This window comes from Felis catus, chromosome A3 (assembly GCF_018350175.1).
Source record: "Felis catus isolate Fca126 chromosome A3, F.catus_Fca126_mat1.0, whole genome shotgun sequence".
Lineage (NCBI taxonomy): Eukaryota > Metazoa > Chordata > Mammalia > Carnivora > Felidae > Felis > Felis catus.
The window spans coordinates 12,736,727-13,023,102 of record NC_058370.1 but is presented as its reverse complement, the minus strand read 5'-3'; the positions used below and the strand labels follow the sequence as shown (position 1 = coordinate 13,023,102).

General features: G+C 54.0%; 1 protein-coding gene and 3 long non-coding RNA genes across 4 annotated transcripts in view; 3 read left to right on the top strand and 1 right to left on the bottom strand.

Annotated features, from left to right (window-relative positions):
• Positions 1-3,123, top strand: part of LOC123384288 — a 5,989-nt gene extending 2,866 nt beyond the window's left edge. The window contains exon 2 of the long non-coding RNA XR_006595119.1: positions 1-3,123. This exon is cut by the window's left edge and continues 2,352 nt beyond it. This is a non-coding gene — a long non-coding RNA (uncharacterized LOC123384288).
• Positions 3,124-52,987: 49,864 nt separating this feature from the next.
• Positions 52,988-54,887, top strand: LOC109498548. Its single transcript, XR_002740810.2, has 2 exons — positions 52,988-53,146; positions 53,409-54,887. It is a non-coding gene; the product is annotated as an uncharacterized LOC109498548 (long non-coding RNA).
• A 41,578-nt stretch (positions 54,888-96,465) lies between these two features.
• On the top strand, positions 96,466-98,227 carry LOC111559758. The gene is made up of 2 exons (XR_002740937.2): positions 96,466-96,923; positions 97,097-98,227. It is a non-coding gene; the product is annotated as an uncharacterized LOC111559758 (long non-coding RNA).
• PREX1 (phosphatidylinositol-3,4,5-trisphosphate dependent Rac exchange factor 1) lies at positions 97,252-281,712 on the bottom strand. Its single transcript, XM_023251134.2, is given in 41 exon segments — positions 97,252-98,955; positions 99,830-99,897; positions 100,121-100,223; positions 101,681-101,853; positions 103,150-103,216; positions 104,904-105,018; positions 105,117-105,260; positions 107,080-107,179; positions 109,618-109,838; positions 110,894-110,935; positions 112,604-112,732; positions 115,194-115,284; positions 115,404-115,486; positions 116,767-116,855; positions 118,149-118,281; positions 118,284-118,354; positions 120,776-121,052; positions 121,481-121,691; positions 122,348-122,506; positions 122,776-122,963; positions 125,650-125,743; positions 126,429-126,565; positions 129,288-129,373; positions 131,060-131,208; positions 133,161-133,253; positions 134,906-135,048; positions 139,829-139,901; positions 148,601-148,676; positions 150,244-150,293; positions 150,491-150,594; positions 150,722-150,822; positions 158,258-158,405; positions 160,456-160,605; positions 161,640-161,758; positions 168,619-168,752; positions 175,476-175,637; positions 184,542-184,643; positions 190,527-190,631; positions 197,407-197,529; positions 202,389-202,460; positions 281,349-281,712. Coding segments are annotated over 41 exon segments (4,941 nt in total). The 5' UTR covers positions 281,562-281,712; the 3' UTR covers positions 97,252-98,912.
• Positions 281,713-286,376: the final 4,664 nt, after the last annotated feature.

The following is a 286,376-nucleotide window of genomic DNA, read 5'->3' as shown; positions in this document are numbered from 1 at the left end:
GGGGTGACCAAGCGGGACCCAGTATTTGAGATCAACCCCGCGCCTACACACCTGCCGTGGCCGGGGCGGCCAGTGAATCCGAAAACAGACCCAACCCTGCCGTCCCAGCAGTCACTGGCCAGAGCGCGGTCTCTCCGGAACCCTCTCTCCTCGCACACGGCTCACCTGGGCTGAGCAGCCGGCAGGGCTGGGACCGCCCGACCCGCTCTCCTTTGCGTGGGAGCAGCTTAGGTAACAGCGCGCTTGGAGCTCACACGGGGCTGACGGCCCGGCCTCCGAGACACCCCGAGGCCTCCTTGGCTGCTTGGTAATCAGACCAGGAACCTGTGAGGAGGCGTGGCCCTCATTTCACTTAATTGAAAATCCTCCCCATCAAAGAGAACATCCGTGCTCCGTGGCCCTTTCTTCCCTCGCCAGTGACCATTAACCTTTAAAAAGATGCGTTATGAGCCATTTGCCAGCCTCGTTCTCCAGGCCAGGGTGTAATGAGGCCCATAAACGGGCCAGACTCGGGAGGGAGCGAACGTGAGAAGCGCCACAAATGAGAGACCCGCGCAGAGCGGGCCCCGGGCCGCCCAGCCACGCAGGTGCCCAAACTGGACACGTCAGCAGCCACGGGACTGTGGGACGGCCGAGGCCGGGTCGTGTTCAAGAAGCGAGTTCAACCGAGCCAGCAGTGGAATGAGTGCCCGACCCAGCCCCCGGCTCACTGCTGCCTCCTCGGCCCCTACCCCTCTCTCCCTCCTCTCTGGCTCCACCGCCCTCCTGGCTGTGCCTGGAAATGCCGGGTGCATGCCTACCCCAGGGCCTTTGCGCGGCCATTACCTCTGCTGGGAAAGCTCCTCCCCCAGAGAGTCTCATGGCCGCTCCCTCGCCTGTCACTTTCTCAGGGAAATCTCCCGGACCCCACTTGTAGAATAACATCCCCCACCACATCCCGCACACTCCCTGGCTCCCTCCCCTGCTTTATTCGTCACCAAAGCATTGGCCAGACCTGCCAGACCACTCCCCTTACCGACTTCCATTCATGGCAGCGTTCCTCTTTCTACATCAGGACGCTCAGCCCACAAGGGCAGGGAGCTCTGTGCGTCTGTTTTTCCACTGCTCTGTTCCCAGCACCCGGAACAGCGTCAGACACGTCGTCGACACTTCCTAAGTCTTTGTGGAATGCGCGAGTGAGTGAGTGAACGCACGCACCCGTGAATCGAATTCCACTGACGGACAAACCTTCGGGCCTTGGAAGAACGTGTTTGAAAACAAACAGGGTGGATTCTAGAAGCTGCGCCCCTGCATCTGCTGAAGGGAAGGGTCAAGAAACACCAATCATCCGGCGGAACCCTCGTGCCGAGCTGCCACCAATCTGGCTGCCACAGGGCCGCCCTCGCGAAGGCGCAGAGACAGGAGCCGGGAAAGAGGGACGTCCGAGAGTTTGCTGCTCCCCAGAAGCGACACAGAGTTTCCGGGGGCCCCTTGCTGGTCGTGCTCCCTCTGCCGGAGTCCTCTCCCCACAGGCCCTGCCCGGGCAGCTCCCCCCTCTCCTGGGTCTCCGTTCCAGGGCCCCCTCCTCCGGGAAGCCCGGACCTCAGGTGACAGCCCCCTGTCGTGCCCGCGGCTTACTCCCCTCAGGTCGCTCTCGGATAGTCTCTGTTTCCCTGCCTCTTCTCCGGCCCCCGGGGGGGACAGGAGCTCCTTGCCGGTCTCGGTCTCAGTCTCGTCCACCCCCGGCCCCTCCGCCAGGATCCGACACAGTAGGTGCTCAGTCAGCATCGATCAGGGGACAAACAGCTGTACGTCCGCGCTGGGGGCTTGTAAAGTCACACCGGACATTTCCGGTGCCGGAAGGGCCTACAAGTGCCACTTGCTGTCGTCTCGGGGGGCTGGGGTCGCCTGATGTGAAACAGTTATGAAAAGGGTGGCCCAATTAGTTTTTCCAAAGCCCCTCAGGCTTTTCTAGACTTCGACAAAAATGTCGTGCTTCTTTGTTTTGAATCTGTGTTCGTTGAATCACTCAGTAAGGATGGAATATAGCAATTATTTGCCTGTTCTTTTCTTTTCTCCCCTTAGCAGGCAACATGACTTTTTTTAAAGCTGGTTCAGCGTGTGAGCCCCCCTCCTCCCCCTCCGGAGGACCATGGCGGAGCATTCCAGGCATTAATGGCCACCCAGGAGTCTGGAGTCCAGGGACCTGTGACCCTAGTCCGCCGTCTGCTCCTGCTACGTGCCCAGGTCACAGCACAGCCAGTGGGGCCTCGGTGCTGCCTGCCACCCTCTGACGTGAGGAGTGTGAGGAGGTGACCCCGAGGTTCCCACCCGCTTTGACCTGTACTCATGCAGGTCCCAGACAGGGTCGGGGAAGGGGCATCACACCGGGGACAGGTCCCGGGATGGACACTGGCCCTGTGGCCCTGCTGCCTTCCGTGGGTGAGGCCCCATCAGTTCTCCCTGGAAGGTTTAGTTCACCCCGAGCCCCACCCATCTGCCCCGACAGCAAGCCTCCCATCGCTCCTCCTGCCCACACCCCAAGGCTGACCTGCCCCCACATCCTTGTGGTCACTTCCTCTGGTCCTCACCTCAGAACCCAACGTGGATTCTGCCTCCTGTAACCCCAGCACCCAGACGGTGCAACCACTACGTTTTACCCAGGACAGGCTTTCAGAGTCTGCAGTCCCAGGAGGGTCTTTCCTGGCACGTGGAGGGATGATGGAGCATCTCCAAGGAACCGCGGGACCTCGAAGCCCCGGGGAGCACGGAGAGCTGCAGGAGGGAGCCTCCGGTGGGAGCCACCATGGAGCCCTGCGGGGACCCGTGGACAGGCCGGGCAGGGGCGTCGGGAAGGCCTCGGCATGCAGGGCTATGGCTAATGCTCCCCCTCCTGAAACTGCCCCCCACCCCGGCAAGCCCCTACTCCCCCACTCACGCCCTGCGCCCCCCTGCTTTGAGCTGAGGGCTGGCCGGGCTGGCCTCACTGGTCTCTACCCGGAGCGGCCAGGACGGCGGGAGGGAAGGGACCCGTGCCCGTGCACAGAGACTGTGTGAGCAGGGTCAGGCGCTGAAGTCCCCTGGGGCTAACAACTGCTCCAGGAATAACGTCCCCGTTAGCATTCAATTAAACCCTTCTCAGATGTATTTGCGCCGAACAGAACAGCTGTCTTCAGGGGGGCCTGGATCCCCGTCGTTTGTGGGTGTCGATCGGGCCTCCACCGCATGATGGGAGTCAGGTCCGCTCTGCTCCCTCCCCGTCCGAGCCTCATTCGCTGTGACCAGATGTGCCCTCGGGCCTGGTGGGCCACCTCTGTTGGGGGCCTAACGCAGAGCTTGCTGGGGTTTGGGTGGCTTTAATCAGAATGGTCCAGGCACCGGGCTGTGTTGGGAGGAAAAGTCCTCCTTCCTTTTGAATGAGCCGCGAAACGGGCCCTGGGATGCGCCTCCGGGGTGAAGGGGTCGGCGGGGCCTGGCCCCGGGTCATCTGGCGAGGCGTCAGCAGACGGGGCACCAGCGGGACGCGGGGCTGGGGGACACCCTGCCACAGTGTGCAGTAGGTGAGCCAGTGTCCCCAGGCTCCCCGAAGCCGAGAGGCGGGAAGGGAAGAGTCTGGAGCCGGCGGGACGCGCGACACCCACACGCTAACGGGGCGGCCCCACCCGGGGGGCCCGAGAACCAAAGCCGAGTTTCCAGGCCTCCCAGCAGGGAACAGGTGCGGACCCTGGCGCAGAGCAGCTCCCGTCTACACCCTGGCCTCTGACCGATCTTCTCCAAGTGAGTGGGGAGTTCCTGGTCAGACGGGCTGCTGGGGCCCAGACGGCTCTGGGTCGGGCAGGGACTTGGTTTCTTCTGGGCTCGAAGCTGGGTTCCAGTCCTCCTGACGGGAAAGGTAGAATTCAGACCTAGCTGGTCCCAGCAGTGAATTCTCTGCAAGTTAAAAGAAGAAAACACATCAAATCAGATTCGCCCAAACCCTCTCCAACACTTGGGTCTCTGTGCCTGAGAGGACACAGTGACATGGGCACAGAATGCCCACCCGTGTGGCTTGCAGGTGGGACGTCAGTTCCCAACACAGGGTCCGGGACACAAAGCCAGGGGACTTTCCTGTCAGATGAGAGACATGCCCCTTCTTTTTTTTTTTTTTTAATTTTCTTTTTAATGTGTATTCATTTTTGTTTCAACATTTATTTATTTTTGGGACAGAGAGAGACAGAGCATGAACGGGGGAGGGGCAGAGAGAGAGGGAGACACAGAATCGGAAACAGGCTCCAGGCTCTGAGCCATCAGCCCAGAGCCTGACGCGGGGCTCGAACTCACGGACCGCGAGATCGTGACCTGGCTGAAGTCGGACGCTTAACCGACTGGCCACCCAGGCGCCCCAATGTGTATTCATTTTTGAAAGACAGAGAGAGACAGAGCACAAGCAGGGGCAGGGTGGAGAGAGAAGGAGACACAGAATCCCAAGCAGGCTCCAGACCCCGAGCCGTCAGCCCAGAGCCCGACGCGGGGCTCGAACTCACGAACCGCGAGATCATGACCTGAGCCGAAGTCGGACGCTCCACCGACTGAGCCGCCCAGGCGCCCCAGACATGCCCCTTCTTGACCCGCTCCTCTGTGTTTTCAGAGAAGCCCCATGAAGGACTGCAGCCCTTCCCGCCAGCTCAGGCAGGACCCACTCCACAGAGTCGATTCATGCTCGCTATTCATCAAGAATGGTTCCCAATTGGGGCGCCTGGGTGGCGCAGTGGGTTAAGCGTCCGACTTCAGCCAGGTCACGATCTCGCGGTCCGGGAGTTCGAGCCCCGCGTCGGGCTCTGGGCTGATGGCTCGGAGCCTGGAGCCTGTTTCCGATTCTGTGTCTCCCTCTCTCTCTGCCCCTCCCCCGCTCATGCTCTGTCTCTCTCTGTCCCCAAAATAAATAAACGTTGAAAAAAAAATTTTTTTTAAAATAATTAAAAAAAAAAAAAGAATGGTTCCCAATTATTGCGAAAAAGTAATTCATGTTTTAGAAATGTTTAAGTGAGTTTCCTAATACAAACACGGACGCTGCTTCATCATCCGGTGGCCCGTTATCCACCAACGATGTGGGCTCTACCCATGGCTTCACTCTTATTCCTCTGAAGAAGAAATGACGTAGAGTCAAAACCGCATGGGCCTTGGAGTCAGACTGCCGTGGGTTCGAACCCCAGCTCCGATTCTTCTTGTGTGATTTCCGGCGAGCTGTTTCACTCATCCGGACTTTAGTTTCCTCATCCATAAAATGGGTTGACATAACGGTAAAGGAAATAGTGCAGGCAGCACAGCTGGCCTTGTACCTGACACCCCAGGTCTCCTCTCCCCCTGTGCCCGGCTGTCGTCACCAGGCGGTCGCTAATTCGGGTGATGTTGCCAAGAGCCTCTGAGGGGCACGTGGAAAGCAAATCACCTTGGTCTATTGTTTCTCCTTGCTCATTCCTAACACTGGTGATTTAGACACAGCACACAGCATAAATGGAGGTATTTGTAAGAAGTGCTGAACACTTCGTGCCACAGGCTCCTGATCTTTGAAATGGATACACATCTTGGCTATCTCACGAGAAAGTGTGCGACCAGGTAGGGTTAGTGGCAGGTGACATTCACTGGGAACTTACCGTGTGCTGCGATTGGCACACGTTGGCTCGCTAAATCTCACAACCCATCTTGGAGGTCACTATTACTCTCAGGCCATTTTACAGATGGAGAAACAGAGGCAGAACTTAAGAGAGTTAGCCAAGATCACAGAGCTCTCGGTGGCAGAGCTGGGACCTGATCCCATGTTCTGGGTCCAGAGCCTGTGTATTTCACCCCTGGGCTGCAGAAAACTGCTCAATCGCCACATTTCTGCACAGGGGAACTAGCCCCCAAATTGGTCTTCATTCCAGCTGCCCTGAAATCACCCTTACAGGGGTCTCTAAGATGTTGCTCCCAGAAATGTTCAGGAAGAACGGTATGGCGGGCAAAGAACTGCCCTGTCGTGGGACGTTCAGAGGAGGGCCATTTGCAGGGTCTCTGGTCAGGAGACATCACTGCTCCTGCAGACCCCATCCCGCATGACCCTCAGGAGCACTGGGGGAGGGCTGGCTGGGCTCCAGGCACAGTAGAGGATGAGTGTGAGTCCTCCAGACCACAGGGAGCGCTAAAGACACATGTCCCACAAGGGACAAGAGATACTCCAGGGTGAGTGGCAGGGGCATGGCGGGTTTGCTGACCAGCATCTGGCACTCCTCCTCCTGTCTCCTGATTCTCCTCTGGAAAAGCCACCCTTCCCCAACCTTCGGTCTCTGGGGTCTGGTCAGGGAGACCAGTCTGGCCACAGCAGTTGGGTCACGAAGGAGCAGATGGGAATAACTGTTCCGATGAACCTCAAAAGGTTGTCCTGATATGAATGGAAAAGAAGGGCTCCCTTTCCACTGCGGTAGCTGAGCTGGAGAAGGTGGGCGTCTGGGCAAATATGGCAGCACCAGAGACAATTAGACCCGATCAAAGCAGAGACTCTGAGTCCTGATGACATTTTGTGAGCACCTGTCTCCAGCAACACCTGAAGTGAGATGCCCTCCAAACTCTTCCGTCGTGTGAGCCCTTATAGTCTTCTTTGTTTTTTGTTCGTTTGCTTCAGTTTTAGTTTTTCATGTTTATTTATTTTTCAGAGAGAGAAAGACAGAGCGTGAGCAGGGGAGGGGCAGAGAGAGGGGAAGACACGGGATCCGAAGCAGGCTCCAGGCTCCGAGCTGTCAGCACAGAGCCCGATTCGGGGCTCGAACTCACCAACTGCGAGATCATGACCTGACCCAAAGTCGGGCACTTAACCGACTGAGCCACCCTGGCATCCCTGATGTTTTGTTTGTTTGAGCCCACTTGAACTGAGATGCCTCATTTAGTACCCAGAGTCCTGACTAAAACAAAGAGCCAGAAAATGATGGATCGGTCTGGTTTGGAGAAGCCGGCTCACTCACAGCATCTCTGCACAGGTGCAAAGTCTTGGTTGTGGACCCAGAACACCTGTCTCAAGCTCCACGATTCACTGGGTGGTGGGAGTGGGGGGGGCGGAGGCAGGGGAGGGAATAAAATTATTTTTCAATTCTGACATTACTGGGAGGAGGCCGGGTTCACTGCATATGAAATCTCTTGCTCAAATCACATTATCATTTGATTGGCTTGTGAGAGAGACATCCTTCTGGAGGTTGGTCTGGATGTTGTTCTTCCTGCGAAAGTAAAACTAATTGCCTCTGATGAATATTATGAGTCAATTCCTATTGGCAAAGGAGAAAGACTTTCCCAGTGAGGCTATGAGCTCCTGTGTCCCCTGAGCACATCCTGAAAGAGCCCACTTATTTAAAAGGTATTGAATTTGTTTTCGAACTCAGGATAGTTCAAAGGATGGGTCCACCTAAGCGCTGGCACCAGAGGGTTAGCGTTTCCTCCGGCAGCAGGAGAGTGGGAGCCAAGGGACATCGTCTCCTACGCCACCAGGCGGGCCAAGGTCCAGACAAGGTCCGCAGCAGTGAATGACAGAGACCCGCCTGGGTGACGTGAGCCCAGCGGGCTTTGTCCACAGGATCTCAAGCCCCACAGACCGAGCGCTCGGGGCACCAGGCAGGAACCACAGGGGCCGTGGGGCCAAGAGATGGCATGTTACACGCGGAACCAGGGGACCCGGATCACGCCCTGGGAGAAGTGACCTCCCTCCACTCGACCTCCTTTCCTTCCCTGGCTCAAAACCAAGTCCCAGGAGACAGCATGTGGACAGGCCAGGCCTAGACCAGTGCCCAGCGCCCGGACAGCAGGGTGGGAGAGGGAGGCCTCGCCCCTCTGCTTTCCGGGTGGAAGGCGTCCCTGGGAATCGCCCTCAACCCTCCCACCTGGGGAGGGAGGCTCCCAGAAGAAAGCTGGGCAGCTCCAGAGAGGGGAAGTGGGTCCTAGGGAGCCACAAATGGCTCCTGTCCCCTACCCGTCACCTGGGATGCGACCATCATGAGCCTTGCATGCCGGACTCATGACTCTCAGCTTCCCTCCAGGGGCAGGCGGGGTCAGGGGACACGTGATGGCTCCTCGTGGAAAAGGCAGCTCTCTGGACTCAATTTCGGCAGAAGCCATGCTGGGCTGTACTCACGGGACTATTTAGTTTTACAACGAATGTTTACAACTCTTACAATAAAACTGATTTTCATTTAGGGAAAAAAAAAGCCACAGTTTCTGAAAGTGGCAAACCAGAAGCTGAGGCCGCTGGGCTCAAACTCCTCCGGTCGGTCGTCTGCCCGCTTTCTGTCCTCACCGCGGCCCCAGCGCTGTAGTCGGTTCCCGGGGGGGGGGGGGGGGGGGGGGGGGGGGGGGGGGGGGGGGCAGACGGCGGCTCCCTGGAAGCACCGCCTGCAGGCACCTGGCCGGGCTCTCCCTTAAACCGCCCGCAGCCCGATCGGATCAGGAACCAGCCACGCGGCCCCCGCCTGCCTAGACGCGGCCGACACGCACCCACGTCTGGCTGCCCGCACTTCTCTGAAACGGGGTCATCTGACCGGTTCCCTTTCACCGAAGTGGGCTCTTGCCTTGGGCCCGTCGAGACGTGTGCCCAGCAGCACGTTCCGGGGGCCTGTCACCCCTTCCCGGAAGGCCCCAAGGCCCCAGGCGCGGTCATGCGGGTGCCCTCCGCACGCCTGCGGGGGCGCGTTCCCACCAGGGCGCGAGTGGTGCCCCCACCCCCGAGGTGGGCATGGGCCTCCACCGGCCGCCCCGCCCTGGGCCCCAGGAAACCCTCGCCCGTCCTACAACGTCAGCTCAGGCCCCTCGGAGACCTCCCATCCGGGCCTCACCCCTGCCGTCCCCGAGATCTCCGTGCAGAGCGCAGAGCGGGCTGTGCTCCGGGCCGGGGGTTTCCGGGGACCCCCCTCCAGCCCGTCCCCGGGAGAGCGAATCTCAGCATCAGCTCCGTCCCCCTGCCCCCATCCTGGGGCCTGGAGAGGAGGCACGTCCCCCCTGGAGGACAGGGACGCTCTCCAGGCAGAGCCGCGGCCAACGGGCCGCGTATTTTGGGATCCGCACAGGCCTCTCTCAAGCCCACGGCCACACCTGACCTTCCTCCTAGTCGGTCAGCGGCAGACGACGCTGCCTTCGTCGCATCTCAGACACGCGACGAGGTGCATCACCGCTCCCGTGTCACTACGCGGGGAAACACTGACAGTTCAATTAGGAGGCGATGGCCGGGGCCCCATCGATGACACGACACCACGAGGTCAGAGGGACGTCAGCACGGAAAAGGGGGCATCTCCGGGCCCCGGAGAGTCGGTGTTCTTTCCGCTTTATAGATCCAGAAACCGATTCCGAGGGGTTCCCGTCTGTTCACACACACCCGGCGGGCCACAGGTCAAGCCTGGGCTGTGACCTCTGCCCGCTGGCGACCGTCCCCAGTCTGGGGTGGGCGGGAGGTGTGCTGCCCATCCCCCTCCCGGGAAGGCCTTGCTGCCCAGTGTGAGACGTGGGCCCCGCAGACAGCCTCCCAAAGAGCCCTGAAGGACGGGTCCACGTGTTTCGCGAGTGGTGGCGGTTTCAGGCTGGGGGTACTGTTGCCCTTTAAAACTGGCCTGGGATCGATGGAAGAACGGGGATGTGCTGAGGGACTGGAGAAAAGGCGGCAGCCCGGAGAGCCTCTCCCCAGGTGAGGGAACTGGCTGGGAGCGGAGGGGAGAGGCGGGGAGAGAGGAGGACAAAGACCATCCCTCCACCCTCCACCCCGGGAGGCAAGACGCGAGGAGGTGAGAGGCTGCAGCTGAGGGAAGACAGGAGGGTCGGCTCCGCATTTGCCACAAACCCTCGTGTCAAGAAGCACGTCATTCTTGCCCAGCCAAGGTGGTTTTGTGACCACACTGGTTTGCACAGTTGTTCATTCCGTAGACACTTATAGAGGCAAACTGGGGGCTACTCGCTCCTTCAAGTGCTCGAGATAGAGCGGGAAGACAAAGTGTCAAATTTCTTCCCTCGGAGCTTATTTTTTGGAGGAGGGAGATTAGAAACTAAAGAAAAAGAGTGAGAGGACCTCGTACCAGACGCAGGTTACACGCCCCATCCGATTTTTCCAGCCCCACCTGTCTCCCACCACGGAAACTGATTCCCTGCAGGGCCACGGGGTCCCATGTGCTCTGACCGCCTCCTACTCACCCCGTTGGCGAGGGAGGGGTCCCCCACCCCAAACAGGAACTTTTGGTAAGTTGAAGGTTTGCTGTTCCATCAGAGGCTGTGAGTCCCGCACAACTCCCTCGCGACCTCAAGGCGTCACTCTCCCCGGGACCCATCTCAGCATGTCCTGAGATGGACGTTGTCTTCTCGGAACCCCAGCAGAAGCGGGGTCTCGTCCGTCCCGCAGGGTCCTTTATCCTGCCCTGGGCAGCACCAAGGGATGTCAGAGGGGTGCGCGGTTACAAATGAGGGGACTGAAGCCCAGGAGGAAAGATGACCTGCCCAGCCCTCACGTGGTGGCAGAGCTGGGACCTGAACACTTGCCTCTGGTCAAGGAACATCAGAGGTGTTGTGACAGGTCCTCTGGATGCTGGCGTGAACGTTGAGGCTCATTCGCAAGAACGCAGGATGCGAAACCTTTGGCAGAGTCTGCAAGCCGCGCCTGCATGACTGGGATGCTTTTCCTGTTGGGATGTTGGTTTGGTTTTTTTGTTTTTTAATTAAGCTCCACACCCAACATGGGGCTTCAACTCACGACCCCGAGATCAAGAGTCTCCACACACCGAGCCGGCCAGGCGCCCTGACTGCCAGGCTTTGAATAAAAGTCTTTCCAACCCAAGTTATCTGGGACATCGACCCCGCTTTCCCTTCCCCAGCCTGTGCTGGTTCCCCCGAATACTTGAACCTGAATTCATAGTTTGCATCCGGGCCTCCGGTTTCTTACTTCCGCCTGCTGGGAGGAGGGCAAATGAGGGGACATTTAATAACCTGTTTCCACTCTCTGCTCGCATGATATTAATTCGAGTACACAGGATCTTTCGTGCTTCGCCAACACAAAGACGCAATTTCATACATGAATGAGTCAGTGTCGAATGGGAGGGGGAGGCGGGAGGGAGGCCGTGTTTTCTTGACTCCTCTCAAATGGTTTCTTATTTCATATCGATACAGATCAGGGACCGTGGATTATGCGGACAAGCTCATAAAGTGGCTGCTACTCACCAACAGGGCCAAGGTCTTGTTTCCTTGACGAGTTGTTGATGGTGATTGCAGAGGATGTCCGTGAACTAGAAATTGCCTCGGTTCCCCACCAGGGACCTTGAACTTGAGCCCTTCCTACTCCACACAGAGGTACAAATGACACTCATGGTGTGCTCATTGTCGAGGGACATGGAGAAGAGCAATTAGACTGAGTCGTAGGAGAGGGAAGGACACATCGCTAATTGGAGCGCATTACAGGCTTCGAGAAGCTGACGCGGTATAAACAGCAAAGCCCCACACGTGACAGGCAGAGATGAACGTATTTGGAGCCAGAGGTCATTAACACGGACAACTGACGGGCTCTGTGACCCAGAGGGGGAGGGAAACTCACTCTGCCATGCAACAGTATGTAAACATGGAATTTTATTATTTTTCACAAGCCATTATCTTCGCATGATGATTTCAGGGATCCTTCAAGGAGGATAATCGATCACCTGACAAAGAACTTGTAGCATTTCCTTCTCACAGTAGAAGAGGGAAACACCAACCATCCAGCTCTTTTGAGCAGAGAAGGAGCATTTTTCAGAGGAAACACTGCAAACTTTGTAACAACGGGAGCCCAGGGAAACACAAACGCGTCTCGCCTTCTTGACGAATAAGATTTAATTGGGAGCCTCCTCGTGCCGGGAAACAAAGGTTCGCCCGTGCGACGCAGGGAGAAGCCACAGGCCAAGCGTGAGTCTCGTTGAAATACAGCCACACGTTGGCCTCTTCATTATTCATAAACGACCCTGTGACGGAACTTCACCGCTCCCCCGATTTGCAGTTAATTCTCTGTCTTTGCTCCCGATGCTGCTTGTGCTTCGTAATGACGTCGTCCGTTCACCCCTCAGCGGGCGCAGATGGAACACAGAGGCCTGGGGTTACCCCCTCGAGGAATTTTCATAATGTTCACATGTCACGGGGGTACAACCCGCGAGCGCTGAGGTTGCTGGCCCAGAGATGTGCCCGTGTCTCCCGGGCCCCGCGCCAACCATAGCCGGGCGGGCTCCGAACTCCCAGCCCCGCGGTGCTCGCCACTCAAGGCCCCCGAGGCTGGTACTGCCGTTCGGAGCCCGACGCCCCTGTGACTCCGGACGCGCCCTGAGGCTTCTGCGCGAAGCCCTGCACCCGACTTGGCCCAGAACAAGGCCCCGCTGCTGACTGAGCCCAGGCCCCTGCCGCCCACGCCGGGCTTCCTTGCTCAGCATTTCCTGACCCTCTGCACTGGTTTCCTCTGAGACGTGACCAAGGCCCTAAAACAGAGGTCCACCGTCCAACCCAGGCTCTTAGCCGGGAAACAGGCTATGATGGGCAACGAGGAGGAAAACAAGGGGCCCAGACCAGCAAAGATCTCTTTACAAATGGGAACATCCAAAAAGGCCAGTGTGATCCCAGTCATACCCCAGCTTCAAACCTTCCAGCCGGCCCTCAGCCCTCAGGACGGAGCCCAAACTCCCACGGGACCCGCCCCTCACCAGACCCACCACCCACCGCTCACAGTGTCCCCCTGGTCCCGGCCACACTGGCCTCTCCTCTGGCCTTAGACACACCACGCTCCTGGCACCTGAGGGCCTTTGCACATGCTGTTCCCTCCTCCTGGAGGATCTACCCCACCCCACCCCCAACCCTTCACCTAGTTACCTGCAGCCCACCTGTCAGGTCTCAGAAGAAACAGCACCTCCTTGGGGGCTCTGCTATGTTTCTCATCAGCCCCCAGCTCATCCCAGGGCCCAGGTCTGGTCCCCAAAGCCCCTCTCATGATGCCATGTGTCTTTCTTTCCCAGCAAGGACCACATATAATAACATGAGGTCCTTATTATGTGAGGATGATCCAAATAGATAAAAAGGCGACTTTAGGCGAATCCAGTTAATTTGGGTACCCAAGTTCCACAGCAAATATTTGTGATGTATCTAATCAACATTTACCTGGGATTTACTCCCAGGCCAGATCTGTTCTCAGTACTCTACGTATATTAAAGCAGTCAATCCTCCACACCATAGATACTGTTATTATTATTCCCATTTTACAGATGGGGACGCTGAGGCACAGGAAATTTTCCTCACTGGCAAATGGCAGGGGAGTTCCTGTTCTCAACTACCTCTTCTGAGCAAAGGCTTTATCTAGAAAAATGAAACTAAACTTGATGGAAAAATAAATTTAATCTAATAGGTGACAACTCCCAGGTGATGGCGGGAAATGCACCCTAATTCTCAGAGTAACCCAAAAGAATCAAGCACTGCTTCCGTGATATTTCCGATAGAAGTGCAGGGCGTCCACTGCCCTTCCCTCCAGGTTTGACTTCCACGCTGATCAAAGGAGAGTCGGGGCCTCTGGAACCTCCCCAGGGCCTCGCTGTCCCTGGGGGTCGGTTCTCCCCCGGACAGCCCGCCCCCTCCCCTGCCCCAGGGCTTCTCCTCTCTGGTGTTAAGGGCCTGAATCTGCCAGATCCTCCTTGGCTGTGACCTCGTGGGTGAGGGTCGCCCGCGGCCATGTGGTGAGGTGTGCCAGCCCACCGGGGCCCCCTGGTGCCCCCACCCTGTCATCTGCCGTGAGACCCCGGGAGGGGGCCCGCCTGGTCACCCGCACCCATGCGTCGCAGAGGACGGCCAGCTCTCACAGCCTGCTGTGGAATGTTCAGGAATTTCACCACCTACCTGGTCGCTGGGGATCAGCCGGCAGGGGGATTCACCCCTCGGGAACCAGCAACTGCTACAAACCAGGGCGATTTTCCCCTGGAGCCCGGGGTTGACCAGCAGCCCCTGCGGTCACATCTCTGGCACAGCCCTGACCTTGGGGTGGAGACCCCATCATCAGAGTTGGGCTCGCCTTCCGCGTCCAGACCCCAGCTTTCCCCGGGGCAGGGGTCGTGAGCCCCAAAACTGCTCTGCTGAGACCCCTCCTCTCCCAGCACCTTCCTGCGGGAGGGACAGAAACAGGTCTGGGAAGGGCACCTGGCCCTCGACTCTGCAGTGACAATCATTTCACCTGCTTTCAATAAATCAAGAAATCTTCCGTTTTAATTCGTTCATCAAAGATATTTTTCCTTTCCGAGATGTTGATTTGGTTCCTTTTTTTAGTTTCTTTGTCCGCGTGGCAAGCAAAGAGCCAACTGCCTGAATGTGGAGCGTAGTTAGTGGAGATGCCTTAATTGGCTAATTTGCTTAATCTCTACGAGGGAGCGCAATCAGAAGGCATCTCAGCAAAAGTGTCCTTTCCTGCCCGGGCTGCGGGCCCGCAGGGGGGCGGGCAGGGGAGGGGGGCCCATGCCCCACCCGCTCACCCGGACTAGAATCCCCGAATTTTCACACGCCAGCCAGCCGCACAAGGCGGGAGCCTGCGTGCCAGCCGAGAGGCTGAGGACCACTTCAGATGGAGGAGGAAGCCCCTTAGTTTCTGCCAGTGGGAAGGCAGGGGGAGGGCTGTGGATCCCTGGGGAGCTCAGGCCAGGGTCAGAGCTGCACCGGCACCAGCCCCGCCCACCCCCTCAGGCCTCACCCCGCAGGCCACGCCCCCGGGACCCCCTTCCCTGCGGGGCTTCCTACCAAGGGGTACCAGGCACAGGGGGACGGAACCCGCTCCCCTAGACTCTCCCTCTGGGCCAGGGTGGAGCTGAGGTGAGAGGTCCAGATGGCCTTTCCCGGTTCAGCACCAAGGACACAGCCCCTCCCGCTCCCAAGCTCTCTCTGAAAAGCAGGTAAACCATGACCAGGATGTTCACAATCTATGTTCAGGTACATTTTGACCCTCTCTCCTTATGACTAATTGGTTTTGTCACATTCCTTCCCTTGCAACTTCATCCGAGATGACAGGTTCTTACTAGGGACAGGCTTTTGACCTCTCTCAGCCCTGATTTTCCCATCTTTTTCGGGTTGCTGTTCCAATTGGACAAATGATGGAGGAGGAGGTACGCAATGCAGAGCCCAGTTCAGATATTTGATTAACAAATTCCTTCAGTGGGTCACTGCCCTGCCTCCTTTCCTCACTAGCTCTTTCTCTTGAATAAGAGAGAGGAGTTCTTAAAATCTGTCTAGATTTTGCACTTTGGAGGTAAAAAAAAAATAATAGTAATAATAATCCCCGGCCGGTTCCTTATGTCACAGCTTGAGAAGCAGCCATAGGATATTTTCTCAGGGCAGGCTGAGAGTCTGGTGGCCCACAGTCCTGACCACAATTCCTGTCCCTTCTGAATTTGTTTTTCTTTGTTTCATTTTATTTTTCCCAACATTCTTTTTTAATGTCAAGCTTAACTGTAAGTTCAAAGTATCACAGGGACACAGCGAACATCCACTTACGCATCATTCAGATTCTCCAGCTGAAAACCCCAGGCCAGGCTGCCCATGGGTCATCTCTCTCTCCACGGGCACCGTTGTGTGTGTGTGCGTGTGTGTGTGTGTGTGTGTGTGTTCACGTGTGTGTAGTTTTTGTTCTCCAGCTAAGCCATTTGAGATGATGGTGTAAAGACGATGAGATTTCATTTCTAAACACTGCAGAATTGTACCACCCGAGGAAAAAGGCCTCTTCCTACGTAATATCAGTACCATTGTCCCATCCAAGATAGTTAATGTTGATGCAGCAGTATAATCTAACATACGGTCAGAATTTTGTGTTTTTCCTTCAGGATCATGCATTGCCTTTAGTTGCCATGATTCTTTCATTCTCCTTTTTTTTTATGTTTATTTATTTTTGAGAGACAGAGTGAAAGCAGGGGAGGGGCACAGAGAGAGAGACACACACAGAATCTGAAGCAGGCTCCAGGCTCTGAGCTGTCAGCACAGAGCTCGATGTGGGGCTCGAACTCATGACACGTGAGATCGTGACCTGAGCTGAAGTCAGATGCTTAACTGACTGAGCTATCCAGGGGCCCCTCTTTCCCCTTAATATAGAGCATTGTGCCATCACTTTGTATCTTAGGATATTGACCTCTTTTAAAGATTCCAGGCAGCTGTTTTATACTAGAAAGCCAGGAAGTACTCAAAGGTGATGGAAACAAGTCGAAAGGAATCAGAAGCTATGGGAAAAGAGCTTCTATTAGACAAAAGTAAAAATATTTGAATATAAAAAAGTGCACAGAGATATGAACACATTGAATCTTTTTTAAAAGAATCCATGAGTTCCTAGTGATACTAAAAGATTATTGGGGTCAAAGACAATTCTTTCTGAATAATGCCAGCTGATTGGTATACAGAATTTTGAAACTTGTTGAGGCCCATCAATGAACACCAAAACCATGGGGGGAAACCATTTTGGGGAACACAGGATCCCAGAGTCTCACCCCACCCAGTGCTACTTAGCAGTTACAAAGGGGAAAGGATCCTTAAAACAGAGAAATCTGGTGAATGCCACCTCAACCAAGGACCCTAACCAGATATCGTGTTGATGGATGAACACACGTTGTCGACTCCCTTCCTGCCCTGGGCGGGGAAGAACCCCCGTCCGCAGCAATCCTGGCCACAGTGGTCGGCTGAATCTATGAGGACACGGTCACACTCACCCAGATTGTGGGGCGTCCTGCAAACCAGCCGTGTCCCCTCTGACCTCACCCGGGGATCAGCACAGACACTCCTTCTTTGAGCTCTGCCTTGTGCTCAGCCCTGGTCTGGTCCCGGAAATGCACAGAAGGAACCTTGGCCTCCAAACATGGAGTCAAAGCTCCGGAGTCTGTGTCCGTGGGGTCTTGGGCATTTGGACCATCTCCGGATGTTTTCCAGATGATCGCCACTTCTCCATCGGAGGGATAATACATATATTTGTGGCTTCCTTCTCCTGAGCAAACCAGGCGCTCTGGTTCCAGAAAAAGACGGTCGATAGAGAGGCGCACTCGGGAGCAATCTGCGGGCTCCTGGTGGTCCCATCAAGCGAGACAGCCGGGTAATTGGGACGATGACCGCCACGGCTGCCGTCAGGATCCGTGGCGGCAAGGGCATCTCTCAGGAAGCATCACCCCAGCACCCGCCAGGAAAGGAGGCTTGCGCAGCCGGTCCGCCCGAGCCCCTCTGACACTGATGCCCGGCTTGACCCCAAGCAGCAGCAGCGGCTTCAGAGGTAGCAGGCATCGGGGTGACGTCTGCAGAGTGGTAGAATCAGAGCATTTGCTGCAGCACCCGGCTCTTCGAGGACTAAGCGTCAGCTCGGCAGCCCAGGAGAGGGTCTCGAAGGCTTCGTTCCTTCATTCCGCAGGCGTCCCGGGAGGGCCTGAGATGCGCCAGTGACAGCTGAGGCCCCCGGGGAAGCGGCCAAGGCCCGGCCCCAGGAGGAGCCTCGACGGAGGGAGACACACAGCAGGCAGTGACAGCCCAGGACAGTGAGCGCAGCCCCCGGCCGATGCCATCTGCCCCCTCGTTTCTTGACACTTGCCCCTCGGTGGCCTCTCTCTGCCCCTGAGGCCTCCGGCTGCAGGTCACAAGCTGACGTCCTGGAAAGCAGCCCTGGCCAAGGGCCGGACGGGAGCTGGTGGAGCACACGTCCCCCCGAGGCCTGTTCCCCACCGTCTCCCACGGGACCCCGGAGGGACTGAACCCCGCACCCGCCGTGGTCACCTGCTCACCGCCCAGCAGGGTTGGTGCCATGATCCTTCTCCTTCCCGTCTCCCTTCCCCGCAAGAGCTCCCTGGGTCTCCTCCAGACAAACCGCTACGCTCACACCCAGTCTCGGGGTCAGCTTCTGGAGGAATCCAGCATAAGGCCCTCGGTAAGGCACGGAGTCGTCACGTGGCGGTGAGTGGCCTGGAGATGTGTGGAGTAGGAGCGAGGGTGGTCGTGGAGGGAGGGGGCAGGTAGAAGGAGCCCACGGAGGAGGTGACGTTGGAGCAGGTGCCCCGGAGGTGAGGGAGCAGCGGTGGACACATGGGCAAAGATCGGGGGAGAACAGAGCAAAGGTGAAGACCCAACAGGGGAGCACCAGGCCTGTCCCGGGAAGAGCGAGTGTGGCAGGAGCAGGGGGAGAGCCCCAAGAAGCACGGAAGAGATGAGGGGGCTGGAGGGGCCAGGGAGCGCTGGGCCCTGTCCACCAGGTAAAGGGCTCTGCACAGAGCAAGGCGGGGAGATGGCATCTCCCATCCATTTAACAGGCTCACTCTGGGCACAGATCATAGTGCAGGCAGGTGCGGGGGCTGAATGGGGAGACCAGGGGGGACTCTGGTGTTATGACAGTCCTCCAAGAGATGACAGTCAGAGACCTCGAGGGGGCAAGCAGGTGGGCCATGTGGTGGGGTCCTGACACCTGTGTGCCCAGCGTAGAGGGTGTGCTGATAGAGATGACATGAATTGAAGGAGAGCAGTTAAGGGTGGGGGTCTCCAGAAGTGTAAACTTAATGTTCTGGGGAATCAACACTTGTGTAGGGAAGTGGGGGAAGAGACCAGGCAGGAGGAGAGGTCGATCTGTGATGCAAACCTGCGAAGTCTCAGCAAAACCAGTGGCTGGTTCTGGAACAAGTATGCCCAGACGTCCAGGCCTTTCTACTCCTGCCCTGCTCAGCCACCAGGAGTGGGCTCTCCTGGGAAGGTCATGGCCATGGGCAGGGGAGCTCCCGCAGCTCAGATGCACCCTGAAGGCACCGTCTTCTGCCTCATATGAAAATATTACAAGAAAATCTAGGATGCTGCATTTACAATCTAAAGAGGTTGGGGAGATTTTACAAACCAAGATGGATTTTATACCTGAAAGTATAAAAGAAAAAAAAAAGACATAATGAAAATGTAAAAATGTGTAATTTTTGTACATAAAATGATTATATAAACAAAGTCTTTATATAAATCTGTAAAAGCATTTGCATGTCAATTAACAGACAAGGAGTTCAATATACCAAGAACTCTAACAAACTGACAAGACAAAGAGGCAATGGCCATAAGTAGACAATTCATAGAAGCGTGTGTCCCAGCTCTGGAGCTGCTGGACACTCAGCCCATAGAAATAGAAGTACTTCTGTCTTGTAACATTTTGCACAAGAATGTCACCGTAGCATTGTTCTTCATGGCCCTAAACCAGAAACAAAAAATAAACTCCCCTGAGTAGAGGGGTAGCCAAGTGCTTTTACTGCATAGTCATTGTAAAGAATAACTTCAGGGGTGCTTGTGTGGCTCAGTCGGTTAAGCGTCTGACTTCAGCTCAGGTAGTGATCTCGCGGTTCGTGAGTTCGAGCCCTGCATCGGGCTCTGTGCTGACAGCTCAGAGCCTGGAGCCTGCTTTGGATTCTGTGTTTCCCTCTCTCTCTGCCCTTCCCCCATTCGCACTCTGTCTCTCTCTCAAAAATAAACAAAACATTTTTAAAAACTCAAAAAAAAAGTAACTTAAATTCAGAGCTATACCAGATACTTGAAGGTATTTCCACAAGGACCTGAGTGTTAAAATCAAAATGCAGAAAAATGTTCATTATAGGTTTATCAACTCTGTTGACCTTCTTTAAAGAACTTTTAGCTTTATTCATTTTATCTATTGACTTATGTTTTCTATTCCAGTGACTTCAGTTCCTTATCTTAACTCTACTTATCTTGGGTTACTCTGATCTTTTTTTCTAGCATCTTAAGGTGGAATCATAGGTCATTGATTTTCTTCTTCTCTAACACACACATTTTAAAGCTATAAATGTTCCTCCTCACACTGCTTTAGCTGCATCCCCCAAATTTTGATGTTTTTCATTATCACTCAACAAAACTTTTTAAAAACACATTTATTTGGAAACAAATACATTAGAATAAAACATAAAGCAAATAATCACTCAGTTGATAGACAAATGTGTCCAAAATTACATAAGGGAAACAGACGTTACTGAGGTTTGGGACACAACAGTGTTAAGATTAATTAGGAAAACCTTTTGGTTTCAAAACTTATTAAAGTCAAAAACCAAGTCATCTCCATCTGTCAAGGGTGAAACTGAAAGTCAGTCGAGAATCCCAGGTGACATGCAGGGATTTTGTTTGTTTCACTCTGAGTTGGCTGCCTTCTTGTCTGTTTGCAATAACTAGGGACCCCGCATTATCCACATACCCCTTCTGAATCTCTGTTGTGAAATGGGAATACGGAAGCCAAGATTTAGGATGATAGTACCCAGCATCCCTTGCAGCAATTGGTGGCCAGGTGAGTAAATGCTGCTGAGTGGAATGTGAGTACAGGTGAGGAGGGCCCGTGGTGGGCTGCACCCGTAAAGGGAGGGGTATGCATTCCTCAGCTCTGTTTCTTTCTTCTCACTGCTGAAATGCAGATGGGGGGCCCTCTGGACCAAGTGGACAGAGCCAGTGGCCCAGGCATAGTTATGATCCCATCCATACAATCTCTGGGCATAACCTCTGTCCTCCTCTTCACTGTCCCCCCTAACCACAGCAGAGTTCCCGGGGACCCCTTCATTCAGAACAAACCTGCTCACATTCTCCAATGTGTCAGAGGGAGCCTGGCCCCTGACACCAGCTCCTCTGTCCACGTGAGAGGGAAATAAACCTTTATCTTGGGTAAGCCACGGCCACGGTGGCCACAGCTAACTCCTAAACTAATTCAGAGCCCCCAGACCCTGGATAAAGACCTACAGACCTTCTGATTCAGGCTGTCAAGACACTCCCCACAAACACCAAACTTAGGGAAGGAAAAGGAAGTAGGTTGTAGAGGCTTTAAACATAACCCATGGCAGAAATAGAAGACGCTGATTTTGTGGGTGGAAAAACTGAATCCCTGCCAGATGAATGAATCAGTCACCAAAGTTAGAAGCAAATTTTGCTGCTAAATTGTGCAGGTTAACATAAGTCTACCCCAGATGGCGAGTGACAGACCGCAGCCCGTGTCCTGCCAGGAGATATGTTGTGACCAGCCCCAAAATGGGTCTACGCAGTTGGTTTTTAACATTAAAAATGAGGAGATTTTTATATCAAATCATCACATTGTACACTTTCAATATTTTACAATTTTTGTTGTCAATTACATTTCAATAAAGCTGAAAACAGAAGATTTGGCATAAACACCTAGATTTCCAGCTTCCTCTGGAAAATCAGACGCACAGAAAACTGGAGGTACTTTCCATCGAGCAAATCATGACCTGGGCAAGTCCCGGCTGCCCCCGGGGCGTGGACCATGAGGCTGAACTCAGCACAGTCCTCAACCCTCCCTGTTGTGCCTCAGCAATGAACCCAAGAGTCATCACTGTTTATCATCTCTCAGACTGCTAGGCTTTTAATTTTCCCATCATAAAAACAAATCTCTCTACCCATCTCTCTACTCAAAACAACAGAACTAAAAGATAGATCAAGAAAGCCATGTGTTTCTTTTTTTTTAACGTTTATTCATTTTTTGAGAGAGAGAGAGAGAGGCAGTGCAAGTTGGGGAGGGGCAGAGAGAGAGGGAGACACAGAATCCGAAGCAGGCTCCAGGCTCCAAGCTGTCAGCGCAGAGCCCGATGAGGGGCTCGAACTCATAGACCGTGAGATCATGACCTGAGCCGAAGTCGGACGCTTAACCGACTGAGCCACCCAGGCGCCCCAAGAAAGCCATGTGTTTCAAGAAAAGTGACAATGCTTATTTCTTCGAGGAAACAGATTCCCTGTGCCTTTACCATGTGGACAAAATACACCAGCACTGACAAAATCCGCTCACACCTACTGCCCTCACACGCACCTCCTCCCTGGCCCCTGGAAGCTTGGGAGCTACTATCCCACGCATGCAGGCTCTGGGCACCACCTCTGTCCTTTTCTTCACCACTCCCCTAACCAGACCAGAGTTCCTGGGGCCCCTTCATTGAGGGCGAACACCCTCACATTTTCTAGAGGACGTCATCCCTGAGGGAGCCAAGTCCCAATTTGGAGATGTTTGCTCTGACTCTTTGCTTTTTCCTCCTTAGACCCAGGATCCAATCCAAGCCATGTTTGCTTCCCCAACATGTTAACGCAAACAGCCTGCTTTGCAAACTAAAGAGGCACATGCTACCTTAATTACACGGTTGCTATTGAAACACCCGAGTGATAGACAAAACCCTCCATTTGGGAGGGAAATGAGTTGTACACAAACAAGAACACATTTCATCTTGAATTAAAATCTCCGACATTCCCTTGGCAGAGAACTCTTTGGCGGTTTCTCTTCCTCTCTTCGCAGTGTTACCCCTCCCCCCCACGGGAGATCTTCTGGGCAGTGGGCCGGGCTTTGAGGCCCCGAGGCTTCTCCTGTAATCCCCCTTCTGGCTCATTCTCTGGCCCTTGTTGGGGCTGCTTGCTCCAGGCCGCCTTGAGCCCCCACCGCCCTCCCCAGCCCTGTCCCTTCCTGGGCGGTCCCCTCCCCCAGCCCCGAAGGAGTAAAAGTTGTCAGGTCTGGGAGGAGCCGCCCCTCGCCCCCCCCCAGGCCAGGGCTCACCAAGGTGAGCGAGTGATTGGGCGTGATGAATAACAGTCCGCCCGAGACACAACTCGGGGAAAGTGCTCGCTTTAGCCGAAAACTCCCAGATTTATTGCCGAGTGCCACAAATAATGAAATCATCAATCTTCCACCGGCTTAAAGAGGGAATCTACCGCAGCAAGTTTAAACCGGGCAGTGGGGAAAAGCCCAGCCCCTGCAGCCAGAGATTCAGTTCTGGGACTTCCCTGCCCACACTTCTCCCATTGTCCTTCCTTCTCCCACACCCTGCGATGCCCAGTGGACGTCCCGGCCCTGAGGTCTGCCCTGAGCAGGAGGGGAATCACCAACAGTCTGACCTGCCACCCGAAGGGGCTCCATGGTCCCTGACCCCAAAACTCATTAACTCACTTAGGACTTACACCCTCAGTCCCCTGGGGAGGAGAGTCTGCCTTCAGCCCCTGCTTCCTCAGTCCGGTCACACTTACGTGTTACTGACATAAAGCAACTTAATTTTCATCACTTGGCTGGGAACACCTCCATAACACCCTCCCTGAAATCTGAGATAGGCGTGCATTTCAAGGCTGCCAGAATCTAGGATGCCCTTCCAGAACTTTCTATCATCCTGAAGACCCACCCGTCAGGACATGCGTGCGTCAGTCGGAGACTCAGCCTTAGTAGCAGAGGATGCCCCCCACCTTCCAACCATGACCCACAGAAGCCTAGGAAACGCAGGCTGTAGCTCTGGGGTTTCTGTAGGTCAGGGAAGCATGCAGGACAAAGGTGGGTATGGAAGCTGAGTGCCTGACCTCTGTGCTCAGCACACACTCCTCTGGGCAGAGCTTCTGTTGCTCTGGACACAGGGCCCAACTCACTCGGGTACCCCCCTGACCAGCAGCCACTACAGTCTGTGGGTATTGGGCACCAGCATCCTCAGCTGGGTACTTTTCAGTCTTAGGATCCGAGCAGGGGCCCTTGAGGTCGGCCACGTGGCCCGGGGAAAAGAGAGGTGGGCCTTCTCCCAAGTCTAAGGCCAGCAGCTCCCCTTCATTGGTTTCCCAAATTAGAGCTCCACCAGATTTCCTTTAAGAGTAAGAGTTTGGGTGGGGGGCACCTGGGGGGGCACCAGTTGAGCATCGGACTCTGGCTCAGGTCATGATTTCATGGTTTGTGAGTTCGAGCCCCGCGTCCGGCTTGCTGCCTTCATCACAGAGCCGGATTTGGACCCTCTGTCCCCCTCTCCTCTGCCCCACCCCTCCTCACATGCTCTCAAAAATAATAAAAGTTTTTTTTAAATTTTTTTTCAACGTTTATTTACTTTTGGGACAGAGAGAGACAGAGCATGAACGGGGGAGGGGCAGAGAGAGAGGGAGACACAGAATCGGAAACAGGCTCCAGGCTCCGAGCCGTCAGCCCAGAGCCCGATGCGGGGCTCGAACTCACGGACCGCGAGATCGTGACCTGGCTGAAGTCGGACGCTTAACCGACTGCGCCACCCAGGCGCCCCATAAACTTTTTTAAAAACAGTAAGAGTTGGGGGGGGCGGGGGCTAAACAGAAATTTGAAAATTATAATCTACACCACCCTCAGAATGGAAAAGCTGCTTACTTACATCGTGTGGTTTCTGAAACTCTGGTACGATCCGCACCAAAGTGATTTGGGGCCCTTCCAAGATGACCATTGTTTGCTTTAATAGTATAAGGCTATTAGATGTGTATTAGAAAAAGTGGAGTGTATGGGGCGCCTGGGTGGCGCAGTCGGTTAAGTGTCTGACTTCAGCCAGGTCACCATCTCGCGGTCCGTGAGTTCGAGCCCCGCGTCGGGCTCTGGGCTGACAGCTCAGAGCCTGGAGCCTGTTTCCGATTCTGTGTCTACCTCTCTCTCTGCCCTTCCCCCGTTCATGCTCTGTCTCTCTCTGTCCCCCAAAAAATAAATAAACGTTGAAAAAAAAAATTAAAAAAAAAAAAAGAAAGAAAAAGTGGAGTGTAGCAAATCCGTAAATTCACGGATACCTTTGCCCACAATGAACACAAGGGTTTTTTTTTTTTTCAAGTAAATTGATTTAAAAGGAAAATATTCATAGTATTACGAGGAGCGTATACAAATGATAGCACTCATGAAGGCAGCTCAGGGATGCCCAAAGTTAGGGCAAGTCTGTTGCACTAGAAAAATCCTAAGTCGACCTGGTGAATTTAAGGCTTTCCGTGCGGTACCCTAAGGACATGGGAAGCCACGGGCCTCCCTGCTTCCTTCCACACCTCACATAAAGCTTCAAATAACGGCTTTAGGTAAGGACGTAATGATCATCACCTTATTCCGCTTTGAAGAGGCAAGACACTAGAGGCGCCTGGGTGGCTCAGTCGCTTACGCGTCTGACTCTTGACTTCGGCTCAGGTCATGGTCTCACGGTGTGTGAGTTCCAGCCCCGGGTCGGGCTCTACGCTCACAGCTCAGAGCCTGCTTGGGATTCTCTCTCTCTCTCCCTCTCTCTGTCTGCCCCTCCTCTTCACTCTCTCTCAAAAAACCAAACACATTAAAAAATAAAAATAATGATAATTTAAAAAAAAAGGCAAGACAGTAAAACGAGTCAATAGGAGTAGACAACAGGAATGTCAGTGAGCAAGGAGGGGCAGGCAGAGCTGGGAGAGGGGGCAAGGGACACTAGTAGGTAGGAAGCTCTGAGCAGAGGACAGGTGGGTTACAGGCGGAGGATGAGGCTGTAAGTGTCGGGTGATGATAAGAAAACCCAAGGCTACCAACAGAATTAGGATCGCCCCACGCCAAGGACACCCGAGGCGTGTGACAGTCGTATAAGGAGCCGGAGGATGACAGACGAAGTTACCAAGGGCTTCCAAGAGACAGTGGGAGAAATGTCATAAGTGAGGCCCTGAGGCTGCAGAAAGTCTAAATTAATTCTTTGCTCAGCTGTTTATGGTAGGGAGGATGAGAAAGTGGTTGCCGGAAAGAAAAGGTGACCAGAAGACGTGGGGTTTTTAACAGAGGCAAAAATGTGGTGCGTGTGTGTGTGTGTGTGTGTGTGTGTGTGTGTTTGTAAATATATGTGGAGAGAGTGAGCCAGAGCAAGATAGATAAAGAAGTGGAGGAGGGGCGCCTGGGTGGCTCAGTCGGTTGAGCGTCCGACGTCGGCTCAGGTCATGATCACACAGTTCGTGGGTTCGAGCCCCACGTTGGGCTCTGTGCTGTCAGCTCAGGACCCTGTTTCGGATTCTGTGTCTCCCTCTCTCTCAGTCCCTCCCCCACTCGCCCCTGTCTGTGTGTCTCTCTCAAAAAAGAAATAAACATTAAAAAAAATTTGCTAAAGAAGAGGAGGAATGAGGGTACAAAGGAATTATGATGCAAGCAATTGAGGTGATTCATTTCCTGATGGTGCAGTGGGGGTTTCTCTGACCTGAGTAAGCTGGGGCAGTCACCTTCAGCCCCTTGGAGCTTGCCTGCTCAGGTTTTAATCCCCTGTCCTTTGTCCTGTGAGTCTGCACCCCCCCCCACCGCCACCACGCCCAAGGCCTGCCTCGGGTCCCCCACCCCCCTGCTCCATCACCGCTGCAGCCCCCACCCCCACCTCCCTTCTCTGACCTCAGAGCCTCCCACGCGGTGCAGGAGACCATTTCCCAAGGCAAACAGACATAGCGGTAAGTAACCTCACATCCTCCACTGATTCCTCTCCACTTCTCCGATTCCCTCGAAGACAACCTCGCGATTTGCTGCTAATCTGCCCTTAGCCCCTCTCTGGGCCCAGCTCGTCATCCTTTGCAACAAAGAAGGAACAGGCCTTGGGCTCACAGCAGAATGCAGCCCCTCTGTCCAGGCTCCTTGTGTTTATTTCTATGGTTACCATCCTTTTTCCAGCAAGAGGCGCTGACATAGTTTTCTTTCAAGCGAAAGTTTTTTGGTGAAAACAAAAATGTGCTTATTTAAAGAAAAATACTGAGTGAATGGGGTCAGCAAACTTTGCCCTGCAAGCTGACGCCTTGCTTTTGTAAATCAGTTTCGCTGGCACATGGATTCATTCATATATTGCCTCTGGCTGAGCGGTTTTGGCCACACGACAGCCAAATGGAGAGGCTGTAACGGAAAACGCGAGCCCGCCCCTGAAGTGAAGGGTCGCCCTGCAGGTGTGTGGGTGTGGGAGAGCAGAGATGATGGCCTTCCAGTGCTTTAAACTGGGCGACTGTGAGCAAAGGTGAGGAGCTTGGGCCCCGGGGTGAAACAGCACCCCACAAACCCCACCCCCCACCCCCTGGCCCAATCAAGTCCCTTCTCCTGCCCCATCCTCAGTTTTCTCCTCTGTAAAATGGGAAAACAGTCCCCACCTCATGGGGCCCTCGTGCAGAGAAGTGAGCTCATGCGGGAAAGGCCCAGGGGCAATGCTGGCGTAGAGCGGTCAGCCGGGGAGTGGCCATGATCATCCTGGCGAGTGTCGCCGGGACAAAACACCCGTCACCAGCGGGGATGAGAGAGAGAAGCTTCCGTAGTGCAGGAAATGATCTCGAAAAGCTGCTCGGGTGTGCCCGTGTGGTCCCAAGGCTGGAAGAAGGCCACACAGCAGGCGCTGGGGAGCTATACGCGGATGGTGGGCAGCAGTTTGGGGGGGAGGAGGGAGAAGGGGTTTCGGGGGCACTAGGCTGCACCTCCTGACGCTGGAGTTGGCAGACGTGGCCAGGGGACCGGGGCATCTACAAAATCACCCAGTCGCCTGCGTGTGTGCCCCCGCGGGGTCACCAGGAAAACGTGCCCATCCCAGCGGCCTGTGGCGTGGAATCTGGGGGAGGAGGGACAAGGAGGAGTCCGAGCCCTGCGCGCCTGCGGGACTCCTGCAGGAGCCGGAAGCGCGTGACAGGTGCGGAGAGGACTCCGCTGGCAGAGGCGGGGGTGGGGACGGAGGGGCCGTGCAGATGTCAGCCCCGAATCGCAGAGACCCCCGGGGACGGCCTCGGACTTACTTCCCACGGATGCGGGGCCCGAGCCGGCCGCCAGCCCCCAGCCCGGCCTCCTTGGAGATGCTCTGGGCCCCGCCAGCCCGTGCGCTCCGGGCAAACGTCCTGGGAAAACAGCAGGCGCCCCTCGAAGTGCGGCCCCGGGCCCAGGACAAACGGGAGAGTGTTTCTCTCCTTCCGTGAGTTTCCACAGCCAGGGGGCAGAGACAGCGCTGTCCATCCCCCACCTGCCCACTATGTTCCTCGAGCTTGACTGTCCCTGTCACCATCACTGGTGGCACACCGCCCCCCCCCCCCCATACTGCAGAAGCTAATCGATTATTGGGAACTCTGGATGGAGTCAAGGTTTATCTCATTAAAGAAGTCCTCCCTTCGGTTCTCACTTCTTCCTCAGTCAGCGCCTGAGGCAGCTCTTTCTGGAAACTTCCACTTGCCTGAGCCAATAAGCCCCTTTTTGCCTTGACCTGTGGGTTTTCTTTGTAATTTGGCAATTGAAAACATTTCTAATTCGTAGAAACCGGAGGAGGCAGGTGGGCACAGTTACCTATCAACTGTACAACTAAGGAAACGGAGGTCCTTCCACCACCTAACCCTGCATTCTCGTTCTCTCCCAGCCAATGGAAAGAGAGAGAGGCGGTGCTCACACCCCAGTGGCCACCTTAGGGTCAAAGGCAAACGTGGTCTTTCTTCCAGGCAGCCGGCTTCCCTGCTACTGTGAGGGAAATGGAGGGGGACCGTGGGGAGGGCCCCGCGGTCTGTGCCACAGCTCGCCAAGCCCGTCCCGTCCCCCGACGGGGCAGCCGTGAGTGGGGGACAGATGGCCTGCAAAGCCGACACTGGCGTGACAGGCCCTCTTTATCCCCTGGCCAGGTCATCCCGGTGGGACGACAGCGCTTACATCCGGGCGTTGGATCGAGCCTTCTGCAAACGGACCGGCCAGGAGGAGCGAGGCAGGGAGTCCTGACGGGGAACGTTACCCACAGGGGCCTTTGCCGCCTTCCTGGGACTCCCGGGAACCCCGGGGCCTTCCCGGGTGCAGCCGGCCCCTCCCCAGGCCAGACGCCGGAGACAGGTGCCGAGGTGAGGGCCCCCCCCCCCCGGGGCTGTCACCTGCATCGGGTTCGAAACTCCACCCTTCCAGCAAGAGGCTAATTACAGCTCCCGAGTGAACGCGTGGTCTCCGGGCCCAGCAGTCTGTCACCTGCTAAAAATAGGCTGCCTTGTGTTCTCGCCTCCACAGGTGCAGCTGAGTTTGGGGAAATATTGCCGTTTTCGGCACCGGTGCCAGGGGGAGGCAGCTGACGACCCACCTCTCAAGAAGCAGGACCGGACCCAGGATCGCCCCTGCCCCTGGCCCACCCTGCCCCTGTGTGCAAGGACCCCTCAGACCATCACATGCTAATCGGCCCCAAGGCCAGGAAGATCTCGGCCCACGACGTGAGCTTCCGAGGGGCTGACCCGGGCTGTGTGACCTCACAGATGGGGGGCAGGAGGCGCCCACCGCTGTAAGTTCCCCGGGACTAAGGAGGACCCAGCTCTCCCGCGAGCTCTGTGTCCAGGTGACGGGCATGCAGGGCAACCCAGGGCAGCAGGGTTCGCCGTGCCGTAGAGACGCGCCGTGCAGCCCGCAACGCCCAAACGACAGGATTCTGTTCGGCAAAGGGCACCCAACCGTAGGCCTCACGCGCTGTGAGCGTCTGATCGCCTGATCCCCGGAAGTTGCGTTTCCATCTTTCTCACGCACGGATCGAATCGCTGCCGAGCTCCTCGGGTCCCTGGCGTGCGTTTCTGGTGAGCAGGTCGGGGACAAGCCTCGGATGGCTGCTCCGGCCCGGCCGCGGGCGGGTCTGGCTGCACAGAACAGAGCAGAACGTCTGGCTCACGTTCAGCTGCAACCCGGCCTCCCGGGAAGGGCCACCTCTGCTACAATCTCTGGTCTTGTGGGCTCGTGTGAGCGAGGAGAAATGTCTCCACCCAGGAATCATGGCTCAAAGCCCCTCACCTTCCCACTGCGGGTGGATCCCCACGTGTCACGTGAAGCTGAGCGCGGTCCTTCTCGGGTCGCAAGGCCACAGATCTGTCCGTTCTCGCCTGGAGACGGACGCCCGGGCCCCACACCTGCCGATACGCCAGCCCTTTTCCCAGGCTCTTGGGAACTCGGGTGTTTGCTCGTCTTAGCCGGGGCGGTGGGTCCGAGTCTGAGCAGAGGGTGGGAGGTCACAGGGGGAAGGATGGCGTCTGGAAAGGGGACAAACGGTCTTCCTGTTGCACTTTTGGAGGCCGGACATCAGAACGCCAAGACATTTCATCTAACAAGGTCACAGAGTGAACCCGCTCGTGTGCAGTTCCCCATGCAGGTGGACGGGACATCCCAAGGGAGCTCCCGAGAGCACAGTCCCGGAGGCAGATCGTCTGTGCTCAGGTCGCAGCCCGCAGCTCACCCGCTGTGTGACCTCGGCAAGTTGTCTACCCTCTCCCTGCCTCCGTTTCCTCATCTGTAAACGAGGATAATGACAGTGCCTGGTGCATAGGACCGTCGGACAGAGTAAAGCCGAGAGTATCAGGAAGGCGCTCAGCAGCGTCCGCCCACAGGACGCGAGGGTTTGAATCGTCGTCGTCGTCAGGAGTGCGTTTGACGACACGCCGATGACCTTCGTCTCGGGCCTCGTCGGCTCCACGTGTGTTCCTGTTGGGATCAGTCTCCTGGGCCAGACGCCTCCCTGCAGAACCGCAGCCTGAGAAGGATGCTCTGTGGCCACCGCCTCATCGCCACCAACAGCCGGCCATGTCTCCGAGCCAGGCAGGCGCTAGCCGCGTCCCTCAGACAGGCCGCGCTCTGCGCTTTGCGGAGCACATGCCTCCTCGAGCAACCCTTCCTGGCCCGGCACCTCTCTGGTCAAGCCCTCTGGCGCCCCTCTCGGGGGGACGGGTGGGTCAGACCCTGCTCTTCTCAGGCCCCGGCTCCGCCCATGCTGCCCCTCACACCCGCCGCCCTGCCCAACACTGCCGTGTCCTCCGTCCCTCAGACGTGTCCCGCCCCAGGCGCCTCTGCCAGGAGTGACCGTCCCTGAATAGGCCTGGCCCCGGCTGCCTCCTCCTCATCAGACAAGGCAGATCAAGTGGCCCCTCCTCGAAAAGCCTCCCAGCCCCCCAGTCCAAAGTCACCAGCCACCCCCTCGCATGTGTCACGTCACTGTTCCTCTCCTAACTGGGTTCTTCATGGTCTGACATCGCCCTGCATTTTTTCATGTAGACATTGACTCTCTATCACTACGTCTCCAACGTAAGTTCCAGGGGGACAGGGACACGGGCAATGCGGGTCACCCCTGAGCAGGTGCTCAGTAATGTACACAGGGACAAATGGGGGACCACGGTGGCCCAGGTTGCGGAGGGGGGCAGCGTGCCCTCATTATAACGGACGATCATCATAGCAATATCACCTTGTGTTCACAATCTGTTTTACAGTCTGCAGGTACTGAAGCATCTGCAACCCTGAAAAAGAAAATGAAACACAAATCTAGACATTTAGCCAGAAAAGGAAGGGAAGAAGGAGAGATTTAAGAGTGAGCGAGGGATGTGTTTTCTAGCACTGAGAGCATATGTTTCTTCCAGGTCTCAAGATAAAAGAAGGGGTACTCAGAAAAGAAAAACCTTGAAAACATCAATGCCTTTTCCTCAGGATCAGCCCACAGCAGAGCGTCGGGGAATCCGTAGTAACGGAGGCTTCGGGATATTTTTGTTTTTAATTAAGAAGCAGAAGGAGAAAAGGCAGCCGGGCCCGAGCCCAGAGCTTTGGAACGTCCATCTGTGCCTGGCAGCTGGCGGAGTGGGCGCATCTCAGGGGCGAGGCCACCGTCCCTCCCCGCGGCCCCTTCTGCGCCCGGTTTGAGGACAATCAGCCTTTCGTGGCCTGTCCCTTGGGAGGGATTGGAAGGAAAGCTGCCATTGCAGGCTAAATCTCAAAGCGTTCCTGCAGAAATCTCTCCTCTACACCTGAAGCCCTGATTCCAGGGCGGCCTCTCGACCCGATTTGTCTGTGACCCCGATTGGCGACCCGCTGACGACAGTGGGCTGACTCAGGGCCCCGACCTCGTGTGGGGACTGGGGCCCTGAGAGCTCCTGTGCGTGACCTCGCTTACCCCTCTCCTGGACGCGGTTTCACGGCCCGATCAGGAGCCACATGTCCCAGAGGAGAAGGGTCGGGTGGGACAGGGGTCCACACTCCCTGGAGCCCGTGACCACAGGGCCACACAGCCGGTGTCCAGGCCGCACTGCTGGCCACTGGCCACCCACTGACTGTGCCCTCGCTGGTGGAGGAGGGGCGGCGGTGACAGCCCCAGCCGCCGACATCGCTCTTCCCTGAAAAAAGTCCCACTCCTCCAAGGCAGTGAAGCCGGGGCAGTGGGATTGAGCAAGACTTTTCTTTTTTTTTTAATTTTTTTTTAACATTTATTTATTTTTGAGACAGAGAGAGACAGAGCATGAACGGGGGAGGGGCAGAGAGAGAGAGGGAGACACAGAATCGGAAACAGGCTCCAGGCTCTGAGCCATCAGCCCAGAGCTGGACGTGGGGCTCAAACTCACGGACCGTGAGATCGTGACCTGAGCTGAAGTCGGACGCTTAACCGACTGAGCCACCCAGGTGCCCCGAGCAAGACTTTTCTGAGGGACTTGGAATGTGGCTGAACTCCCGAAGCTGGGGGCATTGGAACCGAGTCATTCTAAAGAGAGTGCCGGAAAGATCCGTGAGCCGACGACCGCCAACCCCACCTGGGAGGAGAGGGATGTTTGGAAGCAGAACCTGGGAGGGAATTCACAAGAGGGGATGCTCTTCAGCCCAGGGAAAGTGGGGCGGCTGTGAGAGACCCTGAGGAGGCCCGGTGCTACCAAGAAGGGACACACGGCTGGGGTTCCAGGGCTGCTGGGAAGCCTGAGGTGAGAGCAGCTTCCCCGGTGCTTGGCCTGGTGTCAGTTCTCAACTTCCTTGGGAGCTTCCTGGGGGAAATCTGGAACTGGTCCCCTTATGCTTTTAAAAGTTTATATGGTGGCCTTGACTGGGCCCAGTCACATATACCGTCCAGACGGTCTCAGCCCTACTTCTCCAAAGGCAGGGAGGGGTGAGGAGCCTCCGATAGCGAGTTCTTGAGCCAACTGGCGGCCACGTCCTCGTGATTACCTCCTCCAACATCTGGTCCCCTGCAAACTGGAAGGGGGCGGACCCACCCTGGATCCCTGGGGACGCTGTCCAGCTGCTGAATCAACTCACCCTGATGTCCACTTGATGGCTGGTCTTTGCCATAGGAGACAACAAATTCCCTCACTATGTGAGTCAGATTCCTTAGGGGTTCCGGTTACATGCACGCAAAAGCAAGCCGACTGACACGTCATGCCTTCCCAAAGCCTTCTCTGGCCCCCCTCAGAACCCAGCAACCCCACCCTTCTCTGAACCTCGGGACCTTTCTCACTGCACCAGCCCGCTGTACCCTGTGTGCTATTTATGTCCGTGTTCCTGTCCCCACCGCCAGTCATGTGCCTGAGAATGAGACCTGATCCATTTCTCCTCTCCTTGGCTCAGGGCCCTGCCCTTAGTAGGTGCTTTGTAGATTCCATTGCACAAATGAATGAATAATTAGAAGATAAACATCTCCTTTTTTGTTTTCACTTTAGAAGCTAGGGCAGATGAGATTTTTTGGTTTTGTTTTTAAAGAAACACATCATTGCCCCATAAACTGCTCTTTCGGCCTGTACGGCAACGTTTTGACATCAATAGCAGTGGATATTAAGATGCTTTATTGTAATAACCTTCGTGTCCATAAAAGCTCCTTCCTCTTCTTTCCAGGTGGTAAGATCTGAAGACTGGGGAATATTCCTTCCAGCAAATATGCCTTTTACAGATGTAGCACATTCCAACAAACCCATCTGGACAGGTGGCTGCCCAGATAAATATCTACAAAGGGCCCAGGGGACTCAGAGCCACCAATGAGATTTTCAATAATTCATCCCCTTGTTAACTGAGGGATGAGCATCCTTATCTCAGCAATAAACTTCAACCTGCAGGATCCAGGCTTTCCGAGAGAAGAGGACAGACAGACTCCCCTGGGTTCCCTTGGACGTGGGATTTCAGGAAGGGGTGGGATGGTCACGGAAAACCAGAGTGGACGTGCCAGGATACTAAGAGGCCACGGGAACCAAGGGTGGGAACAGCCCTCAGCAACAGGACCATCGTCTTCCTCATCCCGGTGAACGGCAACTCCACCTTTCTGGTGGTTCAGCCACGTCTGCCACAAACACCACGGTGCAAACATCCATCATCTCTCGTTGAATTACTCCAGGTACCTCCTCACTAGCCCCAGCTTCCATGCCTGGTGTCTGTAGAGTTTATCCTCCACACACGGCCAGAAGGTCCATTATCAAACCCTCCATCCCAAACCCTTCAGTCTCGTCCTATTCAGAATAAGATCCAAATGTCTGTTACATGGGGTGAACAACTTGTCCCGGTTTGCTGGGGGCTTTCCCAGGTTCGGCATAGAAATTCCTGTGTCCCAGAAGACCCCTCACCCAGGCAAACCAAGAGGGCTCGCCACCCTAGTGTCATGACTGGAAGCTCCTACTGAACTCTGACTACCTTTGCCCCTACTCATCCCACTGGCATGGGCACAGCAGTATTCTTCTTATATCTATATTTGTTCAGAATATGCCAAGCACACTCCCACCACAGGGCCTTTGCACATGCCATTTTCCCTTTCTCAGATATGCACATGCAAGCCTCCCTTAATTCATTCAGGCCCCTGCTCAACTGGCACATTTCACGGAGGACTTTTGGGTGCCCCAATCTAAAGTAGCCTCCCCAGAACTCTCTATCCTAATATACTGCTTGATTGCTTGATTTTTGAACATCTTTCATACCATATAACAGCTGTGTATGTATACGTATGTGTGCATGTGTGTGTGCATACATGCGTTGCCATTTACGTATCTGTGCACCCACACACACATGTGCATGTCTCTGTGACTGCACGTGGGGGGTGGGCCTTAACGTTCACTGCCCCCTCCCCCTCCACTGGAAGGTCAGCTCCATGAGAACCGGGCCTCGGTCTGCTCCACTCGCAGCGGTAGCCTCGGTGCCTGAAGCGGCGCCCGGCCCCCTGGAGTTGCTCCGTGAGGAGCCGGTGAATGAAGGAATTGAATGAGTGAACGACGCCCTGTCCTGAGCACCGCCTCAAAGGAGAACTCGGGGAGACGAACGGAAGCTGGCCTGGCCCGGGGCGCCTGAACCCAGGGGCTGGACGCCTCGTGCAGTGACCCTCAGGACGAGCCTCCAAGGGCCCGAGTTCTACCAGGGTCTGTGTCGCTCCGCACAAAGGGCCTCTGCGCGGTGATCTGACCACAGGGACCACCCAGAGCCAGAGCCAGGCTTGGCCCGAGTGCACGTCCCCGGAACGAGCCTGGGATCGCCAGGTGTGCCGTCCCCAGTGACCCAGTTCCTGGATGGTCACCACGGGCACCCCTTCGGGACGGGCCGGACGGTTGGGCAGGCAGAGCTTGACGAGGCCGAGCTCGCACCCCGGGCCACCCCCGCTCCAGGTGGGGAAACGCGGGCGACGGGGAGACGAGGACGGCCACGGGCACCTGGGGTGCTGGGGCAGAGCCGGCCAAGACCAGCTTCCTCCCAGGCCAGGGCGCCTCCCTGATGGAAGCTTCTGGGAGCCTTGGCCCTGATCCCTTCTCTCACCACTCCTCGTGAGTCAGTAGGGCAGGATTACCAGGGCCCAGCTTGGCAAATGAGGAAACTGAGGCACAGCCAAGGTAAGTGACTCACCGTCTTTCAAAGGGCTCATTACCATGGGCCGATGGCCAGGTGGTTACCGTGTGGGCCTGAGCCTGCAGGCTGGGCTGGGTCTTGGCTGGGCCGCTTCCGAGCTGAGAAATTGCTAACCCTTGCGTGCCTCCATTTTTCCATCTGTACATTGGGTAATATGCGTAATTGACCCATAGCCTTTTATCAGCATGATGAAACCAGGCATCACGGGGAGGAACCCGACTCGGGAACGCGATGGCTGGTCAACCCACCAGCCCTTCCACTCGCTGCCTCTAGGACCCTGGGTGAGTCACCAACCGTCTGTCTGCCAATGGAGCCCCTGCTGCCCTGGGGGGAGAAGACATTAAAAGTTTCTACTCTGAGCTCGCTTCCACGTTTCCAGACCCGAAGATAAACCCATTCCTCATAAATTCTTTCGTTGAGTCAATGATTCTGGGAACAGGACATATGAGAACAGAGACTGACCAAAGCACAAGAAACGTCCTTTCTGCGAAATCACAACAGCTGCCTGACCAGTGCCCACAGAGCTTGCAGCTGGCACTCTACCAATTTTCCTTCCATATTCGGAAAGGACTCCCTTGGGGATTTGCGGTAGGCATCCCATCGCAGTCTCAGAGCTTTCGAAAGTTCAACAGCAACCCCGCAAAAGCAGATTTGTATGAGCAAGAAAGAGAGGGACTAGATATTGGGTAAGCAACTGGTAGTTGCCGCTACCAACTCTTTGTCAGGCTCCCTTGTCATGTCTGTTTTACTTACTAGACTTGAACCCAGTGGTTCTCAGCCAGAGACAACTGTATCCCCCAGGCAGGTATCTAGCGGCATATTTGGTTATCACAGCTGGGGGGCGGCGGGGGGCGGGGAGTTACTACCAACATCTAGCAGGTAGAAGCCAGGGACGTTGATAGACATTCTACAATGCATAGAACAGCCCCAAACAAAAAGTTATCCAGCCCCAAATGTTAATAGGGCTGAGGATGAGAAACTCAGATCTGGTCTGATCTGGTGAATAGGGTCACCAGGTTTAGCACAGGACATACTTATATGTATGCTAAAAAATTGTCTATCTAAAATTGAAGTTTAACTAGGCGTCCTGTATTTTATCTGGCAACCCTGAAAGAAGATCATACTCTATATACTGATGCTTGCTGTGGTCTAGTGCCGAACAACTTACTAAACGTTTGTTGCATGAATGAATAAATGAGCATCTCCCCAAAGCTGTGCGGGGCTGCTACATGCTCTGATACTCCTTATCAAAACACCTTCCTTGGGTGCGTGTGGGCAGTCCCAAGACACAGGGCCACGGAGGTCACATCAGTCTCGGGGATACAGGTCTCCCAAAGCAGCCCATGTGGTTTCTCTCTCCACGTCTCCCCACCAGGGGACGCCTGGCTTCCTGCTCTGAAATGCCCTGCGGGACCCGCACGCTGCCGGGGGGATAACTCAGGAACAACCCTTGTTTGGGGGTCTTTGCTGCTGCGTGCACCCAGGCAGATGCAGACAGACTGCGGCCATCGGTCCCCAATAGTCTATTAATGGCCCATGGGGTGTGGTCCCCAATTCGAGGCAAAGAAACAAGCCCTCAATCCCCGTGTTGTCTCAGCAGACGACACCGAGAGCTCCCGTAGCCCAGCTCGTGATTCCTTATGAACCCGAGCGAATGCAGCTGCCAGCAGGCGTTCCCCTTTATCGACAGGGGAACCTTTTTGGTTGATGGTGGGGAATTAGATTCATGAGGACCAATTGCCCTGGATTTTCACAGTTCAGTTTTGCAGACTATGGAGGAGTGTCTCCCGGCGCCCAGGACAGTGTGTTTCCGATTCTGATTCAATGAACGCACATTGCGCCCCTTCCATGAGCCAGGCACCAGAGCTCTGCTCTGCTCTTAGGAAATCACCACCCACAAGGATCAGCTCACAAGTGAATTTTCAGGCAGGTGATGGTAAACGAGGTGTGCTGTCGGGAGAGACTAAATGGATTTGCACTCACGGTCACGTGGACCCTGCTCGTCCCCTTTGGAAAGTATCATCCAGCAGAGACCCACAGGCTCGCCTTCTCCACGTAGACGTGCCCTTGTGCCGCGAGGCTGCGTTACTCACTTGAACGCTCAACGACTCACGGGCTCATGCTGCCCGTGTGTCTGTTTCATCACGTAGTGAAATCCATGTGCTTAGTCCTCCTCGTCCACTTACCCAAGAGACAACTCCTGGCGGATGGTTAAGCGACTCGACAAAATGCAAGACAGTTGCCAGTAACTGGAGGCTGCCGGACTGACTCCCACTGAGGAGAAGCCCGATGGCATCTCACAGGTCTCCAGCCCCCAGGAGACTGCAATTACACCTGTTTGTATAATCCCTCCCCCCTCCCAAACTAGCTCTTTATTCCTGAACATACACTTTTAGGCATTGGGCGTTAGTATAAATTACACGATACAATTATTCGTAATTAAGGGAGAAAATGTGTGTGTACAGCGAAAGATGAGTCATTTTGCTGGAATAAATCACGTCGACGCCAGCGCACTGGCCCAGGGAGACGGCACGAAACACGATTAACTTTCTTCTGACTTAATGGGAGTTCATGTTGTTACTTTTCATAATCATAACATCTCAAGACTATAAACAGTGTTGCTCTAATGTAATTACCTTTCTACCAACAGGACAGCTTGGGTTTAACCGAAATCTTGGGCAGAACTAACCACGGCATGTACAATGCTGAATGACACTGGGATTTTGTGATAAAAGTCGTATACGACTGTCCCTGCTCCGGAGCTAAGTTTGATCACAAGGCCCCAAGAGAGCCAGTCTCCACAGCGCTTCTGGAAACAAGGTTTGGCTCAATTTCAAGAGCCACTAAAGCCACCTGTGTCCCTATTCTGTGCCCCTGTGCTTGGAGCATCCAAATGCATCCCCAGCCACATTTTCCCTACCTTTAACATTTCTCCTTTACACATCGATTTGATTGAGACACATTGCAAGCTTGACTTTTACCACGCTCATAAAATCCCATCTGGTCCAAGCTCCAACCCATACTTAGCAGAAAGTGCTCGGACGAAAATGGTCCAGATTGTATTTCAGCCTCTTAATGGAAAGATACACACAGCACCAGCAATTAGTTTTGTCACGGGGCATAAGTCAGGTATTCTCTGCAAAATGCCTCCAAGAAAAACACAGAGGGGGAAAAAAGAGACTTATATTCATCCAGAGAAAGGTTCCCTTGAGGTTAAACCGGCAAAGGGGCGGGGAGTCAGCAATGGCCTGAAAAGCCAATTATCCAGCCAAGATGTTCACGGTGAGAGATCCATCAGGATGATGAGGGACCCGAGAGCAGAAAGGCTGTCCCAGGCAGTGTGGTGGGAGACGGGCAGGAGCTGGGCTGTCGGGAGGCCAGAAGGTCCCAAGAATCACACTGAGGCCCCACCCAGGCTCCGGCTCAGCGACTGAGTGACTTTCCAGGCTGGGGGACATCTGAGCGCTTGAGACCCCCTCAAATCTTCCTTCCGGGCAGACACTGAGCTCCCAAATGGGGCCAAGAGGGGTCCTGCCTGGAAGGAAGCTGGAAAACTTAGGCTGAGGCCTCTGACCCCGAGGACCACGGAGTTCGCTGTGAATCATGGGAATGAGATGTGGCCAGAGGGCGCTTTGCAGACCCTTTGGCTCTGCGAGCCCCTGAACTGGAGAGTTAAGCCCTCACCTGAAACCTGATTCACAGCCTGTGCCTACAGTGAGTGCACACACATGTGCTTGCACACTCACGTGGCTGCACACTCATGTGCTCGCACACTCACACGCGTACAAAGCACTCACCTGCGCGCGTGCACACACACACACACACATGCACATACACGCAGGTATCCCAGAGGCACTCACAAACCAGATCTGTCCCCTCTCCCTAAGGAAGGATAAGGGGTAAAACACACAGACATCCCCATGGTGGTTTTTGAACAGTCAACAGCGGGGGCCAGGGGGGAATAACCAGGTAATCAAGGGACACTGGGACTCAGCCCAGCCCACAGACCCCTTCTACTGACTCTGCCTGCCCTGCCTCAGTTATTGTGTTTCCTTGATGCGGAGGAAGGGACGGAACAGAAAATTGTGGGCAAGGCTCAGTCTGGGGAAGGGAGAGTCATGAACTTGAGGCCTGAAGGAAGTCAGTGTGGTAACAGGATGGTTTTCAAAACTATTTGCCCCTATACACACGTGTATACACAGATTTGCCAGATCTAAGAGCAAAAAAGAACATTGTATTTCAGATAAACAAAGAATAATTTTTTAGTGTATTACCAAATATTACATGAGACCTGGTTACACCAAAAAATTATTTGTTGTTCATCCGAAATTCAAATGTAACTGGGATCCCTGCATTTTCTCTGACAACCCTAACCCCCCTCCGGCCCCTTTCCACATGCACACTCAGGCACTTTTCTCCTAACAAAATCTCATCTAGGACCCAACATAAAAGGCGTTAAAAGTCAGATCTGACCCCTGAACCCATGAGGGTTGGGGCACCTCCAGGACACTGGTGCAGTGGAAAGGGTTTGTGTCCCAAACCCAAGTACAGCTTTCTCTGGGTCCAAACTCCACCTGCCAGCCTATGACCTCGGACAAGACCCTTTACCTCTCTGAGCGTCAGTTTGCTCCTAAGATTCAGCTTACGCTTGAATCTGGGTGTTTGCACCTCTGTGCCTGCGGGGAGGCCGGCCCTGGCCCCCTCCACCTGCCCCTGCCTCTGTCCCGCAGGGCCGCCCTCCCTTCCTTCGGGGCAGAGCTGGGAGCCTGCTCTCCCGCGGGGTCTCTGGCGACAGAGAAGCAGGTAGGATGGGCTTTCCCCGGAGGACACGGGCGTCTCTCCCCAGAGCGGCCAGAGTTACTCTCATCTGGCAGTTAATAGTGAGGGGGATTTCTTCCTGCATCCCGGCCACCCATCACAGAACCCGCTGGACGGCTGTAATTCAATTAAAGCCATTCATGCGTTTATAAAGGGGGTGGGGAGGAGAGACTGGAGACCACTCACCTGGCAAGAGAGGTTCCTCCGGCTTTGCCTGTCCCACCTCATGGAGGACAGAACACTCCTCAAAACAGCCCGTCCGGGGGTGCAGATTAGTCTTCTAATAAGCGGCTCAAAGGGCTCGCTGGACATTTGCACACGAAGGATGTGCCTTCCTTGGGCCACGTTTATGTACCTTCCACAGACGAGGGGTGGGTGTAAGGTTTAGTCTTTGGGTATATTTGCTGCCTTGTTTGCTTTCCTTTTTTGAATTTGAGTTCTTTTGGGACATTAATAACATGTTAAGTTCCCAAGCTTACTGGCTGAGTGATGAGTTAACTAGGAAAAGCCTGGCTTAGAGGATGACAGTGTGCCTATGTGTGTGTGTGCGTGCATGTGTGTGTGGCCACATGAGCCTTTGCGTGTCTATCTGCCCAGGATGTGGCTCCCATTCGATGATCTTGAAGACCCAGTTCATATATTTGCAAAGGCAAATCTATACAGAGGGCATCCGCTGATATTTAAAAGGCATTCACCCTGATTTGGGGATGACTTTTCTCTCCATCGGTCTGGAACTGGTGAGTGTAAGTGTTCACACAGCAACACGGGGATTGTTTCCAGTCTGTTGGATGACGTTTTGGGGTGATGGGGGAGCCGATGGCCAAGAAGGAGCTGCACTGGGGTCATCACCTACCCTCAGATTAGCAGGGGGTCAGGGATTGGGTAAATCTGTAAAGTACTTTGGAAGCAAGGTTTCCGGGACCTTGAGGGGCTAGCCGTTGCTAGGGAAACACCATTTATCACCATTTAGTAAAACCTCAGTCATGAGACCCTTCAGATGCATGGTGGGGGGCGAGCAGAAGCTTGGAACATCATTGCCAGCATATATCCTGGAGCGGCTGAGATAAAGGAAGTCGATTGACAGGGTCCTCGAGGTTGGGACGATGTTAAGCTAAGGTTCTCTTTCGCCCCCAGCCAAGTGTCATCCTCGAGGCAGCTGAGCTCCTAGAGGGAAGTCACTCTGCCCGTCTCAAGGACTTGTCAATGGGCTGTAGACAGTCAGGGAATTTAATTTTTCATTTGCCTTAGTTTCCCACATCACCATGGCAAGCACTTAAACCCCTTTCTTCCCTCTGTGCTTAGGTAGCCGGGAGTGTCCGAGGAATATCACACAGATCCCACCTCGGGGGGGGGGAGGGTACGGCTAGCTTGCACTTTTGCCCTTCAGCCTGCCTCATGCTCCCCCATCATGTTGATTCCAGCCAGACGGGGAATCTCCCTAACCCATCCGATCCAAGGACAAACATCACCTCTTCTTAGACATCGTCCTTCAAAAGGAGGGCATTCTGTCCACCCAGAGACCATCCCACCCTAACCACTTCATGCTCACTTAGCATGACCTTGAAACATGAGTCCACATTGCCCAATGGCCCTGGGTTCTGACTCATACCTTGATCTTCTGAAAAACTTGACCCATGGCTTTGTGTACCTCGACCCTACTGGAGATTCAGCTAAACTCTGTCCCAGCCCCAGAGGCATTTTGCAAGCAGGCCTCTTGTGTGTGAGCTGATGGGTGGAGCCATCCCCTGGGGACCAAGAGCAGTACCCAAGATGTGTGTGGCCACGTGGAAGCCAGATGTGTTGGGGGGGAATGTTGTCAACGGCCTTCCTCAGCGGCTCACAGTCAGGGTCCGCAGGGTCACTTGACCCACCTTAGCGTCCACAGGAGGGGATTTTTTTGGCTAAAAGTTTGCAAAAGCTACTAGTATACAGAAGTTCAGGAGTGGCTCCCACTCTGGTGAAAATTGGATCACCCACAAAGCTGTTTGTGGCCTGCTCCAGACAGAGGTGGCCACTGCACAGAAGATACCCAACCTCTGAATGCAGTGTATCTATTTCAGAGAACAGGGAGCTCTGACGGACTGGGATTCTCAGTACCTTGGAGTCCTGACTGTTTGAATGTGAGTAGAGATTTATACAGCTGCAAAGAGTAAATAATTAATAACGGCTAAAGCCAGTGCCTCCCAAACTTTAATGTGCATACAAATCCCCTGGGTTCCTTGTTAAACAGCAGCTATGAAATCATTAGGTCTAGGACGATAGCTATAACAACCTCCCAGGTGAAGCCCATGCTTTGGGTCCAGGGACCACACTTTGAGTAACAAGCAATCACTTGGGACGCTTTAAAAACCCACCAGTGCCTGAGTACTATCCTCAGCAATTTCTGACTTAATTGCTGTGGAGTATGGCATTGGCATATTTTAAATCTCCCCAAGCGCTTCTCATGTTCAGCCAAGATTGAGAACCACAGGCTTAAGAAGAGAGACAGTTCATTACCTCACATAATAATAAATACAGCAAGGGACATTCCTGGGACTGGAATTACAGTGATGTAATTAAGGAGCCAGAATCTTTCCATCCTTCTGCTCAAACATCCCCATTAGACCATAATGCCTAATGGTCTCAAGGCAGCTGCATGGTTCCAGCCATTACATCCTCATCTGGGGTAGAAAGAAATGTCAGGACTCTATACTGTCTCTCTCTTAAGCAAGTATCAGAGTACTTCCTAGAACCTAGCTGCCAGCCCCATCCACATCCCCTTTAGATGTTGCCTTATGTCTTTTCGGCCCATTGTGGGTTATACATAGGGTTGCCAGATTTAGCAAATAAACATATAGGCTGTCTGGAATTTAAAACTAGGACATACGCTAAAAAAAATTATTCTCTGTTTGTTTCAAATTCAAATTTAACTGGCCCCAGTGATACACCCACACACAAACCAATCACAGACAAAGGGAAACGGGGCTCTCACACCTAGTTTAGCCTTCAGCCCCCACACTGACCCATCCCTGTATCCTTTTCTCAGCCTGAGTCCCTCTCTCTAATTGGTTAGATCTGGGTCACATGACTGTCTCTGAGCCAAATGCTGGGCTAGAGGAATGGAAAGCGCTGATTGGTTTAGCCTGGGTCACATGTTCCACTTTACCGACAACTTTTCTAAGGAGAGTAAGGGAGAAGCAGCGCCCCCAAAGCGCCATCACCCAAAGAAGGTTGTACTAGCCATGGCTTTTTTTTTTTTTATTCTGATGCTCTGCTATCTGGGACCTTGCTGACGCTGGAGGGACTGCCCCTCCCGGGCTAGCCAGTTCCTAGAGATGTGTTTCAAACACATACAGCCAATCCAGAGCGCACACCCCACCACCTCCTTTTTCAGGCTCTCACCCTCCTGGCCCCCATCCACCTGCCCTAACCACCCGGAGGCAAGGTGTACCAGACAACCAGGGACAGCCTCTCCACCCCAGAGCCCGGGGAGATCACTCAAACTAGCCAGTCCCCAGCCTGCTTGCCCCACTCTTTTCCCTCCTTTCGAGGTCACAATAAAGATTCTCACCACAGATCCCCCTCTGCCTCTGCCTCTGTCCCTCGAAGCACTCCCCCCTCCCACTCCCCCGGCTACGTGCAGCCCCCCTGTGGCTTCTGTCCTGTTGGTCTTGCTATACCTCACATTATCTCTTCATACACTACCCTTGAAAACAGAGGGAAAAGAATTTTTTTCTCATTTAATAAACATATTTGAACACGTACTGGAGTTCAAATATATTTATCAAAGGCACGATGTTAGGGTTGCACATTCAGCCATGCACAAAGCCCACACGGTGCTTTCGAGAGATCCTAATGCGGTAAGATAAATAAACATATAAAACGTGTCGTGTCAGATAGCGGTAAGTGCTGACAAGGAGGATGGGGGTGGGCAGGGGTGGGAGGAAGGCTACAATTTTGAATCGAGTGGCCACAGAGGGCCTTGCTGAGGAGGGAACTGAAGACGATGAAGGAGAGAGCTGGGCAGACAACTGGGGGAAGAGCAGTGCAGACCCAGGGAACAGCAAGTGCAAAGGCCCTGTGGCCAGCCAGGATTCTAACTGGCTCCTCCTGCTGCTGGGTCAAGAAAAGGACTTCAAGGGAGGAAGGTGACAGTGGTCGTCCAGGCAGGAACCTGCTATTGCCAGTGCCTACTTCCCTGCCCGGTACATATTTGGCCATCAACAAATACTTGTAAGATGAAGAGAGACATGGTGGCAGGGCTCGCTCACCTCCCTGGAAGGGTCCTTGCCTCTGTTGCAGGGTCTCTGGCCCCAGCACGTGGGGCATCTCCACACTCCCCTCCCACTGTAGCAATTTCCTTTCTTACACCTTCATAGAAGCTTCCATGTCAGACCAGCCCACTTGCTCTGTCTTTGACCACTTTTTCCCGCTGCCAAATCCTTCTTTGCTCCTCGTGTCAGGTTTGGGAATCCTCACGGCCCTCTGAGGGGTTCCTCCGCAAGGTGGCGTGCAGGGCCCGGCCTCATTGGTCACCGAGAGGCCATTTCTCTCTGCAGACCCACAGAAGAAGCCAGAAGCAAGAGTGATGTGTCTGAACACTCCAGACTCACTAGGTAGTTACAGAGACAGCTTCCTGGGCTGGAGGCTGTTGCCAAGACCCACGAGAAGAAGCATGGGGAAGAGAAGACCCCATGAGATGGGGGGTGGGGCCGAGGGGGTGTCTGCACCATAAACACAATATCAGGTTGCCTATATCCTGGAGGCGTTCTTGGCTCGGCCACTTTAAATCTTTTACTAGAGGGGCATCTGGGTGGCTCAGTCGACTAAGCGTCCAACTTCGGCTCAGGTCATGATCTCACGGTTCATGAGTTCGAGCCCCGCGTCGGGCTCTGGGCGGACAGCTCGGAGCCTGGAGCCTGCTTCCGATTCTGCCTCTCCTTCTCTCTCTCTGCCCCTCCCCCAAACTCTCTCTCTCTCTCTCTCTCTCAAAAATGAATAAACATTAAAAAAAAATTTTTTTTAATCTTTTGCTAGAAAGAAAAACCCGAAACTAGGTGAAAGGGAGCGGAAACCCTCCTGTCATCTTTCCCCCACATTTTATTTTGAAAAACTTTTAAACGCATTTTACAAGGAGCGCTCTACACCCCACCACCTAAATTCCACCACTAACGCTTTGCTGTAATTGCTTCCTACTTGAGCTAGATGTCCCACGGCCATGCCACAATTCCCTCAGCACCTGGAGAGGATACTGGCCCTCGGCCAGAAGACGGAGCTGGAAGATTCCCTCGGAAGCCGACTCCTCGAGGGCTCAGGGCTCCGTTTGACAGAACATTTCTCTCTTTCTCTCCAGCCACCGCTCACCCACTAGGAAACCCGGAGGAACCCAGCTGGCAGATCGCTAGTGTCCGCGAACGTTCTCAGAGGACCAGCTCGGGGGCCAGGGCGCCAGGGACGGGGGTCACAGTCTCCCTGGCTCCATCCAGCCTGGCCCGGGGCACCAGACGTGGGCTGCAGACCCCAGCCCTCCCTAACCTGGGCATCGGAGACCCCAGAGCTGGAGGGGCCTTTGAAGGCCCAGGCCCATTTTTGTATCTGTTTTTGGCACATGAGGATACAGAGGCAGAAGGCTCCCAGGGAGGTGAGCACTTCCGCGCACACCCCCGGCTGCGTCTACCCCGACGTACAGCGCTCCCCACGCCAGAAGAAGGCTCGGATTCACATCCGCGTGGGCTGGTAAGCAGACGTAGGCCCAGACGCGGGAACTGTGGTCGGATTCGCAAGGGTGAGACTCTCCCTCCTTTTTCTCACGTAAAGTTGTTCTCAGATCCCCCCAAAGCCTTCCGAAGAGATGTTAAGACCGAATCATTTCTTCCCGACGAATATCCTCTGAAGGTTTCTTTTGCCAGGCGGTATTCCAGGGCCTGGATCTGCAGCCGCGAATACGGCAGACACGATCCCTCCTCTCCGAGGGTGGAGGAGACAGAGAGTCGTGTTAGAAAAATGAACGCGTGCCATCATTTCGAAGACACAAAAGTGCTAAGTAGGAAATGAAGAGGGGGGGTTACGTCAGACGGTGATGGGCGGGGGTGGAGGGGCGGTGCAGGGGGGGAATCTGGGGAGACGGAACCAGGCCGCAGTGAGGACTTCAGACCTTATTCTAAACGAACAAAAATGGTCTAGAGGCTTAAAAAGGTGAGAGACATGACCCGACCTAGGCTCCCGCAGGATCTCGGGCGTCACAGGCGGGAGGGCAGAAGCAGAGACCCCACGTAAGAAGCAGCATCATTTCCAGGCAGGAGCTAATGAAGTCTGGGCCAGGCTGTGCAGGGCAGGTGGCAACAAGTTGTCAGACTCCGCCTTCTGTATTCGGGGGATTCGCCAAGAAGAGAGCAAGGGCTGCACCTGTCTTTTAACCTTGAACCACCAGGCTGGTGGACTGAGCACCAGCTCCTCTCTCGGGAGCAACGAGCACTCAGCGTAGGACCCACGGCTCAAATAGGCTGAATACGAGGCTCTGATTGTATCTTTGCTCCACTGACTCCTGATGAAAACCAACAGAATATCCCGATATAAGAAAGTGGGTGGCTCAGTCAGTTGAGCGTCTGGCTTCGGCTCAGGTCGTGATCTCGCCGTCCGTGGGTTCCAGCCCCGCGTCGGGCTCTGTGCTGACAGCTCGGAGCCTGGAGCCTGATTCTGTGTCTCCCTCTCTCTCTGCCCCTCCCCTACTCACGCTCTGTCTCTCTGTCTCTGAAAACTGAATAAACCTTAAAAAAGAAAGAAAGAAAGAAAGAAAGAAAGCAAGAAAGCAAGCAAGCGGGGTGGGAACATCAGGGAGGACAGAGGGAAGCCTTAAAATATACGTACGTGCTTCCCTCCATTATAAAGATGCAAAGACTGAGGCACAAAGAGGTTAAGAAACTTGTTCTCCGTGCTACTTGTTTCTGCCGGTAAGTAGGAAAGTCAGCATTTGAACCCAGACTCCGTGCTCTTAGCCACCGAACTATTTAACCGGTGTCCTGGCAGAGGATTCTGAGTTGTTCCAGTCTGAAATGTTATTTTTCCCTGCTATAGACACCCGTCTTTGCACCCTCGAGCGAGCATTTCTGAAGATGAATTCAGGGGGTAGATGCAGTGGGTTTGGGGTCCCTCGCGATCTGTGACACCTGCCAGCCCCACCCAACAGCCCTGCGCTCGTAGATCAGTGCCTCAAAGTCTTTCCTTCTGTGAAGGAGCGGGCAACCCTCCCCAGTGGCTGAACTGGCATTGGGAGGTGGCTGGGCACCTTGCAGGAGTGGAGGATGGGAAGGGAGGCTGAGTCTTCGGAACCTCTAAATCCAGCCAGGTCAGTGATGCTCATCCCCGGAACCCAACATATGATCCCACAGGCGCTGCAGCCGGCAGGCGGACGGGGCTCCTGAAAAGCGTACCGCCTCTTTTCTGCTCGTCTCTGTCGCGCTTCTGACATGTCTCTGGGCTGAAGATTTCTTGGCTAATCCCAGGCTTCCTTCCAGTCCCAGGGTGGAGAGTGCCCGTCCATCCTGATTAGAATCAGTGCCAGACACAACCGGAGGAGGGTCTCATCCTGCTCCCTATTTGCAAGGTTGAGGTCTAGGGATTTTATACCATGAACGTCTTTGCCTTTCCCTCCATGAAATGGGCGTGCCTCCTTAAATTGTCACTTGGAAATATCAAAAGCCCAGAGGAACCGGTCCTATGAACTTATGGGTCAATAAGTAGCCTCAATTGTCAGCAAATTGGCAAATAAATTAGGAAAATTCCTATGTATGGGTGATGCTCAGAGACCTTTAGGCTTCTGTCATCAGGAGACTAAGAAGCAGGAGAAAACGTGGGAGCTGAGACCTTGTTCGCGTGGTGTCCTTTGGTCAGGGAGACGTCGCAGCCACGGACCCTGGCCGGGTGTTACTGGCTTAATCGAATGCAGACAAGGCTTTGGTGAGTCTTTTTGGGTGCAGGACTCTGCCAGGCCTTGGGGACACCCAGGTGAGTATGGGCTTCACCTTTAGGAGTGAACTGTCCAGCCCAGGGTCCCCGAACATCAGCTATCCACCTATAGCCTCAGGACTTTGCGACATCTGAGGCCAAAGAGTGATTGCCAATGTATGGTGCTACACTACGCCCCCACTCCTGGAGCCCAGGGGGTGTCTGTACAGGCAGGGGTGTGTCTGTGACCAGGAGAAGCAAGAGTCCCTCAGGAGAGCAGGACACAGACTGCTCGGGGACTCCTGGCTCGGGTCACATCTTACTCTGCCTCGGGCAATTGTATGACCTGGGACAAGACATTCTCCATCTTGGGCCTCAGCTTCAGCATCCATGCAGTCAGGAGTGTGGACCAAGGAATCACAAAGGCCAGTCTGCCCCGCCACCATAGCGGGGGGCCCAGCATCCAAGAGATAATAGCCTGTGAAGTCGGTCACATTATAGAAAGCCCGTCCAGGTCAGAAAGGTGGTGCAGATGTATCCCGAGAATGCACCCGTCTCCCTAGCCCAGACAGGGAGGTCCGCCTGTGCAGGCATGTGAATCCTGGTCTCCGAGAACACACTGCAGAGTCCGAGCCCACAGTGACCAAAGGGCTGCTCTGCCTGCATCGGTCAGGTCACTTCCAGAGCGAGGGATCCGGGGGCATTCCTGGATTGGGGTCCGCTTTTCTCAGGACTGCCTCCACTCAGCCGAGGTGAACAATGACAGGGAGCCACTGTGTGCTCTGGGAGCAGGAGGCAGGACAGAGAGAGAAAACATAGCTTCCTAGCATGTGCATGCCCCAGGACTTTCTCAAGAGATCGCGACACCCAGCATCTCGAAGGTTCGGGTGTCTTGGAGCAGGTCACGAGGCGTTTGCGGGGATGCGTCACTCAGACTTGAGGAGCTTCCGCAGCTTGGAGGGAAGAGGCTTTCTGGCCTGGCTTGCTGTGCTCTGATGGCCTCTTCTGGAGAAACTGACATATCACCGCTTGAATCCTTCTCCCTTTGGCTCCCCATCAGTTAGAATTTTCTGTTACAAGGAACAGAAACCCAAAGCAAGTAAGATTGTGCAAAGAAAAAGGGTAGTTTGTCTCATTAAAATTGGAAGTTCAGCTGTGGCTAGCTTCAGGTGTGGCTGGATCCAGGAGCTCAGGCTGCATCTCCTGAATCTCTGTCTGTCTGATCTCGGTGTTCCTCTTCATGGCTTCACTCTCAGACCAACTGCCTGTGTGGTGGCACCTGTACGGCACGCCATCCCACAAGAATGATGGTTACGCATTCTCATTATGGCAGGAAAACCCCCACTGGGCCGGGCATTGTCTTCAAGCGAATCGGGAACATAAGAGCGGAAATCTGGCCTGCGAGCTGTCATGTTCAGTATTCACCCACAGGGAGGAGTGAGTCCTTTCCCAGGTGTCTCAACCAAAACATTCCAAACTATGCCATCTATAGAGTCCTTTTCAGAAGGCCCGGACATCTTGGTTATTATCCAGACCTGCTTGTTTTCAGGCATTTTTTCTTTCTTTCCCTCCCCTAGTGATCTTAATTATGTGAATAGTATATGTAATTTTTTTAGTTTTTTTTAACCTTAGTTATTTATTTTGAGAGAGAGAGAGAGAGCAGGAGAGGGGCAGAGGGAGAGAGAGAGAGAATCCCAAGCAGGGACTCTAACACTGCGGAGCCTGATGTGGAGCTCGAACACACGAACCGTGAGATCATGACCTGAGCCAAAATCAAGAGTCAGACGCTTAACCAACTAAGCCATCAGGTGCCCCTAAAATTGTAATTTGAAAAATTCGAAGGGAAAGCAAAAGTAGCCCTCACTCCCCACCCACTTCTCAAATGTGTCACCATGGGCCAGTATAATATTCAATGTGATGTGTGTAGTGCTCTAAGAACACACACACACACACACACACACACACACACACGGGGTGGGGGGTGGGGGTGGGGGGAGGAGAGAAGAAAAATAAAGAAGAGGGAGGCAGAGAGCAACAGGGTGCTCTCTCAGATGGCATGACCAGGAGGGCCTCTTGGAGGAGGTAACCACTACAGAAATGAAATAAGAAAATGAGCCAGATAAACACCTGAGGGAAGGGCAGTTCTGGCAGAGGGAAGGGCAGTCCCAGCAAGTGCAAAGGCCCTGAGGCAGGAGCTTTTTCTTTTCTTTTCCTTTCCTGTCTTGTCTTTTTTTTTTTTTTTTTTTTTTTTTTTTTTAGTGAGCTCTATGCCCAACATGGGGCTTGAACTCATGACAAGATCAAGAGTCACACGCTCCACCGACTGAGCCAGCCAGGTGCCCTGCAGGAGCTTTTTCACTGTGTTTGCAGAACAGCACAGAGAGCCGTGTGGCTAGAGCAAAGTGGGTGAGGCAGGGGAATGGTAGGGGCTGGTTGAAGGGACGATGGGGGTCAGACCACGTAAGGCCTTGTGGGCCATGGTGAAGACTTTGGCTTCGATTCCGAGCAGTGGAAGTCACTGGAGGAATTTTGAATAATGAAATATGACGATCTGATTTAATGTGTTGGAAAGACCACTCTTCCTGCTGAATGGAGAGCACAGGGTAGGGGCCAAGGTGGACAGGAAGACGAGTTAGGGGATTCACACGACAGTCCAGGTGAGATGGCAGCATTTAGACAGAGCTGGAAGTCGGGGGCCTGGGTTTACGGACTCCAACTTTATTCTTCTCACCGTCCCAACGTACCCCATTCTACCTTTCCAGAAAGTTCCTGCCATCCCATAATCTATTTCTTTGTGTACTTCAAAGACATCACCACACGACTTTTCTATCAGGCACGTGCTCCCGTGTCACCTAAATCGGGGTTCACAGGAGCTGGTCTGGAGGGGGCGCTGTGCATATCTGCTACCCAGGGGAAGCAAGTCTCTGGACTTAATCATCAAGCCTTAACCATCAAAATATCTAGCAAACGCCAAGTCCCATTAGGAGGCAGTTGTTTGGACCCAGTCCTTTCGAGTACTGAGTTAGTTCAGCGTTTCAAAAAGTAGGTGACCTGTGGTGACACTAGATAATTTCACATGCCATGTCTGTAAACGTGACATATTTTTAAGGCAGGTATTTATTATAATGTATTTTAGGAAAACCTAGAAAGCCTGGAGACGAGCTCCATGATTTCACAGCCATAACTGCACGAACGAAGCTTAATTTGAAAAAGTGAGTCCGTTTACAGAAGACGATTGATTAGGAGCGCAGGCGGGGCACGGAGGTGGCCCCAGCGACAGTCGTGAGGGGGTGTGTGAATGGGTGACGCTTGGGACATGCTGAGTATCTGGCAGGTGGGCGATTTGGGCCCGGGGGTTCAAGTCCTATCTGGGGGTGGGGGAGGGGGTGGGCCCTCCCCAGCCCATCGGAGTCACAGAGAAAGGTGTTGGGGTGACCTCACCGCCGGCCCCGCACGGAGGGAACATTCGGTCACGGAAAGAAATTGGGTCTGTTTTTTTTTTTCCCTACGTTACAGGCTAATGTTGGGGAAAACAAATTTTGGTTGGCAGACCCGGCTTCATCTAACCTGTTGAAAGCTGGCCTCTTTGGCCCCTTCGTGGCTTGTCTGTCGGGCTCTTGCCTCCCACCCAAGGTGTCTGCCTGCATCAGGGCTGGGCTGCAGAAGGAGTTTAGATCATATGTTTTTGTATAAAAGACGCTGATTTATAGAGCCTCTTCATTATGGTGGTTTTAATGAAGCAGGTTACTGTCCCCAAGGGGAGGCTTAACATAGAGTGCTGTTTATGCGTAGATGCCGCAGCCATTTTAAAGGATTGTTAAAATTGTACTTTAATAGCGAGTTGACATAAATCTTTGGCTGCCTTGTTTGGGCCGCGATGAGTGCATCTAACAAGGCCATGGGCACAGGAGCTCACGGGCAAAAGCACCCAACGGCTAATTGCCTCTGAACTTAGCAGGTTGGAAACATAAGCACTCAAGACCCCGGTCTTTTCGCCCGGCAAAAATAAGAAACGGTTCTGCAGGCTGCCTGCTTTTTTGCCAACACAGCACTTGGAGCCGCTGACTGCAGCAAGTGAATTATTCACCAGGTGGAAGCTTCCCCTGCATTCAGAGAGAAGGGTCTGGCAGGCCTGGGGGCAGCCAGCTTTTGCGCCTTTTTGCATCGAAGGCGGTCTCTGGAGACCCGGAGAGGACGCCTTCTCGTTGCGAGTGCCTCACCATGGCTTGTGAAGAGCGAGCGAAGGCTTGGTCCTGCCCGGAGTGGCCTGGATTCCTGGGTTCAACAAACAGTTCTTGAGCACCTACCTAGGGCGTGGGACACTGGGCTTGATGGAGTCACTAAGGGGCTTTTAGTGGTGAGAGAACGCGGACCGAATACCCACACCCCCCGGGCTGCAGGGTGGTCCCAGGAAGGGAGAAGGGAGAGTGGACACGGCGAGGTGGGGCTGGGGGTTGTGAGTGACGCCTCTTCCAAGGAGAAGGTACCACTCAGGTCACTTTTACTGAGCCCCGCCCCATGGGGGAGGCGTGGTTCTAAGCCACCCCCTTAACCCTCACAACCCAAGAGGTGCAGAGCATTACTAGTCCCATTTTATAGGCAAGGAGACGGAATCAGTCACATAGAGGTTGAGTTCATTTAATCCAGTGAGTAAATGGCACAGTTGAAATTTAAACCACAGTCCGTTGAACTTCATAGCTTCTGTTTTAATCACTCTGCCATCTTGCCTCTCTTCCAAGGAGCTGCAGTGGCTAAAAACCAGATACTGAGCCCTAAAATTCGATTCTCGGGACCCTGGCCCGGCTTTGCCAGTCCTGGATGACAGAAAGGAGACAGGAGCTGGTTGCTAAGCAACCTGCGCGTTGTCAATCCTGAGCGGAGCCGGCTCGGTGGAGGCCCTGGTTATCACGTGACGGAGAGCCGACCAATCAGAGCGCCCCATTCCCCTGACTGCGCTGATTGGCTCAAGATGTGACCCAAGTTGCTGCAGAGGCAGTGGGACCTGAGACTTTCCAGCGATGGTGGAAGAGTTGTCCTCCACCTGCCGAGTGGCTGAGCTAGGAGGATATTAGTCCGGAGCTGCTAGGGGTCCTGCTGTCCCCAGGGGAAGGTCTGCCTTAGAGCAAAGCCACTATAGAGGTAAAAAGAGTCGAGACTGCATTCAGGATTCACCTAAATTTTATGTGAGCCAAGACAGTCACTTTGTGCCGAAGCCAGTTTAAGTTGGTTTCGCCATCACTTGTAACCAAAAGTGTCACGACAGACACTGTAGGGCAAGGGTTAGTGCTCCCATTTGACAGATGATAAAACTGAGGCTCCGGGCCAAAGACAAGAAAAGGGAAGGATCTAATAGTTATCACTTACCACTTACAGTTAACTGTCCCGTTGCTTTTTTTTTAAGGTGATTAAGCTGGGTTGCAGGCCCTGATGTGCCACTACTCACAGTGAGACTGCAAATCACATTGTTCCAAGCCTCCGTGTACCCATCCAAGCAATGACTAAGGATCCCAAGGATGTTCCTTGTGGAATTAATAAAGCTCTGCTACAGAAAGTTTCCATAATCAATAGGTTCCGGAAAAGTTGCACCGGCTAGCGTTTTCTTTGGAACGTTAGCATGGCAAAGGTTTTGGAAATCCCAGCAGCCAAGACATATGGGTGTTCGACCCAGCATTTCCAGGTGTATACGTTTGATTCCGAATGCATCAAAGGTGTTAAAACATGAGCAGAAAGAGAGAAAGAAAAAGACACCCAACGAGTAAAATCCTGCTTTGACATGTCAACAACTGTCACGAGGACCAAAAATTTGACTCAACGTTGGAAAACAGCTCATTTGGATTCCCTCAAAGGCTGAATAAGTGGGAAGTCATCCAGGCTACAGCATGAAAGCTGTAGGTTAGACAAAGAGAAGAAATGTCCTACAAGGCAAGTCCTGGACATGGAATCAGCTCTTGACGGGGAGATGTCCACCTGCGATAATCCAAGGACTAGAGGAACTTCCCTTGAAACAGAAGGCAGAAAATAAATCTAGACATTTCCTGTTCGGACAGCATAACGCAGAGCACAAAGAGGTGACCTAAAGAAGCCCGTTAATAGTGACTTCCCATTTCTGTCCCTTCCAGTTCTCTGAGGTTTCTCTGTACCATTTCCAGAGTGACTAACCCCAGGCTGGATGGCCAGTGCTCCCAGGGGCAACCCTTTCCTTTGATCCTGGCTGTGCTCCACCGTGTATGAATTTGAACTTTCTACTGCTGGCTGACCTGTGTTTGTGTCTCCAGACAGACCTCATACCAGCAACGGCACAGCCTCTGTCCCTCCCAGCAAATGGCAGCTCTCAGGAGAGATGGAGGGGGGAGCGTCAATAAGGAGCCCACAGGTCAAGGGACGGTAAGGGCCCCGAGACTGACATCAGAGGGAAGCTGTCCCCAGGCCTGCAGACTTAAGTACGGCCCCACGGCCAGCTAGAGAGTCACCTGAGAAGAGCAATGGCTTCGGAAGAGAAACTCGGCCATTGCCAACCTCTGCGCTTTGCCAAATGGGGGTTGGGGGGACAGAATTTTTTAATTTTGACGAAGTCCAATTTATCTTTCCTTTACTGTCGGCAGTGCGTCGGGTTGGCCTGAGGAATATTTGCTTTTCCCAAGATCTTTCACCCCTGTTTTCTTCTAGATGTTTTAAAGTTTTAGACTTTACGTTCAAGTGCATGATTCATTTGAAGTTAATGTTTATGTGGCATCAGTCAGGGGTTGAAGTTCATTTTCCCCCATATAAATATTCATTGACTTCTAAGCCATTTGTCAAAAAGGCTTTCTTTTCTTCACTGAATTACTTGGGCACCTCTGTTGAACATCGGTTGAATATAGATGAGTGATGTGTTTTTGGAGTCTCTCTTCTGTTCCACTGAATTAGGTATTTTTCCTTAAGGCCCTACCACCCCAGCTGGACTTCTATAGCTTGTAGTAAGTCTTGACATCAGTTAGCGTGAGTCCTCCAACTATGTTGTTTAAAATTTTGTTGACTATTCCTGATGCTTTGTATTTTCATGTAGTTTTGTGTGTGTGTGTGTGTGTGTGTTCATTTATTTATTTTGAGAGAGACAGAGAGCGCATGAGTGGAGGAGGGACAGAAGGAGAGAGAGAAAATTTTAAACAGGCTCCATGCCCAACACAAAGTCCAACACGGGGCCCTATTTCACAACCGTGAGATCATGACCTGAGCCCAAATCAAGAGTCAGACGCTTGGGGCGCCTGGGTGGCGCAGTCGGTTAAGTGTCCGACTTCAGCCAGGTCACGATCTCGCGGTCAGTGAGTTCGAGCCCCGCGTCGGGCTCTGGGCTGATGGCTCGGAGCCCGGAGCCTGCTTCCGATTCTGTGTCTCCCTCTCTCTCTGCCCCTCCCCCGTTCATGCTCTGTCTCTCTCTGTCCCAAAAATAAATAAACGTTGAAAAAAAAATTAAAAAAAAAAACGGGGCGCCTGGGTGGCGCAGTCGGTTAGGCGTCCGACTTCAGCCAGGTCACAATCTCGCGGTCTGTGAGTTCGAGCCCTGCGTCGGGCTCTGGGCTGATGGCTCGGAGCCTGGAGCCTGTTTCCGTTTCTGTGTCTCCCTCTCTCTCTGCCCCTCCCCCGTTCATGCTCTGTCTCTCTCTGTCCCAAAAATAAATAAAAAACGTTGAAAAAAAATTAAAAAAAAAAAGAGTCAGACGCTTAACCAACTGAGCCGCTCAGATGCCCCTCATGTAAATCTTAAATGCCTGCTGGAATTCTGGTTGGGATTGCATTCAATCTCTAGATCAGTTTAGAGAGAACTACCGTCTTAACGATAATAGTGAGGGGGCTTTTTAAGGTTTTTTTCTATTCATGTAGGTAATCTCTACACCCAATGTGGGGCTCAAATTCACGACCCCAAGACCAAGATCAAGGGTCGCATGCCGTCCCAACTGAGCCAACCAGGTGCCCCAAAGGTTGAGTCTTTTATTCTAGGAACCTGGTGTATCTTTCCATTTATTTCAGAGTTTAATGTCTATCAGCAATGTTTTGTAGCTTTTAGAATACAAATCCTGAGAATGTTTTGTTAAATAAATCCCTAAGTATTTTGAAGTTTTTTTATGCTATTGTAAATGGCATTTTAAAATTTCATTTCCCAATTGTTCAGTGCTAGTATACAGAATTTAAATTGATGTTTTCTATTGATTTCGAGCCTGCAATTTTTCTAACTCTCTTATTACTTTCTGTCGGTTATTTTGTTGATTCTTTAGGACAAATGTCTCTTTTATCCAATCGTGGTCCCCTCCCCAGAAGTAACCATTGTTTTTTAAAAATTTTTTTCATGTTTTTTTTTTAATTTGTTTTTGAGGCAGAGAGAGACAGAGCATGAGCAAGGGAGGGGCAGAGAGAGAGGGAGACACAGAATCCGAAGCAGGCTCCAGGCTGAGCTGTCAGCACAGAGCCCGATGCGGGGCTCGAACTCACGGACCGCGAGATCGTGACCTGAGCCGAAGTCAGACGCTTGAGCGACTGAGCCACCCAGGTGCCCCAGAAGTAACCATTGTTAAGTGCATCTTTCTAGATCCTTTTTTTATATATTCTCCCCACGTGCATACGAGCCCATTAAAAAGGCATAATATTGGATCCTATTTCATGAAAATGTTATCAAATCGGGTTGTCATTATGCAACTTGCTTTCATTCTTCAACTTACTTTCACCCAACACCATCTCTTGAAGGTTTTTCTAAGACAGTAATAAAGACCCACATATTTTGTTAAGTCACTGGACAGTGTTTTCTAGTTAGGAGAAAATATGGTAGATAGATAGATAGATACAGGTATAGATACGGGTAGAGATAGAGAGAGATGATACAGATTCTGCCGTCTTCTGCTGAAGGACATTCAGGTCAATTCCAGTGTTTTACTATTAGGAGCAGTGACTCAAGGAGCATTCTCAGACATATCTCCTTGCCCGCACGGGTAAAATTGTCCCCAGGACAAACTGTAACTGGATCATGAGACACATACACCCGACAGCTTCAGAGATGACAGGCCCTCTCTGCCCAGGCTCTTGGGGACACGCAGACCTGCAGGGCACCGTGTTGAGTCCCTGAAGGAGGGGGCTCTGCTGGGGGAGAGGAGGGCTGTGATTGCGCTCGCACGCACCTTTGGGGACGACGTCTGACTCTGCACTGGCACCGTGATGGAGGGGGGTTGCAGCGTCCCCTGTAGAGCTCTAAGGGAAGCGGACATCCTCCCGGCAGCCTCCCTCCTCTTCCTCGAACACTCCCCCCTCCTCCCCCACCCCTCCCACCCCTCGGCTCTCCTCCCCCTGCCGTGTGGCCACAGGTCCTCAGTGTGGGGGGAGGAAGGAGCCTGACAGATGAGTGTGCATTCAGTGCTGCTCACTCGTGGTTTCCAAGCTGGGGGACGCAGAGCTGGGGGGGTGGGTGGTGTCAGCAGCCCCGGGGACATGCAAGGATGGACAGAAGGGCTTCCTGGGGTGGCTCCTACTTCACAGGTTGCTTTTCGGGGTGCACATATGAGGCTGCCCTGTCGGGACAAGGGCTGCGGTTCTGGAGCGAGGCCTCCACCCGGGAGCCAGGGCCTCCTGCAGACTTCACCGCTGCCGTGGATGGAAAACATTGGAGACACCACTCCCTCGGGAACTGCGGGTGAAGCCCGTGCTCAAAACCCTTCTCTGGCCATTTCAGCTCCGTGGCCTTGGCCGAGGCATCCCACCTCCCAGACTCGCTGTCCTGCTCTGGGACGAGGAGCCACAGGAGCATCCGTGAGTTCTGTCTCTGCACGTCCACCCCTGTCCACCTTAGATCTCCCACCGTGGACACAGCCTCCTTCACCCTGAGCCATGGTGGGGACTGAGCAGCACTGACCCCAACCCCCAACATCAGCGGTGACCTCGAGACCCAGGTGTGGTCAAGCCCACCTTCCATCCTCCTGGATGCTCTGATTGGCTATGGGATGGACATGTGACCCCACATGGGCCAATGAGAGCCTGTCCTGGGGCTTTGGGTGGATCTGGTGGGGAAAGATTCTGTGCAGGGGTGGGGGTTGGGGGTCGAGGGACGTGGCTGCGGGGCTGGTGGGGGGGGAGCCTGGGGCTGCTGGCCGTCATCTCGGTCACCCCCATGGAGACAACCTGCTAGAGAGTGAACCGAACCCACGGGAAAGCAGAGCCCCGGGAGGGAGAGGCTCTACGTCATGACTAAGTTGTTGGAGTCTCTGGATCCAGCTGGGTCGGCCGCCCAAAGCCCCTGACTTTCAGTTACATGAGCTACTACATTTCCCTTTTCACTTAAGTCTGTTCGAATTGAGTTTCTGTCGCTTGCGACCGGAAGAATCCCAATTCATGGAGCCCACGGTTTGCCCCCGGGACCTCCGAGTGGTGGAACCAGGCAGACCGCGGAAGGGGGGCTGCTCCAGGAAGGCTGTGTCCTCGCTATCCGGGGACCAGGCATGCTGAGGGGGGGTTCCAGGTGGGGCAGGGCTACGCTGCGTCCCCTCTTCCGCCCCCAGGATGGCCTCGGGGCTTGGCACCCGGCTCACGGTCCCTCTTTCTGTGGCTCGCACGGGTCCTGCCCAGTTGGCTCAGCCAGGCCCGGGCAGGTGGCCCTGGACAAGGAGAGTGAGCAGCTTCCTGAAGGACATAGAATCTGAGCAGGATGAGAGAAGAGAGATACACAGGACATGTACCACCCTTGAAAAATCGAGTACGTGCATTTATCCAGTGTCAGTCCCCACACCACCCTGGCCTGGATCACGAGCTCCCTGAGGGAGGGGGCGTGTATGGCCACTTCGCCACCAGCAAGGGGCATTGTCTGTCAGGATCTAAGTCGGATTAGGCCCCTCCTCTGCTCAAAGGTTACAGAGGCCCCACCTAACTCAGAGCAAAAGCTGAAGTCCTCCAGATGGCCCTTAAGGCCCTGGTCCCACCCAGCTGCCCCAGGCGACCTCTTACCTCAGGGCCTTTGCACCTCCTTTTCCTTCCCCCGGAAATGCTCTTTTCGAAGGCCGCCACCCGATCCCCCTCTTTCAATTTTTATTCCGACATCGTCCTGGCAGTGAGGCCGTCCCCGGCCACCCGATCTGACATGACGCACCTCGTCCTCCCGTCCTGCTTTGTTTCCTCCACAGCCCCATTGTCTTGATTGGCGCCTCACCACGGCGTTGATGTTTGTTTTGTCCCTTCCCCCAGACAAGGCCGTAAGTTCCACGATGGGAAGGGATCTCAGTCTGCCGTCTCCACCGCACAGCGCGCGGCAGAGTGGGCACTTCATAAAAATATGTTAAAGGAGTGGCTGAATCCTCCCTTCTGGGCACAGGGCCCCGATTGTCCTTTGGGAAACCTCTGTCCTCCACGTGAACCTCTGTTCATTTGCTGAGGGGAGTGAACCCCACACCCAACCCCATGTGGCACATGATCCAGACCAGGATCGGTATGTATGTGGGACCACTGAGGAGGTCCTGGGCAGGCCGTACCTGCACAGGGGGCTGAAATTGTGCCCCCAAGTCCTCATCCTGGCATGGGGCTGCCTCTCCAAGAGGAACGGGCACCTGTTGTAACGAACATCAGGGCACCCCAGGGAGCAGCCCTGGCCGTGAGCAAACCCCGTCACCTCGGTCCCAGCGTGTGGGTCAGAGATGGCCACATGAACAGCTTGGGCCGGTGAGCCAAGTGGTCCTGAAACATGCACAGGTACCACCATCCCTCCAGGGTTGCTGTGCAGGCGGGTGACATCTAGCCCCCCGTCCCCCCAACCCAAGAGGGTAGAGGAACAGAGCAGTGTTGAAATATTGAGGGGAAAAAAACTGGCTGAAGCCCCTGGATCCCGCCCTACCTGAGGCCTTCCTCGCCCTTGGGACTTTGCAGTTCTAGGAGCCCATCCGTACAGCCGCCCTCCGCTGAAGTCTGTTGGAGTTGGGTTTCCTGTCACCGACAGCTGCGGGACCTCCCATCGGACCTGGGAGGTCGCGTAGTAACCCCCTGCAAGGCAGCTGTATACAGCTAGATGAGACCCTGTCCCCGAAAAGCACTTTGTCGTTCGTAAACACGGTATGGCAACAAAGGGCTGGAGGAGGTCTGGCGGGCCCCTCACCATCCTTCCTCTCCCTCACTCCCCCCAGGAGTCCTCCCCAGGGCAGCCTCTGCCCCCTCTGCCCACGAGGTGGCAGCTCCTCACCGCCCCTCTCTTCCAACCAAGTAATTTTCTTCTTTCCCATTCTGTCATCCGGAAAGACAGCAAATGGAGGCACTTAATCTTCCTCCTCCGACCCAATTGATGTGAAAGCACGCAGTGCTGGTGAGTGGCAGCAACGGCGAGGCGTTTATATCAATTGGCAAAAATAAACACGGGCTTTGCGCAAGCTCCCAATGGAGAGCGCCCTTATTAGAGGCACGAAGCCCAGCAGGGCGGCCCGGGGATTAAGACCACCACCCCCCGCCCCCGGAACCTCTTGGAGGAAGCAGGGATGCGTGAGCACCGCTACAATTGCATCTCAGACCTTCTCTTTCCCACGAGGTCCCAAGGGAACCTTGGGCAAAGCCGGGCAAAGCCGGGCAAAGCCTCACTGTTCCCACATTTTAGCTCAGCCAACCTGGAAGACCAAGTCTACCTCCTGTGTCCTCCTTCCACTCACTCTTCTCTACCACCACTGCCTCCTCGGGCCCCATCACACACCATGGTTCCCCTAGATCCTTGCGACAGCCTCCCGCTGGACTCCCAGTTTCCACGTGGCCCCCTGCGACCCAGACCCACATTCACTCAACACACACTGCAGTCAAAGTGAGCTTTAGAAAGGTAAATCAGATCGTGTCTGACCCTGCTCCAGAAACTTCGATGGCTCCCCATTGCTCTTAGCATGAAATCTGAACTCCCTGTCATGGGCTCTGAGTCCCGCCTGGTCTGGTTACCTCTCAGACCCATCTCCCCCTCACTCTTCCCCTAGCTCGCTCCGCTACAGCCACACGGACGTCCTCCCTGCTCTTCCAGCTTGCCAAAATCATTCCTGCCCCAGGCCCTTTGCACTTGCCGTTTTCCACGTCTTTTCCTGTTGGTTCTCTTTTAACTTCCATGTCTCAGCTCCAAGGTGATTCTCCCCCCACCCCAGCCAGGCTGTCACTGCTGTTTACCCTCTTCATGTCCATTCATTCTACAAACCTCTGCTAAACACAGGCCCTGGGGATACAGCAATAAACAAGACAGATAAGTCTCCTGCCTAATGGAAGCTATATTCTAGTTAGGGACAGTGGAGGGGGTGGGTAGAAAAACAGCAAACGAGGTAAAGACAGAGAAAAGATCTCAAGTGATGATAAGTGCTATGAGAAAAACGGGGATGGAAAGGGAGTGAGGCTCTAACTGGAAACTGGTGGTCGGAGGGGGCTTCATGGAGAAAGCCACATTTGAGCAAAGACCTAAGGGAGGTGAGGGAGGAAGCCACGTGAGTGTCTGGAAGAAAGTCATCCAGACAGAAGGAACAGCAAGTGCAAAGGCCCTGGGGCAGGAATGTGGGTGGTGCATCTGAGGAGCACTTTTGAGGAGCAGCGAGGAGGCCAGTGTGCCTGGGGCAGAGTGAATAAGGGAACAGTAGGGGAAATGAGGGGGGAAGGGGGGAGGTCACATAGAACCACAGAGGCTGTGGCCAGGACTCCGGCTTTGGCTCTGAGTGAGGTGGGAGCGGAGACAGATTTAAATGACATCCCTCGGTGAGAGCGGTTACGAATCTACCAACATGGCCCAGGCGAGTGCTGGATCAGGAACCACGACTGTCCATGGAGTGGGGTCACCGAAGAGGGTTGGTATTCACTCATTCATTCACTCCGGGTTTCATCCATTCATTCATTCCAGACCGAGCGGAGGCTCTGAATCCAGAAGGTTCCATCTCTGGCTCCACCATTTCCTTGCTGGGAGAGGCAAGGACCTGAACCTCTCTGGGCCTCGGTTTTCTCACCTCCACAGTGGGGTCCAACAGTACGAAACAGCCAGGACACGTGGGCTGCTGGACGCGGGGCCCCGCACAGAGCAAGCCCTCCGCAAGTCCGAGCCTCCTTTCCACCTCCCTTCCTTCCTTCTCTCCTTTCTTCTCATTAGACTGGAAGCTCTCTGAAGCCCGTGACGTTTGTCTGTTATGTTCACCGTCCTATCCCCAGGGCCCAGGACTTTGCTTAACACAGAGTGACTGATCCGTAAATAGTTATCAAATGGGTGAATCTCCCGAGTCCTGAGCAGACGGAAACACCTTGTCAGGGTCAGAGCTGACTGAAGAGGAGACTGGGGTAAATGCCACATTCCAGAAACGCAGATCAAAGATGGGGCAGCAAGTGGGTCTACGGGGAACTGGGTCACCCAGCAGAAGGTGACAGGTGTCACCCGACCTTGTTCTAAATTCTAAGAGGGCAAACAAATGACCTTAGATAAATGTTTGATGTCTGTTCTAGGTCCTGTGCAAGTTGTATGTTGTCCATGGCCCAGAGAACCTTGTATTTTAAAGTGCTATATATACATGTGTTAGTACATTGAGGTCTGTTGTGTCATCCATATGTTTTATGGGGGTGCTGGGTGGCCCGGTCCGTTAAGCATCCAGCTTCGGCTCAGGTCATGAATTCATAATCTGTGAGTTCGAACCCCGTGTCGGGATCTGTGCTGACAGCTCAGAGCCTGTTTCAGATTCTGTGTCTCCCTCTCTCTCTGCCCCTCCCCCACTCATTCATTTTCTCTCTCTCTGTCTCTCAAAAATAAATAAACATTTAAAAAGAGAGAGAGAGAGAGAGAGATGTTTTATTAAGTCCCAGTGCATAGGTTCATTGTTTACCTGTTGGTGGGTGGAGCAGGGGGTCCCTGCCTGGGGATTCAGCAGAGCCTGGGGTGATGGGGGTGCTCCCTCGTGTAGCCAAGTAACAATGAAGGCTTCTGGCTGGATGAGCGCATACGACGCACGAGGCCCCGTGTCAGACCATCACGTCTGTGATTTCATTGACTCATCAGAAGCCCGTTTCAGGGGAATCGTATTATTATTTCCACTTTACAGATGATGGAACTGAAGGGCAGAGGAGTCCGGCATTTTCCCCGAGGTCACCCAGCTCTTAATTGGGGCTTAAACCCAGGTCCCACCCCGACTTATCCAAAGCTAGGGCAATCACCTCGTCCCGGTTTGCCCAGGACTGCCCCAGTTTGAAATCTGCAGGTCCCGTTCTGGAGACCCCTGGAGCCTCAGACAAACCAGGGCTGTTGGTCATCCTATCCAGAACCCGTGCTTTGGCCCGCCACAGTTATATGGCCTCTTTTAGGAAAGCGTAGAGGTGAGGGTTTTCCTGGAGGTGTCTACTCATGAATCTACTCAAGATTCCTGGAGGTGTCTACTCAAGAATCTCAGAAAGAGAAGGCAAAACGCTGGAGGAGTGGGAACTAGCCGTATTTCATTAAAATTTAGAATTTTTAAATTCTAAAATAACTATAGACTCATAGGAAGCTGCAAATAATATTAGAGCCCTATGTACCCTTCACCCATCCTTCCCCATGGTGACATTTCATACAGCCGTAATTCTGTATCAGGGCCAGGAAATTGACCTTGAGACAATACTGTTAACTAGACCCCAGACCTTATTCAGATTCAGCATTATTTACACGCACTCGCGCGTGTGTGTGCGTGTGTGTGTGTGTGAGGAGTGTGTGTGTCACATGCATGTACGTGCATCTAGTCCTATGCAATTTTATCCTATGTGTAGGTTCATATAACCCCCTCCCCCAGGCTTCAAGACAGAGGACCGTCCCAGCACCACAAAGGAACAGCCTTGTGCTGCCCCTGGATACTTACACCCACTCCGTTCCCAGACCCACACCCGTCCCCACCGCCTGGCAACCACTGATCTATTCTCGATCTTCATAGTTTTGTCATTTCAAGAAGGTGATATAAGAGAACCACACGGATTCCCTTTCGTTCAGCATAATGCCCACTGGGGTTGCTCGCACGTATCGATAATTCACTCCATTTTATTGCTGAGTCGTGATCCATGGTGTGGATGTACTTGAGTCTAACTATTCACTCGTGAAGGGCATCTGGGTTCTTTTTCTTTGAATTTCTAAGCTCCAGCAGAGGTAAGGGAGAATTTCTTTAAGCCGACTGAGAGGGCGCCAAGTGCCAAGATGGGAAATCAGGATTCGATCGTGCCCACACCATGCCAGGAGATCAGGGTCTATATGAAGGGAAGTTGGAACATGGGGAGCTGTATGTTAGAAAGTATATTCAGTTATAAATCACAGAAGCCCAAAGCAAGAGGGGTAAAGTTTTGACTCATGGAAATGAAGAGTCCAAGGATAGTACTGCTTCAGGCCAGGCTGGATCCAGGGGGAGTCTGATGACACCATCAGGTCTCTTCTCCTCTCCTCCTCACTTCTTCCTCCTGCTCCTTATTCTTCCTCCTCTCTCTTTCTCCCCTCCTCTTCCTCCTCCTTGCCCTCCTCCTCCCCACCCCTGGCTCTATTTTCCTATTGACTGTTCCCCGCAGGCCCGCTTTGAGTAGCACCACAGGAAGCTCCCGGCCTCCCTGATACCAGTCCAGCAATCTCAAGGAAGGGAAGTGCTTCTTTCCAGCAGGTTCCAGGAGCTCCTTAACCAGTCACTGAGGCTGGGGGAATGCGCTGCTCTCACTGGCCTCCCCTGGAGCCAGAGTAGGGTCAGCCTGAGAGTGGGGAGGAGAGAGCCTCCAAAGGAAACCTGGGTCACTATCACCAGAAGACAGAGGAGGGTTGGATTCGTGACGGGCACCTACACCAGGTGACCCCTGCAGGGGACTGCTCTGCCCGGAGTTCAGGGTGGGCTGCAGGTGGGAGGTCAGCAGTCGTCCCAGGTGAGTGGAGAGATGAACAAATCAGGGCCAACTTCTCAATTAGGTACAGCGGGAGCAGTGCCTAGGGCTCATGATGCTTTTAGGAGCTAAAAAAATTTTTAATTCCTTTGAAAATCATGAAGCAAAAAACGAATATAATCCATCCTGGGATAATCATCTTTGTACCAACACAGTCATAAACACAATCTTTGTTTGCTTATAAAGAAGGGGCCCAGGAAGATTGGCACAGTACGACTAGGTGCTTGCTTGGACAAGGTAGACAAAGGTGGGCAATTGGGAACGTTCCCGAATTTGGATCCTGGCATCTAAAAGAATGGTTTTGGTCATATTAAGGAAGTGAAGTGAGGAAGAATGAAGTCTATACAGGGCTAAGGTTACCGGTTCTGGGGCTGAGTCCTGGATCAACCTTGGGCAAGGCTCTTTACATCTCCAAGCCTCATGTTCCCCATCCATAAAATGGGCACAAGAATTGCCATCTTCTGTGAGTTCTCATGGGGATTAAATGAGACATAGTAGGTGCTTCGCAAAGGAGTCAGCATACAGAAGGTGCCGGATAAGTGGGATCAAAGTCTTAGTTTGGGGGAAACCTCAGAATAGAATTTGAGAGACACGTTGGGACCAGAACTGAGATGACACTTGAAACTGAGAGCCAAGAGGGGCTGCCCCAGAAGAGACGAGCAGGAGACATCATCCTGGGACGTGCTGACATTAGGGGCCAGGAGAAGGGAACAGTCAGCAGAGGTGGTGACGGGCCTTGGAAGCCAAGGGAGTAATGGGCATCAGGAAATTAGAGGTCATGACCAGGGTTGGATCCTGCAAAACAATCCAGAATGAGAGGTAGGGAGAGTATTTTGGAAAAAAGGATGTAATGGATATCTGTGGTTTTGTCCTTTATGTTAATTATTCATTCATTCAACCAATTCCCTGGGCTCATTGGCTGTGTGTTCTCAAGGTCACTCAGGCAGTTTCCGCTGCAGAATCATTCTGGAACACTGCTGGCTCCCACCTGTTCTGAGTCTATTTCTCACTTCTCTGATCGTCTGGGCATCCTTTTTCTGCGCCCAATAAATTCCCAGTTGTCTCAGTTAGCCAGAATCAGTCTCTCCTGCTGGAAACCAAACGGTTAGCTCACACACTCGGTCCACGTGTTTGAATGAGGACGACTCCCACGCCCTGCTCCACAGTGGGCTTGTGACCTAAGCCGGTCCTTCAGCCAGCACGAGTGGTCACACTTTAATCCAATGAGAGTCAGTCCGGGGTATTGCTGGAACTCTCACAAAGGAAAAAGTATGTTTCCACTGGGCTTGCTGAGCTAGAGGGCTAGTAGGCTAGAGTTCCATCTAGTGAGGGAAGAGCCCTCCAGGGAATGAAGTCAACATCAAAGAATCAGGGATGACAGATGGAAACAAATGCTTTACAGATATGTCCTGGATCCAGCCCCTCCTGAAACCCCTGGGCTTACCCTTTGCTGTGCCAGTAACTTCCCATTTGGGCTTAAGTCACTTTGAATCGGGATTACATCCTTTGTAATCAAAAAGCTTCTATTTGGTACAAAGACTACAACACTACAGTGAATGCCAATCTCCATTTTCCTTCATGGACAAAAGGAGTCACAGACCAATATTGTAGCCAAATGTGAGAACACAGCACACAGTAGGTCTTTCATCTGTGTTACTCACCTCCGATCGCCCAGGTGCACTCACACAAGAGCTCGCCAGAAAGAAGAAGGAGAACCCACGGGCAATTTTTTCAAATCAACATTCCAAGGAGTTTTACATCCCCCTGCTTGCTAAACTCACACCTTTCTATGTCAGCTTTTTATCACTGTCTTGAGCCACCCAAGTTATTCCAAAATAGACACCCTAAATTCTAAGAAGACAAGCAAAGCTAGTGTTAATGAAATGTTTAATGCTTGTTATAGCTCATATGTTAGTTTTACGTCCAATTTATGGTCCTGAAGAGGTACATTTATAACGTATGATGTGTATGTTTTTATTACATCGGAGGACCCACATATAATCAACATGGACTGTGGATTTATGGCCAAAGACTTGGAGTATAATTCCATTACTTTTAAATATTTACAGAGGTTTAAAGTTGTAGCTTTGCTTTTACGGAGTATTTTGACATAACACGGTCCTGTCTGTGACTTGTTAAGCAAAGCCCTGGGTGAGGAACAACCCCAAGAACCTTGGGCCTTTTGGGGGGGGCTGTGAGCAGTGTTCTGACCACGTGGGAGGAGACAGGACAACAAGTGGAAGTAAACCCCCAGGGAGCAGGCGGTGGGCGCTGATCGGGGCTCAGAGAAGAAGACCTGTCCCGGGAACCAGGTGCCACAGAGGAGCAGCGGGGAGGAGTCCGGACTGGCAGGGGACGTTATCCATGTGACAACTGCCATTGTGGAAATCCCCCTTCCCACCAAAAATACTGTGGTTGGTGTCCCCAAGCTCTCAGAAAGTCAGATTTTGTTCTGTCATTTCTTCCAGAAGTCTTCCCCAGACACTGTGGAGAGATGAGAAGGACAGAGCATAAATCCACAGAGGGTTGATGGTCCTCTGCCCAGAGGAGGGAGAGTCTAAATAAATTTCTTCTGGTTCGGTGATCATCAGTGGGGCCTGCAGGCGGGCCCTGACTACAGACAGAAATCAGTATGTGGCTCCTCTGTGATGTCGTCAGACAGAATGGATCTTCTTAACGGTTTCCAGTGAGGAACTAGAGTGTGTGTGTGTGTGTGTGTGTGTGTGTGTCTGTGTGTGAATTAGCAATCGCTTCAGCTACAAGTGACAGTAAATCCGTTTTAAAAGTGCCGTAGGCAAAACACAAGATTATTTCTCTCTCTGGTAAAGAAAGCCCAGCAGGAAGCAGCCAGGGCTGATGGGAACACTTCACTCTGATCAAGGATTCAGACTCATTCTAACTTAAATCATTTTGTCAATCACAACACATTTCATGAGGCTTTCAACTCGGGATCCAAGATGGCTGCTTGAGCTCCAGCCATCACACCCACATTTCTGTCAGTAGTGAGGAGGGAGGTACAGAAACATGTTTTCCTCTTCCTTTAAGACACTTTCTAGAAATCACACTCATTCCATTGACAATGACTTCATTACATGGCCAAATCTAAATGTAAGGGATGCTGAGAACTGTAGTCATTGTTTGGGGCAGCTATGTGACCACTAACTTCTCTCTTCCTTAAGAAGGAAGGAGAAAGCAATACCTAAGGAACAGTTCAACAATCTCTTCCATACTGTGCGTGAGTGTTTGCAGGTGAGGAGGCCCCAGGGCGTATGGTGTGGATGTGTGTGAATATGGCCTTCCCTGGGTTTGCACCAGTGCTCATCATCAGTTATGAAGCACCCATGCCATAAATACTGTTGAATAAATGAATGAATAAATGAATGAATGAATGAGTGAGTACAGCCACGTATGTCTACAGAGATGTGCATATGTATGTGAACAGATAGAGATATAAGCTTGAGTATGCTCATGTACACATGTGTATTTACTATTATTTATTCAGCTACTATTTATTGAGCACCTACTATGCCTGGGACTGTGCTCCACACTTGGTGAATCAGCAAGTCAACAGCGAAGTCCAGGTTGCTGCCTTCATGAAATTACAGTCCAATGGAAGACGTGGACAAACCCAAGTATACAAATAACCGATAAAATAATGTTATAAGAACATTAGCGTGATGAAGAAAATAAACAGTATGGTCTTTTAAGGGTCAGTGGGGAAAACATGTCCTGCTGGGAAAGCACCATCCCGTCACAGCTCACCTCTGTGTCCCGCCCCTGCCCTGAGTGTCCGTTAAAACTGGCCGTGGCACAGCGAGACTCAACCCATGGCGGGACGGCGGGCCCGGGTCCTCCCCGCAGGGCCACCGAGGCAGGAGCACCAGCTCAGGGCCCCGCCCTGCCCCACAGGAAGGAGACCCACTGCACGGGGAGGGCAGCAGACCCCTCTCCACTTGAATCCCGGGCTCAGACCCCAGCTCCGTGCTTTCCAGCTGTGGACCCGAGGGAGTCACCTCCCCTCTCTGGGACTCAGTTTCCCCATCTGTAAAATGAGGCTTTATCGTCAGTGCCAGAGCTCTTCCTGGCAAGCCAGAGGGTCTGCTGCCACTGGTTTGAGCAGAGAAAGAAGTGGGTTCAACAGCCCACCTGGGGGCAACCCAGCCTTCTGGAATCTTCTTCCCACTCTTGTCCTGAGGAAATGCCGGGGGGAGATATGGGCAGATCTGGGTTTTAGTACCAAACACACCTGAGTGCGTGATCACCCTCTGCCACTCACTGGCTGTGCCACCCAAGGCACAGTGTGTTGCTCTGCGAAATGGGGATGATGGATATATCACTCCCGCAGAGTTAAGAGAGTCAATGTGCGTAAAAAAGCTGAGGACGTGGCAGGGACTTAAAAACAGCGGTATGTCCTGATCCCTCCCTCCTTTCACGCATAACCACGAAATGCACCTCCTGGTCCACGTCAGGGCTCAGTAATAGGTCACTATTGCCATTATCACCATCACCACCATCATCACCATCATCACCATCATCGGTTGCAGAAATGCACGACTGACAAGCTGAACTGGGGAGGCCTGGGGCACTGACCAGACGCACGTTATGTGAAGGAGCCCAAGACCCCGTGGAGGTCAGGGTGGGCTTCCTGGAAGAGGCAGAACTAAAGTGACACCTGAAGTTCACGGGGGACTGGGTTAGATAAGGAATGATGGAGATCACATCTGCGCAGCTGCTGCTCAGTGATGTGCTCACGGGGGGCAGGTCGGTCCCAGGCGCTTGAGGTGCATCAGCTGATTGTTACCCCGCAGTTTACTGATGAGCTGAGTACCAGAGACGTTAGCAATTCACTCAAGGTCACACAGCAATGAAGTGGCAAAGCAGGGCTTGAAACCCAGGCGGCTGGGTTCTAGAATGCATCCTGTAGACCACTACCTCATGCTGTCTCCATAACTTTATTTTTTTAATGTTTGTTTATTTTTTTGAGAGAGAGAGAGAGAGTGAGCAGGGGAGGGAGGGGGAGAGAGAAAATCCCAAGCAGGCTCTGCACTGTCATTGCAGAGCCTGATGTGAGGCTTGAACTCACAAACCGTGAGATCATGATCTGAGCTGAAATCAAGAGTCGGCCCCTTAAGCAACTGAGCCACGCAGGCGCCCCTCCATAACTTTATAAGATGACAATCACAGTCATAAGATCGGCTCACATGTACTGAGGATTCACGTCCCGGGCACTTTACACGTATCTTCCCATTTTGTCCTTTAGCAATTGTGCCACAAGGTTCGAGGTTGGGACTACAGACATTCCTTTTTAAGGATGGGAAAACTGAGGCTCAGAGAATGGAGTGGCCTCCGTTTCACTATACAGTCCACAGTGTGGCTGAGTCAAAACTCAGACTCATGGGTGAGGCGGGGGGGGGGGGGGGTGTAAGTGAATGAAATAGGTCAAGTGTAGGACAACAGAGAGGAGTAGGGAGTGTGGCAAAGTGGGGACCACAAGCTACCTGAGGAGGGGCAGCCCCTACTCACTTCCCGTGATCTTTGCCAGTGTGAATATGTGTTCCCAGAGCTTCCGCTTACTCAAGACAAGTTGGATACGACATTTTTTTGAGTCTCCTAATTTCAAAATTTTGATCGCAACTTTAGTTTTTCAAAACACTGGGTGGCTCCTCTCTTGAACCAAGTCAAACATATCTGGGAGAGACAGTCCGTGGCCCAGCGGTTAATGACCTCTGCACTGTGCCCTACACCCTCAAGAAAGGCGCCCCAGCATAGCAGTGTGGGCAAGGGCAGGCAGAGAGAAATGAGTCTCCCTCCTGCCTGAAATGGGAGGGGACAGGAGGGTGACACTGATGGAAATCTGGGAGGGGGCGGGGACCAGAACTCACAGATGACCCATCCAGATTGTGGATTCCACATTCCCTGTTTGGAGGGATCGGGCACAAGAATTCTCAGCGTGGGTGGTTTTGCCCCCAGAAGTGCTTGAGAACTGTGGAGACATTTTTGATCCTCGAAGTAACTGGGGACCCCACTGACAAGCAGTGGAGGAGGCCGGGATGCCAGATATCACGCCCCCAGCTTGTAAAAGGGTCCTGCACAACCAAAGCCTTATCCAGGCCAGCCGGGCCTCCCACACCCTCCAGGCATTCATGGAGCCAGACTCTCACTCAGCGGGGATCTCAGTTTGGTCCTCTCAGAAGCAGACCCTGAGTGAAGGATTCGAGGGCCAGTGACTTGTTTGGGGCAGGGCCCCAGGAACACTAGAGTGGGGGGGGGGGAGGGAGGGAAGGGAGGGCAGGGGACACTGGATATGTCATTGAGCATGTTACCTCCGGGGGTGCCTGGAGTTCAGACCGCTGGGCCCTGGGAAAACAGTACGGGACCAGCGCCAGTCGTGTCCCCATGTGCCCATGGCATCCCTGCATGCCCTCAGTGTCCCCACGTGCCGGGAGTGTCCCCTCGAGCCCTGCGGCTCCTGGAGCATTGGCTCCCCGCCCACTCCTTCATGGATTGGAGCTGCCCCCCAGTGCCTGAGTTCCACATGCGCACCAGCTCCGGGGACAGAGAAAGCCTGAGGCTGACAGGTGCCAGGCCTGTGCCCTGGAAAGGAAGGGGCACAGGTACGATAGTATGACCTCAACTGCTTCTCGCTTTATCTTCTGCCTGTGATTTGAAGACTGGCTGGATTCTCTGGAAAGCATCTGTCATTGATGCTGAGGGAACACCATCCATCATGTAGGCTCTCGTGGTGTCAGGTCCCCCACGGAGGACGAGTGTCAGCCTGCACTTGTCACCATCATGGTCACTGTCCTCCCGCACTGATGGCCGAACATGACAGCTTCATTCCATGGCAGCCACGCTCAAAGGTCCACATGTGGGAAGCACTTCATCAGCTGGTGGAAACTTGACCTCAGCCAATTTGGGGCTGAGCCTTCCCCTTTCCGGAGGATTTGCCGATAGTCCAGGTGACAGGGGACCAACTCTCTGAGACATCCACCCTTCAGCTTAGATCCTGAGTGTTGGCTCGAGTGGTTGCCATGGAGATGCTCCTTGCGCCTGTCCCTCCTGGTCTATTATTAAGCTCTCGTCTTGGCGCCTGGAGCACAGAGAAATCGCCCCGCATCTCCGGCACTAGGATGGACGGTGCTCCCTGCCATCCTCCGAGACTTGACTGCGCAGGGCAGAGGTTGCAGGTGCAGATGCCTGAGGGGGCAGGCGAGTGGATGGGCGATGAGGGCGCTTAGGAGGGCATTTGCCCCGTGTATAGCGGTGGGTGCTCCCCAGCTCTGCCAGCTGTCGTGTAAGGGAGGCCAGGCCCCCGTGCAGCTTACGTTTCTGATTTTGAATGATGCCGCCAGGGTTTGGGATGTGAAATAAATTGTAATTTTTTTTTAATACGGGCATAAATACAATTTTAAAATGCAGCACGTAAAGGCAAGAATAAAAGGCATACGGATTGGGAGAAAAAAAAAAAAACTTCCCTTATTCGCACTCATCTGATTGCTCCTGTAGATAATCCCGAGGAATGCACACCAAATAAACCTTCTAGAAGTTACTAGTGAGGGTGGCAAGGTCAGCACAGGAAAATTAGTCATATTTTATATGACAGGAATGTGCAGTAGGAAAAACTATTTTAAATGCCTTTGAAAAAACTCTCCAGAAAATGGAATACTTTGGTATAAATCTAATAAAATTTGAAATTACCAAACGCTGATGAAAGAAATCAGAGAAAACTTAAATAAATCAAAGGACACACCAGGCTTGGGGCACCTGGGTGGCTCAGTCGGTTGAGCATCTGACTTCGGCTCAGGTCATGATCTCACAATTTGAGGGTTCGAGCCCCGCGTCGGGCTCTGTGCTGACAGCCCGGGGCCTGGAGCCCGCTTCCGATTCTGTGTGTGTGTCTCATGCTGCCTCTCTCTCTATGTCAAAAATAAATATTAATTTTTTTTAAAAAAGACATGCCAGGCTCATGGACTGCAAGACTTAACATAGTAAAGATGCCCACTCTCCTCAATTTTATTTAGAGACTTAACATAATATCAGTCAAAATACCAGAAAAAAAATTTTTAAGAAATAGATTAGCTCACTGTAAAGTGTAAACACAAAAGCAAAGGAACTTGAATAGCTAAAACAATTTTGAAAAAGAACAAGGTTTGAAGAATAGCTACCTCATTTTTTTAATGTTTATTTATTGTGAGAAAGAGAGAGAGTGCACAAGCAGGGGAGGGGCAGAGAGAGAGGGAGAGAGAGAATCCCAAGCAGGTCTGCACTGGCAGCACAGAGCCCCATGTGGGGCTCGAACTTACGAACCTGAGACCATGACCTGAGCTCAAATCAGGAGTTGGGTGCTTAACTGACTGAGCCACCCAGGCAGGTGCCCCAATCACTAAGAATAACTATGAAGCCACAGCAATCACGGCAGTGTGGCATTGATCAGGAATGGACACTTACATGAGTGAAAAATAACAGAGAGTCCAGAGCACGTGCACGCAGAGCCAACCCATTTTGCACAAAGAACAAAACAAGTCGGAGCAGAACAAAGACTACACCCAACAAGGGATGCCGGGACGGCTGGTCACGGCCACGAAAAAGCAAAATGCACTCTAAGCTACACCTCGCAGCTTGCATGAAAATTAACTCAAAATGGATCGAAACGTAAAACAGGACACTAAAAACTCCCTCACTTGCAGCCGAATGGTGTCTTGGAATAAGAAGCGCCGTTGAGGCAGAGACCAGAGCGGGACGGATTTGCTGCCCACCCAACTGGGGTGACAAAGGTTCAGCGCCCAGACTGGCTGATGCTTGCAGAACTGGGCGTCGCTGAGGGTGGGGACAGGGTCTGTTTCCTCGCTGGGGCCCCAGCACCCAGCACAGCCCCAGCCTGGGGTGAACATACGCCAGCCTGGGTGGCACTTGCGGGGGAGGGCTGCACCCCCCCCCCCGGGGCCCCCCCCCAGCAGCCTGGGGAGCCACAGCTGCCAGCTAATTCCTCAGCCGCAGTCATGTGTCCGCCCAGACCCCACTGCCCCCTGACCTTTGGGGGCTCAAGGGTCACCGGTGCCTGGCCACAGAGGGAGGGAGAGGGAGGGCAGAGTGAGAAAGAGAAGACGGGCACACAGAAGATGCTCGGAGGCCTAGAAAGGGCCCTCCCTCGGCCACTGCCAGGGCCCCGGCTGAGCATCCGGGGGTCACGTCCGGCCCTCAGGTGTGCGAGTGGGGTGGAGGGGGTTCAGGGACAGCACTCGGGAGGAAGTGGCCCCGCCCCGGGAACGCCCTCCGCTTCCGCGCCTGCTCTGGCCCCTGCCCTGTGGTCCTGCCCTCACTCGCCCGCCCGCAGATCCTGGGACCCTCCGGCTGGGACCGCCCGAGCCCCTGCCAGAGCCGCTAGCGGAGACCCGCGTCCCCCCCCCCCCCGGCGGCCAGGACAGGACGTCCAGGAAGCCAGGTCCCCCATGTCCCTGCCTGTCACAGCCCTGTCTTGAGAGCCCCGTTCCGGGAATCGGTCCCCTGCCAGGAAGCTCCAGCTGACAGAGTATTGATCAGCCTGCGGGTCGATGGGGGCCTTGACCTGCCCGGACTTCCTGCAAGCCCTTGGTGAACCTCAGCTCGATGAGCCTCTCGTCCCGAGGTCCAGTAGAGCATCCCGGGAGCTTCCACGGGGAGCAGGTGGGCCGGCAACGGGGCCCATGGGGGGGGAGGGGGGCCTGGGGAAGTCGAGACCCGGATTCTGCTCTGCCAGGATCTTGGTCTCAAAAGGTGGCGTTCCTACCACTTTCCTTTCCTTCTTTTCCTTCAAGTTGCTTTACTTCTCTTGAGAGGGAGGGAGGCAGAGAGCTGGGGCGAGGGGCAGAGGGAGAGAGAGAATCCTAACCAGGCTCGACCCTCGTCGCAGAGCCCAACGGATGCCTCAATCCCATGACACCAGGATCATGACCTGAGCCGAAATCAAGCCAGAAGCTCAGCCGGCCGAGCCACCAGGGGCTGCGGCTTACGCTCTGTGATGCACCAACGCCGGAGGCGGGACACAGATACGCCTTGTCCTGGATCTCATGCTGCTGAGCCTGCGGCCCACCGCGGGGTCGCCTCCCTCTGCCCACGCTTCCCTCCCGCTGCCCAGCGGACACCCACCTCTGCCTGGCCGAGCCGCGTGTCCAGCCCAGGGGACCCCAAGGGCCTCAGCCAGCGACGGGATCCACCCCTTGTCTGCCATTGGTGGGCAGTGACCACACTGACCAATGGGTGTAAGGGGCGTGGCCTGGGGAAACGACCCCACCCCCACCCCGCCCCTCCCACTCAGGTCCCTCCTGTCCTGGGACTCCCCCACCCTAACCTCCTCCCCGGCTCCCATCCCGCTCAGGGTAGAAGCGAACCCCTCACTTGGGCCCGGGGGCGCCGCAGGAATGACCTCGCCCCCCAGACTCCTCTCTGCCCGCCCCTGCAGCCCCCCCCGACTCTCCAGGGGGTGTTCGCCGGGCCTTTGTCCTGGCTCTGCCCTCTGCCAGGGCCCCCGGCCCCACCCCCACACCCCAGGCCTCTGCTCACAGGCCACCCTCCCCAGGGGTCCCCTCCAGCCGCCCTGCTGACATAGCACAGCTTCCCCGGACATACTCATTCTCCCTAAGATGTATCCCAGTCCAACACGGTGTTGTGTGTGTGACCACTTACTGGATCAGAGTCTGTCTCCTGCCCCTGAAATATAAACTCCAAGAGGACAGGATTTTAAGGCTTGTCTCCTCCCAACGCTGTACAAGGGCTTCTGACACTTAGCAAGCGGTCAGTTAGATAATTGTGGAATAAGTGAATGGAAGACAACAGAGAGGGGAGCAGGATGATGGCCGCCTGGCTAACACTCCAAGGAGCCTGTTATGTGCAGTCTCTGCCCCGAGGCTCTACGTCCATTCATTCATTTACTACCTCACCCAGACAAGTCTTTACTGAGCACCTACTGGGTGCCAGCAACTGTCACTGGTTCTAGGAGTACAGCAATGAGCAAAACATCAAAAATCCCTTTTTTCAAGGACTCTAAATTTTCACGGGGGAAGCCAGACAAAGAGCAAGAGGGAGAAGCAGAAACACACGACCTTCGCAACGGTGCTACGTGCCAGGAAGGGCTGGATCCTGGCTGGGTGGAGACTTCAGGCCAGGTGGCCAGGGACGGCCTCACTCACAAGCGACATAGGAGTCCAGACCTCCAGGAGCTTGTGGCCTCCTCCCAACAACTCAGTGAAAGACAGAGACCATGGTCATCCCTATTTTCCATGTGTGGACAGTGACGCTCAGAGGGGTTCAGTAACTTGCCTGGGGCCACACAGCTGCTGAACGGTAGAGCCAGCTCCGAGCTCCGGGGTGGGACGTAAACTGCTCCTCCCTGTCTCGCCCAGACCCCTGCAGGTGCTCTGGGTCTGGGGTTGTCCTGGGCTGAGCCTTCCCTTGTCCACCCAGCTCTGGGCTGCTGTGGCATCTACCAAGGAAGGAGCTCTCATGCTTCCTCGTGGGGCCGTCTCTCCCTCCAACCTCGTGATTTTCTAACAAGCAGGAGGAATGATGTCGTATAGCATGGCTAGAATTCATTTCAGTATTAATTCTGGAACCTCATTTTCAGTGGATAATTAAATTACTTCTTAATTACAAACAGAATATCCGTGCATTCCCTCTGAGTGAGCGCGGGCGGGTGTACAAGGGAGAAAAATGAAGACGGCTCGGCAGAAATGGCCAGGCGGGCGTTTCCCTTCCGTTCCCCATTCCCCACGCCCCAGAATCCAGATGGGCTGCCCCGCTGGGGCCAGGGAGAACCTTCCCTCCTTTCCTTTCTTACTTCTGGGTCCAGGTGACTCTCCCGCCCGTCACCAAGCAAACCCCCGCGGGCGCTCCGGCCGGTTTTGCCCCACGGGGACAGCACATTTGTCTCCCCAACAGCCTGCCTCCTCCCCAACCCCCAGAACTGCTCCAAAAGGGGGCACACCAAGTTTCCACTAAAACAAGAAAAAGGAATCACTCTGAGGTCAGCACCGGGAGTCGGGCTGCAGAGAGGCATCTGCAGTGAGAGGGCCGGTGTCCCCCCACAGAGCCCACGTCTGTACACAGACGACCACAGGCTTTCTCCTCTTGGAGGCGTGGGGCTGCGGGGACACCGCCAGAGGACTCTGGGCCTGGGTCCTTCTGTTCCCTGCCTGGAACAGCCTCCCTGCCTGGCTCATCCTGAGCCACCTCTGGTTCGAGTGTCCAGGTGTCCGGCCCAGGAGAGTCAGAGCCGGAGGGAGCCTCCCAGGGGGGCTACCCCCTGGCTGCCGAACAGGCGTGGCCTGGGGACCGGCCCCCACACTCTGGCCTCCCCGTGACTGAGGCAGGCTGGCCTGGCGGGAGACCTGGGAGCCAGACGGAGCCGGTTCAGACCCCGGCTCCACAGCCGGCAGCGAGAAGGGCTGGGCACGGGCTGCACCGAACGGCCCGGCCCTGGGCGGGGAAGGGGACATGTGAGCCCGACTGAGCCCAGCACCGCATCGGAGGGGATGGGCACAGATGGTGACGGAGCCCGAGACAGCCCTGCCCTTCAGAGCCCACCCTCCACGCGAGCACCTTCTGCGAGGCCTTCTTCTCCTTGACCCTCCGCCCCGGCCGGCCTCTCCACCCTCGTCTTGGGACGCCCGGCTCTCAACACGGCGCGCCTCCAGGAGCAGATGGCAGCTCCCGGGCCCCACGTCATGTCCCGCCTGCCTTTCGCATGAAAATGGGGGAGAGACAGCCAGACAGATGTCCACCAGGCTGGCCTGTCCGGGCAGCGTGGACTCCGGGCCACGTCCACGTCGGACAGACAGCCCCTGGACAAACAGCCTCCGGTCGGTGCCTCCCCGGTGCCTCGGTCCCCCCGGAGCCCCATCCATCCTCTGTCCATAAAAGCCACATCTGCTCTCTCCCTCTCCCACAAGGACGGGCTCACGGAGCCGGCCGGACCAGCGGCCCGGTGAGCGGGAGCAAGGCCTCCGTTCTAAAGTGACACCCGGCCCCCCAGCCCGTGGTGGAGAGCAGAGGCGGGTGTTGCCTCTGGAACAAGAAGAAACAGCCCGAAGGAAGCGACTCCCCCCCCTTCCCCGCGCAGGGCACAGGCCTCCGCCTCTGTGCCCTCACGAGACCCTGGGGCAGCAGAGAAGGGGGCAGTCACCCCGCTGTGCATTTGTTCATTCGACAAATGCTAGGGGGCTCCCGCTCAGCATGCAGAGACGACAAAAGTCTCCACCCCCAGGTATTTAGAGAATTAATTCAAATTAATCCTGGGAGCTCCTGGCATGGCCTGGCTCAGGGGGAGGGCCACTAATGTGTCCTCTCAAATGTGGTCTCTCCTAGAAGCCTTTGGTCATCGGATCTCCCTGCCCACCTCCTGTATCTTGTCACTCTCTTTTGTCTCCCGATCACTCTCTAACATTACCTTACTAATTTCTTGATTTGCTTAGTCTCCATTTTCCCACCAGAATGCCAGCCCCAGGAGAGCAGGGACCTTGCCCGTTGGGTCTAATGCTCGATTTCCAGAATCTAGAGAGCAGCGAGTCAGGCTACCAGATTATGTGTTGAATGAATGAATAGATCAGGTAGATGAAGGAAAGGATGGATGAACAGGCCTTGTATGACCTTGACCCTGCTCCTGGTCTGGACCCATCGCCCACCATCCTCCCCCTCCCTCGAGACTGCCCAGTGACCCTTGGTCATCCTGCTTCCCCAGATGTATGTCCCGTCTCACCCCTCACCTCCTGCAGGTGTGTGTATAAACGTCACTATCTCGGGCCCTCTCTGACCCCCTTGTCTAAAACTGCAAACCACCCCCGCCTCCTGGCATTTCTTACCCCACCCCCACCCCCACCCCCACTTTGGCTTTCCTTTCTCCATGACACTTAGCTTTGTCTCTTAGAGTAATAACTCCTCCGTTTCATTTATGGTCTCTCACTTCCCACCAGAACATCCGCTTCAAGAGGGCAGGGATTTTTGTCTGTTTTATTGGCTGATCTACCCTGTGCTCTTAGGACAGTGAGTTCCTGGCACATAGTATGGTCAGAAATACTTGCCGAATGAGTGAGTGAACTGGAGGTCAAAGGAGCTAGGGTCAGGGGGCTGGGGTAAGCAGAAAGGACTTCCCGGAAGAGGGGGCTTGACTTGGGACTTACGGGATTAGGAGAGGCATAACGTTGGTGGGAGAAAATTCCAGGTAGCATAAAAGATTCAAAACCAAATGCAGCTTCCCAGGGTCTGGAGCTGGAACATCACAGGTACCGTCTCACTTTTTGTTCCCCCCGCAAATGCTCAGATCTTACGCTGTCTGACAACGGTTCTTTGAAAATTTATTCCATGTTTTATTCATCCTTAAATTCTTTAAAGCTGCAAATCAAACAGTCACTGGGTGCTCTGCTAACCACAGGTTCCAGGCTCCTGTGTTGCAAATAATGCTGCTCTTTTGCATACCAAGCAGACTTCTCTCCGTCCCGGGAAAATGAATTTCTCCCGGTGATCATTGCTCTAATTGCATCCACAGGCAGAGCAAACATCTCTCCCCGATTTGCATTATGCAAAACCTTAATCTCCACCAGTTTCTAAAGCACGGTGAGTGATTCACCGCCTTCTGATAACCAGAAATACATTGCTTGACCTAGCAGTCCATATAAGTTAGATTTAAGGGGTGGGGGGGATAAAGGATACTATAAACTTTGGGGGGATAATCACCCCTGAGTGTAGATGCCCCATAAATTTCCTTCTTGGAAAAAAAGGGAAAAAAAAAAAAAGAAATGGGGCAACTGGCCACACACGTATTGCTGGGTTTATGTCCTTCATTCCATTATCAAAATGAAGAAAGCAGTGGACTTCTGTCTCAAGCAAACTCCTATGCCATCAGGCTCTCTGGCCCCTGGAAGGTGAGGCAGGAAAACGAGGTGCTCAGCGTGGTAGCGAGAGCACGGTATGAGAGATCTTTGAAGCCCAGCTGTTCACAGTCATTGCTGTGTGAGAGCAGTCAGGCTACTTAACCCCTCTGGGCTTTAGTCTTCTGCCCTGTCACTGAGAGTAATAAAACCCAACAAACCAGATGGCCGAGGACTAAGTACGGTTCTGGATGGAGTCTTTGTTGGGCCCGTTCCGTGTGCCAGGCCCTGGCCTGTGCTCTGGGGAAATAGTGGAGACCTGGAAGGAAAGGCCCCAGACCTCGGGCGTTTAGAGACAACAGACAGGTGCAGGAACCGGGGTAAGCTCAGACAAGGATAAGACTTGTGAAGCGAGTAAAACAGGGTCTGTGACAGGGACTAGGGAGAGAGTGGGAGAGTCACATCTGCCAGATAACACAGCAGACCTGACTGTGACAGTGAGTGTGGGTGAAAACAGCCCTCTCACAGCTGGCACGAGTGGGTAGAGCCAGCCGCCAGCCATGGGCATGCTGCGTTCTGTCGCTGGGCACGAGGACTGGATGCAGCCGCATACATTCATTAGCAGGTGTATTACTATTATTGCTACTTTTGATCATTACCTTTTGCAGGTGAGGAAACAGAGCCTTACCACAGAATCTACAATCGTCTATTTGATACGCACCCTGTCTTCCATCTAAATTCATTTGCCCGCAGTTGAAGAGGAAAGAAATGCCTCGCTCCCTTTACCAGTCCTTAAACTATTGTCTCTCGGCTGAAAACACCTGCCTCTCTTCTGCCTTGCGAACCTGGGGCAATCTTTGCAAACCACAGTTCAGCTTTGCTAGTGCCCCCTGTTGGGCTTTGCCAATAGGGGGCGCTAGAGGGAGACATCAAGACTGGAGGAGGAGAAAGGGCTTGCTATTCCCTTCAGCCCCTGTTTTGTTTCTTCTTCCTGTTTTACGGTTCCTATCAGTGTCACCTTAGTGCCTTCAGACAGAGCAGCATCAACCGGCCAGTGCAGGATGATTTTCAGCCCCACAGTTTTTCAGTCCTGCAAGGTCCCTCTCCCAAGCTTCTGTTTTAATAATTATAACCTGATTCCCCAGTCCCAGAGGGTAGCTGATTCCTGCAGCTGCCACCTCTGGGAACCTTAGTGCAGGAGTCTCGAATGGTTTCTTCAAGGGCCACGTAGAAGATACTTTAGGCTTGCAGGCTGTATACTCTCTGTTTCAGCTACTCAGCTCAGCCCTTGTAGTGTGAAAGCAGCCACAGTCAACGTGTGGACAAATGGGCCCGGCTGTTGTGCCAATAAAACTTTATTTACAAAGGCAGATAGCCTACCCGTGAGCAGCAATTTGTTCCTCCCTGCCTTAGTGTTCTCTCTTTGCATTTCAATTCCTCAATACCTAGTTAACAAGTACATATATGTGTGTGTATATATACATATATATACACACACATATATATATATATACACACACATATATACACATATATATATATACACACACACACATATATATATATACACACACATATACATATATACACACATATATGTATATGTATATGTATATGTGTACATATATATGTATATGTGTGTATATATGTATATGTGTGTGTGTGTATATATATATATATACACCACACACACACACTATTTTCATTGTTAAAATAAATGGCATGATTTCTGGCTCCTGACCAGACTCATACAGAAATTGGAACCAAGATTAGGATTCACATTTGACTTACTAAACGAAGCATTTGATGTACTTGCTACGTTTTGTCCACGGAGTCCAAACAGCAAAATGTCAACCCCATAATGGACCATTGTGATGCTTGGTACAACGACAAGACGTTCAAGAATCTCTGAAGACTATATGGTGGCAAAAGGCAGGAGCGTTGGCATAGACTTGAGGCAAGACTATGGAATGGGTGGTGTCGGCCCTGAGCCGTAAAAGCAAGCTGCTTCTTAACAGCCCTTGCAGATTGGTCTAGAGAAAATAAAGCATCTGCCAGGTCAGTAGCTGTGTTATGAGGTGTCAGGGGGTTGTTGACATGCTTAATCAAAGAGAATTTGTCTGGAACAGCAGCTACAATTGAAGTCACCACCTGATGAGGTTTATAGTAATCCATGGTCATTGTCCAAGCACCATCTGCCCCCATAGAGGCCAGACCGGCAAGTTAAATGGAGATGTGATGGGCTTCCCCGCCCCCACATCTTTCAAGTCTTCACGGGGGACACTGATCCCTGCAATTCACCAAAAATGCTATCCTTAGGGAAAAAGTTTACTCCCGGCTTTTACTTGGGTCTTACCTCTCTCGTGGATTTTACACCATGAGTCCATCCAGTTGCCAAGGAGCTTGGAATCTGCAGACCTACTGGGTCCCCTGTGATTTGAACTTGAGTCACAACTCCACTCATTACCTGATCTATGTTTTTAAAAAACTAGATAAGAGGCCATTGCTCTTCATTTCGGTGGTTTCTGGCCGTCAGGTCTTTTTCATCCCCCCATTACATAAGTCAAATAACATTTTGGTACGCTGCCCATCTATTTCATCTCTAAGGACACCACGATGAATAAACCATGCAAAAGATTACCTGGGACATTCCGATGACCACTTCTTTTCCTCTGGCAAATGTGGTAAGTACGCCCACCTTGCCTGAGGGGGATTAAATGCTGTCACTTATCCTCACCCTCACTGACGGCTGCCATCTGGTGTCTCCCTCTGGCATCTCCACCATTATACGTGGCCTACTGAGAACAGCCACATGGAGATTTTCAAGGATGCAGGTGCTTCCTCACTAACATATGCCTCCATGCCTTCGTGAACGGAGTGTCTGCCAGACCTTGAGGGCATGTAGGGGTTAGGAGGCATGGTTGTCCATATCATTCATGACAAAGTCACCCTAACACCCCATCTCCCTAATCCCTTGGATTTCTTCCCTTGTATTGTACAGGGAGCATTCTGTTGTCCCAACCCAGTCAAATAAGGGCCACCACTGAGATCAAGGATGCTGAGCGACCTCCAGCTTCTTGAGCTGACCACAAAATTCAGAATCTCCAAGAAGTGCCCCCATATTTATAAATGTACTTTGATTCAACGTTATATGCTGTTCTCTTTGGTCTAAAACTCTTACAAAATCTATCCCTACACACGGTCCCCAGGTTTCTGCCAACGGAAATCAGCAACATCCCCGAATCACTTTGGAGTACGTGCTATTTCCTCCCGGTCGGACTTTGTGCTTGTCCTTCTAGAACATGCTGACACCTGACCCTAGTTTAATAGCAACAGGAGTGATTAAGGTGGGGCTTGAGGCGAATAGGTAGCTCCTTGCAAGGAAACCTTGTAATAACCTTGTAGGGAGGCCTGGGAGGGATGCTGTTTCTACTTGGTTCTACTTACTTCCTGTTCCTTTTTTTCTATGTCTGTGTGATTTCTGGTGCCCACTATGAGGGCAGGCACTTAGTAGGTACACAACGGATATTTTTGGATGGATTCATAAAAACATTTCAAGGGTAAGGGCTAGGCATTTGACCTTCTGTTTCATTTTTTAATTTGTAATAAAGTGACTATCAAAATTTAGCTTTTTCCTCTAGTTAAACCTCACCTGATCAGAAACCCCAACTGTCCAGCTCCTCCGAAGTCCTCCCTGGTTAATCCAGGCCTCCCCTAAAGGGCAGGCTCAGATCTGATGCTTCCCAAACCCTCATATCTGGGAGCATGATTCTTGGTGTCTAATAGATGCTTCTGTGAACATTAGCTGGATGGCTGAATGAATGAAGGTAGGGGACTGCCTTCAGAGGCCTCTTCCAGAACCATCTGTCTCAGTTGGGCATTGATCACACCTCACCCACCCTCTGTATTCTTCAGATTGTGCTCAAAGAGATACACCAATCTTCCATTCCCACCAGCAAATTCTCTCCTGGATGGAAATTGATGCAGTTCTATGACCAGCACCTGGCAGGCCATGTGTAGTGGGTTTCTGGGTCTCAGGGCTAAATGCAAACTCAGCCCTGCCTCAGTGGCCCTCTTGGCACCCTCATTCCTCTCTGTGGAGCTCTTTCCTGGATACCCACCGGGACTCAGTGGCAGCGAAAGGGCAATTGCATGGGCAAGCAGACATCGTGCGTGCCAAGCCAACGGCCACTCCTGGCCTCCACTCAGTTCAATTCTGATGCGGCTCAGGCCCCAGGAAGCCACAAGTTTCAGAACTCAGGCTCTCTTCCCTCCCCAGGATGTGCATCATGATGGATTAGGGGCAGTGGTTCTCAATTCTGGCAGACCCAGTGACCTCTCCAAGGAAGAAATGTGCTTAATAACCTCTCTACCGCCCTGAAATGGAAGTCATGAATAATTAACCTATAATATCACACGTACTCAAAAAGCCATTAGAATGCTCTGAAGTGGATTATAAAAAAGAAATAAAAGGAAAATAATTTGTAATAAAATAAATCACATTTCACTATGTAAATGAGCAGGCACAGACACGTGAGGAGACATGATGAATAGTTAGATCCTTGTCAACATCAGGTGTTTGGGTGTAAGACAAGTAAGGTCGGGAGGGCAAAACAATGAAAGAGAAACTTGAATGTCAATAGTGTATCCAGGATACATTAAAATCTTGTAAAACTATTTTGTTTTGATATAAAGTGTGACATAGGTTCTATGATTAAGCTATGTTCTTCACATTATTAAAATGGCTTTTCACACATGTGGATGACATTTGTCTTATTTAGACTGCCCTGCACATTGTAGGACACTCAGTATTCCTGGCCCCACCCTGTAAAGGCCTGAAATGTTACGGATCATTGAGACAAACCAAACCCCCCCCCATTTCCAACATGGCCCCAGGGAGCAGACCTCTCTGGCGGCCAATCATGATCAGTACGTTTCCTCTGCCAGCAACTGGTCTAGGAATAAGTCTGGGATGCAATTTTGGCCGAAGTTAACACGAAAAAAAACATGCAGGGAGCTTCTGGGAAAGGCTTCCAGGGTTTTATAAAGAGGCAATAGAAAGAAACATATTTTTTTCTCTTTCTGCCTCGGGGCATTGTTGCCTGAGGATGTGTTACCTGAGCTGTGGAACCTTCCTGCAACAATCACGGAGAAAGCCAATGAGGGGAAGACAGCACAGCAGGAAGCTGGAAGGAACCAGGTCCTTGATAAGCCGCAGCCGCTGAGCCGCCCAAACCCAGAGTGGCCGGGGGTACCCTCCGGATTCCTTGGCTTATGAAGTAATAAGATGTCCTTATTATTTAGGTCCATGTTTGGGGAGTTTTCTGTTTTTTGAAGCCAAAAATATGCCATCTGTGACAGGTCGGGACATTTTTTTTCGTTACCAGAATCCCTTCTGCTTGGCGAGCAAAAACTTAGAAATTTCCGAAACATCAGAACTACATTCGCGTCATCCAAACCTGGCGCTCCTGTGAGGTGTGGGTTATGATCCCCCTTTACAGATAGGAACACTGAGGCTGAGGAGGAGGAGGAGTGTCTTGACCAGCGTCAGACACACAGCTGAGCTGGGAGAGGCCCTGGTCCTGAGCCGAGTCCCCCTGCAGAGCTCCCCCTGCCCCCGCCCCCGCCGCATCCCGGAGGCCTTCTCCATTCTCTGACCCCGTGGCTCTCCCGGGCCTCCAGGCCCCAAATAGCCACACCCCCTCATGCCATCATTTTACATTCTCATTATTGGGGTAACTTCCTCGGATTAAAAACCTGAGCTTCTCGACATTCCTTATTAAATATGTATATCTCATCTTGAAAGAACTAATACATATTCATTAACACAAATAAGTTCTTCATTAGTTCTCAGATGTGGCAGCCTTTGAAAGATACGGGACAGAGGACAGGTGGGGCTTGAACTGAGTCTGCTCATGGTACCAGGATGAGCTCCACCCGTTCATCTACACTCGTGCAAGCGGTGAACACCGGCCCGTGCATCCATGTGCCACACGCAGTGCGGGGCCTGGACTCACGGCCCTGGGCTCGCCACAGTCCCTGCCTTCATGGAGCTGGCTTCCTCGAGAGGAGACAATCATCACACGAGCGAGAGGATCGGAGGTCTGATGAACCCCACGAAGGAAACAGTAGGGCGTCACGGAACAGGAAGTGACTTCACAGGAGACAGGCGATCAGGGAGGCCTCCGGGCGGAGGAACTAAGACCAGCTGAAGGCACAGGCCCCCCTCCCACAGCAACGAGAGCCTCCGAGAAGGGCCCCTGGGGCCCCGGGGAGCCTGGCGTGAGGACCAGGACAGGTAGGGGGGGAGCCGGATAATAAGGATGAGACACAAGGCCAGAGCCGAACCCCCCATCTACACTTCTGAGGGCACTTGAGACGTGGGTGCACCGTCAGAGCTGGCCGGAGCACGGGGTACCCAGAGCCGGGCCGAACCATCTGTGCCCTGGAATTTTCTGGGCCGAGCCGGCATTCCCTCCAGAGTTCACTGTCCGGAGTGAGCAGGAATTCCACATGGTCCGCGTGGACCTTTAATACCACCGCGGTCAGGGGAGCCTGTGTTTGTTTAACCACCACCCTGAGAGCAGGGGCAGTGATGGGGAGATCGTGTGAGCTTGGGAGGCAGGAGAGTGTCTCACCCACGTACACATGCGTGCATCCACACATCACACACAGGCTCACACACCTTTGTGTGCACTTACACACACACAAATACGTACATAAACACACATACACATTACATACACACATATATACGTCCATATACACACATATACACACGCACGTACTCGCATCCACATACACACTCGTACACACATATACACACGTACACACACAGCACACACAACCCACGAGCGAGACTATCACGTAAGAAGTGCTGTCATCACAGGCCCTCGACTCTTTGGGACCTGAGGTGTAGACAGAGGCCCGGTTCCCACAGAGGCAAACAGATCCCCCTTGGGCGTCCCCAGGAGTTGGTCACACGGAAGGGACCGCCCCCGGAAGGAGATCCCAGGGAGAGTCAGCTACAGGCCCGACAGTCTCCCGGGGTTTGCCTGCTCCCGAGGGGCGGGGACAAGAGTGACCCGGCCTCCCGCCTCGTGCTCCTTCCGAAGCACGGGCTCCACGTCCACGCGGACTGGGTTCCCAGGGACACTCTGGAAGTCGAGGGAGGACCCACCCTGCGGGCACCCGCGGCGGCAAGTCCGGGTCTGGGGGGGGAGGTTGGGGGGGAGGGGGAGGCCTGGGGGCCACGTGACCCGTTCCTGCCAATGGGCTGTGCGCACAGTGACTGCCCGTCCCCCAGGGCCGGATCCCCGACCGCCTCTGCCAGGCCCCATGGCCGAGCTCCCTTCTTCGTGCCAGGCCCTGGTGACGCAGGGGCGGGGCTGCTCCGTCACCTGGGTCGCAAGGGAGGAGCCCCCCGAGCCCAGCTCCCGGCCGCCCCTCTGGGCACCTGCCCTTCGAGCCAGAAGCCCGCCTTGCCAGGAGGCTGCTCGCGGGGCAGCACGACCCAGCCTGTCCCCACTGCGCGTCCGGGTGTTCAGACCGATGCGCCCCCGGAGAGGACCGCCCCGTTCCCTGAGGCCGCCCAGGTGCCAGGCGCTGCGCTCCTCCGTGTCAAGAACGTGCCCTCTGTGATGAACGTGCGCGTGGTCACGGGTGTCCTCCATCAACGGGAGCGAACGGTAGTTACAGCTAGCCTTTCCTGAGCACTTCAAATGCAGTGGGCATTTGCTAAGCACCTAAGGTAACGTCTTTGAGCCTCACTTTACCCTGGGCAGGAAGCATTGCTGTTTATTCCCACTTGACAGATGAGCACGCCGAGGCTCAGAGCGGCCACGCACGTCCCTGGGCCCACACAGCCGGTAAATGGCGGAGCTGGCCTTTGAACCAAGGCCCAGCTGACTCCTGATTTGGGGTTCATGCTGCCGTCCCCCTGGGGCGCTGGTGGTGACCCCGAGGGCTGGAGCAGGATGAGCGGGCAGGTGGCCGGGCTGAGGTTCCCCAGGCAGAGGCTCTGGGTAGTTGGCGAAACCCTTGGCCCGCTTTGCATGCAGCCCTGTGGTGCTCAGGCCTTCCTCTCCACGCCTCTCTCTCTGATATGGACCCTCTTTGGAGTCCATATCAATGGACCCGCATTGATTCTGCCTAATTAGCTCCTCAAATGGAATCGCCAGTTATTTTGGGAGCAGCATCCTCACAAATGAACGTTTCCCTGGAGCATTCAGGTGGAAAATGCAGATAAACACGCCGCTTTGTAAAATGAATGGACGCGATTGGTCCCCGGAGCCCGGGCTATCGCAGGCCCTGGGCCTCACTTTCACAAAAGGCCTGAGTCTTAGCCTTCTGGAGTTCTCTCCAAACGGGGCCCCTCCAGAGCGGAAGAGAAACCCCGGTCTGTGCGCCCGAGCGGCCACGGCAGCGTCCCGAGCAGCCCTGCGGCCCAGCGCCCGGCAGAGGGTTCACCTGCGCCCGGGCGTCCGGCCCCAGCCCCGCCCTGTGAGGAACGCGCTGCCGGGAGCCCCTGCTACCGACGGGGACACTGAAGCACGGGCCCATCGATTGGAGGCCGGGAAGTCCGGCCACGGGTCTCGTGCACTTGGTCGCGAGGCCCCGTGCGTTGTCTCCACCACGCACCACGAGGAGGTGTCTGTCCTCAGGTGTGAGTGCACCTGGAATTGGCACGTTGCTTTTAAATCCACGCGACTCTTGGGTTCTGAGCAGCACGCTGGTCAAGTATCAGTCCACGTCAGCAGTTCAGCCAGCGCGTGTCTTGGTGACCCTGTTTTCTCCAGTTTTGGGTATCCCCCCCCCCCACCGCCCGAGGGGGAAGCCTCCGGGGCTCCCGTCTCTGGCTGACCCGCCCTCGGCACAGGCATCTCCCATTCCACAGGCAGCTGGCAGGACTGAAGGCTGGGAGTGAGGATCTGGGACCAGGCGTCATGTACTCAAATCCCGGCTCCGATGCCCCTACGTCACGTGACCCTGGGGGACCTCCAATGGGAGGGTGGTGAATACGGTGCCCCTCGTAGGGCTGTTGTAGGAGTCAGTGAAGTGACGTGTTCATGTGAACACTGGGCCCGGCACATAGTAGGTGTTCAGTTAACAGTATACATCGTATGGACTCTTCAGTCCCCGATGGGCACTGGGATCCCTCTCATCTGTCAGTTGGGACGAGGGAGGCTAGGTTTCCTTTCATGCCCACGAGGCAGGGTCACACAGGCTGGCCCTCCACCATCAAGTTGGACCCAGTCGCAACAGAGGAGGCTTGTGTGGGTGATGGTGCCAGATGTTCCCGGCCCCTTTCTGTAGCCGAGTCTCTGCAAACAGGACCCAAGTCTGGCTCGGCCGCTGACACAGACCTGGCAGACCCTCCTGGGCCCTCCCCCAGGCAAGAGTGCCCAGGACCCCCCAGCCAGCTCCCTGACGGCAGGTGCCGTGACGGGTTGAGGGAGCTCGGCCACCCTCACCCCCGCCCCTCCCCCTCCTGACGGGCTGCTCCCCGGCAGCCTGTAGCTCCACTGTCCTTGAATGTTAGCCACACGCCATGGAGACCGGTCCCACCTGCCAGGGCCATTCCCGTGTTCTTTTCCAAAGAGCTGTGTGAACTAAAGGCCCTGTGAGGCTGCCCTCCTCCAGCCTGGTAGACCGCAGTGTTCCTGTCCCTGGAACAGCTCACTCCCCCCTCCGCGGTCATGGTGTCTGAAAAGCCCCCATTTGTCACCTCCACAGCTCTAGGGGGCTCTGGTGAAGCACAGATAGGTAACTAGGGGAGTGTCTCCCCATTACCCATTGGCTCCTGTGGCACTGTGAGGCACGTGTCCCTCAGCAGGGAGCAGGGCCAGGGGATGGTTAGGTTTTGATTGGAGAGAGGGTGAATGGGCAGGAAGGATCTAGAAAGATCTGGAGGCTGGGCCCAGGGCAGCAGGGAGGGGCTGCATGGGGCAGGGGGGGGGGGATGCTGGGGCAGCCCTGCACCGGGAACCTGGGCCTGGAAAGTGCCGGAAGGGAAAGAGCAGGGAAAATAGAAGGACAACACGGCAGTGCCCGCCCCACATGCTGGGCCGAGGCTGGCAAAGGCCTGCCCAGGAGGGGGCTGACCTAGGGGACTGGACCTTCTGCTGAAGCCCCCAGAACTTCGGAAAGTCAAAAGAACTGAATGCCGAGTGCAGGGGAGGAGGGTGAGAGCAGGGAGACCAGCGAGAACACCAGAATATTCTAGGCAAAAGATGATGGTTTGGATCCAGCTGGCAGCAGTAGGTGTAGAGAGAAGTATCCAAGTGGCCAATATCCAAAGCAGGAAGGAACGAGACATGGGGAGAAAAGGAACGTTCCTCCTGAGCCCTCTCATTTCAGGGAGCAGAGATTTTCCCAGAATCCCCCCTGAGCAGGGCCCTTGCACCTCATTTCTCAGAAGTGGGTCAACACCTACCAATCACAGGATTGCCCCAAGGGGCAGGATCCCGTGACAGGCTCACGGCCTCAAGAAAACCACCTTCATAATTTGTGGGGCCCGGCGCAAAGTAAACATATAGAGCCCCTTGGTCAAAAATTATTAAGAATTTCAAAACTGTAACAGCAGAGCCTTTAGCCAATCATGGGACCCTTCTGGGCACTGTGTGACTACAATGGGTCCCACGCGTCCCCATGAAGGCAGCCCTGTCCTCGCGATTCACCCCCTTGGCTGAGCATGGGGCCACCCAGACAGGCTGCAGGAGGGAGGGCGCAGGTGGTGGGGAGAGACCCTGGTGTGGGCACCATCAGAGAGGCGGCTGTCTCCACAGACTAGACAGAAATATAATTATATGTCATGGTAATACTACACGTTTCACGAAACTCAATGGGAACAATGCCACATATTCTAGAAATAAAATGTTACAATACCACTTTCACTCTGGACAGCCCTCTCAGATTCTTTTCGAAAGTGCTCAAATGGGCAGGCCTGGTGGGGGCCTCGAGCTATAATTGCCGCTTTGCAGATGAGAAAACTCTCCTTCGCTCAAAACCCGCCAGTGGCTTCCTGATTCTAGACATGAAGTGCAAAGCCTTCCAGTCACCTATGTGCCCTGGGCCCTGCCCACTCTGATGTCACACCCTCCCTAGCACTTTCTACCTCTGGGCCTTTGCACCTGCTGTTTCTGCTGCCCGGAATCGGTTATGCCAAGGTCTCTCCTCCTTGGGTCTCCACTCAAGGGTCTGCCCCAGAGAGGCTTTCCCTGACCATTTATTAAACTAGCTCGTGCATCTGTCCCTGACCTCCTACCTGCTGGATTTATCTTATTGGCATTCACACCATATGACGTGTGACACACCTGTGTGTCTATTGGCTTTTTGTCCCCGTCTCTTCCAGCAGAAAATAAACTCCACAAGCACTTTGCTGATGTGACTCTGGGCCTAGAACAGGGCCTGGCACCTAGTAGGGCCTTCATAAATATTTGATAAAGGATGCCGGTGAGGGAATGGGTTACTGAGCAGACCCTGAATCCCATGGGTTTCTGCAAACGCCTTGTGTGCCAGAATATGCCAGGTGAGGACACATTCTGGATAGGGTGGCTTTGCATCATCAGCTGCGTCCTCCTGCCAAGTCGGACCCAGCACCCAGTGACGCAGATCCAGCCCGATGGAGGAACATTCTCGTGGGGAAGCCCCACCCTGCAGGGGACCTGAGGCCTGGGTGAAACCGAGGGACTCCAGGAAAGTGGGTCCGGACCAGAACTATCACACCCAAGGAAGGAACAGAGACATAATCGTGGACTTTCCAAACCCTGAAGATTAAATTAGCGTAAATACCTCATGAGGGGGCGGCCGTCTCTTGATCCAAATCCTCCCTGCCATGGCCATTCATTCACTGGTCCATCCAACCAGAGTCAGCGAGTCCTCATCGAGCGCCTAGGGTGCTACACTTCTTCCTCTGTGCTAGGAAGTGGGGATACAGTCGTGAGCAAGGCAGGCTCGGCCCCCACAGAACCTGCAGTCTGCTCGGAGTAGGCCAACAATATGTGAGCTAAGAAATGCAGACGTAGGGGCGCCTGGGTGGCGCAGTCGGTTAAGCGTCCGACTTCAGCCAGGTCACGATCTCGCGGTCTGTGAGTTCGAGCCCCGCGTCAGGCTCTGGGCCGATGGCTCGGAGCCTGGAGCCTGCTTCCGATTCTGTGTCTCCCTCTCTGTCTGCCCCTCCCCCGTTCATGCTCTGTCTCTCTCTGTCCCAAAAATAAATAAACGTTGAAAAAAAAAATTAAAAAAAAAAAAAAAGAAATGCAGACGTAAATTGGATAAAGACCGGATCTTTGGCAGAAAGAAAGGGCATGCTCTGCTAGAGTCAATAAGCGACGGTATCTTCGGTCAATCCGGAGGGCCTCTTGGAGGCCGTGGCATTCCAACTGAGGCCTGAGTAACGGGGAGGGGCCACCCGTGGGAGTGGCAGACGGCAAGATACTTTCAGTCGGGAAACCGCAGCGGGTGCAAAGTTCCGGAGGCGGGAACGAGGACCGAGATTAGAGCCGGAGGAGCAGAAAGGAGGCCTTGGTGGTTGAAGGGCAGCAAGCCAGAGAGGCAGGGTCCGGGAGAGACTGGAAGGGCCGGGGCGCCCTCAGCGCTCGCCGTTCTGCCCGCCCAGGAGGCCACAGAGGTGTTCACGCAAGTGGGGAGTTGGGGTCCGACGCGCTCGGTTCTGACTCCAAGTCTTTGTGACCTCAGGTCACTGAACGCTTTCAGACTGTTTTCTCGTCTGTCAAATGGGACTAATAACTCTGTCTTCTCCCAGGCACCATGAGAGTCGGTGAGGATTAGTGGTCAGAATCCTCAGCAGCAGGGATGTGCTGTCCCCCCTGCTGCACCCCTCATTCCCTGATTCTGTCCACTAAAGCCAACGGGTAGTGACTGGACATCTGCAGGAAATGTTAAGAATCTACCGCGACAGGACTCCGATCGCTAAACTCCGCGGCTAACAAGCACCGACAGCACATACTGACCGAGCGCTGTACTAACACGCCCAGTATGGCACCGGGCAGAGTAGGCGCTCAAGATGCGGCTGCTGGTGGTGTTTGTGGTGGTCCCAACCCCACAGCGGCACCTTCCTGCCAGACCTCCGGCGGGCTTCCTCTCCCTCCGCCCTGGCGACAGGCACGTCCTTCGGGACCCAGGAGGCCGCTCTGTCATGAAAAGGCCTTTCCCACCACATCCCGGTGAACGGGAGTCGCTAACACATGAGGTGAACAAGAATCCGGGCCCTTGCAGTGAAAGAGACGGAGAGTGAACGATCCTCTCCGCCAGGTGGTGGTAAGTGCTCGGGAGGAAAATAAAACAGGGTGAGGGGAGACGGGGTGACAGGAAAGAATGCGGGATGATGTGACGTTTGAGCAGACGCGAGGAAAATGAGGGAGCAAAGCATGAGGTCATCTGGGGGAAGAGTGCTCCAGGCCATGGGGACATGTGCAAAGACCCTGAGGGAGCACCCAAGGCAAGAAGGCCACAGAGCTCCCTTCTGCTTTCCCATGACAGCCCGCAGGCCTTTCCTTAGTCAGGGGACCTCTTCAACCCTTCCCCTCCCCCAGCCCCATGTCTGCCAGGTTCTGGGATCAGAGTCAGATTCTCCCATGGTGCACCTGGCCAGCGAGTCCATGAAATCCAGTGGCCACTGTGTTTCCACTTGCTAAATGTAACGCTGCAACCATGGCCCTGGAACTGATCAGGGATCAGTATTTCCGAGCTGTGTGACCATGGGTGAGTCACTTAAAACTAACTAACTGAGCCCATGTCCTCCTCTGTCAAGAGGAGCTTAGCAGTACCTACCTTGAAGGGCGGGTAAGAGGGTTACACCCGATGATGCCTTTATAAAAGCCAACTGGCCGAGAGTCCAAAAGACACTAAGCGCTCAGTCCTGGACGCTGCCGTTAATCCACAGAAGTCTGGGAAGGCCAGGCTGGTCAGAGGACAAATCCTTTTTTGAAGAAATGAGTTGTACACCCTCACCTCATAGGTGGGGGAACAGAGGCACAGAGAAGGACGGCTTGGGCTCTGTTGCCCTACAGCCCTCTCCTGACCCTCCAGGAGATGTTACTAAGTGCCCAGAGAAGTCCATTTGGGATAGACCTGACTCACCTCCCCACAAAGCCCCCAAACCCCAGAGCCCTTCAACGGCAGCCTCCAGGGGCTCTGGGAGGCTCAGCCAGGACAATCTGGCCCACAGCGCCACCTGGTGGTCAGCGCTTCCAGGCCGGGGTGGGGCGCCCGTTTAGTAATTGGCGGGTTCCTGGTCACAGCCCTCATGAGCACCTCATTTTACAGTTTGCAAGGGTCTTTCACATCCTCATACATCCAGTTGCAAGGGACGAAAGAAGGGAGAGAAGGAAACGCACAAAAGAAAAATAAAAAGGGAAGAATATAGAGCCTAGCTCACAGACGTATGTCGTGGGACAAAGAAAAAACAGAAAATCTAGGTAAGAAAGAAAATGGAGGCGAAAGAGACAAAAATAATCAAGAAGGAGAAATAAAGAAAAATGGAAAAAGAAAAAGATAAAATATCCACACCAAGTCAAGCCAAACCCAGGCCAGATGGCAGAGGACAGTGCCCATCAACCAGGCAGTCCCAGCCCGGGCCTCAAGGCTGCCTCTCTCCCAAATGTGGGCACCCAACAGCCAGCATTTGGGCTGGAAGCTGGTAGGCAGGACCTGCCAGACAAGAGCCCAGGTGAACCGGAACCTCCTGTCACTACACAGTCTCTGGCGCCACCTGCTGGAAGGATGGAGCACCACATTCATCCCCTGGAAGTCAAATTTGGCAACCCTGGACCCTGTTGGTTCTCCTGGCCAACAACACAGCCAGGTGGGTAAACCCCTCCATTTCTCAGAGAAGGAAACTGAGGTTCCAAGAGAGGCGGTGACCTCTCAGGAGATGGCACTCAGCAAGTACAGAACCCTTCCAGGTCCGGGGGGCAGGTGAGGGTATCCGACTTCAAAGGTCTCAGCCCAGATCCTCATGGCCCTCCACAATCCAGCCCAGCCCCAGAACCAAGCCAGGCGCAGAGCATGCGGTCATAGGCACGTGGTTCTCGGCTCGGACAGTCATGATCCTTCTTTTATTTTCGCCACGGTTCACCGATGCCCAGCACTGGGCTGGACACTGGGCACACAGCAGACAGGAGGGGATATGGCTCCTGTTCTCAAGGTGCTCCTACTGGCGGGAAAGGAGGATGGCAAACACCTAAGCAGTTACATTTAGGTAAAACCATAAAGTGGCCAACACACCCCATCCCGCCTTTGGCTTCCTGAGTGGCTGGCCCCTGGCACCATGCACATCAAGGAGCCATATCTGGGCTCCGCTGGACAGTTGGAAGAAACAGAGGCTCAGAGAGATTCTGGAAGTCCAGCTGGGAGGTTCAAGAGATTCATCAGCTGCAGGGTTTTGCCCGCCCCTTGATGTGCCATCGACCAGCCCAGCAACCCCAGTCACCGGGTCCTCCTTCAGCCGACATCACCGTGGTGACTCCAGAGCTGAGGACCCGGACAGTTAAGAGGCAGCAAGGCCTGCCCGGAGCCAAGGAGGTCAGGTAAAGGAATGTGCCGGGTCAGGTGGGGCTGCGAGGGACGAGAGAGCTGGCGTCTTGCCCGAAGGAGGTGGCCCTCCTCGGCCACAGCTGACACATGGCATGGCAGAAATGTGGGCCAGTGGGACCAGAACTTCTCAATTTTCAAAAGGAACAACAACAAAAAAAAAAAACCAGAATTTGGAAGTGAAATCTGCCACTTCTGGAGGGTCTTGTTCAAAATTATGAAAACATCATGTCTGGGAAAACAAAACCAAAACCCACACCTGTTTCCAAGTTTCAGCCCTCAGGCCCCAAGTCTGAGACCTCCTGTAAAACGCCCCCTTGCACCTATTCCTTCCCTTTTGTGCTGTGAAAAAAAAGGCCTTCCTGAGACCAAAGCAGGTCCTGGGCTTTTACACCCCCCCGCCCCCCCCCGCCCCCCCCCCCCCCCCCCCCCAGTTTGCAGACAAAGCTGGATGGGACTGGGTTAAGGCCACAGAGGCCCTACCTCTCAGCTCCAAACCAAAGCTGCCTCTGCCTATCACTACCTGACAATTCCCTTTCTCAGTCCTGGTACCCAGGGTGCAGAATAGGCAGAAATTGGCTGCTTCCTATACAAAGCGCCTGCCTGAAGGAAGCCATTAAATCCTCCTCGTTGACCCCAAATATAGATGGAGGCAACAGCTCTCCCCTCAAAGGGTTTTTCGCTGGATCTAAACACTGGCCTCAAATAATTCCAAATAATCAGTCCGTCGCTGTGCCTAAAATCCTATCGGGATTCATTCCCAACTATTACAGTATGGAGTCTTTTGAAACCTGTAATTGAAAGACACAGGGATCTCTCTCTGGGAAAGACCCAGTCTGGGCCTTGAGAGCATAAGCTCTGAAATGGGTTAACTTGGAAGGAGTAGACACTAAAAGAGAAGGCACGCCGGTCTGAAATGACAGAACTGGGTGTGGGCATCGTGGTTCAGGGGGTTCGCAAGGGCAGCTGGCTTCAGGGAGGGTACCCTAAGGGAGCCTTTCATAGATGTCAGTGTTTTCCAAAGTGTGGGAAAGGAGGAAAAGACAGTAAGGAGGGAAGAGGGAACCATAAGAAGGAGCAGAGGGGAAGGGAAGGAAAAAAGGAGGGAGGGAGGGAGGGAGGGAGGGAGGGAGGGAGGGAGGGAGGGAGGGAGGGAGAGGGAGAGGGAGGCAGGCATAGGACAAGCCTAGGGAAACAGGTCGGCAGATCAAACCCGGCCCAGGGGTTGAGATTTCTCTGGATGGGCAGACGGGAGCCAGGAAGCTTCATAAGGATGGGCAGGGCACGAGCAGGTGCCGTGAACCAGTCACAGCCCGAGACCCAGACAGGTCCACGTGTGCATGCGCAGAGTCTGTGCTGGCATCTATTCTGATTGGCCCGTTTGCGGCAGCCTGGATCCTGATTGGCCGAGAACCAGCCTCTGTGTTGCGTGGACCTCCGACCCCACCCCAGATCCCAGATCCCAGATCCGAGACCGCAATGGGCCTCGCAGGCTGCAGCAGAGGGCAGCTCGGTAGCACCCCTCGGACCTATCCGGACCCCTGGGCACATGGAAGAGCAGGAACCCTGACATGACACCCAAGAGAAGGCAAGGGATGCCTGGGAAAATTGCCACATTTTCCACCATCGCAGCGAAATGGAGCTTGGAATGGAAAATAAAGGTGAACGCAATATAAAAACCCCTATTGCCCCGGCACGGCTGAGGCACAGACCTACTGTGCACTCTTGGGTAGCCCTCGCCACTCTTCCCCTGCAAGAGAAAACATGTATTGTCCCCGTGTTAGAGGAGGAAACGGGTTCAGGGGGGTAACGTCACTGTTGCTTGGGGCTCAAGGACTCCTCTGGCTCAAGGACTCCGACAGGATCGATGGGAACCGTCCCCAGTATGGTCTTCAAAGCACGAGCTCATTCCGCCTGCGACGCTGGCCACCCCGCCCCGCCCCTCACCACCAGAGTCAGCCCCAAAGGAACCCTCCACAGATCAAGATCTTTGTATTATAAACTGACTTTTAATAATAATAAAAAAATCTATCATGACTTTAATGAGAAGATCTGTACATTTTAAAGTAAACCAGTGCACAACGCCCTTGCCCTCAGGGGCCCCTCTCCATTTCCCACCAGGGGGCTAAAGCGGGTCTTCATTTGTGTCCCTGCCACCTGGGTCCAGCCACAAGCCCACGTCTTGCCATCTCGGCCACAGTGGCAAGTGATGGAGGGTGGTCCCTGGAGGCCCAGGGGGCCAAGATGCTGGTGGGGCTTCAAGTCTCAGGGGCAGTGGGCAACCCAGACCTGATCTCACCCACCACACAAGGGTGGAGAATAGATACCCCTCCCTTCTACCTCGGCTGGGGAGGGGACAAACTGCTGAGGAGGTCCCAGTGTGGGTCCCTGTGCCCAGGAGGCGGGCAGGGTGACTTCCTGTCTCTCTGGCTGGCTGAGAAATCCCAAGTGCCCTGCTCTGAGCTAACATCAAAAAATAATAATAATAATAAGTTACAGAAGCCACCACCCAGCGTTTCCCAGGGGCCCTCCTACCTGCAGGACAGACACCTGTGCGGGACAGCATCTCAAGTGGGCGCTTCAACCCCCTCCCACCCCCAGCCCTGGTCCACCTGCCTCTCAAACCCTCACAGCCAGGCCGAAAGGGAGCAGGGTAATTCAAGCTAATATTGACCGGCTGCTGGAGAACTGAGGCGGGGGGGAAGGGATCCTAGCCAACACCTGTGAGTGATACCTTAAGACCCTAATATTAAAAAAGATGAAATACTGACATTTGTTGGATTTTCAATAATTTAGTTTTCTCTTTTAGTAGAAGTGGGAAAAGTCATCAACACTACCTTATGTTGGTCCCCTGTTAGACAATATACCTTTCTTTGAGATTTAAAATGTCAAATATATAATTACACAACCCAGAAAAAAAAAAAAATCTCGACGACACCAACAACATAAAAACCCCAAAACAAACCATAGAGAGTTCACGCCATATAAATAAAGTCGGAGCAAATCTCGCGCCCAGGACTGGTGGCTCGAGTTCCAATGGCGGTGATGTCAGAAGCTGGTGTGGCTCTGGAGTATCCTCTTGGTGACAGGTGGTGTGCCCCATCCCTCCGTCTTTCCTGGCAGAGGCCCGGCTTCTCCCAGTCCACCGAGCAGGTTAGTACAGGGTTAGGGGTGAACTGGCAGCTAAGGTGAGGAGGAGGAGGAGACACCGCGTGTCGCCTGGAATGTGGACTTAGAAGGAAACCAGGGGTTTCAAAAGTGCAGGTTGAACCATCCTGAGGGAGCTGGGTGCGCAGGCCTCCAGCTGCAGCACCCGTGACATCCCCCCTCCGTGTCCCGGGGACTTGTGGGCAGGAGCCCAGGTCCTGGCTGCACCCGTCAGTGAGCTCCGTGGGTCCCCGGCACCCCCTCGGGCTTCTGGCACAAGCGTGGAGAACGTGCCGGCCCAGGGCCGACCGGCCGGCTCATCGGAGAGCGGGGGCTCCGCTTGTCCACACAGGAGGTGAAGACGCAGGCTGACGGATCCGGGAGCAGGAAGGAGCGTCGCAGCCGGCTCTGCAGAAGGCCGGCGCGGCCCCCTGTGGCTTCCCAAAGCCCAGCTCCGGGGGGGGGGGGGGACGCAGCCGAGCACCTGGCACCTGTCTGCACGTTCAGAGGTCTCCGTCCACCGGAGGCTGGCAGAGGCGGTAAAGCCTGGCGGAGACGGGTGAGGAGCCCCATGAGCAATGGCCCGGCCGCCCATTCTTTTTGAGCACATAATCCGCGCCCAAGGAACACAGCTCGACGGGTATAAAAAGATGCGGGGTGAAAACCCCCCACGCTGCTGGTGCTTCCCCCCCCCCCCCGGGCTGTCTGGCCCCCTCCGGACCGGCAACGAGTTTGCAGACACAGATGCGTCTGCACGTGCGTGTTTGGGGTGAGGATACATGTGTGCGCGTCCGTGTACATGACGGGATACGTGTGTGCGCGTCCATGCACACGGCGGGAGCTGTGCGCTTTCCCACGCTGGTGGTGGCAAACTAGCCACAGCGCTCCGCCCTTGGGAGTTTTTTCACAGATGGGGGGACCCTCTGCAGCACCACACGGGGGGCCCCCGGGTTCCTTCGCGGCTGCACCGGCAAGGGCCTGGGCTTCACCCTCAAGTAAGAGGGAGCCACTCGTGGGTCAGATCTGCTGTGGGGAGAATGATGGCAGGGGGACCGGACCGGAGGCCGCTGTGGTGACACAGGCAGGACAGAGAGGCAAGGCAGCACGGTGGTCAGGAGCGCGGCCCCTAGGCCTCCACTGCCAGGGCGCAGGGTCCCAGCTCCGCCATTTTCTAGCTGTATGACCTCGGACAAGATACTTAACCTCTCTGTGCCTCAGTCCCCCCAGCTGCCGGCCGGAGACAATGCTCACAAGGTTGTTGTTTGGCGAAGAACTAAGAACGCTGCCTGCAGTGGTGTTTGTTGCCCCCCCAAAGTGCGTCCCCATAAACGAGCGGTGGGGCCCCGCGTGAACACCATGGGGGCTTCCTGGGGTGAGGCCAGGAGTTCCGGCCAAGGGCTTGGGGGGAGCAGCCACTCACCGCGGTGCACCCTGGGGCATCTGATCCTTGACTCGGAGGTTTTTGGCCAGAATCTCCACCCTGGGTCCCTGGGAAGAAAGGAGGAGGCTTGGGACCTGCCTCTACACAGAGTTCGGGGAGGAAGTGTGTGGGTGCAGGTGGGGTGGGGTAAGGGGAGTAACGGGAGGCCCCAGAAGCTGAGATCCGGGGCCCCCCCAGATGGGGAGAAGGTCCAGGTCTGGGGCCCTTCATGCCACCATGCCCTCAGCCCACGAGACCCCGGAGAGTCCCTGGAGGGTGGGGCCACCTCACCTGCTTCCGCATGATGTCCGTGGCCTGCATGATGCACTTGGGCAACAGCCCGTGGCTCCGTGCCAAGATGGCCGCCTGCTCCAGGGAGACGCTCAGGGTGCTCCTGCAGGGGAGGGGCGGGAGGGGCCGTCGCTGCCGGGCAGGCCTCATGCCCTGCTCTCTTGCCCTGAGAACTGCCCCACGTGCCCCCAGAAAACTGCTGGACTTGTTCCTTCCTCCTCAGGCGTCTTCTCCCTGAGAGGCCCCCCAACCCCCCTGTCCCCTCCCCCATCCACCCCAACACCTGCCCCTCTTTCCCCCCCACAGCCAGCACTCCCGCACACAGTAGGCGTTTTCCTGCTTTACTAAGGCGTCAGCACCAGGCGGCCGTTGCTCCCTTTCGCCTGTTTTGTTCTCTGACACTCCCAACGGCCAGCTCAGAAGAGGACCTTGGTAAATAAACACTTGTCGGAGGAAACAACTGAAGTGATTCCCTTAATCGCTTGGCCTCCCAACTTGTCGACAGGACATATCCTTTCATCCCTCACGTCTGTTCTGAACAAGTCTACAACGTGGGCACTGCAGCCAGACCCCCTGGACTCAGAGCTCAGCCACATATAATCACTCTGTGGCCTTCAGCAGGTAAGCTGCCTTCTCCAGACCGGTTTCCTCAACCGCGAGACAGGGGCAGACCAGTATCGAGGTACTATTGACCTTCGGACCGGGGGACGTGGGGGGCTGTCCTGCCTCTGACCACTAGATGCCAGCAGTGCCCTCCTCGCATCGGGACACGGTGCCAGGTGTCCCCTGGGGGGCAAAACCGCCCTCGACTGAGAACCCCTGGAAGAGGCCATATCACACCAGCTTGCTACAAAGAGGAAATGAGTTAATCCATTGACAACGGTGCTGCCCAGTACACAGCAAGCACTCGCGACGAGCATTTATTGAGCACCTGCTGTGTGCCAGGTGCTGCTCAGTGCCAGGCTAGGGCAGCGAAGCGAAACAAGTTCCTGCCCTCACAGAGCCGGCCGACACTGGGCGGGGGGGGGGGGGGGGGGGGGGGGGGTGACTGGGCGTAAACTGACACACAAGCCAAGCTCCCAGCATGTGGGATGGTGGTGGGGCTGCTGAGGGGAGGAGGAGGGGAGGGGAAGGGGGGTGGGGGGGAGAGGGTACGGTTTTAAACTGGGAGGTCAGGGAGTGTCTCAGAGAAGGTGACTCCCACCCCTGGGGACAAGGAGCAGGGACAACGGGCAGAAAGTGGGGGAGTGTCCACGAGGCATGGAGGCCAGCTCCGCCCCAGCGAAGACCAGCGCGTTAATGGCGAACGGATGGTCAGGCAGAACCACCCTGCACAGGTGCTCATTCACACCGAGCACAGAGAGCCAGAGCAGGGCACCTAGGACCACGCAGCCCTGCAGTCCCGCTGCCCAGACTGAGGCCGAGAGGGAGGGCCAAGGCTGTGGCTGGGCTCAACAGGCAGGGCCAGAACCAGGATTCAGCCCCCGGCCGCCTGCCTCCCCGCTCCCGGAAGCCCGGCCAGCACCCTGCCCCCCCAACTCCAGGGTCACAGCAGCTCACCTCTGCATGCCCGTGCCACACATGGCGATCTGGCAAGCGCCCAGGCGGTAGCAGAGCTCCGAGGAGATGGGGATGAGGCCGGCGCCCAGGCTGCCACTGGGACCAGGTTTAGGGTGGACGAAGGACTTCATGAGGCGGCAGAGCTCATCCAGGGCATTGATGGGGCGTATCAGCTGTGAGGCACACACACACACACACACACACACACACACACACACACACAGACCCCAGGGCATTGAGAGGAGGCCCCCACCAGCCTTGCTCCCCATCATCTCCCTCTCGCCCGGCTCTGTTATTGTAGCTGTCCTCCCGGCTCACCTCTCCGGGGGTTACAGCCCGGTTAACCTTCCATGACTCCTGCTCAAGGACCATCTGTGGCTCCCCACTGCCCCGCAAGCTGGTATTCTGTGTTTACACTACATTTCCAGCCTAGCCTTCCTACCTAATTCTTCCCACCTGCCCCAGTGTGCCCCTAACTAAGCCGGAAAGAAGTGCCCTCTGCTGTCCTCTCCCAACAGAGCCTTCCTGGGAAGGACCTTCACCTCCATCACCTGCGCAGGCACAAAATGGTGGTTTGCCCGTTCTCTCTGTGTCACCTTAATATTCTGCCAGCCAGACCACGAACTCCCAGAGGGCCGTGCCCCCCAACTTCTCCGGGAGCCCCCAGCCTCCAGTCCCGAGGCCAGTACCCCAAAAGTGCCGTCAAATTCGAGGTCTGCCTGCGCCTGGGACAAAAGGCCCGGAGCACACGCCCTCAGAAGGGCAACTGTGACACGTGGGAATGTGGGCCGCACACAGCCAGATCTCTCCATTTCTCAAGAAAAGCTAGAAGCCTCCATTTCACGGGAAAGCTTTTGATTTTGAAGTGCTGGCAATAGGGGCGCCTGGGTGGCTCAATCGGTTAAGCGTCCGACTTCAGCTCAGGTCATGATCTCACGGTTTGTGGGTTCAAGCCCCGTGTCAGGCTCTGCGCTGACAGCTCAGAGCCTGGAGTCTGCCTCAGATTCTGTGTCTCCCTCTCTCTCTGCCCCTCCCCTGCTTGTGCTCTGTCTCTCTCTCTCTGTCTCAAAAATAAATAAACATTAAAAAAAAATTTTAAATGCTGGCAACAAATTTCAATCCAACAAAAAGACCACCACACGGCCACATCTGGTGGGGGCGGCTGCTGCAGAGACACGCTTGGGTAAACAAGGGAGAGAAGACAGGCACAGGTGCACCCATGCCAGCAGGGGGAGAAACATCTAAGGAATTCCGAGGTGGGTGGGGAGGAAGCTGGAACTCCTAGAACGGGGAAGGAGTTCTCCCGGGAGGGATATCCCTGGAGGGGGGGACTACAGAGGCCTCAGGGGCTTTTCCGCCAGGATTCGTGCTGGGCCGGGACCCTGGGCCCCATCTGCTGCACCTCGACCCTGCCAGCAGCCCGCAGCCCGGCCCAAGCTCCGCAGCAGGGTGAGGGAAGGGGGGCACACCTGGTCTATCTTCACCGCCGTCGTGCTGGCATCCGTAGGCAGGTTAGACCGTTCCAGATAAAATGCCCTGAGAGAGAAAGATGGGGGTGGCGGTGAGGGCGGGGCCCCTACCCTACTGCGGCCGCTGCCCCTCTGTTCCCCCAAAGACTCACGCTGGGAGCGCCTTGCACGGCTCTCCCCGTCCGGCCACCTGCTCCTCCAGCAGCGGGGGGTGGGGACAACAGGGGCCTCCTGCGTACTCCCCCCCCCCAACAGGCACTCCTCCGATGCCACCTCTCCCTGCCTGCTGTCACAATCAGCACCCTGCCTCCCCACCGTCTATCCCCTTGTCCTACTGAGTCTCTCATCACTTGGCACGTTACAGCGCTCTTCGTTTACTGGTCTATTGCCCCTCTCCCCCTCTAGAAACAGGGCTCAGCCAAGTTTTTTCTGTGAAGGGTCAGAACAGTAAGTGTTTCAGGCTGTGTGGACCAGACTGTCTCCATCAAGATGCTGCTCAGATCTGCTGCTGTAGCCCAGAAGCAGCCACGGACGGTACAGACGCAAAGGAACGTGGCTGTGTGCTAATAAAACTTTATTGACAACGCAGGGCAACTGCTGCTCTAGAATCTGTGCTCCGTGAAGAACAGGCTTTGTTTGGCCACTGTGGTCTCCTGAGCAAGCATCCAGAACAGAGCCTGGCCCACAAAAGCTCTCGATTAACGCGTGCTGAATAAAGGAAGGGATGGATGTGGGAGTGCTCTTGGAGGCAATGTTTCAAATATTCAACAAATGGGGGCGCCTGGGTGGCTCAGTCGTTCGCGTGTCCAACTTCGGCTCAGGTCGTGATCTCACAGTTAAGTGGGTTTGAGCCCCGAGTCAGGCTCTGGGCTGACAGCTCGGAGCCTAGAGCCTGCTTCAGATTCTGTGTCTCCCTCTCTCTCTGTCCCTCCTGTGCTTGCATGTGCACTCTTTCTCTCTCTCTCAAAAATAAACATTAAAAAATATATATATATACATTCAACAAACAGCACAAGACGGACTGATGGCATTGACCAATCCAAAGAGACACCAGTTGTAATAATACAGCTGGATGTTTTCCCTGAACAAGCAAACGAAAGCGTCACTCTCCCATCTCCAGATGGTGAAGCTGGGCCCCGAGACAGTAAATCCCGATCTCCTGATCTTCAATCTACCTTCTCCACAGGGGAAGAAGGTGAGGCAGAATTAGGAAGGAGCCGGGCTGGAGGGGTGGTGGTGATAGCCGCCTCCCCGGGCCGGAAGCTTCCTTCTGGCAGATGTGGCCCCTGCTCTCCGCTTCTCTCTGGGGGTTTCTTTTGAGCAGGGCCAAGGCCTGGGGCTCACCTACTTCCTCCCAGGCTCAAGAAGGCCAGGACCCCTGTTCCAACTCCCACCCCACACAGAACGAAATACACAGCTCCTCTCAATTGGAAGAATCTGCTTTGAAGGGAAACAGACCCAGTTCAAAGCTCAGCTCAGCCACTGTCTACCGTGCGACCTTGAGCAAGCTGGGTATGCTCTCGGGGACTCAGTCTCCTCATCTGTGAAGTGGCTAGAATGGCCTCCTGTGACTTCTGGGAGAATCGGCACAGCCCGTGTACACAGAGGGCCTAGCAGACAGCAGGTGCTTAAGAAAGGGTGTTTTGTGCGCTCCCACACTGGGGACCTGCCCGGTGCCTTACGTGCTGATGCCTGCCCTGCCACGGCAGTGCCCAGACTCCTGTCCCCAGCACGCAGCCCAGGCAGATACCTACCTGAGCTTGCGGTAATACTGCTGCACCTTCTCCAGGGACTGGGCGTTGATCTCCTGCTGCAAATCTTCCACAGCCTGGCTGCCTGGAGGGGGTGGCCCCTCCACATTCTCCAGAGCTATGAAGGAAAAAGTCGAAGAGCAGGTGGCCGGGTCCCGGGGTGCTCAGAGGCCTCGGCTCCCCCCGCCGGGCCCCACCCGGCACCCCACGACTCACCCTTCGTGAACAGCACGGTGTGCAGCCTCAGGCTGCCTCCGCCCTCCAAGCGGGAGGGCAGCTTGGAGAAATGGTAGCTGTCGAGGAAGAAGACGACCTTCAGCGCCTGCCGGCTGCCCTCGATGTGGTGGAAGACGTTGGTGTCTGTGGGAGGGCACAGTGGGACAGGGCGGCTCACTCCCTGGGCCTGGGGGGAGGCCCGCTCTACCTTCGCCGGGCAGAGTGGCGTCCCCGCACGTCCCCGCTCTCACCACCTCCGCGGAGTAGCCTCGGAATCTCTTGGCTCCCACCTTCGGGGAGGCATCCTGGGACCTCCCTGCCTGCCCGCCCTAGAGCACTGGTCAGCCCTCCCTGCCCTCCCTCCAGCGCTGGCCTCGGACAGCCCCGCCCTCCCGCACACAGGAGAGGAGCCTCTGACTTCTTTCCGCCTCCTTCTGCAGGTGCTGGTTTCCACCGCTTCGTTCTTAGACCTGGCGCGGGTTCTGCCCCCCTGGGGAGCGGCCAGGGTCCCCGGAGCTTCACCGCACTCCTTGTACCCCTGACCTGGGAGCCCAGGGCCTCTACCTGGCAAGACCTACCCTCGAACAGGACCTGCATCTTATCTGCACCCATAAGGAAGAGTTTATGGCAGGAGTGGCAAAATTACGGCATTCACACCCCATCCTGCAAAATCACTAACCGGTCAACAGTTGCCCCTGAGCCCAACTCTGCCTGTGGACAGGCAGCCACTGCCAGTCAATTCCAGTTGGTACCTCAGAAGACACTTGCTGTCCATCTAGACTCCGGTCTGTGCATTTTGAACAGGATGACATCAGCCCCAAGGAGGTGGAAATTGATTCATGGATGGATGGATGGATGGATGGATGGATGTGTGGACAAATAGATGGATGGGTGGGTGGGTAGATGGACAGATGGATAGGTAGATGGCATGGATGGATGTGTGGATGGATGGATGTGTGGATGGATAAATGGGTGGATTGGGTAGATGGATATATGGATTGGATGAATGGGTGGATGGATGGGCTGGCTGGCTGGTTGGGTGGGTGAGTGGACAGAGAGATGGGAGGATGGGATGGATGGATGGATGGATGGATGGATGGATGGATGGATGGATATGGATGGATGGGTGGATGGATGGGTGGATGGATGGATGGGTGGGTGGATGGGTGGATGGATGGGTGGATGGACAGATGGATAAATTGAATTGATGGGTGGGTAAACAGATAAATGGGTGAATGGACTGGATGGATGGATTGGATGGATGGATGAATGGATGGATGGATGGATGGGTGGGTGGATGGACGCATGCATGGGCTGTCTGGATGGGTGGGTGGGTGGACAGGTAAATGGGTGAATGGGATGGATGGATGGATGGATGGATGGATGGATGGATGGATGGACGGATGGGTGGGTGGATGGATGGATGGATGGATGGATGGGTGGACGGATGGATGGGTGGATGGATGGGTGGATAAATTGAATTGATGGGTGGGTAAACAGATAAATGGGTGAATGGACTGGATGGATGGATTGGATGGATGGATTGGATGGATGGATGGATGGATGGATGGATGGGTGGATGGATGGATGGATGTGCAGGTGAAAGAGTAGGTGGGAAGGAGGGAGGGAGAAAGTCAGGGAAAAAATTATGGTATAAACCCTTAGGAAATCTTAAGAAGTCTTCACTCCAAAGAAGTATCTCTAGGGCAGAATTTTAATAAGAATTGGGTATTGGCTGTTATTCCAAGAACTGTTGGAGATGACTGGGTTTACACAAAACGAAACCCCTCTTTCCATACATGCCCCAAGGTTCGGCTTTGGGACTCATGTTGGGAGCAAGAGGTTTGAAAGTCCAGATCCGGTTTAGCCTTGGGCAGCTGTCCTGGTGGCAGGGTGGCCCCAGAGCAGTCACCTCCATCCCAGAACCCCAACTCTCACAGTAGGGATGTTATGAATCACTCACTGGCCACGTAGTTCTCATCCATCTGTTTAAAGGAAAAGGTGACATTGTCCAGCTCTGACAGGGTCACCCAGATGTCCTCCAGCATGGTCCGTTCCTCCTTCTGTATAAGGGAGACAGGGTGGAGGGGTCTCAGATGCCACCCCTATCCCGAGATTTCACTTCGAGATTCTGTGATTCAACTCTAGTCAACACACCAGACTGCGTACCTACCAGGCACAGGGTCCTGCGCTGGGCTGTCCAGGGCTGGACGTGAAATTGCGTTTGCTCTAGGCTTATCCTGTACCTCCCGTGGTCAGAACCCATCTATGTTCTAATGTGCACCGATCCATCTTAGCCATTTCAAGCCTAACACACCCAACAAAAGTCCCCATTTTCCTGCCCACCTTCCTCCAACAGGCCCACTTTGGCGAAGCACACTAGCATTGGCCCAGGGGACCAAGCCCCCAACCTTTAAGGATTTCTCAACCTCTCTCTCCCCTCACCCTATACAGATCACCAAGCCCCCACCAGCTCAGCCACCAGAACACTCTGCTGGCCCACCCACCGCCCCCCACCCCCCCCCAATGCCCCCAGTACAAGGACAACACCAACCTCTTTGCAGGTCTCCTTCTGCCACCCTCGCCCCCCAGCACAGGGCAGACATGGATAACCTGGAGAGGCGGGGAGAGCCTCTGAACCCTCTCTCTACTCCCCGAATAGTCCCAAGCCCTACAGATGTGGCCAGCCTGATCTCCCAAACCATACCCAGCCTGCTCAGAGCCTTGGCACATGCTGTTCCCTCTGCCCAGAACACTTCCTCAGACCACCCAGCCCACCGGCTGTCTCGGTACCCAGGTCTCGGCTCAAACATCCCCTCACTAGAGAAGCTGGCTCTGACCCCTGAACCCAAAGAAACCCAGTCGCTTCTACAACTTCTATAGAACTCTCCTCCTTTCCATCTCCCTTCAGTTAGCTTCAGACCCGCAGCACCCAGCCCAGAGCCTGGCACATCATGGTGACTGATGAATTAATGCACTGGGCCCCATGTCCTCATCTGAGAAGAGGAAAGTGAGGGCTGGCTGTCCCAGCTGCCTTTTGGTCCCGCCAGGGGTGCTTTCGGGAACCAAATGTGAGTGGATCTCAGGCCAGGCAGACATCTGCATGCAACACTGGCCAGCAGAGGGCGCGCCTCGGCCACACTTTCCAGCCCAGCCTGGGACAATGCCCAGGAGGCTCAGAGCTGCAGAGGCTGCGGGGGGAAGCTCAGCCGAGGGCACACGGCGTGGAGGAGCAAACAGCACAGAGCAAGTGCCACTGAGGGCCGCATTGCTGGGGGGTGTCAGCTCCGGACACCGGCACCCTCAAAGGCTGAGAACTTGACTCTGCCTCCTTGGGGCTGATTCCGAGCCCTGAGAGGGGACAGACAGGGGAGTCAGGGATAAAAGAGAAGATGCAAAGAAAGCAGGGTGCCCTAGGGGTTAACCGGGCTCAGAGTCAGACTCCCAGAGTTCAAACCTGACTCCCTGGACCTCGGCGTTCTCATCCTTGAGATGCGGATGGTAAAGGACCCACCTCAGGGCTACCGTAAGGATTAAAGGAGATGCTGTCTGCACCAGGGAATCTCACCTGACTGTTCCAAAAGCAGGCTCTCCGACCTCCCCGTTTCCATTCTTGCCCTTCCATAGTCTCATCCCCACCCAGCAGCATGGGCGGGCGATTCATTAAGCGTAGAAGTCAGACCCGGGTCCGTCCTCTGCTCAAAACCCTCCCGGGGCTCACAGCCACCCAGGAACAGCCAAAGCCCCTACCACAGCCTGGAAGACCCTGCACAGTGTGTCGCAGTTAATTCTCAGGACCCCCCCCTCCCCCACCCTCCCCCGGTTCCCTCTGCTCCAGCCATACTGGGCACCCTGTTCCTCAGACACTGCACGCAGGCTCTTGCCTCAGGGCCTTTGCACCTCCTGTTCTTCGCTGCCTGGAAGCTTCCTCCCCATATCCTCATGGCTCACTCCCCCACCTCCTTCGATTCTTAGTCAGATGTCACTTTCTCAGTGAGGGCTTCACTGGCCACCTTCCTGCCCCCTTCCGTGTTTTTCTCCTTAGCCTTTATCCTCACACACAGAGGTGGCGCTGCTGACATTTGGGGCCAGGTTAACTGTTGGGGAGGGGCATCCTAAGCACCGTAGAAGGTTTAGCAGCATCCCCAAGCCCGGACGCCAGAAGTATCCACGTCTTCCCTCCGTTCTGACAACTTAAAATACCTCCAGACATCACCACGTGTCTCCCAGGAGGTACACTTGCCCTGGTTAACTGAGGACCACTGGTCCGTATCGTTCATCTCACTTAGTTACGTCTGCCCCTCCCCCACCGGGATTTAAGATTCTCGACTACAAGGGCGCGGTCTTGTTCGCCGCTGGATGCCCAGCGCCTGCAACGGTGGCACACAGTAGGGGCCCAGTAAGTGCCGAACGCACGGCGAGGTGCGCGAGGGCCCGGGGCAGCAAGCGAGAGCTCTCCCGTACCGAGTTCCGGAAGGCGCCGCCTCGCCCCCTCACTCACCGCGGCAGCCGGCGACAGCAGGGACTGGCAGTGCAGCAGCACTCCGGTGGCCGCCACCTGCTCCAGCCACTTGCGGCTGGCATCCCGGCTGCTCTCCTCGTACTCGCCGTTGTTGTTGTAGCGGTAGCTGAGGGCCGCCAGCAGCTGCTCAGAGAAGGTGCACACGGCGGCCACCAGGGCCTGGCAGAAGACGGCGTCCCTGCGCAGCTGCAAATCCGTGTCTGCGGAGAGGGCAGGGCGGGGGCCCCGCTGGGCTGGGCGCTCCCGGGCCATCAGCAGGCTCCCGTCCCAAGGCCCGGGGGGCCCAGAACCGACCCCCCCCCCAGCGCCCCCCTCGGGGCCCCAGCCTGCCAGAAGTTAATTGATCCCGGCAAACAAACGCCAACGTCACAGAACCCAATTCTCTAAAGAGCAGGCCAACTGGCCAAAAAACTCAATTAGCTCAGTGATCCATCCACCTGTCTCTTCAAAAAAAAAACAAACAAACTTTTTTTTAAGGCTTTCCCAGAACCCTTACCCCGCGTGTCGGGGATTTCTCTGCCCTGAGAACCACAGTGACACCAAGCATTGCCACCAAGAGCCATGCTTCAAGAAAGGCAGTTGAGCATTTTCTGTGTTTCTGAGCAGAACGCCTTCTTCCTTCCCGCCGCCCCCCGCCCTGCCCCTGCTCTGGACACGGTTGGCAGAACTGGCCAGTTTCCATCAACCAGTTGTGCGGGATCCCAACCTTCTGGAAAAGACCCTTTGTGATCACTGGCTTCTGCCAACTGGGTTTCAGTGACCAATTTTGACCTAGACCCCACTGTAGCTGCCCTTTGGCTGAGACTTTCTGGAAAGAAGGGAGGGACAGAGAACACCTCCAACCAGCCCGCCCCACCCCCCCACCAGCCCCCTCCTCCTCCCCACTGTCTGCCGGGTAGGGACTCCCAGGCTGGGGCTGAGGGCGCTACGGACAAGGAGCCTCCCTGCTCATCACCCTCCATCCCGTGTCCTCATCCAGATCCAACCAGGCCCGGGATATGGCCAGAGACAGGACTCCCGGCTCCAGGGCCCTGAGGCTTGTCGCCTGGGCGCAAGAAAACGACGTGAGGTCTCCGTGGTTCTGAGAGGCGCTACGGGCCACGAAGTTACTTTTCCCCCGTGCAGGCCCTGACGACCACGGGAAAGGCAACACGGGCCGGCAGAAGAGGCTTCCCTGTACCGAGGTCAGGATCACCCCTGCCAGGACGGCCTCTCCCGGACACGCAGACGTCGCCCCTCCCTCCAAAGCCCTCACCTGTGCATTTCAGCAAGGCCAGGAGCAGCTGGTTTTTCCCATCTGGAAGGAGAGGGCAGAGCAAGGACGGGCTGAGAGGAGTCGGCAGAAGGGCGCTCCCCACAGCCCCGGTGCTCGGACCCTCTGCGGTAAAGCCCTGGGTGCTAAAGAAGCTTGTGTCGAATGGATTCCAGAAACCCCAGACACCCAGGGGACGGAACCCCAACTGGCAGCTGCACCTGTCTACACGTGCCCACCAGGAAGAGGCCGAAACCAGCCCCTCCAACTTGTGGGCCCAGCCCAGGAGCCTGGGACACGCACGTGGGCACACAACTCACATGTGTGCCTACACACAGGTGCCTCCTTGGCCACTTAGGCACATTTAGGGCCCTGCACGTGCCCGGACAAAGCTCAGGCCTTCCAGAGACGGAACTAACGTCATCCTCTCTTTCCTTCACAAAGAGGCTCTCAGGCCCAGAGGGGGCTTACAAAAAAAACCAGAAAGGCCTTCAGAGTTGGCCTCTTAAGATACCTTCTGTCCTGGGGCACCCGGGTGGCTCAGTCAGCGAAGCGTCCGACTCGGTTTCGGCTCAGGCCATGATCTCACAGTTTTGTGAGTTCAAGTCCCACATCTGCACTAGCAGCTCAGAGCCTGCTTGGGATTCTCTCTCTCTCCCTCTCGCTCTGCCCCTCCCCCACCCATGAGGTCTCTGTCTCTCTCAAAATAAATAAATAAAAACGTTAAAAAAAAAAAAGAAGAAGAGGAAAGATACTTTCTGTCCTGGAGAGGCCCAGGGCACCTGGCTGGTGTGGTGAGGACAGCAGCAGCCACAGACATTCATCCACTGGGGACTCACCGTGCACCACGTGCTGAACAAAGCACCTTACCTGTAGTGACACTTAATTCTCAAGACAACACATGAGGGAGGAGGCACCATGAGCCCATTTTACATATGAAGGCACTGAGGCACAGAGAAGTCTAAGAATGTGCCCAGATCACAGAGCCCCGAGTGGAGAGCTGGGATTCGGCCATCCCGCTCCAGTGTCCACGCTGTTAACCGACTACAGTTTGGAAAACAGGCCAGCTCGGGGCCAACGCCAACTTCCAACTCAGAGGCTGCTGTTCTTGGGGGCGGTGGCCCTGAGGCCTAGCACCTCCTGCTGTCCTGGGGTCCCTCCAATCCAGGAGGCCCAGGCTGAAAGGCTGCCGAGGGCCAGAGAGGTGAGGTCAGACGCGTGAAGCAGACACCAGGCCGCAGGGAGTGTGGTGAATGACCCCCTCCGCCCCTCATCTCTAGCCGCGCGTGACTGTGGGACGGCAGGGGGCCAGAATTCTAGACTTTTACGTGAGATCTCAGATTATGAACGCTGGCAGTGAATTCACATTTCTTAATGCTATAGCATCTAAACCTACCTGTGGGCCCCTAGCTTGTGACCTTAATAACAAATAGAAGGAAGCCACGCTTTTGGAGGCCGAGAAGAAAACCAGTTCAGCCTTCTCGGCCTCCTAACTGTGCAAGGAAGCCTGGGGCACCCAGGACCCGCAGCTCCCGGGTCAAGGGCGCACAAGGCCCAGTGCCAGGACACTCAGCCGAGAAAGGGGCACCCACTCTTCTCGTTCCCCTGGGCATGGACAGACATGGGACACGGAGACTGACTCACTCCTGACCTTTCTGCGTTCACCACGTTCAGAACTGAAGGCCACAAAACAGCTTTCCCCGCCCAACCAACCTTCCACATATCTCTGAATGTTGTCCACCAGGGTCTTGATGGAGTTGGGGAGGTTCCAGGGGTCCTCCTGGATGCTGATCTGGATCAAGCTCCGGCCGCGAATTGTACACTCTTCTTTCTGTTTGAACTCTGGGGCACGAAAGGGACAGAGGTAGCATTGAAGAATGATGGCACAAAGGCCTACGTCCCATCACCACATTCCAAAGCTCAGAATCCTAAGTCAAGGAGGCTGGCAGGACCCTTGGGAATCAACTGGTCCACGGAAGGCAGATCCATGGTGAGTGTGCTACGATTCCCAGGGCTGCACTCATGGCAGACATCACTAATCCATCTCAGCACTGCTTCCTGCTCATCTGGCCTGCAGCTCCTCACAGCTGTCACCGATCCAATGCAGACATTACAAATCAATCACTGCATCCTCTTTCCCAAGCCTGGACATAGAGAACAATTCTCAGGTACAGCCTCCTTGCAGCCACAGCCAGTCGAGCTGGCACACGAGTTACAACCCGGTCTACCCTTTTCCATATAGAGAGAGGGAAGCCCTCACAGACCGACTTGCCTGGAGTCCCACAGCTGGGTAACGACAGAGATGGGATTTGAACCCGGCCCCAGCAGGGCTATTCAAAGGCCAGGCCTCTGTCCCTGGGCCTCTTCCCTGCTATGAAGTCTCAGATTTCTTGAGATCTTAGTGGTTTCTCTCAATGTGACATTTCTGCTTTTGAGGCTCATCCCCTGGGAGAGGTGATCATGAGGCAGAAGGAGGGGCAGGGGAGCCAGGGCCCCGCCTCACCGCTTCCTACTCTTACTTAGGAGCGACCGTCTGCTTCTTTTCCTATGTCCTGCACTCAACCAGGAGCTCCCTCAGGTCGGGGGCACTGTCACATTCATCTCAGGGTCTCGAGCACCCAACGCAAGGCCTGGCACAAGCTGGTTCTTGGGAATTAGCTAGTGGACGCATGGATGGATGGACGGATGGTGAGCAGGGGAGCGGACATGTAGATGAGTGGCTGGCTGGCTAGACAAACGGACGGTGGGTGGGTGGGTATATGGACGAGTGGGTAAGTAGGTACAGAGATGGATGGGTAGGTGAGTAAACAGGAGGAGAGGCTGATGTGAGCACATAAATGTCGAGTCCTTTTCTCTCAATCGTTTCAAGAATAAACTGCCAATTTGGTGCTGCTAAATCCTCACCACTCCTTCAACTCACCGACCCCTCTCACGGAAGAACAAAGAGCTGTGGGCAGGCCTCAGTGACTAATGACAGTTTAATCACATTTTTGGTCGATGCTTCCATTGGGTTTAGCATTATGGTAATCACTACTTTATGGCATGTTATACTGGTTTTCCACACATAGAGTTTAGGTAAGTTCCTTAAAAATTAAATTTAAAAAAATTTTTTTTAATGTTTTTATTTATTTTTGAGACAGAGAGAGACAGAGCATGAGCAAGGGAGGGGCAGAGAGAGAGGGAGACACAGAATCCGAAGCAGGCTCCAGGCTCTGAGCTGTCAGCACAGAGCCCGATGCGGGGCTTGAACCCACAGAACGTGAGATCATGACCTGAGCCGAAGTCAGGCACTTAACCAACTGAGCCATCCAGGTGCCCCTCTATTTTTTTTTTAAAGCTATTTATTTATTTTGAGAGAGAGAGAGAGAGAGAGAGAGACAGAGACAGAGACAGAGACAGAATGCATGTGGGGGAGGGGCAGACAGAAAAGGAGACACAGAATCCGAAGCAGGATCCAGGCTCCGAGCTGTCAGCACAGAGCCCGACGCGGGGCTCGAACTCATGGACTGTGAGATCATGACCTGAGCCAAAGTCGGACACTTAACCGACTGACCCACCCAGGTGCCCCAAAAATTAAATTTTTAAAAGGGAAATACTTGGGGTGGCTGGGTGGCTCAGAAGGTTAAGCATCCGACTCATGATTCCGGCTCAGGTCATGGTCTCAGGGTTCGTGAGTTCGAACCCCACACCGGGCTCTGTGCCGACAGCACGGATCCTGCTTGCGATTCTCTCTCCCCGTCTGTCCCTCCCCTGCACACTCTCGGTCCCAAAAATAAACAAACATTTTTTAAAAAATAAATAAAAGGGAAATACTTTTCCAAAAAATGCATGTCAATAATAATAAAGACAGTGTGGTGCTTAAAAATGTGAACATGTACGTAGGATCTGTGAGCGCGGTCTAAGATGATGCAGGTGGGGACTGGGTGTGTGAAGCATGGCAAACTGCACCATCCTTCCCCTCATGTTACGAATGGGCAGGTGGAGGCCCAGAGAGGCTCAGGGACCAGCCCAGGGGTCCGCAAAGAGCCAGAAAGGAACCGTTTCAGGCTTTGCGAGGCATATGGTCTCTGTTACACACAGTCTCTGTCTTTATTTTTACAACTCTTCGCTAAAAACAAAACAAAAAGTCATTCGCAGCTCACAAAAACAAAGCCCAGGGGCTGAACCTGATGAAGGTTCACGGCCAGGGGGCAGGAGAGGGAGGAGGCGGGGACTCTGACCCAGGTGTCCCGCCCCCGCAGCACGTGGTCTCCCTGCTGGGTGTCAGACACCCTTCCCAGCCCAGGGGCTCCTCTCTGCTCACCTTGCAGGCTGTGGTCCATGGGGAAATGCTTGGTCTCTTCAAAAGCTCTGCTCATGACTGGCCCCTTGAGGAGTGTGTGGATGGAGTCCACCTGGGAGGCAGGAGGTTCCGGGTCAGTCTGGCCCCTGCCCCAGCTCCTGGCTTATCTGTCCTCACTAGGGGTGATGGGAGGAACCCAAGGTCAGGCCAGGGGTGGGACAAAGGTCCTACCTGGTTAAAGAGATGCTCCAGGCAACCGTGAAGCTTGTCCTGCTTGTCTGACGGGATCCGCATGTCACAGGGCAGCTCGTCGCCTGGAAGAAGGAAGAAGCCATGGCCGTCAACCATTCCCGCCCCATCCACACCTTTCCAACCGCTTTCCCAAGAAGGCGGTATAGCGGCAGAGCTCCAAAACCCAAGGCGGGTTCGGAGTCTGGTAGACTCAGATCCTGGCTGTGTGGCACTGGGCAACTCACTTGACCTCTCTGAGCCTCAGTTTCTTCATCCGCAAAACAGACAATAGCAACTCAAGTATTAGTATTACACAACAGCAACAAGCCACTGCTATTATTCTGTTCTGCAGAGAAGGAGACAGGGGGCCAGACAAAAGGAAGTGGATCCCAAGTCCCCGGATTCATCCCCCGGCTGCTTCAGTTAAACCAGCTGCCACATGTAAGCTCCCGCCTAAAACCTCCCCAGGGACACTTTCTGCGGCTAAACATCTTATGTGATGAAACATTTATCTCAAGTTCAGCAATATCGTCAAATTTACTTGAGCTTCCTTTTTTTCTTCTTCTGTTAAGCTGAAGTATAATTAAAATTAAACTTTTGTGCATAGACCAGCTCTGGAAGAGCACAGAAGACAGCAGGGACAGTGGGAGACTGGGAACCAGGGGCCGGGTGACAAGGGCGGGAGAGAGGCTTGTCATCACCCACCCTCTGGTGCCTTCTGAAATAGGAACCAGATGGGTGTGTGACCTGTTCACAAAATAAAAATCGTGAGGGCTAAGATGAACTAAAATAAAAATGACTTTCAGTCTTTCGGCAAAAGCTCTGAGTACAGTCTCATCTAACCTATAAACTATTATTTATGTCTGTGTGTCCATCCGGCCAACCATCCCCCTGTCCATGTGTGAAGAAATACGTGCTCAGTGATGATCTCCAAATACCATTGATGGTCACTTTTGGAGGGGGGGGGGTGCCTCTAACTTACTTCCATGCACTTTTTTGATGGACTTTTGTGGGTCATTTGAAAGGTTGGTTTGAGCATGTGTCATTTCTATGGAGACCATCAGGTCACCCTACTTGAGTGACCTCAGAGTGGCCATCATAATCTGTCACTGCATCATGAATGTTTCATGCGTTCTGTGTCCGTGACATTCATGGAGAACGTCTGCTCCAGGGGCGCTAGGGTCTTTGTCTTTCCATTCACCGTGGATGTCCCAGAACCCAATAGGTGCTCAATAAACAGTCGCTGGCTAAGGGAATGGAAGGAAATACACTACCACGCTACGCAAAATAATACGAAATCTAATAAAATAAAACAAAACAAAATCCCGGCGGAGAGATGGCTCCCCTGGAGCACTGCACTCACCAGACCCCATCTCGTCACTGCCCAGGTAGGAGCTGTTACTTCTCACGCTGGTGTAGGACAAGACGGAGTCCCGGTTGCTGTTACATTCACTGCAGAGGAGCAGAGAGGAAGGGCGGAGTCACCCTCCAGATCACACCTTCTGGTCCCAGCTCCCCGAACCCACTTGCCAGAGTGTCAACACCACCCTGGGCCCCTCGACCACCGGTGCCAGAGCCGGGGAAGACCGTTCTGGTGGGTTTTCCGTGTCTGACGGTGGGGAAACATGTGTAGGCCCCAGCACAAAAACACAGCAAGAGCAGGAGGGCGGGGAATCGTGTCCATCTGTATGCAACGTCTGTCACTCCTCCCGTGGGACAGCCTTGTCCCTGGACACGCCTGCAGGTGCCACACCTGGCCACGCAGCTCCACGTCCCCTCCCCAGCCTGGCTATAACCTCACGAGGGCGGAGAGAATCCCAGGAGCTCAGAAGATACCGGGAAATGAAAAACCACAGTCCTGAATTCTTTCCTTCACCTGTTTGACAACTAAAGGAAAAAATCAGAGGACCCAAAAACGTAAGAATGAAAATCCTGGACGATGGACATGAGGCTCCAGGGACACATAGTGCCCAGTTAGCCAGAAACACCAACCAGTGGGTCCCTGGAGACGGAAAGAATATGAACGAGGACGGAGGCCAAGGGTTTTCTGGGGAAATCCCACCAGTTCTGTGTCTTCTGAAGCACCTCTAAGATTCCACTTTCCTCGCAACGGCCAATCGTTACACAACCTTTCACTGGAGACCACAGTGCTTGTTCACGCGAGGTAAGAAATTCCATTTACCTGCTGTACGGCTTATGATAGGAAAGTAAGTTTGTAGTCTTACTTAACCCTCTAATTAGGACTTCGCTAAGTCCTTCGCTATTAACTTCACCAGTAGAAAAACCATTCGGATTCTCTCAGAGTTAGGAGGGGAAAAAAAAAAAAAAAAAAAAAAACAACTAGTATCTTCCTCCTTGGATCAAGCAAAAATAAACGGTGTTTATTGCAGAAACCATATGTCTCACATTGAGTTTTAAAACACACCGCAGACTTTGACGTTTTCTTTGCCCACATTCTGTCAACAAGCACAGAGCAGAACGGAGGCAGAACAGGTGGACGGAGACCCCGGGGGCCCAGGCCCTGAAACGCCAGCCTCGGGGAGGAGACCCAAAAGGGGTGTCAGGGATTCAGGGATGTGCTTGGAGGGGCTCAGATGACCCCCCCCCCCCGCCAGAACCAAACGGGTGAGAACTGTGCCCTCTCCCACCGCTTCCTGGCGAATGTCCCGCCGATTCCGACTTCCCACGGATCAGTGCACATCCCACCCCACGCGGTCCCCCCACGATGCCCACGGCTGTCCCCACCTGTAGGAGTCGCGGTAGCTCATGGTGTCATGGCCTGAGTCCTCCTGATCTTCCTCAGACACCTTGAAGCAAACCTTCTTGATGCCCCCGTGGTCGGCCCTGTCCATCTCGCTCTCCTCGCTGACCAGCGGGGGGATGAGGCCTCCTCAGCTACAGGGGGATCACAAGAGCCCCTGGAGGGGGGCTCTGTGATGGTGGACAGCAACCTGTTGGGGCAAAGGATGTAAGCTTAAGGGCGCAGGCCCACGGAGGCCCCAGGTAAGGCCCTGACCTCTGGTCTCACCTTTGACCCTAAGCACAGAGAGCCATCAACTGCTTCCCACCCCTTCCCTGAAAATCCCGCCAGTAACTCTGCAGAGACACATCCACTGCCCTGCCTGCAGGGGGCGTGAGATACAGCGGGTGGGGGGGTCAGGGGCGGGGGCGGGGGGCGGTCTTTATTTTTCATGGGGAAGCCAGAGAAGGCTCAAGAGCCCAGAACAGGCCTGGGAAACTGAGCATGAAAGGCCCAGAGAGCCAACCTCTTCGACTCAACTCTGCTGCTTTGGCGGGAAAGCGCCACAGGCGAGACGCAAACAAATGGGTACGGCTGCGTTCCAATAAAACTTTATTCAAAAAAACGAGCACTGGGGCGCCTGGTGGCTCAGTCGGTGAAGCGTCTAACATCGGCTCAGGTCGTGATCTCGTGGCTCGTGAGTCCGAGCACCACACTGGGCTCTGTGCTGACAGCTCGGAGCCTGGAGCCTGCCTCAAAATTCCCTCTCTCTCTGAAAACTAAATCAACATTTAAATGAATAAATAAACAAACAAATAAATAAATAAATAACAAGGAGTGGGCTGGGCTAGATTTGGCCCACAGGCCATAGTCTGTCAGTCTCTGGCACAGAATATAATGGTTAAGAGCATACGGTTTTAAATCAGGCTCCAGGACCATTTCCTAGCTCAGAGACCTAAGGCAATTATTTCACCTGTCTGAGACTCAATTTCCTCATCTGTAAAATGGAGTAATGTCAGTATTTATGTGCTAGGCTGCTGTAAAGATTAAGGGACTTAAAATATGTAACATGCTTAGAAAAGCATCTGGGACCTTGCAAGCGATCATTAAACCCTGGCTGATATAATCCTACTCCAAGTCAATTAAGGCCAGTATTATGAATAGCCCCATGTTACAGGTGAGGAAACCGAGGTTCAGAGAGGTTAAGTGACTAAGTCACACGGCTATTAAGTGACGGGGCCAGGATTCAAACCCGTGCCTCCTATCTCCAGACCCTACGTTCTTTCTCCTTTATCATGGACGATTTCCAACATACACAAAAGCCGGAGGAACAGTACGATAAACCCAGGTACCCGGCGGCTAGCTATGACAATGGCAACTCAGGGGCCACCTTTGTTTCCTCAGTCTTTCCCACGGCTTTTGCTTTCGCTGGAGTATTTAAAGTAAATCTAAGGTGTCACATAATTTCCCCCATAAATACTTCCATATGCGTCTCTAACACAGAAGGACTTTCTTTTAAAGCAACGTTCTCAACTACCCCCCACCCCTCGGAAACATGTAACAATTTGGCATACTTCCTGAAGGGGAAACATTTAGCAATGTCCAGAAACATTTCTATTTGTCACAAGTGAAGTGGGGGACAAGGGTGGGGGCACTACTGGCCTCCAATGAGTATAGAGCAGGGATGCCCCTAAATATTTTACAGCACACGGAACAGCCCCACGAAAAGAATAATCTGGCCCGAGACGTGAACGGTGTCAAGGCTGAGAAACTCTTTTTTAAACACAACCAGACTATCACCGAACCTAACAGAATTTGTAATTCCTTAACACCATCTAGTACCATCCACATTCAAATGTCCCCGATAGCGTCTCTTCACAGGTGGTGTGCTAAAAACAGAATCCCGACCGGGTCCAGACGCTGTCTGGCTGACGTGTGTCTCAAGTCTCTCCTCCTCTTCCTCCCTGTACCCGCTCCCCCCCCCCCCGCCCACCATTTATGTGTTAAAGACACTGGGTCACTTGTCTAGAATCACCCACCCTATGGATTTGGCCACCCGCATCTCCAAAAGACCACCCCACCATCCTCTATCCCCCACGTCCTGTCACTGAGTAGTGAGATCGAGATGTCGATGGGACGACAGTGCATTTCCGTGGGGTGTCCTGAGGCATTACGCCAGAAGAGGCGCATCCAGCTGTCTCTCTTTCGGCCATGCCAAAAGTATAAAGTTCCCCCAAAGCCTTTCTCCAAATAATGCCAGCCTCTACTAACGACTGCTGCCCACATCCATTATTTTATTAGAGCAGCGGCTCTCAATGGCAGGGCGGGGGCGGGGTGGGGGGGGACCAACGTGGCAACTGGCGGGGCAGAAGTCCAGGCCACACAGGGTGGGTAGGGAGGTTTGCCCCCCAAGGAGCATTTGGCAACGTCTGAGAACATGTTTGGTTGTCACAGCCGTGAAACAGGCGTGCTGTGGGCATCTTCGTGAACAGAGACCAGGGGCGTTGTCGAATAGCCTGTAATGTCCCCCACCGCCCCCCGCTACGGTTCTCTCGCCCACAACGTCGATGCTGCTGAGCCGGCGAACCCTGACTCCAGGCTCCCTGCCCTCTTCCCTCGGGGCCGGGCTCACCTGTTGATCTGGGTGACATACTGCTTCATTTCCTTCAGGGCTACGTCCAGTTTGGTAAAGAGCTGTAGGTACGCATCCTGGGTCTCCCGGTCCTCCTGCTTCAGTAAGAAGCTCAGGCCCCGGTCCTCCTGGCCCGGGGTTCCGTCGGCTGGCCCGAAGCCGCTGTCGTTGAGACCCTGGTGTTGGGGGTCCCCATCCACAGCAGGCAGGCACTTCCAGGATGGGGCAGCCATGGTGGTGATACAGTGTTGGGTGTAGGACATGGGGTTCAGGTGGCCTACAGTGGAGGGAGGGAGGGCTCACTTGGAAAGAGCCTCCAGGCACCCGTAAACCCCTCTGACAGAGATACACAAACCTATTTCAAGAATCCCAATGAGGGAGAAAAATTTCCTGCTAAATATTCCTTTAATCCATCAGCTCACTTGGAGAAGAAAGTTTCAGTTTGGTGCTAATATGCTTTTAAGTACCAGGATACTTTTCCTCACTGGAATTACAGATGTGATGGCTGGTACTCCAGCAGCTACTTTATAACATAAGGCATCCTTCAGGATGGAAACCACATGTACAGATGGTGGGGTAGAAGGAACTTGGGTCCCTGATGACTGTGGAGCCACCATCACAGTCCCAGACTGCTGGCCTCCAGATGGGTTTCTGTTTACGTGTCTATAGATATGAACACAACCCCTAACAGAGACGTGCGGTTACCTTGCTCTGGGTCAAGGCCGATGAGGGAGGGTTTACGACCAAAACGGATACTGAAGGACCTGCCAACTGAGGGAGTGGTCTTGGGGTAGGACACTTCCATGAGGTTGACGTGGCAATTGGTGGGGCAGAAGTCCAGGCCACACAGTGGATGGGGTTCCAGGGGAGCCTGCTTGAAGGGTGGGCTGACCCTGTTCTTCAGCTGGGCTGCAAACTGAGAAAGGTGGGGGGCACAGGGTCACGATTCAGGGGCCTGGGAATTCCGGCCCACCCCCAGCAGCCACTCAATCCTAGCCCGGCCCAGACATTCAGAAACTGGACAAAACGCCAAAAGCGGATTCCCTTACACTGCCTTTCACTGCATCCAGATGTCAAGGAAGGTGTGGAGAAATCTGAGGCCTTCGCATACCTACCCACATTCATTCCTTCATTTTAGCTGCCCTGAGCTACCCTTGAGGAACCACCTCCCCCCAGTCCACAGTCTGTGAGGGGCAGATAAGGCTTCCCGTCCCTGAAGTGGTTGGTACAGGGGTACACAAGGGACCCAAGCCAAGCCAGTAAGAGTTCCCATCGAATTCCTTTTCTACTGGGGTGGCTGAGGTGAGAGCTCCTGGGGACCATTTTGCCACCACGCGAGAAGGGCCTGCCCCCAGGGTGAAGCCAACACGGGAAAGTAAAGGCACGAGGAGAGAGGCCACACTCTTGTGACGGTGCGGTATCTGTCTGAGCGCCTGGAAACCTTGCCTGAAATTCACCTCCGGACTTTTCAGTGAGTAACAGAAACCAACAGATGCTCCTGTTTGCTTAGTCTGAGCTGGGCTGCATTTTGACATTCACAGCCCAGGCTGGGACCCTGCGGGGCGCAGGTACCTCCTGGTAGCAGGCGATCCTCTGGCCGATGCTCTCCAGCTTGGTGTCACAGATGTTGCGGAACTCGTAGTGGGACATGGTCTTAATGTTGCTCAGGGCCATGAGCCGCCCACAGTTCTGCACAAAGACACTGTCATCTGCAGCAAAGGCCTTGAGGATCTGCACAAACACGAACCACTGAGCACTCAGCGTGCACCGCGGAGGCTCTTAAGCAGTTGCCTTGTCAGAGCCCTGGGAGACGGAGTCTATTACTCGCCCATTTTGCAGATGAGTAAGCTAACTAAAGAGGGAAGAACCACTCTCCTAAGTCCCACAGCTACCAGGCAGGGGAGCAGAGAGGACAATGCGGGGGCCCCAGGCTAACTTGGAGGAAAGGGGAATCTGGCGCTCCGCCCCACCCCCCGGGGCGGGGCAGCGCCCAGCGAGACCTTGGCGGTGAGCCCGAAGCAGCCGCGGGGCTCCACGATCTTCTCCAGCACGTGGCACTTGATGCCTGCAGTGCTCACGTACTCGTACACCACGCCATGCTCCAGTTGTCCGTTGTCCACCGTCAGGCTGACCACAGGGCTGTCCTCATGCAGGCTCAGCTGGGGACCCAGGGACAGCAGGGGGAAGGCTGGAAGCCAAAGGGACCGGCAAACCTGAGGAGGGGGAACCACCCCCCGGCCAGCCCTCCCCCGACCCCGCACCACAAACGTTTGTCATCGTCGGACACACGGGACCATGAAGCCCGTGCTGCTGCTCTGCTCACTGTCGCCAGCCTGCTACCGTTCACCCCTTGTCCTAGGAACCCACCTTTGTGCCCCATTCCCAGTCCACGTGGCTCAGGAGAGGGAAGCCCTAACCACACCCTTCCTCCCACGCACAGACCTGGGCGATCAGCGATTCAACGTCCCCTACTCATAAGGGTTGGTTCGGGAATGAGCACGTGACCCAAGCTAGGGCAATGAAAGTCAAGTCTGGGACTTTGGTCACATCTACAAAGAGAAGGGAACATCCTCTTTTTTCAACCGGATTCCAAGCTGCCAGAACCATCGCACTCAGAAAACAGCATGTAAAAGAGAAACCAACACAGAGGGAGCGCAGCTGAGAACGGGACAAACACAGAGAGACTCTTCATGAGACTGTACGTAAAACTGGATCGAGCCGGACCTGAAGCTTCCTCGACCCTACTCCCTTCTCAGTTTGCTGAGCCAATGTTTTTAGGTAGACCAGTTTCAGTCCTGATTGACGTGGGCCCAGAGAGTCTAAGTGATTCTTCAGAGGCCACACAGTTAGGTAGTGACATATCTAGACAAGGAAGCAGGCTTTCCTTTCCACCCGCTCCAAAGAGTACCTCTCAACACGTGTGTCTTACCCCCTCACACTCATATTATGGCACTGCCTGTCAGTTTTTCTGTCCCCCGTCTGTTTCCCCTCGTGTCAGCACCACGAGGACAGAAACCCGGCCCACCTTGCTCACTCGTGTGTCCCCAGCTCCTAGAACCGGGTATGGCATGTAGCAGGCGCTTCTACTTGTTGAAAAGGAGAAATGGTCAGCTCCCCTCGGCATGCTTTTCCGTCATTATCAGAGATCCCCCCACACGCTGGGGAAGAAAGCCCACAGCCCTTTCCTCTCAGAGGGCATACACCGGGCTGGGAGCTGCCAGCTGGCCTCTCTTCCCTCCCCGTCAGCCTGTCCCCTCTAGGATCCCTCCGCCAGGCTGTGTGTGCTTCAGCAGTAGGGGGATGGCTCCCCGAACGACCCCATAAACCCTGGTTCTTTGCCGTCCCTGAACGTACCAGCAGGGAGCCCACAGCCGTCAGACACAGAGGCATCCAAACCCCCTACTCTTCCCACAGCCTCTGCCCCCAGCCCAGCAGAAGTACAGGGCAGAGTCCAAAGAAGCAACTGGAGAGAATGCGTTATTATTCAAACTAAATATTCGTAGGGTGCCTACTCTGTGCCAGGCACAGTTCTAGGCTCGGAGGATACGGCAAGACAGAAAATAAACAAAACCCCTGCCCTCGTGGATCTTCTGCTCTCTAGTAGCGAAAACACCAGACACCCCCTGAGGAGGTGACATGTGAGCCCAGTTGAGAGAGGTGAAGAGCATGAGGTAAGAAGTACTCTGGAGGAGAGCATTCTATAGCCAGGGAGAACCGCAAGTGCAAAGGCCCTGGGGCAGGAGTACATTTGGTATTTAAGAGCAAGAAGCTGGCGTGGATGGAGTAGAGAGGGCAAGAGGCAAAGTGCCGAGAGGCCCAGCTGGAAGGCCAGGCTGGAGCTGGAGGAAGAACTTGATCTTTGCCTGGAAGGAGCCACTGGAAGGTTCTGTTCTGTTTTTTGAGAAGAGCCCGCAGGAGGAGAAGTAAGGGAGGACAGGGAGAACGGCAAGCAGGCTACCGCGGGAGTCCTGGTGAGCAACCACGGTGGCTTATGCCGGGCAGCGATGGAGGCAGTCGGAAGCAGTCGATTCTCGATGCATGAAGAAGGTAGGGCAACAAATCAAGGCGGAGGGAGGGAGGAGAAAGAAAAGAGTCAGGGCGTACTCCAGAGTTTGGGGCCTTAGAATCTGGAAGGATGGGGTAGGACGCTTAGGGGAGAACCAGGCTTCAGGGAAGGGTGGGGATTCAAGGTGGCCCATGCTAAGGGCACAGTGCCTGATGGGCATCCCAGGGACAGCTGGCAGAAAGACAGGTCTGGAGTCCAGGGCTGAGGCTGGGCTAGAGAGGTAAAGATGGGAACCTGGGGCAGACAGAATACTGGCCCCTGAAAGATGCCCGTGTCCTAACCCCCGGAGCCCGGAGGTATGCTGTTACGTGGCAAGGGGGGGGGGCCACGGCTGCAGATGGAATTAAGTTTGCTAAACAACTGACTTTACCATAAGGCAAAATCCAGATGATCCCGCTGTGACCACAAGGCCCCTAAGTGAATATGGAGGCAGAAAAGTCAGAATTACAGAGAGGGCAGAGCGAGGGGGACTCAGACCAACATCGCCGGCTCTGAAGATAGAGGAAAGGACCATGTGCCAAGGCTGGCAGGCAGCTTCTAGAAACTGAAAGAGGCGAGTAAATGAATTCCCCCGCCCAGAGCCCCAGAAAGGAACACAGCTCTGCTGACACCTGACAGACGGCCCAGCGAGACTCACTTTGGACCTCTGGCCTCCAGTAACTGAAATGACAAACGCATGTTCTAAGCCACAGGTTTGTGGTACTTTGTGAAAGCTGCGATCAGAATGTGATACAGAGCCAACGGCACCAGAAGAGGACCGGTCGGTCCCCTCCGGGGTCTCTACCACACTGCCCGCCTGTCCCGTTACCTGAGTCGGGCTGGGGGTCCTCGCCGGGGGCCTCCTGGCTGTCTCGGGCCTCCTGGGCATCCTCGTGGGTGTGATAGACCCACTGGTACAGACCCTGCCGGAGAGCAGAGTAAGAGGGGGGCCACGACACCAGGAGCCCAAGGAGGAAGGGACGGGGCGAAGGGGCAAACCATTCCCCGACTCCAAAGCCCAGGCTTCTAGACTGCCGGTGACATCACCTGTGGAAAGTCCTCTAAGACTTTGCTCTGTAACCTTCCTGAGGGGAGCTCCACTCATGCTCGACCCTCACCCTCTAGAGTCTATGCTCCCTACAGAAGCCAGGGGAGGAGGGAGCCTTTGAAAATGTAGATCAGACCCGTGGGAGCAGAAACCTTGTCTCTCCTGCAGCCCCAGGGCCTACAAACATGCCAGGCACATAGCACTGACTGGATGAACCAGTGAATGAACACCCTCCCCAGGACCCCGGCCCCCAACCCAACTATAGCATCAACTTTTCCCATCAACTCTTGGCCCAACATGCCTATGCAGTGAGAAGAGAGGGTCTGATCACACCCATGGGTGGAAACCGAGACCCTGAGTTGTCAGGGCCCAGCCCCCCGGGTTCAGGGAGACAGAGCGGGCACAGAGCCCACACCCAGCCCTGCAAGGTAGGCAGCCCCCTCCCCCACCCAAAACGCTGTGGTGCCTTCAGGCCTCTCCCCACAGAAGGCAGGAGGCCCTCAGCCCCCGACCCCGCTGAGCAGGGCTTCCCTGATCCCCTTGGCTGCTGGATGCCTCACCAGAGCCTCTTCCCCGCGGCTCCGGAACGCCTGGAAATGCTCCAGGACCTCCAGCGCACTGTCGTTCAGCACGTTGTTGCCGTTGACCTTCAGGATGCACTGGCCGGCACAGAGCCCTGCGGCCGCAGCCTCGGAGCCTAAGTGGACAGGAGTGCTTGTGGCGGAGAGAGCCCGGGGCGGCGGCAGGCAAGGGCAAGTGACCCGAGGAACACCGTCCCCCACCCCACCCACCGCCCCAGCCCCCCAAACACATCCCCAGACATTCCAGCCCCATCCCTCCACCCTAGAGCCACTGTCCAACCCAGTCCAGGAGGCAGGACAGGGGCCGGCACTCCCGTTTCGCAGAAGAAACTGACGCTCAGAGAAGTAGCAGCTAGCCCAAGCTCACACAGCAAGGAAGGCTGGATTGGAACCCAGGTACGTTTCCCTCAGAGCTTCATCTCCTTCAAAATCCCTCTATGACCTGTGATACTATGACGGGATCAGCCCCATTGCGCAGACAGGAAACAAAAGGCTCAGAGAGGCAGAGTCACTTTCTCAAGGTCCCTTGGCTGGGAGAAGCCAGGATTCGAACCCAGGTTTACCAGACTTCACGGGCATGTTTTCTCGGCTATACCGTGACTCCCAAACTACAGCTCTCGGCCCCCAGGGTTTTGTGTGGTTAATAAGAAGAGTCTGGAAAGGCAAATGAACGCCAAGCTTCATCTGTGCACGAGAGAATATTAGGCCTGTTTGGTGTCATAGTGACGAGCACAGGCCTGGACCCAGGGGCTTGAGTTCAAAGCCTGGCTCTGCCACTGACCAACGGTGTGGCCTTGGGCACGTTCCTCAACCTCTCTGTGCCTTGGTTTCCTCAATTCGCAGGGCTCCTGAGAGATCCAGGGGATCAGCCCCGTGCCTTGCTCTTAGTAAGTGCTCAAGAAATATGAGCTGCTTTACTATTCTTGCTTGGTTCACCTATAAACACCTAGGCTTCCCTGCAGATGCTGGAAGGCATGGCTTGTCACCTCAGCACTGCTGACATTTGGGACTGGAAAACTCTCTGTTGTTGTGGGGCCGTCCGTGAGCTGCAGGAAGGTCGGCAGCATCCCTGGCCTCTACCCATGAGATGCCAGGAGCATCCCCACCCCTAGGGTGACAAGTAAAGATGTCTGCAGACACTGGCAGGTGTCTTCTAGAGAATGGAAGTGCCCCAGTCGAGAACCACCGCTTTAAGGAGAAAATAAAAACCCACTTTAAAATATTAACAAATTCTGGGGGACACTTGGGTGGCTCACTCAGTTGAGCGTCCGACTTCGGCTCAGGTCACGATCTCACAGTTCGTGAGTTCAAGCCCCGCATCGGGCTCTGTGCTGACAGCTCGGAGCCTGGAGCCTGCTTCGGATTCTGTGTCTCCCTCTCTCTCTGCCCCTCCCCAACTTGTGCTCTCTCTCAAAAATAAGTGTAAAGAAATTTTTTTTTAAATATTAACATATTCTTCGTAGCTTTCTGCCATGATGTGTATTTTCTTAATCAAAACATATTAAAAGTACAACTATGACCACAGAAGTGGACAATTAGTGTTTCAACTTTAAAATTTTTTTTTTTCAACGTTTATTTATTTTTGGGACAGAGAGAGACAGAGCATGAACGGGGGAGGGGCAGAGAGAGAGGGAGACACAGAATCAGAAACAGGCTCCAGGCTCTGAGCCATCAGCCCAGAGCCCGACACGGGGCTCGAACTCACGGACCGTGAGATCGTGACCTGGCTGAAGTCGGACGCCCAACCGACTGCGCCACCCAGGTGCCCCTAGCGTTTCAACTTTAAAAGTGGAGTCCTTAGAGGGGGGCGCCCGGGTGGCTCAGTTGGTTGAGCATCCGACTTCGGCTCAGGTCATGATCTCAGTTTGTGGGTTCGAGCCCTGAGTCAGGTTCTGTGCTGAGAGCTCAGAGCCTGGAGTCTGCTTTGGATTCTGTGTCTCCCTCGCTGCTCCTCCCCTACTCATGCTCTGTCTCTCTCTGTCTCTCAAAAAGTAAAAACGTTAAAAAAAGAATAAAAGTGGAGTCCTTAGGTGCAAAAAGGGTTAGGAGTCCAGAACCTGAGACCTATCTGGTTTCATCTCCAAGAGAGAGCAACCCCTTAAACCGCATGTAAGCAGAAGGCAATGTGAAAGCAGGGGTCTCTAACTGTCAGCCCACGGGCTGGATCTGGCCACAGGGGTCTCTAACTGGGTTGGATCTGGCTACGGGCATCTCTAATTGGGCTGGATTTGGCCACAGGGGTCTCTAACTGTTGGCCCACGGGCTGGATCTGGCCACAGAAGTGTGGCCAAACTTCACATTTCTGGCTTCCCTTAAAAACTCAAGTCTGGCAAGAATGGCCCCACATTCCTCCATGGCAATAATGAGCCTGAGCTGAGGAAAAACTGCCCCCTTTTAAAGTGAGCATGTCTCGGGGCACCTGGGTGGCTCAGTCGGTTAAGCATCCGACTTCGGCTCAGGTCATGATCTCACGGTCCGTGAGTTCGAGCCCCGCGTCGGGCTCTGTGCTGACAGCTCAGGACCCTGTTTCGGATTCTGTGTCTCCCTCTCTCCCTGACCTTCCTCCGCTCATGCTCTGTCTCTCTCTGTCTCAAAAGTAAATATAGTGAGCATGTCTTCACCTTGCCACAGTCCCCCCCCCACCCCACCGCCATTGCCTATGCCTTCCTCTCAGTTAGTTATCCACCTGTGCCCCCCTGAACCCCATGCCGCTGCTCCAGACAAAGAAAGTAAGTGCTGGTGAGGCACAGGCCTCGTGGTAATGGTTTGGGGGCCTCAACTCCTGCCACACACACAGACCAGGCCCCCAAAGCCCCCTTCTCTGTCTATGAGGCTCACCTCTGCCCACGGCGTAGACATACGGCGGGGCGGCTCCACGGATCTGGAAGCACAGAGCCTCTGGATGGTCGGGAACTTTGATGATCCTGCACCAGGCAGCAGCAGCCATAAGAAAATGCAGTATTACTCCCAACAGCCCAGGGGACCACGCTGGGAGACCTCTGCCTCCCAGACTTTTGAGAAATCCAGCCCAAAGTAGTAGCAATGCCAGGCTGTCAGCAACCGAAGATGAAGAAAAACCTCATTGAACCACAGCCCGTGTCTCCAGGGTCTCCGGTTCCTCAGAACCACCTGGCCCGCCCTTAGAGATCCAATCCACGCACAGAAATTCCAGAGCGCCCTCCTACACCTTCTCTGTCACTCTCTCAGTGAGAGGAGGCTTCTCGGTGGTCAGACCAGCACCACAGGCAGCGAATATTTTGTTCAACAGATGGGAGGGTGAGAAGGGACCCAGAAGATCTTGGTGCCGACTCTAGAAAAATGCCCACACGTGTCCCCTAGGGAACAGTTTGGAAGGCCAGGTCTTGGCCATTCCGCAGGTGGAACATCAGAGAAGAGCGAGTGGCACCTGCCCAGGGCTGCACGAGGGATGACATTAATCCAGCGGCTTCGAGGCAGCTGTCTGCTTCTCCGTCAAGGGCATGTCTCCAACAATGGGCCTCAGGATCCTCCTCCCATCCCCCACCCCACGCCACCTGCCGGAGAAAAACCATCTAGGGAGCCGGTTCTCAAACCCCAGGCATTCCCAGAACTTTAAGCAGGCACGTTCCCCTGGGTGATTTCTGCCACTTTCACACACCAAACTATCAATCATTTTCCCTAAATTGGCTTGCCTTGTCACTGAAATAATCTTATTTAAAACTTTCCATCACTCCCGTCAATAGGAAACTGGGAGCATTTGCCTTAAATAGAAGAGAGAGATGAAAACCAAGAGCACAATTTTTAAAACAGAAAATGCTGGCATCCTACCACGGCCACGCTGGGCCGGGCCGGGCCATCAGCCTCCTTGCCTCTGCCCTGCTTCCGCCTTTACCGCTGGCCATCTCGTCTCCACCTCCAGAACCTGTGTCCCGTCATGCCTTGCCTCTGCTCAGAGCCTTCCAGCGGCTCTTTGGTCCTTACCATGGGCACAAGGTCCTACAAGGCCTGGCTTCCACGGTCTGGCGGACCTCGTCACCCACCCCTCCCTCTCACTCACTCTGCTCCAGCCCATCAGCTTCTTCGCTGCTCCTCAAAGACACAAGCCACGGTTCCACCCCAGGACCTTGGCACTGGCTATCTCCTCCTTCCGGAACCCTCCTCCTCCAGAAGTTCTCTTGACTCCCTCCCTTACCTCCTCGGGTCTGCCCTCAGCTCACGGTGGCATCTCTCTGACCACCACCCTCCACACAGCCGTCGCCTTTCCCAGCTGTATAGACTGGCCCAAACTTACTACCACCTGGTTCAGGAGGTCTCTCGCTTTTCTTTTGTTTGGTCGTCTGACTCCTGCTCCACCCTCCAACTAGACTGACACCTACGAAGGGTATTAACGTGTCCATCTAGACATGGCTGGAGCCCCAGAGCCTGAAACGCCACTCGGTACACAGTGGGCGCTCGAGAACATCTGTTGGACGGATTAAAGCAGCAACGTCGTGAGACACGCCCGTGGAATGAGCCCCATCCTCGGGGAACCAGGACAGCTCACCCCCCTCCACCGCCACCCCTGGCAGGCAGTCGGTGCCCCAACCTCAGAGGGAGACTGGCCCCGCACACCCCGCCGCGAGGACACTCACTCTTTGGCCTTGGTGGCCACCAGGAGGCGCAGCGGGCGGCGGGAGCAGAAAGACTGGTTGAGGATGGACTCCACCTCAGCAAAGGGCCTCAGGAACACCAGGTCCTCGTTGATGGAGTAGATCTTCCGCCCCACCTGCAGGCCGGCCATCTAGGCGGGGGGAGACACCCACACCAGGTCACCCGCCTCCTCCCCGCCCAAGGAACCCCGACTGCGTGCGGGCAGCACAGAGCCAGGCCCGGGGACCCAGCGGGACCCGACTGAGCCCACCGGGGCAGCCCCACTCCCCGCTGTGGCAGGCAGGTCGGCGGCTGGTGAGACAAGGTCCCGGCCAACAAGCTCTGAAGGGAAGGCTGCCGCGGGCACCACAGGAAAGACATCTTTCCTTGAGGAGAAACCGTGGTGGCCGGTCCCCTGCTTCCCACCTGCCGTGTGGGGACACAGGGCATCGAACTGGGGCAGCCACCCACCCTGTGCCCTTGATGGCTCGGCCGGGAAACTCAGCGATGCTGACCCCGAACCAAGACCCCCAGTCACCTCCTCCTAACCGTTACGTCAGGGCTCCCGGGAGGCGAGCACGCGGCTCCCTGCAGCCAGAAGCGCTCCCCAGTGGTTCAAGGACACACGCGCAGCACCTAGATGACACGTGCCTCTCCCCACCCACCTCCACACGCCCCCGGAACGGCTCAGGGGACGGGGGCCGGATCCCTGGCCTGCCAGACTCTCTCCCCTCCCTCCTCTACATGTCGCGGACATGGCAGAGCCACCGACGTGCCCTGGGCAAGCCACTGATAGTTAGTTTGTCCATCAACACAGCTGACATGGAAAACTACCTGATTCAGAAACCTGCTCTTCTCGTGCACCTCTGCACAAGGCTATGATGGGAGTTGGGGGCGTGCATGCTAGGGATGGGAAGGAGGGAGGGAGAATGGGTAGGTGGGTGAGTGGATGGATGGATGGATGGATGGATGGGAAGGAGGGAGGGAGAATGGGTGGGTGGGTGGATGGATGGATGGATGGATAGACAGATGGATGGGAAGGAGGGAGAGAGAATGAGTGGGTGGATGGATGAATGGATGGATGGGAAGGAGGGAGGGAGAATGGGTGGGTGGGTAGATGGATGGATGGATGGATGGATGGATGGATGGATGGATGGATGAGAAGGAGGGAGGGAGAATGGGTGGGTGGGTGGATGGATGGATGGACAGATGGATGGGAAGGAGGGAGGGAGAATGGGTAGGTGGGTGAGTGGATGGATGGATGGATGAATGGATGGATGGATGGATGGATGGATGGATGGATGGGAAGGAGGGAGGGAGAATGGGTAGGTGGGTGAGTGGATGGATGGATGGATGGTTGGGAAGGAGGGAGGGAGAATGGGTGGGTGGATGGATGGGAAGGAGGGAGGGAGAATGGGCAGGTGGGTGAGTGGATGGATGGATGGATGGACAGATGGATGGGAAAGAGGGAGAGAGAATGAGTGGGTGGATGGATGGATAGATGGATGGGAAAGAGGGAGGGAGAATGGGTGGATGGATGGATGGATGGATGGATGGACGGATGAATGGATGAGAAGGAGGGAGGGAGAATGGGTGGGTGGGTGGATGGACGGATGGATGGATGGGAACGAGGGAGGGAGAATGGGTAGGTGGATGCATGGATGGACAGATGGATGGGAAGGAGGGAGGGAGAATGGGTGGGTGGGTGGGTGGATGGATGGATGGATGGACGGACAGATGGGTGGGAAAAAGGGAGGGAGAATGGGTAGGTGGATGGATGGATGGATGGATGGATGGGAAGGAGGGAGGGAGAATGGGTAGGTAGATGGATGGATGGACAGATGGATGGATGGGAAGGAGGGAGTGAGAACGGGTGGGTGGGTGGGTGGATGGATGGGAGGGAGGAAGGAAGATAGATGGGTAGATGTATGGGTGGGAAGGAGGGAGGGAGAATGGGTAGGTGGATGGATGGATGGAGCAGGGGGCTCTATCGTGGCTCCCCCAGAGACCGCAGGTAAGCCCGCCCTGGACTCAGTTTCCCCACATGGCAATGAGCAAGGAGGAAGCACCAACACAGCAGGTGGCCCCTCTGAGAAGCCTCACCTCAGCCAGCGAGCCCCTCTGGACCGACTTCACCACCACGGCCTTGTTCTTCTCCTCGATGTCAAAGCCGTAATCTTCCTCCTGGGGCAGGATCTGAGGGCCCAAGGCGGGAGAGACCCAGTGAGGCAGTGGGGGGAGGAGGGGGCTTGCAGCCAGCCCTGCCGTGGCCCCAAGACCAAGGCCCCAGGACCGTGATCCTGCCGGCTCCTTGTGCCCCAGATCTACATGGAGTAGGAGTGCACGGCAGGATAAAGCTATGAACAGCACCCAGTACACGGCAGGTGCCCAACATGTATCTGTCAAGTGAAGACACCATCTGGCTCCCACGTCAGGCTGCTGCTGATCACATATTTTTTTACTTTTCACTGCCCGGCGCCCCTGTCTCCTCCCAACCTGCAGACCGAGTCCCCTCGGTTATACACCGCCGTCTCCCCATCTGCTGGCAGACTGACGTGCTCGGTAAAAATCTGCTAGCTTAACGAATAAAACAGATCCAAAGGTGTCCAGCTACTGAGGACCTGGGGACAGGCCAGGAGTTTAGGGAGGAGCGGTCCCATTGCAGGACGGCAGGAGGTTTGGGAGGTTCGAGGATTCGGTGGTGGTGCGGATGCAGAGAATCGCATTTGTGTGTTCAACAAATAGGTGCTGAGCTGCTGCCTATGACATGACCAAGGTATGTTACCGGGCACTGGAAATAGTGTTGAATAAGACAGTTCCTGCCCTGCTGCAGCCGACTGTCTAGTGGGGAAGAAAGACTACAAACAAATAAGCAAAGAAATACAGAATGTGATGCAGACGGTGTGTGCAGTCTGAATGAAAATAAAGCACTTAAAGTGATAAACGTGGCATGGCGGGGGGGGGGGGGGGGGGCGGGGCGGAGGAGAGGCTATCTGAGCTGAGAGCTGAATGAAATGAGGGACAGAACTTTATGAAGAGTGGAAAAAGTGTTCCAGGCAGAGGGCACAGCATGTGCAAAGGCCCTGAATCAGGCCCACAGGACTAGAGCATAAGAAAGGAGATCAGAGGGAGGGGAGAACACAGGCGATGAAGCTGGAAAGGCAGAGAGAGTCTTATGAACTGTGATGAGAGACTGGATTTTATCCCAAGTGTGATGGGGAGCACTGGCAGGCTTTATGGTGGGAGAAACGGGAATCCCCATATTTATGGGGCCCCTATAAGTACCAAAGGAGAGAAGTTAAGACTTCTCTCTCGTATTAGGCAGACTTTAGCCCCATCTCTGGCTGTGGCAGGAGACCTAATCTGCTGAGCACCTCTCCTGATTGCCTCCTGTGGACCAAGCATGAAGACAGAGGCTGCTAGTTATCAACAGGCAAAGAAGCAGGATTTGGTGGGCGAGGCTGGTGAAAGATCTGAATAGGCTGATAAATGTCCTCCCTCAACTACCAGGATATTTACAGCAAATGCACATGGACAGGGCACCAGCCCAGAAGACCTAAGGCCTTGGATGAGCCATTTCAGGAGGCCAACCTCTCTGCACAATGCTAAGCTGGGACGTGGGGTGGGCAAGGGAAAAAGGAAAGGAAAAGAAAGGGAGCCAGCAAGCCCAAACTCTTTCTAAAGAAGGTCGTCTTGGCCAGAGAAGTGTCACCAGCCACCACCAAGAATCCCCACATTGGGTGCTCAGAGTTGAGCCCAACTTCTCTAGCCAGAATCAGAAGGTCACCCGGCTCCCAGTCTGCAGCCGGGTCTGGGAAGGCTGATGCACACTTGGGCTCTGCTCCTACCAGCAGGCGCTTGGCCAGAATGTTCTCCACCAGCTTGAAGTCATTGCGCAGCTGTTTGTTCTTGCTGCTGGTTCCCTCCATCTCTTCGTCTGCGTGGAAGCGGAAATACTGGGACTCGTCCTTGAACTCACTCTTCTCCAGCACTGCAAACCCACAGACACACAGCACATGGTCAGGCTCACAAGGGAAGGTTTCAGCAACACTTGCCAACTGGCCACCGCGGGCTGGAACCAACCCTTGGGCAAGTTTTCTTTGGCTAGCACAGTGTTTCATTCAATAGAAGCATGTGCCAACACTAACGTATTAGGATATTTCACATAATAGTCTCGCGTTCTGACTTCTCTTGAAAAATCTGAACTTGTCCCATCTGCCGTGAAGACAATATTACAAAGCCGTAGTAACAAAAATAGCGTGGAATTATAGCTGAACCAGATAAAGAACCAGAAATCAATCACATAATAGGATCATGTGTTCATGGAAACTTAGTATATGATAATGATGATCACGTGGAGTGAGTATTCCACAGATGATATAGGGGAAAAACTGACTCACAGGGAAAAATAAAAGCAGATCCCTACCTCACACCACATACAACAAAAAACTCCTGATGGATTAAAGACCTAAAAATAAGAACAGGAAAACTAAAGCTCACCAAACAAAATGTAAAATATCTTTGTCCTAGGGTAGAAAGAGTTCACACACAAGACCTCCCAAAAAAGCAATATAATAAAATTAAGAACTTCGGTTCAATAACAAGACCATAGGCAAATGACAGATTCAAAAGTAACATAATGTCTAAAACCAAAAAGGAATAAATATCTACAATATAAAAGAAACCACCAAATCAACCAGAGAAAGCTGTAAAACATAGATAAAAATGGGAAAAGAATATGAACAGGCAACTACCAGATGGGGAAACCCAAGCGGGCAGCAAGGAGATGAAAAGGAGTCCAGCCTCACTAACAATCAGAAACAGACCATGATGAGACATTTTAGACTGCAGATTAGCAAACCCTAAAGGCCAAATGTGGCCCACTATCTCTTTTTATAAATAAAGTTTTATTGGGACACAACCACATCCATTCATTTATGTATGTTATAGGGCTGCTTTTATGTCCCAGTGACAGAAGCTGAATAACTGCAAAAGGCTGTATGGCCTACAAAGCCTAAAATTTATACTATCCGGCCCATGCAGAAGAAGTTTCCTGATCTCTGCTCTAAAAGACAGAAAATGAATAAAAACAACTGGTAACAACCAGCATGGGATCTGATCCCTGTGGGTTACAGTTGAACTCAGTTACCAGGGCCAGGCACGCTTAGATTCATTTACTCCCGGGACAAGGAAGGATCTGCTGCACTCCTCTTACAGGTGGGGGCACTAAGGCCCAGAGAAGGTAACTAAACTGCCCAAGGTCACACAGCAGGTAGGCTCCCCCTTTTCACCACACTGCCCAGCCTGCCCTTTCAGAAAGGGGGAGATCCAGGCTCCGTTTGGTGAAAGCAATTGTCCGAAGTCAGCAGGCCCCAGGAAGAAGGAAAACCAGCTGCCTGCGCGTCGCGATGTCCCCGCCATCCCTGAAGGCAGAGGCTGTGTCCCGATTTGGTGGCTACGTGAAAAGCAGCAGAAGGCAATCCTTTCCTTCTCCCTCTTTCCCAGGACATCCAGCTGTTTGTGTCTTTCTCCGGCCACCCCTATTACCTCTTTGGAGAAAGCAGACGCACAAATTGCTGCTTTGCCCAGAGCCGGGGGTAGCCAGGCCCCGGGGGGCCGGCTGGCTTCACCTCCACTGTAAACACGAAGCGGAAAGACTCTGGGAGGTAGGAGGAAGAAGCGTGTTGTGTCTTGGGAGAAATGTTTGGGGAAACAGCTGGAATCTCAGAGTCCAGGAGCTCAGCCAGGTGAGGTCCCCCACTCGCAGATCCAGGTGTCGGTCAAGGCCTCTGGCCGGGTTCGAACCCCTGCTCGGCCCTACCCAACTTCATGTCCCCTTAGCCTCTGTGAACCTCTGCTTCCTCATCTATGGGCATCATAACACCACCAGCTTCCAGGGAGTGGGGAATTAGATGGTGAGCCTCAGTTTCCCTGTATGTGCCTAAGTGAAAGGCTGGACCATCAGCCTCTCAGGGCCCTCCCCGAGGACACCTCAGGGCCCAGGAGCTCAGGGCAGACGCCTCGGGAGGCGCCACATGGGCCGTACCTACACCCTCCGCTCTGCACCCTAACCTGCATTTTGCAGCAGCCACAGCCCTAGGATCTGGCCCTTTCCTATTTTAGCTCATTTCTGAGTTCGTGGCAGGGAACAGGGGAGCAGGGGCCACGCCCTGCAATTTCTCTCCCTGAGGGTGTTGGCATTGCCTGGGAGTCACCCCTCGCAGAATGTCCTCGGCCAGCGGCCTTCCCAGAATAGCAGCTGGGGTGGACCCCTAATTACTCTCACCCACAAATGAGAGGTTCTGCCCAGCTGATTGGTGGGAAGGACGGAGCTGTCAGAGGGCGCCGCGGGGAACAGAGCGGCTTCTGGGAATGAGGGACTTTGGTGAGAGGAGCCGATGGACGGGAATGACCCTGGCTGGGCCCGACCTGCCCAGCTCAGCCGGGGAAACAGGCAGCTGGGAGTGTGCCCTAACCCCTAACTGCACAGAGCCATGGGCATGTTGAGCTCAGAGGAGGAGGGGACGACAAGCCCTCCGGGGGAAAGTTGGGGAAACTGAGGCACAGAGAAGGCCAGAGGTTTATTGGGAGTCAGCTGAGTCAGGGCTGGAACCAGGCCTGCTGGCTACAAGACAGGGGAGGCACCTGACGACCTGCCGTCCCACCGGCACATTTCTCATCCTGCCGAAGGGACAGCAAATCCAGCTGCTAGACCAGGAGTGGAAAACTGTGGCCCACTGTCTGTTTTCCTAAATAAAGTTTACTGGCACACAGCCACGCCCACTTAGTTAAGTATCACCTGTAGCTGCTTTAATGCTACACTAGCTGTTAACAGAGGCCCCACGGCCTGCAAAGCCTGAAATATTTACTGTCTGGTCCTTTGCACAGAGAGTTCTCTGACCTCTGAGTTAGAGCATAAAGCAGAAGCTGGCAGGAGGAATGGACAGAAGACCCACCCGAGGCTCACCCCTCCAACTGCAGCGGGCCGCAAGCCACATCATCCCTCCCCTGGAGCATCAGAGTCGCTTGGGCACTGGCCTCTCTCCTTCCGCCGTCAACCCCGCGGGCGCTCTCCACCGCCCTGCAGAGGGATCAAGCACGTGCCTCCCCTGCTCAGAACCCTGCCAGGACTCCCACTGCACTGGAGTCAGAGCCAAAGTCCTCCTCACATGCCCGTGCTGTTCCAGAACACGGACTCCTGTCGTTGTTTGATTCACGCACCCGCACCCGCTCAGGCACACTAGGCTGTGAGCCTAGCAAGGTGCCTGCACCAGGAAAGCAACAGCTGGAAAACCCAGGGAAGAGGGAATATTAGTCCAACAGGGAGAGAACAGCCCCATGAAGAAGAGTGAATGAGCTAAGCACCCAGCGAGGAAGGAGAGGAGCCATCCAGGCGGGATGTCTGGGGAAGCCTGGGGAGGTGTGAACCCAGCAGAAGCACTAAGGTGGAGGCTGGGGGGTGAGGCAGGTCGGGCACCCCAGGCAAGGGAAACTTTGAGAGCCAAAGCCACAGGGAGAGTTCTAGAAGCGGGGGTTCTTTGGTGGGAGTTAAAAGTCTACCTGTCCTCCTGAGAGCGTGGGAGCCTCAGGGCTCCCCCGGGGCCAGCAGGAGGGAAGGTCACAGACCCCAATGGCTGAGCGTGTGGCCTGTAAACCCCGTGCGCCTCGGTTCCAATCCCGGCTCCGACTTGCTGTGTGACCTTGAGCAAGTTTCTTAACTGTCTGGGCTTCCATTTCCTCACTTATAAATAGGGGCGATACTAATACCAACATCAAAGGATCATTACAGGATTAGACTAATTAATACATGGGGAGTGCTCAGAAGGAGGCCAGGCACACGAAGTATTAACTTCTGTTTACCCTCCCTCCTTCTCCCCACCTTCCCACCTCAGGATCATCTCAGGACTGCCCGCCCCTCTCCCCGCTTTAGGTGCTTCTCCTGTGGAAAGAACAGTGACTTGCCTAAGGGGTCAGGCCAGGGAAAGGGGTGCAAATGTCCCGGCCCAGCTCCCTTCCCCTCACACTTACAACCTGCCTGTCCTCTGTCCCCACAGACCCCCGTCCTCTCCTCCCCGTAGAAGCCCGTGGGCCAGGCCTGCACAATCCGGCCCCACTGCCCACCCGGAGGCCACGTCCCTTCTAGGAGAGCATAGGGAGCCCACAGTTTTGACCTCAGATCCAATCCATTTTCCAGTCAAGCATTACCAGCCAGCCACCTTGGTCCCTATGGAAGCCCTGAGGTGATCTCTCAATCAGGGCAGAAGTGGGAGGGGGAAGGAGGGGGCTTCCTGAGACACCCCAAACCCCCGGCAGCCTCCAGGCCCACAGCCAGCATCCAGCCTGGGCTCACCGTGGGCAGGCTGGACAGTCTCCAGCCCACCATGTGCTCTCTCTGGACCTCAGCTCCCCACCCTTCCATAAAACACACCAGGGACCAGAGTCCCTACTAGGTTTTCTATCCCAGGACACACACCCCAGGGGACACCCAGGAGGCTCAGTCGGCTGAGCATCCAACTTTTGGTTTCAGCTCAGGTCACGATCTCAGGGTCGTGGGATCCAGCCCCACATCAGGCTCTGCACCAACAGCATGGAGCCTGCTCGAGATTCATTCTCTCTCTCTCTCTCTCTCTCTCTCTCTCTCTCTCTCTCTCCCTCTGCCCCTCTCCCCCCGCCCTCTCTCTCCCTCTAAAATTAAAAAGAAAAAAAAAAATCATTTAGCACGGCAGACCCCCGCCCCCAGGAGGCCGGGCTGAAGGGAAGGGACAGATTACCGTGGTGCATGAAGCCGTTGTTACACAGGCCCACACCGAGCGTCACCGCCTCCTCGCGCGTCTGGCAATCACCCTGGAGCGGAACGAGAAGGGAGGGCGTTAGGTGAACCTTCACTTGAGGGGCTGAGCGAGGCTGCTGAGAAGCCCACCACCACCCTCAGAACGCAGGCTATACAAGGGCAGGGACTCGTGTCTGTTTTCTGTAAGGGAGCGTCACCCAAACAAGTTCGTGACTATTGCTAATAGTGAAACAAGAAAATTCAGAGTAGCTGGGATAAATACATTGTGTCTTGTGCCACAAACCCCACAAGGGAGAGACGGAGATCTCGCGTGGCAGACCCTGTCGGCTGCCTAGCAGCAACCCTCTCCCCAACCCCACACTAGTACCGAAACCCTCACGACCGAAGCCGGCCACGCGGCCGTGAACGCCCTTGCTCCCCCGCAGCTAGACGTGGCCAGTGAGACAGAAGCAGAGGCTGTTGGTAGAAAGCTCTGGCAAAAACCCTCGGTCCCTGGCCTTCCATTTTCTTCTTCCTGCTTGGAACAAAGAGGGGACGGCTGGAGCTCCTGCAGTCCTCCTAGGCCACAATAGGACTCGGAGGACCAAAACACGCCAGGCACGGCAGGGCAGGAAGAAACACAGAGTGTGGTCCCCAAAGGTCTCGTGAGGCCACCCTGGCAGCTCCAGACCACCCAGCTCTGGGCTCCTCTCACAGCAAAGGAAAATAAACCGCTAGTTTGTATCAGCCTCTGTAGCCGGGATCTTCCACACTAGCCCCAAAGCCCCATACCTAACTGAACCAACTGCAGCCAGGGAGACACCAGCGGATTCTGGAAAATACCTCCCTCCCTGAAAAAAGGGAAAGCAGCACCATCCCTCCCGTGCCGCGGTTATCTGCTCGGGCCACCGTCCGGCTGGGTTGTCTGCTCTTGCAAATGAAAACGCTCCTGACTGGCACAGCCCAAGTCTGGCTCATCTCAGGGCTTTCCCAAGGAGGGGACGTCCAAGCCCAAATAAGCAGGAGCAGACCGTGGCCTCCTGGGCACCACCTCTGGGGCTGACTCTCCCGTGTGGAACATCGTCTTGCTGGGACGGCCCCACGAGGTCTTGCACCCCCTCCCCCCCCCACCACCACCACCCCCGCCGACCCAGGCCAGGTCGAGGACACAGCGTCCGTGCAAAGCTAGAGTGATGCTCCCACCGGCCCCAGGAACATGACCCGTAGGCGGAGGAGCCCAAGGAGAGGGAACAGCTGGCGTGGAGTCTTCCCAAGAGCTGTGCCCCGAAGACGGTGCCCGCTGCTCCTGCTCCCCAGAAGCCGGGCACTTCCGGGTGTCAGTTCTTTCTAAGGCCGGCTCCCAGGTCTCCCCCGGACTTTGTGGATGCTCCTTAACCTTCTAAGGGGCCCCTCTCCCCCCGCCCCGGCCCCGTCCTTGAGTTCGCCAGAATCCGTTTCTGGTTCTCGCAAAGCAAACAATCCCGGTTCGTCAGGCGAGTCGTGAGTTGGGTGGCCCGTGGGGACAAGGGAAGGGGCAAGCGGTTGGGTGACGGGCAGAGAAAACAGGCGGGATGAAGCTTGTAGCACAAAAGGCAGCCTGGCCAACAGGGAGGGGGTGCGTGAGGTCAGCGGCACCAGGGCAAAGAGATGTTGCGTTCCCTGCCGAATCCTAAGTGCTCAGGGAAGTAAGGCCTGGCATACAGGAGGCGCTCGATAAATGTTCAGTGATTGAAGAGAGGTGCTGTCGGCAGGAGCCAAATCACGCAGAGGCCTGTACCCAGGTCAGTGAGCTTCAACTACGTTCAGATGGCCACAGGACCCGACCACCTCTCACTTCAACGACTTCTAAAGTAAGAAGCTGTTTCGAGAGACGCTCGCCTCCACAGTCCCCTACACCCTCCGCCAGCAGCCGAGGGGCCGGCGAGGGAGTCTCCCAGCCCAAGGAGAAATGAGTGCCAGAGGCTGTGGCTCAGACTCAGAGCCCAGGGCCCGGGGGAGGCACTGGCCTCCATGTTTCAGTGCACGGGCTGCCCTGGACCGGCTGGAGGAAGAGAAATCTCTCCTGTGGGGACCGCAGGCCTGTGGCTGGGAGGGCTATGTGCACAGAGCCCGGCCAAGGGAGGTGGGCATCCCCGAGGGAGGCTGTATCCGGAGCAGCCGCCCCCCGGCTGTGAGGGGCCAGCAGGGGAGGCCCAGCCGGGACCCAGGTGGCAAGCAGGCCCAGATCTGCAGCCTGGGCGGCCCCGGCAGGCGTCTGGAGCCCACCTGGCTTTCTGAAGCGCTCACAATCTGGGCTCCCAGCCCATCCCTGCCCCCTTCCCACGGGGCCCTGGGGTGACGCACAGGGAGGTTCCTAAAGCTAGAACAACAGCAGGATTCTGACGCCAACCCCCCCCCCCACCCCGGACACCTGAAAAGAAAGCCCCTTACCCCACATGCCGCCAAGCTGTGGGAAAACCTCAAGTCGCCGCTTTCTCCCCTCCCAGAGGAAGGCGCGGGCACACACAGGCCTGGGCCGCTGCACCGCCATGCCGCCCTCGTCTCCCCCACCTGCCCACTAGCCCCCGTGCTGGGGCTCCAGCGACACTGGCCTCCCTTCTAGTCCTTCACAAACTACACGTGCCCCCACCCCAGGGCCTTTGCACTGGCTCCGTCCGCCCCCCGGCATGCCCTGCCCCGGCTTTTTAGGTCTCAGCGTCCGAGTCATCTCCTCAGAGTGGTCCTCCTGTTCCTCAGAGGACCCCCTAAAGTAGTTCCCCACCCTCCACCACCCATCCTCCCAACAAACATTCATCCTGTTACACGCTCATGGCCTTGTGCCACACCTGTGCTGCACCTATCACCGTGGGAAACAAACATCCCTTCAGGGCACTGCTCTTGGGGGAGAGTCAGCACCCACTGTCCCCTGTCCTTGGGCTTCTCCAAATAAGTGAACGTGGTTTAAGGTCTGTCTGTCACTAGAACGTCAGCTACACGTGACAGCAACAGTGCTCGTCAGGGTTGCCCATCTCCCCCACAGCACCTAGCACTTAGTGGGCCACAAGCAATCTCTATCAAAAGGAAGGGGAGGGGAGGGGAGGGGAGGGGAGGGGAGGGGAGGGGAGGGGAGGGGAGGGGAGGAGAGGAGAGGAGAGGAGAGGAGAGGAGAGGAGAGGAGAGGAGAGGAAAAGGAAAATGAAAAGGAAAGGAAAGACATGGAAACTGATCCCGAACTCCCCTCCACCTGCCTCAGTTTCTGTATCTCTAAAATGGGGGGAAACAATAGTGTCCGCACCCCACAGAGTTCTTATGAGAATTAAATGAGATGCTTCATGTGACACTCAGGGCCCAACACCTGGCATGCAGGGGGCAGGTGATAAACGGTAGCTATTCTTGCTCAGTGATCTCCCATCGGAGAGCCACCTGGGATGAAGGGGGCAGAGCAGGGCCGGGAGAAGGGACGCCGGGCGCAACTTACACAGGGCTTCGGAAGGCTCCTTGCCCGTGAACCGTGAGACCCCATGACAATGCCCGAGGATGCTTCTCACTGACCCACAGGGTGCCAGGCACTGCAGGGTCTCACTCCATCTTGACTGTCAACCCAGAGGCAATCATTCTTGTCATGAATCCCATTTAACAGATGAAGAGATTGAGGCACGGCCGGGCTTGTACTTGCCCTAGGTTACACCATGAGAAAGAAATCTTCTCAGAGCTGGACCCTCCCCCCGCCGTCACGTTACAGATAAGAAAACTGAGGCTCTAAGAGGACAAGTTAGTAGTTGCCCAGGGTTGTGGCCAGGGGCTCCTGTCACGTCCCCGTCTATGCTTTTTTGCCCCTCTGCCGGTACCTCAAGCCACCGGCCTGGCCCCTTTCCCCTCCCTGCTGAAAACCCTACACCATCAGCACTCACCATCTGCCTGATTGTGGGGGTGAGTGTGGCGGGCGCTCCATGGAACATTTCTGCCAAGCCACCCTCAGGTGCTGCCCTCCTGCACCTGGCTCCTGGCCCTTCTGCCCTAGCCCACTGACCCCCTTCCCTCCACCTGACGGCCGCAGCCCGGGGCATCCTCGAGCCCAGGCAGCAGAGACCGAAAACCATGCAGCAGAGAGGTGCAGAATACGAGATCTGGACCTGCTTTCCCAGGTTTACCTCCCTACGTGGCCCTGGCCGTGACCATGGGAAGCTTCACTTCGTCACTGGCATTTTTTAATTCTCAGATTTGCCCTCGGTTTTCCAAGGCCTCTGCCACCCCTGGGCGGTGCTCCCTGCACGGACTGCCCAGTATACACTATAATCAATACAGAAGCCTATTCCTACCATTATTTTCATTATTACCTATTATCTATTATCAAGGCATCATAACAGCCCCCCCCACACACACACACACAATTCTATAAGAGTGATACACTTCTGTGTGTCCTGAGGCAAGTTACATAGCTTAAGCCTCAGTTTCCTCATCAGTAAAATGGGAATAGTAACTGTTTTCTCAGGCTGTTCTGAGGATTAAATGAGATAATGCCCAGAGATGATCGGAAGGGACACAGGGCCCAGCTTGTCTACTGAAGGGCTAATAACCCCCTTACCTTCAGACTTCAAAGCACTGACTTGTCCCAGCAGTGGGTAGGGGGCCCCTCTCCCAGCCCCAAAGAATGAATTCTAAGGAATTCTAAGCCACTCTCACCAATCCCTGTCCTCCTCCCCAGGGAATGGTTTAGGGGTACACATAGGTCCCATCTGGCCAAAGAGACCTAAGAGGAAGACGACTGGGGAGAGCTGGGGACTGGGGGAAGTGTCCTCAAACAGAGTGAGAACCCTCTCCCCAACTGCTCCTGCTGCCTGCCTTTGGCCGCAGGTCTACACAGATGTGATGCCTGGAGCTATGGCAGCCATCGTAGGATTAGGGGGCAACTGGCAAGAAGACAGGAAAACAGAAAGACAGGAGGAGCCTGAGTGCAAATGGCATTTCGAGCTCTAGGACCATGAACCCGGACGCCTCATTCTGTGAGAGGAAAAGGTGTTTACTGTCTACATCAGAGTTCCTATTATATGCAGCCAAAAGCATTTCTGGCTGATCCAATGCGTTGCCATGAACATTTCGTTTCAAGGAGCAGAATGATCTAAAAGTTCGAAATGAAGATGTGTTCAAAGCAAAATTACCCTCCTGAGCTACACAATTACGGGTTTCCTCCTTGAATTTCCTGCAAAGGTACAAGGTAGGAATAACTCTTGAGATCAAGGCTCGCGGTAACTAGTCCTCAAGGTCACATCCTTATCACCAACCTCTCCCCCATGGCCACCCACACACATGCCCGCTGCCTTTCAGTCGGCCTCCTGCGTCAGCTCTGTGTCCCCAGACCAGGCCGAGCCACAAGGAGGTCTGCTGAAGTAGACAGACACGTTTACGGTCAACTGAGACCCTCATTCCTCCATCCTTCTCCTGCCTCCACGTCCAACAAGACGCTGTTGGGGGGGGGCGGCGCAAAGGTCCCCAGGACCAACTAGCAATGACTCAGGCTACTCCAGGGCACCTTGGGCCAGGACCTCTCTGACAGCACCGGCCGTGAGCACAACCTCCCCATGCCTGATGCCAAGCTGGTCCTTCTCCAGGCCAGAGTGCTCTGGGATGCCGTCCTGAGCCTCCCCCGCTCAGCCTAGGACCTGGGGGTCTGGGAGACTCCTGTCTCTCGCCTCCCACACCCCATCCACCCATCAGCAAACTCTCTTAGGTCTACTTCCAAAAACTCTAGAATCTGATGTCTCCCACCTTTCCCGCAGCCACCCAGCTCTCAGCCACCTTGTCCCCCGCCTGGAGTCCTGAAGCCACCTTCTCCCCAGGCTCCCTTCTGCCGGCCTCAACCCCCTCACGGCCCATGCTCCACAGACGGATCTTACCCCCGCCAAAGTCAGTGCTATCCCTTCTGTGCTCAGAGCCCGAAGTGGTGGGAACCCTCCCAGAGCCCTCCCCAGCACCCCCCGTGCCTTCCGTTCACGCCCCCCACTGCCCTCAGATACACCAAGCTCATCCCGCTTGGAGCCTCCGAGCTGCTGTCCCCCCAGAAGGCTCCACCCCCAGGCGTCCCCCTGGCTTGTTCCCCACCCCCCTCAGGTCTCTGTTCAAGTGTCCCTACTCAACACAGCCTTCTAGGTCCACCACGAAAACTGTACTGCCCCCACCCCTGTGAAGGGTAAATGCCCCCCACCACGGCCCCCACACACTCTACCCCCCAGCCCCCAGCTAACACAGACGTATTTCATTCTCATTTTATCGATCAAGTGTCTGCCCTAGCCCTCACCAGAATTTGAGACCCATGAGGCCAGCGACTTTTGTCTATCGCTGCTGTGTCCCCAGAACCCAAACCGGTGCCTGGTACCCAGTAGGTGCTCAAAAGAGAAAAGAGATGAACTAATGAGCACTCTCGTTGAACTTCTCCACACCCTCTCCTGACTTCTCATTTTAAATCCTGCAGTGCAGAGACCAGCTGAGCGCCTGGCATGCCAGTTCGGCCCCTTCATCCGCCTGCCCCCGCTGGGAAGTCCTGTGGGCACCCCAAAGGCGGCGCCTTCCCGCTCCAGAGAACGCTCCGTTTCCCCAGGCACGCAGGGGTTCCTCTGCCTGAGGAACCCTCATCACTGCACGTGGTGCTTCCGGCCACCGACGCGCCGGAGCCCCAGGACGCATCCCTGCTTCTCATCCCACCCCTCATCGGTGCGTCCTGCGCGCCCCATCTCCAAACACTTCTCAGACCCGCTGACCCATCACCATCTCGGTGACCCACCTCCCTCCCAACCCGGGCCTGGGCTCCGCCGCTCAGGGCAAAGTCCACATCATGCTTGGGAACCAACACTCAGTTGTGGGCCCCCCGTGGAGTTCGGGAAACAGGAGGGCCCAGAAACGGCCAAGGCGGTGAGAAGCGGCTGTTTCAGAGAACCCGAACCCAGGCGGGTCTGCAAGCAAAGGGCCTAAACCACAGAAGAAACCGCCCTGGTGGGGGCCCCATGGACCTGCCCGTCCCCCTCCCCTCCTCGCTGGCTGTTTCCTGATCTTATCGTTCCTGCGCCCCCAAACCCCTCCGCAATTTCCTCAGCCTTCCACACCGCATGTAATTTGGAGCCTCCTTGAATCCCCTGTGCAGGAGACGAGCAGTGATAGTTAAGAGTCACATTTACTGAGCAGTTAACTCTGGGCCAGGGGCCATTCTAAGCGCTTGACATGATTAACTCACTGAATCCTCAAAATTATCTGACGCGGAAGGTACTGTTTTTTGCCTCACTTTACAGGTGTGGAGAGTGAGGCACAGAGAGGCGAAGAGCCTCGTCCAAGATCACTCGGCGAGGCGGACGCCGTCTGGCTCTAACCGAAGCACGTGCTGGTTTCGCGGGGTCCCGAGGGAGGGGAGTGTGACACAAGGGTGAGGTGCTCTGCCCTCTCCAGATGTGCAAAACCGAATTCAGATCCAGGGCTGTTTCACCACCTCCCGGGTCTTAGAGTCCCACAGCACGGCGAACATATTAAAACGCACCCACCTCCTACATTAAATATGCCGTCCTGGCCTGAAAACATTTTTTCAAGGATTTTTCCTAAACTCGCTTTTGAGGTTATTTGGGGCCAAGAAACATTTACTTTACAGACTGGCTACGATCTCCAGGCAATCATCAGGGATTGTGTGACATGAGAAAATCCCGCCAGCACATTATTTCCAAATGCAATGAGGTTTTTCCGAATGCTAAATTTAACAATTAGGGAGGCTGACAGAGAGCTGCGCTCCGTACGCGTTTAAACATTTATCCGTTTTGATTTCACACTTGTCTCCTCGTCTTTGGAGCCAACGCGTTCTGTCTCCACAGATCCCAAGTGAACATTCCCGCGAGCTCCCTGAAAAGTTCGCAGGACCGAGGTCCGACACACGGGTCAGGCAGGCGCATCCCAGTGCCAGCTCTGCCGCGACCTTGAACCAAGTGCTTGGCCTCCCCGGGGCCTAGTTCCCCCGTCTGTACATGGGCTGGAAGACCCAAGGGGAAAGTGCACACAGCCCGGCCAGGGCCTGGCCCAGAGGGAGCGCCCCTGTCCCTGCAGGAGCCAGAAGAGACAGGAGGCGGGCAGAAGGAAGTGTCTGTGGCAGCTCGGTGGGGCCAACACCTCTGGGAAGTTGAGCGATGCTGCTGTGTGGATTCTCCAAGCCTCTGCCCAGCCCCCGCCCCCCTGGGAACTTGTGTCAAAGGAGCAACTCGGCAGGTTCCACATGGAGGCTCTGATTTGGCGCTTCAGCAGGAGACCAGTCTGCCCCAGCTCACCCGGGACGGTCCCGGACAGCAGAATGGAATATTGTTCGGCCCTTGCGAAGGAAGGGGATGCCGAGGCGGCGAGCCCGAGGGCGTTACGCACGGTGCGATACGTCAGCGGGGGGAGGTCGAAGGCTATGTGATGCCAACCACACGGGGCACGAGGTGCCACCTCCCAGAGAAAGCAGAAGTGTGCCTGCCGGGGGCTGCGGGGAGTGGGGCGCTGCTGTTTACCGGGGGACAGAGTTTCAGTTCTTCAGGATGAAAAGAGCTCAGGGGGGGGGGGGGGTGACGGTGCAGCGAGGTCAGTGGACGTCACGTCACGCGTCGTGCGCCGAAACACGGTTAAGATCGTAAGCGTCACGTGGATTTTTACCAAGAGTGAAAAATATTGGAAATTTGTTTAAAAAAAAAAAAAAAAGCCCCAAAACCTGAGAGGCCCGTATCCTGGTCAGCCTCCCAGTCCCGGGCAGAGCCAGAAGGCTGCTTGCACAGGCCGGGGGGCCTCTCACCTGAGCCAGCAGCCAGTCGACCAGCTTGCTCCCCGGCAGCACCGACTTGTACGTCTTCAGGTGGTAATCGCGGTCTCTGCGGGGGGAGGAAGGGCATGTGAGCAGAGGAGGGCGGCGGGCACAGAGGTGGGCATCAGGCTGCCCGGTTCTCTCCCAAAGCAAATGCTCTGACCTGTGTGGCATCTAAATTCCTGCCGAGTCCTGGAACCAAGGGCTGCGCTAACCTTGCAGTCAGACCGGTGATTTCTGACTTCAAAGCCGGCAGACCGGAGCTCATGTGGCCAGCCATGCTGAGGCTGGTAAGAGTCTGGCTGGGGAGTTTCTCTCGGACTTTTAGGAACCGGGGAGCCCAGCAGGCCACACGCACAGTAAGTGCTGGCCCCGCCACTTCCTCCTCTGGGGGCTGATGGACGGAGGGGGGGCTTGTGCTGGCCGAGGCTGGGCCAAGGAGGCAGGGGCAGGTCTACAGAGGCAAGCGGTTCCCAGGGCCTGACCCCGAAAGAGGCCAGCAAATGCTGGATCTTCTCTGCTCCCCTAAGAGTAGACAAGAGCCGTCAGGACAGGGGGCAGAGGAATCTGCAGCTGGGGAAGAGCTAGGTCACCCTCTCTGTCCCTTCATCCATAACCATAAGCCTCACAATAAAGAAAATAACCAATCGCTGGCACTTATACGGCCCTCACTACGTGCAGCCGCCATTCAAGTTTAATCCTTGTAGCAACTCAAGGGGTGTGAGCCGCTCTTATGCCCATTTCACAGAGGGCAAAATCAGAGGCCAAAGAGGTTAATTACCTTTCAATATTCACTTGACGCACATTTACAGAGTGTTACTTTGCCCCTGACCTGCACTCTCCAATATGCAGCCACTTGTCAACCGATGCATATTAAATCAAACTTAAAATTATATTCCTCCACCTAAAGGGTTTGAAAGCCACATGGGACTCACGGCCACAGTACTGGACAGCGCAGACCTAGAGCACGGCTATCTTTGTGGAAAGGGCTACAGGACAGCACCGCTCTAGGCGCTGGTCAAGGGTCTGGGGACACAGCGGCGAGCAAACTCCCTGCCCTTGGTGAATTTACAATCCAGTGGGGAAGAAAGCACACTGATAAAATAAATAACATAATACGTCAACTACTAACGAGTTTCAAGAAGAAAACCAACGTGAAGTCAGGAGGACAGTGCATGCCAGAGATACTTTAGAAAGGTGGGCAGGGAAGGCCCCTCCGATTTGGACACCTTTGAAGGAAGTGAGGGACTCAATATGCAAATAGGTAAGGGAAGAGCATTCCAGGCAGAGGGAACAGCAAGTGCAAAGGCTGAGGTGAATCTATTACCCCCATTCCACAGAGGAGAAAGTTGAGGCACTGAAAGGTTAAGGACCTCCACCCAAAGTCACACAACTGAAAACTAGCAGCTGAGATTCAAACTCACTCCAGAACTGACACCCTTCGCCACCACCCTGCAGCGTCTCCCACAGATTGACTCACTTAACCCTAAGGACGAATGTATAGGGTAGATGCAATTATTAGCCCCATTTGATGGAGAAGGAGACTGACGCTCAGAGAGGTTAAGTTATCAGCCCAAGGGCACGGAGCTGAGAAGAGGCAGACGTGCCACTGGGGTTTGGAGAGAGTAACTTACTTGATCACGGGGGCGTAGAGGCTGTGAAGGCGGCAGTAAAGTCTCACACCCTGAAAGAGAAAAGGGGGGGGGGGGTCTGGGATCAGGCCACATCCGGCAGGGGCCTCCAAACCCAGGCTACTCGGAGAGATGGCTCCCAGGACAGAGCAGGCAGGTGGGGGAGGGAGGAAAGCACAGGCCACTGGGGCCCACGCCTGCTCAGCAGTGACCGTGGGGTCGGGGTCATGGGGTGGGGCAGAGTCCCTACCTTGGACATGATGTCCTCCAGTTCACTCCGGGCCTTGTAGGTGCCGTCATCATAGCGGAAGCGGTACATCACCTGCTCGTTCTTGAACTGGTGCTTGTCAGAGACTGGAGGGACCCAAAGGGCCAGTGAGGTCGGACCCAGGGCCCACCCTCATCACCCAACGCCACCGCCTCCCTCACTCGGCAAGGCTCTGTGCCACGTCAGTTTCACTGAGCCCCTGCCCTCACTCACCATGGTGGATTATACCATTCTCCAACAGGGCCTGGCCCAAGTTGACTCCTTCTTCCGTCTTGCTGATTTCACCAATTTCCAGAAGCCAGGCCACAAACTCACTGCCGGGAATATAAGAAGCAGTTGAGAGAACTTCCCTAGTCTTGGGAACACGGGAACCAGCGCTGAACGGGCCTGGCCCCACCCACTCCCAGGAATGACAGCCAGAACGTCCCACAGGAAAGCAAAGCCCGGGAGCCTACAGCTCGGGGGTTGTGCTGAGGCCTTGCGCTTCTCGCAAGGACCAATGGCAGAGTGGTGGGTGTGACCAGACCCCAGGCCCTGACTCAGGTACACTGGGTGAGTGGGGGGAAGGATGGATGAGTGGATGGGCAGGAGGGAGGGAGGGAAGTGGGATGGGTGGGCGGGTGGATGGATGGATGGATGGACAGATGGATGGGAAAGAGGGAGAGAGAATGAGTGGGTGGATGGATGGATGGATGGATGGATGGATGGGAAAGAGGGAGGGAGAATGGGTGGGTGGATGGATGGATGGATGGGAAGGAGGGAGGGAGAATGGGTGGGTGGATGGATGGATGGGAAGGAGGGAGGGAGAATGGGCAGGTGGGCGAGTGGATGGATGGATGGATGGACAGATGGATGGGAAAGAGGGAGAGAGAATGAGTGGGTGGATGGATGGATGGATGGATGGATGGGAAAGAGGGAGGGAGAATGGGTGGGTGGATGGATGGATGGATGGGAAGGAGGGAGGGAGAATGGGTGGGTAGATGGACGGATGGACACAAAAGTGGGGAGGTAAATGATGGAAAGTGAGCAGATGAATGGATGATCTGACAGACCAATCAGCAGGTAGCTGGAAAGACCAGTGGGTAGGCAGGTAGTGGGGAGCATGAGGGAATGGACAGATCCTAAGTGGAGACAGAACCAGGCAGACGGGTGAGGGAATGGATGATGGATGTCAACACGGACAGATAAGCAGAAGGAATGAAGAAACAAAGAGGAAGAAATAAGAGCCCAGAAAGACGACTGTGGAGAGTCAAGAGAGCTCATGGCGATCAGATCATGTCATTCTCCTGGTCAAACCCTCCAGTGGGCTTCCCCACTGCTCTCAGAAAAAGATCCAAACTCTGCCTGCACGATGACAGGGCCCCACGTGAACCGCTCGTCCTCCTGGTCTCCTCTCCTATACCTTTCACTTATGTTTCAGCCACACCCACCATCTTCTGCTTCTTAGATCAGACTCCTGCCTACCTCGGGGCCTTTGCACTTACTGTTCCCTCTGCCTGGAAATGCCCTCCCCCAGCTCTTCGTGTTAAGTCCTTCCTTCTCACCACAAGCAGTTCCTCACACAATCCTCACGGCTCTCAGTTTTGCTTCGTCTTTAGCACTTATCCTTGTTTGGAGTCGTACTGTTACAGATTTACATACACGTGTTTCCGGCCGTCTCCCCCACCAGAAGGTAATCCCCACATTGTCAGGGATTTTTGTCGGTCTTATTCACAGCCCTACCCCCAGACCTAGAGGAGGGTCTATAGCACAGTAGAGCCCAATAATCATTTCCTGAACAAACGAAGGAATGAACCATCAAACAAGAAGGAACGTCCTGGGATCGGCAGGAAGGTCTCGGGGAGACAAAGAGCTCACAAGCCGGAGGAAATCAAGCAGATCCAACGTGACCGCCCGGTGGGGCAGAGGCTCAGCCGGACCCCAGGGCCTGGCTCTCGGGGGTGTGCTCAGGCTCAGTGCAGAGCTCAACCCACCAGAGTCCGCAGGAAAAGGGAGAGCCGGCCACGGGGCCGTTTCCACTGAGGCAATCTGTGTTCAGTGAGAGCAGGTGGCAGCTGGCCAGAGCGCAGCGATCTCCTGCTTATCGAAACCAGCTGTCCCGCCTCCAATTACAGGGCCAGAGGGGGCAGGACTATTTTTAGCCTCCCGGTGTTTGGCTGAGCGAAGCCTGCCTGTGTGTAGGCAGTGGTGAGCGCGGAGGCATTCCGAGAGCCCCGGGTGCAGGCCAAGGTGGGGGAGCACAGAAGAAATGGACCTATTCTGTGGGGCGGGAGCCCCAGGTGGGGAAGAGACTGTTCTGGGCTCTCCACCCCCAGTTCCGCTCTCAAGGCCCCAAAAATCAGCGACAGGGAGAAAGCTGCCAGCAGCTGAGGGAGGCGAGCAGATGTTGAGTGCCCACTCTCGGAAGCTGGGGACTCGGCACCCGGCTGCCTACCAGCTGTCCCATCGGGGGCCGCCTCTGGCACCGACCGGCAGCCCTGCGGCCAGACGGGGGACAGGAAGTGGCCCAGCGTCTTCTGCTAGGGCGGAGGAAGGCGGCCCAGAGAAGAACAACCGTGACCCACGTTTCCGCCCCACACGGAGTCTTAGCCCTTTTAGAGCATCAGGGAAGGTTCACAGCTTGCTGGGCCAATTTGGGCGAGCCACTGTTCCTCTGCGGGCCTCAGCAGGGTCTATCAGGGCCTCTAGGGCACGTGGGTCACTCGGGGCCCTTCTGGATTCAACAGGTCAACTGTCACATCATATGAAACGTCAAGCTGGGACCCAGTGTGCACGACCACATAAAACTCCTCTCTAGCACAGGAACCTCAAGCTCTTGGAAATGAACAGAAGGGGCCAGGGTGCGGCAACGCTAAACCAGCCGCCCCTCAGTGCAGCTGACCGTGGCCACATGGGAAGACTAGAGTATCTTACTTTTCCAAAAGAAGCCGGAGATGTGGCATTTCCTGTGAAATCTCCCAACTGTTAAATGTTGATTTATAATCCAAAATTTCCTGAAAGCACCATGTGGCCCATGTAAAACACACGCACGGACTGCGCTGGGTCAGTGGGGAGCCACCTGCCTCCAGTGAGGTGCAAGGAAAGGTGTTCTAGGCAGGGAGGGGATCAGCACAGAGAAAAGCCCCGAGTGGGAAGTAAGGTCAGGAAACCAGCGACCTGCCAGTTGCTGGAAGTTGGGTACAAAGAGTGGCAAGTTCCAGCCTTTCAGGAAGATGTTACTCGGGACACTGAGTTGGGGACACAGAAAGCAGGTCAGCCTAGACTGGCGGGGAGTCCGGGATCCAGGCAATGGGCACTAGCTGCGTTAGCGTGTACCCAGCTTCACCGCTCCTTCCTGGCCCCCAGAATCACCACCACGCGTCAAGCCCAACGCGAGGCGCAGGGATCCACAGTTGTGTCTCTGCCGTCTCCCTGGGACAGTCCCCTGGCTGAGGCTCCGAGCACCACTCACCGCCCAGTACAGCAATCCCCTCGTTCTCTCCGGTCTCCTCCGTGAGGGCAGGGACTGGCGGGGTGGGGGAGGGGGTTACATTCAGCCCTGTGACTCCACTGCCTGAAGGAGCTTCCTACAGCCATGTCTGTTACCCACAGCTACCCTGCACCTGTGCATCCAGGTTAGGCGAGACAATGAGGCCTCTTCCACCTCAGAGCTTCTATCCCAGCAGACATCAATGAATGAATGATACCTAACCTCCGACAAGAGGGAAACCAAAGGCATTCTTCTTCTTCTTGCAGGAAGCCTTCCCTGACTGCCTCTACCAGATACACCATTATTCTTGTCCCCGGAGCTCTTAGAGCTCTGACAGTGCCCTCATCCAGAGCCTGTGTGATGAGCTCATTCTTCATCCCACTCTTCTGCTTAGGCTCTTTGAAAATGGCTTCCCAGAGCACCTAGAACAAACCCTGAGCCCCCATCCCCCCTTACCTGCCTAATACGGCCCCTGCCAACCCCTGCGGCCTCATCTCCCGCTCCTCGGCCACCCACTGCCTCTAGCCACACTGGCCTGGCGGATCCTCAACTACCCAAGGCTCACTCCAGCCTTGGGGCTTCTGCACCTGCTGTTCCCTCTGCCAAGAATGCTGTTCCCTGAGATCGCCTCATGACTGGCTCTTGCTTGACATCTAGAGCTTGGTTAAAATGTCTACTCCCCTGAGAGGCTTTTCCTGACCACCCTGGCTGAAACAGTACCCCATTTCCTCACCTCCTTACATCAGCCTACTCATTTCTTACAGTACCCATCAACTAGGGGCACCTGTGTGCCTCAGTCGGTTGAGCGTCCAACTCTTGATTTCAGCTCAGGTCATGATCTCAGGGTTTGTGGGATCGAGCCCTGAGCTGGGCTCTGCACTGACAGCGTGCAGCCTGCTTGGGATTCTCTCTCTCTACCCCTCCCCGACTCACACATGTGCTCGCTCTCAATCACTGTCTCCAAATAAACTTTTAAATTAAAAAAATCCATCAACTCGCTGAGATCCCTTCTTTACTGGTGTTCGTCTACTTGTCTATTTTCTGATCTCCCCACTGGACAGTCATTTCCACGAAGGCAGGGGTCTGTCTGTCCTGTTCACTGTTGGCACATAGTAAGGGCTCAGTAAACACTGAACGAATGGCAGGAATGAATGAATGAACCGATTCAGTCGGCCCAACTGACCTGAGGCTCCTAGAGGGCAAATCATGTTCCTCCCATGATGCCTCCACACAAATATACAGGGTTTCTTCCTTGATTTTCATCATGAGTTTTGTCTCTTCCAGGGCAGAAACAGGCCACTCCAATACCCTTAGCAGCACAATTATGAGACGCCACATTGCATTTTCTCACTGCAGCCTCTGACGATGCTATGAGGCATATTTTATTATTTCTCATCAACGAATCATCGACTGAAGCTCAGAGAGGTTAAGAGACTTGCCCAAAGTCACAAAGCTAGAAGGTGGGGGAACCAGGGCTTAAGTCCAAGTCTGACTCAAAGCCCAACCCTCAGAGGTTATAAAGATAAATCGGACCCTTTTTGTATTCATGGATTCCCCATCTAAGTAGTACAGGTGGATGTGGAGAAAGTAGCTACAAGGAAAAATGAAACGTGCTGACCAGAGGTAAAAATGGATACGTGCAGCAGAACGTGGTGGGAGAGAGTCCTGGGTTCAAATCCCAGCCCCCAACTTGTGCAGGACCTCTTCCCTCTCTGTGCCTCAATTCTCTTACCCTTAAAATGGGGATAATGGTAGTGTCCTGCCTCATAGTGTTGTATGCGGGTTAAAAGGCACGGCCACGTGCCAGTGCCTGGAGCAGAGAAACGTTTGATAATTATGTCTCCGTGGCTATAGGTTCCTTCCACCCGAGGGGACCCAGGACGCTCCTGCAGGAGAAGACTTGGGTGCTGAGCCCTGGTGGGAAAGGGGGAAGGTCCCGAGACCTGGCGCTGGGCACAAAGCAAAGCTCTGCGGGGAGAAGAGTTTCATTAGAAAAGTCTTCTGCAGGAAGTCTGGTCCTTAAGGCCCCGGTGATTATAGAACAAGCCTCAATCCTGGCCCTGTTTCAAATGGGCGGTAAAAGAAATCTCCCCTAATCCTTCCTGAGGAGACAGAACAGTCCGCTGAAGCTCTAATCACAGGCAGGTTATCCCATCCGGCTGGACTAAGCTCCCCAAGGGGTTTGGCAGGAGGCGGAGAGGTCCTCTGACCCAGGGGGGGCCAGAAGCAGCCCCCTTCCCCCCCACCAGAGAGAAAAACCTCCTTTCTGCCCAGGGATTAAACACTAGCTGACAAAAGGGCGCCGGGACGTGCTTCTCGCATGGCTGGGGCCCACACGCTCCTCTCCACACACCCTCCCAACCCTGGGGTTGCTGCAACAGGGCAGCTCCAGTCCAGGACATCCCCCAGCTACCCCTCCGGAGCCCAACCACCCCCCAAATCTCCTGCCTGCCACCCCTTCAAACACAAGCCTCGGGCCATGACAGATGTGCTCCGCCCCAGCTCCACATTGGTCTCCAAAAGCCTGACCAGCATCGGTACTTGAACGTCTACTGGGCCTTTCAACCTTAACGCGTCCAAACCTGGCTGCCACTGCGCCCTGTCTCTGCATCTTTTCCACCGGCTTCTAGGGCGGCACCCTTGCCCCGAGGGCCTCCCACCTCTCTGCCCACTCCCTCTTCAGGTCCCCTGCCAGCTGGCGGCCCCACGGCCCCAGCCGTCTCTCCCTGCATGACCCCTCGCAGATTTCAGTCCCACGGCTTGAAAAACCATCGAAACGCCCACACCCGCTGCATTTACTTCTCCAACCCAGTCTTCTCTCCCCAAGTCAAGATCTATATCCAACTAACAAGTCAACATCTCCACCCGGGTGTCTAGGAATCTCAAGGTAACCTGTCCAAAAGGACCCTCTGAGCTCCACTCCCATCCACCCCCCCCCAAAACCTACTCCTCTGTCCACCTCCTTCCTCTTTTCAGCAAGCGGCAACTCCAGCCTTCCAAGGCCTCACAATCCTCAACTCTCTTCTTTCTCATCCGACCAGCAAACGCTGTCACCCTCAAAGTGACTCAGAATGCAACCACTTCCCCCGTCTTTACTGTGTGACTCCCTCAGTCCAAATCACCTTTCCCCTGGTCCACAGCAATATAATAATACAGTCGCTTTTATCCAAGGCCTCCTCAAAAGCCTTTGGGTGAGCTGTAAGTCAATAAATTCTAAAGAAAGTCCCTGCCTCAAAGGCTAACTTCCCTCCGCTGCTGGACCACAAGCTTTGTGAGTTCGGCACCCTCAGTGTTCTGTACCCTCTCCGGTGTCCCACGTGGAGGGCACAGCAGGGCTGGCACATGGCTGTTTTACAGGGACTGTATTTCTACTGCCCCTCTCCATCCCCAGCTGCCCCCACCAGGTGAATGAGATGTAACTCTGGCTTTAAGATACACCTGTGCCCTGACCCCTTTGATCCTGGGGTATAAATTGGGGGCAGGCGTTGTACAACGTTTCATTACTGGGAAAGAATGGAGGAAGAGACTGGAGGCTCTCAAATACTGGAAGCTTCCAGGAGCCTCCCCTTCCCCCTCATGTGTAACTCAGGAAGGGAGTCCTCATGAGACACAGGCCCTGCCCACACCCTGATCTCAGACTGCCAGCCCCCAGGACTGTGACAAGTAAGCTTCTGTTTCAGCCTGTTGGTCTGCGGTCCATGGAGACGCCAGCCTGTGCAGACTGATCCAAGGGCCCACGTGCGCTCCCTCCGGCAACTTTGAAATCAACTCCTGGTGTTAAATGCCTCTTCCCTTGAAAGATCTATGGTAGATTCTCCTCCCGAGTGTGAGGGCAGTGGTTTTCAATCCATGGCGGGCAAAGCATTGGTAGTTTGTGAAATCGATTGCAGGGGTCTTCCTTAGCATGAGAACAAATGAAAAAGTGAACAGCATACAAAGGACAGGACGGAATGGAATAGAAAAGAAACAGAACAGAAAAGGAAACAGAACCGGTATTTCAGAGTGCATCGGGCGCGGTAAGTTTTGTGAAACAGGCTTCAGTCACATATCACATGGATGTATGCTCCAGGTCACGACATAAAGTTCACGTTTTGCAGTGAGTTGTGGTAGGAATCATTCGAAAGACCTGATATGGGGACTCCACTATCCTCCTGGACCTCCGAGGTCTGTTACTCAAGGATTCGGGGGGGCTTTAGTGGCTCTGCCCAGCAGGGCTTCTGGGGAAGGGCTGCCTGGAATCAGCCCAGGGACCCCACGGAGGCCTGGGTGGGGCCACTCACTTGCCGAGGAAGCACTTGGGGACGGTGCTCAGCTTTCTCCGGCGGTCCTTGATCAGGTTCACCTTCTTGTTCATCATCATGTGGTAAAGCTTCTCCCCCTTCTCCGCAATCATGACGTAGGCGTCCCGCTCCATGCCCAGCTTCAGGCCTACAGAGGGGGCATGGTCAGCACTCGGGGGAGCACCAGCACTGGGGAGCAGAGGGGGCAGGCCTGTGGCTCCTGGAAGCCTGCCTCCCCCAGCTGTCCCCACTAGTGCCCCTGCCACTCACTGCATGTTAGTCCCTGTTCTAGGCATCTGCCACTGGCTCCCCGCACAACCTTGTAGGGGAGGGTGGTGAATCTCCCCCATTTTACAGATGGCAAAGCTGAGGCCCAGAGAGGTTAAGTCCCAGGGTAATAAGCAGTCAGGCTGATTCAACCCTTCAACCTGAGCATGCGTTTCCAAATTCAGGGGTTATCAGAAAGTTTACTGAGATCTTCCTTCCAGCCAGGAATAAAAATTTGCCCGTTTCTCTAGACAATACATACAGAACCCTGACCAGATCCCTGCCCCACATTTTCTACTTGGACCCTGTCCACTCCTGACAAATATTAAGAGAAAATGCTATAAGCACCTACTCCTCAAGAAACCTAGAGGGCAAAATTATCCTCATTTTACAAATGAAGAAACTGAGGCCCAGAGAAATTACCCTGTCTGTCCCAGGTTACCCAACTAGATAGTGGTGCAACCAGGATTTAGACCCAGGAAGTTTGTCTCCAGATCTGTGCTCAGGATCACAGAATACCCCACCCCTGAGGTCAAGGTTGAGACAACGCCCTGATTCTAATGACTGAGGCCCACCGAGGCCACACCCTACACATAATCTTAAATACCCAGCACTGACCACAGCTCTCCATTCTAACCACAGACACTGATCGGCCACACAGGCCAGGCCACACCCCTTAACCCCGCCCCCAGTCCTGAGCACACACCCATCTCTGATCAGTTTCAGAACTCACAAGCTTTCTCAACCAGAAGCCAGGTTCAACAGTTTATCTGGCTTAATGCCGTTTGAATAAATTTTGACGCAATATTTAAAATCAAGAAATGTCACCTGAAAACTTAAAATCTAGCTTCTCTAGGAAAAAACAAAACAAAACAACAGATCTAGCCATGCTGGGCCTAATTCCTGAGAGAGGATGGTGACTTATAAGAGGGTGGAAGCACAGAACAGAGAGACCCAGGCGGATTTGGCAAATCTAAGGCGACGTGGGAAAGAAACTTCATCTATTGAATTTGGGGAGTGGGCGGAGATCAGGGATGGCACCAAGAGTTTGAATCTGAGCCCCCAGGCGAATGGAGGAACCACGTACTGAGATGGGGAACCTACAGGTTTGGGGCAGAAGGCGGGGTGGAAATTAGGACTTGGCAAGTGTGAGATGTCTATGACACATCCAAGTGGAAGGTGACAGATATGGAGAAAACTATGCCTCAGTTTCCTCCTTTGCAAAGGTGGATAGGAGGGGGATGGGAAGTATGGTCAAATCCAAACCTCCTGTAGTGGCATTACAACCCGCTTTGATCCCCTCTTATCAGAAGAGATCACTGAGCAACGTGCCTCTAGACACACCCCTTTCCCAGCCCAGTGACCTCTGCACAACCATCCAGTGCCTGGTCCCAACCCCACCCAATTACCACACCCAGCCCTGTATCAAGTTTACGCAAGCTTCCTCCAGGGAGCCTGGGCCCAGAGAAATCTGTGACCACAATTAATGAGCAGCCCCCAAGGACCCCCATCCCAGATGTGGACTCTGAGTCTCCAGCACAAAGAACCCCAGTTGAAGATAACAGAACCATGGGGCAGGCCAGGGACAGAGGCATGTAGGGAGCATCTTGGGGCTACCAGCCCTCAAGGGTGAAGGGTGCTCACAATCCCAGAACAACCAACCGTATCGACAAGATGTTGGTCCCTTCCACTGGGCCTCAGTTTCACCATCTGTTGAATGGGCTCTAACAAACGACCTCAGGTGATCCAAGATACCACTGAGTTATAACACAGTCCTAGAGCTTCCTGGCCCCTCAGTGACCTGCTTCCAGAACACAGTCCTCACCCCACAGAAGCGACCAGCCTAGGGGAAGCCATACACACACCCCAGGATCCCAGGAAAGGCCCCCGAAACTACCACTCTTCGGGGGGACATGAGAGGGCCCACTCACTCTCACGCTGCTCCCTCTCGCGGATAATGGCATCCAGCCACTTCTGCTTCTCCTCCGCCGTCTTGGCCATGCAGACGAACCACTTGTTTTTGGCCGTGTTGTGGATCTTCCAGCCGTTGGTGACCGTGTAGCCATTGCTGTGGTAATCCGCTGGCAGGGGCAGAAGGCAAAGGTGGGTCAGCGCACACTCAGTCATACCACTCAGAACACTCCCCACCACACGTTTGCAAGGAAGGTCACGGGACCAGCGCATCTCCGCTCCGGAAAGACTGGGTGGCAGGGGCATCGACAGGATCAGGATCTAAGAGGTGAACTCACAACGCTTCAAATGCTCGCTGCCTCTCGTCTGCCAACAACGACTCCTCCCGCCCCTCAATTACAGTCTGTGTACAAATGCAAGAGCCCCAAAGCCTGGCAACGTGTCCCAGCCTCCCTGCCCATCTCACTGGGGCACTTGGGCTACTTAAAACCTAGTGCAAGCCCGACGGTGCCCTTGACTGGCTGGGATGAGAAGTGGCCAACCTCTTTGAAAACAGGCAGGTCCCCATTTTCCGGGGGGGTTGAAGCCGGCCACGCCCTAAATCTGAGGAGGGGTCCACAGGTTTTGTGACACCACAAAGGAGCCAGTGTCTCAAAACCAATTAAGAACTCCTGCCCTAGCCAAGTTCAAAGACACACACACAAAAAGAGGTTTACACAAGACTGCTCACAGCATCAATGTTCATAATAGCAAACGGCAGAAATGGCCCAAATAGCTATCACCAAAGGAATGAATGAGCTACGGACTATCCATGCAAGAGAATGTTACACAGCAGTGGAAACCAACAACGTACAGACAGCTACATGCAGAAACACAAAGCAAGAGCAAAAGAATATATAATTTTATGACCCTTTAAACAGATATATAAAACTGTATCTATATAACTACATGTATATCTTTGAAGCCATTCAATGTGCATATAATGACATAACCAAGTCAAGTTTTGAAACAAATTTTCATTAGGCAGTGTTTTACTTTTTAGCTTGAACAGTGACTACCCAAGTGTTCACTTGATGTGCTTGTGTTTTAGGCACTGTTCTTAGGTAGGTTACCTTTCAAATAAAAGGAAAAAACTGAAACAGAGATTGTGCCACAGAGCAGGTGGGGCTGGGGCTCAGGCGGGCCTTGGGGTTGGGGTCTCTACCTGTCCCGTCTTCCACATTCTCCACCTCCATGACTTCAGTGTTGATTCGACCCCGGAAGATGTAGAGGGAGCCATTGATGGACTTGGTCCTCTTGGTGGATTTCTTGCCCCCGGTGACCCTGAAAGACAACAGGAAGTCAATAACGCCCATGCCTCAGAGCAGAGATACAGAAGGGCGTCCAGAGATGGGAAGCACTGCACTGAGCCCAGGAGCACGGGTTTTCAGCTGGTGGCTGGGTGACCTGAACAAGTCACTTACTTCTCCACCCCCAGCCACAGTTTCCCCAGCTGGAAAACAGGCTAGCCCTGCCGGCTTCACATAGCTGGCTACTTTTCCGCTAATAGGAGACATTGATGAGAAACTAACCAGAAGCGGCAGAAACCCATTCCTCTTGGCCAGAAAGTGGGCAGGGGCTCTCAGAGAGTCTAGCAAAGGGAAACTTCCTGAAATCAGACGAGAGAGGAAGGGTGCCTGGAGTAGGCAGTCAACCCAATCACCCACATCCACCTACCCACCATTCATTCCCTCACTCAGCAAAATGTGCCACTCGGTCAGTCAACAAACATCTGAGTAGTGCTTCCTATGGAGACAATGCCAAGTTGGGGCCAAGGGGAGACACTCACCCATGCATTCAACAAGCACTCAGAGAACACCTGCTGGGTGCCAGGCACTCCTCCAGGTGCTGGGGCTGCAGGAGTGGATAAAACAAAGTCTCATCCTCCCATACAAGGAGGCCGGGGGCACAGAGACAGATGCCAAGCAGAGAAGTCGAACACGTGTTATGTCAGGAGTGCCAAACGTTTATTTTAACCAATAAAGTGGAGAATGAACTCTCAGGGCTGGAGGGCCAGTCTGTGGTACACACAGGCCCCTCTGCTCCACGAGGTGAGTGATGCTCCCAAATCTATTTGCCCAACGTGCACCTGTTACTGTATGGATTGCGTTAAGTGAGGACATATGCATGTGGAAAGAGACTTGTCTCTCCGAAAATTACGTTGACTGCTTTGGAAAGATCTGATAAAGGTAAGTTGTTTTTATGTTCAGAGTGAACTTCTGCTCAAAGAAGAGACCTTGGCTCTATATGAAAAGAATGTTTAATGAATGCAATGTGTATGTTTTTAATTCAAATAAAACACTTGAGGTTTGTAAAAAGAAGGAGGAGGAGGAGGAGAGAGCAAGAAGATGGTTAGGGAGGGTGGGGGGGCAGGATTTCAGCTGGGACAGAGGAGGGAGAGGTGGTCAGGGGAGGCCTCACTGAAGAGGCTTTGGAGCAAAGCCCTAGGGAAGGTGAGGGAGGAACCTAGGAGGGCATCTGGAGAAGGCATTCCAGGCATGTCGCAAGAAGCAGCGAGCTGGCTGGTGGCTGCAGCTGAGTGGGCGAGGGCGAGTGTGGGGAAAGGGGTCTGAGCGGCCACGCGGGCCAGGTCCTGCGGGGTCCTGTGGGCAGGCATGAAGATCGGCTCCTCCCGTCAGTGTGAGACGGGGGCCGGCCGTGGAGAGCCTGAGCAGAGGAATAACATGATCTAAGTTATAAAGGACACTCCCGCCTGGCAACCTGCGGAGAAGGGACTGCAGGTGGGGTCAGGAGGGCACGGAGAGCACATTGGTTTGTGGGCGTCCTCTCTGTATCTATACATACCTATACGTGCGTGCATACATACGTGTCTCTATAAACTTTTTATTAAATTATAAAGTCCAGGGGCGCCTGGGCAACTCAGTTGGTTAAGCGCCTGACTTCAGCTCAGGTCATGATCTCGTGGTTCACGAGTTCGAGCCCCGCGTCGGGCTCTGGGCTGACAGCTCAGAGCCTGGAGCCTGCTTCCGATTCTGTGTCTCCCTTGCTCTCTGCCCCTCCCCCGCGTGTGCTCTGTCTCTCTCTTAAAAATAAATAAATGTTGAAAAAAATTTAATTATAAAATCCCTACAGGAAAAAATGCCCAAAGAACTATGTGGCTCCTTTCACTTTTACAGAGTGAGCACACGTCTATTATCATTTTAAACACCCCCAGAGCCCCCCGAGGCGCCCTCTCCCGGACACTTCCCCCTGCAAGGGTAACCAGCATTCTGACCTATGACCCTGTGGTTTCGCTTGGCCTGTGTAGAAGTTGCCATACATGGAATCACAAAGGGTGATGGTGACAGGTATCTGGGTTGCTTCCAGGTTGGTGCTGCTGTGACTGTTGGTGCACGTGTCTTATGAAGAATGCGTGTGCACATCCCTGTGGGTTATCTACAGCCACAAGGAAGGCACACGAGCGGCTTCACGAGAGGATGCCAAGCTGTTTTCCAAAACAGCTGCACCAATTCTCCCTGCCTCAGTAGAGTGGGAACATTCCAGTGACTCCACATCCTCCGTATTTAACTTCCATTGTGGCCGTCCTGGTGGGCATGTAGTAGTGGCTCATTAAACCATTTCACTTGTACTTGCCCAATGAGTAATGAGGCTGAGCAAATTCAAGTTTATTGACCATGCGGTCCTGTGGGCCAGGGGCTTTTGTGACACAACTATCCCCTGAGTATTTTTCTGTTGGGTTCTCTTCTTCTTAATGATTTAGAGCAGGACTTGGCAAACTTTTTCGGAAAAGGGGCAGGTAGACAGTAAACATTTTCAGTTTTGTGAGCCACAAGGTCTATGTCAACTATTCGACTCTGCCCTTGCAGCACGAAAGCATCCACAGAGAATACCAAAACAAATGGGCATGGCCGTGTGCCAATAAAACTTTATTTGTAAAAATAGGCAGAGAGTCGAATTTGCTTTACAGGACTTCTCACTATATTTGGGGTGTGAGTCCCTTGTCGGTTTATATGGCAAAGATCCCTAGTCTACAGCTTATCTTTTTACTCTCTTCATGGTGTTTTTTGATGAGCAATTCTTAATTTTAACATAATCCGTTGAACCTACTTTTCCTGCAGAATTACACTTTTTGTCCTATTTAAGAAATCTTTGCTTACTGTCATATCACAAAGATAGTGTCTATTCCTTCTTCTGGAAACCTCATGGTTTTACCCTGCACATCTGAATCTGTGATCCATATGAAGTTGATTTTTTGTATATTGTGTGAGCTAAGAGTCAAGACCCAACCCTCCCCCCCACCCCCCAACGTTGGATATCAAACTGACCAAGCATCACTTATTGAACTGCACTGGCTTTTTTGGTGACATTCAAATGAGCACGTCCACGGGGTTTTTGCTCCTGGACTCACCATTCCGTTCCACCAAACTATTTACTTTTACACAATCCTACCCTGTCTTTTGTTTTTTTTATTATTTTTTTATTTTTGAGAGAGAAAGAGAGAGACAGAGGAGGGGGCAGAGGAGGGGCAGAGAGAGAGGGAGACACAGAATCCGAAGCAGGCTCCAGGCTCTGAGCTGTCAGCACAGAGCCCGACGCGGGGCTCGAACTCATGAACCGTGAGATCCAGAGCCGAAGTCAACACTTAACCGACTGAGCCACCCAGGCGCCCCCAATACTACACTGTCTTAATTACTGCGGCTATGGAGTAAGCCTGGCTATCAGTAGTACAAGTCCCCTGGCTTTGTCCATTTTCAAAGTTGTCATAGTTATTTTTGTGTTTCCATGTAAATTTTCAGTCATTTAGGGGCACCCAGGTGACTCAGTAGGTTAAGCGTCTGACTCTTGCTGATGACGTGGGTGTGGGGTGAGGCAGGCCAGCACCAAGATCAACTAAGATCCCAGCCTGGGCTCCTGGGCAACTGGTAGTGCCATTCACTCAGAATGAGGAAGACGCCAGGAGGAAAGGGTCTGGGGCAGGAGTTGTGATGAAAATGAACAGCTTGTTTTAGACACAGTTTAAACGTGAGCCGTGTCCCGGAGGGACACCTGGATGAAGACAGACTGGGATTTCTTCTCCTTTACATACATAACCCAGCCGTTACCTGCTTTCTCTCACTTCATCTACAAAAACAATCCCATCAGGTGGGGGCTACTTTTGGCCCCATTTCACAGAGGGGAAAACAGAGGCACAAAGAGCTGACATAACTTGCCCGGGGCCACGCGACTACTAAGTGGCAGGGCCTCTGTGTCCTTAAGCACTACATGCTGCTGCCATCTCTGAGACACTAGATAAGCTTTTGAGATGTTAGAGATTTAGCTCTCCTCCTCCCGGGGTCTCGGTTTCCCGTGCTGAAGAATGGGGAAGTGGGCTCTTCGAACACTCCTGCCGCTTCTGACACACCCAGGGAGCCTCTACTTTTGAATTAGGCCAGAAGCACTCTGAGTCGGAGACCTTCCCTGACCCGAGTCCCGGACGGGCGGTGCCCCGTGTGACCCAGGCGGAGAAAACACAGTCGGCAGACACCTGGCAGCAGGAGGCGCTTCCTGTGACCACGTCAGTGGGGCCGAGGGTTCCATCCACCCCTGCCCGATCCCTCGGGGACGACTTGGAGCCCGGCCCTCTGGCTCCCCATCCAGAGGCAGGAATGCTGGCCGCCTGCCACCTTCTCCCAGGAGACAGATGTGCCCTTTCCCCCCCAGCCAGCCTGGCTCGCTCCAGAACTGAGGCAGGGAACGGCCCTAAAAGAGCTCATCTCACGCCCGCCACAGGGCTGGCCCTAGAAGGCCCACTGGGGATCCAGCACCAGCAGAATCGGCTGCTATTGCTCTGACAGGTGTGGCCATGCCCACGGGGGGAAGGGCCTCACTCGGGCAGCCGAAGGCCGAGCAAACTCAGCCAAAGCCGGAGCGGGTCACATGGGCCTGAAGGGACACTGTGTTTTCTAAACCCCAGCGTTCTGGGAAAAGTGCCTGCTTCGGACAGCCTGGGGCAGCTGGCAGGGAGGGCGGAGGACTCTCGGGATGGCCCCGGTGAGGACAGGAGGGAAGCAAAGAGGAAGGAAATGGGGGCGTTAATGGGGGGCGGGGGGCAGACACAGACAGACCCGACAGAGCAGGCAGAATAAAAGATCAAATAAGAAAGACACGGGAGAGGGTGAAAGAGGGAGACCAAGGCCTTTAACCAGAAGGATCAACCCAGCACGGGGAGGAAGGGTGGGAGGGGAAGGGGCCTGCGGCGAAGAACCTTCACTGCCTGGTGCTGCACCTGTGAGTGGACAGGAACCCAACACACACGGAGGTAAGTGAACAGTAACCCCCGTTTTGCGCGCTTACTAAGCACACCTGCTCTTCACAGTGGCTCTTGGAGATACATACGATACGATAAGTCACCCTATTTTACACATGAGGGAACTGAGGCAGACAGAGGCAGAGTCACAGAGCTACAGAAATGTGAACAGGAATTCAAATGTAAGGAGCGTGGCTCTAAACCAAACACTACTGTAAGAAGGGGGTTTACCATCCCCATTGTACAGAAGAGAAAACTGAGGCTCAGAGAGGTCAGGCTGGAGGAGAAAGAGAAGCCCACACACATGCATGGAACGCCATCATTCATCCTATGGAAAGGTTCCTCACCACAATCTTAGGAGGCCAGCAGAAACAGACAAGGAAAGTGAGGCTCAGGGACAGTAAGTGACGTGCCTAGAGCCACAAAGAAAGGGAGAGGCAAGGCTGACAGTAGGGCCCAGGGTCTGGACCTCCCCTCAGCCTGAGCTTCTACTAAAGGAGAAAGAAGCCTCTGGAAAGTCACTGTTTCATCCCTAAAACAAAGTAACAGGTAGGAGGATTCAAAAGGGCTGGGTTGAGAGTCTTCAAAAAACCTGAAAGACAGCCTCTCAGTCCACCAATCTACCCAGCCAGCCAGCCAGCCAGCCACTCATGCCCCACACCCCTCTATCTCCCAACTCTTCCTCTCTCCAACCATCCACCCACCCATCCACCCACTCGGTCATCCAATTACCCAACCCTCCATCTCAAAATCCAACCACCCCAGCAACTCAACCAACCATCCAACCAACCATCCATCCATCCACCTACCTGACCATCTCCCATTTGATGACCATCCCTCCATCTACCCACCCGCTTAACTCGTACACGAAGGCCCCAACTCACCATTCATCTGAACACACCTCTGTCAACTCATCATGTCTTCATATCCACGTCTCCAACTACCCAGCTTTCTGTCCATCTCTCTCCATCCAGCCTTCCCCTTACACCTCCAACCACTCACCTCCTTCATTGCTCCTTCATCTACTCACGTATCCATCCACAAATCAATTCACACGTCCATCCACAGTCCTTCCCACCTTCCTTCAACCACCATCCACTCATCCTCCAAACCCCCCACCTGTGCACCTATCCCTCCTCCCATCGGCGCACACATGCCATCATTCACATTTGCGATCATACATTCATCTGTATGTGTCTATACCACTCACCCACCCATCCGTTCACTCCAGTGAAAGATACAAGGATGGCAAAGGTACTATCCTTTCCCTCAAAAAGCTTAACAGTGCAAGAGCCTTCTGCCCTTGAATCTCCCACCTCTGGGTCTCAGAATCACAGGGTGTTAGCGTCACAAAGAATCTCCAAATTTCTACCACCATCTAGACCAATATGGCAGCCATCTGTCCAATATGACAGCCACAAGCCACATGGGGCAACTGAGCACTTGAAACAAGGCTAGGACAAATCGAGACATGCTGTAAGTTTAAGATATGCAATAGATTTTGAACCTTAATGTACAAAAAAAAAAAAAAAAAAAAGGATGCAAAATACCTCTATAATTTCCAAAAACCGATTACGTGTTGGTTATATACATGAAAATGATAATATTTAGAGATATGTTGGGAAAAACAAAATACATTATTTAAACTCATTTTGCCCGTTCCTTTTTGCTTTTTTTAACGTGGCTACTAGAAAATTTTAATTAACACATGTGGCTCACCTTATATTTCTATCAGACAGCGCTCATCGAGAACAAGCCCCTCAGCTGAGAAAAGGGATGCCAGGAGAGGAAAGTGACAAGCTTAAGGTGTCACCTTGAGAAAGTGTCAGGGTCCCACCCAATCCCTGCCTCCAGGCCCACCTGGGCAGCCCCGCCCCCAACCTCCCCAGCAGCTCACCTGGATTTCCGCTTGCAATAGACGAGGAGGTTGTCAAAGAGGAAGAAGGCCCTCTCCTGGATGTTGCCCGCAGAGATTTTTAACAAGGTGCCTTGTAGGAGGAGCTGGGTGCAGATGTCCGTGAGGTTAGAGCCCTGGGAGGGTGACAAGGGGCACAGGGATTGAGCTGGCCAATCCAGGAGAACACCCTTCCTTCCCAGGGACAGAGCCTACCACGTCCGTCACACCCCAAACTCTAAGTGCACCATTGCAGGCAAATCTGTCAGCGGACAGAAAATCTGGTCCGATCGATGGCTTCTATCTGTCGAACACGCCAGAACAATACCAGGAAGAGCATCTCAAGATGCCCATTTCACAGAAGAGAGTCCTGGGCTCAGGGAGGGGAAATGACCCATCCGGCCCCAGTTGGCATCTGGTTTTATTTCGGTTCAGTTCTTGTTTGGGGTTTGGGCGGGGGGGAGGGGGGGCGGGTTGTTTGTTTGTGGTTTTATTTTTGCCTATCCCTTCCTCATTAGGTCTTGACTTGTTATTGTATCCCCCCCGCCCCCCCACTAGAATGCCACTTCTGTAAGGACAGAAAGCGTTACCAACATTACCAAGCATTTGCCACTGGTTCCCAAGCACCCGTAACACTCTCGGGCACACGGCAGGTGCTCAAGAAATGCCTGTAGAGCAGGTGATAAACACAGCGCGAACATCAGCTGCAGACATGACGACAGATGGAGACCGTTCCCAACCTCTAGCCGGCCATCTATGCTAAGTGACGGGGAGGCTAAGACGCTAACTGTGCGTGAGGTTCCAGGCGGTGGCGTCAGGAAAGGAACTGGGGGGATGACACAGGTTTGTCGGGCGCTCGGGGAGGCCCAAGGACCGTGGCACGGAGCGCTCAAAGTGCTGAACGAGAGGAAGCTGGAAACACACCTGGGAGGGCACAGGACGCCAGCTGTCCATGCTCCTCATCGAGCAAGCACAGGAATGCAGTTTAGCCGACACTGACTAACAGATTCCATTTCGGCCGCAGACTCCATTTCCCAGCATCCCTTGTTCCAGCTGCGGTCATGTGACTAAATCATGGCCAGTGTGCCCCACTTTTACACTACTCCCTTGAAAGGAGAGAGCTTCCTCTCCTCTTCTTCCCTTCGCTCTTGCCACGGCTGGCACACAGCCATGGCGGGGGGAGTATGCTGTAGCAGATGGCAGAGAAAGAAGCTGGAAGGAACCCGGGTCCACACGGAGCAGAGCCGCCCCGCCCCCTGCCTGCTCTGCTACAGAGGAAGAATCTTCTCCCTCACTCATGCCATCATCTCTCCTTTCAGCGGCCAGCCCTGTACTAGAACCAGTACGTTAAGGTAAGGACCAGGCCCCACTGATAGGCTGGCAACAGCAATGACACGGAGGCCTGAGGGCTACCACACAAGAGTGGGGTCCAGGGAGGTTCGTCTGACAAGACCTGCGGATTACAGTGACGGGAGACTGAGACGTGATGCCGTCTCCGCCCAGAGATGAACTGGACAAAGAAAGGGGGAGAATGGTTCACAAAGTCACCTTCCCCAAACACTCAACACCCAGAACCAAGGAGTTCGTACCCCGGTGAGATGCGCTTACTCAGTTATTTCCAAGACCCAGTAAGGGGAACTGGTTCCAGAAACTCAGACATCAGGCTTTCTGCTCACCGCCCGCCGCAGTCTCTCCTGCTCCGTGCCCGCAGCCCGGCTGGGCACAGCAAACTCACCAGCCTGAAGTGCAGAGACCCCTGTGGGCAGGGGTCTTTGCAGGTAGCCTCACTTTGGGGCCCCCTACTTTGCAGGTAGCCTCACTGTGGGGCCCCCTTGGGGTTCTGGAAAACCACCTTCCTGTGGTCAAGAGCTGGGCAGCCTAGGGCAGGAGCGAGCACCCGTTCACAGAAGTCACAGCACAGATGCCTACACTGCAGGCAGAAATCGGACTCCACACACAGCCACCCAGCGAGGTCGTGAGCCTGCCCCACCAGGCTCAGGGCCCCCGTGACAAAGAACCTTCTGGACCCCCAGTATCCTCGCAAACAGGGTGAGCGTGACTCCGGGGTGATGAGCCTCCATCAATGGCCTGCTGGGGGCACACAGCAGTTCAGCAGTTCCCAGAGACCACACGCCTCCCCTCACCTCACTCAGGCCCACCTACCAGCCCTTCCAGACTCCACAGGGGGATTTTATCTGCTTGTGTGTGACTCTGGGAACTGGCCCAACTGCAGGGCCCAGAAGCCCGACGTCACGCAGGCCTAGGCCTGACCTCTCTGTCAACATCCAGGGACCACGGGGAGTCACTGAACCCAGCCTGGGAAGCTGCCCCCCCACAGCCTTGACCAAAGACCACCTAGCAAATACACCTGAAATGCCAGGGACACTAGAGGGGGATGCCCCCTTCCACCCTAGCTTTGCCGAGAAGCCCAGCTGGCCCTCAGTCTCCCCAGGTCAGCTGGCCCTGACACTCTCCTTGAATCTGGGTCAGGGGTGGTGCTGAAAATCAGATACATAGGAAGGAGCCTACACACCAAGGTGTCCACCAGTCAGGGCTAGGGGTCTGCATAGTACAGACCCCACCGACAGAAGCACTGACACGTAGAGACGGGCAAAGCTCACCACGAGCCCACGACCATTCTGAGTGTTTTATACAAACCCAGTTAATCCTCAAGAAACTCTCGCGTTACAGAGGAGGAAAGGGACACATGGCTGGTCGGCGAGCGAGCTGGGATCTGAACCAGACACGCTGGCCTGACTCTCCCACCCACCAGCCTCTACTACCCAGGGCAGGCGTCTGCCTCTTAGAAGGTAACCTGATAACCTGAAGGGCTTTCTATGCAACCGTTGGTCTAGAACAGGAGTCTCCAAAGGGGACAGACCACAGCCCTGGAGCACAAGGCATCGCAGGAAGGGTGAGAAGAACACAAGAGAACCTCTGGTTATGGTCTTTTTGTTTTTTCTTTAATAATAATTCCATGTTTCCTCACTCCTGTTTCCTTCTGTCCCCTCGTGGGTGACACGTTTCCAGAGCCAGGAAGCTGAGCGTGCCCAGTTTCTTTCTTATTAAGAACATGCATTTCTTTTTATTACCGCGAGCTTTATACAAAAGTCCGTGGGGGCGTGCATCCAGAGTGTCCCCCTGCGGGAGGGTCAGCCCACACCGGGTATGAGCTGCAGCTAAAGTTGCAGGATGCTTTTTCATCTCAAAAAAAAAAAAAAAAAAAAAAAAGAAGAAGAAGAAGAAGGATGAAATCCAGCCACAGCTCCTCTGAACGTTTACGGAGCATGTGCTCTGAGCCAAGGAAAGAGCACTGTTCTGAGCACCGTGCACGTATCCACTCCCAAATCCTCAAGCGACCCGAGAGGGGGGGGACCACCACTATCCAGACTCTTCAGACGAGGAAACTGAGGACAAGGAACCCCCTCCCCGCAGTGAGCTGGCTCATTCACTCACTTCCGCATCACAACATATTCCCATTTCCTCGTCCTTAGTAAAACGGATTTATGGATTAACTTATCTGGTTTTAAGTAAACCAGTCTTGGACTTTTGAAAAGGACAAAGGATGGGGGGGGGCGGGGTGGAACTGCTTTGGGAGATCAAACTGATGATGCAAGCCCAAGCACACAGCAAGCAAGTAGCCAAGGAGAGATTCTCCCTCCTCCCAAAATGAGTCCCTTGCCAGCCAAATTCCAAGAGCTAAATGGCGGCCGTCTAACCAGATTGGCAAGAGGTCAGACAGAAAGATCAGTAATAATCAGGAAGATTATCAGAAGTAAAGATCTGTAACCACTGCCATTCACCGGCCCCTGAGGCTGTGACTACAGAGAGCAGGAAACCTTTGCAGGTAGCCTCACTGTTACACATGATTTTTTCTAGCTATGACATATTATTTTTATATCGCCTAAGGATCAAACTGCATTTAAAAAACCATCCTACCGGGCTGACTCCATCAGAAGAGCATGTGACTCTTCATCTCAGGGTCATGAGTTCAAGCCCCACATTGGGTATAGAGATTACTTAAATGTTAAAACAACAACTTTCTACTACCACACAGAAACCATGTTACTTTTTCTAAAGAGCATTCATATTCCCCATTTCACTCTAGCCTCAGGATGACACCAGGTGGTACCTTCAGAGACATTATTACTAAAATTAGGCAATCGGGGGCAAATAAGGTCGAGAGAGCACCACAAAGTCGCCTGAGGCAGGACAAAGTTACAGAGCTGGGCTTCCAAATCAAGTCCCCACGCCTCAGTTTCTTTATCTGTCCAATGGCAATAATCATACCACCTCCCCTTAGTATCGGAAACATGTAACAGGGGCTCAATAATTGCCACTAATTATTCACTCCAGCTCACTTTATTTCCTACTGTGCCAAGAAACAGCGAGCAAAATAAGGACCACTCTCAAATTGTAGATTTTTCAGGGTCTAAAAGGGCCCCAAAGACCCTTAGTTCTTATTTCCCGAGGCCCTGACCAGAAGCCGACATCTAGAAATCACTTCTGCTCCGGCTGCCAAAATGCTTGCTCAATACTCCTCTCCACAGGGACGCACGTGAGAAATGTCTTTTTCAGCTGGTTTTCAGGAAACTCTCTGCCTCCCAGAAGAACTGCTATCTTCCTTTTTTGAAAATAAATATTGAGTAACTTACGTCTCCTGCTCTCTTCACCTTGGCCGTCAGGAAGCTCAAAGCCCAAAGAGGCTTAAGCACATCCTCTCTATCAGCTCTGTAGCTTAGCATATTTGCTGACAGCGGCCATGTGACCTACTGGTCAAGGAGACGAAAGGAGAAGTCTCTTCGGGGCTTCTGGGAAAGGCTTCCCTCCACTGAGGAGAAGAGCTCCCTCTCACTGCCCCGGCCATGCCCCCGTCTCCTCCTGCTTTGAAACAGGAGCTCCTGGGGAGCTCTGGCATCACGGGGCTGAAACAAGGCCTAAGACAACACACCCTAACTGGCACACCTTTCTGGCAATTTGCATTGTAGAAAACAGAAACCGAGCTACATATTTTTGTTGACGTTTATTCATTTTGGGGGGGGGGGGGGAGGAGCAGAGAGAGGGAGACACAGAATCCAAAGCAGGCTCCAGGTTCTGAGCTGTCAGCACAGAGCCCAACACGGGGCTCGAACCCACGGACTGCAAGATCATGACCTGAGCCGAAGTTGGACACTCAACCGACTGAGCCACCCAGATGCCCTGAGTACTTATATTTTTTTTTTGTTTATTTATTATTTTTGAGAGGATGGGGGAGAGGCAGAGAAAGAGAGAGATGGAGACACAGAATCGGAAGCAGGCTCCAGGCTCCAAGCTGTCAGCACAGACCCCAACGCGGGGCTCGAACCCACGAACCGTGAGATCGTGACCTGAGCCGAAGTCGGACGCTCAACCGACTGGGCCACCCAGGCGCCCCTAGGCTACATACTTTAAGCAGAAAGAGATAAGGGGCTTACTCAATCTTCAGATGGTCTACAGGAAGCAGGAACCCAAACCGGGGCTCCCAGAAAGCCGGCCTCTGCCCCAGCTGGGAGACGGGAGGTCACACGCCATCTGCCCGAGCTGGTACCACAGAACACCACCCTGCGGTGTCCAGGCCTCAGGAGCTGCTGCTCAACTGTCGGCTGCAAAGCCATCCCCTGCCTGCTGCACGTGCACCACCACCAGCCAGCGGGTGTCCCGTGCCTCTTTGACACCCAGGAAGCTGCGACCCGGTCCCTCTGCTAAAATGCTAATGCAGACAGCCCAGCCCCACCACAGCTGGGCTTTGCGGCAAAGACAGCACAGGGGTGGCTTCTGTCCCACCCCAGCTTCTCAATCTCAAGCGGCTGGATCCGATTTTGGCCATTCACGTCGCAAACCTAACCTACAAGGGGGACTGGGAAACGCAGCCCTTCGTTCTCTGGCTTCGGCGGGAAAGGAAGGCCCAGCGGAAGGGGGATGGGCGGCCAGCGCTAATCCACGATACCCGCCTCCTCCCCGAACCCCCTCTCCACAGCCAGACTCTCACATTCGGGATTCCCGACCACGGGGAAAAGAAGCGGAAAAATCCCAAACGTAGCAAGTGCCAGGAAACCCACAGGGTGTGAGGCACACGATCCAGAGAACAATCTAGAAGCATTTCATCTTTGCTTTTGATCTTCCGTTCCAGCTGTATTTACTCTGATATTTTTTACGTATCCAGCTTTTTCCATGTCCTTCGACAGATTTGTAGGAAATCTCTAATAATCCAAGGGAGACACAGAGGCTTAAGTGAATAAATGAGGCACCATGAGAAGGTTTCAAGAACCCCATGCCCTCGTCGGCGTGACGGGAGTATTAGCAACACCCACCCTGTACGGAGGGCCTGTCACGTGCCAGGAACAGATGAGGAAACGGAAGTTCAGAGGACTTAAGCCATTTGCCTGAAGTCACCCAGCAGGGGAGGGTCAAAGCCAGAATTCTGTCCGGGAGCAGAGCCTTAAACACTACCCTGCACCTTGGCACCAAAAGCCCCGAGGCCTATGGACACCGGGCGGGCACGGCAACACGTGAAGGAGACAGACTGGGGAGCAACGGGGAGAGGGGGGGACTGAGGAAAACTGGAGCTTCTAGAGGCTGCTGTCGTGGAAGACGGGGGTCCGGTGCTGCCGGTGTTTCAAAAGAAACTTGAAACCGAGGCTCTTATGGGGGCTCAAGAGGAAAACAATTAAATTGTTTGCTTTTCTTTTCAACAAACACCGCGTGAGCCCAACAACATGCGCCCTCCAGGCTGAACGTGGTGTCCACCCGCCGTCTATGCCCGCAGCTGTGCGCACCCCCCCCCCCCCCGCCGCCGCCTCGGGCCCCGCTGGAGCCCAGGAGGCCACCTGCCCCAGACGCACCTCCCAGCCTTCGATGTGGGACTGCAGCTGCTCCAAGGCCTCCAGCTTTTCCATCTGCCGCTTGGTCTCGTTGATGTTAGAGCAGACGGTCTTCATGGCCTGCAGGGCGCTCTGGACCGCGGGGTGGTCGGGGTGCTTGCCGGGGGTCCTCTTGGCGAGCTCCTGGGGGAGAGGTGGGGACAGGGATGAGGCACACCAACCCAACCCGCAGGGGACCAAACACGGCGTCCATGTCACCTGGCCCTGAGCCAAATCCCCGCAATGCTCGGTACAAACCGGGGATCCTGGGGCCGGGGAACATCATTCATTCATTGACTTATTCATTCATTCATTCAATGTCCCCTGAGTGCCTTCTTCATTTGTCACCAAACAGAGGAAAATTCCTCACCTGGCAGGTATTACATTCTAGTAGAGGAGATGAGCCCAAATGAAGAGAAATGACAGGTACAAAACACTGTCAGGTGGTGATAAATACCAAGAAGGCAAATCCGAATGACGGGCTAGAAGGTCTGGGGAAGGGAAGTGTTCTTTCAAATGGGGAGATCAGGGAGGCCTCTCAGAGGAGGTGACATCTGAACAGAGACTCCGGATCAAGCAAGGGAGGGAGTCCTGCCAAACTCCTGGGGAAGACCATGCCACACAGAGGGTACAGCTAACGCAAAGGATCTGAGGTCTGAGCATACGGGACACGTCATGAGGAAGAGTGAGGAGGGCACGTGGCTGGAGGAGGGTAAATGAGAAAGAAAGGAAAAGAGAGAGAGAAAAAAACAGACAAGACAGAGATCAGGAGGTCAGAGAGGCAGCCACACGCACTGACCCCACCGAGCCCCAGTTTTCTCAGCTGTAGAATAATATAAAAACATCCCACCCAGGGCACCTGGGTGGCTCAGTCAGTTAAGCGTCTGACTCTTGCTTTCGGCTCAGGTCATGATCCCACGGTTTGTGGGATCGAGCCCCACGTAGGGCCCCGCACTGAGCCTGGAGCCTGCTTGGGGTTCTCTCTCTCTGTCTCTCTGTCTCTCTCTCTCTACCCCTCCCCAACTCATATGCTCTCTCTCTCAAAAATAAAGAAACTTAGGGGCGCCTGGGTGGCTCTGTCAGTTAAGCATCCGACTTCAGCTCAGGTCATGATCTCGCGGTTCATGAGTTCAAGCCCCGTGTCAGGCTCTGTGCTGACAGCTCGGGAGCCTGGAGCCTGCTTCCGATTCTGTGTCTCCTCTCCCTCTGCTGCTCCCCTGCTCACACTCTGTCTCTGTCTCTGTCTCTGTCTCTCTCTCTCTCTCTCTCTCAAAAATAAATAATAAACATTAAAAAAATTAAAAAATAAATAAAGAAAATAAAGAAATTAAAAAAAAAAAAAACCACCTTCACAAGGACCAGACCGTGTAAAGGGCCCCTCTCCCATGGCCCCCGCCACCACTGCCCACCCCGGCCACAAGCACAGGCTGGGACATGCTGAAGGTCGGTCTCACTGTCATGGAAGGGCTTCAGCCACATGGTGAGTGTGATGAGACAGAAAGTGGGGAGGGAGGACCTGTAGGACCTCAAGTCCACAGGGAGGGTTTCCCAGCGGGGTCACTCAACCAGCGGGGTCACTCAACCTGGCAGAGAGAGGTTTTCCTTCGTCACCCGACCCAGACATGCCCAACGGTTCCAGTATCTCCCCATCACTCTGCTGCCTTGAAATCACAGGTGTGACGCTTTGGCATGCCACACGTGGGTGCCAGGGCTGGCTCTGCCCCTCGGACAGGTCACCAGCTGGGTGACCTTGGGCCAGTTGCCCTCCGTGCTGAAGAGCAGTGATAAGGGGGGTGGCAGCAGTGAAGGCCCACTCAGCCTCTGCTCTGTGCTTGCGAGCAGGGGCTGTTACTGTCCCCTTTAACAGATAAGGAGGTCGAGGCACAGCAGCACAGCCCACGACCTCCCAAAACTAAAAGGACGACGCAGACCTGTCCGTCTGGGTCCGTTCGTGGTCATGGCGAATCGGAGACCCCAGGGAAAGGGCCTCCGTGCTGAAGTGCGTAGCTGGCAGGCATTCAGTCCATGCTGGCCACCATCAGTCTGTCGCTGACAACACATGCTGTGACAGCAAGCAGCAATCCGGCCCCTGCCAGCCTGTCGTTCGGAGCACTCCCAGCAGAAGACCCACCTCCGAAACATCCCTTCTCCACTCACGTCGTTTCTGCCCCTGCCTGAAGATGAGCGGCCCCTTGTCTGGAGCACAGGTCCTCGCGGGCCTGAAGCCCAGATGTTCTGCAACATCAGGACCCTGAGGATTTTACTGAGCACCTGCCATGTGCCAGGGACACGCCCCAGGGGGAGCAAGGAAGGGGCAGATGGAACCGTCTCTCTGGCAAAAGGCGCTCCCACGGGGGAAGGGGGACCACACGACAGCCCTGAGTGGTGAACACAACAGAGATAAGTCGGACCAGAGGAAGGACGGTGTGTGACCCGAAGCTGTGAAATAAAGGGGTGAAAGCAGGTGTCCCGCCCCGGGGGAGGGGCGCTCCCCGAGGCTGCCGCCGCTCACTGCGCAGGAAAGAACCTGAACCGGCCTGGGAGGCAGAGCTCAGCCCGGAGGCAGGGTGGAGGGTGGGCGCCGCGAGGGGGGCAGCACGGGAGCTGGGGCAGCGGGAGCCATGGTGGGGAGAATTCTGACTTCCGGTGTCTTCTCGCAGGATCCCTGGCGGGTAAGGAGCTCATTTCCTAACATCAGAGTCAGAGGAGGACTCCAAGGGACTATCGCAAAGTATCCTGAATGGTATACAAAGAACTACGGTGCATCAGCACAAAAGATAATCATCCAGCGGAAAATGAGCAAAGGATACGAAGAGGCAATGGTCATAAAATGAACCCACCACCACCATCCTGGTCCAGCCAGCTGCCACCTGAACCGCCAAAGTCAAACTCGGCCCCCACTCCCCACTCACCGTCCATTCTCCACACACAGCCAGAGGGATCCTGTCAGAACGACGTGAGACCCTGTCCCTCCCCTGCTCAGAACCTTCCTAAGGCACCTACAACACTCAGAGAAGACAAAGACCCCGCAGTGGCCCACAAGGCCCTGCCTATCTGGCCCCATCGCCTCTCTGACCTCACTCCCCTGCTCTCTCCCTCAGATCCTCCTCTGGCCTCCTCACTGTTCCTCAGACACAGTCCTGCCACAGGGCCTTTGCACTAGCTATGCCCTCTATCGGCAGACTCTTCCCCCCGGTACGGCCCCCTTCCTCACCTTCTCCTGGTCTCTGCTCCAAGGTCACCCTCGCAGCCCATCACCTGGTCCTTACCAACCATCTTGGCCTGAAATATTTCTGCTCCACAGCAACACGACAACTCTACAAACACGTTCATTTCCTATTCGTCCACTGACTGTCTCCCCCAGCAGAGTGGCAGTCCCACAGAGGTAGGGCTCTGGGCCGTTTTGTCCACTGTGCACCTAGCACCTAGGATAAAGCCTTCCACGTAACAGGGACTCCACAGCAGTTGGGGAATGAATAAATGGCCTTAAAACCCTCCGATGGTGCAGCACCAGCCAGAACGCTCTCCTGGAGGGAATCGGGAAGACTCCCGGGAATTTGCCAAGAGAAGAACACGCTCACTGTGGGGTTCGCTGGTTTCCAGGGCTGCCCGCCTCCTCCCCCCACCGCTCGCCGCCCATAAAGGTTCTTCACGTGCCAGCTCTGAGCGGTACGTGTCCCAACTCCGGGAAACACGCCAGCCCCCGGCCATCGGGGCACTGAGGGTACAGCAACAAACAAAACAGGCCTAAACCCCTGCCCTGGCCAAGCCGACGCCCTAATGAGGAGTCAGAAAAAATCAATCCGTACACCAGGAGTCATAGAACAGAATGGGAGCTAGGGAGAGGGACTGTGAAGAAAAATTACAACAGGGTGAAGGGACAGAGAATGGCAGAGGTGCTTCTTCTGCTATAGCTGGGGTGGTCAGACAAGGCCTCTCCACGGAGGGGACAAGTGAGCAACAGAGCCCTGACGAGATGAGAGAGCGAGCCTCAGGATATCTAAGGTAATGATGTCCCTGAGGAAACTGCAAGTGCAAAGGCCCTGGGGCAGAAACCTGTTGTGTTCAGAGGGTGGCAAGGGGACAGATGTGGCTGGAGCAGAGTGAGAGGGATGGGAGAAGAAGCAGAGGGGGTCAGAGAGAAATACAGATTAACTGTGTAACACCTTACAGGTGTCAGTGAGGAGGAATCTGGATTTAAATGTGAGTGACAGGGAGCTGCTAGAGGGTTTTGAGGGAAAATGACGTGAACGGGCTCACACTTACCTGCTGAGTTGAGAAGAGACAGTGGGGCACAAGGGCAGGGACAGGAAGACCCAGTGGGGGCTGTGGCAGGGGCCCAGGGAGCGAGGTGTCGTGAAGTAGCTAGAAGGGCTGAACTCAAGAAAGAGTCCAAAGGCAGAGCCAATGGGGCCTCCTAATAGACTGGATGTAGGGTGAGCCAGAGACAGCTTGGGTTTGGCCTGAGCAACCAGAAAAAAGAGGCCATTTATGGAAATGGGGACAAGGGGGTGGCAGGGTGGGGAGACCAGTCCGGGGGAAGGGGAGAGCCAAGCATTTCGTTTTGGGCACGTCAGATAGGAGACGCCTGTCTGACATCCAAGTAGGGAAGCTGAGTGGGCAGGAGAACAGGTCTGGAATTTGGCCGACAGGTCCAGGCTGCAAGTTGGACACAGAGATGGGATTTAAAGCCCTGGGAATGTCCACAAAATACTTGTACATGGATGTTCACGGCAGCTTTGTTCGTAACGGCCAGAAAGTGCAAACGACCCAAATGTTCGTTAGTGAATGAATGGATAAAATGTGGTTCTGTACAGCGGAATGTTATTCATCTAAAAAGGGAACGAAGTTATGATTCAGGCTGCAGTGTGGGTGAGCCTGGAAAGCACTGTGCTAAGGAAGAGAAGCCAGACACAAGAGGCTGCATATTCTGGGATTCCATCGAAAAGAAAGGTCCAGAGCAGGCAAATCCACAGAGACCGGAAGTAGATGCGTGGTTGCCAGGGGCTGAGGGAAAGCGGAGTGACTGCTAGTGGGTCTGGAGTTTCTTTGGAGGGTGATGAAAATAGCCTAAAATTATCATGATGAAGGTTACACAAATTTTGAATACATTTTTTTTTTTTTCTTTAAAGGCCACAAAGTGGATGAGGCCACTCGGGAGCAAGTCTAGAGAGAGGCCCAAAGACTGAGCCCTGGGCCCACTTGTGATTGGAGGTCCAAAAGGTGAGTCACCAGCTAAGGAAGTGGAGGGGAAAGGGCCAAGGACATAGGAGGCAAAGGAGAACGGGGGGGGGGGGGGGGCTGGAGTGGCAGCTGCCCCCTTTTGGGCTGAAGGGCCCGTCCAGCTTGCCCTGCACCTGCCTTGACCCGTCTCCATTATGCACCAGGCCCAGTCTGGCTGGAGATGGGCAGGGACACGTTCACCACTGGGGGTCCTGAGCCACGCCAGCAGCTGGTGCACAGTGGCCCAGTGAGATCTGTGCATCACCAGGAAACAACCGAAAGGGGCAGTGACAGTCAGCCTCCCCTCAGACACCTGTCATTTGAGCACTAGGGGCATCACCCCAAACCTGAATCATTTCCCTGGAAACACTGATGGAAAACTCAACAAAGCCTAAAAATGCCAACTGTCTATCCTGAGCCTGGGCTGGAGGCTGAGATAGAATGTTCCGGCTATTCTTAGGCAATGTTCAACTTCAGCCTTTTTCGGGCTGCTCCCAATGAGGCTTTCAATCTCGCCTCTTCTGTCTTCCCACCCGGGCTCCTTGACCCTGTCTGCCTACTGGCTTCGGAGTTCAGCTCAAACAAGGAGGCTCAGAGGGCCACAGGGACATCTGTGAGGGCGTCAGCATTGCAGGGGCCGGAGGAGGAAGCTTGAGGGTTTGGGCTCATGGCATCGTCTTTTAAAATCCGCTGGAAAATGTGACAGGAAGGAGGGACTCAGGAGGGGTATGAAGAGTTGTCCACAATCCCAGCTGTTCTCTGATGCAAACGTTCCGGCTGTGGGTGCCAGAGGCCAGGGCACAGAGCAATTCTGTCAGGCGGGGAGCATGGCACGTCCCCGAAGGAATCCAAGGGCCTGCTGGCTGGTCCCCGGTGCTATCTGCACTCCCGGTAAACACAGCTGGAGACCGAGGAAACGGGGCAAGTAAACAGCCATTTGGTCAGGACAGCAAACCCACAGCCAGGCTGCATCATCATTTCCTGTGGGCAGTTAGTGACCATTCTGTTCTTCTCCGTCTGCTCTCCTGGGAATCCAGAGCCCATAGATCCCACCAGACCAAACTGTGGCCCCTGGGGCCTCAGAAACGCCCGGGCCTCCCATTGCGAGCTTAGAGTCCGCCCCCATACATAGGTCTAGCTCCACTGCTTGTTAAAATACGTTATGGAAACAGCCACTCCCCACACCCACTGAGACCCCAGACTTTTCCAAGGTCCAGAAACCAAAGGGTTAACACCTAGGAAGCCTCGGTTGGGCTGTGGGGCTAGAGTCGGCCTTTGCTCTAATGGGTCAGATGTTCAAGGTTTTAAAACCCAGGAAAGAAGGAACAGAGCAGCCACTGAGCCACAAAACCAAGGCCACCGACCTTCCCAGACCCCCGCTTAGGGAACTGAGAAGGTCAGCATCCCCAGAACCCAAGCACTCTGGCAGCTTAATTCCCCAAAGTGCTTAACAGGCAGGGTAGCCTCATGGTTGGAGGGCGGACCTCTAGAAAAGGGCTCAAATCGTGAGCCCTTCCTCTGTGCCTCAGTCTCCCAAGTGGGGCTAACCGCAGGGCCTCGCTCATCGAGTTGTTCTAAGAATTAAGTGAATAGATGTCCGATCATCTGTATGAATAACAGCCGTCTGTGTTAATACAAACCGCGTATTACACGTGAGTAAACTGAGGCCCAGAGAAGTGACGTGCACCAAGTCAGGCAGCGAGTAAATGGTGGAGCTAGAATTGAAATCCCAGCAGCCTATGGCTGCAAAGCCTGGCTCTACCCCAGGGGTCAGCAGACTTTTTCTGCAAAGGGCCAGATAGTAAATATTTTAGGCTTTGTTGGCCACATCCGGCCTCTGTGACACAGTCTTCTTTGTTTGTTTTTTGGGTCTGTTGTTTTTTTTTTTTTAACAACCCTTTAAAAAAATGTAAACATCATTCTTAGCTCCTGTGTTGTACAAAAACAGGCCAGGGGCTAGGTCTGGCTCACAGGCCACAGGGTTGGCAACCCCTTGCCCTAAACTGCTACAGAGCCCTGCCTCTTAAATGCAGGCATCCAGTGCACGTTTGGAAAACACCACCAGACAGACCTAATGAAGCACACCTGTAGGTCCAGTTCAAGCCACAGGCTACCAGTTTGCAAGTTCCACCTGGAGCTCCTTCTGCACCAAGGTGAAGAGCTAGAGACACACGGCATTTCAAACACGTGTTTACGGGTCAAGAGCAGCGGCGAGAACAACCATAGAAGGTCCTTTTGAGATCCCTGGGACAGACAAACAGCAGGAGGCCAGAGGAGGTACAGAGAGTACTGTCCCACCAGCCATGGCTGCACAGGTTAGAGGCCTCTGTTCACAGACCCCAGAAAGGGTCTGGTCCAGCTCAGAGACTCAAGGGTCCCCCACCATCTCCAGCAGAAAGCCAAGTTCAGGTTGGCCCTAGTAATCTTCCCCTCCCTCTGCTCTGCCTTCCAGTTGATGGAGCAAGGCCTCAATGACAATCATGTGTCCTCAATGACAGGTGCATGAACGAGGCACCATCAGCCAAATTAATCCACCAGCAAGGACCCCCAAGGAACAGCCGTCAGATGCCAGGCCTTCGGGATGGAGCCAGGGCAGGCTTGGGCCAACGGCCACCATTTCCAAGGGTCGAAAACCCTGGGCGGAGAGCAGCGGACGGTGGCAGGGCCATCCACCCAGGTGGGGATCCACCCAGAAGCGAACTCTGAGGCTGAGAATTAAGATTTCTGGGGCACCTGAGTAGATCAGTCGGTTAAGCATCTGACTCTTGATTTTGGCTCAGGTCATGATCTCGGGGTCATGGGATTGAGGCCCTTATTGGGCTCTACACTAGGCATGGGGCCTGCTTGAGATTCTCTCTCCCTCTCCCTCTGCCCCTCCCCTGCTCGCTCTCTCTCTCTCTCTCTCTCTCTCTCTCTCTCTCTCTCACACACACACACACACACACAATAAATAAAAAATTAAAAAATAATAATAATTAGAAAAAGAATTCTTGGGTCACCACCCAAGCAGCAAATCTTCCCTGGCCCGCCCTACCAACGCTAAATCAAAGGTGGTAAACAGTGAAGAAGACAGCAGGTGTGTGGTTTGAGCTCAGTGCACCCAGCATCACCCGTATCCTCTTCTGCAAACAGCCAGGACAGTGATGAGGAGCTCCCGCGGTCCCCCACCCACCGGCTTGTGGCCTGTGGGGTCGTGTGATTGGTTGGAGGTTGGAGCACATGACATAAATCTGCACCAATTAGAGCTCGTTTGCTCAGAGTGACTGGGTCAGGCGTGGAGCACCTGATCCTGGTATCAGCCAATGAAAACATAGCGCTGCCCAGCTCACGGTCACTGGACCACGTCTCAACCAATCAGAGCCCAACACTGCCCAGCTCGTAGCCACTGGGGTAAAGTGCAAGCTCAAGCACCCGGGAGAAGAATAAAGGGCACAAGCAAAGATTTCATGTAATTGGCTCACATTAAACCACATGACTCAGGCCCAGGCCACTCAGAACATCACATTCGTCCGGCCACAGGTGGCCAAAGCCTGAGGGACTCTGGGAACTCATGTCAGAGCTACTAAAAGAAAGGTTCCCTCTTTCCCACTACCCTTGAACTTTGGGAGGTGTGAGGCCAGGGTAACACGACCACCTGGTACCACACGGAAAACAGAGCTGAACAGTGGAAAGCAGAAGGTCGTGGAGGGATCCGGCCCGGCCCAGAGCCAGCACCACCCCTATACGTCTCAGCTACTTGAACTCACAAGTGTTTTGATTAAGCCAGTCAGAGCTGGGTTTTCTGTCACTTCTATTGCAGAGAGAGGAGCTGGGTGAACATCTCACCTTGAGGAGAAGGGGGTACTTGCAAATCCTCTGAATTGGAGACAGCAGGTAGCCCTCCAGAGGGATGTCTGTGGTCTTCCGGCCTCCCAGAAGCATGCAACTCTGCAAAAGGACATAAGACCTTCATTAAAACTCACCAGGGATGGCAAAGGGATTTGGCCACCTTCAAAGAACCATGGGGAGCCCTCTTAAAACACCACGACAGACTTTGGAAGCAATTTAGCAACACCCAGGGGAGATGAAAATATGCATCTCTTCAAGCCAGCACAAAGCCCAGATCAGGGGCTGGCAATCGACGGCCCGTGGGCCAAATCCTGCCCACTGCCTGTCTTGGTAACCAAGGATTTCCTGCAACAGAGCCACATCTATTTGCTTTCGTGCCATATCTGGTTGCTTCCAAACCACCACGGCAGAGCTGAGTAGTTGCAACAGAGACCACGCAGTCACAAAACCTGAAATGTTTACTGTCTGGCCTTTTACAGAAAAGTTTGCTAACTCCTGATCTATAGGAACTATCGGAGCTTCGAGACACGCACCAGACGCAGGAGCATGGACGTTCAAAACTGCCTCGTATGGAATAGCAAACAACGGAGAGCGAGGTAAAGAGCCATCAACTGCTCGCGTTTTGTGAGTTCGAGCCCCACACTGGGCTCTGTGCTGACAGGGTACAGCCTGCTCAGATCCTCTGTCCCCCTCTCCTTGCCCCTCCCCAGCTTGCTCTCGCGTGCTCTCGCTCAGAAATAAACAGTAAAAATAATTTAAAATAATTTCCAAAAAAAATAATAAAAATAACCATCAACTGAAGACTGGGGAACTATGCCTATGGTAGACTGACACAATTGCCGCACTAAATGGCGGTAAAAACGGGGGACCTGACAGTCGCAGAGGGACACAGAGGAACCCCAAACACCAAAGGATGTGCATGGTATGAACCCATCTACAGAAAGCTTTTAAAAACACACAACAGGGGCACCTGGGTGGCGCAGTCGGTTAAGCGTCCGACTTCAGCCAGGTCACGATCTCGTGGTCCGTGAGTTCGAGCCCCGCGTCAGGCTCTGGGCTGATGGCTCGGAGCCTGGAGCCTGTTTCCGATGCTGTGTCTCCCTCTCTCTCTGCCCCTCCCCCGTTCATGCTCTGTCTCTCTCTGTCCCAAAAATAAATAATAAAAACATTGAAAGACGATTCTGTGTCTCCCTCTCTCTCTGCCCCTCCCCCGTTCATGCTCTGTCTCTCTGTCCCAAAAATAAATAAATGTTGAAAAAAAAATAAAAAAAAAATTAAAAAAAAAAACCGTTGAAAAAAAAAATTAAAAAAAAATAAATAAAAACACACAACACAGGGGTGCCTGGCTGGCTCAGTCGGTTAAGCATCTGACTTCAGCTCAGGTCACGATCTCTGGGTTCATGGGTTCGAGCCCCGCATCGGGCTCTCTGCTGTCAGCACAGAGCCTGCTTCGGATCCTCCATCCCCCCCACCCCCCGCCTCTCCCATGCGCGCTCTCTCTCTCTCTCCCAAAAATAAATAAACATCTAAAGAAAATAAAATAAAAACACACAAAACCAGGCATTGCTTATGGAGAACACATCTATAGTGAAATACAAAAACATGGGTGGAAAAAAAATAATAAACCAAATTCTAATGGGGGGAGAAGTTACCTCTGTAGAGGGAGGGTAACAGGATTTGGAAAGTGAACTGGGTCCCCCACCATGCCCCTCACAGTCCTGTCCCTGGGGCTTACTATGTGCCCAATATATGCATGCATGCATGCATGCACGAATGAACGAATGAATGAATGAATGAATGAATGAACAAACGAATGACACAAAGGATGAACAAACTGTCAGCACATCCCCCAATCTCCACCTTCCTCCTCAACACCATGCTGGCAGACTGCAAACGAAACAGGAACTCTCGGGAAAAAGAATTCTCATCCATTCATTTATTCATTCATTCATTCATTCATTCATTCATTCATTCCACGAATTTACACTGTGTGCTTGCTACGTGCTGGGCGCAGTTCCAAGCATGAGGAAACCTGCCCAGCAAAGCAGACAAATTCCCTGCTTATACTGCAGTGAAAATGAGACCAGGGAACATTTACCGTGCACTTACCACGTGCTAGGCTCTGTGCCTCGTGCTCTGCCTCTATGTAAAGTTCATCGTCGCGGCCCCCGCAAAAGCAGGGGTACTACCCCCCCCCCAGGACAACTGGAGCAGAAAACTGGAAGAGCAGGTCCAAGACTCAGGGGTGCTGCCTTCCAGGGATCTCAAGGGGCCCTCTCCTTGGACAGGCAAGACCCCAGGGCCCCCAGGGCCCCCAGGGCCCCGGCTCTGACAGGAGCTGCGTGGCCCCCGCACCTCCCCCAGGCACAGATGGGGGATCGGAGCTGTGGCAGCTGGGAGATGCCAGGCCCCACACTGTTCACACTCGGGCCTTTGTCCTCTGAGCCAGTGCTCAGCACAAGCTGCCCTGGTGATGTCAGCTCCGGGCAGAGAGAGGGGAGCCTGGGGGTAGCGGAGTGCTTTCCAGAAGCCCCCAGGACCTGGCGGGAGAAGGGCCGGCCTCTTTGTCCGGGATCAAGGGGTTTTCACATAACTGTCAGAGCTGCCAACCGCACTTCTCCCCCAAACACTCCAAATTCCTGTTTCGCTTTATTTTCATTTAAGAGAAAAAAAAAGAAGCAAACACACACTGAGTTGCCATTCACTATTCCAGCAAGATCACACTCCGGGCACAATGGGAAGAACTTCGGCGAATTATCTCTCTAAATTCTCCTCCTTCACAGAACCGACTCGGGTGAGTGCATTTACTACGTGTATGCGCAATAAAAAAGCTTTTTATAAACCTCAGATCCCTTCCATTATCCAAATGCTCCTTCGTTATCTAGCCTTTTCCCTCCTTCTGATCTCACTTCCTCCCATACTCTCCATTCCAGCTAGCCTGGCTTCTAGCTATTTCTCAAACAGGCTCCTACCTCAGGGCCTTGGGACTTACGATTCCTCTACCTGGAATGCTTTCCTCCCACATACTCCTTGCCGCTCTCTCTTTTTAACTCCCTCAAAACGTCCTGTCATCCTTAACGGGGACTATTTCTTCCGGGGGATGTCATACCACATGACAATCACATAAGTTTCTCCTACTAGAATAGCTGCTCCACGAGAGGGAGGACTTTTCTTGCCTTGGTCACTGCTATTCCCCAGCACTTAGCATGAATGAGCAAATGAACACATTACCCCCATTTTACCGACAAGAAAACTGAGTCACAGAATGACGCAGTCGCCATTCTATCTCTCAGCTAGCACACAGCACGTCGTGAGCGGAAAGCCAGAGCCTGTCTATTCGCAACGTCTTAACGCTCCATCAGAGACTCAAGACAGCTCTCCTGCAGGTGGCCAAAAGCTGGGAGACACCAGCAAAGAGGGGGAAAGATGACGAGCTTGCTGGCACTCCATGTGTCCTCCCCCTGCCCGATCGGGCCCAGCCCAGCTGTCGCTAGGAAAACGGCAGCCTGGTGCACCAGGAAGACTGCAGGAGAGAGAGAGGAAGGAAGGAAAGAAAAAGCGAGGCCCTTCCCTTCCCACACCCTTGCAAACACCATCCTGGCATCTTCCCGCTTCCCAAGACACGGCTGAGCCCAAGAGGACACCCCCAGAAAGAGGGACCCTCAGCCAGGCCTAGATAGAGCCTGGGCAGCGGGGACTGTGGGACTAAGGTCAGCAGGTGGGTCACCGAAACAGGGTCGCGTGTGTGTGGTCTCGTGCTACGCGACTTCATCTCTGCTTTTGGCCCAGACTCTTGAATGAATGTAAGTACAAAACTGGAAACGTAACAAACGGCATCGGCCCCGAATGCTAAGGCACTTGACACAAAAGGAAATCCATTGACCCATCTGCCTTTCCTCAGACGCTCACTGGAACTGGACCACAAGCATCAGGAGCTCACTAGCGAAGGAAACATAGATTTTGAATCAAAATTCTGGAAACACTCTGTCAGAGACTGTGCATCAGGGAGAAGTACACGTAAGAATTTTATCATGCAGGTTGGCTCTCTGGGCGCGTGGTTAACACTCCTTATGCTACGGCCCGTAGCCACTCTACTCTTGGGTGCTCTATTCTCTATGTGCCCTTGGGAAATAAAACAGTACTTGGGGGCGGGAGTGTTGGTCTTTGACCGAATGAGCAGGGGATTTAGAAGTGAAGGATCGAGGGGCGCCTAGGTGGCTCAGTCGGTTAAGTGTCCGACTTTAGCTCAGGTCATGATCTCACAGTCTGCGAGTTCGAGCCCCGCATCGGGCTCTTGGCTGACAGCTCAGAGCCTGGAGCCTGCTTTGGATGCTGTGTCTCCCTTTCTCTCTGCCCCTTCCCTGATTGCGTGCACTCTCTCTCTTGCTCTCAAAAATAAACAAACATTTTAAAAAATTAAAAAAAAAAAAAAAAAGAAAGATCAGGATTTGAACCCACGAGAACATCAATCACTTTTCACGTACTCTTAGGAAGTCGCTGAAGATTTGAGATTCATCACAATCACCTGTGGCAAAGGCTATGCGGTGTCCCCCAAGGTATTCTTCCACGGCAACATTACTGCCATCTGGGCACACAGCTACATGCCCCAGCCTTCCCTGCAGCTGGGTGTAGCCGTGTGACTAGGTCCCGGATGTGAGTAGAAGAGATGTGTGCAACTATGCCTTTAAGAGGAGAAGGGCAGGCTCTCCTTCCCGCCCTTCTGCATCCCACTACCTGGAACGTGGAAGTGGTGAGAAGTTGACTTACACCGTGCTGATGAGGGTACACACTAGGGCACTGGCTCCTGACACAAGGGCCCCTATACCAGCCCCAGACTGTCTATATCCGCACTGTTAACATGAAAGAGAAACATTTATCTTGTCGAAACTGCTGTGATTTGGCACGTCTGCAGAGCAGGCAAATGTATATCTTAGTTCATACACAACAGATAGTGGCTGGTAAAGCCCCAAGGAAGTCACAAATGAGAACCTTCATCCACAAGCCAAGCTCTCTGCAACTACAGAGCCTGTAGAGCGAAGGCCATCACGGATGTCTGGGGTGTGGCCCGACCCATATCTAGTCCCAGCTTACTTCCACAAGCGCAAGCCAACGCCCTCTCGGGCTCCACCCCACCCTTAGGGCCGGTGGTTTGGGTAGAGTTGACTCTGCCCTCCAGCTCCAGAAGTAGCCAATCAGCAACAACCAACCCCTCCATCTAGAACAACTGGTTCAGGGATAGGGTCTTGAGCCAAGCTGAGCCAATGAGCATCAGACCCAGGATTCTTGCTGTTACCACTGAGCCAAGGGGAGCTCTCTTATCCTAAAGCTGCTCAGTTATCAGAGGTATAAGCACAAAGCTGCTGGAGGCCACGCTGGCAACCCCAAGGAGACAGCCTCCCTGAGAATGGAACCAAGGCGGGGCAACGCAGAACCAAGAAACGCGTCCCTGATGACATATTTACACACCTAGATTCTTCAGTGCCTGAAGCCCTCCAGGGTCTTAAACTTCCCAGAAAAGCGAACCCATGTATTTTTTTTTTTTTTTTTTTGGCTTAAGCCAATTTTAACTGGGCTTTCTTTCACTCATAACTAAATAATCCTAATAATACAATTATTACTACCGTTGACACCACTCTTTTCAGGGTCACGACTTTAGACCAGAAATTGGCAAACTTGGCCCGAGGGCCAGATCCAGCCCTCTGCCTGTTTAGTAAATAAACTTTCCTGGAACACAGCCACGCTCACGCCTTTATATATTATTTATGGCGGCTTCCATGCTACCAGGGCAGAACTGAGTCACTGTGACAGAGAGCACATGATGCAAAAAGGCAAAAATGTGGCCCTTTCCAGAAAACGTTCGGCAATCCCAGCGTTACCCCAGCTGTCATGCCCAGCCGACCCGGGCAGCACAGGTCAGCGCGAAGCTATCTCGTGCCCAGGGATTCGCAAGGCCGAAGCTGAGTGGAAGACAAGTAAACTTACCAAGAGGAAGGCGCGGACAGTGGGGATCTTGTTGAGCTCCACAAGCAGCCGCAGGGCCTTCTCGTGGTTGCTGCAATATTCCTCGTACACGCAGAACTTGTCCTTCTGCAAGACAAGGACAGAGCCTGTGGGAGACAGCCCGTGGCAGGAGAGCAGGTGCTCTGAGATGTGCTGACAGCTGGGCCAGCCTGGGAGGAAGGACTAGCCCAGAGCCTGAGCGACCACACAGCAGGAGGGGTTTCAGGTAAGGTGGCTCCCACTCGCTGCAGGCCTCGCAGCCTCCACTCCTGTCCCCATTCTTCACCCAGCAGCCTGAGTAACCTTTCAGGAAGCAGCACAGCCCAGGGTCAAGTGCACGGACTCAAGCCAGCAGCCTGGGATTGAATCCCGGCTCTGCATTTACAAGCGTGAACCCGGGCAAGGTACCTGACCGCTCTGTGTCTCAGTTTCCTCATCAGTGGAGTTATTAATAGGCCTTAACTCATGGGGTTGTTATAAGAATTAAATGAGTTAAAACATAAGGTTTCAGCACATAGTAGGAGCTCAAGAAGTGTCCACCCTTAGTATTAAAGCACAAGTCAGACTGTGTCACACCCCTGCTTAAAACCCCCCAGTGGTGGGGCGCCTGGGTGGCTCAGTCAGTTGAGCATCCGACTTCGGCTCAGGTCATGATCTCACAGTTGATGAGTTCGAGGCCCGAGTCAGGCTCTATGCTGACAGCTCAGAGCCTGGAGCCTGTTTCAGATTCTGTGTCTCCCTCTCTCTCTGCCCCTCCCCAGCTCATGTTCTGTCTCTCTGTCTCAAATATTTAAAACAAAAATTAAAAAACAAAACAAAAACCCAGTGGTATTCTATTACACTACAAATGAAACCCAACACTTGATTATGAATTTCAAGGGCCAGATACGTGACCCTGTCTTTCTCTGACGTCATCTCACTGGCCTTCTATCTACTCCTTGACTTTGCCAGCCTATTCCTACCTCAGGGCCTTTGCACTTGCCATTTCCTCTACCCAGAACACTATGCCCCAGGCCTGACTACTCTCCAACTCAAAATTCCACCTCCTCAAATGCCACCTGGATTACCCTAGCTAAAGCAGCCATCCAGGTATAATCTGGAATTATTCAGATTATTTGTTTATCTGTTTTTTCTGCAGGGTAGTCCGCTCCCTGAAGGCAGTGGACCACATCCATCTTGCTCACTGAGGTATTCCCAGACCCTGGCACAATGCCTGGCATACAGTAGGCCCCTCGATGAACACCTGCTAAATAACTGAACTTAAACACCTACCACGTGCAATGCCCTGTATATACGAACGTAAAGAATCTAGATAAAGCTCAGGAATGTGGGGGAGAAAATAGATCCCTGGTCTCTGCCACATAGCAGCGACAGCCTTGAGGCAAGGGGATACCTCTGTTGACCTCCAAACACCCCCTAAGCCCCAAGTCGGACTCTTTCCAATCTAGAGGTCATCTGTGGGTCACCAGGTCTGTAACCATCCGTCAGGGCTTCTGGGACCAACAGGAAGCTTTGCACTGAACATTCTTGGTTCCAAAAGGCTCACACAATACTGCTTCCCAGCCCGCCAAACCCTAAACAAGGATGTCCTGGGTAAAGCCGCTGGACAGGAAGGGCTGAAGGGCCTTGACCTTGCACTGGGGGTTGGGCAGGAGACCCCAAGAAGCTGAGGAAGGAAGAGGCGGGTCTACAAAGCAAGTAACTCATCTTGTTTCTAAACAAACCCCCCAGTCATCCTGCCGACGGGCGGCTACAGGAAGCAGAAAACCAGAGAGGAGAGAGGATGGGTTTCAGAATCAGTAAGCCGCCCCCACCCGCCCGGGCTCGCCTGTGGGGGCTCCGTGTGCGCCCTCTGAGCAGACGCCCTGAACAGCAAAGGGCCCACAGCCGGAGCCACTGGCCGACACGGAGCGTGTGCTCAGCACTTAGTACACGCCACGCGCTACTCTCTTGGAAAGAGGGTAAACCCATTCGGTCCTCGCAGGAACCTGCCAGGTGGTTACTGGATCCGCCCCACTCACACGTGGGAAAACCAAGGCCAAGTCCCGAGCCCGGGGTCTCACAGCCTCTCTCAACTCCCCCTTGCTGCCATGAAGCTCCGGGGCCTGACCGAAGATGGGGATGGGAGCGGGAGGCAACAGGGGACAAAACCCAAGCCACAACACCACAAACAAAGCTCGGACGGGACTGCAGAGAATGATGAAAAAGTTACTCCAGCCCCAGGCTCCCTAAGTAGCGGGTGTGGCCCTGCACAAGCTGCTTCACCTCTTTACGCCTTGGTTTCCTCATCCGCCAAACAGACATGATAACAGCCTCTCACTGCTTGCGCTGCTGGTGGGGTAAATAACTTAATATTTAATACAAGTGGGACACGATGAACTCTATATAATATTTCAAAATGCCTCGAAAAGTATTAGCTACCAACACAATGGGCAAACACGAATATTAGAGAAAAACACCAAAACAGACAACGTTAGGATCATCCGGGAGAAACGGCCCTGACGCCTACCTCCAAGGAGCGGCCACAAATGACCTGAAACGTTACAAGACACAAGCCACATGTTCCGAACACTACCACCAATGTCTGCATGCACACGGAAACACACAGAGTCCCCGACCATCTCCCTCACCCAGTGTCTGCAGACGCGCAAGGGCAGGGAAGGGGAAATGGGGACCCCAGCATCCCCGCCCCCGCCCCCCGCACACATGCTGCCCAAGCGGACGCTTTCCATTTCCACTGGTCTCCAGTGAGCCCATGGGGCCATCAAGGCCCCAGTGGAGACTGGTCAGGAGGTCTGCACCACAGGGGTTCACCCAAGCGAGGACAAAAGATGTGAGGGAGGGAGGCCTCTAGACACAGGTGGAGCCAGGCCTCAGCTGCGGACCACGGGGACGTGGGCTGCAGAGAAGAGAGAAAGGGCCTTTCTGGTTGAAGGTGACAGGAAGTGGCCCGCCTGAGGCCTGCTCCTGCAGAGAAGGGCTGCAGGGCCCTATTACAGGGGGGGCTGGGCTCTGAATGCAGGCACATGAAGGACAGCAGGAGGTCCCAACCATATGTAAGGAGCTCTAGCGACTGGGGGGCCCCTACTAGTGCTGTTCAGAGATAAGACACCAGAGCCCCTGAGACCATAGCGGCATCAACCTCAACCTCATACGTGCAATCGCAAGTTCTCCAGCCAAGTTCACGGTCTGGCTTCCCAGGTTGCCAGCTCTGCGGCCTTGAACAAGGCATGTCATGTTTCAGAGCCTCTGCGTTCTTGTCCATAAATTGTAGACAATAACGGCTTCCCCACCAAGAGGCGGTTTGGCAAGATTATCAGGTGAACACGTTGTAAGTGCTTCGAATGGTCCAGAGCGAGGACTCACTACGTCTTGGCTGGTATTAGTGTTGCTGATATTGAGGCTGCTCTCAGTACCATCGTCAGGACCGCGGGTGAACAGGTCTGTGAACAGGGTGGGGCACTGGGTGGGTAGGCTCTGATGGTGAAAAGAAGAGAGGCCAAGTGGGGAGGAAGGGAGCTGAGTGGGTTCACAGGTTTAGAAAAGGCCGACAGGGAAAGGCACCAGGCAGAATCCGGGAAACGCAGTAGGCCTTGACCTCAGGTACGTCTCCCTTCTCGGCTGTGCAGTGTCCACCTCCCCCCATCCACCCCTGCCCTGTGAGCCCCGTGGGGGCGGGGCTTGCATCGGCTGGGGTCACTGCTGTAGTGCCAGTGCGGACTGGAGTCGCCAGCAGGGAGCAGGCGTCGTGAGGACTTGATGAATGGAGGCAAGGAAGCAGGAGGAATTAAGAGGGGCCCAACAGACCTCAAACCAGCTCCCGCTCCTTCTAGATGACCCTGGTCCACTGCAGCCGCGGCCTCAGCTCTTTGCTGGGACGTGCCTGGTTTTACCCACCCGCCACCCATTCCCCCTTGTTGGTTCTGGTCATGGCCCCCAACTTTTCCCCTGGGAACCACCTCCTCCACTGAGCCCACTGACCCCATCCCGCTCCCAGGCACCGCAAGTGAGCGCACGACCCAGGCCAAATCAATCAAAGAGTCCCCTGTCCTGGCAACGGTGGCCATGTGCCCCAAGCTGGGCCAAGGACAGCTCTCAATGACTCATGCTGGAATTACTGTGGAGAGAGGCTCTCTTTGAACTGTCACTGCCGAGCTGGCAGACTGTCAGCCTGAAGCTGCTAAAGGCCACGTCTGCCACCCTGTGAGGCATTCGGCCCCCCACCCCTCGAGAATGAAGCCAACACAGAGGAAATCAGAGCCTAAAGAGAAAGACCGAGTCCTGGAAACACCATATGGGGCCCTGGATCCAGCTACGCCTAAATCCCGCTCACTGGAATATTTCGTTTGTACGAGCCATAAAGTCTTTTTTGTTGGCTTGAGCCTACTTGAATTGGTGTTTTCATCACTCGCAATGGAGACAGTCCTAATAAATGCACGCTCTGAAAGGCGGGAGAAAATGAAAAACTGGACCCAAGCCTGGTGAGGTGACAGGGTCTCCCTGTCCACTTCCATCTGTACCCTGAAAAGACTGGGCCAGAAAGCAGAGGCAGATCTGTTTATTCTCACACGCTAACCCCAATCAAAGAGTGGCACTGGCCGGAACTGGTGAGGAGGACTCTCAAGCCCCACCCCCACCCCAGGGAGCCCGAGGCAGAATGCTGTGATTGATTAGCGATGTCTGCCGTGGCTGCAGCGAGGGGAGGCTCCCCCGAGCCCCTCTTCCGCTCTGTCATCCTCTCCTTCAGCTTGTGACAACGGCAGGGGACCAGGACTTGAGGTCTGGAGAAGTTAAATTTAGCAAATGGAGACACCCCTTCCTCAAAACCATGCCCGGCTCCATCACTCCCCTGTCCTTGCCGGGAGCCTAATCCCAGCTGTGTCTCGGGGCCCCAGACCCTGCAGATATGGAAATGCTGCTTTTGACGGCTCAGAGCCCAAGCCTTCAATTTCCTCCCAGGGGCCCCACGTGGGGCTTTGACTGTTGGGACAAGCAGTTGTGCACACACAGATGTGGTGGGCGGGGAGCCTGCGGCTGCGGGGTTGGGATGTGAAGGAGGAGAGGTGGACAGATGCCAGCTGGGACAGCTGGGGGAGAGGGTCGAGCCCCCGGGGAGGCTTCACGGATCGTCAGAGGTGACGGCTGCCGCCCGCAATGGCCCGGCCCTGGGGGCCTCGCTGCCTCCACGGACGCCATCTGCTCCAGGCCACTCCCTTTACACCCAAAAAGACTGAGGCTCAGACGGAGGCTGGCCACGTGGACGCCGCCCCCGTCGCAGAGGGAAGCGTGAGATCCCGGTCTGACTTTTGCGAGGGTTTCCCCAACGTATCATCCGCTTAATCGCACAGCTACAGGGAGGGGGTGAGAGCCACTCACACCGCACGACCCTGCTACAAACCTGCAATTCTTAGGGGGAGATCTCTATGGGATCTGCCCCCACGGCATCCCTGCACCCCCCCACCCCCCATCACTGACTCTGCACCGGCCACACCAGCCTGCCTGCCTTCCCCTCCGTGCACACCTGGTCCAGGGCCTCTGCCCTCGAGAGGGTCTCCCTCTGGAACATCCCGCCCCCCACCCCCACCCCCGGCCAAGATCATCCCACTTTACCATGCTCCAGAGGCCTGCCCTGAGGCAGTCGGGGTTGCCAGATAAAACACGGGACACCCAGATGAGTCTGAATTTCAGAGGAACAACAAATCATTTCTTACTGGAAGTGTGTCCCAAACAGTGCATGAGACATACTCACACTAAAGAATTATCTTTCATTTGCCAATTTGCTCAGATGTCATGGGTGTTTTTGTTTGCTCCGTCTAGCAATCCTGCCCCTGACTTCCCAATTTCAAGCAACTTCGAGCACAGTCACTCCTCGCACATCTGTATTTTATATCCTTCGTAACCCGGGTCACCATCTGTACTGGCATCCTCCGTTGCTGCAGCCTACGAGCCTCACGGTGGCGACAATAAATCTGTCTTATTTAGAGCGGCATTCCTCAGGGCCAAGTACAGCGCCTGGCACACAGTAGGTGTTTAGGATGCATTTCAGGAAACTTAGCGTGTAAGGTGATGAAAAACATAAGCCCTGGGGCCAAATTACAATGGCCCAAGTCCCGGCTCCAGCATTCCCTGGCCGTGTGAGCTTGAATCATGATCTACCCTCTCTGGGCCTCCGTTCCCCCGTTTGTAAAGTGAGTACAATAATGATGCACACTGTCGAAGGTTGTTGTGAAGTTTTAATCAATTAAAATACGTGAAGCACTGAGAACAGCACCCGGCACAAAGAGAACATCTGTGCTAGTTTGCCATCAACTCAGTAGGTGGTGGTCAGGTTTCAGGGTGCCCACCCCCTCCTCCCGCCAACCATTCTCTCACTACTCCAAGCAACTCGGGAATCCTGCAGGAAGAGACAGACTATTGTGAAAAGCCATCAGCCTCTCCGACCAGCAGCTGCGTGGGAACCCAAGACACCCTCGTGGGTCGGGGGGTGGCCAAGCTGGGACTCACACCCAGGTCTGCCTGGCCCAGGTCCACCCTCTTGGCGCTGGCCACCCTGTTGGTCATTCTGCGGCAGAAGGGTCCTGCCAGGCCAGGAGGTCACGGGAACCCCAGGACATGGTCGTTCCACAAGGAGCCCCGAGGAAAAGGGAACCGCACTCCACATGGCATTGAGGGGAGGGAGAGACAACTAAAAACAGCACTGATCTGCAGGGACCGAACGGCTTCCCCCGCTCCTGTGGGCTGAGGCTGGGCCTGCCTGCCACCTGCCTCTCCGTGTCCCAGACAGGCCTGCAGAGGAGGCCGGGGAAGAAGCCCACTCCCCCAAAGCTACAGGCTCCAACAGGGGCTGGGGCACCGTACTCACGAATCTTAAAAAAACGTTCCCAAGTTCATGCTGAGACTGAGGCTCGGGATGTAAACAATACTCCAAGGCAGCCAAGAAATCCTTGTGAACTTCCAAGATGTCTTCGATGTTCGAGAACAGGATCTGTGAGGAAAAGCGAGGCCCGAGGATAGAGTTAATCAAGGCACAGAGGGAGAGCAAAATCAAGCATAAAACCATGCATAACCCCCAGTGTAGACGAGAATATGATGCAACAGGCACACTGATACACTGCAGCCAGTTTAGCCACTCACGAAAACAACTAAAACAAAATACTGCCAGCATTTATTCACGCCTAATCCTGTGCTACGAACTTTACATGCACTTACGGCATCGAATTTTCTGTGTAACTCCATGAGGCAGAAACTACCGTCATCCCCCATTTATAGATGAAGAACGGGGACCCAAAATAAATTAACATTCTCAAGGTCACGCAGTCCACTAAGCAGCAGAAGGGAGGTTCACACTCAGCATGCAGGGAACTAGATATTAAGACATTCATCACGATTTTCATCACGGTCGACAACGAGCATGTTGGATCAGAAGACTTGATTTTTAAAACGATGAGGGTCCTTCCATCCACCCATCAGGTGATGTGGCCAAAGAATATACAATAGGGAAGGGTGTTCAAAATATGCATAGGAGTGCCTGCGTGGCTCAGTCAGTTAAGCGTCCGGCTTCGGCTCAGGTCACGATCTCGCGGTCCGTGAGTTCGAGCCCCGTGTCAGACTCTGTGCCGACAGCTCAGAGCCTGGAGCCTGCTTCCGATTCTGTGTCTACCCTCTCTCTCTGCCCCTCCCCCCACCGCTCTCTCTCAAAAATAAACATTAAAAAAAATCTTTTTTCAATATGCTGTCTAAACTTGCACAAACAATACATAAGGCTGCCTTTTCCCCTGAATGAATCTACAGAGTTTGAAATGCGCATACAACCTGACCCAGCAATTCTACATTTTAGGATTTAACTGGCAATCAGTTGTCTCCGACCAGGGACAATTTGGCCCCCCAGGGGACATTTGCCAATGTCTAGGGACATTTGTGGTCATCACAAACTGTGGGGAAGGGATGTTACCAGCATCTCATAGGTAGAGGCTAGGGATGCTATTAAACACGATACACGGGAAAAGCCCATCACAGCAAAGAATTATCCGGCCCAAAGTGTTAATAATGCCAAGGTGAAGAGCCCGGTGGAGAGCCAAGGACACACTGCAGCCTTGTCGGCAATAGCAAAAATCTGGGGAAAAGGCAAATGGCCAAAGGGGGTACTCATCAGATAGCTGAATCAACTGGCCTGATTATAATTAAGTAAATTCTACATACTGAAATACTATGCAGTCCGTAAGAAGAATATGCAGATCTGAATATACGGACATGCAATCCTGGAATGACCCTTAATATATATTGTAAAGTTGGGGGGGGGGTGTGGGGGAGGGGGGAATCATGGTTGCAAACAAGACTCCAGCATGGGCCCGTCTGTGTTTCAAAAGAAAAAAAAAAAAAAGCCGTTCCTCCCCAGGGGAACGAAAGCAGAGCCTATCTGAGTGAGGAGTCAAGCTGGTCACTGCAGGGACCTCTGGGAAGGAGAACTAAGAATTAAGAAGACTTTCATCTACTTAAGGTCCTTTTGAACTGCATAAATCCTCTTTCCCTTAAAAAAAAAAAAAAAAAAAAAAAAAGAGGTGAGGGGGCCTGGGTGGCTCAGTCGGTTGAGCATCCGACTTCAGCTCAGGTCATGATCTTGCAGTTTATGAGTTCGAGCCCCGCGTCAGGCTCTGTGCTGACAGCTCGGAGCCTGGAGCCGGCTTTGGATTCTCTGTCTCCCCTCTCTCTGCCCCTCCCCTGCTTATGCTCTGTCTCTCTCTCCCTCTCTCTCTCTCTCTCTCTCTCTCTCTCTGTGAAAAATAAACATTAAAAAAATTTTTTTTTGAAAAGAGGTACATTTTTTTTTAATTTAATTTTGAAGAAGGTCCTCAGATGTTTCAAAAACTAAAACACAGTAAAATGAATCCAGCGAGAAATCCCTCCTCCCACCCATCCTATTGGGGCCCACAGCAGGGGTAACCAGTGTTACAACTGGTTTGTAGTTCCCTCTGGGGTTTTTATTCATTCATTCAGCAAATACTGACTGACTGAGCACCTACTGTGTGCCAGGCACTGTTAGAGGCCATCAGGGATACGGCAGGGAACAGACATGTGCCTGCCTTCATGGAGGTGACATTCTAATGGAAGGGGACAGGCCATAAACAAAGAACCAAAACAAGTGTTTGTTTTTTAATGTTTTTTTTTTTTTTTTTTTTTTCAGAGAGAGAGACAGCATGAGGGGAGGAAGGGCAAAGAGAGCGGAGACAAAGGATCTGAAGGGGGCTCTGTGGTGACAGCAGAAAAGCCCAACGAGGGGCTCAAACTCACGAACCGTGAGATCATGACCTGAGCAGAAGTCGGATGCTAACCGTCCAGGGGGTACCTGGGTGGCTCAGTTGGTTAAGCATCCAACTCCTTTTTTTTTTTTTCTAATGTTTATTTATTTTTGAGAGAGAGAGAAACAGAGTGTGAGCGGGGGAGGGGCAGAGAGAGAGGGAGACACAGAATCTGAAACAGGCTCCAGGCTCTGAGCTGTCAGCAGGGAGCCTGACGCGGGGCTCGAACTCACGGACCGCAAGATCGTAACCTGAGCCGAGGTGGCCATCCAACTGAGCCACCCAGGCGCCCCAAGCGTCCAACTCTTGATCTCAGCTCAGGTCTTGATCTCAGGGTCTTGAGTTCAAGCTCTACGTTGGGCTCCATGCTGGGCGTGAAGCCTATTTAAAAAAACAAAAACAAAAAAACAGAGTTTTCTAGGGGGTAAGAAGCACTAAAGACCAAAGGAAAACAGGAAGAGAGTCCCAGGGTGGGACAGAGGGCCGTGGACAGCCCTGCTGACAAGGTGACAGGTGAGTCCAGACCTCAAGGAATGAAGACCAACCCCATGGACCTTTGGAATGTACCAGAAAGTCTACAGAGGGAGATGGCCTGAGGGTGGGCAGGGAAGGCTGGGCTGGAGACCATTCCTCAGTCTCTGCCCTTCCTCCTCTGCCTAGCCCTGGAGGGCACACTCATCATGTGAGGTGGCTGGAAGAATCACCTGCACTATTTGGTTATTTTTCTCCCTCCCATCTTGTCCAGTGCACACGGTTAGATCCGCTTACGTTGAGGACAGATATGATAGGTACAGATCACACTATGTACTACACTCACCTCAAGGGACGGCTGTAAATTTCAAAATGAACATCTGTCTCCCGAGTGTGTACCCAAAAGAAATGACAGCCTGTGTGGTCATAAAAGCCCCAAACTGGAAATAACTCAAATATCCATCCACAGGGGAACGGATGGTAAATTATGGGACACTTGCACTATGGATTACTACCCAGCAATGAAAAAGACCGGATCGTAGCTACGCATGACGACATGGGCAAACCTCACACACGTAACAGTGAGAAAAGATACCAGACGTGAAAAAGCTCACTTTCGTATAAAAGTGAAAAACTAATCAATAACTGGGGCACCTGGTGGCTCAGTCCGTTGAGATCTGACTTCGGCTCAGGTCATGATCTCACAGTTCGTAAGTTCTAGCCCCACGTTGGGCTCAGTGCTGTCAGGGTGGAGCCTGCTTGGGATTCTCACTCCCTCTCTCTCTCCGCCCCTCTCCCACTCATGCTCTCCTCTCTCTCTCTCAAAAATAAATAAAACATTAAAAAAAAAACTAATTGAGGGGCACCCGGGTGGCTCAGTGGGTTAAGTGTCTGACTTCGGCTCAGGTCATGACCTTACACTCCGTGGGTTCGAGCCCCGCGTTGGGCTCTGTGTTGACAGCTCGGAGCCTGGAGCCTGCTTCGGATTCTGTGTCTCCCTCTCTCTCTGCCCCTCCCTTGCTCATGCTCTGTCTCTCTCTGTCTCTCAAAACTGAATAAATGTTAAAAAAAATTTTTTTTTAATAAAAAAAATTTTAAAAAGACAAAACTAATCGATGGTTACCTTTGGGGAGTGGGCATTTACTGGCAGGGGGACACAGGAGCCTGCTGGGGCAGGAAATGCTCTGTCTTCATTTGGATCATGGTTACATAGACGTGTTCATACGTGAAAATGCATCACGTCCGACACCCTTTACTGCATGTGAGTTATATACCTCACAAAAAAAGTAATCTTTTAAAGACTGAAATAAGTTACAATTTAAAATTATCATAATTTTTGAATCGCAATAAAGAAACAGACTGTGATAAATACATGTGACAAACAAACAGCAGGTCCTCAGTAAATATTTGCTGAATGAAGGAGTGAATAAATGAATGAACGCACGCATGCATAAAATGCCGAAATCCCAGCACCATCGGGGACCGGCCATGCAGTGACCCTGAACATCTCTTTGCATCTAAAGCCTCGGCTTTTTACCCGAAACACTGAGCTCAGAATCATCAACTGCAAGGCTGCTGTCCAGACTAGCCGACACATGTGGGGAGAACATCCTGTCTGACCAAGTCCCTCACGTGCTACCCAGGTTGGCCGCCTCTGACACCCACCCCACGCTGTCTCCCCTCTCCCCCGGACCAGGACTCTGGAGCCCCAAGAACTAAAGGCAGCCTCCCAGAGGGTGAGGTCACACTGGAAAGCCGGGCCTGGCGAGTGCGGGGGCCTCTGCCATGCACACAGAGGGCCTATTGACGTCCTCCCGAAACTCCCTACAGCCACAGCCAAGACGAAGGCCGGACCCAATTGCTCAACCGCTCTGCCTCGACACTCAATGCCCGGTGCAGGGGCACGGGCCAGGGCCGCCGAGAGGGCAGCTGGAGGGGCCAGGCTCCCAGGGGCGCTCGGGAAGGGATTTTCCGCTGGCTCCACGCCAGGAGGCCTGGCACAGAGAAGACTGGAGGACAGGATGGCCGTGGTGAGCAAGGCACACAGCGGCAGAGGGGCTGGCCCAGCGATCCACACCTTGACGTTCTCTTCTGTGAGGCCCTTCTCCACGGAGTCCGCCACGTTCTGCCGGATGCGATGCAGGAACGCCTGGGGGAAGAGAATCAGGGAGAGGTGAGCACCCAGGCCTCTGATCTCCCCGGGGTGGCCTGAAAGGAGGGTGACACGTTCAAACGCCACCTAGGACACGGGAGGTACCACGGTCCAGGAACTTGGGTGGGGAGTAAGGAAAAGCCTCCCCGGCTTCTGCATTAAAAACACACAGGAACATCCCTCACCCCCATTCGGTCCACAAACGTTTACTGAGCATCTCGCACACCAGGCCCTGTGCAGACCACCCGCAAAGCCTGCCCTCAGGGAGACGCGCCCCCATCTGCTTCCTTACCCATCGCTCTCCCTCTAAAACTGTAATTCATTTCCCTTTCTCTTTTTCCCCCTTTCTCAAAAATTTAACTTCCAGGGGCTCCTGGGTGGCTCAGTCAGTTACATGCTATGACTCTTGATTTCGGCTCAGGTCACGATCTCACAGGTTTCATGAATTCGAGCCCCACGTCGGGCTCTGCACTCACAGTGTGGAGCCTGCTTGGGATTCTCTCTCTCTCCCCCTCTCTCTCTCTCTCTCTGCCCCTCCCACTGTCTCCCTCTCTTTCTCTCTCTCTCTGTCAAAACAAATAAACTTAAAAAAAATTTAACTTCTAAATCATAACACATTCACGTGGTTCGAGAGTCAAAAATACAAAAAGTCAAAAATACGACAAGTCTCTTCTCCTACACACTGGGCCCTAAGGCATCGAGTTCCTCCCCATCCCCCGCACAGGAACCGCAACTACAAGTGTCTTCCATAACCTTCCAGAGAATCTTTATGCAAAAGCAACAAATACAAATATTCACAGATACACACACACGTACATGTATTCTTTTTTTTTTTTAATGTTTATTTCTGAGACAGAGAGACAGAACATGAGTGGGGGAGGGGCAGAGAGAGAGGGAGACACAGAATCCGAAGCAGGCTCCAGGCTCCAAGCTGTCAGCACAGAGCCCGACGCAGGGCTCGAACTCACGAACTGTGAGATCATGACTTGAGCCGAAGTCAGACGCTTAACCGACTGAGCCACCCAGGCGCCCCACACATACACGTATTCTGACTTTTCTCCTTTCTGCACGCCAAAACACAGCAGCATCCCTAGATCCTTCATATCCCTACACGGACAGCATCCTCCTTCTCTTCTACAGCTGCCCGGAACCCTGATGTTTGGACGGAGCACAGCCATTCTGCCACTTTTCTCAGGGGCTCAGAATAGAGAAATCACTTCTCTCCCCTGTGATGTGACAGACGACGAAGGCAGGGGAGCGTCGGGGACTGTGGGGAGCCGGCAAGCACGTCCCATCGGAGGGGACGGCCGCGTCTCCCTTCCAAGCGTGGTCAGGTGGGAAGGCGGCGGGCCCAGCACCGCCAGGTGTTCTGGGATCTGTTTTCAACAGAAGCCAGAAAGTAAGATTTTTAAGGCAAAGTCTCTCCGTTTTTAAATCTTGGCAAAATATCGGTGGCTTTCGTGGGGAACCGGGTTTTAGGAGTCAAATGTGAAAGTGGGGGCACCAGAACGGAGGGGCGCAGCCATGCCGATGAGAAATGACGGCAGCCTGGCCCCGGTGTGGGTGGGGTGGCGGGGGACGGACCTGAAGGAGGGGCGGGGGGTGGCCGACACACCCGGGGATACCGAGGCCAGTCCCCTCACGGCAAACTCTGTCTGGTCGGCCCCACTCTGGGACTTGGACCCAGGCTGACCCGGCAACAGCCATGTGACATCCCCTGAGGAAATGACTTCACGGTGCTGTCACGGCCACAGGGCCACGATGAGCTGGGGTGGCCTGCGAGCTGCCCTTCCTGCCACAGCTGATTACAGAGTGGCAACTCTGCGAGTGAGGCCTGGGTGACGGCACTGTGTCCCCACCGCAGAAGCCGGCTGCGGGTTAATCAAGAGTGCGTGTCGCGTGACCAGGCTTGCCCGGGGAGGGCTCCGAGCGGCGGGAGATGGAAGGGACACCCAGGATAGAGGACAGCAGGGGCAGGCAGGCACAGGGGAGGCTGGCCTTCCACAGACGGCTATGAGACCCGTTTCCATCACCCGAGGGACATCAGTGGCTGTCGCAGGGCCCTGGCCACCGGCAGGCTCGGGTCTCCCGGGAGGTGGTGCACTGGTGGCTCACACAGCCGGTCATGGAGAGGAAAGTCGGGGACACACAGCAAGGCAGCCTCACCCAGTCCTCCCAGCACGTTCACATCCCCAGCCTGGACTCCCCTGAAGACTGGACAGCTCGGCCTGGGTGCCTGGGGGCATCTGGAACCTAATTCCCGAGCCCCCCTCCAAACCCACACCACCCAAGCTCTCCTCCCAGCCTGATCAACAGCACCTGTGCCTACCAAGGGCTCCAGTGAAAACACCCCAATTGTCCCAGTCACCCTCGACTCCTCTCTTTCCCTGGGACCCCCCCCCCCACCTCTGTCCATCGGCAAATGCCTTCAGCTTCACCTTCAACAGGCACTAAAAAATCCAACGTCTTCTCCCCACATCCATCACCTCCTCCCTGTTCCCCCTCACTGTCCCCAAAGTCCTTTCTCCACACACGGCCGGAGGGATCCTACTAAATAGGTAAATCAGATGTCAATCCGCAGCTTAAAATTCTCCCTGGCTTCCCGCTACACTTTAAAACAAATGTCCTGGGGCGCCTGGGTGGCGCAGTCGGTTGAGCGTCCGACTTCAGCCAGGTCACGATCTCGCAATCCGTGAGTTCGAGCCCCGCGTCGGGCTCTGGGCTGATGGCTCAGAGCCTGGAGCCTGCTTCTGATTCTGTGTCTCCCTCTCTCTCTGCCCCTCCCCCGTTCATGCTCTGTCTCTCTCTGTCCCAAAAATAAATAAACGTTAAAAAAAAAATTTAAAACAAATGTCCTTCCGCAGCCCATAAAGCCCCCATGATCTCGTCCTAGTTAATCTCTCTGACCACACCTTCCAGCACTCCATCACCCCACACCTAGATAATCTTCAGCCCCACTACCATTCTGTTTGTTCCCCCCACTAGGAGACATTCCTGCCTCAGGACCTTTGCACATACAGTTCCTGCTACCAGGATCTTCTCTCCAGCTCTGCCATGGGCCAGCTCCTTCTCATCCATCAGGCCTTAGGCCAAATGTCACCTCCTCTAAGAAGCCCTCCTGTCTTCATACACTTCCCACCTTTCCATCTTACATTAAAAGCCCATATGACAGATGAAAAGAGTGAGGTGAGGTCATCTACACCAGCTCCTAAGGCAAGGGCCAAGATCAGAAAGGACTATGGCTGGGATGAAACCTTTACCGCAATCCAACAATGGAGGTCAGGCTTGGAAACTGACAGTTTGGGTTTAAACCTTCCTGCCGGGAGTACTGATGCATAGGGGCACTTGTACCCCAATGTTTATAGCAGCACTCTCAACAATAGCCAAATTATGGAAAGAGCCTAAATGTCCATCAACTGATGAATGGATAAAGAAATTGTGGTTTCTATACACAATGGAGTACTACATGGCAATGAGAAAGAACGAAATATGGCCCTTTGTAGCAACGTGGATGGAACTGGAGACTGTGATGCTAAGTGAAATAAGCCATACAGAGAAAGACAGATACCATATGGTTTCACTCTTAGGTGGATCCTGAGAAACTTAACAGAAACCCATGGGGGAGGGGAAGGAAAAAAAAAAAAAAAAAGAGGTTAGAGTGGGAGAGAGCCAAAGCATAAGAGACTCTTAAAAACTGAGAACAAACAGGGTTGATGGGGGGTGGGAGGGAGGGGAGCGTGGGTGATGGGTATTGAGGAGGGCACCTTTTGGGATGAGCACTGGGTGTTGTATGGAGACCAATTTGACAATAAATTTCATATATTGAAAAAAAAAAAAAAACCTTCCTGCCGTGTAACCTCAGGAAAATGCATTACCCTCTCTGAGTCTCAGTTTACTACTGGGGATCATAGCAATACTGTCCTACCTTTTAGAATATAATAGGATTAAGTGAGCTGCCCTCAGGGAGCTTGTCTCTCTCTCTCTCTCTCTCTCTCTCTCTCTCTCTCTCTCTTTTTTAATTTAATGTTTACTTATTTTGAGAGAGAGGGGAGACACATAGCATGAGCAGGGGAGGGGCGGAGAAAGAGGGAGACACAGAATCCCAAGCAGGCTCCAGGCTCTGAGCTGTCAGCACAGAGCCCGACACGGGGCTCAGACTCTCGAGCGGTGAGATCACGATCTGAGCCGAAGTCGGACGCTCAACCCACTGAGCCACCCAGGTGCCCCAGGAGCTTGCCTCTCTTGACCCAGCTGTATCTCAGGGGCTGAGAGGAGTGCCTGGCACACAGCAAACACTCAAAAACCAAAGGAAGGGATGGAGTGTGTCTGACACACAGCAGGAGCCTCAACTCGAGCCACTTGGTAGCCTGCTAGAAGCCTGCTGGCCTTCCCTTTTAAAGGACAACAGGGACAGGGGACAGGAGCTCCTAGGGGATATTTCAGCAGGGCAACGCCGCTGCTGGGAAGGCCAGCCTCCAGCCTCCTGAGACTGGAGGGAGACAAAGGCATGCTGGCCCAGCACAGCCGGGGGACAGCAGGAAGCTGGGAGCGCTGGCCTAGATCGGGCTTCCTGTCCTGGTTTCTTCGCACAAGCAAAGCCACCACCATTGTGCTGGGACAATGAGAGGCTTGGGCCACCCACAGAGTTGCCGCAAACAGGCCCGTGTGAGGGGCACAATGGGCAGCTGGTGACCCGGAAAGAATGGGTGGGCAGGGGCTCCGGGCCCAGCCCTTGCTGCCCAAGGCACGATCAGCTTTTCCAGGCCGTGCCAATGCCCTCTGTGGCAGGCTGGGTGGTTGCAGGGGACCCTCGGGGGTGACTCCTTGTCCAAGCCTCGACAGTTCTGGAAATGCAGCTGAAAGCAGCCATGTCTTGGGAACCTCCCTTAGGGACAAGGCCATTCTCAGGATTCCCAGGGCGGCCTGAGCCTCTGCTCTGGCCCCGCGACCTTTGTCCATGCTACACCCATGCCACACTGCTGCCCGGGCCCCTGCCCCCACGTCTAACCAAACACCCCTCTGCTTTTTTGATGACGATGACGATGGTGGTATCTAGAGGATGTAGAAAAAGACCGGAGAAAAATACTAACCAACAGCCACAAACCCAGATTTGGCACATCTGAGCATTATCCCAAACTTCCTTTAGGCCTATTTTTTTTTTTTAACGTTTATTTATTTTTGAGACAGAGAGAGACAGAGCATGAGCGGGGAAGGAGCAGAGAGAGAGGGAGACGCAGAATCCGCAGCAGGCTCCAGGCTCTGAGCCATCAGCCCAGAGCCCGACGTGGGGCTCGAACTCACAAACCGTGAGATCATGACCTGAGCCAAAGTCAGACGCTTAACCGGCTGAGCCACCCAGGTGCCCCAGTGCAGTCTTTAAAGTAATAACACATCTCCACATGAAAATGGAAAGAATCTATTAAATGAGTTAATATTATGAACAGTATTTGTTGCACGGTAAATAGTATTATCTGTTATTATCAATAACAGTTTTAGAAGGTGTAGGTATAACTATCAGATCTAGAGTGAAGTTGAGCTACCTATGATAAAATCCATTGATGCTGAAAAATCCCATTGGTGCTGTATATGTTTCATCACTGACTTTTCAAATTACATTGTCAGGGTGCCAGGGTGGCTAAGTCAATTATGTGTCTGACTCTTTTTTTTTTTAATTTTTTTTTATAATTTTTTTTAGCGTTTATTTATTTTTGAGACAGAGAGAGACAGAGCATGAACAGGGGAGGGTCAGAGAGAGAGGGAGACACAGAATCTGAAACAGGCTCCAGGCTCTGAGCGGCCAGCACAGAGCCTGATGTGGGGCTCGAACTCACAGACCGTGAGATCATGACCTGAGCGGAAGTTGGACGCTCAACCGACCGAGCCACCCAGGCGCCCCTCTTTAAGCCATTTCCTAAAAGAAATGCATCAAGTCTGGGAAAGGGGCAGACTGGCAAGGGGCACGAGGGAGCCCTGGGAGGTGCTAGAAAGCTTCTACTTCTTGATCTGAAAGGTGGCTTCACAGGCCGACGCGTGTACACGAAGCCGCATCGGCGTGTCCTCAACATTCGTGCGCCGTATCCGTGTGCCGTGTGAGTGTCACACACGAAGCGGGAAGAGATGAAGCATCACGGAGAGAGGTGACCCTCGCCGCCAGGCACCGCCCCCGCCCCCATCCTGGATCCGGGCTCCTCATTCCCTCGCGTGCCCCCTGCCCGCCGACCACGCACACGTGGACGGACGAGCCATGGAGAACGGGGCTCTGCCTGCGTTTACAGCATTTCCATAAAGGACGTGCTTGCAGCAACTTGCTCTCTCCACGTCACATCTTCCGCGCTCATCCACGCGGAGACGGGCGCCTGGCAGCACCTGCCGTCCGGACCCCACCCACATCCCCGGGTCCTCGCCCCCGGGGCGCACGGCGGCACCTCCTCTGGCTGCCAGCACCCGCGTCTCGTAGCCCGAGGGCCCTCTCTCTGGCGCAGGGCAGGCCCGGGCTGTCGTGCAGAGACGGATGAGGAAACCGAGGCACGGGGTCCAGGCCGCCTCCCCGGCGGCCCCCAGGGGCAACCTCCTTGGTGGCACAGCTTTCCGGGCCACCTTCCCTCCCCTCCCGCAATCCCTCACTTGGCTTGTGATGGCTCCTCAGTGCTTTCTGCAAGTAAACTCTTCGCCCTGGAGGAGCCCCCCCCACGAAGGCCTCACGTTGTGCATTTTGTCGCTGAGCACTTAAAATGATAGGGGCCGCTATGCAGCGCCGGGGTGGCTCAGCGGGTTGGGCGTCCGACTTCGGCTCAGGCCGTGATCTCGCGGTCCGTGGGTTCAAGCCCCGCGTCAGGCTCTGTGCTGACGGCTCAGAGCCTGGAGCCTGCTTCAGATTCTGTGTCTCCCTCTCTCTCTGCCCCTCCCCCTGCTTGCACTCCATCTCTCTCTCTCTCTCAAAATAAACAAACTTTAATAGTAAAAGACAAAATGTTTTTAATGACAGGACTTGCTATCATGAGGCAGAAGTCGGAGATGCCAGATGTCCTTCCATGTCCTTCCCGTAAACAATGCTCCAATGAACAGGTCCACGGGGCCCAGGTGTTCCAGACCCTCCAGGTGTTTACCCAGGTGTGGAAAGGCTGGCCAGAGGTCAGACATGCCCAACGTCTCTCCAACGTGACTGCACCCACATACGCTCCAACCAGCAGATGAGAGTCCCCCCGACTCCACACCCAGAACGAGGTCCACATTCTTTCGTGCCACAAATGTGCTGAGACCCACACAGTCCCATCATAAGTTCATTTCGGGCCCCACCATCGGCTTTCGAGGCAGGCCTTTTGGTCCCATTCTACAGATGAGAAAAACTAAGGCCCAGAGGATGAGTAAGCTCACAGAGGTCATCTAGCCAGAAGTCAACAGGGCCGAACCTGAGCCCAGGACTTGCCGCTCAGAGGGGACCAGAGAGACTGCTCACCAGGCCCAAGTGTCTCCGTGGCCCCCAGAGCTCGGGGCTGAGTGGGAAGACACAGCCTGATTGACTAGTGACGTCTGCCACAGCTGTGGAAATGGCCGGGGTGGCGGGGCTGTGTGTTCGCCCTCTCCAGCAAGCTCCCGCTGAACCGAGGAAACCGGGCAGCAGGAGAGATGCTGGTCTGAGGTCCAACAAAAAGCTGCTGAAAAAACACAAATCAGAACCAGGCGTCCTGATGCCGGGCCGGCCTTGCCCCTGCCCCATCTGGCCTTAGAGCAGCGGCTCCCGACTCAGAAGTGATTCTGCCCTCCAGAAGAGATGACAACGTCTGCAGGTTTCTGGGGTTGTCACAAGTGGGGATGGGAGCGCTCTGGGCACAGATCGATCCTACACCGCCCAGGACGGGCGCCACAGGGATGCCGAGGACCACAGACCCGGCCTTAGAAGAGGCTATCACTAAAACCCAGAAAGGCAAGACGCTGTAGGATAAGGGTTCCTCCCACCCCCTCACTCAGCTGCTGCGAACTGGTCTCCTTTTGTCCCTTGAATGCCCGCCCAGCGCCCGTCTGCGTCCAGGCCTCTGTGGTGGCTGCTCTCTGCCTAGGGAGCTTTCTTCCCAGTCAGTCAACTAGCAAGGGAGCCCCCGCCCCCAGAGAGGTCTCCTCTTAGACCTGTAGAAAGGAGGGGCTCGCCATACTCCCTGAACCCGGTCACCCTTCCCCAAACCCATCACTGTTGGCTGTGGTCTTGTCGATGGGGTTACGTATGGACCTCACTGTCTCGGTATCATCTTTCGCGCAGAGCGTGAGCAGACTCAGGGCCGGAGGCGGTTTCATTCACCGCTGTCTCCTTAGCACATAGCAGGTGCTCAAGAAGGTGTGGAGGAAAGGCGGGAGACAGGGAGAGAAACTGTGGAAGTGGGTCCGGAAGAGGCTCCAGAAGTAACCGGTACAGAATTGGGAGTATTTCAATAAAAACAGCAGTAATAATCGTAACAATATATTTGCTATTTTTTATTCTTATCATCCCTTACAACTTTGGGCCCTATTACGTGCCAGGTCCCGCGCTAAGTGTTTGAATCCTCCAGCAATCGTAGGAGGTAAGTGCTATTATTACTGTGCCCATTTTACAGAGGAGGGAAACTGAGGCCCAGGGCAACAAAGAGCTTATCCAAAGCCACACAGCTGGCAAGTAGCAGAGCCGGGCCTCAAACCCACGCAGTGTGGGCTGGCGATGAGTCCCAGCACATATCGTCAGGGAGTAACTACAGACAACAAACCTCAGAAGCACAAAACAGGTAGCAGCTGCCCCTCGGGTGCCTCTGGGGAGCTGCCGTCTGTCTGCAACCTGCAGCCACAGCCTGGGGAGGATAAATCTCTCCCTGGAGATAAAAAGGACAGAAAGAGGCCTCCAAGTCACTCTCTGAGACTGATGCCAGCAATCTGATCAGAGAGGGGAGGGGGCCCGGCTGCCCCCAGGGACATCCCTGCCTTGGCCAGGGTGACCTCACCAGACATATGGTGAAACGTGAGAGGGCCAGGGGACCTGCCAGAAGTGCGGGCAGGTGGGGGGTGGGGCAGCCCCCGGGCTATAGCAGGGACAGAGGAGAGGGGGACCCACCCCCCCCCCCACATGATCTGGGTGGCCAGGGTCCAGGGAAGCAGAGTGTCGCAGAAGAGCAGGGCCTTGACTCCAAGCAATGGTAATAAAACAGTAATAACAACGGAGGAGTGGGGGTTGCGTGGCCTGCTCCAAGCAGCCCCACACAGGCCAGAGTCTGGGGACACCCCTCAAATGCCCACCGATTTCTTCCAATGCCCAAATCCTGTGCTCCATCCATTCAAGTTCTGGGCATTTATGAAAAGTGAATCTCACACATGACATTGAGATTTAACTTCAGTAGCTGATTTAGAATTCTATCACTTGGGGTTTTAGTTAAATAAATTGTCCATCTCAACAAAGGATGACCATGCTAGAAAGGGTTTTCAGAAGTCCGTTTAATGGTAGGGACAAAGGCTATTGATGTAACCCTAACTGTGGGGGAAGAGGGGGCCAAGTTACAGAATACATAAAATACAATCTCATTTTCAGTTACATAAATCATCTCTACATAAGCATAGACAAAAGCAGCGTGGAAGGGAAGGCCCTAAACTGTGTGAGAATATGGCCAAGATTACTAACTGTCCTCTAGTATCTGGTCTCTCCTTTTCCTTTAGAAATACAATTCAAGATTTTAGTTAAATAGAGACTGTATTCCCCAGCTTCCCTTACCACTAGGGACTAAGTTTGGACTAGTGGGCTACAAGTGGGTGTATTATGTATAACATCTTGACGGTATCCTTGGGGATGAGAAGGACAGGCAGGGATTCTTTTCTATTTCTCCTTCCTACTGATCGGATAGCCAATGTGATGCCTGGGGGTCAAGCAGCCACGTTGTACCATGCGGCAAAAACTGTACTAAAGAAAATGGAGTAGCAACAGAGAAGCTCATGTCCCTAACGACAGAGGAGCCAATGTATGTGCCCTGGGCTGCCTATAACTCAGTAAGGAAGAAACTTCCATCTCATCTAAGGCACTCTTACTTGGGTTTTACCGCTGGCCGTGGAACTTAATTCTGAGAGTGGAATTATAAGTGATTTTAATTTTCTTCTTTCTTCATTTCTGTTTCTTTCCCAATTTCCAAAATGAGCATGCTAATTTCAAATCAAGTCATTCTGTAACACAAACGTATGTTTTTTCTTTTCTTTTTTCCTTTATTTGGGGGGGTGGGGGTGGGCAGGAGAGGCTGCTAACAAACCAGGCCCTCTTGCCTACCCAAATGATCACTTCTTCAACATCGAGGAGGCTAGTCTGCATTCTCCTCTTGGAGGGCACATGCCTCCACACGGACAGGGCAGTGCCTGCCGGCCGAGAGCAGGAGCCAAGCAAATATGACATGAGAAGGCTTTCCTTCTTCAGTGGGGCCTCTGAGCTGCCCACCCTCCTTCTCTGTGTTGACTCTGGAAACCACAAGGTGCCCCAGGAAGGTGCCCATCTCGGCCGGCCCCCTGTGAGCTGGCCTGGGGAGCCTAGGGTGGAACACGAGACCTTGCCCCACCCGCAGCCCCTGCCACTGGCCAGAACCATTTTCCCAAAACACCCACATTTCAGATCTGAGACATTATCTTCAAGGAAGGTTACATATTCAATCACAGATCTACCGGACAGAATTGAGAGACAATAACATCCTTTTTACAGCTTTACACTTACCCCTCTGTGTCACATCTCATACAGCACCTTATGAATTACACATACGTATTTAAAATTCACATCACTATATAAAATAGGGCGAATAATGTTGCATTGGGTTGTATCTTTAACAGAGAAACACCTTCTTGCAAGCACTAAAAATAAGCCGCAGTTGAGGCCTCCATACTGTTCCATGAACACACCGAGCACCATCCCACCTCAGGACCTTTGCACTTGCTGCTATGTCTGGAAGACACGCTCCAGGTATCCACAGGCCCCTACCTCTCTCATTTCGTTCCCACCTGGAATCAAATGTCCCTTCCTAGAGGCCTTCTCCCATCAGCCCACTTAAAGCGGCCCAGACACTTCCAATTCCGTGTTAAACAAGCATAGGCCCTTCCTGCTGGCCTCTTTGGCATATGAGGCACTGATTCTCAGATCGTCAGAAACACTTGGAGACCTTCAAACCATCTGAGTGTTAGCTCCAAATACAAAAAGAAAACCATGTAGTCAAATGAATAAATCTTGATCCAAAGGTCTACAAAGCATAGCCTACATCACCACATCAGGTACCAACCAGCTGTATGCACGGCTACGTATACAGACAGCACAGCGAGTGTGGACTGTGGGCATATCCCAACGGGCCGGCCATGACGGGAGTCTGAGTCTGGGCCCTAGAAGACACGGGTTTGAGGGTTTGAGTGCAAGTAGTCAGTCTGGGTGGTGGTCCATCAAATGCAGGCAGGGGAGGGGAGAGGTGGGCCTGGGAAGAGAGGGCAGCCAGCACAGGGCATGAGACCAAGCAAGCAGCCAGGGTAGGAGACGGGGGCTTGATCCCTCTGAGGCCCCTTGAGAGCCAGGGTAGAACATATTGTCTCTGAGCGATCCAGGGCAGGGAGGCGGCAAGGGAGCCGGGGCATTCATACACCAATCCTTCCTAGAATGCAGCGGGGACGGGGTGTTAATTCCCTGGCACTTCTGGTCGGCCCTCTAAGGCCAAAGCTGCTCTGGTGGCCAGACAGAGCCACCAGGCACAGAGCTGCAGGGGCTGGCAGCGGGAAGTCTGGCTGGGGTGCCCCGGAGGGGCTGGAGCGACTGCAGCCACACCACAGCCTCCAAAAGAAAGAGGGTCTAGGCCCTTGGGGCGGGGAGGGGGAAACACCCAGAACGGCCGTGTCTGTTCCAAGGCAGGAGGGAAGGCTTTGAAGAATGAAGGCGTGCTGCCTGGGTAACAGAGGCCCTCCTGGGACAGACTGACATTCCCCGGCTGCACCAGGACGGCCTTCCTGGTTGTTGAAGCACCGAAATACTTCAGTGATGGGCAAAATCTCCAAGTGGGGGCAGGGAAGGGGCTGAGTCGAGGACGCGGCTGAGGAACCACAGACAGGCCCCGGTCAGACCCGGAGGAGGCTTCGTATTGGGGCTGCATGGTGGCCGGGCACCCGCCCACACTCCTCTGGGAGGCCACAGACACAGCAGCGGCCCACGTTACCTCCGGTCACACCCCCACCTCTTTTGAAAGCCTTCTCTGCTCTTCGAAGCTCTCCCTCCTCAAATGCTAGAAGGGTCCGCATCTCCTAGGGAAGCAGTGCGTGAGAGTGGCTGAGGCCCCGGGGCTGGAACCAGCTGCCTGATTCATGACTCAGACCCTGCCTTTGCCAGCCACTGCTGTGTGACCTATGCAAGTGACTCCACCTCTCTGCGCCTCGTCAGTAACACGAATGGGAATAATAAAACCATTGACATCATAGGCCACGGTGGGGCTGAAATGAAATTCTGCCATCAACGCGCTTAGGTGAGTTGGCTCAAATCTCAGCTCTGCCACTTACAAGTTGTGCAACCCTGAGCAAACTTCTTATCCTCTCTCTGCCTCAGTTTCCCCCCCTATGAAATGGGGACAAAACGAATACAGAGGATATAATCCTATAATTAGGATTCTAGACGCTAACATAAAGAACAAGCACTCTGAATGAGGCCTGGTACACGGTGAACACTCGGTGAGGGTATCTTCTGAGAACCCAAGCCCTGGTTCTGTGGACAGATAGGAACCCGCTGTGCCTCCCACGGAAACTTCTGGAAGCAGATCAACCCCCACGATAGAGCTCCAGGGACTTTTACACTTGTCCTACATCGTATTCACTTATGAGAGTTGTTTGTGGGGTTTTTTTCCATCCTAGAAGCAGTTCTGTTCTGGACCGCCTGCTTCCAAGTGGGAGTGAAAGAGGGGAGAGGCTTTGTCAACTGCACTCTGCCACCACATCCTCGTCCGCACCAGCACACCTTGCCGCCCTGTCCTTCGACTGCCAACCGCATGACCTCAGTGAGTCACGGCACTTCTCCACTTCCTCGTCCGAAAAAGGGTACAGCCTGCGTTTCAGTGAGCTGATGCAGGTAGAAACCCTGTAAGTACAAAGGCTTCCTGGAAGAAGTGGCCGGGGGGGCGGGGGGCGCTGGGCTACGTAAGGAGACAGGAAATCGCTCATGGTTATATTTTCGGGGAGACAGCCATCGCCAAGTGTGACCCATGCCAACAAGTGCTACCCGGGGCCTAGGTGCACCAGGCACAGAGCTGGGCGTTGGAGACTCACAGGGTATGACCCTGCCACAGGGACAGTCATTCGTTCCTGCACTCACCTATTTATTCAACGCTTACTGTATACCCACTATGTACCAGGCAGGAACTGTGCTGGGAGCCAATGACGTATCCGTGACCGAATGAAGCAGACCGTTCTCTGCCCCCAGGGAGCAGACTCCACTTTGGTTTTAAAATGGAATGGCAGCTAGGGATGCACAAGGAAACACACGGGGATACAGAAGGGGAGCTGTCCCACAGACATGCTCAGGGAAAGGCTTTCTGATGAGATGGCATTTGAGGAGATACTCGGGGGCTGGGGTGAGGTGGCAGCTTTGCAGATATCTGAAGGAAAGGCATTCTAGGCAGAGGGACCTGTCGGTGCAAAGGCCCCGAGGCACATTCAGTCCTCCCAAGGCGATCCTTACTAAAATGTCTGTCCCCACTCCTGCCATGTTTTCTCCACAGCACCTGTCACCGTGGACATCACTCATGTCCATTTATCAGCCTATCGCCCGTCTAGCGCACCAGACGGTCAGTTCCAGGGGGGCAGTGATGTCTGTCTGTCTAGGTACCACTGTATCCCCGGAGCCTAGGACTGGGCCTGTCACATGGCAGGTCCCGTGTGTCTAGCTGATTAATCATCAATCATCTGGAAAAGACTCCCCCTACCCCCAGCCTAGTTTCTAGGCCCTGAAAAAAGGCGCCCAGCTCTCACCCAGCCTCACCGCATCCCCCACCACAGAGGAAGCTGAAGTTGAAGCAACCTTCTGTGAAGGAATAGGGGGAAGGGGGGCCACAGAGGGAAAGCCACCACTTTTCCCCCACACAGACCCCCACCCCAGGGGCTGGGGCCCAGCCTGCAATTTTCCCTGAACTCACTGACGACCTGCCATTCTTTCAACAGAGACTCATTAGCGCCTCCTACACGCTATCAGGCTAAAACTCACTCTCAAACTGCTGGCCCACAGGCCCGTTCCACGTGAGCGGCGGCGGGCCTTGAGAAAATTCGGGCCTAGATCTGAATATCAGATCTCCCATTAAAATCCCAGCTCCCAGCTTCTTCTGAAAAAGCTGACCACAGGTCTCCAGTCGCCACAGGGCCTGTGCTGGCTACAGCGGCCTGACGGCTCCCATCTTTACCCAGAGCAGGCGCCGTTCTGTTCTCTGCTACCCAAGCTGCTACTTCCACTCCTCCTCCCACCTGGCCCTGGCAGCATCTGTGAGATCTCCGCGCTAGACACAGGCCTGGCAAGTTAGAGCCGACTGTCCCCACACCCTCGCCCAGGGCAGGCATCGCTAGTGGAACACAGATCTCTTTCCTGCTGAGTCTTTTCTCCAGTCTTGGGAATCTCTCTTCCCTTGTTCTTGTCCCCTATCTATACCTCTAACGTGGTCTGAGATCCTTCCCATTCTCGCCCGACCTTCTCCGCCTTCTTTGGGCCCCTCGGCTTTTTTGCCTGAAGAGTGGGCTCGTCAGAGTAGGATTACAGCAGAACTTCTCGAGCTTAGTACCACTAATACTCGAGCAGAGAATTCTTTGTTGGGGAGGCATCCTGCGTAGGGTAGGAGGTCTACCAGCATCCCTGGCCTCTCCCTACGAGGTATCATGACAAGCCCCACCCTCAGCTGTGAGGACAAGAAATGCCCTCAAACGGTGCCCCAAATCCCCCAGGGGATAAAATGTCTCCCGGGTGAGAGCCACGGCATTACATCATGGTTAAGAAAATGGGTACAGTCCCGGCTCTGTCATTTACGAGCCACAGGACCCTGGGCAGCCTCTCTGGGTCTCAGTTTTTTTCTCTGCAAAATGGGGATACAAAAATAGTGACTGGCTGCTGATGGGTATGGAGTTTCCTTTTGCGGTGCTGAAAATGTCCTTACATTAGACGGTGGTGATGGACGCACAACTCTGTGAATGTGCTAAGCACCACTGTGGGTGGTGTTTCACTGTGGGTGAGTTTTACGGTACGTGAGTTGTGTATCAATAAGCTGTCACACGCACACACGCACGCGAGGTACCCACCTTGATGGGCTGAGATGAAGTGCCTGAGAGAACGCGACATGAGCCTCCGCCCTCCTTACCACACCAGCCCGCACTGCTCGGGGGCCCGCATGGGCCGGCAGCTGCAAGGAAGAGCCCCAAGTGACCAAGACGTGGTGGCTGGGAACAGACTCCACTCTGGGTGGTATTTCCCGCTGGAATGTCCCAGACAAAGCAAACCAAGCCACTCCGGGCCCCAGGATGCAGGGCGGGGCTGCGGGGATGTCCTGGGGTCCCTGTGCCCGTCTGTGGCAGGACAATGGGTGGAATGTGGCCTCCTCTCCACGGGGGCTGACACTTGACATCTCAAGACAATGACTTTCAAGAGGTTTTGTTTTTTCCTCAGCTGCGGCCTTTTTTTCCCTCTCCCCAGACAATTGTTCGTGGGGCTGGGGAGGGAGTCCCCCTCTCCCCCCCCCACCCCCCAGCTTGTGAAGGATTGTGTTTGGAGAGTCAGGGAACAATGCACAAAAGTGAGAGAATGTAAAAATAGCGGCACTCGGGGACCGGCCAGGGGACGGGGGCTCAGCGTGGAGGCTTCCTCTGGTTTATTTTTCCCAGCGCCCCGCTCAGACGCCAGGGGAGGAGCTCAGGTGCAGGGATAGCAGAGCGAATCTCAAGGGCACAGACCAACTCACACAGTTCGGGGTTTTCAATTGAGGGAGTGTCAGCTACGTTCCCACTGCTTCCCATGCACTGCCTCATCCCAGACAACTTCACCCCGATTTACAGAAGAGGAGACCGAGGTTCTCAGCGGATGAAGTGCCAACCCCACCACACGCAGCCAGGGGGACAGAGCTGGGATCTGGCCTCTGGGCCATCAGAGTCCAGACGCTGACCTGCTGCATCCACTCTGACCTGGTCTTGTGCTCTCAGTTTCCCAGGCTCCCCACCCACAGCCACACTTCGCTGAAGCTGTCCCCGTCCGTCTGCACCCTGCTCTACAAGGGCAGACACCACCCTCCGCGTGGTCCAGCATAGTTTCTAGCCTTCCAAGCCCAGGAGGGGAAGGAGGAGAGACCTTGCAAAGGGAGCCTGCAAATGGCATGGAACAGAGAGGCCCCACCCGCCCTTGACCACTGTGGTCAACCGAATAACGGTCCCCCAAAGACCTCCGCGTCTTAATCCCCAAACCTGTGAACATGTGACCTTGCACGGTGAAACGGATTTTGCAGATGTGAGTAAGCTAACAATCTTGAGATGGGGAAGTTATCCCAGATTCTCCACGTGTAATCACAGGGCCCCTCGTGGAAAGACAGAGGCAGGACAGACGGCGGCAGGAGTGCTACAGCGTGGGAAAGATTCCACCTGCTAACTGCTGGCCTTGAGGATGGAAAGGAGCCAGGAACCACGGGATGCACACAGCCTCTAGAAACCAGAAAGGCAAGTCCGTGGATCTTTCCCTAGAGCTTCCACGGGGACACAGCCCTGCCAAAAACTTGACGTCGGCCCTGTAAATTCCACTTCAGACTTCGGACCTCCAGAAATCTGAGGCCAAAAATCTACGTCGTTTTGAGCCACCATGCTTGTGGACATTCTGTTACAGCAGCAAAAGGAAACAAACATAACCACTTAGCTGGAAAGAAAACTAAACCTGCACGCATCTCCAGTAACAGCTGACCCAATCCTAACGCCTCATTGCTAATGATTAGGAATACACGAGACATATTATTATACAATATATTTCACACGTTATTTACGAGTCTTATAATTAGCAAGCTGTGAATTGTCTTCTTTCTCCACCATTCAGTCTCTATCAGCAAATATTAAGGACAGATGGTCTGATAACAATAATTATTATTATAATTATAGTAATACAAACTATCCTAACTACCCAACTGTATTCAGTTCCTGAGTTTAGAAAGCAAGAAGCCATTTGGTAAGATCAGATAAGGGAACCCTCAGAGGCTTGTGCTTCCAATGCGGTAGGGACCCAAGAACAAGATTCCACATGTATCGAGTGCTTACTGTATACCAACATCAAGGGTCCATGAGGACGTAACTGCTGTAGCCCTGTTTCACAGACAAGGAAATGCCCTAACGGAGTAGTACGGTCATTTGCTCAAGGGCACGCAGGGAGGAAAGGCCAGAGCCCTTCCAGACTCCAGAATCAAGTCTTTCCCATGGGACTCTTTTGCCTCTTGAGTTCGGAAGTTGGGAGAATTTGACTGCGTGGGGGAGTAGTGTGGCCTGGTGGGATGAGCGGGAATTGGGAAAACACTTAAACATCCCTGGCTGAAATTATGAACAGAGCCCAAATGTCCATCAACCAACGAGTGGATTAACAAGATACAGGATAAAGGGGCGCCTGGGTGGCTCAGTCGGTTGAGCGTCCGTCTTCGGCTCAGGTCATGATCTCACGGTTCGTGAGTTCGAGCCCCGCGTCGGGCTCTGTGCTGACGGCTCGGAGCCTGGAGCCTGCTTCTGCTTCTGTGTCTCCCTCTCTCTCTGCCCCTCCCCTGCTTCAGATTCTGTGTCTCCCTCTCTCTCTGCCCCCTCCCCTGCTCTCTCTCTCTCTCTCTCAAAAATAAATAAACATTAAAAAAATGTTTTTAAGATGTGGTACATATATACAATGGAATACTACTCAGCAATGAAAAAGAATGAAATCTTGCCGTTTGCAACAATGTGGATGGAACTGGAGGGCATTCTGCTAAGCAAAATAAGTCAAAGACAGATATCACATGATTTCACTCATGTGCAATTTGAGAAACTTAACAGATGATCATAGGGGTAGAGAAGGAAAAATAAGATATAAACAGAGAGGGAGGCAAACCATAAGAGACTCTAAAATACAGGGAACAAACAGGGTTGATGGGGGTGTGGCAAGTGAGTGACGGGCATTAAGGAGGGCACTTTTTGGGATGAGCACTAGGTGGCATATGTAAGTGATGAATCACTGGGTTCTAATCCTGACCAGAGTATGCTGCAGCCAGCCCAACCTTTAGGCTCTTCAGGTTGTTCTAAAAATATATCAAGCTTGCTCCTGCCCCTGGGCCTTTGCACATGCTGTTCCCTCCAACCTCCAACAACCAACTCCTTCCGGTCACCTGTTAACAACGCACCTCCCCTGACCCCTACCATCCCCACCCCCGAAGAGATCACAGCCCACAGAGGCTCCAATAGCTCCCTTCTTAGCCACCACCACAGCTGTCACTTAACCTTGACTTTGAGATTATTCAATTAATGACTGTCTTCCTCACCGAACAGAGAGCTCCCAGAGGTCTTACATAGACACGGTTTTGTTCCTGTTTCACTCACGGTTTTAGGCCCAGGACTTAGCACCACAGTGCTAAGTACCCTTTTGCTGAATGAACGAGTAGATACATAAACGAAACGTCCCTTTCCCCGGAGCTCCGTTTGCTCATCTGTAAAGCAGCAGGATAGGATCGCCGACTTTAAGGATCACTATGAGTTCTTCGAGAAATGAGGCCCACTAGCTATGATCTGGAGAGACTGACTCCTCTTTGGGCCTCACTTGCCCCCTCTGCACAATGGGTACAACATGGTGTCCACTGCTCAGGACCTGCGGGCTTGGTTTCCAAACGCAGCACGGCTACCGACTCACTGTGTGACTCTGGGCAAGCCGCTCCCACACTCTGTCCTCTGTTCCCTCTTCTGTGAAACAGGGGTGGCAGCCCTGGCTCCAGAGCCGTGGGGTCAGGTCCGCTCCCTCCAGCCACTCCCACCGCCCACCACCATCCGGCCAGACCAGTGGCAACCGGCCCCCCCTCCAGAGTGACAGGTCACCAGAGAGGCTACGCCTGAGTCTCTCCACAGCTCCCTCCCTAGGGGACTCAACCTCGACCCAGGGGCCCCCAGGAGGGAGGGGAAGGGAAGGGAAGGCTCTGGTCCCCGTCCCCACCTACCGGCTGGGGAAGGCACAAGAGTGTAAACCTCAGTTTCCTCTCCTGTAAACGGAGATTCAAACACCCACCTCAGAAGATAAAACCGATAACGAGCCTGAGCCTGAGCCTCAGTGTCATACCAGAATGAGGTCTTCCTGAAAGGCCACCATGTGCTGTTACCATCGCTGATACTGTATCTATCGGTGAGTGCGCCGTGATAAAAGAAAACCTTACCCCCAACATACGGACCACACCGTGTGTCTGACATTCCCCCGAAAGTGAGCGTCTCACTCCCCTCCGGCCAAACCGGCGAGTCTGCCCTCTCCTAGGACAAAATCCTTAAACCGACAAAACGCATCTTTGATAATGAAGTTACAAAAGCCACTCCTTTTCTAACCCAAAACCAAAAGTTGCTACTTCTTGCCAGCGACAGACTGCCAAGGGGCCCGAGGGGACCTCCGGGCTCCGTAAACGTTCTAGATCTTTGCCTGGTGGTGACACACAGGTGGAGTCAGGGAAATGCACACTTAAGACCTGTGCACCTTTACCAGGGGCACCTGGGGGGCTCAGGCGGTTAAGCGTCCGACTGTGGCTCAGGTCATGATCTCGTACTTTGTGAGTTTGAGCCCCGCCTCGGGCTCTGTGCTCTGTGCTCTGTGCTCAGAGCCCGGAGCCTGCTTCGGATCCTGTGTCTCCCTCTCTCTCTGCCCCTCCCCTGCTCACGCTCTGTCTCTCTCTCTCTCACACACCAAAAGATACACATTAAAAAAAAACTAAGGAAAAAAAAAAAGACTCCTGCACCTTACTATATGTAATTGCACTGCAATAAAAATTATTCCAAAAATTATTTTCAGCCAAGTGATGGCAGGGGGATTGCTCCCACCCAGCTGGGTTCATCCACTTGCCCACACACGGGTCTCCCAGGCCCTGACAGCAAATGCGCCCTCCGTCTTTGGGCAGACCCCGCGGTCTCTCGCCACCTGCACAGCCCTGGTTTCTGTGGGGCCCATTGCCAAAGAGACGAACCACCCTCCACACACACACACACCCTCCACCACTGCCCCCCGGCCCAGCTTCTGAGAAGATGCCAGAACAGGAAGTCTGCTCTGAGGATCTGAAGCAAAAAGGTCAAGGGTGGTGGTGCAGGGGAGGGGAAGGCAGGGGGGCCTCCCCACTGAATGAGACGTGTCTTGAACACTGTAGGAGATGCTATCTGGGTGTCTGACGGGTGTCCCCCCACGCACCAGAGGCACAAGGACATCCACAAACGCCGGCTTGACGACTGATGGGAGCCTCGAGGAGACAGGCCATCACATCCCACTGTTGCCGCCCTGCTTAAACCCCTCCAAGAGCAGCTACCACCCTCAAGACAAAACCACACTCCCTACTGCAGCTTTCAAGGCCTTCCACGTCTAGCTCCTATCCCCTCTGGCTCCCCTCCCTCTCCTCGCCTCCCACACTAGCCCCTTTAACCTTCCAAGGACACCCCCAGCAGGCTCCTGCCACAGGACCTTTGTACTGGCTCTTACCTCTACCTGGATACTTGTTCCCTGGTATCCACACAACTCATTTCCTCCCCTCCTTCAGGTCTTTACTCAAACATCACCTCCTCAGTGAGGCCCACCCTGACCACCCTGCTGAAAACGGCCACACCCTTCCCAGTACACCATCACGTTGCCTTGTTTTTTTCCCCCAGAGCACTTAGCATCCACTAACACTATAAGCTTTTCTAATTTAATATCTTCATCGTGTATCTTTGTTGTAAACCCAAGGAGGGTGAGGGCTTTTGTCTGTCTTGTGCACTTACTGTATTCCCAGCATCTGGTACATAGTAGGTGCTCAGTAAATTAGTTGTGGATGGTAAACCAGAGGCTTAGCATAGGATTCACTTTCTTATAATTTTTTGCATTGTTCCAATTCTCTGTTATGAGTAATGTCTTAACTTCACAACTGAAAATGAGGCACAGCGGCACCTGGGTGGCTCAGTCAGTTGAGTGACCGACTCTTGACTTGGGCTCAGGTCATGATCTCATCAGGATCACGGGATGGAGCCCCGCATCAGGCTCCATGCTAAGCGTGAGGCCTATTTGCGATTCCCTCTTTCTCTCCCTCTGCCCCTCTCCCCCGTTTGTGCATTCCCGCTCTCTCCCCCCGCCCTCTCTCTCACAACTAAAACAAAAATAAAAATAAAAATAAAATAAAATAAAATAAACGAATAATGATAGGAAGAATTTTAAAAATAATAAAAAATCAAAAGGCACAATTAGGAATCCAGTCTTAAATGTTTTGTTTTGGGGGGTTTGTTTGTTTGTTAGAGAGAGAGAGAGAGAGCATGCAAGCAAGGGAGAGGGGCAGAGGGAGGAGGGAAGAGAGGGGAGAGAGAGAGAGAGAGAGACAGAGAGAGAGAGTGAGTCTCAAGCAGGCTCCACACTCAGCACAGAGCCTGACGCAGGGATCAACCCCACAACCCTGGAATCACAACCTGAACCAAAATCAACAGGCAGACACTCAACCAACTGAGTCACCCAGGCACCTCAGAAATCCGATTTTAAAAGTCAGGTGCAAGCCATCCCTAGGTCACTGGGTCTGATGTCCAAAAGGTGGGTATAAAAATTACCTGAGGGGCTTTTCAAAAGACACATTTGGGGGCACCTGGGTGGCTCACTGGGTTAAGTGTCCAACTCTTGATTCGGGCTCGGGTTATGGTCTCACAGTTCATGAGTTCAAGCACCATGTCAGGCTCTGTGCTGACAGCACGGAGCCTGCTTGGAATTCTCTCTCTCTCTCTCTCTCTCTCTCTCTCTCTCTCTCTCTCTCTCTCTCTGTCTCTCTCTGCCCCTCCCTGGCTCATGCGCGTGCGCTCTCTCTCTCTCTCAAAATAGATAAACTTAAAAAAAAAATTTTTTTAAAGACACATTTGCCCAGGAGGTTCACTAGGAAGTTCTAGTCTGATTCAAGAAGCCTAGGGAAAGCCAGGGAACCTGTGCCTTGGTTAAAGCTCCAGGACTACCCTGAAGGCCTGGGGAACTTGGGTTCAGGGCAGGTAGTCAGGGAGGGCTGCTCAGAGGAGGAGGACACAGAGGATCCTGGCAAACAGCCAAGATCAGGCTAAAAGCCAATTCCTGGGCCCTGCTATTCAGAGGTCTCCAATTCAGTAGGATGAAGGGGCTTGGGCAACTGCATTTTTTAGATGTTTATTTATTTTGAGAGAGAGAGAGCATGAGCAGGAACGGTGGGGGGGGGTGGTGGTGCAGAGGATCTAAAGCAGGCTTTGCACTGACAGCAGCAAACTGGATGTAGGGCTTGAACTCGTGAACCGTGAGGTCATGACCTGAGCCAAAGTCGGACACTCAACCCACTACACCACCCAGGCCCCCGGCATCTGCATTTTTAAATATGGTTTATATACACTGTGATGAGCCCTGAGGTTTAGGAAGGACTGGCTGAGTCTGATCTTCTGGTTCAAATATATTAACCACCTTCCGTCAAGAGAACAGAGACCATCACGAGAAAACGAAATCAGGCATCCCAGCAGCACCCACCGCGAGTATTTCAACTTGTCCCCATCAGGATTTGCTCCTGCGCCATTCTGAAGGTGCAGCTGTCATCACAGGCTGTGCATGGCGTGGCGTGTCCCCCTTCCCCGGGTCTGCAAGGGCAGGCAAAGTGGCCGTGGCTCGTTTATCTCACCAGTTCCCCATCCGGGGACTTTCAGCTTGTTTCAGGGTCGGGTTGTCACATGCTGTGCTCCGAACACCTTGGGACACAAGGATGTGCCCCCCGCCCCCAACACACACACACTGAGGATTTTTCTAGACTCCATTTTCAAGTGCAGGGTCTCGCAGTCCCGGTGGGGGGTTGGGGGGGGGGGAAGCATCGTGTCTGGGAGGCTTCTGCTAAGTCTGCTACATGATTCACCAAAGGATCTGTCCCAGTTCGCTGCCCCCATATGGCACCAAAGGCATCCAGGTTGCAGCCCCGTGAGCACATGGGGAGGAGGAACCGAGGCCCTGAGAGTGAAACATTCAAGGCTGAGGCTCCTTGAGAACTGACTTGACCCTGGACGTGGTCCTGACTGCTCCTGTTATCATGGACGCATGTAACCCTCAGAGGGCCCTGTGCCCACACAGTGCCGTGCACTGAGCACTCAGCAAGCGGGTTTCGTTGTTACTGTTACCTGCCTCTGATCTTCCTAGAGATTTGTCCAACCACAGCCCTGAACAAAAATCAGGGTTCCGGAAAGCTGGGCCAAGTTTTTCAGACAGCACAGGAATGGCCTGGCAGAGTGCCCACACCCCTAAGACGGGACAAGAGGGGCCATCGGTCCACACCCTGTGGGAGGGCCAGCCCTCGCCCCTGTGACACCGGTGACAGGCACATATCCCAGTGTCACGGCTGGACCTTGCCTGCTGGACAGATGCCCCAGGCCATGGCCCAGGGCTGGAGCCAAACCCCTGGGAAAATGCCAGGGAATCAACGACCGAATGAAGGCCTGAGTCTGCCGACACATCGGTGGGCGAGACGTGCCACAGGAGGACGGCGCCCCGGTGCCCCAAATCTCGCCTCGGTCACCAGCCACAAGACGACCCAGAATCCTCTGCTCGGCTCCGAACAGAAGTGGCTGTTCCCTTTTTCTCTTTGCAGAACTTCCCACCACATCAAGCTGAAAAGGAAGTCGGCAACCGGGCAGGAGGAACGGTGACAGAGACGCAAATCATTTCACGTCAGCTGAGGAAAGAGGAACAGGCAGCCTGGGCTCGACGGGGACCTCCGTGCCCTGCTGCTGGGCGGCCCGGGGAGCCACGTGGCACCGCACCACGGCGGACGGAGGCGTCGTCCGGGGAAGTCAAACAAGTCAACTCAGCGACTGTGTCCGTGGGCAAGTCCCTACTGCCGCTGGCCTCAGTGTCACTCATCTGGAAAATGGGCAGAATAGCACCTTCCTTGAGGGCTACTATGATGGTAGTAAATTTAAATAGGGGAAGATCCACAGAGCGGTTACTGGGACAGGGCCCAGCACGCAGCGTGCACCCCATAGATGTCCGTCACGATTATGAAGTTCAAGCTTTTCACCCTGGCATCTGGCTACCACATCCTGCCAGAGCCTCCTCTGGCCGGGCCGAGGCCCTGCCCCCTGGCCTCCGAGTGCCCCGCACAAACTCCTTTCCTGACCACCAGTAACCATGTAAGGCAGCAGCATGTGCCAGGCACAGAGAGGAGAATTAGCCTTCTTGGGACAGAATCTCTTGTGCATTCATTCGGAGAGACTTCACGGAGGCGGTGGCCTAGGGGCTGACACCCCCATTGGGGGGGAGTGGCCAGGAGACCACCTGGCGCAGGGAATGGACACGGGGAGCCCTGCGGGGAGGCTCCTGCAACAGCACAGGTCGGGGATGATGGCAGACTCACCCAGGGTGGGGGTGGGGGTGGGGGGCAGCGGGAGACACAGTCCGATCCTAGATGCACTGTGAAGACAGAGCCCATGGGCTCTCCTGATGGATGGGACGTTTGCGGGGGGGGCGAGAGAGAGGAGTGAAGGCCGACCCCCTGGTATCTGGCCGGTGACACCAGCAGGAGGGAGGTCACTTATTGCTGAGACAGGAGAGACTGTGGTTTGGGGGTTGGGGGTAGCGCGAGAATTCACGTGGGGACATTTTAAGTCTCTTGCCTCCATGCAAGCCAGTCGGGCAAGAAGACAGACTGGTAGGGAGTCACTGAGCACGAGGAGGCAGGACTGGGCGAGGGGACCCAGGCGAGGGGGTTCAGGGAAGGCTGCCTGGAGGAGGCGCATCAGAGCTGAGGCCAAGAGGCAGAGGAGCTTGAGAAGAGCCGGGGAGGTGAGGGAAAGGGGCACCTCCGTGCATTGTCCACTTTTCTCAGGGCTTCCCTCGCCCTTCACATCCGGCAGGGACACAGGCAGTGAGGCTTCTGTGGTTGAAGTGTGGGGTCAGACAGAGAGAGGTTCAAGTCCCGGACCCGCCTCTTTCTTGTGTGGCCTTTAGCTGGTGACTTAACGCCTCTACACCTCAGTCTCCTCATCTATAAAAGGGGGTGACTGTGCCAACCTTCTGGGGCGGTGTGAACCTCTGGAAACCCAGAGGGAGATGCCACCCCCCCCCCCAATGTGGCATGCCTCCCCTGAGCCCCAGTGAAAGCTGCTTTGTCTGGGAGGCTGGAAAAAGACGGGCAGGGAGCTGCTGGGCCCGCGGGGCAAAAACCACAGGCCTGGAACACCGGCCCCGGGAGAGCCTCCTGCCCCCCGCCGCCCTGGACATCCCTGCTGGGATTTTCCACTGGTTCAAACTGGGAACTGTGAAAATGCACAGCCTCCCAGTGTGCCACAGGGCGAGGGTGTTTTTCCACAGTGAGGCCGAATTCGGTCTTCAACAGCTGTGCGGGCCAGCAGGGGCTTCCAGAAAGAGGACAGGGGACTGGCTGGCAGGCAACCAGAAGGCAGTTTCTCCTCGGCTTTGGGGAGAAAGGGCACCTGCTGGCCCGCTTCTCGACAAACCAGTCACCACACTCTCGCTCACGCTGTTTCTAGTTCACGTCTCCCGGAACATACGAATTCATTCATTCACCCACTGTACAAAGTACACGGTTAGCACCTACAAAGGCCCAGGCACTGTTCTAGGCCCTGGGGGTAGACAGTGAACAGAAGACACAAAGCTCCTGACCTTACACAGCGGTTGGGTGAGACACAGGCGATGAACAAAAATACACTGGATATAAACATAGCGAAGAAAATCAAGCGGGTGAGGGAGGTGTGAAGGGGAAGGCCTCGCTGATAAAGGGAGGATCCGTTGAGATCCAGAAGAAATGAAGGAGTGAGCCATGGAATACCAGGGGAGAACACAGCCCAAGCAAGTACGAAGGCCCTGGGGCAGGGGCCTGCTTCCGGTGTCTAGGCAGTGGGGAGACCACGGTGGCTGAAGCAGAGCAAACAGGTGAGTGGAAGGACGGGGCAAGGTGACCCAGGAGGCAGAAAGGCACACAGGCTGAGGAGATAGGACTCTGTCTTGTAAATTCTTTTTTTAATGTTTTATTTATTTTTGACAGAGAGAGAGACAGACAGAGCATGAGCGGGGGAGGCGCAGAAAGAGAGGGAGACACAGAATCCGAAGCAGGCTCCAGGCTCTGAGCTGTCGGCACAGGGCCCGACATGGGGCTCAAACCCACAAACCGCGAGATTGTGACCTGAGCCGAAGTCGGAAGTTCAACTGACCGAGCCACCCAGGCGCCCCGATAGGACTCTGTTCTAAGCCGGGCGGGCAAGTCTCTGACAAACAAGGGAAAAATCCGAGTCCTCAGGGCTGAAGGGGGATCGCAGCCCCGTTTCCTCCCAGGCGGTGCAGAGGACTCTAAGGCCTGACACCAACTCCCACGTCCCCCATCGGACCCTCCCTTGGGCTCCCTGGGCCTCATTTGTCCCCATCTGCAAAATGGAGACGCAAGCCCTGCCCAGCCTCCTGCGGGGGTCCCACGAGGAACATGCTGAGGCTCTGAAAGGGGAGGCCGGGGCGTCCCAGAGCCCCGCCTCGGTGCCGCTCTGAACCCTCTGCCCCTGAGAACGGAGCCCCCCGGCCCCGGTGTCGGCTGGGCCCCCGGGGACCCGGCCCCCCTCAGACAGCCTGAAACAGGCGCTCTGGAAGCTAAGGTGTCTGAGGAGGTGGTGCCCAGCAACCAGAAGCCTGCCTGGCAACGGTGGGGCGGGATGGCGGCCGGGTTCCATGGCAACCGGCAGCTGGGGCCGGGGAGGCCGGGGAGGCCGGGGAGGGTGGGGAGGCCAGGCACTGCTTCAGAGGGGGAGTCAGGGCAGGGGCTTCCCAGGCTCCTCTCTAAAGAGCGGGACTCGTGGCCCCTCAGAAAGTCCAGCACCGCCTGCAGGATTGGAGGCCCAGGCCTCCCCGCCCTGCCCTGCCCTGGATCCCCGACTGGTTCACTTGGCTTCTCCGGGCACCCCGCGCCCTCTCCCAAAGGGGGGCCACGCCTGCCGTGTAGGGACACACGAGAAGCCAAAAACAAGGACAGCGAGCATTCACGGAGAACGCTGTGTGCCCTGCTTGGTGCTTTGTGTTCTATGTGCCTCGATCTCATTGATTTCTCCTGGGGCAGATGTGATGATGTACTAATCCCATTTCACAGACGACAAAACTGAGGCACCGAGAAGTAAAGCCTCACACGCAGTGAGGGGCAGAGTCAGAGAGGCTGACCTCCACGCCGGGCCTCCTGACCACGCCATCACCCCGTGTCTGCTGTAAAAAGGGCCTGGGGTTGGTCCGGTCAGCAAATATTTCTACAGTGTTAATAACAGCGGTAATGACAGCTGCCGATGTTTCCTGAGCGCGTTGTACGGAGCAGGCACTCGGCTGCACGGGCTCGCCTAGTTCCTCGCAACCTTGTGAGGCGGCCGCTGTGAACGGCCCGTTTTACAAAAGAGCAACTGAGGCACACAGAGGTGAAGCGGCTTGCCCGGAAGGGAGTCTGAAAGTGCAGTTTCTGTCGCCAAAGCCTGCCACACCACACGGGCCACTTGGTAGGAGTCTGATCATCCCAATCCGGGTCTGCCTTCGGAAAAGCCGCCGGTCCCCACTTCGACTCTCCAGCCTCAAGCCCCTGGCCCAGGGACCCCCCACCCCCGCCCTCCCAGAGACACACACACACCCCCCATTCCCCTGGGGGTGTGTCGGCTTTCACTGGGATCCCACCCCAGGCAGCCACGGACACAGCTGTTAACCCGTGTCCCTCGGGGCTGGCCACTCAGCTGGACGTTCCCCCCACCCCCACCCCCTGGAATTATCTCGGGAGCCTGTGAGGAAATAAACGGCTTCTTAACGCCACACATCACAAACGTCTGAGGACGAACCTCGAGAGCAAAGAGCCGGGCGGGGCGGTGGAGAAGCTGGATGCTGGCAGGGTCTCTGCCCCCAGTCTGCAGGCAGCCAGAACCACATACGGTGGGTGCGCTCTGATGTAACACAGGCCTTGGGCCTACCGCGTCACCTCTCTGAGGCTCAGCTTCCTCATCTGTAAAATGGGCGGAACGAAGTCGTGCCCCGTAGCAGCAAAGATCTAAGGGAAGACTGTGGATGAGAATCGAGGCTGAGAAATCGTGCCAACAGCACAGCTCTGATGGGACGACGGCCCCACCTTCATTGTCACCATCAGAATCATCAGTATTTCAGACCCCACAGCCAGGGACGCCCCAAGAAGCCTCCACAGGGACTGCCACGCCCAGTGCAGTGCCCACGGGAGCCACGCGGGTAGGGCGAATGAGTGCGGCTGGCCAGGTGTGGCTCAACAGGGAGACACTGGGGACCGTGGCAGCTCCCGTCAGCTGTCAGCAGGCAGAAACGCGGCCACCTCTCTGCTGCCCGAGGGAAACCGGGGATCTAGATCTGCGTGGTCACTTTTTTCCACTTTCAAAACCCCGTGCTAGCCCATTCTAGAATGCACGCGGAAAGGCAAAGAAACCAGGAAAGCCAACACAGTTTTGGAAAGAACAACGTCGGAGGAGTCACGCTGCCTAATTTTGAGAATTACTCTAAAGTCACGGTAATCAGGACACGATGTTACTGGAGAAGACGTCAGACGATCAAAGGAGTGGAGGGAGGAGCCCAGAAACAGACTCGTACGAATATGGCCATTTGATTTGTGACAAAGACACAAAGGCAATTCAACGGAGAAAGGACAGTCTTCTCGACAGATGGTGCCAGAACCAGTGACGTCAGATGCAAGTTAACGACCCTCAACCTAAACTACACACTTTCTACAAAAGTCAGCTCGAAATGGATCATAGATCTGAATGTAAGGCTAGAAAACTCTTAGGGAAAAAAAAAAAAAAAGAGGAGAAAATCTTTGCGACCTGATGTTCAACAAAAAAAGTTCTCAGGACATTGAAAGGAAGCTCCATGAGAGAAAATACGTGATGAATTAAAATTTTAAACGGCCGCTCTGCAGAAGACACTGCTAAGAGAATGAACAGAGAACCTACAGACTGGGAGAAATATTTGTGAAAGACGTTACCTGATGGGAGAGCTGCATGTACAACAGAACTCTAAATTCAACAGGAAGATGGGGCGCCTGGGGGCTCAGTCAGGTAAGCCTCCGGCTTCGGCTCAGGTCATGACCTCGCGGTCCGCGAGTCCGAGCCCCGCGTCAGGCTCCGTGCTGACGGCTCAGAGCCTGGAGCCTGTTTCAGATTCTGTGTCTCCCTCTCTCTCTGCCCCTCCCCTGCTTGCACTCTGTCTCTCTCCTGAAAATAAATAAAAACGTTTAAAATTTTTTTTTCTTAAATAATAAATTCAATAGGAAGAAAACAATTCAAAAGTGGGTACAAGGCCTGAATATACACTTCACCAAAAAGGATATATGGATAGAAAATATGCGCGTTGAAAGATATCCCCCATCATCAGACATTCAGGAACGTAAACCACAATGACATCACTGTGCTTCGATGGCAATGGCTTTAAAAAAAAACCCGATGAGGGGCGCCTGGGTGGCGCAGTCGGTTGAGCGTCCGACTTCAGCCAGGTCACGATCTTGCGGTCCGTGAGTTCGAGCCCCGCGTCAGGCTCTGGGCTGATGGCTCAGAGCCTGGAGCCTGTTTCCGATTCTGTGTCTCCCTCTCTCTCTGCCCCTCCCCCGTTCATGCTCTGTCTCTCTCTGTCCCCAAAAATAAATAAACGTTGAGAAAAAAATTTAAAAAAAAAACCGATGATATCCAGTGCCCACAAGGATGCGAACCACAGGGTCTCTCGTATGTTGCCGCTGGGAACACAAACGGGTACGGCCACTTTGGAAAACAGTCTGGCAACTTCTGGTGAAGTTACCTATCTACTTCCGGGCATTGACTCTAGAGGAACGAACGTGTCTATTCACACGAAAACCTGTACACGACTGTTTACAGCCACCCTATTCATAATTGCCAAAAAGTGGAAACAACTGGTCTGTCCTTCAACAGGCGAGTGGATGAAAACAACCAGACTATCCACGCGATGGAACACCGAAGGAACAAACCGTCGATCATGCACTGACACGGGTGGATCCCAAAGGCCTCAGGCGGACGTGGTGCATTTGTGTTCTGGAAAAGGCAACACTACAGAGGCAGAATCCACATGAGTGGCGGTCAGGGGTCACGCCTATGGTGTGACCCCTCAGTGGCACGCTAGAGAGCCTTCTGGGGGGTCTAGATCTGGACCACAGTGTAGGAACGTGACTCCATACATGTGTTAAAACTCATAAAACTCTACACCCCCCCCCCCAAAAAGTCAGTTTTATTATACATGAATTTTAAAAATTAAATATTTAAAAGATCTCACACTGGGTACCAACCAACTCAGGGTTTGTTTGGGTTTTGTCTGTTTGTTTTAATATTTACTTATTTATTTTTGCAAAGTGGGGAGAGCAGGCAGAGGGAGACAGAGAATCCCAAGCAGACTCCGCACTGTCCGTGCAGAGCCCGATGCGGGGCTCAGACTCACAAACCTGAGATCATGACCTGAGCCGAAATCAAGAGTCGGACGCTCAACCAACCCAACTACCCAGGCACAGGATTTTTAAAGATATATTCAGAAAGAATGCTACAGAATATAGATGTGTGCGCATGCATGAATTAATATGTAGCCACGTGTCCCCTAGCGCTTTCCCAGAGAGCCCAGGAGCAGTGACACACAGTAGCAACAAACAGACTGAGGTTTCTAAATCCCACCCTCCCAAACCAAAAAGAACCAGAGTTGCGTGGAAAACTGGACACGTAAAATACAAGATGAGCTGAAACGCTATGTGCTGTGAGCAAGTAGAGAAGTCCCCCAAAGAAAGAGAAAGAACTATTCTTTTAGAAGGACGGAGGCATATCAAAAGGGCACAGGGTCCAAGTGGAAAGAGCCCCCCAAGGCCAAAGTTGGCGCCACTTGAACAAAATAAATAATGACAGGACTGGGGCGCCTGGGTGGCTCAGTCGGTCCGACTTCGGCTCAGATCACGATCTCAAGGTCTGTGGGTTCGAGTCCCGCGTCGGGCTCTGTGCCGACAGCTCGGAGCCTGGATGGAGCCTGCTTCGGATCATGTGTCTCCTTCTCTCTCTGCCCCAACCCACTTGCATTCTGTCTCTATCTCTCTCAAAAATAAATGAACATTAAAAAAAATTTTTTTTTAATAATAATAATGACAGCACTGATTCGAGTCCATCCTGATATAAATGACTGAATGAATAAATAAGTAAACAGGGGCGAATTCTCCCTTACAGGAAAGTTCCAATTAATAAAAATAGAAGGAGTGAAGAAATAGAAATTCGCGATTAGAACACCATAGTAAGAACTGCCATAGGCAAGATTTAAAATAAGTGGGTGAAAATTTAAGCAAAAGCAAGATGTTTCCAGTCTCCAAGAATCTCCCCACCCCCCAAATATTTGCCATCTTAGCTGTGTGGTCAAGATGAACATCATCATTATCGACACCAAGGGTCCCTGATACAATGCGCTGAGAAGGACACATCACCCCTGACCCATCCCTCCCAATAATGCAGAACCTCAAACCCAAATGAGGGACAACCTATAAAATACTTAACCAGTTCTCTTCAAAAGTGTCAAGGTTGTGAGAGGCAAGGAAAGACTGAGGAATCACCAAACACTGGAAAAGACTAAGGAGATACGACATCTACAGGCATCCTGGATGGTATCCCGGGAAGAAGAGAGATGTGAATGGAAAACTCCATGCAATCCAAGGAAATTCTGTAGTGTAGTTAACAGCATTGTGTCAAGACGAATTTCTTCATTTTGATCGCTGTACTACATTTCTATAAAATGCTAACTTAACGGGAAGTTGGATGAAGGATGTACCGGAACTCTGTACTATTTTTGCAAGTTTTCTGTAAGTCTAAAATTATCTCAAAGTCAGAAACCCTGTGCTGGCCAAGCTAACTCATCTACTGGTCAAACAACACACATCTGCACAACAAATGTGGCCCACGAGCCACAGGTCCACACTCGTGGCTATTATGGACTTAATGTTTGTATCTGACCCCCAAGTTCCTATGCTCAAGTCCTAGCCCCCAACATGACAGCATCTAAAGGTGGGGCGTGTGAGAGGTAATTAGGTTTAGATGAGGTCACGAGGGTGGCGTTCCCAACACAGGATTAGCGTCCTTATAAAAAGAGGAACAGACACCGGTGCTCTCTCTTGGCCATGTGAGGACACAGCCTGAAAGCAGCTGTCTACACACCAGGAAGAAAGTCCTCACCAAGAACTGACTCTGCCCACACCTTGATCTTGGACTTCCCAGACTCCAGACTATAAGCAAACAAATGTCTCGGTTAAGCCAGCCAGCCTATGAGGTTTTGTTACAGCGCCCCGAGCAGACGAATACACTGCTCTACAGCTGACACCCCCATTCCTCCAGGGAGGCCCAAGGGAAAAAAACTCTCTGAACTTGGGCGTAGAAGACTCCCCAGGTCAGACACCCTCAGCAACACCCTCCTGATCAGCTCTACTGCCACACGTAGGCTAGAGCCTGCGGCAAAAAAAAAGAGCACAGGGCTATAAATAGAGCTGGGTTCAAACCCAGGCCCTGCTACTAATTCATTGTGGGAGGACAGGTGACGGAGTCCTCTTCTTCTGAAATGGGGCAAGAGTCAACCTTCGGGGGTTATCTTGAAGCTCTGACCAGTGATGAGCATGCCTTGCTACAAAGTTGCTAGAAAGCTACATGAGCTAACCTTAGGTGTTACTATTTTATCACTGCAGCAAAGCATGGGGGCTGAAGGGCAGAGACATTACATCTACAACGTACCAACAGGAAAGGAAATTCAAGCTGAACACGGCTGCACCCGGCTCTGTCTATAGCACTATGAGCCCCAGGACTCTGTGAGGCAAGCAGGCAGGGGAGGAAAATGACCCTCTGCTTACGGATTAAGGCTCCCCTGCTAGGAACATCTGCATACACAGGACATCGTCCTACACAGGCACAGAAACACCGCTACAAGAACATTGACTGCAGAACCGTTTACTGGTTTTTTTTAATTTTTTTAATGTTTTTATTTATTTTTGAGACAGAGAGAGACAGAGACAGAGACAGAGCATGAGCAGGGGAGGGGCAGAGAGAGACAGAGAGACAGGGAGACACAGAATCCGAAGCAGGCTCCAGGCTCTGAGCCGTCAGCACAGAGCCCGACGCGGGGCTCTCGAACTCGTGAATCGCGAGATCATGACCTGAGCCAAAGTTGGTCACTTAATGGAATGAGCCACCCAGGCGCCCCTCTGCAGGACTGTTTAAACAATTCTAAACAAATCAGGATCCATTTAAGGTATGAAAAACTATGCAGCTATGCAAAAGAACCTCCAGAACTTCCGCTCCTCCAGCACCCATGCACCAGGAGGCTTTTCAACAAGGTTCATAGCAACATTGCTCAAAAGAGTTGTGTGATCAGCAGCCTCTGCGATGAGCCCCAGTGAACCCCACCACCTCCTGGTACTCACAACCTCTGGTACACATACAGGTCCTGCCACGCTCCATCGGGGTTGTGACCAAGAGACTACAGCTGAGGAAAACAGACGGTATGGCACATCCAAGACTAGGTCAGAACAGCTACTGTGGCTTTTACCTATGGCTCTTGGGACCACACCTGGGGAAAGCCATCTGTCATGTCTACCTACGGAGAGAACCACATGGCGAGGAGCTGAGGCTTCCAGCCAACAGCCAGGTGCGGGCGCCATCTTGAAGCAGGTCCTCTGGCCCCAGTCAAACCTTCAGATCAGACTGCACACCTGGCCAGCAGCTTCTCTGCAACCTCATGAGAGACCCTGAGCCAGGAGAACTTCCCAGCTATGCTGCTCCCAAGTACCTGACCCACACAAACCACATGAGATACGAATGTTTATTACCTGAAGCCTTTAACTTTTAGGGCAACAGATATGGCTAACTTGACTCTGTGCCTCTCATGAGCTTACAGACCAACTGCCCTGGGACTCCAGTTATTGGGGCCCAGAGGATCCACTGACACAGTGTTGGGCTGGAGGCTTCTGTTACCTCCTTACCATGGGGGCCTCTCCACGCAGCTGTCTCTCGACATGGCAGCTAACTGGCCCCTGAGAGAGTGATCCTACAGAAAGAGAACGCCCACCACAATCCTTTTATGACTGAGAGTCTAAGTCACTGTCCCCTCCCCCTTGTTCCATTCATCAGAAGTGAGTCATTAAGTCCAGCCCACACTCACGGGGAGAGAAAGTATAGGGTGTGAATAATAGGAGATGGGGATTTGGGGGCCATCCTGAAGGCTGCTTATCACACAGACCAAATCCCCAAAGGATAATGAGTTTGTTTTAGCAACAACAACAACAACAACAACACTAGCTAATATTTATTGGCTACTCACCACGTTCTTACAAGCATGAACACATTTGATCCCTAAAACAACCCTGGGTGCTACAACTAGACTCCCAGACTCCACCACTTCTTGTAGACTTGCTCTGTAACCTCAGCTGGCTTTTCTAGCCTTTAGGGAAAGCTAAGACCCAGCGACAAGTCAAGGCCATGCTCTTAGACCTCTTGGGCTCCGACCTCAAAGATGAGAAGGAAAACAGACAAGGACAATCTCAGGGAAAACATTCCAGCAGAGAGAACAGCAGGTGCAAAGGCCCTGAGACGGGAGTGAGTACTATTCTTTGGAGGGCTAAAGAAGGCCCACAGGCTGGGGAGGAGCCAGGAAGGAGAGGTGGTGAGAAAGGCAGGCAGTGGACACACAGGCTACATTGAGGAGTTCAATTTCCTGAACGGCATAAGGAGTCAAGATACTTGGCTTGCAGGGAGTAAGAGGCAGAGAGGCTCAGATTCAACCCGGGAGAAATACATCTCCTGAGCTCTGGACACCTGGGAAACCTCCAAGGGCAAGAGGGACCTGGTCCTAAGGCTTCCAAGGGCACCAGAGGAAGACAAGGCTGGGAACCCATGGTCTGTATTGACAGAACCCCCCACCTCCCCACAAGCAGGTCTTTTGGAACGACCCTGCATCCTTTGCCAGGGCTATGTCTACTCGCATACCCCAGCCACACGTCCACGAAGTCTCTCCCCAACTTCCCACATTCCTGATGCCAGAAACCCAACCACTCGCCAGGAGGCCCCAGCTCCCAGGATCCTTCTAATTTGAGGTTAGCTTCAAAAGGGGAAAGACGTCCTGCTCAGTCTCCCACGAAGACCGAGCAGCCTATGGATGGTCTGCCTGCAGGGCTGGGGCTGGGGCTGCTCACTGCTCTGCTCCAGAACCCTGCAACTGCCACAGGCCAGTGAGCTTCTAAGGCACTCAGTTTCCCCATCTGCGAAATGGGAATGACCACATCCACACCGGACTTCTCAAAGGGAAATCCTGAAGATTAGAATGTGTCCCGAGGGGCCCCTGGGTGGTTCGCTCGGCTGAACATCCAACTCTTGATTCTGGCTCAAGTCATGATCCCATGGTTCGCGAGATCAAGTGCCGTGTCAGGCTCCGCACTGACGGCACAGAGACTGCTTGGGATTCTCTCTCTCCCTGTCTCTCTCTCAAAATAAATAAACTTAAAAAAAAAAAAAAAAAAAAAAGGAAAAGGGACACCTGGGTGGCTTAGTCAGTTAAGCGTCTGACTTCGACTCAGGTCACGATCTCACGATTCGTGGGTTTGAGCCCCGCGTCGGGCTCTCTGTTGTCAGCACGGAGCCTGCTTCAGAGCCTCTGTCCCCCTTCTCTCTCTATCCCTCCCCCATTCACACGCTCTCTCCCTCTCAAAAATAATAAACATTAAAAAAAAGGAAAAAAAATTATTTTAACCAAAAAGTTCAAGATGCACATATGAGGCTAGTCTAGTAATAAAAATGATGACAGTAATAACAACCTAACAGGTACTAAGGGGTTATTACATGCTATATAATAACATATGTTAATATATTAATAAAAATAGAATAAGTTAATAAATATATAATAGGGGCGCCTGGGTGGCGCAGTCGGTTAAGCGTCCGACTTCAGCCAGGTCACGATCTCGCGGACCGGGAGTTCGAGCCCCGCGTCGGGCTCTGGGCTGATGGCTCAGAGCCTGGAGCCTGTTTCCGATTCTGTGTCTCCCTCTCTCTCTGCCTCTCCCCCGCTCATGCTCTGTCTCTCTCTGTCCCAAAAATAAATAAACGTTGAAAAAAATATATATATATAATAAATATGTTATCTATAGTAATAAATATATATAATATATGGATGCTATTCTATATGCTCTACAGAAATTCCTGCATCCAGTCCTCTCCACAATGCTATGATGAGCCCCTTTTTATACATGAGGACACTGAAGCCCGGAGAAGTTAAAGTAACTGAGCCAAGATCACGGAGCTAACAAGTAGCAGACACAGCTGGAGCAGAGGCTGTGTTTTACATGTACAAACACACCTACAGGCAAGGGAACCGAAAACAGGCTCCCATGTCTTCGCAAAAACAACTTGATCCTCATACTCTTTTTAAATTTTTTTAAATGTTTATTTACTTTTGAGAGAGACAGAACACAAGCATGGAAGGGGCAGAGAGAGAGGGAGACCCAGAATCCGAAGCAGGCTCCAGGCTCCGAGCCGTCAGCACAGAGCCCGACGCGGGGCTCGAACTCACGGACGGTGAGATCATGACCTGAGCCAAAGTCGGACGCTTCACCGACTGAGCCACCCAGGAGTCCCCTAACATTTTTCTTTTAATTTTTTTTTAATGTTTTATTTATTTTTGAGACAGAGACAGAGCATGAGCAGGCGAGGGGCAGAGAGAGAGGGAGGCACAGAACCCGAAGCAGGTTCCAGGCTCTGAGCTGTCAGCACAGAGCCCCCCAGGCGGGGCTCGAACTCATTGACCAGGAGATCATGACCTGACACCCAACGAACTGAGCCCCCCAGGCGCCCCTGTTTTCATACTCTTTATCATCACCCTGCAAAGGGCAACCTTACATGAATGACATCATATCGTGCAATCATTTCTTTTTATCAAAAAACTTACGCATCCCCCAATGGAAAAAAATAATCGACACTGATTCCCTCTTCGTTGGTTCTAAGAATTCACGCTGAGTTGCCAACACCCACAGTATTGCTACGTTAGGACCCATTTTCAATGGATTCTCAGCTGCACACCTTTCTCCGACGCCAGTCATTCTGTGATAGCCAGGTTGTCCGTGATCTACAGGTGGCCGGGCCCACCTTCCAGAAAGGCATCCCTGCCTTCACCGGGAAAAACCTCTTCATGGCAGACAAGAAGCTGATTTGCCCACAGGAACCACAAACCCACCAGAAGAGAAAGCCAAGGGGACTGCTGGCCACGAAGCCTTGAGCGGGGAGTGTGCCCAGTGCCTCCCCCGAGCCCACTGACCCCACAGTGGCCACTTCCCACCCCACCAGCCAAGCAGGAAGCAGCTATCGGCTCCCCTGCCTACGCAGCGGACCCACCCTTGTGGCTCAATGGGTACATTTTATATTATGTGATCAGCACCTCAAGACAGTTTATATTTGTAAGAAGTGCTGATCTGCCTGTGGGGACCCCCTGCCTGGGAGCCCCTCTGACAGGCCAGCCGGGGCACGGCCAACAGCAGGGAGCCCAGCCCCTACCAGTTATACACAGGTAACGGCCAACACCAGGTCAGAGGGCACCATTAGGGCTCACTCATAAAAAAATGCACAGGACACTAAGAGCCACCAGTGTCCTGCTGGGGTCCACTCTGCCCCAAGGAACTGGCTCCGGGGCTCCTCCCTCAGTGGTGCTCAGCCTTGGCTTCAGCCACAATACCAGCCCAGTGCTCCCCAAACCCCTTGCGGGGCGCCTGGCTCCGGGGTGGCACTGTTGTCCCAGCAGGTTCCAAGCTCAGGAATCAAACACGGGGCTCCTCCTCTCACCCCACGGGCGTGACCCTGAGCCCCTCAGCAGCCACAGGGACACATCTCAACCGGCCGCCCTCTTGGTTTTTATAGCCAACCATCAAAATTTTACCTCCCCTGATGATCAGGCCCCAGCCAGTGGCCCCTCTTCTATCCTTCCTTTAAGGTACACTTCCAGGTTTTGGATTCGGAACCTCCGACACCCCAGCAAGAGAAAAAGAAGTGAGCGCATCCCCCAAAATCCACTCCACAAACATTTAGGAGCCCCCTTCCACGGGCCAGGCAATGGAGACGCAGGGCACAGGACAAACCTGGCATTTACGTCTAGTGAAGGAAGGCAGATTATCAAAAGCAGACAAGACAGCTGTTACAGGAAGAATCAAGCTGGGCAGGCATGGCGCTTTCTCTGACAGGGCGGCTACGGAAGGCTCCCGGGAGGAAGCAGACTTGAGGGGAAAGAGGCCTAACGCGGGGGTGGGAGGGAGCAGGTTAGGAGGCAGGAAGGAGCCTGGGGTGTCTGAGGACCTGCAGGGGGGCCTCCTGACAGATGAAGGGGGCAGGTGGGAGGCAGCAGACCCGGAAATGTCGGTTTGTACAGAGCTCCCTGGGAAGGGGACCTCGTGCCACGCTGGAGGTGGGAGGGCAAATGGTAAGACCCTCCCCCCCCCACCACAGGACCCCTTTGCCGGACAAATGAGGAACAACTACCAAAACCTACGATCCACGTGTCCTCAGAGGAAGCAAACCAGTGCCCTTCTGGATTCGACCCTGCAGAGTCACCAGCACCCGTGGCCCAAGACACTACATGCAAAGCCAGCAGAGAGGGAAGCGGTGGAGAGTGGGGATTCTCCCGAAGAGTGCCCAGGAGGGAGGGGAGAGTGGTGGAGGGAAGAGACGGAAGGGAGTGGGGAGGCAGTGAAGGGAAGAGGGGCGGGAACAGGTCCCTGGAACAGGTGGGAGCATCTCTGCAGTGACCCATGACCCGTCCAGTCCCCACCCCCCACCCTACACTCCGAGAACCTCTAGAAGCCCCACCGAGAACCACATGCTTCTTACCCTCTGGGGACTCACTCCCTGGGCCTCACTGGTGGCGGTCAAGTCCAGCAAAGCTGAGCGGCCGGCCATGTGGGATGCCCTCCTTCCCCACCATGGTCATGGGTGACGGGTGCCCATCATCCCCTTAGCCCTGGGCCCTCGCTGAGGAAGGACAGAGAGAATTCTTTTAACCCTGGAAATACCAACACCTGTGTCTGCTTGCCCGGACCACAGGCCTAACATGACACCTCCGAAGGCATCAATCTTATAATCAGGTAAATGTCGGTCCCAACTCTCCAATGAGTTCTGTTAAAAGTCATCATAAAGGTCCTTTATATATTTAAAAAAAAAAAAAGGACTGATTCCAAAACATGACACAGACACACACAACAAGTGCCTGAAGGAACAGGCTGCTGGCCAACCGGGGTCCAGGAGAGAATGTTTCAAAGGCCTGAGCCACACTTTTCTGGCTCATTTCCTCTTTCTGCTGCTCATGACATTACAGATTCACATCAAGAACAGAAACAAACAAAAACCTCTTGCAAAAAAAGAAAAACCTACTTTTGCAAGGAATTTTATAAGCAGATCTGGAGGGTAGGGGAAGAACTAAGGGAACTCCTGAAGAAGCTGACGGCAAAACGTGCTTAAAAGAAAGAAAGAAAAAAAAAAACTTTTAACATAGAAACACCCAACGATACACATTTCTTTTTAGTCTAATTTTGAAAAATGATCAAAACACATTGTTTTTTTTTCCCCCCAAACATCCCAAATGACAAGTGGCCACCAGATGCTGGGGTCTGGAAATACGACTGTGGTTTTCTTTTATTTCCTTTGTTTTTAAGAAACCTAAAAATTAGGGAAGTCACAAGTACCCAGGGAAAGAAAAACCAGGAAAACTGCCGATGTGGTGACTTAACACGTGGACTGCCAGAGGCCAGAAACCGAACGTGTACCCAGAGGGGGACTGCAAGAGACGCGCGCAAACCCAAAAGGAACCTGTAATTCTCCTGATGTGTTTCAAACCCGTGGGGAGTGTTCTGTAAGCCTCGGACACTTTCCTGGTGAGACAGCATCCACCATGGAACCCCGTTCTCTACCCCCCAAGGAACAGGCAGGCAGTGTTCTAGCTCTAGAGCCTTTTGCAGGATGGAGGGCAGATGTCTGGGGATATGATGTAACCTGGGTGAAGTGAATTCATCCAAGAATGAGTCATGGAAACAGCCCTCAAATGTCCTTCAGAAATTTCAACTGCAGGATACAGGACTGAGACCCGAAGGCCCACCACCCCCGACCTCAAAGAGAAGCCTCCCCTCTCTGAAATAAGCTTTGCCCCCTGCTACAAAGGCAGGCGTCCTATCTTCTGCGGCCAACTTCTGTTTCCCCTTTTTGTAGTAAAGCACCCCAGTGCTGCTTGAGGGGTGTTTCCCATCTTCCACCTCAGCCACACAGGGCAGGGGAACGCAGCCAATGGAAAGGGTGATGGAGCTGAGAGATGGACACAGAACCCCTAGATCAAACAGTACCTGAAGGTGATGTGTTAGCTTCATGAGTTAGTACATGACATTAAGTCAGTTTGGTTTGGGTTTTGAGTCACTGACATAAAGAGCCCACCACCCAAGGAATAAACGAAACTCTGACTTCAGCGAGGAGCTGAGACGTCCAGCTATACCCATCCCTTCCAAACAACCACCAACTTAGAATGGAACACGTCCTTTAGGTGTCATGGGTGAGAGCGAATTACAGGCATCCAGCTTCACCCAACCTCGCAGTGCAACCTGGCATCTGCTTCCTCAACGTCTCCACTCACCTCTGTCGCCAGGACGACGAAGGGAGCCTCGAGCCGCGGCCCTGGTCCTCACCAGACTCTGTTCAAACCACCGTCTCTGGAAAGCCATCCTTACTCAGCCTATCGGAGAAGAGCAACCTATCCCACCCCTGCCCTACTTCCTGCCACCCCTGCCGTATTTTTCTTCCTGATGTTCATCACCAACTGGTACACCGTGTATTCACTTGTTTGCTTGTTCACTGTCTGTCCCCCCGCCCCAACCTGTCACGTCCCCCGCCTCTTTCACACAGGATCTGTCGCAGTAAGAAAACTCTTGTCTAGAGAGAAAAAAGATCCACATCGATCGCTAGTCTGCAGAGCAGTGGGGGAGCTGGCCCCCACACAGGCCCGTCTGTGTACAGCTCAAAGCAGGGCGGGGATCCCAGGGCCGCTGTGAGGACCCCCAGAGCTTCGTGGGGCCCCTCTCACTGACTCTGCCTGCAAGAACTCTTCTCCCTCTTGAAGACTCCCCGCTCAGGTGCTCAAGCCAAAGTCCCTAGTCATCCTCAGCCGCAGGGCAGGAGGGCTCCCCTCAGGGTCCGGCAAGTTCCTTGCCCCAGGCCCCCTCAACTCCTGTCTCCCCCTCCCCTCCCCTGCCCCCCCCCCCCCCGCACCCCAGAGCCAACCATCAGCAAATCCCATCGGCCCCACCTTCTAAATACCTCTCTTCCCTGCCTCCTCCCTGCTCAGGGCCACCATCACCCCCACCTGGACTGCCGCAGTGTCTCCTCGCTGGTCTGCCTCCTGCCCCTCCTGCCCCAATCTACGCAGCAGCAGAGGGATCTTTTGAAAATAAAACCCACTCATGTTCCTCCTCTGTCCCCAAGCCACCAACGGCTGGCTTCCCACATACCTAAGAAAAAATCCCAGCTCCTCACCTCGCCAGGAAAGATCTGGCCCCAGCTGTCCCCTCACTTGCTCACTGCTCCTCACGCCTACCACATACCCCAGACCCTTTGCACTTGTTATTCCTTTGGCCCAAAGAACTCTAAATGCTGTTCCTTCCCACGGCTCAGTGACAACGCCACCTCCTTGGCCAGACGTTCCCTGCCCGTGCTGGCTAACACAGCCCACTGAACCCCACCCCTAATGCTACCCACTCCACCCCCGCTTTCCAGCCTTCACAGCCCTGACCACCGTCTGAGTGATCCATGATCAATGGGACGTCCCCCAGTTCCTATCTATCTCCAAACCCAAGCACCCTTGAACGTGAGCCCTACGAGGTGAGGAGCAACTCTCCCATTTGCCCCGTATGTCCAGCACCCACCCAGACAAGGACCTCAAAACATCCTTGACGAATCAAAAAAAAAAACCCTATGCTGAGTTCCTGCTCAAATGTCACCTCTCCCTGACTCTCTGGCCAGAGGTGATCTCTGGTGACCTCCCAGACTTCTTTAACACAGGGCTCCCCACAGAGCACTAGGAGCAACTTTCCCCACTGTAGGCCAGCTGACAGGCCTCTGTCTGACCTTCCCCATTACGGTAAAGCTACTGGTGGGAAACCCAGGTCTAAGACACCCCAGCCACCCCAGGCCACAACAGGCTTCCCTTGGCCTTCCCCGCAATGCTGGGTGGAGGTAACATAGGGGCAGCACTCATGAATATTCCTTTTGTTTCCAATTTTTGTTTAAATTCTAGTTAGTTAACATACAGTGTGATATTCCTTTCAGGGGTAGAATTCCTCGATTCATCACCTGCATACAACACCCAGTGCTCACCCCAGCCAGAGCCCTCCTTAAGGCCCATCACCCATCCAGCCCATCCCTCCACCTACCTCCCCTCCAGCAACTCTCAGTTTGTTCTCTATGGTTAAGGGTCTCCTATGGTTTGCTTCCCTCTCTATTTTTCCTTCCCATATGCTCATCTGTTTTGTTTCTTAAATTCCACACACGAGTGAAATCATATGGTGTTTGTCTTTCTCCAACTGACTTCTTTCGCTTAGCATCATACGCTCTGGCTCCATCCACGTCATTGCAAAAGGCAAGATCTCATTCTTTTTGATGGCTGAGTAATATTCCACGACATGTACGTACCACCTCTTGTTTATCTATTCATCGTCGACGGACGTTTGGGCTCTTTCCATAGTTTCGCTATTGCTGATAATGCTGCTATAAACATCGGGGTGCCTGTGCCCCTTCGAATCTGTCCTTTTGTATCCTTTGGGAAAATACCTAGCAGTGCGGTTGCTGGATCATAGGGTGGCTCTATTTTTAGTTTTTTGAGGAACCTCCCTACTGTTCTCCAGAGTGGCTGCACCAGTTTGCATTCCCACCAGCAGAGCAAACGGGTTCCCCTTTCTCCACATCCTCGCCGCTCGTGAACATTTCTTATTTTGATATTAATAACTCTGGCCATCGTATCAAATCCATGACTCATGAACATTATTGCTTAAGATAAGACTAAGGTTTTCAAAAGGGGCAGAGGGTCAGATGAGGTAAAAATGTCAGAGAAATAATGTTGCCACTTATATACGAATACAACAGAAATCAGGAGACCAGTACTGGGTGACTAGCTTTCAGGAAAGACTAACCGGCTGGCTGGCTGGCTAGATGGATGGATGGACAAGAGAGAAGTAGAAAAGAATGAGGTGAGGGGGAGGAAAGAAGGATAAAACTGGGCCTAGCACATAGTAGGTGCTCAGGAAACACCATGACTTGACCCATTCGTGGGGAAGCGGTACAGTGCTGTGGTGAAGAGGCTGGGCCCTGGAACCACACTGCTGATTCACATCCTGCTTCGGCCTTTCCTCACTGTGGGACCCGGGGCACGTGACGTGACCTCCCTGGGCCTCACTTTCCCCATCTCTAAAACTAGATAATAAGAATACCTCCATCAGGGCTGTTGGAAGGATCAAGTGAGCCCCCGTGTGTAGAATGCTTAGGACACAGTTCGATGTATCCTAAGTGCCCGATACATGTCAGCTATAGGACGACGGATAGTTTATGGACTCCGTCCTAGGACCAGGACAGGAAAGGGATCCAAAATCTATCCAGCCCTCTCTTTTGTAAGCAGCCCCAAAGCTCTACCGGCCCCTCCAGAAGGTCTTCCAGGAACACAAGACAAAAGAGGGGAGAAGGCGCTACTCCCCACAGGCTCAAAGGAGAAAGGAGGCCGGTGGGCTGCAGGGTAATCTGAGAAGTTGAACAGGGGTGGGGGGTGGGGGGGAGAACATGAGTGGGGAGAAAAAAGATAAATTCAGTGGCCTAGCCTGCCTCTCCAGATAGCTAAATTCCGTTGGGCTAATTCTGCACGCTTCGGCTTTTCTCAGCCTCCAAGGAGCGTTTGCCTAAATTAGTGCCTGCAATATGCCGGGTGGAGAAAGGGAAGGTGAGGACAAACAGAGAAAAGCTTGGGCCCACCGGGCCTTCCGCCCCAACCGGTGCCCAACACCAGAAGGGGAGCGTCTCCCCCCAGCCGTGGCCAGCAGTCGTGACGGTGTCCCCGACATTCTCCCTGCCACATCCCAACCCCCCCCCCCAGCAGCTCTGCCCTTCCCTGCACCCAGCACCTGTGCCCGCCTCCGCCAGCTCCCACCCTCCCCACTCAACTGGGACACTGCTGGCTGCCCTGGTGACTGCATTCACTGCCTGAAAACCCAGCGCAAATTTATTTCTGGGGATTTTCCAGAGAGAGAGAGAGAGAGAGAGAGAGAGCACACACGCACACATAACGTAGACACTCTATTAATGCAGGGCGATACGTATGCAGAAAATAGCACCCCAGCTGGCTGGCTCAGGACCGTGCAGATTCGTGCAAGCACATGCATTAACACCACTCCCTGCGGTAAACACACAGATACGCACCCAGAAATAGTCACCTTCGTGCTGTTTCTGCCAGATGGCACAGCCTCGGAGGTTGCTGCGTCTGCACGTCTGTGCGTTTGTTTGTGTGTATTAATAGTGACAGGTGACGTTACTGAGCTCTCACCGCGCCAGGCACTGTCCCACATGTTACATCAACCCCCTGGCGGAGGTGGCACTGTTACCCCTAGATGGCAGATGAGGAAACTGAGGCACAGAGGTCAAGTCGCTTGCCCCCAGGTCACACTGCCACTGAGTGGCAAAGCTGGGATTCGAACCCGGGCAGTCCGGCTTCTGAGACGGTAGCCTCTGCCGCCATTTTATACCTGCTGCGATCGACCGCTAGCTAAGCAGGATGCGAGGCTCCACATGCACGCTGATCGCAATTTATGTATTAACCCCTGAAATAATGTATCCGTCCCACTCTGCAGGTGCACAGGGAGGTTAAATACCTCCCCCAAGATCACAGCTCACCCCAGGCTCTGATGCACCAGGTAAGAAGGCAGTTAACTCCTAAAGGCAAAGGCAAGAGCTATCCTTGAGCATCCAGTATGGGCAGGCTGTGGCTTTAAGACCTTGGGGTTGAAAAGGAGGCATCCCAAAGTGACCAGGTGCCCCTAGGGCCTTCAACAAACCCACTGTGCCAGTCGGGGTCCAGATTTAAACAGGACTGGCACAGACAAAAAGCAGAAACCCCCAGTGAAGGCGGGCACCCGAGCTCCAGGGATACACGCAGTTGAGGCCAGGGCCCAGATGTGTCCCCTCCCCCACCGACATCGCCCTAGGGGCAGAGTGTACAAACTGGCCCACAGACGTGTTTTATTTGGCCAACGCAGTGTTTGTTAAAAACGTGACGGAGTTGCCAACTTTTAAAAATCGAATGATTTCATACCAAAAACTCTACATTTCCGGCTGTTGGGAAACATCCTTAAAAAGTCAGGAGATCTGGCAACCCTGGGCTTGTGTTCCCACATGAGGACTGCTGACTGGGCCTGAGAACCCCAAGCCTCCTTCACACTGGACTTGGGACACAGGATACGGACACGTGCTCTCTCCCATCCTTCAGAAGGCAGGGGTCAGTGGCCCCGGGTTCTGGAGCCAGACCACGAGGGCCGGCTCGTACCTGGGCTCTGATCTCCTTGTTGTGTGATCTCAGGCAAATTAATGCTTCTGTGCCTCAGTTTCCTCCTCTGTAGAAGAGCAGCCACTCCACGAGACTGGTGCCTGGTACCCGGTAAGCACTCAATAATGATTCCATGGCCTTGCTGTCTCCCCCCCTCCCCAATACCAAGCCCAAGGGCTCAAAGCATTGTTTTGTAGCAATAAAGAGCTAGCACGTATCTAGCACCTGCAACTGACTGGCACGGACCTACGAGTTGCCCTCTCATGGATTTATTTGATCTTCCCAAGAAGCATGGAAAACCACTCCTAGGCATATGCTCCAGAGAATCGAAAACCTCTGTCCGTACAAAAACCTGTGCACCAGTGTTCTTAACAGCGTTGTTCGTAATGGCCAAACAGTGGGAAACAAGCCAGTGTCTGTCGACCGATGAATGGACAACACAGATGTGATGCGATGATAGTAGAATATTATTCGGCCCTAAAGAGGAAAGAAATTCCTGCTGCAACATGGACGAACCTCGGGAACATGATGTTCAGTGAAAGAAGACAGACACGAAGGGCCACAGACCTTTCCATTCATTCCATTTATATGAAATGTCCAAACCTACAGACACAGAAAGTAGGTCAGCGGCTGCCAGGGGGCGGGGTGGGGGGCGGGGAGAACGGGAGCGAGCGCTAATGGGCTCGGAATTCCTTTCTGGGGTGATGATAACGTTCTGGAACTAGAAAGCCGTGACGGGCCTCAACCTTGGGAATACACTAAAAGCCACTGGAGTGGACACTTTAGCGGGGTGAATTTTACGGTGCGTGAATTCTATCTCGATTTTTAAATTTTTTAAAGGAAGAAACATCTACGAGACGGACGGTATCATCTCCACTTTATAGATGAAGAAACCCAGGCTGAGAGAGATGAGAGAAACTTCTCTAGATCCAGGTTGATATGCACAGTAGAGAAAGTAAAGACGCAGCTGGGGAGGGTGATGTGCTCTTTCTTACTCCTGTGGCTGCTTTGCGTGGCAGAGTCGTGGGCATCTCGGTTTGCAGCCCTCGCCCAGGCAAATCATTTCCTCTCTCTGGGCTCCAGTCAAAGGCCAGACGGGGATGACTCCTCATCTAGATCCCTCCAAGGCCCTCAAGGATCCTACAAGTCCAGGGCATTGTAGTGAAGCATTATTTATTCATATCTATGAGGACAGCCGGGGCCATTAATAAGTGATGATGCTAACGACCCCACAGTGGGAACTGGCCCTCGGGAAGAAAACATTCTGGGGTTTCCAAGCCCAAGCCCTTCACGTGGCTGGCTCGGATGTCAGAGCAGGGGGCTCAGCAGCCCACGTCCTCCTAAGAAGGTCTCACCAGAAGACCACCCCATTAGGCGGGAGGATCCCTTACTCACCAGATGGAAAGATTACCTCATCAGGCTAGAGGAATCCCTCGCTCACTAGGAAGAACCCCAATGCGACAACAGAACCCCATCCCTCCTGGACTCCTCTCCCCTGCCCTGGAGAAGCAGGACCTCACCGGGCTGCTCGGGGCTGGGGCTGCAGCTTTCTGCAAATGAGCTCCTGTAAAGCATGGCCCTTTCTCTGAGCATGGAAGGGTCCTCAGGGGTGTCCTACAATAGGGAAGCTCCACACCAGCCCCATTCTCAGACACGGGACCAACCTGTAAATGATGCATTAGAAGCCAGACAGAGAGAGCGACAGACAGAGGCACACACAAAGAATCGGACAGGCAGAAAACACAGAGAGAAGGGAAGGGCAGGAGGAGACTCAGGTTGACAAGAGCCCCAGAAGGAGGCCGGAGGCAGAGCTGGGAGAGAAAGGAAGAACGAAAGGTGAATGAGAACAAGGAGTGCCTCAAACCAGAAGCAGAGAGGAGACCCAGCAGGGGCCTTCCTTTGGGGTCCTTCATCAGTGGGAGGTGGGGGTGGCTTCCCCTGCCAGGCAGGACATGCCAGGGAAGTCTCAGCAGAGGAAGCCGGCTGGTCAGGCTGGGGGCTGGGCCTGGGAGTGCCTAGCGGCCAGCCAAGTTGCCATGGCCACCGAGACAAAGAGAGGAGCTGATGAGATGCCCGGGATGGTTCCCCAAGAGGGGCCCCAGCCACCTACAGCCCCGGAGAAGCCCAGCCTCTCTCCAGGACCTGCTCAGCCAGGGCTCCGAGGTGCTGGCCAACCACGCCCCCGGGGGAGGCCTGCAGGTTGGGGCCTATCCGGCTGCCTGGGCTGAAGAGGGGCAGTGAAAGTCATGGCCCAGGCAGGGGCAGTGAAGAGAAGGCCCCCGGCATCCAGACCCCACCAGCTGAGCCTAAGTCCTCAACCTGCCTCGGCCTCAACTTCTTCATCCATTAAATGGGGAGAAGATCCCTCAGCTTGTCCTCGAGCTGTCAGGGGCAAGGAGCTTGAATGGAGAGAACCAAGTGTCAGAGTAACAGATTGACAATAAAGCTCACATTTACTGCGAACCAGTGTCTCTTCTGGGCACTCGCCCCAACCTCACACAGCACACTGCCCCCCCCACCCCCCCACATTGGGAAGAGCCATTTTTCCCTCGAATCCAGTCGAGACGTTTCCGTAAGATGCAAGAAAAATGAATTCTTTGAAAAACGAAGACTACAAGCCTAATTTTTTTTAGTTTTGGGCTAAACTGGCATAAAATCACCCTGCACGACTCTGCTATAAAAGTGTAAACGCTTACTCCCAGTTTCCGTCTGGATCTTTGCACAAACCACACCGAGTTGCCCTGTCAGCCCAGGTGACCCCCCCCCCGCCCCCGCCACAAGCACCCAGCAAGCAGGTGCTAGCACAGACAGGAGGGCAGGGCTCAGAGTACAAAGGACCTCACCCCTCTGTGCCTTGGTTTCTCCACCTGCCCTATGGGGAAAACACTTGGTTTCTCCACCTGCCCTATGGAGTTTGGGGAGAGGATCCGGCATCCGAATCATGGTGAAACGCTTTCATTTCTGTAACTGACACATTGAAACCCTCACTACTCGCGAGTTATTTCTGCAAAATATCACCAAATGCCAGCTGGCATTGTTGTAAGTCGTTATCTCCTCACCCTCACCGACCAACCTCCACCTGATGCGTCAAGCACCGATCTGATGGCCGGAGTCCTGCCTGTTGCTCTACGAGCATGCTACGTCTAGGAGGGCGGGGGCTCAGGCCTGCTCTCCCACCCACCAGACACCCAGCTCGGCCCAGAACCGTGCCTGGCACTTGGAGGGCACCCCCCCAAAACGGGAAGAAGCATGAGCTCAAATCCTGGCTCTGCCATGTCTTTGCTGTGTGAACTCAAGCAAATGACTTGACCTCTCTGGGCCTCCATTTCCTTATCTGTGTAGTGGGAACACAATAATGATGACCTCGCCCAAGTGCACAGGGAGGCCCGACAAGGGCGCCTCCTGTACCACTTCTCAGCAGCACATCTGCCAATGTCTGCGGGCATCTTCAGCTGTCACACTGGGGAGAGAGGCGCTATCGGCCTCTAGCGGGTAGAGGCCAGGGATTCCGCTAAGCGCCCCAGCCTGCATGGGGCAGCCCCTCACATCAAAGAATGATGAGGCCCCAAATGTCAATGGTGCTGAAGCTGAGAATTCCTGATACAGAAGAGGAAGAACTACCTGGATGCCCAGGAAGAGGGGAATAGTTACAAACTCCGGTATAGCTGCCCTGTAACCCAGTAGGCAGAAGTTAGAAGGAATGGGCTAGAACTGTGGAAGGAGAAAGCATGAGAAAGATCACCCAGACACATGCATTCGGTGAGCAAAGCCAGCCGCAGGATGCTAGGTAATCACAGCGGATTACCCTCAGGGAGCAGGCGAGGGATGGGGCTAGAAGTGCGACCCCGGAGCCTGGCTCCAGAGCCCACATCTTTAACGCCTGCTTCACAGCCTCAGTCTGATGCCTTTTATTCAATCAAATGCACACACGGAAAGGCTGCCCTGTCGTTCTCACGTTTCGCCTTTACGTATGCCAACGACTCGAACACAGGGAAAGAATCTGGAAGGCTGCAGAGCAGACTAGTCACAAAAGAAACTGGAGGTGGGGGCAACCAGGAAGTGGAAGGTGAGTGTTACCTCACCTGTAAGGGTTTACTTTTCTGCACAGGTCGCGTTCACATCTGTCACGTAATTAAAGATGAACGAGACACTGTAAGCGCATATACCCTTTCACCCAGAAATTTCATCCCCCCCAAAATCTACAAACCTACGGCTATGAAGGGGCCCGTGTTGGCCGTACATCATCTGTAATGGCAAAAGGCGGGAATGACCCCAGTGTCCATCAAAAAGGGACTAGCATTAAAAAACAAAAAATAGTAATAATAATTTAAAAAAAAAAAAAAAAACACCAGCACAACCATCCAGCAGGATTCCCTGTCCTATTATGGAACTACCTCCTCGACACAGGATGGAAACGGGGACAAAGCCACGTGCAGAAACGTGAGGACAATGAGCCACCACTTGTGTAACAAAAGGGGCAGGTCTTACACTATCTGAAGGTCCTAGGTGAGACCAGAGCCAGTGGCCGGCTTTGATTTTTGTTCAGTCTATTTCTTTAGAGCAGTTTTAGGTTCACAGCAAAACAGAGCAGAAGACACAGAAATTTCCCCTATACCCTCCGCCCCCACACAGGCACAGCCTCCCCCATTATCGGTGTCCCCCACCAGAGCGGGACATTTGGTGCGATCCATGAACCTGCACTGACGTACTGCGAGCATCCAGAGTCCACAGTTCGCACCAGGGCTCACTGTGCATGTTCCGTGGGTTTGGGCAAATGCGGAATGATGTGCCCCCCTCACCGTGCTATCATACCGAGTAGTTTCGCTGCCCTAAAAATCCGCCTTTTCATCTCCTCCCCACCCCAAACCCCCCAACCCCTGGCAACCACTGGTCTTTTTACTGGCTCCATAGCTTTGGGAGGCTGACTTTTCACTCTGCATTATTTACGCCTTCTTAATTTGGACCATGGGGATGGTTACATATACTATATGCTAAAACAAAACAAAACAAAACAAAACACAGTATTCATACAACATACATATGCAGCTTTTATATACATACATACAGTCATGTAAACATGTATAGTTATAACATTTTTAATTAAAAGATACAAAAAACAGCATAAACTGCATCATTCTACTTTACGTAAAGTTCAAAAACAAGCAAAACTAATCTTGATGATAGCAATCAGGACAGTGGGGTTGCCTGGGTGGCTCAGTCGGTTAAGCGGCCAACTCTTGATTTCAGCTCAAGTCATGATCTCACGGTTCATGGGATCGAGCCCTGCATCAGGCTGTGAGCTGACAATGCGGAGCCTGCTTGGGATTCTTTCTCTCCCTCTCTCTGCCCTCCCCCACTCACGCTCTCTCTCTCTCAAATGAATAAACATAAAAATAAAAAAAGAAATCAGGGCCACCCGGGTGGCTCACTTGGTCGAGCGTCTGACTTCAGCTCAGTTCATGATCTCACGGTTCACGAGTTCGAGCCCCGCGTCGGGCTCTGTGCTGACGGCTCGGAGCCTGCAGCCTGCTCTGGATTCTGTGTCTCCCTCGCTCTCTGCCCCTCCCCCACTTGTGCTCGCTCTCTCTCTCTCTCTCTCTCTCTCAGAAATAAACATTTAAAAACATTTTTTTTTAAAAGAAGAAATCACAAGAGTGGACACTTTAGGGGATACTGACTGAGACGAGCACTGTCTGGGGCACAGGCAGTATTTGCTATCCAATGTGGCTGTTGGTTATATGGGTAAATCATATGTAAAAATTTATCAAGCCCTACGTTTAATATTGTGCATTTTGCGTGTAAAATATGCCTTAAAATTTTTTAATTAAAATTTTTCGTGGAAAAAAGAAACAGTACAGTCATGGTGAGAAGGGGATTTCTAGAGAGCCCCCAAATTCTATCATCCCCCATTCCCAGAGGGAACTCTCTGCCTGAGGCCCTGGGAGGGGACCAAGCGGGGGTCTAGGCCCCCCCTTCTCCACCGCCCCCCCCCCAAAGAAGCCGAATGGGAATCAAGCTTGCCTTTGTGGCTGGGTCCAGCAGAGTAGGACAAAGGGCCAAATGACGGCCCCCTGCTCCCCCCAGGCCCCCCAGGACACTGAAGCCCATTCATGCTGGAGGCTGGCCATGTCCCCAGGGCTCCAGCCGGAGCTGGGAACAATATCCCCTTTTACCGCCCCCTTGTCTCCCACTTCCGCATTTAATTGCAAGTTCATGGGTATTAAGTGGCCCATACAGCTGACCTAGCTCCGGCTCCCCACCCCACCCCCCAAAATGAGGCCCACAGCGCTGTCTCTGTTCACTGCCCCTCTGTGTGCCCGCTCCTCAATGATCTCCCCAGAGGGAAAAGAGAAAGAGCCCCCCAGGCCCCTCCTTGTCGCCTTCCTCAAACAGCTCTGTTCTCACCCAGAAAGCGCCACTTTGCAAACCAAACTGCTCTTTTTGGCCCTGGCACAGGGGCCTCAGGCCCTGGAATGGCACCCTCCGTTCCAGCGCGCCAGGCCGCTGGCACGCTCACTTCGTACCTCGCTGTGACCCCACTCGACACCTGAGGAAACTGAGGCCCAAGGAGGGTCACGACCTCGGTCTGGCCAGGGCCAGCGCTGAGAGCCTTAAGACTCCTCTGCCTGGATATCCTGACTTTCCCTAGGCTCACTTCTTGCCCCCCACTCAAGCGGGTGGCCCAAACCTTTGACCCTTCACCTCTTCTCTAGTGTCAAAGCCCCAGGGACAACTGAGCTCATTCAGCGACCTTCGAGGGTTGGAAAGAGGTTACATAGGCCAACCTCCTGCCCCTCACATGAACTCGCTTTTGCCCTCACTCATTGCATCCCTACCTCCAGAACACCCAAGCCTGTCCCTCCTGTCCTGAAAGTCTCCACCTCCTCCAGGAAGCCTTCCAGGTCACACCAGTCAAGGCCGAACACCCCCTCCACTGAGAAGCCACACCACCCACACTCCTCCAACCACTACTTCAAGACTGAGCCAGCTCCAAATCTGTCATCTTCTGTGCCACCTCCTGACCCAAGCCACCACCATCTTTGGCCCCCCACTGCCACCTAAGCAGTGGGGCACCGCTGCTCCTGGGGCAGCCCGGCCTCCACACTCTGACCGGAGCAACGCCTTTTAAAACATAAATCGGACCACTCTGCTGCCCTGCTTCCGGCCCTCCGTGGCCGCCCGCTGAACCAGGAGGGGCTCTCGGCTCCTTACCTTTACCTGCCGGGCCCTGTACCAGGTGCCCACCGCCCTCCGCGCCTCCCGGCCTGGCCTCCCTCCACACCAGCACCTCTTCAAACTCACCAAGTTCTCGCCCATCTCCAGGCTTCACCGGCACTTTCCTCCTCCTCCTCCTCCTGGAGCCCTTACCCCAGACTGTCACACACAGGCTCCTGCCCATTATCCATGGCTTGGCTTCTAGATCAAGGCCTTTCCCGAGCACCCGATCGCAGACAGAACCTCCTCCCCTCCTCAGGAAAGATCAGAGACCTGATTCATTCATGAAAAATTGTTCCTATGCGTCTTGAATTATATCCAGTTCAAGAGCTAGCACATCTTCTGCTTCACTAAGCAGGTGCTATGACCAGCTTTTGGGCTACTGGCTGAGATCTCCCTGCTCCCCCTCCGGCTCCCCAGCAGGACAAGAATGGGTCCTGCGCAACTCCCGAGGCTGGAGCAGAGAGCAAGGGCCTCCCACCAGGTGCTGGGCAGGGACACAGAACGGGCAGCACTCTGGGACCAGGCAGGCCCGCTCCCCTGCTGGCGAAGGCTGCCTCCTCTCTGAAGGTGCAACTCGACCAGGTGCCACGGCGGCCGACCCTACCCCAGTCGGAACCACCCGCTCCCTTTCCATGTTCTCAGCTGGCCAATCACTGGCTGGTACAACGCGACAGCCAAGAACAGGGCTGTGGGGCCGGGTAGCCTGGCTTTGAGTCCTGGCTGCCTCTTAACAGACTCTTTTATAAACTCTACCAACTGTGTGAGCCGCTCCGTGCCTCAGTTTCCTCTTTTTTAGGAAGGAGCCCCCTACCTCCCAGGGTGGTGGTATAGGGACTGAAGGGGTGAAGGACACCCAAACCAACATTTCTGCAGGCTGCTTGTGATTCGCCAGCACAAACAGACCGAAAAAGCAGAGCAGGGGCAGGCCGGGGCTGCCCTGTCCACACTGCTGGCCCCTGGAGCACACCCGGAGGGCGGCAAGGACCCAAAGGGCACACAGCAGGTGCTCAATAAAATTTACCTACTACGGTGATTACCATCTGACTACATTCGATTATAGAGAGCTATGTATCTGTCCCTCCTTACTGGGAATAAGTTGAAATATTTTCAGCTCTGTGCAAGACCCTGACTTAAACCTGGAAACAGAAACACATACAATTTTCATTTCAATTTAAAAGAATCAGCAGCTACCACCTCTTGAGTGCCCACATATTTTCTCCCGCTTAATCCTCAATACCCGCCCCCAGCATGCTGGGCTGGGCATGGCAGGGGCTGTCTGCACAGAGACCTCTCAGAACCGCCAGGCGAGCTGCCCCCCCCCCCCCAGAAGGACATGAAGACAGGACCGAAAGCGGAAGAAGTTCGAAATGCCCTTGTGAAGCCCTGCCCACCTGAGCACGCTGTCTGTAGCGTCCTGGGAGTAAAGAGCAAGCTCCACGAAACCCCGTGTGCGTCTAAGCAGCATCATCGAGGGATCTGGTTCCGTCTTACACGCATTTTGTTAATACGGCCCCCACTGGAGGGTCCTAGAGGCCCTAGGAGGCCCCCTTGAGAGAGGCCGACCAGCCTGTTGGGGTCCCACTGGAGGAGCTTTGATGTGGCGGGGGACGGAGCAGCTGGACTCAGAAGCCAGCTGTGGGGGAGGGGAGGCCTTGCAAGGCCCTGGATCCAGCTTTCAAAACATCTCAGTTTCTTCCCAGTGCACTTGGGCCCCCAGACAATTTCGATACAGCTACCGCGCCGAACCCTTTATGGTCACGATCTCGCCTAAACTTCACAGAAACCCTCTGAGGCGCATACTACAATCACTCCCCAAGGAGCAGAGAGGGAAACCGAGGCAGAGGGAGGCCAAGCGACCTGCCCAAGGTCACACAGTGGGAAGCGGCAGGGCTGAATTCAAATCTCAGCTTAGCTGACACCAGGGTCCTAGACTTACTTAGAAGCACTTTATCAAGGAGGGTGGCCGACTGTCCCAGTTACCGAGGACCGAGGGGTTTCCCGGGATGTGGGACTTTTCGTTTTGAACCCAAGACAGTCCGAAACAAACCAGGGCAGCTGGCCACTCTGTTTACCACTCCGCCCGTCAGTAAGGACAAAGACAACAAGAGTGACAGTAACAGCAGTGAACAACCACCGAGCCCTGACACGTGCCAGGCCCCCGTGCAAACCCCCAAGCACGCTCTTCGCCGAAGGCTCACAGCACCGGCCCTCCCCCGCTTCACAGACACGGAAACGGAGGACCGTGGAGGCTGGAGAACGTGCCCACGGTCAGCACCAAGCACAGGGAGCCCAGGCCCTCAGACGGCAGAAGGGGCCCGGCTCCCCACGTCCTAAGGCTCTCAACGCCAAACGAGGGCTCCGAGGACCACAGCGCACGCGGAACATTCAACTTCACGAGACGCACGCCTGTAACATGGGTGACCTGCAACCAAACTGCTGTGGATGCAACTGGTTATGGGATTTCTTTTTTTTAAGTTTATTTATTTTGAGAAAGAGGGAGCGAGCAAGCACGAGCAGAGGAGGGGGGAGAGAGAGAAAGAGAGAGAAAAAGAGAGAGAGAGAGAGAGAGAGAGAGAGAATCCAAAGCAGGCACCACACTGTCAGCACAGAGCCCGATGCAGGGCTCGAACTCACAAACCAGGAGATCCTGACCTGAGCTGAGAACAAGGGTCGGATGCTTAATCGACTGAGCCACCCAGGCGCCCCGCAGGGGATTTCTAAAAGTATTTTCCCGTCTGCCATTTACTAACCGGGTGGTCTCTGGGCAGGCTGCTGCACTTCTCTGGGCTCAGGTCTCTCAACCGTGCAAAGGAGCTAACCGGACACTCTCTTGCAACTTTATGGTGAGCATCTCGCGAAGTCCCCCAACTAACTTCAGGGCTGGGGACGCAGTCTCGCTCGTACAAAGGAAACGCTCCATAAGCATCAGCCACTGTTCGCACCGGCTGCAGCAGTCACGGTGTTGAGTGTTTATTAGTATCAAGAGCAGTGCGGTCTTTCCCAGGAACCGTGGAAGCAGGGCAAGGCACACCCCCTCTGTCAGCAGCCCCGCCTGCCTGTACGGGGAGGTGATGTCGAAGGTCAGCCCGGCCCGTGGGGTTCTCCCACAGTCGCTGACAAGCTCTGAGAAGGGGGACCCCCCCCTCCCGACCTGCACCCCCAGCATCAGCCACTTCCTTAGAAGCAAACCCAGACCCGCCACGAGGCAGCACCCAGCAGGGTCCTAAAGCCATCCTTTAATGGAGCCCAGTGGAGTGTGGCCCCAAAGCAAGTGATGGCCAAGGCCATGCTCTCAGCTCCATGGAAACCGGCTTTTTGCTCAAACCCTGAACCTGCCACGCTTCTCTCCTTCTCCCCACCTGAGACTGCTTTCCTCACAGCAGTCAGAGGGACCCTCCTTTCTTCTTTTTTTTTTTTTATTTGAGAGAGAGAGAGAGATTGAATCTCAAGCAGGCTCCATACTCAGCATTGACCCCCATACGGGGCTCAAGCCCACAACCCTGGGATCGTGACCTGAGCTGAAATCAAGAGTCACTCACAATGAACTGAGCCACCCAGGGGCCCTCAGAGGGGACTCTTCTAAAAGATAAGTGGCAGGGCACCTGGATGGCCCAGTCTGTTAAGCATTCAATTCACTTTTTTTTGAACGTTTATTTATTTTTAAGAAAGCGTGCAAGGAGGGGAGGGGCAGAGAGAAAGGGGGACAGAGGATCCAAAGCAGGCTCTGTGCTGTCAGCAGTGAGCCCGATGTGGGGGCTCGAATTCATGAACTGTGAGATCATCACCTGAGCCGAAGTCAGATGCTCAACCAAATGAGCCACCCGGGTGCCCCTTGTCTGACTCCTGATTTCAGCCCAGGTCATGATCTCACAGTTCATGAGTTAAAGCCCTGCATCGGGGCTGTGTGCTGACAGCTCAGAGCCTGCTTGGGGTTCTCTCTCTGCCCCTCCCCTCCTCTCTCTCTCTCTCTCGAAAATAAATAAATAAACTTAAAAAAATTTAAACATAAGTCACTCGCTACGGACTCCCTGGCCTTGAAACCCTCCACTGTTCTTACAACACAAGGCCAGCCCCTCACCTTGGCCTTGTGTGATACGGCTCCCATCGTGCTGCTCAGATCCCCTCTCCCATTCACTCTCCCTTCACTCACTCCATCCCAGCCATGCTGGCCTCCTGGCTCATCCTGAAACTGGCCCAACCCATCCCTGCCTCAGGGCCTTTGCACAGGCCATTCCTGCTGCCTGGAACATGGCGCCTCCTGCCTTTCTTCTCATGGGTGACTTCTCAACGTGCAGGTCTTATCTCAAGTCACCTACCTCCTCAGACAGGCCTGATCTGATCAAATCCAAGATAGGCCCCAACACTCCAGTTCGTATCCCTGTATTGCCATTGTCCTAGGGCTTGTCACTGCAGGGTTGTTCTTACTTGTTTATTGTCCATCTCCTCCCACTCAAATGTCAGGTCTACGACAGCAGGAATTTGTCTCCCCCCCCCCCCCCCCCCCCCCACTGCTGCTTCCCCAGTGCCTGGCCGGGGTAAGAGTAAGACCTTAAATGATTCTTGCTGCCGGTATGAAGAGACCAGAAAACAAGATTCCCGGAGCTTAGAGTGTATCTAACACAGTGTGAATCACCCATTCCCTCTGTGACGAGGGCTCTGATAAAAGAGGCAAGGCTGAGAGCTAGCCAAGGGGGGGTCTGACCCAGACTGGGGCGCGGGGAGGGGGCGGGCCAAGGAGGGCTTTCCTGAGAAGGCGCCGTAAACCACTGCCACTCAGAGTGTGGTACCCGGGCCAGCAGCACGGGTCTCCCATCTGCCGGGAGCTCATTAGAAATGCAGCTTCTCAGCACCCCCAGCCCCCCAGGCGTCCTGATCCAGAATCTGTGCTTTACTTAAGGCTCCAGGTGGTTCATGTGCACAGTAAAATTTGAGATATCCTGGCGTAGACCCCAGGGTGGGTGGGTAACAGCAGGCCAGTCTGGTTCAGGGCATCTCTGGGAACCAAAAGGCCAAAGGAGGTCTGTGAAGCCACTCGTGTGTAAAACATGGCTTCCCAGCACCGTGGGCTAGAAAGAGCCCCAGGCCCGCGCAGGGACCCTGAGCATCCTTCCTCCCTCAGGCCTGGAATAAGGATCTGAGAAGCCCACAGCCAGCATATGTGGGAGGGGTGGGCGAGGGGGGGTAGGAACCCGACAGATTTGCGTGGCAGACTCCCCAAGAGCCACGCCATCTGCAGCCCCTTTGTGATACAGGCAAGGGAGGACGGTGGAGAGGCGGAGAGCCAGGAGTGTTTCTAAAGTGTGGGGCGACGGGGCAAAGGAGGTGTGCGCGGGGAGAGACAGGGGACCACCTGTCACCAGGAAACCTGCAGCACCCCCACTCCATCTCCCAGCCACCCGCAACAGACAGGGCCACTCACCCCAAAACCCACTGAGAATACGCAGGCAATCTACCTTTTCAGCAGCTCCCGAAAATGCGACCCCCTGAAAGCCAAGTCCCGAGTCCCGATCTTGGTATATGTGGTTATGGAGGAGCCGAGCCTCCCCTCCATCTACAATGGCAAATAGGACCCAGGCCTGACCGGTCAGAGCTCTGGGCCCCTGGATGGGCGACCCTTGGTTCATGGATGGGTGTATGCCCAAGGGTGAGCCAGGGAGTACCTGGACCCAGCTATGCCTGAAGTTATTACTCCTAAGTGAACCCATAAAAGTATTTGTTTGTTTGTTTTCACTTGAGACTCTTCGAGTTGGGGGTTCTGTCATTTATAATCCAAAGAGTCCTGACTGATATATCTTGATATATCTGTTAAAACACTTACCACTCTGCAGCGTCATGACTTATGTGTCCGTTCTCTCCCCTGGACTGGAGCCCCTTGAGGACACACACCACTGTTTGGTTTAGCTGTGTCCTTGGTGTCCATATATTATATACCAAAGTCCTGATCTATAACATAATCTCAGGAGATAAGTGACAACGAATGAATGTTCTTCCTTCCTTCCCTCTACAAATATTTACTGAGTGCCCACTTGGTGTTGGGTACTGTTTTAGGTCTGGGAACAGCAGGGAACAGGAGAGAGAAAAATCCCTGCCCTCCAGGAGCTCAAATTCTAGTGAGTAGAGACTAGACGATAACCAAACAAGGGGGTAAAACATAAATGCAATAGAGAAGGGAAAGAGGGAGCACGAGGGTGAGGTGTGATTTTTAGATGAGGCGGTCAGGGAAGGCTGCACTGATAAAGTGAGACATCTGAGCAGAGACCTACAGAGATAACGAACTACACGGATACCTGCAGAGTGCTCTCTACCCAGCAGACACAAGTGCAAAGGCCCTGCGGCTGGAATATGTTGGGTACATTTGGAGACAAGGTCAGAGAGGTAAACGTGGGGAGTGGAAAGACCGACACTGAAGGGCTATTTAGGTCACTTTCAGGGCTGTGGCTTTTATACTGAGTGAGGTGGGAGCCACGGGAGGGTTTTGAGCTGAGGAGGCATGTGATGTGACTCACACAGGATGTGTGTGGAAAACCACCTGCCAGGGGGCAACGGTAGAAGGGACCAGGGAGTAGGTGACTGCACCAGTCCCAGCAGGAGACAATGGTGGCAGAAACCACGGTGGCAGCTGTGGAGAGGTGAGGGGTGGCCAGATTCTGGGTTGTTGTTGAAGGCAGAGCTAATGGGGTTTGCTGATCTAGGGTGTAAGAGGAAGAGTAAAATCAATATGGCTCCACGGATGAGCCTGATAAGTGGGAGGACGGAGGGGCCACTGACTGGACGGGAGGGGGGCCTGAACAGGCTAAGCTGGGGAAAGCACAGAGCCTGTCATGCCCACCAGACCCCCAAGCAGAACGTCATCTGGATATAGATGCCTGGAGGTCAGGGCAGAGGTCAGTGCAGGAAACAGAAACCCGAGAAATGTCAGCAAAGGGATTACTATGAGCCTTTACGAAGCCTCCCTACGAAGGGATCGTCCCCAGCTCCTCGCCGCTGGGCTCCGACTCCTGCCAGCCTCCCGACCACGAGCTGGGCAAAGGGGGTGCTCCACAACGGCTCCTTCTAAACTAACTACTGTGGACAGAGCAGTTCCGCATCCATCACCCGCCCTGCTCCCGGGAGAGGGCAGGCGGCCAGGAATTAGCACTCCCCAGCCGGCTCCATTGCCCAGCTGAGACACTGAGGCTCAGGGAGGGACAAAGACGAAGCGAGGTGATCTGGCTGAGCCGGCCGACCCAAGCCCTTTCTCATGAGCTGAAATAAAGCGACCCCCTCCCCCCACCCCACCTTCCATGGTTGCCAGCATGATGTGACAACGCCCTGACACGTGGGGAGGGGGCTGAGAACATGTCTTGGCCCGAGCGTCACAGTGAATGGCAGACGAGGAGGACGGTGCTGGCACCAGGCTGAGAGGCGGGAGGGGCAGCCGGCACCAAGCTCTGGGCCTCCAGAGTCTCCCCAGGGTCAGGGCCTTCCCTCTTCATGGACGGGCAGAGCAGCCCCGAGCCCAGGCACCGGCCATCCTGCTCCCACCTCACTGGTGATGCCTCTCCAGGCCTCGACTGCCCTGTCTGTAAGATGAGTGGCCAATACAGAGACACTGAGGTCATCAGGGCATCAGACCAGCTAGTATGTGCTGAACTCTTACTCGGGGCCAGACCCAGAGTCGACCATGGCACCGCTGGCATCCAGGGGCAGGCGACCGTCGTGAGGGCTGCCCTAGGCCCTGCAGGATATTTAGCAACAACCCTGGCTTCTACCCCCTAGATGCCAGCAACATCCTGCCTCCCCAGTCATGACAGCCAAGAAAAGCTGTAGACGTTCTAGGCACAGTCCTAGGCCAACAGGATGTCAGCTCCGTGAAGGGAAAGATCTTTGTCCGTTGGTCAAATCTGGATTCACTTACTTAAGGAGGCTGGCTTCAGAATCTTGCTCAATCGCTCCACTATCCTGATTCTCAAAGCACCGTAAGAGGACGTACATGACCCAATATTATCTTTCCTTTTCCTTTTTTTTTTTTTTTTTTTTTTTTTTTGAGAGACAGAGCGCGAGCAGCAGAGGGGCAGAGAGAGAATCTTAAGCAGGCGCGGAGCCTGACACGGGGCTCGATCTCACGACCATGAGCTGGAATCAAGAGTTGGATGCTTAACCGAATGAGCCACCCAGGCACCCTGAGTTTATCTTAATTTGAGAAATAAGGTGTTCATTAGAGCTGGTGAAGCAATGCGAAAAAAAAAAAAAAAAGAAGAAGAAAAAATACAAGGATAAATAAAATATCTTCTCCGCACCCCTCCTCATTGTCAGCCTGAGACCAACGATGTAAATATTCTGGTGTGCGTCCTACGGAGCCCTTCTCAACGTTCATGAACTGAGAGACTGTCGTTATCTTTCCCCACAAAATTGGGATCACGCTCTACGTTTGACTCGCAACTTTTCTTGCTTAACAGTATACGGCGTGTACAACCCTTCACATCAAGGGAAGAGATCAAGCTCATTCTTCTATACAGCTGCCTGACAGCCCAATGCATCGACACACAACAGTCTTGGTCAGAATTTCCTCTGTTACTGTGACTTCCCCTGCCCCCCGCTTTTTTTGGCCATTTATAAACAAAACTGAAACAAATGTCTTTGTAAACTTAAGTCGTTACATACCTTTTTTCTCTGGGTTCTATAGGGGAGATTCCCAAAAGAAATGAACTAAAGGGCATTGTGATTGGTTTGTTGTGTTTTTTTTTAATATTTTTTAAATTTTATTTCTGAGAGACAGAGTGTGGGCAGGGGAGGGGTAGAGAGAGAAGGAGACGTAAAATCCAAAGCAGGCTCCAGGCTCCACCCAGGCATCCTGGTTTTTTTTTTTATATCTAAAGGCACTCCTAGACTTTTTCCCGAAAGACGCCAGTCATCAACACTCCCACCAGCATCCTATGGAACGGCCTGTTTGCCAGCAGCCACACCAGCACTGTGTATTATCACTTTGCGTGTGTGAGGTAAGACAGTGGTAATGCTATCGAAGATAATGTTGACCGATGTGGTCACTCAGCAGGAATGGCCACATAGTTCTCATTCCACAAAATAATACCAAGTCCAGAGCATTCTGGACCCAAATGAGGACAGAGGGTTGTCAGGAAGCAGGCTGTCCATCTTCTGAGCCCTGAAATGCCTTCCTCCCAAGACCCTCCCCATCCGCACAAGCTGACTCCTGAGCCTGCACTATCCTCATTTCTGAAATGGATTTCACACCCAGACATAACAAAGATGCCTTTGTTACCAGGAAAGAGGGAGCGACTGTTGCCAGAACATTCTGGGTTCTGTTCATTCAAATCTCCGTGTGGGGAGGAGAGTGGGGGGGGGGGAGGCGCATACAGGATGCTTCCCACTCTGGGGCTGATCTTAGAGGTAGATGCTTCGGGCAGACTGGTGCGGCCCACCTCCCCATCCTTCACTCACTAGTTTATTCCACAAATATTTGCTGGGCGCTGATGGCTGGAATGTTCTTCCCCCAGATACAGAGGGTAAGTCACTTTCCTAGGGAGACAATACCTAGAAGGGGCACAGCCTGGATTCAAACCCAGGCACTCCAGCAATTATCACCTCATATAATTCATCCCACAGCCTGTTAAGAGAGGCAACATCATTAACCCCATTTTACAGATGAGAAAACTGAGGTTCAATCAGATAAAGCCAAGACCCAAGGTCACACAACTAATAAGTAACACAGGAGCACAAAGAGGCAATTAAAGAACTTCTAACCACCCACAGAACACCCCAGGCCCCAGCTGCCATGGTGTTCTATCTAGGCTACCCCGGCAGCCTCCTCTGCCTCCACCCTACCCCTCCACAGTCCATTCTCCACTGGCGGCCAGAGGGGTCCTGTGAAAACTAAGTCAGATTCAGAGTGCCTGGGTGGCTCAGTCAGTTGGGCATCCGACTTCACCTCAGGTCATGATCTCGCAGTCTGTGAGTTCGAGCCCCGCGTCGGGCTCGGTGGTGACAGCTGGAGCCTGGAGCCTGCTTCCGATTCTGTGTCTCCCTCTCTCTCTGCCCCTCCCCCACTGACGCTCTGTCTCTCCTTCAAAAATAAACATTTTTTAAAAATTAAAAAAAAAAAAAAACTAAATCAGATTCTGTCCCTCCTCCATTCAAAAGTTCCAAGGGCCCCCACCTCACTCAGTGAAATGCAAAATCCTTACAGTGGCCCACAAGGCCCTGCACAATCCAGGTACCAGCCGTCCCCCCACTCCTACTGTTACCTCCTTGACTTCACTCTCCACCTGGCTCATTCTGCTCCAGCCACCCCGGCCTCTTTCCTGAAATATGTTCCTGCCTCAGGGCCTTTGTACTTGCTGTTCCCTGTGCCTGGAATGTTCTCCCCCCAGATACAGAGGGTAAGTCACTTTCCTAGGGAGACAATACCTAGAAGGGGCACAGCCTGGATTCAAACCCAGGCTGTGCGGCCTCAGACAAGACAAAATGTACACAGCGGGGTCTGCAGTAAGAGAAAAGGATGCTCTGTGACTGTGGGCAGGTTGCTGAACCTTTTTAACCTCTGTTTCCCCACGTATAAAACAGGCAACATAGGTAACCTTCCCCATCAGGCTCCTGGAAGGCCACACTGCTTGAGACACGTCCACTGACCACACCTCATACATATTAGATCCATGGAAAGAGCCAGAACGGTCAAGGAAGACCTCCTAAGGAAGCAGGATATGAACAAGGCTTTGAAGGCAGGAAGTGGAAAAGCCATGAAGTGGTCCAGGCAGGCCAGGTGACAAGAGGGTTCACCTGGAACCCAAGACTCAGGAGAAGGCAAAGGCTTCCCATCTGGGATGGAGACATGAGCAGACAAGAGAAGAGATGCTCCCACCCTGTACCTCCCTTCTTCCCATCCCAGGACCTTCTTCCTTCCCAGAACGACTGCTCCCACATGACACAGGTGGGCCCCTCACCCAACCTAGCCACATGACCCAAGGCAGCCAATCAGAACTCACTCCAGGCCCCGCACAGACCCTTCCCGGACATGAGCCAAGGGATTCCCATTTTTGCTAAGGCATTTTGAGCTGGACCTCTTGTCACTTGCAACCAAGGACTTCTGACAATCGGCACTGGCTGTTCTCATCAGCAACAGCAGTGCTGTGATCATTGTTCTTGTTATTGTCGTTATTCTCCCAAAACTGAGATGTGGGAGAACGGAAGCAGGGGAGAGGGCTCCTCTGGGCTCCTCTCTGGGCTGCACACGCACAGTTAAGACGCTGAGCCTGACCGGGGGTGGTAGCAGGGGCCCCACGTGACAGCTGAGGGTCCCTCTCAGGAACCCACTGCTTTCTCTCTGAGGTCTGTACCCCAGGACCTCCCAAAGGAGCGTAAGTACAGAGCAAGATTCAGGAAGTAGGACAGACGGATGTGGGAATCTCAGCCCCACAGGCCCCAGGAGGCGGAAGCTGGGGATCGTGGAGTCACCCTAAGGGAGAACGTCCTTCTCCCCATCTCCTCACCTCGCGGGCCCAGAGGGAGCACCCACACACTGGAACACGCATCTCGGGCTCAACTGCCCACAGGGCCGGCAGGTGAGGCAGTGCAGCTAGCCAGGCGGCCTTTGGGATGCCAATGAGGGTGGCATCCTCTTAACAGAAGAGCGCGTTTTTGCTTATTTTTCCTTATTAAACACATCTTTCTTCCAAAGAGAAATGTGCCGCCTCCTACTTTTCTTAAAACACATGATCCTCTTGGGGTGCCTGAGCAGCTCAGCCAGTTAAGCGTCTAAGGTCGGCTCAGATCATGATCTCACTATCAGTGGGGAGCCTGCTTGGGATTCTCTCTCTCTTTCTGCCCTTCCTCCACTCATGCTTTGTCTCTCTCTCTCTCTCTTAGAAATAAATAAGTCTTAAAAAAAAAACACACACACATAACCCTCTTTGGCTTTCAGTTTTCCATTTGATAGAAACAAAGGTGAGAAGAAATGTTCCATTGCCCCTCTTAACTCTACATTTAAAATACAAATAAAGGGGCGTCTGGGTGGCGCAGTCAGTTAAGCGTCCGACTTCAGCCAGGTCACGATCTCGCGGTCCGTGAGTTCGAGCCCCGCGTCGGGCTCTGGGCTGATGGCTCAGAGCCTGGAGCCTGTTTCCGATTCTGTGTCTCCCTCTCTCTCTGCCCCTCCCCCGTTCATGCTGTGTCTCTCTCTGTCCCAAAAATAAATAAATGTTGAAAAAAAAAATTAAAAAAAAATTAAATAAAAATGAAAACAAAAGAAAAGAAAACAGAAAAGAAAAGAAAAGAAAAGAAAAGAAAAGAAAAGAAAAGAAAAGAAAAGAAAAGAAAAGAAAAGCCAGCAGGGCAAGACTCATGACACACGGCAACCACCGTTAAGTTTCAACCTGAGGGATATCAGGGAAGAGTGAGGTCTGTGGCAAAGTCCCATCTGAAGGGAGGGGCTGCTCTTCAGCTCCAGCCAAGCACCGCCTGTAGGCATGGGAGCTTGGTGTGCATACAGTTTCTATGGACCACGGACCACAAATGATAGTAACAAGGTCTGTTTTAATCAGCTCTGTGTCTTCAGCAGCTAGCACTGGACCCCCCCGCCCACCCCACAGCCCCGACACACACACATACACACGCTTATGGCCACTGAGGTCAGAGAATCTGAGAGCAACGTTTCCCAGAAACACAGGAATCCTGGGGGCACACAGGACAATCGCCGGACAGGAGTCAGGAAACCTGCGATCAAACTCCGTCTCAGCCACAATCTCACTTGGTAAGCCTGGGCCAAGTCAGGCTTGGAACAGCTCTGAGCCTCAGTTTCCCCTTCTGGAAGAGTGAGACGAATGAGAAAAACGAGACGTGATGTCGTGGTCTCTTCCAGCCCTTCCAGCCCGATTCTAGGATTCTAGCTGCCAAGGATTTATTGGGGGTAGTAAAAACCAAAAGGTCTAAACCAAGGTTTCTTCAGCCCTCAGTTACTGAATCAATACAGGAACTGGCGGCTTGAACAAAGACGATGTGCGTGGTCTGTCGTTTTGGAAAACTGAAAACCGTGTAAACATGCAAACTTAGATGGATGTTTAAGTAATAACAATTGTATTAACATGATGTTGTTACGTTAGGAGGATCACTAGAATTGTAGCTAGTACACGGGAAGCACCTACCACGTGCAGGGCAGTGTTTTGTGAGCTTCACGGATTTGTGAACTCATCTAACTCTCCCACTGATCTAGGAGATGCACTATTTCCGGAAAGAGGACACCAAGGCGAACACAGGTGAAGCAGACGGCCTGCATGACACAGCCATGAAGCACCTAGGATCCGACCCGGATGGCGGGGAGCCGGGGCCCCCGTGTTTCGTCATGAAGCCCTCAAAGGCTCAGTGATGAAGAGGGCTTAGTGGAAACCTGGGAGGAACCCCACAGAAGGGGCCAGAGAAGCAGGGGCCACACGATACCGCGCGTGTGCAGTACGGTCGCCCCCAAGCTAAAACAACAGCGAAGAACACGGAGGGAGGGTAACAGGGACACTGCCTATTTGGAAGGGTCCTTATTTTCTCCACGTTCTACAGTGAGTGCAGTGACAGCAAAGGTGGCCAGTGCGTGGCGGGTGTCCCTGGAAACCGACACCATATGCCAGCGAATCCTTCCTCCTCGGCGGCCATGGGAGAGGAAGCCTCCCGGGGGCCCACGTGCTTGCCTGCCCTGGACTGTGGTACCCCCAGCATCGACAACGGGGCCAGAAACCCCGCAGGCGCTCGATAACACGTGTGGCGGAATCCCGCAAGCCTATCGGGTAGGAACAGAGATTTCCCCATCTTACAGCTAAGTAAACTAAGGCCCAAGAGTCAGCTGCCCAAGGTCACAGAGCTGGGAAGCGGTGGCTGAGGACAAGCACGGGCAGAGCCACGTCTCAGTGAAGATTCTGAGCACAGGGTCAAAATCATACACAAAATCACCAAGGAGACATGATCCACGACTGCACCCCAGACTAGGGATGGGAGGGGAGGGGGACCAGATGTTCCAAGGGACCGTGTGGGCATGCGGGAGCCCTCGGACTCATAAGGACACGACTCAAACGTCCCCCCGTCCTCCCAAGTGCCTTGGTGGCTAGATATAATGACGTTTTGGGGGAAAGGGGTGGAATATGAACTTGGATTGTAGAATTGTATAAATCCGTATTGATGTTAAATTTCCTGATTTTGTTCAGTGCACTGCAGTGACACAACAATGTCCACGTTCTTAGGAGACACATGCTGAGTTATTTAGGGACACCACACCCGCAACTACTCTCAAGTAGATCAACGCGATAATAGTAACGTGAATGTGTGTGTGCATGTGTGCGTGTCTCTACAGGGCTGGGGGAGACAGGTGGGAGCGGGGTGCCTCAGTGGCTCGGTTAAGTGTCCGACTCCTGATTTTGGCTCAGGTCATGATCTCACGGTCATGATATCAAGCCCTGCGTCAGGCTCTGCGCTGAGCCTGCTTGGTATTCTCTCTCCCTCGCTGCCCCTCCCCTGCTCACATGTACACGCTCTTTCTCTCCCTCTCTCTAAATAAAAAATAAAATAAAAGCACATGTAGTCAACAACTGCCAATTGGTGAATCTGGATGAAGGTTATACAGGGGTACTCTGTTCTTGACACGTCAAAATAAAAAGTTACCAGAAAACTAACTTTAAGAAAATGTACTAAATTGGGGTGCCTGGGTGGCTCAGTCGGTTAAGCATCCGACTTCAGCTTAGGTCATGATCAGGTCAGTGAGTTCGAGCCCTGCGTTGGGCTCTCTCTCTCAAAATAAATATATAAGCCTAAAAAAAAAATACAGAGGCACCTGGATGGCTCAGTCAGTTAACCGTCCGACTTCAGCTCAGGTCATGATCTTGCGGTCCCTGAGTTCGAGCCCCGTGTCGGGCTCTGTGCTGACAGCTCAGAGCCTGGAGCCTGCTTCAGATTCTGTGTCTCCCTCTCTCTCTGGCCCTCCCCCGTTCATGCTCTGTCTCTCTCTGTCTCAAAAATAAATAAACGTTAAAAAAAAAAAATTAAAAAAAAAAAATAGAGAGGCACCTGGATGGCTCAGTTGGTTAAGTGCCTGACTTCGGCTCAGGTCATGATCTCGCGGTCCATGAGTTCGAGCCCCGCGTTGGGCTCTATGCCGACAGCTCAGAGCCTGGAGCCTGTTTCAGATTCTGTGTCTCCTTCTCTCTCTGCCCCTCCTCCCTCCCTCCCTCCCTCTCTCTCTCTCAAAAATAAACATTTAAAAAAACTTTAAAAATGTGTTAAATTACTCATAAGTATGGCATACTAGAGTTTTGTGTCTAGACCCCTGTACATATGTAGAAATACATGATAGGTACAGCCAGGCATATACACAAACCATTTTACCATATTTGCCTCCATAAAAGAGTGCTTACAGCTGAACAGACACAGACGTAAGGGAATGTGCTTTTGACACAGACACCACCACCATATTTATCGCCTTTGTGATCAAGGGGAAATAAATCTTAAAAACCACCTAACAACAGTCTGGCCAGCCATCGGCTGGTGGCTGGGACCATACAGAGCTCCTTCGGCCCTCCTGGTGTGGTAAGGGCAGCAGGCCAAGGACTCCAGTCTGTAGCCACTCCCCACACTGGGGTGCACACTCCCAAATCAAGCCAAGGCCACTCGTTAAAAAAGCAGCAGGAGAGGTGCTTAGGTGGCTCAGTCGGTTAGGCGTCAGACTCAACCTCGGCTCGGGTTGTGATCTCGCAGTTGGTGAGTTCGAGCCCCGCGTCAGGCTCTGCGCTGACAGTGTGGAGCCTGCTTGGGATTCTCTCTCTCCCTCCGTCTCTGCCCCTCCCCCGTTTGCACGCACAGGCTCACTAAATAAACGAACAAACATTAAAAAAAAAAAAAAGGAGCAGGAACCAGACAGTGCCTCCTCCAACTTTCACTCAACCACTCCCTTGACCAAAGCTCCCTTGACCAGAGCTGGGTGGTGGGGGCTTATCAGTGAACACAGCAGTCCAGGCAGCCCACACCCACCTTTGGCCCTCAAACTATCTTAGCCCCAGGCCCCCAAAAGTCTGCACAGAAGTATTTAGCAGTTGCATCGGTCACGATAATCCTATTCTATAAAACATAAACATGGGTACAAAGCAAAAGCCATTTTTTTCATTCCAAAAATATTTAATGAGCACCTACCACAGGCCAGGCATGGTTCTCAGTGTCTAACAGACAAAGTGAGTGGAACAGACAGAAACGCCCTATCCCCTTGGAGCTGACATTCACGTGAGTGAGACAAACAATAAACAGTAAGTAAGTCAGCCATCTAGTGTGTCCAGTGGTGGAGAAAACTCCCGCATGGAAGGGGCACGGAAGGGAAAGGATACGAAGTGTGCAGGTGGGGGTGGAGGACAGGTTTGAAAGGGGGAGGGAGACCTCCTCAGGAACACGCCAGAGTGAGCCCTAGGGATACCGGGGAAGAACATTCCAAACAGAAGAGGCGAGAACACCCTGAGGCAGGAGAAAGGGCACACGTGGCTTGGGGGCGGGAGGGAGTAGGAGCAAAAGGAGATTCTGGAATTAGATAGCAGTGATAATTGCGCAACTTTGCGAATATACTCAAAACCACCGAATCGTAAGCTCTGCAAGGGTGAGATTTATGGTGTGTGAATCGCGTCTCAATGAAAAAAACCGTATGTGGGGGCGCTCAGGTGACTCGGTCAGTTAAGTGTCTTGATTTCAGCTCAGGTCATGATCTCACAATTCACGAGTTCGAGCCCCGCATCAGTCTCTGCACTGACAGTGAGAAGCCTGCTTGGGATTCTCTCTAAGAATCTCTCTCTCTGCCCCCTGCCCTCCCCTACTCTCTTTCTCTCTCTCTCTCTCTCTCAAAATAATAAACTAAAAACCAAAAACAAAAGTCTGCAGGAGAAAGAAGAGAAACAGGAGAGGGGACCTGAAAGGAAACAGGGACAGATCTCACAGGACCTTCCAGGCCATCCTGAGACCTTCACTTCTACTCAGAGGGAAGCGGGAGTCTCGGGAGGGCTCTGAGCAGGGCAGTGGTATGAAGTGACTTAAGTTCTAACTGGCCCCCTCTGGCTCTGTGTCTGGAGGACAGAACGGGGCAGGCCCGGGTGAGAGCAGAGCAGACAAGCATAATAGTCCTGGCTGTTTCTCGACCGTGTGTCCTTGGACAAGCCACTTCACCTTCTGTGCCTCAGTTTTCCTCACCTGCAAAGTGGGTCTGAAAAATACACACACACACACACACACACACACACACACACACACTCACACCGCCCAGGGCAGAGGTGAGAGCTACAGAGGAAAGCGTTGTTAAGATGGTATTATGAGCGGAGGTAGTTTTTAATCATGCAAATTAGTTTCCTGAACAGAAAACAGGGGGTGCCTTCCTCTCTCACAGGAAGCAGAGACCCATCGTGTATCAACAGCCATCTCCCCAGCGGCCACCGGCACAGCCTGCTGACACCCTGGCCATGAACAGGGACCCAAACTCCTCTTTGGGTGTGGTCAGCTCAGACGCAGTACTCACACGGAGGCTGAGACCTAGAGAGGGGACAGAAATGGCCCTGATTCACACAACAGCCTTCCCAGACAGAGGGTCTGGGGATCTGCCCGGCAAGGGGAAAGTGTGGTCCTCCCTCCTGGGTGAGAGTCCAGGCCAGAGACAGGAGGTGGCTGCTGCGATCTTGGGAAGACCCTTGCGCAGTAAGACTTTCAGATCATCAATCAGACCAAGCCACACCCCAGCTGAAAACCCTCCAGGGGCTCCTCACCCACTAATAAAGTGCATGAGTCTCATGCCACACCGACTTCCTCTCCCCAGCTCCACCAACCTGGCCTCTTGCTGTTCCTCAAACAAGCTAAGCATAGTCCTGCCTCAGGGCCTTTGCGCATGCTGCCCCCTCTACCTAGAACACACTTCTCTCAACTACAGCTGGCTCCTTCTCGGCCCCAGGACTCAGCTCAAAAGCCACCTCTTCAGAGAGGCCTTCCTTGGCCACCCCGTCACAAGCAGATGCCACTATCCCTATCACCAACACACCCTCAGTTTACTTCCCTTCTTGGCACATCCACTCGCCAGCTGAGTGGACCGAAGCAAATCACTCTCTCCGGGCCTTGGTTTCCCCATCTGCAAAACAGATATATGAGAGAACCCCCTACAGGAGAGGGTTGTTGCAAAGGCTCAAAGAGATAATCCATACAAAGCACTCAGCACAGGGCTGAACACACAGTAAGGTCTCAGCAGATACTATTATTCCATCTGTTGCCACCTTCTCAAGTGACCTCTTTGTATTGTCTGAAGATTCCACGAGGGCAGGAACCTTGTCCATCTTGTCCTGGCCATGTGCCAGCACCTAGCCCAGTGTTTGGCACACAGTAGGCATTCAATGTGCGTTTATTGAATGACTAAGTGAACCAGTGAATGAAAGCACGGACTGCCCACAGCCCGCTCTGGGCCTGGCCTTGCTCCTTGCAGAAGCTTCCCACCACCCCCCTGCAAGGGCGAAAGTACGAGACCCCGGATCCTGGTGGCTCATGGCCACCCCACCTGCTTCCACCAGACTCTGGTGGCCCTGGTCCCGCCAGCCTGAAATAGCCTGGCCTCCCCTGGCCCAGAAACAAGGGATCGTCTGTCAGTCCCACCCTGGGGAAGGAACCAGGCGGGTAAACACAGATTGAGCGTCCGACCACAAGACAAAAGAGGCAAACCCCCTCTGGTCCTCAAGGAGCCGGGAAAATAAAAATAAACTGAAAAATCTACATAGGGCTGGGAGGCTGGAGGACTTCCCTTCTTTCTCAGGGCTTCCTTTCGGATAACAAGAGAGCCTGTGGCAGGTAGTGGGGCGGCCGTGACCTTGGCTCAGCACTCCGCTCTGCAGGCACTCCCCGTGGACGATGGGGAAACCAGGACTCAGAGACGCAAAAGGACTTGCCCAAGGTCACACGGGGGCAGAGCTGAGATTTGAACCCAGGCCGTTTGGTGTCTAGAATCCATGCTTTTTGTTTGTTTGTTTGTTTCTTTTTTGAGAGAGAGAGCGAGCAGAAGAGGGGCAAAGAGGGAAGGAGAGAGAATCCCAAGCAGGCTCAGCATCGTCAGTGTGGAGTCCGATGCAGAGCTCGAACTCACAGACCGCGAGATCACGACCTAGGCTGGAATCAAGGGTCGAAGGTTTAACCGACTGAGCCGCCCAGGCGCCCCTAGATTTGACACTCCTAACCGTGAACCCGAGACAGACCGCTGGGTGAAAAGAGCAACCCTACCACACCACTCAGGTAAGCACGTACACATGCATACAGTCACGGCGACGGCATAGATTTCTCATGCTCCGGGATGTGTGCGTAAAGGCCCCAGAATACGGTGCGAAAGCAGAACTGGTTGTCAAAGGTTGGCAGCCAGTCCCCCTGGGGGCCATGGAGCAGTATCTGGAGACCTTTTCCAAGGGTCCCAACTGACGGAAGGGCAGGCCAGTGCTGCTGTGAAGCATCCTACAAGTCACAGGACAGTCGCCACAAGGGAAGATGATCCCGCCCCCACCTTCCAGTGGGGCCAAGGGTTAAAATACGGAGGATTCACCACAGACCAGCTGCTAGGGCTGAAATGCCCCCTGAGGAGCCTCTTTAAGGAGGACCTTTGAGCCAGGCTGAAACTCAAATCCTGGGAAGAGGGCGAGGGCCACCCCAGCCTTCTCCCAGAACTCTCCGGATGGAACCCTGACCGGCCGCAGGGCCGCCACCCTTGACCAGAGCGCACCTCCCTCTGGGGACCACGACTTCGACAGGGAGTCCCTCTGGGGCTTCACAGGCAAAACTAGGAGATTCAGACCCCTGCCCTCTCCCCCCAGCTTACTCTCAAGTTCTATGTCTCCACGACTCTGGGGCAAGGACCAGCTCTGGCCTCGCCCTGTGCCCCGGGGGAGCAAGGCACGCTGGTTCGAGGACCCGTCCACCCTGCCTACCCGCCACCTGCCACGATTCCAGCCAGAGAGCTGGTGGCCGTTGGAAAAAAAAAAAAAATCACAAACATCTGAGAGGTCAAGTTCTTCTGCAGCCAGGCATGACCTGCTTCAGAGACAACTCCTGCACAGGCTGGGGGTTGGGGGGAGGCTTGGGAGGGGGCACTGTGAAGCAAAGAGAATGTGGGTTTGTCGACCTGAGGGAGGGGCCAGAGCTCAAGAGGCCTTCTGCTCAGTGGACTCAGGGGGACACCCTCTAGGAAAGGGGTGCCCGGAAGCCTCCAAAGGCCAAGGACACCAATCCCATCCACCTGCTTTTTTAAGTGACAGATAAACGGTTATAAGGGACAACACCCAATAATGGTGAATGGGCTCTAGGATGCTCATCTGGAGAACACCCTCACTCAAATGCACGAGATGCAGCATCTCTGATGGGTCAGCCTTCTCCAAAGGCCAAGGGCCACATGTGCCCTGTTGACAGCTGCATTTTCCTCGCCCACAACACTGCCTAGAATATACCGCAGGTGCTCCAAAACTACCTGCACACGGAGAAACGCAGTCCAGATTTCTGCGTTTCCCTGTGTGGAGCTCTGCTCGCCCCACACAAAAGGTGCCCCCTCCCAACTCCGGCTGACATTTAGGTTTTTGTCATCAAAAGACCTTCACTGACTCCCTAATGATGTTGGGGCCTAATACAAAGTGGCCTGGCCCAGGTTCTCTGGCATCCTAAAAAGCTCTGATAATTTGGACCTTCGGGCTTAATTCTTTGCCCACATGGGCAGCTGGAGGTCTCACGAAGGCAGTTCATTTTGGTCGCGAACACAGCATCATTTTGGGTAGTTCAGGAGAACGGGAAAGAATGAGGGTTCTGCAGTCAGACTACCTGGGTCTGAGTCCCAGCCCTGTCAGGCTGTGTGACCTTGCAAAACTGACTTGGCCTCTCTGTGCCTTGGGTTTCATCTGTAAAAATGGGAAGCACAATAAATACCTAGCACTTTTGAGTTGATACACAGAGAATGCTCTACACAGGGCTGGTAAACATTTAGTACTTTATTATAAGTGTTAGCAAATTATCATTACTGAGGTTACACTAGCCTGATAACCATGCAGGAATGCAATTCTCTCTGTCAGAATTTTGTAACATATATGCTCATACACATGTGCCTGGTTTGATATGAGAACAGTACTATGCATGAGATTTCTGAGTGCATTTTTCCTTTTCTATCTTCCTGCTTGCTTTTCTCCACAAGAAACACAGCCTTGTGTCCTTTTCCCTAAGCTCCTGTAATGTGACGTATACAACGGACATGTGTATGTTATGACTTCTGTTTCTTTTCCCAAAGCAGAATTGTGTCACATACACGTCTCAGCATCCTACCTTTTGCAACACCCCGGAAGTCACCGACCGGGTAGGTCATTCTGTTTCGGTGACTGCAGAATTTAAAATGTGTCCCTCACCTCCACCCCCTGGCATTTCTCTCTAGTGAGAGACTGGAAGCAAAGAATCTTAAAAAAAAAAAAAAAAAAGCAGTGACAACACAAAACCACAGTTTCTTCTTTTGCAGAGCTCCAAAGAGAGGAAAAGCTCTAGTCTCCAACCCCCCAAAAAAGCAGAACCACAGAAAGCATTCTGGGAGCTTTCTGCCCACACCCCCTGATCGTCCAGGACCATCCCCCAGCCGGTGGAGGAGACCCTCTGGGAGTGACGGGTCTCTGTCCTCCGTCAAGGGAGCCCTACGGGGGCCTGCTGGCCAACCCTGGCCCAGGGGTCTCTCTACGCATCCACCCAGCCCAGCTGGCACACGCATCGCAGGATGCGTTGGCACTTGCCCCAGGGTCTCCTCACTGGCAGGCAGGAACCCAAAACCAAAATCCAACCAAGAAACCGGTGAGCCCAAGGCTCACCTGTCCTCCTCTTCAAGCGGGGGAGCCCCGTGAACCCCAAACAGACAACCCTCTCCGCCCCCCACTGCTGTACGTCACCACAGCATCTGAATACCAACTGCACGTCTGGCCCCCTTCACACGGCTTCGGCGTCGGGCTCATCGAAGCTTCATAGCACCCCTAGGACACAGGTGCTACACTGTTCCCATTGTGCAGATGGGAAAACTGAGGCATGGAACAGGCTGGTGGCATGCCCAGGGCCACGCACAGTCATGGTGGGGTAAAGCCAGGATGCGAACGCCAGCAGCCTGGCTCCGGAGCTCCACACTCAACCCTCCCTTCGCCAACAGCCGTGGGGCACGGAGGAGGAATCTGGCCGCCTGCCATTTCTAGTCTTCCATAGTTCTGCCCATTCTGCGGAAGACAGAATGGGAGCCACGGAGGGGAGTAACCAGAGAAAGCGCAGGCAGAGGGTCAGGATATCACAGAGACCCGGGTTCGAATCCCCGTTTCGCCACCTTAATAAATCACGGGCCAAGGCCTTTATGAGGCAGAGCCAGTCTGTGAGGGCTCTAGGGACATGAGCTCCGGGGTGGCCAGCCTGGGATCAGATTCTGGCGCGGCTGTCTGCGTGACCCAGCTCACTGAAACTATCTTCGCCACAATTTCCTCATGTGTCAATGGGGCAACAGCAGCACTTTCTTCACGGGGTATTGGAAAGATCAAATAAGTTGATACATGTGAAGCGCCCAGAGCAGTAAATTATGAATCAGTGTCAGCTCCTACCCACTAATGACTGTAATTGTTATTATCATTATTGACACTGACCAAGAGCACCCAACACGGTCAGGGCTTCTAAATGTTGAAATCCAAGGCTCTGAGTCAAAACCCAGGGCACTTTCTCCCATCATCTTGGCGGTGTCCTCCAAGAAAGATCCAGCATCTTTACAAGAGGGCTCTCCTTGCATTTCCATGACCCTTAAATAAACACACACAAAACAAGGCACCAAAGCTATCGGTCCCCCTTGGAGATGGGGAAGGGGTGCAATCCAGTTCCTGAAGGAGGTGAGGAAAGATGGGGAGATTCTGGAGGAACCACAGAGCCCCAGAACCGGAACCAAAGAAAACCACTGGTTCCGGAGTTTAGATGGTCAAAAGGAAATTCGCTCAGGCTCCCTGTCCTCTTTTCGGTGCTGACTCAGACCTCACTTCCTCCAGGGAGCCCTCCCTGACTACTCCTGCTCACTCGATGCTGAAATCCTAGAACCCTGATCATCTATATTATTTAATTACCATATAACAAAATAAGTAATGATGATACTAACATTTATAGTCCTTACTACCTACGAGGCAGTGTTCTAAGTGCTTTATATATATTTATATAACTGACTTACACTCTTAAAAACCCTGTAAGATAAGATCTATTATCAGCTCCTACTTCACAGATGAGAAAACTGAGGCCCAGAAAGGTTAAGCCAGTTGCCCTAAGGTTATACAGCCCCAGGACTCAATCCCAAGCAGTCTAGCTCCAGAGCCCAGCCTCATACTTGGATTTCTGTAAACATCCACTTTGCCACCATGGACTAGACTGTCCCCTCCTTGAGGGCAGGAACCCACCAGAGCTGGCCTTTCTGCATCTCCCACAATTCACAGTCAACCACAAAGCCTTCATTTCTACTGACAACACAGCCTTGAAACTAGGGACCCAGGGAGGCCAGGGAAGCTCTGCCCCATGGAATTAAAAGCTGGGAGGGATTACCAAGCATTCTTCCCTTACCAAGTATAAAGGCTCAGAGGAGCGAGTGGAAAGACAGAAGAGACCACGCCGGCTGCCAGCCTGGATGCGTGGAAAGCCTTGGTAATTAGCAGTCCCCGAAGCGAAGCCCTGGGTTTTCCAAACCGAAAGGCCTTGGGTGCTCTAGGGGGCATTTCTGATGGAGCAAAACAAGAGAGGCCTCCTGTGGCTCACAAACGAGGTATGTATGGCTGGTCAGGTTACACAATCAGTCAGTCCATTTCTGGCAACAGCTTGGGGACACCCAAAAGGACAAGGCAGAAAAGACGCCTGGATTCTCCTCCCCTTGGTTTACAGGTGGGCAAACTGAGGCCAGGGCAGGTATAGCACGACTGGTCCGAGAACCAGCTCATCTCAGAACCGACAGGTCAATCGAAACAAAAACTGATGACCTCAATAATGTGGAAATACAGAAACCTTTCTTTTTCTTGTTTCTTTAATAATAAGAACCATTGATTCCAATCAATTTCCATTATTCCAGCAACCTCGGACTCTACAAGTGGACAATTTAAAACCACAGTTAACCCTAACACGATCTGTATCTGCTCTGAAATGCACCACACCATCTAGGCAAGGGCGTGGGAGGGAGAGATATATTTTCTTACCCATTAATATAAAAATTGGTTTGTCTTTCCTCTTTCCTTTCCTGACTGAGGAGCAGGGAGTGGCTCAGAAGGAGAAGTGAGGAGTTCCCTAGAATTTGACATTGCCCAGAGATATGAGCACTGTCTGCATCTTGTATCAGAAACTACCAGCTTTAAACTGAACAGATTCCTTTATTTATTTATTTATTTATTTATTTATTTATTTATTTAAACTATGAGAGAGGGAGAGATGGCAAAAAGAAACACCAACACTCTCACAGACCTTTCTAGAAGGGTCCTTTAGCCAAATGGTTTTCAATGCCACCACACAACTCCCCAACCCCTCCCAACACACACACACACACACACACACACACACACACACACGCGAACACACCTCTTTTCACAGAGAGAAGGGCTCTCTCCTCCCCGAGTTAGAACTCGGACCTCACACAGCCTTAGCTGCACCTCCAAGCCAATGGGGACCCCAGAGGATGCCAGAGTCTCCCTCTTTCCCTTGGAAATTGGGAGCTGCACAGCCTGGCTCTGGGGTCTCTGAAGGAACAACCACCGCCCCCACCAGCCCTTCCTTAACCAGGATTAAAAGACTTCCTAGAGCCAAGAAGGGAGTAAATGAGGTCCCAGCAGGAGGCAAGGAGATTAAAGCCCTCGGAGTCTCCTAACTTCCACCGAGGCTTGGCCCCAGGCCCACCCCCTCCGCCCCCTGGCCACTTTTCTCACTTCCCAGGAGAGTAGGGAAGTGGCCCCTTCCTCCCGCTCACAGGAAAAAAGAAAGATAGAAAGAAAGGAAAAGAAGAAAAAAAGAATAGAAAAGGAAATGCAACACAGGAGTTTAGAACCCAGTATCCCCAATTAACCAGCTGTGTGGTTCTGAGCAAGTTACTCAACCTCGCTGGAGCTAAACTCTCCCATCTAAAACATGGGGTAAATACTCGTCCCCACTTCATGGGCCACTCGGAAGGTTAAACCTCCTGATGATACATGTGGGCGCCTGCCACATAGTAAGCGCTGGGCTGTTTATTTTTTGCCACTTAAAAATAGGGGTGGGACCTGGACTGCCAAGTCGAGAGTTCGAAACCCACTCTCCCCAAGCTCCAACAAAAACGCGTGCACTGGGGAAAGGGGTCCTACTCCGAGGTTTTGTGGGTTTGTGGGATCTCCGTCCCTCTTCCGGGCACCGGGTTGTATCCTACTCTCGGAGGGACGCTGGGCTCTAGGATGTCTAGGAGGTGTCCCGGAGTACTCGGCGGTGCACTAGGCGGCGAAGAAATCCCCGGGAAAAAAAGCAGGAGCGAAAGCTCCCGGCGCCTGGGTCCCAGAGCCCGTGCCTCGCGGATGCAACTAATTTTAAAACTATTTGAAAGGCGGGGAGGGGGAAAGAAAAAGACAAAAGGGCAGCGTGCAGGGGAACGGAGTGCGGGAGATCCCGAGTCGGGACTCGGACCGCCGGCCGGCCAGGGAAGCGACAGCCCAGCTCCGGGGGAGTCCGCATCTCCCCACCTCTCCGCGCGCCCCGCGAGGCGCCCCTGAGGCGACTCTCGCGACCCCCAGGGACCGCGCGGCCACAGGTAGTGGCGACCGCCCGGCACTGGAGGCCCCTGCGCTCCACAGCGGGGCTGGCGGCCCGGGCAGAGGCTGTCCCCGCGCGCCCCGGGCGACACTCACCGACTGCAAGAAGCGCAAGGTGCCCACGTAGTCCCTCTCGGTGCCCAAGATCTCGTTGAGGACGCAGAGGCGGAGGCGCAGCTGGCGCTCGGACTCCCGGGCGGCCGCGCACGGGCCAGAGCTGGCCGCAGCGGCGCCGGGGACCCGGGGGTCCGGGTGGGCACCGTCCCCAGCCCCGTCGCCGCTGGGATCGCTGCCGCCGGGTCCCTCCATTCTAGCGCGGCCGCGCGGCGCCGACTGCTTCCCCCGCGCGAAGGTCGCGCCGAACGGCGACTCAGGCGTCCAGGCGCCCCATCCCGGACGGGGCGCGCCGGCGGGCCGGGCTCAGCGGCGGGCCCGGCGCCTGGCGCGGCGGGCGGGCGGGACTGGGGGCGGGCGGCCCGGGCCGGGGGCGGAGGCAGCGCGCGGAGGCTGGACAAGGGGCGGGAGGGGGCCGGCCCTCGGGGCTCCCAGACGGCGGGCCCCGCCGCCGCCGCCGCCGCCGCCGCCGCCGCCGCCGCCCCCACCGCCCAGGGAGCGTCTGCCAAGTGCCACGCCGTGCTCGGGCCGCAGAGGCGCTCCGCGCGCGCACCGGGCCCCCTGGAACCGCGCCGCGGCGCTCGGCGGCTACGTCGGAAGCTCAGCGCGGTCGGAGCGGGGGCGCCCGGGGCGCTCGGGCGGGAACTCCCCGGAAGGGGCGCCGCGGAGGCCGCGGGGCCCGAGGCGGCACGCCAGCCGCCGCCCGCGCGCCAACTCCGCGCCCGGACGCGTGGCCCCCTCCCCCGCCGCGGGCTACGCCGCTCCTCCCCCACCCCCGCCACGCGCGACACCCCCCGCGCGCAGGCACACGCACGCAGGTCCGGCCGCCGCGGCCGCCCGCTGCCGCCGCTCGAGCTGAGCGAACCCCCGGCTGGCAAAGCTCTCGGCGGGAGCCGCTCGGGGAGCCAGCCCGCCCGGGCCCTCGCGACCCCGCCGGCCCCGCGGAGGAGGAGGGGGCGGCCCCTGCCCGGCCGGTGCCAGCCTCTGGGACACGTAGCCCTGTGGGTGCCCTCGGGCGCCGCCGCGACCTTGGGAAGGAAGACGCGCGCCTCTCCGGGTCCCTCCCTTTCCGTCCTTCCGTTTTTATCCCTTTTTTTCTGAAGTTCTTTGCCCCCAGGAGACGACCCTGCTCTTTCCACCTTTCCCAGAAGAAATTATGATCTGCTCTCGAATTACTCATCAAGGAGCAGCTGCGCTGCCCGCGGCCCCCTCCCCACCCACCACCGGGGATAAGGCCTTGGGAAACCCGGCCGCTAGTGCAGGCTGCCCTGTGTGACCTTGATACGCAGCGGGACCGCTTGACAAATGTCCTCACCTGCCTCACAGGAAGGTATGGAGAGGTGAGCAAGCGCTGAGGCCTGGAGTAAGCTGCTCAGATTCGAATCCCATCTCCCTCACTTGCTAGTGGGCGACCTTCGGCTGGTTTCCTTGCCTCAAGAGCCTTAGCGTGCCCGTCGGGATACAATGGAAATAATCCTCGCACCTGGCTCATAGGGGCCCGCACAGGGTTATGTGTTAGTCCACAGGGCATACTTGGAACAGTGCCCAGTCCCTAGAAAGTTCTCTATTTTTGTCCTTTATTATTATCATTGCGTGTGTAAACTGCCTTCTTGGCCGGCCCTACTCTCTAAATTGTCCACACAATTCTTAATGTTCCCCTATCACACACCAGGGACTGTATTGTCTCTGCAGTGGATTAGCTGATTCATATAATATGCCCCCTCTAGACCGTAATCACCCTTTAGCAAAGAACATGACTGTTTGTTTATCTTCTGTTCCAAACACCCAAGACTGTTCTCATAATGGCCTGGGTAAATGCTGCAAGTTCCTCAGGACACGGGGAGAGAGTGGAGTGGCTTCTGCCCTCTAGGAGATGTTTCTGTGGGATCGGGGACAAGGTGGCATTTGATCTGGGCCTTGAGTGAGTGAATCCCTTCTGGGCGGATGGGAAGGGGGATGGGGGAGGTGAGTCTGGCAGGTGCCAGTGGTGGAGCCAATTATGTCCAGAAGATGGCTGACTCCTGAGGTTCTCAGAAAATTGCAGATGTCCCTGAGTAGCTCTGCTGTGTGACCTTGGACTAGTCACAGCACCTCTCTGAGCCTCAGTTGCCTGGTCTATAAAACGGGAGTCTTTGTAAGAGGGAAAAACAACGAAAAACATGTACGTAAAGCAGGGTTTCTCAACCTCAGGCTATGGACACGTAGAGCCAGAGAAGTACTAGTTCTGGAGAGCTGTCCTGGGCATTGTAGGCCGGTTCAGCGGCACACTGTACCCCCCAGATGCCAGGAGCACTCTCTCCCCACCGGCAGTTGTGACAACCACAAATGTCTCCAGGTAGTGCCAGATGTCCCCTGAGAGACAGAATCTCCCCCAGTTGAGAACCACTGGTGAAAGTTCCTGACACAGATAGCTGGCACACAGTAGGTGCTCAAGCAGTGTTAGCCTCCTTCCCAGCTGTGACCACCGAAGATTAGCTTCCACTTCAGATATTTGTCTCACACGCAGACACAGATCCCATGTTATATCCAAGAATTGGCCCACACTGCCAAAAGGACCCCAAACATTTCCTCATTTGTGGATGGCGCCCACCCCTGGCCCACCCCCATCTCTTCTACATTCTGATTCCTCTGGGATAGTTCATCCCCAATGAAAGATACAACATTTAATGTATTCCTTAAGCTCTCTGTGCTTCCTTGGTCTCTTCCGGGGACTGAGGATAATAGCTGCACCTACCTGGTAAGATTGTTGCAATGATTTCTGAGTTAATACGTGGAAACTATTTGGGGCAGAAAATAAGCACTCAGTAAGTGAAGGCTTTTATTTGGACTGAGTGCTGAATCCATTCAGATGCCTTTGGCCACAAGAAGAAGAATGGGCTACTGGTGGGTTCAAACATAAGGACAGTATTTATTTAACAAGAGGTCCAGGGGAGATTGGTTCTTCAGGCTGGTTCGGGACTCACAATGTCATCGAGGACCAAGGTACCTTCAGCCCTGCTATCCTCATCGCGGTGGCTTGTCTCCCAAGCTCTGGGACCCCAGAGTGACGAGATGGCTATTGCAATGGCAACATTACCTGCCGACACAAGTCCAAGGCAGATTTTCTCTTACACTTCGCGGGCCAGACCGGGTCGTGTAACCATCCCTACGTAGTCCCTGACCAAGAGCAGAGTCGTCACTATCAACATGGAGCAGCCCTGCTCCATCTGCTGGGACGTGGCTGCCTGGACAACTTGGGGTTCTGTTGTCAAGAGACAAGTGTCGGCCACAAGCACCTACTGCGTGCTGGGCATCGGGTGAGGTGCTAGGACCAAAGTGCGCGAGACCGGTGATGTTCCGCCCTGACATTCCTCCCGCAGGGGAGAAGCAGACAAGGATGAATGAGACATAGAAAGACAGCAAGTTTTGTCATTCAGTCACTGAGCGTTTCTGGAGGGATACAGCAGTAACACAGCCGCTAAGGGTCCTGCCCTCTTGGTGCTTTTAGTCCAGAGCAGGGGAAGAAGGAAAATAACCAAATTAACAATCAATTAATCAACAAACAAATGAGATCTTTTCAGCTTCTCCAGAGTTAGTTGGTGGCACCTCCAGGCCTCTGCCTCAGGTCACTGCCCACCCCAGGTCTTATGACTCAGACAGGGAGCTCAGCATTCGTGTGATCAGTGGGGACTCCCTTGGTCCAGGGCCTGGCTGCCTCCCAGCTAATCCTGGCACAGAGCGACTCACCGAACCAAACATGACTAAGCAACCACAAACGGGCAGATTTCTTTCCCTAGCCTTGTTGTAGCCTTGACCTCTCCTACCTTCTTCCCCATCACCTCCACCCACACCCTCCAGGATCTCCAGTGGGGAGCCCTTAGATCCCGTATGTCTCCAGGACAGGGCCCAAAACAGGCTACAGCTGGGAAACATTCACCAAAAGAACAGAGAGAGAAGAAAGAAAAAAAAAAAAAAACAACAACAACAACTTTCAGTTGAGATGGGGGAGTAATGATAATGTTAGGGAAATTCTCTTCCATGGGGACAATTTTAGAGTTTCTGTTGCCATGTACTTGGCAAATCGTGGGAAATACCGTTTTGTTTCTGCTGCACACATTTCACAGTTGCAGGGAAGAAGCTAATGCTGCTTGGGAACATCAGACAGATAGTTCCTTATTTCCTGACGAGCCTCTCAGATTCTGCAGGCTCAGGAATGGAAGGCTGCCTTCCCCAGCTCTGCTCAAAAGAAAAAATAGTGAAGATAAAGCAAGGAAAAACAAGGGGTGGGCTTTGCCCATCCCAAGTTGAACACACCAGTGAGAAATGAGTTAAGGACTGCCCAGGATTGCAATCATTTCCCAAATGCAAATGAGTTCTCAGTAACTCAGGCCAGCTGCCCGGAGAGTCTTTTCCCCATTCTGAGTACCAAGAGCAGCTTTCTGAGAAGAGGAGAGACATCTCCACCCTTGGCATTGCCCAGAAGGGCTGGGCAACAGAATTCAATGTGGGCCACGCAAGCCAGGGTTCATTTCTTCAGACCAAAATATTATAGTCCTGGGTGAGCCACCCACCCCCCCCCATTGGTCCAAGTCAAAACTTCCCCAAAGGAACCCTTTGCGGTTAGAAGCAGATCTCAGCAGAGGACCCTGGTTCAAGGTCTGATTTGAACATAATGGATATCAGAATAAGTCAGGGCTCCAGAGCTTTGCCAAATCATGTTCCTGCCACGAAGCACTGGGAACACAGCCTGGAGGAAACAAAGAGGGAAATGCTTAGGACCCTTGGTTTGAATCCCAGCTCTGCCACTGACATACGTGCCTTCATTTTCCCCAGCCTTTGGACGTTGTCATAACCCTAGGGATCAGCTGTGTGGGTTCAATTCCCAGCCCCACCAACTTCCCACTTCCTAATGCAACCACTCAATGGACTGAGGCACCCAGGTGCCCCCTGCCTCTGGGCTCCTTGTCTTGAAAGATAATAGGGACACCCGGGTGGCTCAGTCGGTGAGTGTCCCATTCTCAGTTTCAGCTC